Genomic DNA, 266,147 nt, shown 5'->3' on the forward strand with positions numbered 1-266,147 from the left:
GTTGAGGTTGATGAAGATGCCCCTGTAGTAAGAAGACGGAGGGTTGATGAACCTCAATTAGTTGCCTTGCAACCAGATGTAGAATTGCAAGAGAATGAACCTCAATTAGCTGCCTTAGGTGAGGTTATTGAAGTTTTTGATGAACCTCTAATGATGCCTGGTTTTAATGAGGTTGATGTATTTATAAGTCAAAAGCTTAAGGATAAGATTTGGAATTTTGAATATATTGATTTGTTCATTATGCATCGCAACAATTTCAACAGTCAAACAAAAGAAAACACCATTGGCATTAATGACGGTATACTGGTAATACAAAACAAAGTTAAGAATAACCATACTATTACTTCTGTTGAGAATTGGACTGATTGTTTTATTGCTTATGCCCTGGTCCTTATTGAAAGGCATCCTGGAAAAGCAAGTGAACTTTTCTCATATATGTCCATAATAAGGGGTGCAGCGACTGATCACCCTGTTGCAAAATGGTATTCTTATGACCAACAATTTCGTTTGAAAAATGGTCATCCATAGACGGTTTTTTGTGGTTGCGTATTTTAACTAACAATACTCAAAAACAACAGCAGGCTAATGTTGGTTATAAATGTTATGATTTAATTTTAAAGGGTTTTTGCAATAAACACAATTGCCAATACAGACATGCATGTCTCAAATGTGGTTTTAATCATCCTGCTTTACGATGTCGTCGCTTTATGGACAATGAAGGTAATACTGGTCCATCTGGGTTTAAGAGAAATAACATTACACCTTTGGTAAACAACTCTGATAATAGACAAAACCCAAAAGGTGGTTTTAACAAGAGATAATTTACAATTTTTCAGAACTACATTCAGACCAGTTTAATATTTGGGCCCTAGGAAAGTCTCCGGTTAATGTAAATGAACTATCTAAGCTTCTGGAACTATATCATGATAAGCAAAGCGCTGTTGAACTTTTGAATGGATTTAAATATGGTTTTAAAATTCATTACGAAGGTCCTAGACATTCATGTGAATATAGAAATTTGTTGTCTGTTTTGAAAAACCCTATTGAAGCTCAAAAGAAGTTGAATAATGAGATATCATTAGGTCGAATGGCAGGCCCATTCAAACATAAACCTATTTCAAATCTTCGGTGCTCTCCTATTGGTTTAGTTCCTAAGAAAACTGGTGGACTTAGATTGATAACTCATTTGTCTTACCCACCAAATGAAAGTATCAATGATTTTATTGATACTCAGTTTACCAAGGTCACGTATTCATCATTTGACAATGCAGTCAAAATTGTTAAACGAATGGGGAAATCGGCTTTAATGGCAAAAATGGATATTAAATCCGCATTTCCTTTACTTAAATGTTATCCTGGTGATTTCGATTTACTTAGCATCAAACTAAATGGTCTTTACTATATCCAAAAAACAATGCCCATGGGATGTTCTATTAGTTGTGCTACATTTGAAAAATTTTCAACCTTTTTACATTGGTCAGTTAAAAATAAAACGCATTCTGAAAATTTGGATCATTATCTTGATGATTTTATATTTGTTGGAGAAGCTCATAAAGATGACTGTCTTTTTCTTATGACTGCATTTTCAAATGTTTGTTCAAGCTTGGAAGTTCCTATAGCAAATGAAAAAACTGAAGGTCCTTGCACAAAACTAGAATATTTAGGTTTGTTAATTAATTCAGATGAGATGTTGGTTAGAATACCAGATGATAAAATTGAAAAACTTAAAAATCAGATAAATTGGGTATTGGAAAAAAGAAAAATTACTCTGAAAGAAATGCAGTCTTTAACAGGTTCGTTGGCTTTTTGTGCAAGGGCTCTTCCCTCTGGTAGAGCATTTTTGAGGCGTTTATATGGCTCTTTTAAAAATGTTAAAAAACCTCATCATTTTATAAGATCGACCAAAGGAATACGAGATGATTTGCAAATGTGGCAATATTTTCTTAAAGAATTTAATGGCTATACATATATCCAAGATTTAGACTGGGTTTCAAATGCTGATTTACATTTGTATACAGACAGTGCAGGTGGTCATTCACTGGGTTGTGCAGCTTAATTAAATGGGTCATGGGCAATTTTACAATGGCCATATAATTGGGGCAAAGTTTTATTAAGTGACATTACTTATTTGGAAATTATACCTATTGCTTTGGCCATCTATTTATGGAAAGAAAAGTTTACGAATAAGAAGATAATTTTTCATTGTGATAATATGGCTGTTGTTACAATTTTAAATTCAAAATCTTCAAAAAATGACAGGGTTATGTTTTTGTTGAGAAAAAAAGTTTTGTGGACATTATTATTCAATTTTTAATTTAAAGCGTTGCATATTTTTTCAAAAGACAATTTTATTGCTGATGCTTTATCTCGTGGACAGATGAAGAAGTTCAGAGAAGTAACGAGTAACGTCGACCTGACGCCACAGACTATTCCACAAGAATTCTTAGATCTTTTGATGTAGAAGCTTCAAAATTGTTGAATTATTCAATTTCTCAAAGTACCAGAAATGTTTATGAAAATGCATTGCATTCGTTCAATATGTTCAGGGTGGAATATTCTATTCCCCTTAGTTGGCCACCAAGTAACAGACAAATTATTCGTTATATTGGTTTTTTGTCACTAAATCATTATTCATCATCTACAATTAGATCATATATATCTTGAATAAGTTACAAATTAAAAATTCAAGGGAATGAAGATTTAACTAAATCTTTTATCATTCAGAAACTTTTGGGTGGTTGTGATAGACTTTACAAGTCTAAAGATCTTCGGGAACCTTTGACTATTGATATTTTGATTAGATTAAATGTTGCTTTGAGGCACGTGTGCTCTTCAATATATGAAACAATATTGTTTCAAACAGCATTTAACTTAGCTTTTGCTGCATTTTTACGTGTGAGTGAATTTGCTATTACAACGAATGTTATGCTAGAGCATGTTTCACATAGGCGGGATGTTTATATTGACCATGTAAAAAATCAGCTGTTTGTTACGATAAAATTTTCAAAAACTGATCAAAAAGGGAGATCCACTACTTTAGTTGTGGAAAAAAAATGAATCAAATGAGATTTGTCCTCTACAAAGTTTGAAAGCCTTTTTGCAAATTAGACCTGGAAATGATGGTCCTCTTTTTTTGCCATATAAATGGGAAATCATTGACAAGATTTCAGTTTCAGACTGTTTTAAACAAAGGACTCAAGTTTTTGAGTTTAAACACATCTAGATTTAATACGCATTCGTTTAGAATAGGAGCAGCGACGTCAGCCTTTATGTCTGGTAAAACTGAAAATCAGATTAAAACCATGGGTCGCTGGATGTCGTCATCATTTCAGCGCTACATTAGAATTCCTAATATTTAATTTTGCTTTCAGCAAAAAATGACATTTGGATCATTGGTTCATCTTTGGTAAAAAAGGCATCTGAACACACTCAAACTAGAGCAACTGGTATTGATCTGGGTCTGGAAAAACTTGGTTACAGTATTGTGTGGATAGGTCATTCAGGAATGTTATGGGACATGGTTCCTTCAATTATAACTGCATTGTTGAATTGGAGATCGCAACCTTCAATAATTCTTATTCATTGCGGTGGTAATGATTTATGTAACATTCAAAATGGTAAACTTATATACAATATTAAGGACACTTTACGTCAGTTAATGTCATCGTTACCAACACACAACTGTAATTTGGTCATACATTTTGCCAAGGCGAATTTGGAGGAATGCCATGAATAAAAAGGCAATAGAACGGTCTAGAGCCCGTGTAAATAGGGGTGTTAGATCTTACCTACACAAAGTTGGGGGCAAGGCTATTAAACATACTGATTTTGATGGTATCCATCCAACTCTTTTCGTTGATGATGGCGTACATCTGTCTTATATTGGCAATGACATATTTATTAATGCTATTCAGTCAGCATTAGAGTTGTTCATTAAGTATCCAAACAGATTTTTATATCCAGATGAACTTTAAACTGTTTTAAGTTGTAAGCCATCGTGCATGGACTCATGAAGTTGTATGTCAGTTGAATAATTTATTCAGTTGTTAAAAGCATGTATCAAGTTGAGAGCTCTGTTGAAGATACAACAGTTTTGTTGTTAGTTGTAAATACATAGTGAATAAATTTTTGTTGCTGTGCAAGTTGTTTATACTGTTGTACAGTAAAGTTGATTACTTCGTTGAACTGTTGTATAGTATAGTTGAATTACTTCGTTGAACTGTTGTTAGTATAGTTCACATACTTCGTTGAACTGTTGTATAGTATAGTTGATATACTTCGTTGAACTGTTGTATAGTATAGTTGATATACTTCATTGAACTGATGTTTAGTTTTTGAACTCTGTTTAACTTGATTAGAAATTTTTAATTGATGTTTATATTAATGTTTCATGTTCTGTCCGACTCGGCTTCTGTTAAAATCATTATTTATTTAGGTGGACGATACACATTCTATTACTAGATTTATGATGTCTGTGGTAGAGACGGCAATGTTTTCTTAACCGTCTCATGACTTGGTGCACGTGTTAATTTTTCAATCTTTGTCAGGTTTATTCAGTCAGTTGCATTGATAGTTAGTAGCAGTATAGAAGTGCAAAATTCAAATCATTGCATTGATAGTTAGTAGCAGTATAGAAGTGCAAAATTCAAATCAATATTATTTGGTTATTTCACAACTTTTCACAACTTCCTTAAAATGCCGTCAGTTCGTAAAAAGCGTGTTTCCAGTAAGAAAAGTAAGAAAAGTGACACACCAGTTGTACAGAATTCCAATACAGAATTGACATTTGACGAAGTTAAAGAAAAACTAAGGAAGCCAGGCATCAGGGCTCCATCAACTTTCACAAAAGAGCAGTTATTGGAACTATTAAATGAGAATTCAGGACAGGATAATACAGTTATGCCCGAAATTCCAGCATTAACTCAACTTACCACCAGTTTAAACAACATGGAGCAAACTGTTCAAAATCAAGGAACTTTAATTCAGTCGCTTTTAGTTCGAGAATCAAATATCATTAGTCAACCTGCAGTCGTTAGTGATATAAATAATGGAGTACATCATGATACTGGATCTTATCACACTACCAAGGTTTCCTCAGGCATGTTTCCGCATGTTCAAGCAGTGGCGCCGAACGTTCGGAAGCAGATTTTAGAAGGCAAGTACATTAATCTGGCTACCTTTCTTAACAATCAAGAAAACGTACAAGATTACAAAACCGTTGATGAATCTGACGGGTCCGTTCTGTTAATCAAACATCGCGATCCCCGCCCTTCAAAGAAACTTGTCTATACAAGAATTTCTAGAAGCTTTTAATATTTACAAAAATATTATCTGTGAAAAGCAAGACCGTCATTCAAGATGTCATTGATATCTCTGCAAGATATAAAGGTCCAGTTTTCTACGAGTATCACAAGGCTTTCGCAAATAAGGTAGCTGCTATCAAACTGACCCACGGTAAAGTTGTAGATTGGTCTATCAGAGACGAAAAACTCTATTCATCCATCACAAGTGGACAAATAATTAAGGAATGTGAAACATGCGGTAGTCTTGGGCATCTCACAGCTGTTTGTCAAACGTTACCAAGCTTTGGTCAATCGAATAATCGATCCAAACCAACTTATAATCAAACTCATTTTCAGAAATCACAAGTTGGGAGTAACGATCGTGTTGATTCCAATACAGATATACGAGGACGCCCTGTTCTTTTCTTTCGTGGTCGGGAAGTGTGTAACAATTTCTTGTAAAAAATGTTTCAAGGGGACAAAATGTTCATTCGCCCATGTCAATACTAGATCATCTACTGGTGCTACTACGAACAGTAGGCCGTCACAAGAACAAGCGCAGGCAAAAAATTGACTAGTGTCTACGCCTATTGATATCGATCAACTTGAATTTGAACTTACCCATTATCCAGATAAAAATTTTGTTTTTAGTTTAATTAATGGACTTCGATACGGTTTTGACACAGGCATAAACGTACTACCAAGTAAATCTTTGGAATGTAAGAATTTATTGTCTACCAAGAAATTTCCCGATGATGTTACGAAACTGGTAGATGACGAACTTCGTAAAGGATACCTTATTGGACCATTTACAAAACCTCCGTTTGATACTTATAGAATTAGTCCGATAGGTATTGTTGAAGGAAAATATTCAAAAAAGAAACGATTAATTCTAGACCTTTCGGCTCCTCACAACAATGATGAGCATCACAGCATCAATGATTTGATAAATAAGGAAGACTATTCATTAACCTATGTAAGAATTGACGACGCTATAAAAATAATTTAGTCATTAGGAATTAAAAGTCAATTATGTAAGTGTGACGTAACCGATGCATTCAAATTAATACCTGTACATAATTCTTTATGGCGATTTTATGGATTAAAGTGGAATGACATGTACGATTTTTATACTCGTTTAGCATTTGGTTGCCGTTCAAGTCCCAAGATATTCGATACATTATCAGTGGCAATATGTTGGATCTTACAAAATAATTACGGTTTGCGGCACGTGTTACATTTGTTAGACGATTTTCTCCTGATTAACAATCCTTACGTAGATGCTACAAGGAATATGAACACAATGTTATATGTATTTAATAGTTTAAAGATTCCTCTCAGCGCTCATAAAACAGTTGGTCCATCTACTTCATTAGAATATCTCGGCATCATTCTCGATTCAATGCATATGATTGCTAAATTACCTGATGAGAAGCTTGTTCGAATTAAGGATATTTTATACAGCTATCTTAATAGACGTTCATGTACTAAGCGTGAAATGTTAAGTTTATTGGGTCGTCTCAATTATGCATGTAAAGTAATTATACCAGGGAGATCGTTTGTGTCGTATTTATTGACATTAGCACACTCCGTTAGAGAACTTTATCATCACGTTACAATTACAAAGGGATGTAGAGATGACATGGCAATGTGGTTTAAATTCCTAAGTCAGTGGAATGGTATATCATTTTTTTTATCAGCGATAACGTTATTAATGCGTCCGATTTTCATTTATTTACGGATGCTTCGTCAACAATCGGATACGGAGGTTATTTTAGGAAAAGGTGGTTTCAAGGCATTTGGCCCGACGATTTTATTCGGCCCAATGAGGAGTCTTTCTCAATGGCTTACTTAGAATTGTATCCGATTGTTATATCTGCTATTTTATGGGGGCATGAATGGTCTACTAAACGCATTCTTTTTCATTGTGATAATATGTCTAGTGTGTACATTATTAATAAGGGTCGTTCAAAGTGTAACGTAATTATGAATCTTGTTCGCCGTTTAACTTGGTGTGCGGCTAAATTTAATTTTGTTGTACATGCTGTACATGTACCAGGAAAGAAAATAACATAACAGATGCTCTTTCTCGTTACCAGATGAAGCGGTTTCGACAATTGGCTCCGGACGCTTCGCCAAATCCATGCACCTGCCCTCTTTATTCCGAAATTCTGTGGAGTTAGATCAAGCAGTCGACAGCTTATGGAATAAAAGTATCAATGTGAATACCCGCAATGTTTATTCAACAGGATATAGATGTTTTATTCAATTTTGTGGCAATCATATCACTGGATTCAACTCAAGGAGTTTCAATATGTCTAAAGTTTCGGAAGATTTATTGATCTATTTCGTGGCCCATTGCCAATCAGTGTTAAAACTGAAATATTCAACAATTAAATTATATCTCGCTGGAGTTCGTTTTCATGGAGTTAATTTTGATAATGTGAACCCACTTTGTGATAAATTTGGTCATACATACCAACGCTTGCAAAATGTGTTAAATGGTGTTAACAAATCTGAGAGTAAGCCATTATGACAAAAGTTGCCAATAACGTTTAAAATTTTACAGGAAATAGTAACTTGTTTGCAATGTGGATTTTTCAATCATGATTATATGGATTTAACATTTCAAACAGCGTGTGTTCTGGCATTTTATGGTTTCCTGAGATGCAATGAGTTTACATGTAGAACTGTGTTTGATCCAGATTCAAATTTATGCGTTTCTGACATAAATTTCGTTTCAGAATCCGAAGTAACTGTTAATTTAAAAGCTACAAAGACAGATATATTCCGACAAGGTATTATAATTTCATTGTTCAAGATAGAGGGCGTCGTTTGTCCGTATAAATTGCTATCCCAGCTGATGAGTGTAAGATTAAACCTAAACGCAAAGCAGAATTATTCGTTTTTCGTTGAAGAAACCGGAAAACCACTTTCCCGGAACTATTTTATAAGCAAGCTGAAAACAATACTCATAGCATTTGGATATAGTGACAAGGATTATAGCGGACATTCTTTTCGATTAGGTGCGGCCACAAGTGCTAGTTCTCAAGGTATTGAGGACAGCATGATACAAACACTGGGACGTTGGAAATCAGATTGTTTTAAACGTTACATTAGAACTTCTAAATTGGATATTAAATCCGCGCTGGAAAAGATTAAATAACAAGATACATGCAGAAAACGTTTTTACAATCGGTTATAACTTTGTAACTTGTCCTCCATCCTAGCCTTGTGTCTTTTTTTCTCACGTTGATCTCAATATTGTGGTTAAGGAATTTTATATTGACATTAATTTTTCTCTAGATCAACTTTAATTTTAACAAGACACAAGGCTTCATCAGGCACAACATCTTCAATTTTTTTGGGGTTACTCAATATGCAACTTGGGCAGGCAACATAACGTTACATATTTCGTTTTGGGCTATGATATTTTATTTTGGCCAAATATAATATCGTTTCCCCAAAACATTTCTGAGTAGTTAGGGTGCCTACGTGCCTTAACGAGGAATAGTCTCATCTTGATTGCTCAACAGCTCTATTTCACGTCGGTCTATGCCCACAAAGATTTACTCTTATGCGGTACCACGTGGAAAATCAAGTAAGGCTATACCGCTCGGGAACGGCTTGCTAAAGTACTCTGAGACAAGTAGACTGGTAGTCGTACACACACGTGTATGCAAATACCCCTATGGTGACGCATTTCTGTCAAAGATATGTGGCTAGCTCAGGCACAGTATTTTAGCGGCAAATTATCCTTAATTATCTGAGAACACACTATCATTTTATGTACATACTGTGTGTTTTGTGTCAACTGCAGGTAGCATGTAATTTGTTTTGTTCTTGATTTACAATATGACAGAACTGAGTGAATTACATGATACTAGAGAAAAAATATCCTCAAGCATTCACACAGTGTGCCGCGCACACTGCTCGGATAGTTAAGTATAATGTTGGCGTCAGTTAGTTTACATTCATCGCTTTTATTCACTGACGCCAAGGAAGTTTTCTGTAACATAACGTGTTGCCCTTACGCCCAAATATTTGTATAATAAAAATAATTATTTTATTATGTTTTATATTTTTTCAGTACTCGAACAAATCAGACTGGGTATCTTGAAATAATTCCTGCTGGACGTTTACAGGCTTTATATCAACAATAACTACTTTCTTATAGACGGTCATTAAAGCTATCAATTATCTGCGGTCAAGGTTAATTTATATTTATTTGTACATCTCTAATCATTGTTCACGCCTGTAATTCTCTTATCAAAGGTCTATTAAGGTCAACGCATTGAGGTTTTATTAGTTAATTGGCTTTGGTCTGCTGTGTCGGTATTAACTTTGGATCATACGCTTGATGTGTATTTATTATGTTTGAAACATGTTGTATAAATATGTTTGTTCAAAACCTAGGTTTTTTCATTTGTTTTGTGTGTTAAAATTTTTTGTCATGGATTGATAAATTTTGTTGGCGATGCTTACACACAAGTTTGTTAGCATTTGGCTGAATTTATTACAGTTGGCGTCTGGTAGCCCAGTTGCCATTTGGAGAAAACATATGATGGTTGCCCTTCAATGTTTTAATCTTGGACATTAATGAGACATTGTCGATGAATGCAAATTCATAGGCCGGTTGATAAATAGTTGTACTGTCCTAATAAATCCATGACAAAAAATTGCCAAAAATTCAAACTTACTATTTGTTGTTTTTTATTATGATTATTATTTAGTTTGTCTTACAATGTATATTCATTTGTATAACGAAGGTAATCTGGAGTCATTGGAAATATTACGAGTGATTTCAATGGATTTGGGTTATCTTTTATCTGGTATACTGAATTCCTAAATCGATATCTATTGGTTTCTTTCGAATATTTAATAAGTATGATTTGCTTTCTTTTGAAGGCCGTATGGTGACCCTGAATGTATATTTTCACTTAGGAAAATTTTCTTGCTGGCAATCATGCAAATTCTTATTTTTTTCAATGACCCTTGATTTCGAAATGGTTTAAGATCGTCTTTATCTGAGGGCTTTGCCATCATTGGTTCAACTGCAAATATATCATGAAGCTTAATTATAAATTATAGATTGAAAAATTATCATCGTCAAACTTTTTACAATAGCTTATAACTGCTTTATTACATTCACTTTTTAACTATTTAAAAAAGAAATGCTTTACAAACGTACCATGAATGTCGGCAAATTATTTTTGAAATTAATAAGGAGATTTTCTTACCGTTACAATTACTAGAGGTAGTAAAGCCATGATAGCACCTGTATTCAATTTTCAATAAGTTCAATAACTACCCTTCAACGCCATTGTCAGTTGCCCTGCAAAAAGAAAGTGTTTTTGAAATATTTGTTCTTGCGTTTGTTTGACACAAACAATGTGACATAGAATGCTGTTACTTGGGCATTCAATACGTGTCCTCAGGCGTCAATGAGAGAGAACCCAAACAAAATTTGATACAAAATTAAATCTAAACAAGAATTTCAGTTTTGTGTTGCGGATTTGTATAGTTGCTATGTTTGGTTTTTTCCTTTATTTCTTATTTAAATCTAAATATTCTGTGTCTGGAAACTGGTCATGGTTTTGGTTTTGCAACGAGTCTTTAAAACAAATATGTAAGCATTGTAAATAATCAACTTTATATTCCTTACAAATCACATTACTGATTATAAGGTGTTTGATTGTCATTTTTTTAATTTTCTTTAGTTTCATCTTCTGACATCAGACTCGGACTTCTCTTGAACTGACTTTTAATTAGCGTATTATTATGCGTTTATTTTTCTAATTTGGCTAGAGGTATAAGGGGAGGGTTGAGATCTAATAAACATGTTTAGCCTCGTCGCTTTTTTGCGCCTGTCCCAAGTCAGGAGCCTCTGACCTTTGTAAGTCTTGTATTAGTTTTAACTTTAGTTTCTTGTGTATAATTTGGAGTTTAGTATGGCGTTCATTATCACTGAACTAGTAGATATATTTGTTTAGGGGCCAGCTGAAGGACACCTACGGGTGCGGGAATTTCTCGCTGCATTGAAGACCTATTGGTGACCTTCTGCTGTTGTCTGTTCTATGGTCGGTTTGTTTTCTCCATTTTCATTCAAAATTATAAACTTAACGCTATAACGTATCAATGCACCATGACTCAACGCAAGAACTCTTTATAATCGTAAGACTAACGCAACACAAAAGTTTAACATGTATGCCCAGTAAAATTACAAACATACCGAACAATAAGGTGTTTTATTTAAATTAAGGGCATACACATTTGACATTACAATAACATTATAATCAGAGATTGAAACAATACATGGGAACAATCAATCGGTTGAGGTATCAGATAACAATCAACAAAATACAGCATAGTCAAACATAAACCATTAAATGATTGAACACAAGTGCAAAGAAGGATAACTGTGGCATGTCTATGAACAAGTGCATTTGCTCTATATAACATTCGAATTAAAATTACCATTGTCATTTGCATGTGCATCTGTATTGTCTGACCCAAAGAACAAACTCAAATTTGTGTATTGCATGTGTGTGATTATGATTCTCACAAATTCAAGCCATGTCTAGTAAGCAAGATAACCAAGATACTGGCAAAATTACAAAATACATTTTAACACATGTTTAATACTGTTTACTTACCTCGTGGGCTAATTTGAAGGTGAAAAACAATATATGCATATCTAAACCTCCCATCATGATCATTAAATATCAACCTGAAGATAAATAAGACTATACAACTAATGTGTCCAGTGTTTAAAACATGGCATCAAAAAATGAACACATGTAAAAATCTGTTTTCTAAGAGTCTTAAATAAAAGATTTTTAAAATGACTTATTTAACAATCTAGTTATTACTGATTTATCAAATACTGTATACAAAATATAACACAGTATAGAATAAACCAGAAAGAGATAACCTTAATTATATTTTGTAAAACCTTTCGGATTTTTGGGTCCCCAATGCTCTTCAAATTTTGCATCATTTAGTCCTTTTTAATTATTTGATTAGTGCGTCTTTTTATACAATGCTCATCTGAAGTACAACCTATTACTCCCTCAGATTACTCCTGGTATCTATCACGACTTTATATACGCACATAGAAAAACTGACAAAATATGTCAGCGGCAAAATAAAATTACTTGACAACGCACACACAAATATTATGAATATGAACGAGTAAGTTACCTGAGAAACTGGCATACAATATCTACAGACGATAAATGCAAAAACTATTCTAAATATTTCGTTAGTCTGTGATGTTTATCAATAATTAACCTAAACGTTTTGTTAGTTTCTGTTTTCATACCATACCGTTTACTTCCGGGTGTACTCCGAAGGTCAAATTTAAAATTTAAAATCTTAAAATAGCACAGGTAAGTTCAATTAACTCTACTGTATAAAAATACGACAGTCGATAAAATTCCAACAATCTCTAGTAGTGTCACTGTCACAACTGTCCGTTGAATGGTTTTATCCTCAATTTTAATGGTTCACAGATCCATGCTATAGTCAAGTTAAACAAAGAATTTATGAACAGTGCTTGCACAATCAATATGTGCTCAGAATATACAGTTATCGTGGTCCGTGTATATTTGCGTTCATTCGTTTTTCGTTTTGAAATATCAAAAACAAAAAAACAAAACAAAAACAAAAAAAGATTTAGTGTAAGACTTTTAGTATATAAATATTAGGGACAACATGAAAAGATATATATGAAGGATAAGGCAAAACATTGTAGTCCACATAGTCAAGTATGGCAGGTTTTTTTAGGGTATGCATGGTTCGCTTCCTTGTTGAAGACCCGCAAGCTTCTTTCAAGATGAAGAACAGTAATAAAAGCCCTGTCCTTGATAAATTGATTTTTGTTTCTATGTATTGTGTGCGATTGTGTCCCATGCACATTTACTCCAGATCTCATTTTCTATTTAGGGCCGGAACACAGCTCAATGCAAGTTTAGCCCTTCAATGTTAAAGGTCATATGTAGTTTTTGTTAAGGTTTGATGCCGCAAGATTATGATATCGAGCCTTGATTTAACCAACATCAATTTTTTATTTGTATTTACAGCAATTATAGGCAGTTTTGTGTTCTATTATATACTGTGATAGTAAAATTTTCCATTTTTCTATGTACGGTAGCATCGTACCATCTCAAAACATTTTTCGAACAATATCTGGACAACGATGGGCATGAGAAATTTCCAAACCACACACAACCGTTCATCAGTCTGCGTAGATCTATTTTAAGTCATTTAAACATTCTACGCAGAAAATGAACATTTAAAACCAGTTGCGTAGCTAGATCATTTTTACGTGTACGCCCGAACCGCGGGTTCATGTCAAACAATTGTTGCTAGTGGGTTAGAGATAGGGAGCGAAGCCCCGGAAGCTACCGAGTTATCAAGAATGGATACCGTTCCTGTCATTAAAAACTCATCAGTAGCAACATACTTCCTTTAAAATCTAAATGATTTATTTGTTTTGTTTAATTATTCATTTATTTTAATTTGAAATATAATGGTCGTTTGATTCAGAGAAAATGTTAAAACCAGTAAATTTAAAATTTGTTTGAAATACGATGTGTGGTTAAAGCCTTCAACCAACAAAAACAGCCAAGTAGTCAGCCTTTTTTGTGCTGACATGAATTATCATTGATATGGTTATATATATTTATAAATTAACTGTTTACAAAATTTAGAATTTTTGAAATACTAAGGCTTTTCTACCTCAGGCATAGATTACTTTAGCTGGTTTAGGCCAAATTTTTTGGAATTTTGGACCTCAATGCTCTTCAACTTCGTACTTTATTTGGCCTTTTTTTTTTTGGATTCGAGCGTCACTGATGAGTCTTTTGAAGACGAAACACGCGTCTGGCGTATATACAAAATTTAGTACTTGTATCTATGATGAGTTTATTTATGTCGAAATTGTTGTAAATGAACATGAAAAGAATAATCTTCAGAGATGTTCCGGTGCAATATTAGATATCGTTAAGCTTATAAGGGTTCTGTGGAACCCTGGTTCTCGTCTAGGATTTCCCCCGCTAAAATTGAATCCATTTATCAGTACATGAAAGGATTTTCAAAAATCAAACGTTTTCTTTAGATATTTGTTCTTGATCTAGAATATTAGTTGCGACCCAAGTTTCATGACAATCTATGAAGGTTTATGCATTTATGATTTTAAAAAAGACATACAGCCTGTTACTATAAAACGGGAAACTCAATTCATGTATTTACATGTAACACTTGTGGCTTTTAGTATGTGAGAGAAACAATGAATAAATTTAATATTCGGCTTAATAACCATCGTTCATGGTACAAAACGAACAAAAGCTGTCCTCTCACAAGACATCTTTGCTCAAAGAAACATTCTTTTGAAATGAATTAAGAAATCCTGCATGGGTGCTTGAATTAATACTGATTTTTCCACGGGTTGACCTTTTATGCTAAATATTTTACCACAAGCGACAAAATTGGTTACATTCTTACGTCATCGTTCTATGACGTCAGGAAGCTTCTTTATAAACAAGTATATGACGAAGGAGAACGATCAGAACAGCCAAAACAATATATTTATATTTTAACACGGGTTTGTACTCAAAGCGTCTGAGGAACGTCATGTTAGAATTAAGAAATAATACATGGAAGCCATATATTTGTTTGCAATTTACACATTGCCTGGGCCGTGATATTCGAATTTTATCCTTAGCATTAGCGAGGGACAGAATTAACAAATGGCTTCAATGAACTTTTACGATTCTAATAGGACAAATACTGAAGCATGTGAAGCGAGGGTGGGAATGCCGTGTGTGTGGCTGTTCTTTTTCACTCCCTGTTAGATAAAACTCAAACATTTTAATAAATCTGTAGGTTGAATAGATTATTTCATGACTAATCGCTAGAAAAAATTTGTTTAATTCTTTTAATTCTGATTATATTTTATTGACATGTTTTTCTCGTAAGCTACCGTCACATCCAACATCCACAAGTTAACATTTCGTAACTAAGGATCCGCCATGTTGACTTGCTGAAATCAATAAATATGCAAATAATGCAATAGAAAAGAAAATAAAACATAACCTACCTCATAAATTCATTTTAATATGTTATGATATGAATTTCGATGGTTACCGTAACGGAAAACCTACAACTCTAGCGTTTTTATTTGTTTGACGTCATTTTTTTTAAGTTACTTAAATGCGCCATAAACATTAATAGACTTTCGTGGAATTTTATTTTATTTTTATTTTGTTGATTTCTCCAAGCTCTTGTGCAGTAATTCTTTTTGTTATGTATCCGAATAAGGATAAAAGTTCTTTTGTCTTGTTTTCATTGCAATTTTTTTAAACAATAAATTCGACAAAGCGTTTACAAATGTGTTTCAATACATGTGGATTTACGTGGGAGGTATATTGTAACATCTATTTTTATGTATATCTCTAAGTCTGCGCTAAGTATAGATATATCGATAGTTTTATCACGGTGTTGTTTACAAAGCGAAAGAAGCACGACATACACAGGCAAATTTCACTCACATCAATATCACGTGAATTTAAATTCATGTGAATCTCCCGTGAAATTCACATCAATTTCACCTCAAACGAACTTATACGTGAAACTCACGTGAAAACATTTTTTGTGAGTTTCACATGAAAATCACGTAAAATTTTTCATGTGAAATTCACATGAATTTTTAAAATAGATTAATTCAAATCACATCTAAATTTTCAAATTTAATTAAAATCATGAAAAATATCAAATTTTTTTGTTGAAATTTCACGTGAAATTCATGTGAAAAATTTCACATCAGAATCATGTGAATCTCAATTCACGTGAAATTCACATGAAAATTTTCGCGTGAGTTTCATGTATAAGCTCGATTGAGGTGAATCTCACGTGAAATTTTTCATGTGAAATTCATGTGAAATTCATGTGAGCAAATTTTGCCTGTGTATTAGAAAACATAATATGTCAGTCATTAATTAAGTTCATTTAGAATCGAAAATCATTTTTAATGTCTGTTGTAAACAAACTGGAAAGAGTTTTATCTGATTATTTGCCAGATGCAGTCTGTTTTTGTTATTTTTATTGACGTTTTCATAGTTTAAAATATTCATAGTCTTTGTGTTTTTTTCTTCTTTTTAAATCTTTATTTTTAACTACTGTCAATTCAGAAATCATTGCGTGTATCTAGTACTTAGTATTGCGATTTTGCCATTTTGGACTAAAAGAGATTTTAAGTTTACACAAAACCTTAATATCATGACTGTATCGAAAAGTTCCAATTTCATGTTGTGAACAAATGATTCAATTGTTCTACAGGATAATGTGTACTTCATAAAACACTTGACTTATATGAAGAAGAAAAAAACTTTTCCTCATTAACCCCTAATAATTCAATTGTTCAACAGGATAATGTGTATTTCCTAAAACACTTGCCTAATATGAAAAACATGTTTCCTGATTGACACCACACGAATCCTCAAATAATAAACTAATACACCTCCATAAAGTATGAAAATGATTATTTTCATTTATTTACTGTTTGTATTGATTACAGCGGAATCTTCTCTGAGAGGAAAATGTTTGAAGTTAGACAGGTAACCTATCATACACATTATAGCCTGAAATAGATCATTTATATTTTCTGTACTTATGGTTCTGATAAGTTCCAAAAGTTCTTTCACACAATTTTCAATAGTCTTGTATTGTGACTTATGGGAACAATTGATATATCCTGATTTGGTTTTAACTATTTTTAAGTAGGTACATTAATACAGTTATAATGTCGAAATGATGTACCTCACCTAGAAACCAATTATACAACAGGTCGTTATGTTTTGAAAAAGAGAATTTCTTCGTTACACAAATAAAACTTCTCTAGAGAATAAAACAAATGAAGTATTTGTACTCATTACACGAATTTTTTAATGAATAATTAATGTGTAGTTGTGTTTAAATATATAAACTAATTCAGTGCAAAATATAGGGTTCATTCTTAAAGGTATAACACTGATTTATCTGTTTCTTAACTAAAATTCAACTGCGAGTTCCTATTGGCGAAGTTTATTATTTCGATCTATGAGTTTGACTGTCCCTTTGGTATATTTCGTCCCTCATTTAATGTGCTCTAGTAAATTTTCGTAGTTTGTCTTTCGTTTTTGCAAATGTGATTTTGTCTTTATGCAATTTTGTTGTTCTTTGTTGACATATTTGTTTGTTTTCCTACTTGTTAAGAGTAAAACATACTGTTGACTACCTGTACCCTAAGTATTAACATTTATAACCACTATGTCTATTGTATTTGTCCCAAATATTTTTATGCAAATGTCACACAGATAAGAGGTTTAGGTAGGTAAAACAACCGGTTTAGTACACCATTTTCTTCATAGAAAAAAATGCCTGTACCAAGTCAGGAATATGACAGTTGTCGTCCATTCGTTTGATATGTTTGAGCTTTTTATTTCGCCATTTGATTAGGGAAATTTTGTTTTGAATTTTCTCCATAGTTTATTGTTATTCAATTTTTTTTCATCAGTTTTTTCTCGAGATTATACCAAAACGTTTTGATTAAGTTTTAAAGTTTACAAGGTGGACAATTACATCAATAATACCCAGCATTAAAAGAAGATTTATAGACTATTGAATTGAAAAAAAGGATAATGAATATACATTATTTAATCACAGCTGATATATTACCAAGATTACGACATTTAAGCTGTATAATAATCTAATCTAATGACTTGTAAGTACGAACAATTTTTTTTAGCGTTTGGGTGTATGAATATGTGTTCATTCAAATATCTGACAAAAGTCCCGAAAGAATGATAAATGTTTAGAAACTAGGGTTCTTATTCAACACTCACAATGAAAGACATATTCATTTGTTTCATACGTAGTGAGTATTGGCTATCGCCTGGCATCAATTTGAGCGATTGTATTTCAATGTAATAAACACGACCCTTTGGTGAGTTTGTTATATCACTGAAGTTGATTAACGAAAGTGTATATCAAGTGATATTCAATAGATGTATCTTCTGCATCTCGACAAGTTGATGTCAATAGTAAGCGTTGACGAACATTTACACTACACGTTTGCAAACTTTTTAGTACGCTTCAGAATAGAAACAAATTTGACCCCAAAAAATATGTTAAGATGAAATGTATGAGTGTTTTGTATATTTTTTAGTATACAAATCCAAAATGTGTATTATTACGTGTGAAAAGTAGCCTGTTGCGAACATTAACCTTACAAGAAGCAGTCAATAAAAATATTGCAATTTCATAGCAAATTGTAAGGAAGTTCAACAAAATGAATGCAATATTTCCTTCATTTATTCAGATCACATTCCTTTCAGTGTGATACCAGAACTATCTAGATCTCTTTATGTGGGAAATATAACATAAATATAACAGGCCAGAACCATCGAATAAAATAATTAGAATGCCCGTCGTAAAGTTATCAGATACCTAGACACGTAGATTAATAAGCATAATCATAATTTTAGATCAGGACGAGAAATATGGTTTTGCTGCAAAAATGAAGAAGAGGTTAATGGTACCTGTATAAGTAAGTTAAAAGTGTAATAACAAAAATACCGAGCTCCAAAACTTAAAACGGAAAGTACCAAATCAAATAACATAATTGAAAGCTCAAACACTTCAAACGAATGGATAACAACTGTCATACATGCCTTGTCCTATGTAAAAAAAAATATGGTGTTATAAACCTGGTGTTATAGCTAGCTAAACCTCTCATTTGTATGGCAGTTGCATAAAATTCGATTCATATATTCAGTAAAATAAAAACAGGCCAACAATGCCAATTTATATGCGGTTTCTATTTGTTTATAAATCATATCTATGTTTAAGAGTACAGTGCATTCCTCAATTAGAAGGAAATTGAAAGATAATTACCCAAACCAATTTTATATAGTCATATATTCTATGTGCATCTAAACTAGACATCACAACAATCTGAAATGCTAACCGGCTGTTTTTCAAGCCAAAGTATCAGTTTTGATTAAAACAATCCCCTTATATAACATCTGAATAATAATAATTTTTTCCACGAGGGCGCTGGATCGGTACAAGTAACGATACATGTACACAATAAATAAATTATATAAACGCATAAAAAGTGTACACAACACTACCAATATTATAAAAAAGAAACTATAAATGTAATTATCTATAAATATTTCTGATAACATATATCCTTCATTAGTATGATCGTTGTTAAAGGATTCACATGTCATTCTACTTAGATTAAAGTATAACAATCTTGAAAATTTATCCATAAAAAAGTCAAACCGAACATCAGTTAAGACGCTTGCACCATCTGAAAATTTGTTTTACATGACATAGGTTATAAGGTTAATTACATGAGATAGTTCAAAATATATGCTTTAAATAAAAACAATAATGTGCGATATAAACCACCACAATTCTAAAACTTTAACGGTGACGACAGTTATGATGTTACATAAAGGATTGCTTCAATAAAAAGTCCAAATAAACAGCACATCTTTTCATTCATCCCATTTGGTGTCAAAGTTGTTAATTTTCTTATCCAAAATCTTTCCCGAGTGAGTCTATCTTTCCTATGCGAAGCAGAGTTGTGTTCACCTGGCAACACTAAGGCAGATCTTTATCGACTGACCATTACAAACATTGACCACAACTCTGCTTGGTCAATCCATGGTGTTTCCTTTATTTTAAGGTTAAATTCAAATGCAGGTCGATCTGGTACGGGATTTCCGTTTCGCGGGAACATATGTATTCACTGAATTTCTAAGTATAGCTTTATTTACTAATAAGATAGACCCTAAATTCATCTCATCATTAGAAGATACATGCATTTGACATTGAAATCAAAAGTCAAGGCTATGTTGAGATTGTCATGGTATGCAATAATTGTTTAACATACCAACGTTCCAACCAAAAAAGTTTGATATGAAGAATCTTTGTTTTTTAGCATATGATGGTAGGCATTTAATCCTAGATATTTTGTTTCTCTGCATTTACTAACCGGATTTTTTCTAGATGTTTTTATCGGTTATAACGCAATGGTTTCACACAGTGCATCCTGTGTTTTTCATAAATTGTATATTCCGTTTTCATATTTACCAGTAGACAACTTTTGAGTTTGTGGCTTATCCGGCAAAAATATCTCATTTATTGAACATCATTAGTTCGTTTATCTGTTGTATCGAACGAATAATTTGAATTGAGGCAACAGTGCCATAAGGAATGTCACAACCCTGTATGTTTGCCTGCGGTACTCCAGTTGCATTTAGACTTCAGTGGCGACAAAAATTATACATTTAAGCTTAAAGTATACGGTAATCTAGTAATCTAGTTTGTGTGTCATTAACGTCGTCTGCAATAATTTCGGTAGCAGATCATCCTACGTCGATTTATTTTTATTAAATGTTACTGTAAGTTATAATTCATTGACAAAATATTGAACTGACGACGAAATAGTTGAATATGAGCTTACAAACATAGAAATTTATCAGGATTCATAGCTTTAACCAGTTGTCTGACGTAATCAAGGGTTGAATCAATTAGCTATCTAAACAATACATATGCAATCAATTGTATGTGTCCAATTATGTTACACTCTGATTAATTCAATTCTTTTATAAGAATTTGGTATTCATTTGATTACAGAAGTAAAAATACTTAATGTACAACGTTCCATACCGTTATGTTCCAATTTATATATGCTGACGGACATTCTGTATTAAATTAATCCTTTTGATTTTCAACAGAATGTTTGGACGGATTTGAATCGATAGATGGCACGCCATGCATAGCTTGTCTTACAGGATTTTTCGGGAAAGAATGCATAAACAGATGTGAATGTACCAAAACTGAGAAGTAAGTATAATTAATCCTAGATCTTTGTTTATTCACTAATCAGTTAGTTTACATTCATCACTCCGGTAGTCCGACAGATGTTAAAAACCTTATATTTAGAAAAAACGTCAGTCCACCATAGTATTAAACTAATTGCAATTATTAAACAGAATCAACGTGCAAAACAGCTCTGCAACTTTGTACTTGTTTGGCTTTATAACTGTTTTGATTTTAGCGTCACTGATGAGTCTTAGACGTGTAGACGAAACGCGTGTCTGACGTATTAAACTATAATCCTGGTACCTTCATTCTTGAATTAATATTTTCTACTATATTCCTGTGGTAGTAAAACACTTTAAACGATTTCGTCACACATATTCATTTGTACCTTTTTGTACCATTTTAAATTTTAATGTGTAAGACAACTACACCACCAAATAATGATTGCTGATAAATGAGTCGTTTTAATCTTGGAAAACACGTCTAAACATGACAAATGTAAAATGTAAATGTACAAAATTGAAAGAGCGCTCAATTTATTTGATTTTATAGTTGTGTTGTTCATTATAAAATTTTATTTCAATACATAAAATGGAAAATGGAAATGGGGAATGTATCAAAGAGACAACGATCCGACCAAAGAGCAGACAACAGCCGAAGGCCACCGATGGGTCTTCCATGCAGCGAGAACCTCCAGCAACCGGAGGCGAGCTTCAGCTTGCCCCGAAGGAAAAATGATATACAAGATAATAGACGTCTTACTGAACTCCAAAATATACACAAAAAACTAAAATTAAAAATCATACAAGACTAGCAAAGGCCCGAAGCTCGTGACTTGGGACAGGCGTAAAAATGCGGCGGGTTTAAACATATTCTTTGAGAGCTCAACCCTTCCCCTATACCACAAGCCAATGAAGAAAACAAACACACAACAATACGCACAATTAAAGTCAGTTCGAAAGAAGTCGGAGTTCGTTGTCAGAATAGGTAACAAAGGAAATTAAACAAAATGACAATAATACATTAAAGACTACTAGCAGCTACTGAAATGCAAGATCCAGACCTCAAATAAACAGATTGAAAGATTATGTCTTCACCATATGATAACCGAGTTCAACCCCCCCCCCCCCGCGTGAAGGATATGGTATTATACATATACCATCATAAATGATATGAGAAGAACATAACCCAACTCATGCCAACCGTTGGTTTTAAAATAAACGTGTTTATTTTCGATGAAAAGACCCTATAAGTTAATCAATATTAAATCCGAAATATGAAATCTTTAATGACCTGACAACAGTATCATAACTATATTTCTTCTTAATAAGTCTGTATAAAGGTTTTGCTAGCTTTGATTTGAATGCCGAAATGTTTGTGCTTTGTAAAGAATATTACCATAAAAAATTGGATGTGAATTACTTGAACGTATAAAATTGCTACTTTCTGATCTATCTCATGTGATATTTGCGTTTATAAGATATACAAAGAGAGAAAGGTGAAGGATTATTAAATAAACTAAATACATTGCATTCTACTTCTACCTTAGATGTATGAAAAAATTAAAACAAAATGTTTACTTAATTTGGTCAAGTACAGAATCATTAACATTATTTAACACAGTTTTATGTTGGTAGATGTAATCACGTAAGAGGATGTATCAACATTCAAGAAAATGTGACCGCAGATACTGCAGGTAATTTTGGAACAATGATTTAAGGTTGTGTTTAACATTTAAGGGGGCTCGCGGGTATAAATCAAATTTTTCTTATATTGGATTTCGTTATTTTTTTCTATAAATGAACCTAATCATATACTTTATAGAACTAGAGGCTCTAAAGAGCCTGTGTCGCTCACCTTGGTCTATGTGAATATTAAACAATGGACACAGATGGATTCATGACAAAATTGTGTTTTGGTGATGGTGATGTGTTTGTAGATCTTACTTTACTAAACATTCTTGCTGCTTACAATTATCTCTATCTATAACAGTACTTACTGTGGAAAATGTTATTGAAAATCTTCAAATTTTAAGAAAATTGTTAAAAATTGACTATGAAGGGCAATAACTCCTTAGGAGGTCAATTGACTATTTTGGTCATAGTGACTTATTTTTAGTTCTTACTTTGCTGTACATTATTGCTGTTAACAGTTTATATCTATCTATAATAATATTCAAGATAACAAAAAAACAGCAAAATTTCCTCAAAATTACCAATTCAGGGGCAGCAACCTAACAACCGATTATCCGATTCATCTGAAAATTCCAGGGCAGATAGATCGTGACCTGATCAACAATTTTACTTCCTGTCAGATTTGCTCTTAATGCTTTGGTTTTTCAGTTATAAGCCAAAAACTGCATTTTACTCCCATGTTCTATTTTTAGCCATGGCGGCCATCTTGGTTTGTTGGCCGAGTTACCGGACACATTTTTTTAACTAGATACCCCAATTATGGCTAAGTTTGGTTAAATTTGGCCCAGTAGTTTCAGAGGAGAAGATTTTTCTAAAAGATTACTAAGATTTACGAAAAATGGTTAAAAATTGACTATAAAGGGCAATAACTCCTAAAATGGTCAATTGACCATTTTGGTCATGTTGACTTATTTGTAGATCTTACTTTGCTGAACATTATTGCTGTTTACAGTTTATCTCTATCTATAATAATATTCAAGGTCACAACCAAAAACAGCAAAATTTCCTTAAAATTACCATTTCAGGGGCAGTAACCCAACAACGGAATGTCCGATTCATCTGAAAATTTCAGGGCAGATAGATTTTGATCTGATAAACAATTTTACACCTGTCAGATTTGCTCTAAATGCTTTGGTTTTTGAGTAATAAGCCAAAAACTGTATTTTACCACTATGTTCTAATTTTAGCCATTGCGGCCATCTTGGATGGTTGGCCAGGTCACCGGACACATTTTTCAAACTAAATACCCCAATGATGATTATGGCCAAGTTTGGTTAAATTTGGCCCAGTAGTTTCAGAGGAGAAGATTTTTCTAAAAGATTACTAAGATTTACGAAAACTGGTTAAAAATTGACTATAAAGGGCAATAACTCCTAAAGTGGTAAACTGACCATTTTGGTCATGTTGACTTATTTGTAGATCTGACTTTGCTGAACATTATTGTTGTTTACAGTTTATCTCTATCTATAATAATATTCAAGATAATAACCAAAAACAGCAAAATTTTCTTAAAATTATCAATTCAGGGGCAGCAACCTAACAACCAGTTGTTCGATTCATCTGAAAATTTCAGGGCAGATAGATCTTGACCTGATGAACAATTTTACACCTGTCAGATTTGCTCTTAATGCTTTGGTTTTTTGAGTTATAAGCCAAAAACTGCATTTTACCCCTATGTTCTATTTTAAGCCATGGCGGCCATCTTGGTTGGTTGGCTGGGTCACGCCACACATTTTTTAAACTATATACCCCAATAATAATTGTGGCCAAGTTTGGATTAATTTGTCCCAGTAGTTTCAGAGGAGAAGATTTTTGTAAAAGATAACTAATATTTACGAAAAATGGTTAAAAATGGACTAAAAAGGGCAATAACTCCTAAAGGGGTCAACTGCCCATTTCGGTCACATTGATTTATTTGTAAATCTTACTTTGCTGAACATTATTGCTGTTTACAGTTTATCTCTATCTATAATAATATTCAAGATAATAACCAAAAACAGCAAAATTTCCTTTAAATTATCAATTCAGGGGCATCAACCCAACCACGGGTTGTCCGATTCATCTGAGTTACAAGCCGAAAACTGCATTTTACCCCTATGTTCTATTTTTAGCCAAGGCGGCCATCTTGGTTGGTTGGCCGGGTCACGCCACACATTTTGTAAACTAGATACCCCAATGATGATTGTGGCCAAGTTTGGTTTAATTTGGCCAAGTAGTTTCAGAGGAGAAGATTTTTGTAAAAGTTAACGACGACGGACGACGACGGACGACAAACGACGGACGACGGACGCAAAGTGATGGGAAAAGCTCACTTGGCCCTTCGGGCCAGGTGAGCTAAAAATGAAATAAAAAAATGGGTAAAATCATCAGTATGTTTGCCTAGTTTACGACAGAAGCGTCATCAGTAATGACAAGACCATTGGGGCAATTTCTGAATAGAAAATATACAAAAGCAATCAGAAAGATTCTATTTTTAAAAAGAGAACGGGTTATTATACTACCTTCTTCTTGTTAAAAATTTAAATCCAATAAGTAGGTTGGAGGTATATGAAATGACAGATGTAGTTTTCTCTTTGTTTATAAATCGGATTTTTCATCAATCTTTTTCTACAAAACAAAATGACCGTACTAAGAAGTTAATATGACAGTTGATGTCCTTTACTGTGATTTGTTTGAGCCTTTAATTTTGGCATTTGATAATACCGCAGTCCCACTAGGCCACGATCGCACAACGATCTTTGAAAAAAATGCAAATTTGATGATCGAACTACGATCGTGTAGATCGCAGTAAGGTAGTATCACAGTCGTGGTGAGGTCTTCGAGATCCTGATGGGCGTGACCAACTTTGAACATGTTCAAAACAATCGTGGTGCAGTCGTGGCGAAACAGGTCGTAGTAGAAGCGTATTAAGAGTAAGATCATAGTAGGATCGAAAAGTTCGCTGTACAATCGTAGCGTGAGAGTAGCGAAAGCTTGATTCTATTACGACATTATTACGACCTCACTACAACCACACGTTCTCACTGCGACCCAACTACGCTTCCACTACGACTATACCACGCCGTTCACGACTATAGTACGATTCTAGCGAGCCTTTGCAGTCCTCATCATGCTCTGGTTACGACGACCGGTCTACGTTCATACTACAACCATCATTGTCATTGTCATTTTCATATTAAATATATAAAAATTCTCCAGGATTTGTTTATGTATAATTTTATGTAATTGGACATTTTGTTTTTGCCATTTGAATGGTTATTCACTAGTAATTTTTGGGGCCCTTTATAGCAAGCTGTTCGGTGTGAGCCAAGGCTATGTGTTGAAGGGCAAACTTGACCTATAATGGTGTGAGCCGTATGGACCAGTAACAGGTTGTAATTTAGGCTGGATTGGTCGGTCCGACAACTCTGCTTTATCAGAATTCGTTACTATCAAAGCCCCTCTGCCTCTACATCAACCACCACGCCCACTTGTACTAGTAGATTTTGGTGGCATGACTGTATTGTTTCCGAGAAATCTACGTATTAATCAGAAAAAGAAGGAATGGAACTGTACTGATATTGAACACGATGTTGACGTTATTGCTAAGAACGTAGTAAGATCGCAGTATGAACGTAGTAAAATCGTGGAAAGAACGTGATATAATCGCAGTAGAGGCAAGGGTTAGATCGTGGTGCATTCGGATAACTCGTGGTATGGTCGAACTGAGAACGTGATTAGCGTAGAAAGATCTTGAGAACCGTAGTGAGGTCGCAGAATAAGCGCGATGAGAACGTGGTATAATCTTAGCGAGATCGTTGTAGAAGCGTAGTTAGGGCGTAGTAGAGTCGTGAAAGCAACCAAAATTTACATTGTCATGACACTCGGACTTTGATTTCTTTTTTTTTTGGGGGGGGGGGGGTCCGTTTAAATCATTTTTTGCTTTTAAATTGATATTGCTAGCATCCAAACCCTCACAAGTGAATTATATTTGATATTTGATATAAGAATAAAATTGTTGATCGTTGGAGTAATTTTTTTTAATCTAATCTGTACTTTAAGTTTATGAACAAATTATAAGCCATCAATAGACCAAAACCATTTTCTTTGTAAGCAAAATGGCGTGATAAATATAGGGTCATTTGGTGCATACTCTATGACACTTACTTCAATTTGAAACAAATGAAATGAGGCAGTTGCAAGTGTTTATTAAGATATTCAAAGGTATTTAGATTTTTAAATTTGGGCCGGTGATTATGACTTCTTTTGTTAAGCATTTGCCGTGTTTCACTGACATAGACCAGTCCAAAATATAAGAGGCAATCCATTTTGTATCCTCATGACTACGTGCATTGCCACATCAGGGGGTCAAGTTACTTTGAAAACAGGTACACCACAAATTTACCATTGTATTTGTCTGATTATGATTTTAATCAGATACCACTTGACGAAAATGTTAACAACTGTAGAGCATCATACGGCTTTCAATGACCAAATGCACTTCTGGCGTATTAAAATTTTGAAATTGTTGCCTTTTGTTGGCTGTTGTTCGTGTGATTCTTTGTCAATTGTGTTCTCCAATTCATTTATATTGTAGTCCTGTGGTGTTGTGTTGTCATTGTCATGTTATATTTCACATGGCCATAAAAGTGCGAGGTTTGGCATGCCACAAAGCCAAGTCAGGAATATGGTCATTGTTATATTATAGTTCGTTTTTGTGTGTGTGTTATATTTCAACGTTGCGTCGTTTGTTTTCTCTTATTTTTTTAGAGTAAATTCACATTGCGATAAGACGTGTCACGGTACTTGTCTATTCCAAATTCATGTATTTGGTTTTGATGTTATATTTGTTAATCTCGTGGGATTTTGTCTGATGCTCGTTTCTGTGTGTGTTCCATTTTAGTGTTATGTCGTTGTTCTCCTCTTATATTTAATGCGTTTCCCTCGGTTTTAGTTTGTTACCCCGATTTTGTTTTTTGTCCACGGACTTATGAGTTTTGAACAGCGGTATACTACTGTTGCCTTTATTTCAATAATGTGCAAAATCTAAACAGCATAATAAGCTATAAAAGGACAAAATTATAAAATAACAAAACTATAAAACCAGTGTAGTATAATTGTATTCTTTAAAAGATATATTTGAGAAAAAAAAGGCAAGTGACAACTCGAAAAGTACAAAATTAATACATTTATAATAAACAATCAGGAAAACGAAAAGAAAATGTATAATGTATGTTTACATATTAGATATATTTTGATATTAATGATTTCATCAAAGTGAAAACTACATGTAAGTCAGAACCAGGTGTCATTAGAGACTAGACAAAATGACAAAAAAAATAATAAAAAGAAGAAAAAGAAGTTTCAATTCAGACGAATTATCTCGTGTCTTCAGTTTTATAAAATCATGTCTTTTGCGATCTTAAACACACATAGTATCTGAAAAACCAAGTTACCGAAGTTACCATAAGACCTGGTTAGACATTTTAAATTTCAGAGAAATATGTGATGTTGAAGTAAAAAAGGAGCCTCCATTATTGTTTTGTTTTTGTTTTTGTAAATATATCTGTTTCAACACTTCGTTTCGCACTGTGGTATTTTTTAAGTTGTTCCTCTCTGCATCTTTATTATTTTATGTATTTTGTAAGTCTTGATATTTGTCTTCTGCTAGTTATTCCAGTTAATGAAGCATGCCACTTTTTTATGTAACTATATGTTAGTGACATAACGAGACTCTTTTCATATAGTTCTTTAAGTTGCATTAGTGACGTCTTAGAAGTACAGATACCTCTAAGAACAGCCATACTGAAGAGATGTTATTGACTTATGATGAATCCTTGTTATTTTGCCCTGTAAACATGCTGTAAGAATGGACCATACAATGAATAGTTGCCTTGTATTAGCTTTATTTGTTTTAATTGAAACAACTGCATTGCACTTGTAAGAAATGACAATATTTTCTTCGATATTTGATTTTCTCACTTTCTTTATTTTTAGCTCACCTGGCTAACAGGGCCAAGTGAGCTTTTCTCATCACTTGGCGTCCGTCGTCCGTCGTCGTCGTCCGTCGTTAACTTTTACAAACATCGTCTTCTCTGAAACTACTGGGCCAAATTAAACCAAACTTGGCCACAATTATCATTGGGGTATCTAGTTTCAAAAATGTGTCCAGTGACCCAGCCAACCATCCAAGATGGCCGCCATGGCTAAAAATAGAAAATAGGGGTAAAATGCAGTTTTTGGTTTATAACTCAAACACCAAAGCATTTAGAGCAAATCTGACAGGGATAAAATTGTTCAACAGGTCAAGTTCTATCTGCCCTGAAATTTTCAGATAAATCAGATAACCCGTTGTTGGGTTGCTGCCCCGGAATTAGTAGTTTTAAGGAAATTTTGCTGATTTGGGTTATTATCTTGAATATTATTATAGATAGAGATGAACTGAAAACAGTAATAATGTTCAACAAAGTAAGATTTACAAATAAGTCAACATGACCGAAATGGTCAGTTGACCCCTTTAGGAGTTATTGCCCTTTATAGTCAATTTTTAACTATTTTTCGTTATTCTTAGCAATCTTTCACAAAAATCCTCTCCTCTGAAACTACTGGGCCAAATCGAACAAAACTTTACCTCAATCATCTTTGGGGTATTTAGTGTGACAAATGTGTCTGGTGACCCGGCCATCCAACCAAGATGGTCACCATGGCCAAAAATAGAACATAGGGGTAAAATGCAGTTTTTGGCTTATAACTCAAAAACCAAAGCATTTAGAGCAAATCTGACGATTAAAATTGTTTAACAGGTCAAGATCTACCTGCCCTGATATTTTCAGATGAATCAGACAACCTGTTGTTGGGTTGCTGCCACTGAATTAGTAATTTTAAGGAAATTTTGCTGTTTTTGGTTATTATCTTAAATAATATTATAGATAGAGATAAACAGTAAACAGCGATAATGTTCAGCAAAATTAGATTTACAAATAAGTCAACATGACCGAAATGATCAGTTGACCCCTTTAGGAGTTATTGCCCTTTATAGTCAATTTTTAACCATTTCTCGTAAATCTTAGTTATCTTTTACAAAAATCTTCTCCTCTGAAACTACTGGGCTAAATTGATCCAAACTTAGCCACAATCATGTTTTGGGTATGTAGTTTGAAAAATGAGTCCGGTGACCCGGCCAACCATCCAAGATGGCCGCCATGGCTAAAAATAGAACATAGGGGTAAAATGCAGTTTTTGGTTTATAACTTAAAACCCAAAGCATTTAGAGCAAATCTGACGGGGTTAAATTGTTCAACAGGTCAAGATCTATCTGCCCTGAAATTTTCAGATAAATCGGATAACCCGTTGTTGGGTTGCTGCCCCCGAATTAGTAATTTTAAGGAAATTTTGCTGTTTTTGGTTATTATCTTGAATATTATTATAGATAGAGAAAAACTGTAAACAGCAATAATGTTCAGCAAAGTAAGATTTACAAATAAGTCAACATGACTGAAATGGTCATTTGACCCCCTAAGGAGTTATTGTCCTTTATAGTCAATTTTTAACAATTTTCATAAAGTTTGTAAATTACTAACATTTTCCACTGAAACTACTGGGCCAAGTTAATTATAGATAGATATAATTTTGAGCAGTAAAGTAAGATGTACAAACACATCACCATCACCAAAACGAAATTTTGTCATGAACCCATCCTCTTCCTTTGTTTGATATTCACAAAGACCAAGGTGAGCGACACAGGCTCTTTAGAGCCTCTAGTTCATTGTCATCATGAATTGTTGTGGCATTGCATGTTTTCTTATACCATTACATACACATACATTAGAGTTTACGCCCCTGGTTACGGTGTTGCTTTAGTATAAAAATAAAATTGGACCCAGGCTTTGATCAAATGAACCCAAAAATATCTTCTGCTTCTTGAGCCTGAATGTACCTCTATGAAGAACGAGAGTTTTAAGAGTAATATTTATATAATCTTATTTTTATAATAAAGGTAGATAAAATTAAAGTCCTTTTAATATTTGGGTCTAAGCGTTTCTGACGGAGGTGTATCCAGAAATTCGCTTCGGACAAACGGTATTTTAAAGTGTTGCGTTCATTACAATCAACAGTCATATTTACACTGGTATCAAATTTAAGTCTGAAACAATCATCTGGATCTGAAATAGTTTTGACATATATATAATTGTATTTCTGCTTTATATATATTATTAACTGTCATTACAGAATCTACAACATCACCGCCAAACACATCAACTTTGGGAGATTACAATGGCAACTTGATAACATCACATGTGTTTTCTACCGTCAAATTGCATTCTTTAGGCACAAAAGACGCAACGATTATTACCAGTATACGCAGATTGACAAGTACAACTCCAAAGCATGAAGCGAACGATAAGGGTAAATTCAAAATGTAAAGTAGACGTGTTTATGTCAGTCTCTTAGAAATACAACCACTAATTCATACCCTGATTGCTTTCTATTTTAAATTCTGTAGTTTCATGCATTATTGGCTACTTTGTCTTTTATTATATAAAGTGGCAGTCATTTCATTACAATACTATACCTTATCTTGCTAAAGAATGCAACATACCTTTAATTGTATATTAAACAACATTTGAAGCTTAAGTACAAACGCAATAAGCTGATTTGAACAACAGGGCAAATTTACCTCCCGATTATAATTTCATATATTGATTTTTGATTATTTGAATTAACTGAGTTCAAAAAAAGTTTCTTACTTACAGTACCCAAATGTGTTGCTTATAAACAAAGTCATAGATATATGTAGGAACTATTTTGAATATGCACTACGTTATTGTGTGTACTTTTGGACCGGATCCGAATTTATTGGTTTTACATCATCAAAACTAATGTGACATAATCTGTTCTAAGATAGAAATATTAAATCCGTCAAGATCATTTTGGGGTTGAACTGATTTTAAGCGTTCATATTAACATCTGTCAAAATTGTTCAAGGTCAGAAATACTCAAATTTTTATCAAGCAGAACAGCTTCTGTCAGGAACTGATCTTTATATGCCAGGATATGGAACGCTGAAACTGTCTTTTTATGCCCATGTTCGTTATATGATGTGCATTTACCTTTATATTATGTGCACTGGTCATTACAGGATGTACAAACACCTTTATATGATGTGCAAATATCCTTTTATTGTGTACAAATATCATTATCTTATGCACAACCGTCCTAATATGATGTGCAAGCATCATGATATATATGTGCAAACATCATTATGTGATGTGCAAACATACTTATATGATGTTCAAACATACTTATATGATGTACAAATATACTTATATGATGTGCATATATACTTATATGATGTCCAAACATACTTATATGATGACGAAAATACTTATATGATGTGCAAATGTACTTATATGATGTACAAAGATCCCTATATGATGTACAAAGATCCTTGTATGATGTATAAATATACTTATATAAAGTGCAAATATCCTTATCGTTTGTGTCATTATAGTGTGTGCGTGTAATCTTATATAATATGGTGAACTTCATTAGATGATTTCGAAGCGTCATTATATGATGTGTGTTTATCGTCGCTATGGTTAAGGAAAATTAGTATTGTTATAATGAATAATACCTACGTCACAACTGATTATGATCTGCTTCTGCGGAATTGATATAAACCCGGCTCAAATTTGTAGGTATCGTTTGGAAATTGATTGAGGTGTAAACAGAGAAATACTTTAAAATCTTAGTATTTGGATCTAAGGTGAAAAAAGAACATCCGATGCATATATTGTTGAATAATTGTCTAAAATTTTGTTTAAATAGATGCGTCTACAATAATGAGCATACAGGGTTTTCAATAATGGACATACGGTTAAAGTTATCAAATTAAAAAAATAATTCTTGTATGCCATGCTTTTTGCTTATTTTAACATTGGTAGACTTATATTTGTCAATATCTTTATACATTTTGTACCTAGCATTAGCGCTTTTTTATAAGAAGTAAATATATAAATGTCCAGGAATTTTTGTAAATTTTGTCTTGCCGATCTTTTAAGCTGTGCAAGTTTCTCATTACATATAACTTTTCTTATAGTATATAGACACAAAAATTGACAAAAAATCGGACATTGATAGGGTAATGACTAATATAATGGACCGATCATTTGCAACCCCCATACAGAGCGGATAGGAAGATGTAAGGGAGCTTCACTTTTTTATTTTTTTATAGATTGGTGATATTCAATTCTTTTTAGATATAGATGTGCCGCCGTACAATGTTATGGCGATGTGTTTGTTGTCCGTATATTTTTCGTTACCTTAAAGGATAAGGGGCAGAAAAAAAAGAGACTAAACCAAGCAATATTTAAGATTCTTTAATATGCTAAATCTAAAAATATATTTAGATGTTGAATATTGGACAATATACTAGCAGTTAGTAAATGTCCAATTTCAATATTTCAAAATCTTAGTCCACATTCATCATGTACCACAAACCTATGATGTGTCAAATATTTATTAATATCAATATTCAGACAAGCTTTAATGGTGTAGTCTTTTCGCCCTCACTGTTCAGGGTTCGACCCTCATTGTGCACTCCCCCCACGGTAAAAATAATAGTTTTTACTCGAAAAGACGTCAATTGTTGCGCCTCGATCCGCTAGCCTCAACTGTTAAAACCTTAATCCTTATTTTCGAGATTTTTTTCTAGCAGAGTATGCTTCATCTGAAATGATTGAAGGTGTGAACAAATATCAATGAAATCATAAATATCCAAATTAAGATCACTTAACAACGACTTCCACACTTTAATCTCTAGATCCACTATTGGCGGTTTTTGTGGTGGGGGGGGGGGGGAGGACGACTTTGAAAAATATCAGAAATGACAATGTTTCCTCCCCATCTCCATCACCAGAGCCTAAATTGCACTATTGTTTTTAATCTATTGTAGTTTTCAAGATAAACACAAAACATCAAAAGCCACCACCGTAAACTTTGACTTGTGCAGAAAAATTTAAAACAGAACTCTCTCTATCTGTTAGAGACCACCATACCTCAGTTGCAGTGTTTTTATGTTCAATTAGACACCAATCTAAAAAAAAAAAAGTTAACCGAACCACATCATATACGATTGCAAGCACATAATATAATGACACAACCACATCATATAAATTTGTTGCATGTAGTATAAGGGAAAATGCACATCAAATAAGGATATGTAACTTGTAACTAGGCGTTAATGTCTTAAACATCCGTTCCAGTAAATACTTGGATCCAAGTTGTCCACAAATAATACGGCAAAACTATCTATATTATGCACAATGAACTAGAATATACACACTGGCTCTTTTCCGATATAAAGTAACAACGGACAATTATATTATATGTATTTACAAATATAATACAATAAAACAGCCTGTCCTTAAGATGTCACTAAAAGACAGTGTGTGCTGGTACAGCCTGTTCTCCGAATGGGACAGTCTGTCACTTCCATACAGTGCGGGATGGTTCAACTTATCCTAAAAGTGAGACAGTCTGAAACTACAAGACAGTGCGGGCTGGTACAGCCTGTCCTCCGAGTGGGACAGTATGTTACATCAATTTTATCAACGTGCACGTTCACTTTGTACCCAATACAAAGTGTCCCCTGATATTAAGGCTTTTCTAGCACTTAAAAGAGGGACGAAAGATACCAGAGGGACAGTCAAACTCATAAATCGAAAATAAACTGGCAACACCATGGCTAAAAATGAAAAGGACAAACAGACAAACAATAGTAAACATGACACAACAAAGAAAACTAAAAAATAAACAATACGAACCCCACCAAAAACTAGGGGTGATCTCAGGTGCTCCGGGATCTGGAAGGGTAAGCAGATCCTGCTCCACATGTGGCACCCGTCGTAATGTTTCTGAGATAACAAATCCGGTAAATAGTCTAATTAGATAGGTTAATATATCCGACGTACGCTCTGTTAAAGGATGACATCGACAGCCAACCGACAGCCTCGAATGCGGTTTTAAACTCTCTTTTATACCCGTGGTCGAATTCGTTATTTTCTGGATAGGGGTGTTCTCTAAATGTTCTCCATAAGGAACATAGGGAGCTCCCTTCGATCACCCCTATAATATTTGACCAGGTCAATAACGTTCTCGCCAAACGTCGAAATCTGTGTTACTCTTTCTCGATCGTACACCATGCATTTCTACACTAAATTTCTATTTAATTGTAACCTTAACGAACAATAAACATTACAGATATTTGCACATCATATAGGTAAATTTGCACACAATATGAGGATCTTTGCACATCATACCATACAAGTACATTTGCACTTCATATAAGGATCTTTGCACATCAAATACGTACATTTGCACATCATATAAGTTCCTTTGCACATCATATAAGTATATAATATAAAAAAGAAGATGTGGTATGATTGCCAATGAGACAAGTATCCACAAAAGACCAAAATGACACAGACATCAACAACTATAGGTCACCGTACGGCCTTCAACAATGAGCAAAGCCCATACCCCATAGTCAGCTATAAAAGGCCCCGATAAGACAATGTAAAACAATTCAAACGAGAAAACTAACGGCCTTATTTATGTAAAAAAAATGAACGAAAAACAAATATGTAACACATAAGCAATCGACAACCACTGAATTACAGGCTCCTGACTTGGGACAGGCACATACATAAATAATGTGGCGGGGTTAAACATGTTAGCGGGATCCCAACCCTCCCCCAAGCATATCATAGAAGTCTGTTTGCACAATTCATATAAGAATGTTTGCCCATCATATAACTTAAAAGTATAATTTAGTATATTGGTACATCATAGGTATGTAGGCACAACCAATTTTGGTCAAACTAAATTCTGTGGGAACCCTTAAGTGAAGGTAGGGGTAGTAAAGAATGTTAGTGTGTGTTTAAACTCTTAGAAGTTCGGGGAATTAAAACGGTTAAAATATGCCGCACAACCCTATATTTTCACATTTGAAAACAAAGTATTTTCAATTCTAAAATATAGTTTTTGTCAAAACTTCATAGTAAAAGTGATACGGAACAGTTTCACCGTAAACGGAATTTTTATGGGAAATTGCATAATAGATATTTACAGAAATGCAACCTTTCATTGAATAAAGAAATATTGATTTTAGTGGATAATTATTTTAACGATAATTCAGCTCGCACTAAAAAGTTTTTGCTAATTCCTCTTTGTGATTAATGATCGCAGTGATTTTCGAAAATGTCATTGTTAACATGAACCTATGAAATATGGTTTATAAAACTGGCTAGATTTGTTCACAAGAGAAAGCTTACAATAACATTGTCTATATAATTAAGTGTTTCCGAGGGCATTACTCTTTCAAATATATTTGATCGGCAGTAATTTTTACACTTATCCCAGACATTGCTGACATAAACGTATGAAAGATGTTTCATCAAAATGTGAAATTATATTTTTACATGAGAGCGGTAACAATGTATTTCTATTTTTTATTTATTATAGTCACAAGACACAAATAAAAAAAAGTGCACTTGGAAAAACCGGACAGACAAACGGACGTCCATTATTTCTATGTTTCCCGCCACGTGTCTCGTGTGGGCTCTAGTTGAATATTCATACCGGGCTTATTCATCACTCAACAAATACTCAAGCATTGATGGTTCGATTATATTTACATACACAAGTAAAGTCATTTGTAAGGAAAATAACTCGGAAAGAAATCAAAATTGCACAAATATTGGTTATTTCCATGGTTATGACTTGTACATAATGAAGTTAAGGTGATTCTGCAATCATCCTATTGTAGGGAAAATATTTAAAATCAATTCATGCATATGCACGTGTATTTTTCAATCGCAGTTTTAGTTCTACATGTATTTTCTTGGTAAATTATTATTATACTCAATGTTCGTACCCTCTTTGTGTCGTACCCACTCTTTGCGTGGAAGACCGGATTTCAAGACTTTGGAATAATTTAAACAACATATACTTAATGTCAATTTCTTGTATGTTGATAAAAGGTTTCCCGTAAACCGTTATTATTATTTTTTTTTTTTTTTTTTTTTTTTTTTTGTAATTATACATACTTTATTGAAAACTTTTACATTTGTTAGTTTGATACAGAAAGTACCGGTACCTTATCCCGGCCTCGTTAAACATAAGACTGTATATTTAGAAAAGGAGTAGGTCCGTTAAGGTCCGATTTTGGCCTCAAATTTCAGGTTCATCTAACGAAATATATTGGACACTTTTTAAACACTCGAGTGTCTATTTCAATTGATTAAATTAGTTTATGTGAAAGATTTTAAGTGGTTAAGTCATTAAAAACGCTCCAATTTAAGCTTAAATATGAAAAATCTATCAAATGTGCTAACAATCGTCACTTTTCAGATAGTTTTTGTCAAAAATGAAAGTGGCCGCATCTGTGTTCATCCTCAACCATTATATATGTTATGTATTATCATAAAATACAACTTACATTTCAATATTATGAATGAACACGAATGCGGCCACTTTCATTTAAGACGGAAACCGAAAATTTAACTAAAATGCTTAATTGTGAAGATTTCAGTAATTTAGCATGGCTTTATGATGTTGGTACCCGATATATGTGCATTCTATTGTCAAAAACAGCCCATATTTGTGAAGCAGAAGCATTCTACTTTCCAATAAGTAGCTAAAAAATTTCATTTTCACGATTTTGTAAAACTGCTATATTTTGGGGCCAAAAAGGGGTCTTACTGAACCTACTCCTTTGTTAGTAATTGTTAGTATTCAAAATTATAAAACATACAACAGTATATTATATAAAAAGATATATGTTGGTGTGAGAAGGCTAAAAACAAAATACACAATAACATTACATAGGGTAATGCTAAGTTGCTTAAGTGTAAATTATTCTAATAATGGAAGCGAGGGGTCCCAGTAGAGGTTGGCAATGTGAAGAGGCTTTGTTATAAAAAATATATTCTTTTCTAGTATTAGATTTTCTTTTAGATAATTTTTCAGCCCTGCAAAATTTACTTGATTTTCACACAGTTTTGTTCTATAGATAAAGAATTTTGATAAAAGTATTATTAAGTTTTTTATTTTATTATTTTCTGTTTTTCCTAAATTTCCGAATAAAATTATATCCATGTTAAATGGAATAATTATTTGTGTTTGGTTATAAATCCAGTCCATGAATCTTATCCACAGATCTGCTATTTTATGGCATGTCCAAAATATGTGTTCAATATCTTCAGTAACTTCATTGCGGAAAGTACATTTATCGCTTTGTTTTATTTTTATCTTAAATAAAAATGTATTTGTGCTTAATATTCTGTGTATTATTCTATATTGGAACCAGTGGAGTTTTGAGCTTTTTGTGGAGTAAAAAGACATATTATACACAGTTTTCCAATCAAAATATTTGTTGCGTGTTAAGGTAGATAGGGTGTCTTCCTCCATCTTGGATTTTGAAATACTAGAAAGCAAGGTCTAGATCTTTGATGAAATGTGCAAATTTTTATAGCAGTAGGTAATTCATGTGTAAAAATTTTCATTATAATATAAAAAATGCCATGTTTGATCATATTTATGATTGTATTTTACAAAAATAAGAATTCTTTTGTTTGATTCATTTTTTTCCAACTTTGTCAAATAAGGGGAGGCAACTCAAATGCAAGGGCAGATATTCCAGATAGTGTTACTTTTACAATAGAATGTGTTAGGAATTTACCCATTTTTACATGGAGCAAGAAAACGAGTCTGGTGACCCCATTTTTTCTTTTTCTTATCTGAAAGCATAATATTGAAGCTATCTTCTCATATTTTATCTCAAAATTCTATGGTGTGGTTTGCGTTTTATGGCGGAAAAATGGGTTTTCCATGCATAATCTATACAAAATCTTGACAATTTTGAACAACCTGTAGCGTGAAAATAAGTCCGGTGACCCATTCTTTTTATTAATGTTTTTAAACAAGCAGGATATGAACTACATTTTGGCAAATTATTTAAAGATTCTATGGATTATAATTTAGACACCCCATCTACCTTAAGGACCATTTTTCTTCACATCTAAGTTTAGTACTGCTTTTTTCAATTAAAACATTATACATATCTTTTGAGCCTTTTCTTGATACAAAAAATATTCTTATATTATTAAGCATAACTGGTCCTAGTGTTTTATAACAATTGTTTATGGATATATAGTTTTTTAAAGCCTTTTTATATGATTTTATTGATGAAATGACCCCATTATAAGTAAGAAAGTTTGACTTAATTTTATAAATGTTTTGGAATTGTTGAAAAGTCATTAGTTTTCCCTCATCGTTTAATAGATCATTTATCAAAAGGATCCCTTTATCTATCCAGTCTTTATAGAAAATGAATGTTGTTCCTATTTTTATGTTTTCATTATTCCAGAGCGAATCTGATAAAAACTCCTCTTCATTTTTTTGTATGAATTTATTTTGTAAATCTGTTTAAGCTTTAAAACTTCTTCCCAAAAAGGGTTTTTACATCTTTTTGTTGGGCCTAAATAAACTAGGTTTTCAATACTATTTTTTTCAGTACTTTCTAATAGCTTAATTAGTTTGGGGTTGTTTTTCAACAACCGTCTTATCCATGTTAGTTTCAATCCTTTTATATAATTGTCAATATTTATCATTTTCAGCCCTCCTAATTTGTGTTCAGAACATAATATTTCTCTTTTTATCTTGTCAGGTTTGTTTTCCCAAATAAATGAATAAATTTTGTCAGTTAGTTGTTTTAAAGTATTTTTGCATGGTGCTTGTAATGTTAAAATCAGATGGTTCAATTTTGAAATAATTAGTTTCTTAATGATAGTTATTTTTCCAACTGGTGTTAATGTTTGTTTAGACCAAATTTTATTATATTTTCAATTTCTTTAATTCTTGGACCATAATTCAACAATTTTTTGTCATGCAAATTAACAGAAAAGTTTATTCCTAGTAATGTAAACCTACTGGAACCCCATTCCAATCCCCATTTTACACACATGGTGTCTTGACTATATTTTGTTTTGCCTATCCACACCACCTTTGTTTTGTCCAAGATCATATGGAGACCAGACATTTCAGCATATTTTTGGAGTAAGCGAAGAGATGCATCTAGAGAATCAGGTGTACCGTCAAGTATTATTGATGTGTCATGTGCGTATTAGGAGATAAGATATTCTGTGTCATCAATTTTAATTCATTTAATTTCTTTGTTCTTTCTGATTAAAATTCCTACAATTTCAGCACATAAAAGAAAAATATAAGGTGATCAATGCTCCCCTTGTCTACAGCCTCTTTGAATCTGAAAGAAATCTGATAAAAAAACAGTTTAAGGTTACTGATGAGCTTATATTTGTGTAAAAGGTCTTTATCCAAAGTTTTATAGAGGGTCCAAAATTGAAAAAGTCTAATACTTCATTTATGAATTTCCTTATAATATTTTGGCCTCTTCTAATATCTTATCTTGTTTACAAATTGTCTCCCCTTTTCATTAACTAGTTCGGGGATGGTTTTATTTATAAAATGTTAAGTTTCCATATTAAAAAAGAAACTAGATGGCTTTTCCCCTTCTTCAATCCATATTGCATTTTTGACCTGATATAGTATCCCCTCATTTTTCTTTCCTTATTATTCTAAGATCAGATTTATGGTGTTCAATTTCATTTAATATTTCCTCTGTTAAGATGCTTTCCTCTAATTTCTGAATTTTTTCTGATAATATTTTTTCCTCTTTATCTCTTTTCTTCTTTTTATAAGATGCATAGGAAATAGTTTTTCCTCTGATTTCTGTAAGTAATATTTCTAAAAAAAGTTGGTCATTTATTGTAAAATCGATTTCTAAATCATTAATTTGTTCTAACGTTTCTCTATCATATACTAATGATCCATATTGGTCTTTCACTTAAAGTATAGTGTCTTTTATAGTTTTGGAGTATTCAATATCATGTAAAAGTGAGTTGTTAAAATTCCATAATCCTTTTCCAAGTATGAAATAATTCATTTTCAGATTTAATATTATTGGGGAGTGATCTGATCTATAGCTGTTGTGATTTTGTACATCAACAACATTTTGATTAAGGTCTTGTGATATTAAAAAGAAGTCTAATCTTGCTTGTTTTATGGGATTAGCTTTTCTCCACGTTAACTGTTTTAAATCAGGATTAATTTCCCTAAAGGGGTCTGTTAAATTATAAAGATCTTTTAAGTCTCCAGTTATAACAACTGATGGATTGTTTAAAGTTTCTATCATTCCACTCAGTTTTATATAAAAATCTGGTGTATCTTTGTTTGGACCATATAAGGTTATTAGGGTCATTCTCTTTCCTTCAATTTCCATATCAAATGAGAGAAATTTTATACTATTATTACTCATTTTCAAGTGATATTTCTATTTCAAAAAACAAAAATATGTATTTTTTAAGCGCATAAAAAAAACATTAAAAAAAACCATACAGCTGTGTACTTAAAATATGTGAAGTGAAAATATCTTTGAGATGTCTGATCTCACCTGCCATGTCTGAGAAGAATTCAAATTGTAACCAGAATACACCAACAATGCTGCATAATATAATAATTACATTAGATGTATGTTTCACTATAATATGTTATTCTGATTGGCTAACTGCACATCACATGTTATTCCTTAAGCAATTGCATTACTCAATAAAACTTTTCATTTATGATAACACGAGGTCCCACAATAAAGTGCACAAGTAAATTAAATAAAAAACTGATAAAATTCGTGTTTTCATGATCCTAGCTAAGAAATGTAATTATAAGTATTGAATGTTTCTTTTTGTAACTTCATAGGGTTGTAAAAGCGTTGACCGTGCGCACATTTTTAGAATGAAGCGCTTCCGTGCTTCATACAAAATGTACTTTGGTCAACGCTTTAACACCCCAATGAAGTTACAAAAAGAAGCATTCAATTCTTAATTATAAATTACTGTGCCAATGTAATGAAATAGAGAAACAAGACATACATTTTGTAAAATGTAAAAATAGAAAGAAGAAAGAAAAGAGTTCATATATAATAAAAAAAGAGACAAAGCAAGAAAATCAAATAGTTAAAAACAAATTATGTTGTTTCAAAAAGTAAATAGTAAACCGTTATTATGATACGGTAGTTTTAATTCTCCACAGCTACTTTTTGCATAGGTACTATTTCAGTACCAAACATGTGTAGTACTGGAAATCTAATTTAAATACAAATCAAGTACCGTAAAATAAGGTACCTAAATATTACAATAATTTTAAAGTGAAGAAAAAGTACTAAATATTAAACTTAAATTTGCAGTACTACTGATTTCAAGTACAGAAATAGTACCTATGCAAAAGCAACAGTGTAAAGTCTATCAAAATGCATATATTCAAGTATTGCAAAAAGATATTTGAACCATGTATGAGAGAAATGGCGCATATAATAATTCGGGAGTCTACTTCCTTTATTAGTCTAATATGTTGGTTTTTTTTTAATTTCAGTTCATTGGTATGTTTTGGAGTTAAGCGTGACGTCCAATATCGTAAAATTTTGGTTAAAGGATCAGCTGCAGCCTCCTTCCGGCTTTCTGCTCTTTGGTCGGGTGTTTGTTTCTTTGACACTTTCCCCAATTCCTTCTACATTTTATGAAATTACTAAGAATAATTTGAAAAATTCAAGACATTTGAATTTACTAAAAACACAATAAATTTCAAAAAGATAAAAATTAAGTAAAATGTTTAAGTACCTGTTAGTAAAACAGCTGTGCCTTTTTTTTATAAAGGTTCATTTAAATATCTGGATGTGATGCCTCTATGTCGACTTATTGTAATGGAAAGTTGATAATACCCATGTAAAAAACTTATATTATACAATTATAACTTGTCAGTATTTCCTTTTTAATTCACGATTAGGTCATGATCACAGGCTATGGTCTTAATACTCATATGGTCTAGATCATAGAATGTTTTGCTTTGAATGAGTTCAAATCTTTACAGTATTAGCATACATGATAAATTTATGTATTAAGGCCAGTAACTGTTTTTTTAATGACTATTTTCAGGTTTAAATAACAGAGAAATAATAATTTATTCAATCAGTGCCGGTTCATTTGCAATTTTAATACTTACGTGCAGTGTGTGCCAGCGCCGCTATAAACGAATTTACAGAAACTTTAAGAGGTATCAGACTGGCAATAGACAAAGGATCAATATAACACAGATTCTACAACAGGAAACTCCTCTTGAGGAAATTGATGGGATATATGAAGAGATAAATGAATCAAATATGATAGATAACATGGTCATGGTAAATCTTAAGGAAAACAATGTGTCAGTTAACGATTCTAATGGCAGTTATGTTCAGCCTGATAGCAACAACTATCTGACTCCGTATCAACCTGCTGATGAAGATGCAAATACTAATACTTCTAATGACAGTAACTCAGAATCATCAGCGTCAATTAATCCACCAATAAGTGACCACGAATCTACTTCATCAAAGTCAGATGTGATAGGGGAAAGATCTAGCTATCTTAATCCGTATCAACCAATTATTCATTCAGTAGATATTCATGAATATTCATCTACTCATAGAATTGATGATTCATCGGAATCAGATACACAGACGATGGGATCCGGTTATTTGAATCCATATCTACCAATTGTTCCCGACAATTATTTACATGAGTATAAATCTGTCCTCAAGTGTTCAGACGGATTAGATTCCACGATGTCAAATGCCTGTACCAACGACATGGGAGATGAGTTTCTTGCTCCTATTCAAGGTCTGAGATCGGAAACTGATACAGATGAGTACAAATCGATCAGTAACAGTAAAGAAACAGATACAGTTTCAAATTTTTTGGATACTTTAACTGATGATTCGGTTGAAAAGTTCCAATTTGAAAACGATGAGAGCTCGGATTATGTGCAGATGGAGTAATGTCCAAGTAACCATACAGATTCACGAATCAATTCAAAGCAAAAGTTAAAAAAAAGAAATGTGTAATCAAAAGGAGATCGTTGGAATTAGATAAAACGTTGATATTACAAAATCACATTTGTCCAAGTTTAAGCAACATTCAATCATCTTTAGTTAACTTATTATATTTTTTAGAAATAGGGCAGGCAGATGAATCACTTATCAGAACTGAATAAAGTTAGGAATATAACAGTTGTTTTTCACTCGTTTTGCATGTTTATAACCTTTGGTTTTGTCAGTATTTATGCATGTTATGGACGTCCCTTTTTGTAATTTATATTGTATTGTTTTGTATTTTCATTTATTAATTTTGAAGGAAGATAATTTATTGGCATAAGAAATCATTGTTAAACTTTCGACTCATGCATATGAATATCGTTTTGTATCTTTCATCTCTCTTGCAGTAGGTAGATTGAAATAATGTATAGATATGAAAAACAAAACATAGAGTATAATTTTTATTTTGTTTTGTATTTCATCTTTTCTTATATTTGATTTGTGGAATCTAGAAGTTACTTCTATGTCTATATTATCAAACATTATACCATTGTAAATTTATATACTGATATGAACAAGCAAAATCGTTTTACCGCCTTAACGGAGCTAAGTCGTGCAACACATGCATTTTCATAAATTGAGCAATTCTACATTTGTGCTGTAGTAAGTAATATAGCAAAATGAATCATGAGGATCAGTAGACTTTAATCAGTTTTTGAAATCTTTATTATAATACTTTTGTTAAAAGAGAATTTTTGAAACAATAACCTGCTTATTTACATTTGCTTTTCATTCATTTAATACAAATTTGAAAAAAAAAATGATCAAGATAAGAATATAACAACTATGTTTCTATAATACCATTTTAAAACGAACTTTACGTTTTAAATTTTTCCTGTAATTAGGTATTTTAGTTATTTTTGCCAGTCATTCATTTTCATTCGTTCAAACGAATGGATACTAAATTAAACTGTCTAGGATAACAACGTGTTTGTTTTAAACATCTTATATTTATAAAATAGTCTGATTATCGTAATTATATGTATAATCTTAAAGCCTAAACAAAGTTAAAATTTAGATCAGGTGTCATGGCATAAGATAAAACAGATAAACTCAGCTTGTAGAGTCATTCTTATAAGTAGACCGGCTGTGTTTTCACATGCACTGTTTTAACACGCACATAAATGTATAGAATATCCCTGTCTTTTCTTATTGTGATAGTTGGTAAATATTACTTTCTTATAATGGAAAGAAAGAAGGAACTCGTTTTGTTCGTTCTATTTTATGGAAATTTCTGCTAATCGGTATGCTAGAACGGATTTTAAACAGCAAAAACTTTTAAACAAACTGGAGACTGAAATGTCGGTTAAAACCTGATATTGGTTTTGGTTCTATTATTGGGAAATGAGCATAATCAAATTCCTTCAATGCAAATTGACTTCCAAAATATAAAAGGTACCAAGATAGATGCAAGAAGAAAGGGCTATTGCGAACTTTTCAAATGAACTCTTACAATTAACACCATGAGTGTTGAGAATAGACTTTACAAACATCGATTATTGTGTTGGGGTACATTCAATGTATAAATTAAGGTATTAGCCAAAGATCAAATTTGTATTTAAAATACGAGTATGGATGAGATATAAACAATACGGATCAAGACAACTACGTTAATAATTTAACTGCTGGAGAACGTTACGTACCCGAGGGTATCACCAGCCCAGTAGTCAACACTTCGGTGTTGACATAAGTATCAATAATGTGGTTATTTTTGTAAATTTTCTGTTTACAAAACGTTGAATTTTTCGAAAAACTAACTAAGGATTTTCTTATCCCAGACATAGATCACCTTAGTCGTATTTGGCACAACATTTTGGAATTTAGGATCCTCAAAAAAAGTTATGAAGCTATGTACTTGTTTGGCTATTTAATCTTTGTGATATAAGCGTCACTGGTGAGTCTTATGTAGACTGGCGAACTAAATTATAATCCTGGTACCATTGATAATTATATATACAACCAACAAACAGTTAAGTTGTTCAATGATAGGAGGACAAACTCACCCATTTAAGAATGGAACGCACCCATTTAAGAATGGAACTCACCCATTTAAGAATGCAACTCATTAATTTAAGAATGTTAGGGTAAATAAAAAAGATTGTCCTCTTAAAATATTCTTCTCTCGAATTGTGTGAAAGATAAAACAACTACAGGAACTTCTTATTTGCAGCTACACCACATAAGTTATAATAAACTTTTAAAATATGCAAACAATACCAAATTTATGATAGAAATGCATTTAGTCGACGAGATAACCACAGCAGCATGACTAAACATGCGAAAGACTACTAAACATGTCTTTTCCTTTTGTTATTTGAGGAACATATACGCGCATAAATCAAAAATAGACGTCGATAGCACGACAAAATTTATCAGATTAAACTCATATCAACTTAGGTAATAAAAACTTCGCCAAGGCATTGTTACCACGTACAATCTGTCATAGCTATCACGGATGCGGTGTCAAGCGGTGTCAAGCAACCCTTAAATATTCAAAAGCACATACATCCATCATACAAAGAGAAGCGCAACAATAAAAGTGTTTAACAATCTCACTACGTAATGCTTGTTGATAGTACATGAGCATGCAGGATGTTTCGGTTTGAGAATGTCAGCATAGTCTTTTGTCAGCATTGTATATCAGCCAGGCTCGTTTGTAACATTGTTTAACTGAATCTAATAAAAATGTTCAGGATATCATTTACTGGAGGATGTTTAACTATTGTAGTGAGTGGTGAATACTGTAGTCATTTCAAATCAGAATGTAAACATACAAGATGCCATCATTATGACATTCTACAATGCAATGACCACGCTAATGTTTGTCAGTGTTGGTTACCAGGGAAAAGTAAGTTGATGCATATACTATCCATTTCAAGTTTTCCTTACAAAGTAACATATGTATCATTATGAATTGAAATACACTTATTAGCTTGTGATTGTGACAGTCCGTTTTACGTATACAATTTGAGATCAAAGTATTAATATCATTAAATTTTCTGTGATAAATTCCGACTGATAATACATCTTAAGTATACCAAAAGAACACACCTTATTCACCATAAAGGAATGCATCTTGGTTATCCCAAAAGTGATGGCATACGATGGTTTATTGAATATATCTACAAAGTTAAGAAAGTTGACAATTTGAAGGTCGAAATTATCTCTTGTGTCGTGACGATTTGGTGTCAACCGAACCTCAAACCGTACATTTCTACATGAACACATCAATTTTAGAGGAAAACAAAGGAATAACAGAACCGCCGACCTCCTACTAAGCAAAAGTCAACATACAAAGAATTGGATTGTTTTTAATCCTTCAATATAATTGTTGTAAAAGACACACAAACCCATGCTAAAGTCAAAGTGTGTAGGCATTAATCGCCCTTTGCATTCCTCGTATGAACATGAACTGATGTATGTATACTCAATAAAATGGCCTCATACAATAACTGTGTATTGCTAAACAACGAAGGTAAGATCATACGATAACCAATTGAATTGTGTTAAATTGTACATTTTCTTGATATAAAACAAACCAAATCACAGCCTATTAATTATGACTAATCACTATATTATATTCTAGCATGCTACACCATGGAAGACGAAGAGTGCGCACACGCCTGCTATTTTCCCAAGACAGTGTATAGATGCGATTTCGGAACTTGTGCATGCTCACTGTCAAATGACCACATCTCTTCGTCAACTGACTTATTGGGTTAAAAATTAAAGAACCTATAAATCCTGTTTTCATTTAATTTCCAGTCGTTATACTATTACATAAAACAACTGTTGAATATTCCAACTCGTGAGGCAAATGGATGAATGCTAAACGATGTATAAGACAAATAGTGAACAAGAAGATGGTTTACGGTTCTAATGGTGAATCCAAACTTCAATATTTGTTTATAACATTAAATAAACTATCACATTTGGTAATCTATAATTAAGAGTAAACAACGGTTATGTGTTATATACGGCTGAACGACAATACAGTTGTCCATGTAAAAACTTAACTACAAAATAGATGCTTTCAGCTTCCTAATTGTGAACTTTCCATTTCTGTATAGCAAGATTCCAGCATCACCTTTTTACGTAGTCTATATTTCCAACTTGAAACGATATTCCCTTATCATGATTTCCTTGATAGAGGGTTTGCTGCTCACAATGAAGCTATTAAACAGGTTATAACTCTAGATTTTCTGACGTCAGATCATATTTACATAGTAATTTCCCAAACAATGGCCAATATTGCCTTGAAAAACTGACCGATACACTCAATGAACTACAATGCATTGTGGGCTACTACAAGTTTGCGACCACTTGAAAACATTTGGAATTAGTGGGAAAACTGTGAACAATATTGTATGGGATACTAAAAATAGAAATGTTTGTTCTGCGAATATGTTTATATATGTAAAATATATAACATAATCTTTGATTTGCTTGCTCAGATTAAAAAAAAATGTTTACGGGCTTCACTTTCTTTCTCGCCTTGTAAAAGTAGTTGAACAAGTTGTTTTTTATTGTTATGCATTGTATCTGTGCAATAATGTCACGGCGTAAAACAGTGACATTCCAGATGAAGTGACCACTGTCCAGTATAGAAAAAAAATAAGCTCTTTTAAACCTATATTATGTCATTCCAAAAACACTTATGCCTCCTAAAAAACACGAAAACTGGCACTGAAACACTTCTATCTGGACTGGATTGTAAACTTTTTATCAGAACCTGAACTAACAGTTAGAACATCATAATATTCAGTAATGTTAAACAATAAGAGTTTAAAAAGCGGGTACGGTAAAAAGCTTATATAGTATGAGTGTCAATGAGACAACTCTCCATCCAAGTCACAATTTATAAAAGTAATCAATTAAAAGTCTAGGTACGGTCTTAAACGCTGAGCCTAAGCTCACACTAAAAAGCGAACATATAACATAAATAACATACATTTTAGTTTGTATAATTTCACTGATCGTTAAAGTCAATCTGTTGCTATTTTTTCCCAAAATATACCTCAGAGGTATTTTTATCGTTAATTAAGTGCTATCCTATTGACTTATTTGCAAAAAAATTGTTTATATCCTCTGAAACATAGTGGGTGCCATATTACCTGTTGTAATGAGTGCCAAATGACACACATTTCCATGCAAGACAAAATCTAGTAAAGTAAGCAAGCATTGGCTCAATGCTGAAAGACAGCTATAAAGGGACAAACAATTATTTGTGTAAAACAATCCAAACAACAACAAAAAACAACGACCTAATTTTGTATATAAAAGGAGAAGAAATATATCCAATAAATAATAATATAGTTAATATAATAGGTTTAGATCCAACGCTGCAATTTTCACAAAAAATATAAAATTTCCGACCTTGTCGCACATAAACATGGATAACATCATTAAAGATTTTACAAAATGTATTAAAGTTGGCAAATGTCCGAGTCCGTTAAAAAACTTTGCAAAGACGAAAATAATATGAAACTACAGTTGCTTGCTTCACTTCCTTCAGAACAAAGGGGACTGTTTGAAAGTCCCAAATACTGAGATAAGGCAAAAGTCAACAATTTATGATTTTGTTAACACTGTCATGTATGTGAATGATATTTCATAATTGTAAACCAAATATACGGTTTTTTTTACGTACACAAAATTCGAGGATCCCATATGTGTTTCTGACTATCTATACGAAAGTTGCTGTCCGCATGAATATTAGCACCGGCTGTTATCAACGGCTAAGTTTACACTAGTAAGTTTGTCTTATGGGTAATTGTGTTTTTCACTGTTGTCTCGTTGCTGTCTGGTGGACGAATACATTTGTAACATATCAAAAATGACATTAGAATTGTTTTAGTTATTTCTCTTTGTATGAAGTTTTGTAACGTGTCAAATATTACATTAGAAATCTTTGAGTTGTCTATATTTGTATATAGTTCAACAATTGAAGTTTTGTAACATGTCAAATATTACATTAGACATCTTTGAGTTGTCTATCTTTGTATAGAGTTCAACAATTGAAGTGAAATTTGGAAATTAAATAAAATTGGCAAAAAAGAGAGAAAAGATAATTTTTATATGAGCATTTATATATTTCATCAAAACATATTTATGATTCAGTGTGATTATTTTGTCCACATATGATTTAAAGGTATTTAAAAATAAAAGTTTTTTGAAATACAAAAAGAACAAAACTATGTACATGTAAATAACATTCTATATTTTTATCTGAAGTTTTGCAAATGCAAATATTGTTTTGAAATTATGTATAATCATTTGAATTTAAAGTAAAGTTTCATTGAACTAATTGAAAGGCATTGTTGAGAAATATCTATACTATGAAAGATGTGTTCTACATTTTAAATATTAAAGGTTCTGATAAAGTCAATATTGTTCACAGGTAGATCTATGTGTTTTCCTACTAAATGAAGATATTATTGCAGTGAAAATTGTCTACAATTTCCTTATTTTGGGTATGTAGATTGAATTGTAATTATGTGCCCTTGATTGATATTATGATTTTGTTTAGTTAATTTTTGATACTTCTAATTGAAACATTATTGATTATTCATATGTATTACAAATGTTGTTTACTTTGAAGACTTTCTCTTGTGTTCATATTTTGATTTGAGAAATGTTAAGAATTGTAATATTCAGAAAGGGAGATAATCGTGTTCTTATAGCTTGTATATAGCTTTGTATAAATTAATGTTTCTAATGTATTTAATTGATATTTGAAAAATCAATCTTTATTTAAAGTTAAATTGAATTGAATTGATATTCTGCATTTCAATAGACTTATGTTTTGTATTTTCTCTATTTTTCAACAAATATTGAACCATTCAGCGTTGCCAATAATTAATGTTATTTTCGGTATATATATATATACATGTATAATGTGAATATATGAATACAGTTCAATAAATTCATGAACCTTACATTTGTGCTTTCGAAGGCCAGTTTTATCTTTTTGGGAGGAAACACATATCAGTGTCATCATCAAACATACTAATGGCTATATATCGGGTTATTCAAACGTCACTTGTTTCTTCGCATAGAAACTACTTCTCATTAATCTGAGCATTGGACGAATACTTTATATCACGAACTAGAAATGTGGATTCTTAAAATGAAAAACTAAGCGAAAATGGTAATCCCGAATTGCACGAAAAAATTTGTTCTATTTCAGTAAATAACACGTGCTCTTGGTTGATTGTAAACAAGTAGTAGTCCATCATGCATTGTTACTCATTTAGTGGATTGGTCAAAAACCCAGGTAAAAAAATGCGTCACATGTAAATAGGCAATTACATGTGCGAGGACATAAGTATGCTAATTTCTGCTTATTCATGCATTTCATATAAGTTAGGGTCCCCGACCTGTTAAACAAAGAGTTCTAAATGGTGAAGTTGAAATCATCTTTTCGAATATTTTACGGACGCCATCACGAGTTAGTTGACCGTTATGAAATATTCGTGTCAAAGAAGATAGCAAATATGTGCATACTATCGTAATGTCGTAACTATAATTTCTTTTCATTTTTCACGAATGTGACTTACCGAATTAGACTTATTACCGGGTTTTTACTAGTATGCGAAACACAACGGGTGCAACATGTGGAGCAGTGGTGGGGTTCTGTGGTTTGTCTATTTGTATGTTGTAAGCCATCGTGTTGTCAGTTTATATGAGTTTGAATATCCCCCTTTGTTTTGTACAATATCAGATATATATATGCAAGTTAATATAATCTAATCGTAACAAATTCATGGTCAGTTTGACTGTTTACAATATAGAAACACAGGTTTTAAAAAAAAACACGAATTTTGAACTATACAGACCCCTTAACAAGAATGTACGTTTTACACGAAAACTGCTAAAGCATTTGTATGAGGACGAACGAGTATAATAGACACTACATATTAAGGTTTACGGTCATCATCACGAATTATTATCCTGTTGTGTCTATTCTTTTAGCAACTCATTAGCTTAATTAGTTTAGTGCAAATTTCGTTTGTCATTATGGGTCCTCTCAATAATCCAGTTATGTAGTTTTAGAAAATGTTAGGAGTATGACAGTTGTTATGTATTCGTATGATATGTTTGAGCTTTTCATTTAGCGACCTGCTTAGGAACATTCCGTTTAGATTTAAACTTTTTTACTGATGTATTTATAAATGCTTCTGTACTTATACATCTTGTCATATTCCTGCGTGTTTTAAAATTACACAACTGGATTATTGACGAAAAGAGAACATATAATGATAAACGGAATTTGTACATAAATAATTTTTGCTAACTATACTATCATTAATTATAGGGAGAGTTGAACTTCAAGGTTTTAATTTGTTCACCAGACATATATCGGATTTCTAAAACATGAAACACTTGTCACATATCAGTACACGTTTTTATTTTTTAGTATCGATTGTGTATAACTGTTCCGTAAATAAATATATATCTGAGTGCTATATAATAGTATGAAGGACATGTGTATTGTTCAGGTTACTCGATATAATAAATAACTTTTATATGTATAAATCAGATACATCGTTTTGAATATTGAACTCGACATTCTTCATATTGACAAAATCATACAATAAAAATGACATCATGTTCCAACAGCTGTTAATATAATGATTTCAGGCACACATTCGGTTTACTGTGTATACTTTGTATAAGCATTGTGTAAGGTATGTCATATTTCTATCTATTGGTGTCGGTATATATATATAATATATATATATCTTTTCGGTAATAACATAGTGCCACAGGCACTTGTCTCAGAAAAAAATTGTTCCTATATACTTAATATAACACATTAAGGTATATAGGAAAAAAAATTTCTGAGACAAGTGCCTGTGCATAGTGCACCTGTTGGTTTGGTAAAGTTATTGCATTATGAAATTCCCACTCGAGTAATAAATACGTTTTCCTTACAGAAAGTTGTTTAAAACAAAAACGGAAAAATGAGATCACAAAACTAGAGGCTCTAAAGAGCCTGTGTCGCTCACCTTGGTCTATGTGCATATTAAACAAAGGACACAGATGGAAAATTGTGTTTTGGTGATGTTGATGTGTTTGTAGATCTTACTGTACTGAACATATTTGCTACTCACAATTTTCTCTATCTATGATAAACTTGGCTCTTTAGATACAGAAGGAAACATTTTGTAAAAATTTACAAAAATTTACCAAATTAATGAAAATTGTTAAAAATTTACTCTAAAGAGCAATAACTCTTGAAATAGTAAACTGACCATTTTGGTCATGTTGACTTATTTTTAGATCTTACTTTGCTGAAAATTATTGCTGTTTACAGTTTATCTCAATCTATAATAATATTCAAGATAATAACCAAAAAATGCAAAATTTCCTTAAAATGTCCAATTCAGGGGCAGCAACCCAACAAGCAGTTGTCTGATTCATCTGAAAATTTCAGGGGAGATAGATCTTGACCGTATACACAACTTTATACCATGTCAGATTTGCCCCTTAATGCTTTGGTTTCAGAGTTATAAGCCAAAATCTACATTTTACCCCTATGTTCTACTTTTAGCCATGGCGGCCATCTTGGTTGGTTGGCCGGGTCACTGAACACATTTTTTAAACTAGAAACCCCAATGATGATTGTGGACAAGTTTGGTTTAATTAGACCCAGTAGTTTCAGAGGAGAAGATTTTTGTAAAAGTTAACAGACGACGACGACGGACGCAAAATGATAAGAAAAGCTCACTTGGCCCTTCGGGCCAGGTGAGCTAAAAACAAACATAAATATTAAACATGTTAAATAGCACGATCCACATTCAAAACGAAAGGTGAACACCGTGCTGCTGGTAGATAGTAATTCCACTTCCCTAGTGACTCTTGTAATTCTCAAGGCAAAATCTTCGATTGTTGGTCGTATTTGGCTATGTTACAATTGTTTTTTTCTACAATATCATCACAATACGGTGTTGTCTCATCTTTATAAATGTTCAAGACATGGATTGGTAAAAATAATGTAGTGCATTAAACGTACAAGTGAGAGGTTTAGCGCTATAAAAAACCAGGTTCAATCCACCATTTTCTGTACCAATTCAGGAATACGACAGTTCTTGTCCATTCGTTATGTGTTTTGTCAATTGATTTTGCCATGTGATTAGGGACTTTCCGATTTGATTTTCCTTTTGAGTTCAGTATTTTTGTGATTTTACTTTTCAAATAAGTTAACATGGGAAACAGTTTAGATTGTTTTGAATTCAATAAGTCTACACATAGTAGTAGTAACATCTTTTTTATACGTATTTCAAATGTGCACATATTGTTTGGAAATACGATCAATCAAGAAATTTAAATGAATTCCATAAGTTTTTTGTCACAATATCGTGAAAAAATGCACCATTTTACTGAAAACAAGGAAACCTGCAGAGTTTATGCAGTTTTCCAACACAGTTTTCTAAAAGGAAACAACAAAATATTGTAGGAGATGTTTTATTACATATTCACACCAAAATGAAATGGTTGTTTTTCGTTTGTGCGCACATACATTGTACTTGTCCAATCAATTGTGTGCTTAAAATTTGATGAAATAAAGGTAAGCTGCGAAATTACATAATATATTTCATAATAGTATTTTTATGATACTTATTATTTTTTTGTAGAAGACAATCGAAATGAAAGACTGGAAAAGAGAAATTCTGGACGGTGTTGAAATGGTATCATTCACTGGCTGTGTCCCTGGAGTCATCTTTGTGTACGGAGAGAATTCACAAGCAATTCTTGCCAACAAGAAAGGACACGTTTTATGTGCGGCAGGTTTGTATTCTTTATTGTTATATTGCGCTGATTCTTCTACATGTTCTATATTGAATACAAATAAGTATATACATTTGTTTTTCTCTTGCTGGTTACGTTTCTATCGGTATTATACGAATTTAAATTTAAAAGGGTATTACAATTGTATTTTTGCTATGTTATTGCTAGAGGTATAGGGGGGGGGTGAGATCTCACAAACATGTTTAACCCCGCCGCATTTTTGCGCCTGTCCCAAGTCAGGAGCCTCTGGCCTTTGTTAGTCTTGTATTATTTTAATTTTAGTTAATTGTGTACAATTTGGAAATTAGTATGGCGTTCATTATCACTGAACTAGTATATATTTGTTAAAGGGCCAGTTGAAGGACGCCTCCGGGTGCGGGAATTTCTCGCTACATTGAAGACCTGTTGGTGACCTTCTGTTGTTGTTTTTTTCTATGGTCGGGTTGTTGTCTCTTTCCCCATTTCCATTCTCAATTTTATTGTTACATTTGATTAGATTCATTGTTATTTTGTGTTTGAACAACATACAGTCGATGTTTGTAACAAACTTTGAAACAGATATCGGAAAAATGTCGATGCTGACATAAGGATAGCAAAAGACAACACAAAATCATTACATCTACTAAAACCGAGGAGAAATATATTAATAGAAGCAACACTGATAATCTATAACATATGTTCCTACTTTCTGTCATAATCATTTATTTTTCTAAAAATACTGATAAAAACGACATCGATATTTTTGTTGATATTCAATTGTACTTTTATTTAAGTTTGATAAGAACATCAATACCTTCATATTTTATAGTGTATCTTTCTATGTCACATGTATGTTTTGATGTTTCACTAATGCGCCTGTCCTAAGTCAGAAACCTGATGTTCAGTGGTTGTCTTTGTTTGTGTGGTAATAAGTGTTTTGTTTTTAAATTAAATAGATTAGATCGTTGGTTTTCCTATTTGAATGGTTTTTGTAAATGCAAAAATTAACCTTTTACTTTTATCATATAATACTGTGTATTTTTTCAGCTGAATTTGGTAAAGGAAGAATAATTGTATTTTCGCACAATGTATTTGTAAACAGTTTTGGAAAGAATGATACGAAACGTAAAAATAAACGATTCAACTTAAATATAAGAAATTGGATAACAAAAAACACAGACAAGGGAAATGAGATACCTTGTTTTTCTGATTACTTTAATAACTTCGATGAGCTTCCTCCTGAATGTAGGATATTAACATGGAATGGACTTCCGGTTCGGACAGAAGATAACAGTTTATTGAAATTACTTGATTGGGTAGAGAGAGGAGGTGGGTTGATATGTGGAGTGTGTCCATGGGGATTTGCGGAGGTTTATAAAATAGACGTTGAAAATATACCACTTAACATCATCTTCAAGGCAATAGGTATCGCTTATGCTGGTAAATTAATGTACAAGAATGATAGCGATTTAGCGGAACTTTTAGTAAAAGACAATATGGCGGATTATGCAAAGCCCAGTGATCTAGTTTCAGCAATTAACAAGCACCCAGAAAAGATTAACAGATTAGGAGGATTAATACACAGTGTAGTACATTTACCGGAGGAACTATATATCAAACACAAATCACATGTTGTTGAAATGATTCAGAAATTATCACCAGATAACGACCATATACCAACACGAAGTAAACCTGTTGAGTCACATGGTGCCAAAAAAGCTGCGATGCTTATGTGCGATATTATGATCCGAGATGGCTTAGAAGGGAATGTAGTATTAGCAGAAGGAATTCATGAATTTCCCGGAACATTTGAGAATACACCGGAAGTTCAGTCTATCGAATTAGAATTTTCCTCACAGACACACAAATTTCATTCAACAGGATATTACCTTCCTGCTGGTACTTCCATGGGATTGTCATGGAGCAAGACCAAAAAACCATGGAATATTATAATTGGTCTGCATGGTGACGAGCTTTACAATACTGATTCTAAGCTAAGACGATGGCCTAAGATCAGAATAAAGAAAGAGCTTAAAACAAACGAATTCGGAAATTTTTCTTCAACAACACTAAACATTTGCAGCCCATTTGGAGGACTGATTTATTTACAGTCGCCTAAATGTACAAAGGATAAATTGCAGTTGAAACTACACAATGTCGTACCTGCTCCCATTTTTACTTACAAAACGGCAGATACATGGGAAACTGTAGAACGTTACAAGCCAGGATTATGGTGTGATATCATTGGTGACAAGATAGCCTTGACCTTACCATCCGCGTCAGTAAGACAGCTCTCAGATCCAACAATGACGATGAAAGTTTGGGATTCGGTAGTATCTGCCCACATTGACCTACTTGGGAAGGATCCATCCAATGGTAGAGGACAATGGGTGGTTACAGATGAACAGCCGTCCATTGGTTACATGCATTCTGGTTATCCAATCGTCACCCATCTGGATATGGCAGATCCTAATAAGGTTCGGTTTAACAATTGACCAAGAAAATATGAAGAAAAAAAAATTATAATCTTTCTTTTTAAGTTATATTGAAGAGTGCAACATGTGGATTTGTATCTGCTCACACGTCCGGCTACATGTAATCATTTTCAGGTTTGAAGGGGTTTGTATTGATCAGTTTTTATGTTTCTATGTTGTCCATGTTTTGGTTGGACACTAATGTTTGTCTGTTTGTCTGTTGATCCTTTCCGTTTGCACACATGACGTTTTTTAGGTATATTTTATCTCTTATAGTTGTATTTCCATACAAACCAAGCATCATAATTTCAAATTACATTCCTAACATATCTGAAAAAATGACGTTCATTATCACTGAACTAGTATACATGTTTGTTTAGGGGCTAGATGAAGGACGCCTCCGGTTACGGGAGTTTCTAGCTGCATTGAAGACCAATTGGTGGCCTTCAGCTGTTGTCTGCTCTATGATCGAGTTGTTGTCTCTTTTACACATTCCCATTTTCATTCTCAATTTCATTATCATTCTCATTAACGAAAATCCTGATTTGCAAATGGTATGACGATTTTGTGCCCTATGCCTCAACAGTCTTAGAATTTTATCAAATACCAATATGTTGACAGTGTAGGATTTATTCAAAGATAAAGTTTTATTATTACATGAACCATTTTACATTTGTTATAAGATCTACGAGGACTGCTTCCTATTGTCCAGAGACCACATTCTAAACGTAAACAACAGGAAAGGAAGTTGGGGAATGTTCCATGAACTGGGACATAATTTCCAGGATTCTATGTGGACCTGGGGTGGAACGAAGGAGGTGACTTGTAATATATTTACTTTGCATGCTATGGACGTAGTTTGCAATGTGAAACCATGGGATCATCTCTGGGTCAAAGAAAAGTTCGAAAATGCCAGCAACTATCTCCGGGTGAGATATATCATAAGTTATATCTATGAGTGTTTTTCTTAAATTTATACACAATCCTTCTTCTTGTTTCATCACTTTTTAATGCCAAGAAAAATAACCGGTGTTCAAAACGTGTTTTTTTTGTAACTTGAAATATACGGCTTCGTATACAATAGGTGTCAGACCACCAATTAACAAGAATGTGTCCAAAGTACACGGATGCCCCACTCGCACTATCATTTTCCATGTTCAATGGACCGTGAAATTGGATAAAAAATATAATTAGGCATTAAAATTAGAAAGTTAATATCATAGGGAACATTTGTACTACGTTTCAAATTGATTGGACTTCAACTTCATCAAAAACTACGTTGACCAAAAACTTTAACCTGAAACATGCACTTTCATTTTCTATGTTCAGTGGACCGTGAAATTGGGATCAAAAGTTTAATTTGGCTGTAAAATTAGAAAGATCATATCATAAGGAACATGTGTACTAAGTTTCAAGTTGATTGGACTTCAACTTCATCAAAAACTACCTTGACCGAAAACTTTAACCTGAAACATGCACTTTCATTTTCTATGTTCAGTGGACCGTGAAATTGGGGTCAAAAGTTTAATTTGGCTGTAAAATTAGAAAGATCATATCATAAGGAACATGTGTACTAAGTTTCAAGTTGATTGGACTTCAACTTCATCAAAAACTACCTTGACCAAAAACTTTAACCTGAAACATGCACTTTCATTTTCTATGTTCAGTGGACCGTGAAATTGGGGTCAAAAGTTTAATTTGGCTTTAAGATTAGAAAGATCATATCATAAGGAACATGTGTACTAAGTTTCAAGTTGATTGGACTTCAACTTCATCAAAAACTACCTTGACCAAAAACTACTTTCATTTTCTATGTTCAGTGGACCGTGAAATTGAGGTCAAAAGTTTAATTTGGCTTTAAAATTAGAAAGATCATATCATAAGGAACATGTGTACTAAGTTTCAAGTTGATTGGACTTCAAGTTCATCAAAAACTACCTTGACCAAAAACTTTAACCTGAAACATGCACTTTCATTTTCTATGTTCAGTGGACCGTGAAATTGGGGTCAAAAGTTTAATTTGGCTTTAAAATTAGAAAGATCATATCATAAGGAACATGTGTACTAAGTTTCAAGTTGATTGGACATCAACTTCATCAAAAACTACCTTGACCAAAAACTTTAACCTGAAGCGGGACAGACGAACGAACGGACGGACGGACGGACGAACAGACGAACGGACGAACGGTACAACAGACGAACGGACGAACGGACGCACAGACAAGAAAACATAATGCCCCTCTACTATCGTAGTAGGGGCATAAAAATCCCTATCTGTTCAACCAAATTTTGCAATTTTCACAGCTTTCTAAATATTTTACCTTAAGTTTAACTTCATAGAAACCAGGTATATCCTTAATTGTACATGTATCAGCTTTCTACATGCCAATTTTCAACATACCTTTAAAGCCTTCTAACAAAATAACTGACCATCAAACAGAGGTACTCCAAAAAAAAACTGGTTTTCTGGAAATCTAAAATTAGTATACTATGGAGCGCATTAATCTCAATTTTTAATGCAAACTCATAGACAAGTAAATTTTGGCTCAAAATGATCTAGATATATTTCTCTTTCACCAAAAGTTTCATTTCTGCAAATTTGTTGGTTAGTTTAAGTAAACAAGGACATCAAAAGCACTATTTTGTGTCAGAGTAGCGCTACTTTTACATACGTTCTAAATTGGAGGGAGTAATTGGTGTTCTGACACCTATACATACCCATGATACCAGCTGCTGATTAATTTATTGTATAAACAAAACTTGATTGATTTGTGTCTACTAACAAAACATCACACTTGAACTTTATGTCCCAATCATTACTAAATGTTGTTTAAATATGGCGGCGATGAGCAATATTATTCTGTCATAACTTATTACAATAAACTTATTCGAAAATCCTTAATTTCAAAGGTTTTATTTTTTATAGACATACACACACATTTGTTTACAGGAAGGGGCAAAGTATGACAAATGGTGCTCTAATGCTGGTATAGCGTTGTTAGTGTACGCACAGTTGGCGAGGGACTTTGGCTGGGGTACTTACAAATCTGTATTCAGGACTTATGATAAACTTCCAAAAGACAAACGACCATCAAACCAGCAGGAAAAAGAGAACATGTGGATACAGACGTTTTCCAATGTAGTCAAGAGGAATCTAAGCCTCGTTTTCGAATTTTGGGGATGGCCGATTCGGGGCTTGGACGATTTAAACAGGTTTCCTCCATATCTCCCTGATGACATGACAACACGTGAATTTGCAAAAGACAGAGCGACAACAATACTTAAAAAGTACGAAAATAATTATTCTGGTGCCTGTCCTACTCAGAAACCAGCACACACGGACAATGCTTATTGTCCCGGTAAAGGGGGTTCTAATAAGATTGATCAATGTGATGTAAAAGGTAACAGTGTGAAGGAGGGTGACAATGACAACAGTTCAAGTTCATGTTATATTTTATGAGTATTTAAAAAATAATAAGTAAATGTTGAAATAAAAGTGAAGTTCTACATAGTCACTTTTTATTCATCACTTCTCATGTTGCAAGTTTTGGCAACACTTGAAATAACACAAGATTCAATTTAATGTCTGGGTCGATACCTCTGTTGGTTGACATCAGCTCAGTGGTTAGTAAGTTGGTACTGACATGATTTGTAGCAAACCTTTCTAAAAGTGTATGTTTATAAAATTCAATGAAAAAAATGAAACTCAGATTTCAACTCCAGCCTGTAAAGTGGAATTTAGATGGATTTGTCTATGTCCAAATAATTTTAAAACAGCCTTATAATACCATTATTATCGTGAAAATCGTTTGGACTGGTGTTATGAAAATAATTGTGTGAAGTTCAAGATTACATATTTGTTACATAAGAGCGTCACTGTTTATGTTCCTGTGTGTCAACTATTATATTATGTTTTGTGTGTATCTCTGTGATGATATAAAAAAGAAGATGTGGTATGATTGCCAATGAGACAACTATCCACAAAAGACCAAAATGACAGACATTAACAACTATAGGTCACCGTACGGCCTTCAACAATGAGCAAAGCCCATACCGCATAGTCAGCTATAATAGGCCCCGATAAGACAATGTAAAACAATTCAAACGAGAAAACCAACGGCCTTATTTATGTTAAAAAAATGAACGAAAAACAAATATGTAACACATAAACAAACGACAACCACTGAATTATAGGCTCCTGACTTGGGACAGGCACATACATAAATAATGAGTATTCTTGCATGTGTTTGTGCTGTCAAGTAGTGTTGTCATTTTAGCGTAATATTTTTACATTGCCGTAAAAGTGGGAGGTTGGCTAGCCATAAAAACCGGCTCAGTCCACCATTTGTTTTCCTAAAATGTCCTGTACCAAGTCAGGAATATGGCAGTTGTTATCCAACAGTTCGTTTCTATGTATGCTGGCGCTTGCTTTTTGTTTTCCTCTTATATTTGGTGTGTTTCCCTGGGTTAAAGTTTGTTACCCGAATTTGCTTGCTCTTAATCAATTTATGACTTTTGAACACCGGTATACTACTGTTGCCTTTATTTTAGGCCCTTTTAAGTCATATACCTTTTTAACTGTTTTGTTTCTTATACATCCATGGCTTTGCAATATTTGACTTAAAGTTTCTTAATGATGGTAAACTCCAGAATTGCTTAAGAGGCATGACATTTAATCAAAGTGCTTTTAGGCATTGAACGGTAAAAATTGCTTCAATTTATCAGTGATAGGTAATTATTGCATTGGTTGTACATGTAGTTGATTTCACAGCAATTCTAGACAAAAACAGATAACAACAAATTTTCAAAGACGATCTTAACAATGACATCATTCGTCTTTTAGAAGTTATAAGATTCCTGCACTTGCAAAAGTTATGTAATTTTTTTGACAAGTGTAAAATCATTTTGTGCCTAGAATATCTGAGCATAAATTAAATCGATACATATTCCTTAAAATTTCCATGGATAGGATGTATAGAATGTTATTATTCTTGAACTATATTTTGTGTTTAAAAAAGGTGGTGATAAGCCTTGGAACATTTAGATATCAAGTCAGTCCCATAAGGTTTGGATTGCATTTCATTTTATTTACCTAAAAAGTGTTATTTCCATCTTTTATAGCACATTGTAAAGTGGTTTATACAATACATTTTGAACCAGAAATTATAACAAACAATTAAAAGAGTAAATTTAAAATCATTGAATGAGTTTTTTTTAATATAATTATGTATAAATGCTCTTCAACTTCGTACTTTATTTGGCATTTTTAACTTTTTATTTTATTCGAGCATCACCGATGAGTCTTTTGTAGACGAAACGCGCGTCTGGCGTATATACAAAATTTAGTCCTGGTATCTATGATGAATTTATTTAATCAATTTTGCGCCTGTCCCAAGTCAGGAGCCTTTAGCCTTTGTTAGTCTTTTTTTTTAGTTTCTTGTGTATAATTCAGAGTTTAGTATGACATCCATTATCACTGTTCTAGTATACATATTTTTTAAGTTGCCAGCTGAAGGACGCCTCTCGCTACATTGAAGACTCATTGGTGGCCTTCGGCTGTTGTCTACTTTATGGTCGGGTTGTTGTCGCTTTGACACATTCCCATTTCCATTCTCAATTTTTTCATACATTGGTGATGTTTTTATAAACCAAGTTTCAAGTTCAACTTGATAGCACAGTCATGTAATGACAATAAACACATTGAACTTGAAACCAAGATCAAATAAACCATCAACTTGGACAACTTGACCAATAAAGCTTAGATAAAAGCTGAAATGCAGACGGCAAAAAAAAAAAGGCAACCAACTCTCATAATTTCTGACATGTTACAGCATCATGACAGTTAAATAACATTTTATTTAAGTCTTAATAATTATTAAAGATTATCATCAATAATATGTATGCAATGTAATGTAATGAATGGACAACCAGGTGCTCGGCAGGGCGCAGCTTTATACAACCGCAGAGATCAAACCCTGAACAGTTTGGGCAAGTATGGACACAGCATTGAAACTTGATACCGCTCTAAATTTGGATTGCGATCAAATTATTGACACAATATGAGTTTCTGACACAAAACAAATGTCAAGATCACTAATCCATTATGCAATATTTTCAAAAATTTGGAATTTGAGAAATTTGGGGAAAAACATTTGAAAACTACTACCACCCCCCTTTTTTGGCAATAGGTCCAAAACCAGACATTTCTTTACACACAATTTACAAGTAGTGTAAGGGGGTTAAATCCGAACATACCCAACATTGTAAATTAACTGTTTTTGAATTACCTCCCCAAGTACACTGCTTTTAAATTGTCTTAATTGTCCATTGACCAGAAAAACCTAGTTTTTCCCCTTTTTTGCCCCTAATTCCAAATATTTTGAGCCATAAACCCCCAAAGTTTTTACTAACCATCCCTTTATGGTATGGAAACTTGTGGTATAATTTCAGAGAGATTCATACACTTAAACACAAGTTATTGTTCGAAAACTACAAAAATGCTCCCTTTTTGGCCCCTAATTCCTAAACTATTTGGACCATAACCCCCAAAATCAATCCCAACCTTTCTTTAGAGGTATTGAACCTTCTGGTAAAAAATTATAGAGATCCATTTACTTAATCTAAAGTTATTATCCAGAAAATCTATTTCTCCCCTTTTTTGTCCCTAATTCTAAAACATTTTGAGCCATAACAACCCAAAGTCATAACTAACCATCCTTTCATGGTATGGAAACTTGTTGTATAATTTCAGAGATTTATACACTTAAACACAAGTTATTGTTTGAAAACTACAAAAAATGCTTATTTTGGACCCCTTTTTTGGCCCCTAATTCCTAAATGATTGGGACCATAACCCCCAAAATCAATCCTAACCTTCCTATGGTGGTATTGAACCTCTGGTAAAAATTTATAGAGATCCATTTACTAAATCCTTAGTTATTGTCCGGAAACTAAATGTGTCTTCGGATGATGCAGACGACGCAGACAACGACATGATACCATTATACCATACAAAAAAAATGTTGTGGTTGTATAAAAACAATAAAAATAATTCATTATAAACTATTATATAAACAATCATGTAAAGATAAGGTGGAAGTACAATCCCATGTAGTACATGAGGTAAATGCTAAAAAACATAACTGGTGGAAGATTAATACATGTAAACAGTACCTGCATTAAATACTTGATATAGATCATTTTGAAAAATTAATACTTATATTAATTCTAAAAAATTATGAGATTATAAAAGTAAATGATCTAAAACAAATTCTGAAGATTTTCACCCCACTACATATTCATGAAATAATGGCAATGAAACAGGCAAAATGTAAAAATAACTGAATATTAAAGACTTGTTAAGTTTCAATGTTTTTTTATTCTTTATGCTAGGAAATGTCCAAACTAAGACCTTTTTATTAACATTAAAGTATTTTGAATTTTCCATGCCTTTTTCAATTAAATGCACAGTGAAATAAAGAGCAATTATTTGCTCATGCTGTGAAAGTTTTCAGTGTGATATTTGGTATGGAAAAATCCCCTGTTTCAAAAATATCATGAGGTGGCAGGGACTTTTTCTGGACGGTGGGATCGGGTGTTTTTAAGCTCAGGATTTTGGGATTGATCCTTTCAGGATCCAGGAATTCTTTTATCAAATTTCTGGATGTCGAGATTTAAATTTCTTTAAGTTCTGGACCTCAGAGGGATTTTGGGGATCAGGACCCCTCCGATTTCCCCCCTCCCTCTATCATTGTGCTTTTTTTCAGTCTTTTAAATGTGTTAAATGATATAAATGAACAAAATCATGTTTCATCTTAAAAAATTCACGTATAAAAGGTTAAAAATTTAACTTTTAAGTTTCAGTTAATTAGGATTTGCATTTCACAGGATAAAACTTCTAGAGAATTTAAACAGAGAAACCTGTTCACTTAACTAAATTGTATTCACGGATCAGTCTAAACCATCTACTTCTAAATAGTATTTAAACATGATAAAGCCTGAATCAAGATATTTCAAATGTAGGACAATATTAATATTTTCCAATATACATATTGTATATTAACCTTCAAGTAAAAAATACCTTAATTATGAATCTAACATTTGTCATGATGTATCATCTTTCGTTTTATTTATGGATTTAGTATGAAATATATCTACAGTAGTTTTATGACAAGGTCGTAGGTCAAGGTCAATTGATCCTATAGAGAATTTATTGTCTGAAGCTTTATATATATCTAATCCTCTTCCTATTTTTACAATCCATCCAGTGTTAAACCTAAAATAGAAAGGCTACATGTTAAACATATAAATCATTTTTGCTTAAATATGTTTTCTGTGATAATAATAAAGAGGTAAATGTTCATAAAATCATTGAGAATATCTTAGATGGATGAAAATTCAATTATGGATGAAATTTCACCAATCAAAATCCCACATGAAGGGAATTATTTAGACTGATATTTGGAAGCTCTGAAATAGAGGATAAACTTTGAGATATAGACTCCATATGCAGGTTTGTTACTGTGCATAAAACAGTGTTAATATTTACTACTATAAAGAGTCTAACATTGCAGTCATATAAAACCGCTTTATGGATTATGCAATTCAAATATGAGCACCCATCCAACTTGATAAAACTTTGTTCTTCCTTTTAAATTGAAAATTAAGTTAATTTATTTTTTAAATAGCATAAGCATTTGCTGAAAAGTAATTTTGCAGTCAATCATCCAAAAAGTGTAATCTCCCATTAGTCAATGTTAAGTGTCTCCAACTATCTGTACAAGTGATAAACACTCATTAGAATAATATTGCATTAAAACTGTAACAAGGAGGACAATTTAGGTTACAATAAAAGAGGGATTAAGCAGTTACAGTTGATTAATTTTAATGGAAAACAAGAATGGGCGAAACAGAAAATTAAAACTAAATTTTGACTTCTCATATGAATTAAACCGAAATTATTTTAAAGATGACAGGTCAATAGACAAAATTATTTGAGGATGATCATAGATAACCAGTGATAGCAGTATGCCTGTAAAAAACAGGTAATGAAGAACCCTTATTCGTCCATATGATGTGTATTCATCACTCAGTTTACTAGCTACCTAATCTCCCTGTCATGTAGAGAATCGTGAAAGGACCAGTTGAATTCTATTCCATGATTGTGTAAACTTTTCTTTAGTTGGTTCAGTTTCTGCTGTTGTTGCATTTGAGCATCAGGATACTAAAAAATATATTTTGTTATTTAGCCAGATGTAAAATGTGTATGTAAAATATCACATTTACTAATTCTTAACAAGGGTTCATTATTTTTTATGAAAAGAGAAAATGTTGGTACTCTTAAGTTCACTTTCTCCAATGGTTATTTTATAATATCTGCTGTATGTTTTATACAAAATATTCTCAGAAATGAGAGGTTTAGCTAGGTCTATAAAACCAGTTTTAATCCACCATTTTCTACATTCTAAAATCCCTTTACCAAGTCAGGAATATGACAGTTGTTATCCAATTGTTTGATGTGTTTGAGCTTTTGATTTTGCCATTTGATAAAGGACTTTCTGTTTTAAATTTTACTCAGAGATCAGTATTTTCGTTGTTTTATTTTCTTGTATGTCAAATATTTTACACTACCATCTTTTCACTAACAGACACTACATTAATTACTTCAATTTACTTTTATACGCTAAGTGAGGTTTGAGAAGGAAAATATTACTGTAAATTCAGAAATTATTACAATGTGTTTATTTTTGCGAAAAATGTAACAGGGTTCTCATACCAATAATTAAAACTTGTATTTTGAGACAAAAAATTACGAATCAAACAGGATTTTTCTGAAGATTGCAAAAAATAAAATCCCATTTTAGTCTTAAATGACGAAATCGCAATAATAAATGCACGAATTAATTTCTGAATTTACAGCATTTCATTTTGATTCTCATGTCCAGTAAGCTGTCAACATTATCATATGAAATCAAATACAAAGTGCCTCCATTTACTAACACAATCTTAAAGAATTTGAATATGATTTTATGTGTTCAAATTTCTTGTATAAACAGTAAAGTAAAAAGTAAATGTATTATGTACCAACCTCATCTCTGCCGGTCAGTAATCGTATCTCCTTTACTGGACACTGACTTTTTACAACAACTTCACAAAATCTCAGCAAATTACATATCTGAAGAAAAAAAACCATGTCATTGTCTTTATTGATAATGTAACTGTTGGCAATGAACTTATAAATTCATGTAATGTCTTGAAGATCCTGTGAGAATTAGATGTTCATGTTCATTGTACTAAGCCCAATCTGAAGGATAGTTTTAAACATCCTGAATGAAATATCTAAACAAAAACTGAATTTATTTTTGAAACATGGCTAGCCAATGTCTAGCGGCAAGTTTTACATATATATTCAAATGAAAGCACATTAACTTGATATGAGTATGAAAATATCATATGAGTAAGAAACCTGCTTTGTACAAGACCCACATAGTGACCAAGATTTTAAACATGCTTTTAATTTAGCTAATAAGTTGTTAATTTCTGTGTCTTTTGGTGATTTGTGAAGAGTTGTCTCTTGTCAATCATACCACATTTTCTTTTTTTAAGTTTCCAGGGTTAAACTGGTCAAACTACCATGACACACTATTTTTACTTGACCTTGTGAGACCGTCATGAGTAGTCAATGTCGTTAAACACCCCCTAGAGCTAGAAGTACTTTAAAATTACCAGTCTTTGCTCTTACTCTTAAACACCCCCTAGAGCTAGAAGTACTTTAAAATTACCAGTCTTTGCTCTTACTCTTAAACACCCCCTAGAGCTAGAAGTACTTTAAAATTACCAGTCTTTGCTCTTACTCTTAAACACCCCCTAGAGCTAGAAGTACTTTAAAATTACCAGTCTTTGCTCTTACTCTTAAACACCCCCTAGAGCTAGAAGTACTTTAAAATTACCAGTCTTTGCTCTTACTCTTAAACACCCCCTAGAGCTAGAAGTACTTTAAAATTACCAGTCTTTGCTCTTACTCTTAAACACCCCCTAGAGCTAGAAGTACTTTAAAATTACCAATCTTTGCTCTTACTCTTAAATGCTATTTGTCAAGCAGCAAGCAGAAAATTAAGTTTGAAGAACTCAACAAAAAAACTACTGCGAGACAACTTGAGAAGAATTAAAGTAAGACCTATAATATTTATAATCAATCTATAATCTTACTTTAATTTATTTAATTTAAAGGCCTTCTTTTACTTTAGGGGTTCCAACCCATAAAGGGATATACTAAACTATTCTTAACCCCAAACCTTACCCTAACCCATACATAAACCTAACACTAGCCCTAACCCTAAAACCTAAACCTAACCTAAAACATCCCCTAACTTAACCATAACCATGAATGAACATTAACTCTCAAGTATAGGGACCCTTAAAGTAAAAGAAGGCCATTTATATGGCACAGATTAAGAAACATTGAAAAATCTGTGATAGAAAATTGTCAGATTATGAAAGATTATAATACTAGTAACAAGGAGTTTGATATATACCCAACAACCTTTAACAATGAGTAAAACCCCTATCTGGTTTAATTACATTGACATTTATAACTTACTTGATGATGTGCTGTGATCTAAGGATCTTCTATTTCTATTAATAACTTACTTGATGATGTGCTGTGATCTAAGGATCTTCTATTTCTATTAATGACTTACTTGATGATATGCTGTGATCTAAGGATCTTCTATTTCTATTAATGACTTACTTGATGATGTGCTGTGATCTAAGGATCTACTATTTCTTTACTAACTTACTTGATGATGAAGTGCTCTGATGTAAGGATCTTCTATTTCTATTAATAACTTACTTGATGATGGTGTGCTGTGATGTAAGGATCTTCTATTTCTATTAACAACTTACTTGATGATAAAGTGCTCTGATGTAAGGATATTCTATTTCTATTAATAACTTACTTGATGATAAAGTGCTCTGATGTAAGGATATTCTATTTCTATTAATAACTTACTTGATGGTGTGCTCTGATGTAAGGATATTCTATTTCTATTAATAACTTACTTGATGGTGGTGTGCTCTGATGTAAGGATCTTCTATTTCTATTAATAACTTACTTGATGATGTGCTCTAATGTAGGGATCTTCTTTTTCTATTAATAACTTACTTGATGGTGTGCTCTGATGTTAGGATCTTTTATTTCTATTAATAACTTACTTGATGGTGTGCTGTGATGTAAGGATCTTCTATTTCTATTAATAACTTACTTGATGATAAAGTGCTCTGATGTAAGGATCCTCTTTTTCTTTTAATAACTTACTTGATGATGATGTGCTGTGATCTAAGGATCCTCTATTTCTATTAATAACTTACTTGATGATGTGCTCTAATGTAGGGATCTTCTATTTCTATTAATAACTTACTTGATGGTGTGCTCTAATGTAGGGATCTTCTATTTCTATTAATAACTTACTTGATGGTGTGCTCTAATGTAGGGATCTTCTATTTCTATTTCTGTCAAAAACTCTGTCATGAAACGTGAAAATAATTTCTCCATTCCAAACCCTGTAGCATTGTCATCTATCTGGATCTGTTCATGGGATCCTCCAGCTAGATAAAAATTGGAAAAATAATATTTATTAATACAGTATGGGTTTTGCTCATTGCTAAAAACCATTCCTTCATTTACAAATGAACAAGGAAAATGAGGTTAAAGTCAGATGAACCCTGACAGACAATGTCACATGTACAACACTAGATAGTAATTCCTACGTCTCACATTCATTTTTTAGCATATCAGCATATATAATAATCTTTTCAGCAAATCTAAATGAATATGTTTTTTTACATAGTACCATGAGTTCTGGCAAACATAAATGGCAAATCACAATCAAATGGCATATTGGTTGCATAATTAATTCCAGTATATAATTATAGATTTTATCAATTTTTACTTCAATTTACCATTTTTTGTTTCTATAACGAATGATTTGAGTTGCTCTGCCCTGTCCATATATTCTGATATTTTCTTCCTGTATCTTTCCTTCTTACTTTGGTCACTTGTAGCTGTAATATAATGCAAAGTCTGTATTAATTCTTATGTTTTAAACCTTCAGTCAATCTGTAAAACAACAAGCTTTATTTTCTGTTTAATCTCTCTAGATCCTAGTGCATAAGAAAGAAAGTCATAACAAACTGACAGAAATACAGAAACATATTTACTAGTGTAGAGCTTACCCATCTAAAATAAATGATTTAACCCTAGATATGTTTTTAGTGGAGTTCCAGATACTCAATCTTTTAGTTTTCTGTAGGTTAGTCATGATAACTTGTTTTAAAATAAAAGAAGTGTGAGTCCGAGTCAGATAGGAATGCCATCGTTCAAGCTTTGCAATTTTCCAAGTAATAAAGGGGTAAAACTCTAGAACAATAAATGACCCACTAGTGTTGATTCTTACCTTGTGTATAACTTTCATAAACTGTTTAAGAGAACAAATAACAATGAATAAAGTTAAGTGTGTTGAAACAAAAATGTGACAGCAAAAGGACAGTCAAGGATAAAACTTTACAGCCCCTTCACCAAGTCATTGTTAGTGCTATGGGCATACAATTCTAAATGTTTAAGGGATATCAATCTAGTTCCAAAATAATCTTAACTGTGCCAGTAAATGAAGCACATTTGTATTACTGCTGTTCGTCTGTGTAACAGTTATTCTATGAACTTTTCTCTTTTCAGTCCTTTATTATTTGACCTATGCCTGTTTTTCTTTCACTTAAATGTATTTTGTTTGCATGTTTTGTGTTATCTCCCTTGTTTCTTATCTATCTGGTGAAATGATTACTTTAAACACACAATGAAACCAACTGCCAGTTGCAGGCCTATTACCATATACATGACATATATATCCTATTAACATTTAGATCTACAGAGCTAATAAATGCCTTACTGAAAACCCACCTAATTAGAAACCCCATAGACCTTACATATGGCTGCTGTCTTCAGTACTATAACATCTGTTCTAATATCACATCTTCGTATATGTAACACTATACATATAATATATATCCTTAGCTAAATGACATCTAGCTGTGTCCATTTTTACACCTGAACACTATATATCCTTACCTTTTAACACCTGTAAGAGTAAATTAATGCCCTCTTGGTAGCACACTAGTGATTCGTCAAACCGTCGAACTGTATCCATTTCCACAGCTCTCTTTAGGACACTGATAGCTGAAGCTTCTACCCCTGTTACCACATCAGCCATTGGATATTTACTGTGACATCTTCATTTTAAATGATACTCAGGGTTGCTACATGTTTCTGAAAACTACCTAAAATGAGAAAACTAAAGAATAACTGAACATATACTTAACATGCTTAATACAATCATGATAATCATGATTATAGTGCTGATGAAATAATGAGATCTCCTGTATAAAATAATTGATTTAGCTGAAGTTATTAACATGTACAATGTACCTATAACATGTATAAACATTTCTTGAAATTCAAAAAGTTTGGAAAGATCTCCTTTGTTGTTATGCATTGACACTAGACAAAGCAAGTTTTCTATCGTATCTAATAAAGTGAAACAGATTTTATGTGAAAAATTAGACGTTATTGGGTTTAGATCTATATCTTGTTTTAAGTCCTATTTGACAAGCAGAAAACAGGTTGTGGGTATAAATAGGGTAACTTCTTTATATTACATGTGATGTCCCTTAAAGGGGCTTATTTGATCTACGATTGTTTAATATCCATGTCAATGTTGCTCCAACTAGCATGACTAGCAATGACTTGGATTGTTAAGTTTTGATATATATATGTATATGCAGATGATCAAGGTGATACAATGTACCTGTAATTTTATTTTCTCTGTCGCGATAGTCCGCGTCTTTAGATGGACTTTGCGGAAATCATCTTGTCGGGAGTGTATATATATCAGTCTTTGGTTTATCTCTCTGACTTTTATCCAGAAAATTGGAGTCATACCATCAGTATTTAACTGACAATAAGTTGTGCTATCATTTGGGAAAGACAGAGATTATAACTTAAAATTGGTCCTGGTCTAAAACTTTAGTCCCCAATTATATTTGGGAATTGTAATTGATACCCTTACGTGGGAAAAATTTTGTTGATTATATAGGGAACTACTTGAGCATGACTGGAGCCCCCAATCCCCTAAGATCAGTCAATGAGAATTAAAGTTATCTCATACATGTACCATTGCAAACTCATTCCACTGCTAACTCGTACCACGGTAAACTTGTACCATTGCAAACTCCTACCAACTTATTTCATGTATTTAAATGATTTCAAATGGTGTTTAACATGTTTAATGAAGAATTAATATTTAAATTTCACTCATACATGTCATCATGGTCATATAAATGGTAATAAGGATATATTCATATTTTATTTATAATGATTTGTGAAAACATTTTTATAAAACAGTTGTATTTTTGTCTGTTGTCAAGGTTTTCATTAAAATCTGGTATTAAATTTAAGAAATTATTTTCTTTATTAAAGTAAAAATTTAATGAAAACAAAATTGTATATTGTTTAAATATTGTTAAATTTTTGTATAAATTTCAAGAAATTCAACTTTTTTAAAAGATTTAAACAAAAATTTTTAAAACATTTGTAAACAGGCGTGTAGCAACATGTACGAAAAAACTCAGTTGCGTACACATGATCAACGTATTTTACTTTTTTATTTTATTTAAATGGGTGCCTCGTTCAATGTGTTCCTAAATTATAGATGTCGAGATTAAAAGTGCTTATTCTCGATGTTCAAAATAAATCGGCTTGTTCACCTTGCTTGGTAAAAATAATTTAAAAGACTCGTTTTGGAAGTTGATAAAAAGAACTGGGAAATAATTTGATTCTTTTCCTTGTAGTTTACAGGACTTCAGAAGTATTTATATATAGTTCAAGATTTCCAAACTATGATGTTATAAACAAAGATTTGTATCCAGGAATCTTTAATATACTTAACATATGTATGCATGTCTAGACAGCAACGAAAATTAGAACAATCTTTCAGTACCATGAGACAACAAGAGAAATACAATGAAAACCTTTTGTTTATCTGGGCTTGGTCTTGACATTCAGAACTAGCTTTGAGAATAAAAAGCTAAAAGAAAGCTTTAAAAGACTGCTTGTTCTCTTATAAAATAAAACATAGAGAAACGTGATTCAAACTATTTATTCATATATATTCTCAATAAAAAATTACCCTTTAACATGTTCATGATGTTTAAGGTGAACGGTTTTGGCTTAGAAATTTGGATTTTCTAATGTATAGTGGGTTGAGACTAATTAGGTAGCAATTAAAATAAATGGCGGCACTATAATATATATATATATATTGTTTTATTGCACCTAATATATAAATAAGCTCTACCCACTACACATTCATTCTCTAAAAAGAAAATCAACCATGGTTAATCCATGAGACAAGGCCTTTAAGGGAAAACTAAGCTGTAATAACAAGGCTTAGTTATTACAGGCATGTAACTTATTATATGAGAGTTAATGAGACACTTGGGAATTACTTGGAATCTTGCGCAGTGCCTCATTACAAGCTCTGTCCATCATTTCTGTCAACTATTTGAATGAATGCTTGTTGGTGAGAAACTCATTATTAAAAGGTACTTGATTCTGTAATAATGTATATGCTTCTCTTTTATTTTTATATATTTCTCTCATAATTATCCACTGTCACTCCTTTATTATATATGTGTTATTGTAAATGTCTTCAATTTGTTGCCATAACCATTTATTGTCAATGCCTTAGTGCTACATGTGCTAATAAAGTTATCTTATCTTATCTTATCTTTCTTACAATAAATTGAAATACATTGTGATATAATACATTGTTTGCTCTATGGTCGGGTGGTTGTCGCTTTGACATATTCACCATTTCCTTTCTCAATTTTATGATATAATACATGTATGTCTGAGAAAAGGCTTTAAAGAGATGTAGAAAAGCTGTAATAACACCCTTTAGTTATTGCAGTAATATATTTTCTGTCATAACATACATTTTAGGTGTACTATGAACTGTTATATCTTTGCAAAGTTTAGTATACATAAGTTATAATATCAATAGAACTTATGAAAAATTTAACAAAATAAAGATTGTTTATTGTCCCTGTGAAACATGTAACATACATGTACATATGTTATCTCAGGTTTTTTTATATTTTAGCCCACAATACAACATGTATGTTATTTTTCTCTAATAACTTATTTAAGTTAGACCATTTAGACCCTTGACTGATGATAAGAGACACATATTTTATATCTACATGTACATTGTGTGGAGGTGTTATTCATATTATATTAATTTAAGCTATTACAATAAGCTTTAATACTATTACAGTTCTTAACAACATTATAATAAAATTGAGAAAGGAAATTGGGAATGTCAAAGCGACAACAACCCGACCATAGAGTAGACAACAGCCGAAGGCCACCAATGGGTCTTCAAAGTAGCGAGAAACTCCAACACCCGTAGGCGCCCTTCAGCTGGCCCCTTAAAAAGTATGTATACTAGTAAGTACGTAAGTAAGTAAGTAATGACTTTATTTAAAGAGGGTGACTCAATTAGCTTTCCCTAATCTACCTTGAGGCCCTCACAAAGAACAAACAGTACAAATATTACAAAGCTAACAGTTTCTAACATATTATGTAAATGCACTATTCATACTATTACTAACTATAAACTGTCTGTAGAACAAGAGAAAAATAAATTCATATATATACATAACATACAAATCATTAGAATATTTGAGTAAGTTGTTATAAATCATTTATAGTCAAGAAATCAACACATTTTTGTTTAAAAGTGTCCAGGTTTTCACAACATTTTATTTCATTTGGTAGTTTATTCCAAAGTATAGATGAGCTATATGCAAAAGATTTCTTCATTGAATTTGTGTTCGGTCGTACAACAGCTAAATTATTATTTGCAGATGACCTTAGATTTCTACTATGTAGGTTAACAATTGGACAACAGAGTTCCTTTAAGTAATCAGGTGCTTTATCGTTTAAAATTCTATGAACAAGAATAAGTTTATGATATGAAATTCTAGATTTGAAATTCAACCACTTTAGCTCTTTAAATAAATTTATACTAGGTGTTAGTATTGGTGCATCAAGTATAATCCTTGCAGCTCTTTTCTGCATTTTAAGAATTTTTTTATATCCATCCTCATACGGCTCATAGCAATTTCCCCATATTGAGCAACAAAAATCAAATATGGGCAGAATATAAGCATTATAAAACAGCTTTCTACTACTTATATCCAAGAATTTCTTAATTCTAGATAGCAGTGCGATACGAGAACTTAAGTTTTTACATACATAGTCAATTTGAAATTTCCAGTCCAAATTTTTGTCAATATATACACCCAAGAGTTTCTGTATTCCAACGGGTGTGATTGGGCTATCTTGTATACATATATTCATATCATTTCCTAGCAAAGTCCGTTTCTTATTTGTTCCAATCAACATAGAAGTAGTTTTTAAGGGATTTATAACCATCCTATTGTTCAGACACCAATTATTTATGGTGTTGGCATCGTAATTTAGTTTCCTTTCTATCTCTTCCTTATTTGTTCCATATGTATGAAGTGTTGTATCATCAGCATACATATCAATGGCTGTATGAGTGGCTTCTAAAGTCATGTCATTTATGAATAAGACAAACAAAAGGGGACCTAGAATGAACCCTTGGGGAACCCCATATTTGATACATTTAGATTCTGAGGCTGTATTACCAGAGCACACTTTTTGTTTTCTATTAGACAGGTACGACTCAAACCATTTTATTGAATGATAAGAGACTTTGTATAAATGTAATTTATGGCAGAGAATGGCATGATTAACGAGATCAAATGCCTTTTTTAAATCTAGAAAGACTGTTCCTACAACTTTACCATTATCAATACATTTGAGCCAGGTGTCAATTAATTTGGTAAGCAGGTAAGGGCTGTCTAACATGAGTGGTTAGATCAAAATCCAGATTGTGCCTCATGTAATACTTTATATTTTGACAGATATAGATAAAAATGTTTGCGACATGTTTTTCAAATATTTTTGATAATGTAGGAAGTATTGATCATGTTGATATGGGTCTGTAGTTTTCTGGCATATGTTTATCACCATTTTTAAATATTGGAGTTACTTTAGCTAATTTAAGATTTTCTGGGAAAACACCCTCTAGTATATACTTACAAACCAAATTGATGTGATCTGCTCAAAAATATCATCTAGACTATATCTACTATTAAAGATTAAAAAATTTCTAAATCTAGACTGCAGAAAATTATTCTATAATGGTTATATCTTGCCACTAATTGATTATTGTTGTATAGCAGTCAGAGCTCAGACATAAATAAGTCTGAATCTGCTTTTGACTCATAGAGGTCTAAATTTGTAAGTTTTATGATTTGTCTCCCTTTAATGCAAGACAAAATACGACTTTAATAAGTCAAATATTGTAAAGCAAGAAATAATTGACCAGAATCAAAAAGTTGCAAGTATCTACTCTTACAAGTCGATAAGTTGTCAAAATTGGTTAACTTCAAGACCCATGCATATTTATAAAAAGGTCATGCATCTAAATCAAAAAATGACAACATTGAAAGACAATGCTTTGTCTTCTAAAGAAAAATATGAATGAGAGTATAAAAAATCGAAGATAATGTTAATTTACCTTACAATGCAACCACCTGGAACAACACTTAATGAGGTAAAACATCTGTGTTTAGTAAGGATGTTGAATTAGATAATCTAAATATAGATAGCTGAAGTCCTTGTGAACTCTCAGGCAGGTTTTTGCTGTCATAGGTGGTGTACTTTGGCCACCAAGTAAAATTAAGTTTTTTCATCAACATAAATAGACCTAAACAAGTCTGTCATTTTCTGACTTAGATAAGTCTAAAATTGAAAACACATTTTATTATAAATACATGTTTTGACTTCTTTAAGTCAAAAACAAAAATCGACTTGTTTATGTCTGAGCTCTGACTGTATAGTGTGGAGTAGTTGTAGCAGTGAGGGTTTAAAAAGGATATTAAAATTACAAAAGAGGGCTGCTAGATTAATACTAGAAACACACCCATTCGCTCCTTCTGCACCTTTATTCAAACACTTAAACTGGATGACAGTTGAACAGAGAATAAAATATCATAAGTTAGTGATGACATTTAAGTGCATTAAAAATGAGGCCCCATCATATCTTACTAACAAGTTTCGTTATGTTTCAGACAGAAATCCATACACTACAAACCATTAAAAGTCTGAAATGGCCTATATCTGTACTCGACTGTACTGATTTTTACTTGACCAGTCTGAATTCGTCTGAGATTTACTTGATAATACTCGACTGTAGTCTGAACCATACTAAACAGTCTGAATGTGTACTTGACCAGTACTTAACCGTTTTATACGAGCCTGAACTGTACTCGACCTAGTCTGAACTGTACTCGACCTAGTCTGAACCGTACTCGACCTAGTCTGAACCGTACTCGACCTAGTCTGAACCATACTCGACCAAGCCTTAACCAAACTAGACCTTTTCTTTGTATCTATTAACTGAATTTTATCAATTTAGGAATTTTTTTAATAAAAATGAAATTTGAACAACAACTTGAAATTAAAAATGTATTCAATACAGTTCTGAAATTAAAATTTCGCAATAATCAATCATAATATAACTTCAACTCAATATTAATCAACACTTACATAATGATATATATCAACTTTTAAAATATAAATAAAACAAGCTGATCAAATGATCTAAAAAAATGAATTGTGACTAATATTTTCAATATAATTCAAATTTTATGAATATTTCAGAAGTATTTTATGGTAACTGGACTATTTTCACCATTAACTTAAGCCTAGTATAGATTTTATGTTGTCAGTTGACTTTAGTTTATAATGCAGTGAATGTTTTTTTTTATTAAGATATATATAAAATAGTATATAAAACAACTTAATATTTTTTTAAAAAATGAGAGCTTAATTGTTTTGTTTTATTAAACCAAGAATTTAATATAATCATTATAATAGAATTTCCCTAGCAATCCTTGATAACCATTTTAAAAAAAGGAAATGTATTCCAAAGTAACAGTAAATTTTTTTTAAATTAATTTAAGTATTTCTTTGTCAAATTAACATGGCATACATAAAGCACTTTAATATGTTCTAATTAACTCAGTACATGTGTGTTTTACAGGTAAAAAGAAAGCCCTATTTTCTTAAATTCGTGTATTACTTATCTAGTACATACATGTATATTCGAAAGGCCTTGTTATTTAATTTAAAGAGGATGTTGCAATTTTGAATCAATGTTATTTAGAATTTAATACCTCTGACCAGGTGTGATCTTATTTATGAGTTTGCCCCAAGCAGAGGTTATACTTTATATTTCACCACTAATCAGAAAAATAATTTTATTTATTTATTTAATTTTATCCCTTTTTGATATAAGTTATATATGATATATTTTTTTTATCCTAAAATTATAATCAGAGATATATTTCTTTTATAAGGTTAAAATCTTTTATAAATTTTGTTGGCTGTTGTTATATATGTCAGTTAAAAAGAAATTTATTTAAACAGTTAAAAAATAGAGGGTTTTTGGTCTAGTATGGTTCAGACTGGTCAAGTATTGTTCAGACCTTTGGTTAAGTATGGTTTAGACTGGAAAAATAGGTCGAGTACATGTCAAGAATGGATTAAGACTGTTTCAGACTGGTCGAGTAATAGTTCAGACTATTTTCAACGGCAACGATAAGGGTCAAGTACGATTCAGTACAGTCAAGTATGGTTCAGACTGGGGTCGAGTAATGTCAAGTAAAAGTCAGACCAATTCAGACTGGTCGAGTAAAAATCAGTACAGTCGAGTACATATATAGGCCATTTCAGACTTAAACGGTTTGTAGTGATACCCCTTGAGAAATGCTGTTCAAGGAAACCTCATACTCCCTAAACCATAAACAGAATTGTTCAAAAAATCTTTTATGTATTCTGGACCATTCTTGTGGAATAATTTGCCAATACCGTTAAGAAATATTACAAATGTTAATTCTTTCAAATACAAAATAACAGATCATTTATTGAAATCAACCTAGCTGTATCAATAATATTAAAAACTGATCATGTCATCATGTTTATTTTTTTTTACATCACATTTTATCAAGTTGTACTAAACATTATTATCATACTTGACTTTTTATACTAATGTATGCAAAGTTTATGTTTGCATTTTGTTTGATTTCTCATGATGAGGGCCTCAGGGAAGATTAGTTATATAGCTAACTGTGTAACCCTCTTAAAATAAAGTATTGTTGTTGTTGTTGTTAGTTTATTAAATACATTATACTTGGGGCTAAAGCTTCCAATGACAGTATAATGAAAAACGGACCAACTTCATCAAGTCCAGTTGCTTTTGGTGTTTCTAGTTTAGAAAGTAATTTCTTAGTTTCGTCTAGTTTAATAAACGGAATCGTAAATCTAACACCACCGGGTATTTTATCTTGAACATAATCATTTAATTTATTTGCCTGATATTGCGTGTTATTTGTAACATATTTATCACCTATCGTTGTAAAGTGAGTGTTGAAATGATTTACTTTCATGACTTTATCTTGCACATTATCATTCTCTTTATTGTCAAAATTCATGGTAGATGGAATTTCATTTTGGGTTTTGGGTTTTAAATCTTTGAGTAAAGCCCAAATTTCTTTAGGTTTTTTGTTATTTTCTATTGCTTGCTTGAAAAAGGACTGTTTAGATTTTTCTATCAATTTAGGTCATTTGTTGCGCCAATAACGAAATTTTTCCCAATCCCTCTTGCTTTGATAATAGTTTCTTTTCTTTTGAGCGTCTTTTATCTTATCTGTAAGCCAATCTGGTTGGCGTATATGTTTAATTCTTTTTACTTTGACAGGAGCGTGCCTGTTAATAACTGACAGAAATAGTTTATACCACATGTCAGTGGCAGATTGAATATCACTTATTTGTTCAATTTGAGCAAAATTTGTCTTATTTAATTCCTCCAAAAACTTGTTTTCATAAAAGTTTTTGAAATATCGATACCTAATTTGTTTATGCTGTAAGCTTGGAACATCTTTTTGGTTTATTTTTCTCGTAATACATACTGGATAGTGATCACTAAGGGCTATTTTTGGGACATTTGTTTCAACTATATTTTCAGGGTGGTTAGTATAAACATGATCAATGATACAGTGATAATGAACGTCATACAATTATGTCTGCTTTAAATGAATGTTAGAATCATACATATCGCTTAATCCAGCTACACATACAGTACATGCAGTACTAATGTCTGTATCATTACTTTTCAAAATGAAACTAAACTTATCTTGTTCATGCAGACATATTATCAAGCGATGGTATCTATGATGAGTTTATTTAATGGCAGGAGTTTGCAGTAGTACAAGTTCTGAATGTTGCAACTTACAATGGTATGATTTTATGTTGGTCGATCCGAGTTGACTTTTAGCTATATACATGATATATATGTCATGCTAGTAGTATAAGTTGACGAAGTTTGTGTTTCCAATGTTACAAGCTAACTTGCTTCCTTCTGTGGGCCCCCTTTTATGAAAAGTTCTAGAATTAAGTTCCGGGTCAACCACTGAATGTTTCTATCCGCTCCTTTGTGTGTTTATCAATATGAATAAACCTATATTTTTAGCAGTCAAAGATCAATTGACATAGATTGTTACCTTTTATTTATTCATTGTATATTTCATGTGTTTTGACTATTCGAGACTAAAGAAACTTTATTCTATTTCAAACAATCTAGGATTTTCAAACCTAGCTGGGGGAAACTTTTTTAAACAATATCTACCAAGTATTAAACAACGAGTGATTGATCAGTGCACACAGGATCAATCATCAAAAATTCATGATTCATCAAAACTAAAATTTTACCAACAATTTCATAATCCAAATCAGCGTAGTCCTTATATTGATGTTCTAAGTAATAGATTAGAAAGGTCATCTCTGTGTAAAATAAGATTGAGTGCACACAATCTTGCTATTGAAAAAGGGCGATGTTTAGGTTTACCCACCGATGAACGAGTTTGTAATGTATAATGTAAATCAGGTGAGGTAGAAGATGAAAATCACTTTTTACTGAAATGTGAAATTTTTTCCAATTACAGAATTAAACTTTAGAAATATTATATTAAATATATACTTCCTACATGTTGTCATGGTTGTGGTGAAAATCAACTAAATGTTAAGGTTCATCATAACAAACGGACAAATATGGCTGTATTTACATGCCAAAAATTACTCAAGAGTACCATACCTGTCAACTGACCCGTATTCTGCGGGTGTGACCCGAGATTTTCACAATTCTGAGGGATCACCCGGAACACCCGCCGGGTCATTGAAATAACCCGGGAATTCCGAAAATGACCCGATTTCACCCGTATTTCTTAGCCTTGAGATTGATTTCATAAGTAATATTCTTTTGAAATACCGGCAAATTCGTAATTCTTCCATGAACAGGAAGTTCATCTAGCTATGTAAACTGTCAAATTAAGTGACCCATTAAGTGCATGGCTTCACTTGACAGCTTTGGTGTCAAACACACTGTTAATTAACACCAATTAACTTAGCTTTAGGTCGTAAATAAATTGCACCATAATTTTGGTTTACAAACTGAACTAGAGTTACTTCCCCTTATTTGTCACCATTCAAAATTATTCCTTATATTTACGTTTTATGGGGGAAAAAGATTAAATCATGAAAATATAAAATTCAAATACATATTGAAAAATAACTTTTCATTATTTTTATACCTTAATACAATTTTTTTTTTTAAAGTTGAAAATTATTTTTTACATTTATACTTCCTTTAACTGTATTACTATATTTTATCATACTCTAATTTCCTTGTTAATTGAAAAAATATTGTGGTGAAAGGCTACATAGTCAATAGTCTCAAACATTTAAGAATTACATTAAATTCTAGTGTTTAATGATTGCAGTATTTTTTCTCAAAAAGTAAAGCACATAAGACTGAGTTACACAAATTTATGAAAATCTTTAAAAGTGCAATGAAATAACATTTAATAAGATTTAAAATGACGTAACAAAGTGAACATGCATTGATGTTTTGGTATCTTTCATATACATTATAAGAAAATGTACCATAAATACTGAAATTCAGCTCGAAAAAGTTTGTACGCGTTATGACCTGAGATTTGATTCTTCAATGCAGGTCATGACCTGCATTTTCATCGTCACAGGTTGACAGGTATGGAGTACAGACTTACCTGTGGAGTTGAAAAAGTTTTAATGCCTGGCATCCACTAGATATAATAAAGTTAAATGCATTTTGTGTTTCAGAAAGATATAATCTCTTTTGGATTTTGATGGGCATTTTTTTTTCCTTCATGCAAAAGGTGTGAAAATTAACTAAGTTGTGGTACAACTATGAGATGCTCCCTCAGGTAAAAAAACCGGTTTGTATTGTTTTGAATGTCCTTAATTGACATGGACAACAGGTATCATCACAACTATAGGTGAGTTAAAGAGTTTATCTGAGTCAGTGAGTGGACAGTATCAAAGTAATTCAGGTGTTTGTTTATTTTTACACCTTCTGCAGAAAGGAAAAAAAATGCCCATCAAAAACCAAGAAAGATTTTATCTTTCTTAAACCCAAAATGCATATAACTTTTATATATCTAGTGGAAGCTAGGCATAAAAACTTTCCAAACAGCACAGGTAAGTCTGTACACAGAGTAGTTTTTGAGTTGAAAATACGGCCATATTTGTCCATTTGTTATGATGAACCTTAATAGTTGCATTAATAGTAATTTTTTAAAAGTCCTGAAAGTGACTAGTTCTTATATATATAAATGTTTGGTGTATAGAAACGAGATTTTAGCTAATTTAACAACTAGTATGCTGTATTCATTGTTGTAATGCACTGAAATATGGGCCTTTGTCAATTATCATGATTATTGTAATTGTGTTTGTGCCAATAAAATATTTGTATTTATAAAATATTTGTATTTGTACTATTATTTAGTCCAAATAATTATGACATCTTGGAAAGCTATTTTAAATGTTTGCTTTCCTGCCATTAGCTGCGGAACCATAGCTCTTATAGCTAGGTCCTTATGTTATTTTTTGACTATTTACAGATCTATGGTCTGCAAATAGTCAAAAAATAACATAAGGACCTAAGAGCTACGGTTCCGCAGCTATCCTGCCATGTAAGGCGTCAAAGAAAAACAATATAATATTAGCCTTTCAAGATGTCATAATTATTTGGACTAATAATATTAACTTTCTTTGTTGTTGTTTTCCTCAAGCGTTATGCTTGTGAGCTTGTGTAATTTTGAAAAGAAGTATATATTATATTGTGTGTATCTATTACCATATTCCTTTTTCATAAGATGTTATTAAGAAAACATGCATGTTTTACCTGAACTTATCTCAGTAGGCATATTTTTCCAGATTGATTCTAAAATTATAAAAAAATCTTTTAATCTGGTTACCGACTGAAAGATATTTTGTTTGCTCGACTCTCTACGTATTATCTATCTCAGGTAACAGTCTAAAAATCGATTTCCGGTCAAAGTCAAAATGTTGCCTCAAATTACGATGGATGACGTGCTAAAATCTGTTGGTTTTTGTGCAGTTTATGTCCTTTTGATGAGCCTTAGTTGTGTCCTGTGTGACAGTTTAGAGCTGGAAGAAAAAGAATCCATAGACAGATTCAAGTTAGAAGGAAAAATTGATCTGTTTTCAGCTGGCAAAAACAAAGATTGGGTTGTACATGCACGCGTGTTTGTTGATGGCGGGGACTACGTGGGATTATTAAAGTAATTAATGTTATTTCTCTAAAACAGGTGGTAACTGATGAAACCTTGATTGAAACAATATATTAAAAGTTTTTCCTGTTGTTTTGAAAAGAAAAGGGGAAGGTTCTGTTTTCTCATATATCTCTTATTGTTAATATGAGGCATTTATATACATTATATGTAATTAATAGACTGCAAAACAGACATTCGAAAGAACTCTTTTTTTCCAAAAACAATAGTAGAGTGGAACCATCTGGACGAAGAAACTGCATGTCAAAAGGCAGTTGAGGGTTTCACAGCTGCCTTCCAACGGTTGGACTAACCAACCCGCTCTCCTTCCAGTGCGCATACATCCGCGATCGGATCCTACACTGTGAAACATACAGATACAGAGGCAGGCATTACCTGTGATTGGGGACGAAGTCTGTATTAATTTTTTTTTTAATTCAAACATGTAGATACAAGTATGGAAATACCATAACGTTTCCGATATTGGTTCTGTGGTTAGGGATTTAGTTGTGACGTTATTTAAGTTATGACGTCATATTCAATGTAAACAAAGAAATGCTACGTTTTTTCATATCAAACATGTTGTCAAACAATTATTAAAAATGATTTGGTGAACTTTGCATTCCTTCCTAAATTCATGATATTTGTTGATATGTTGATAAATTATACATTTTATTCAAAGTCTCATGCAAACTAGACCGAAAAAGGAAGTAGATCTGAAAAAAAGTTAACAACTTGAGTTCATTAGTAGAATATATAAAATTTAAAAAACAGTAAAATTAAAGGACCTGAATTTCGATTAACATTATCTGGAAATTTCGGCTCTGTCAAATTTTACCGATTTTAAAATTTTATATTCACCGGAAGTGACATTTCTTTGGTAATTGTGGGAAAACATTTTGAGACAAAATAAATATTTGCCCACCTCAAATGGAATTGTAGCTTATTTTATATTTTCTTTTGGATATTTTTTGAAATTTTTTACATCAATAAGCACAAAAATTGTAGGGCTTTGTAACTACTGTACGTAAAAATTTCTACATTGTTCTAACTGGCAATGAAAATTTCATGTCAAAATTAGGTGTCAAAGTTCCCCCCAAAATTTGCTCTCAAACTCCAGACGTATAAAATGGCTTCAGCGTTATGACATCGTAGGAAGGTGTCCCAGAAAAAAAATTAAAATAGCCTTGCTAGAGCAGCTAGACATCACAATTATTTGGACTACAAATGTATGTCTGAGGATTTCGTGTAGAACGAGTGAAGAGTATGAAAAATAATATTATTAGATAATAATACCTAATAAACATCGCAAATTAAATGCACACTGATGGTAAATGAAACTGTCGAGTCCCTGTAAAAGAATAACATGATACAAATTAATACTATTATAAATCTTATAAAATGTAAATACAATTTGAAAAATTCAATTTTACTGAATTTGAAAAATACCCATATGAGATTTAAAAACAATCTTTTAGTAAAATGTGAAACAGAAACTGAAATTTAAGTTTCAAGTTTAAAGTAGAAAGAACATTCCATTTGGAAAGCACTGAAAGTAGAGATATCCTTTAAATCATGAACGGTTTACAACATGTACAACATGTACAATAGAAAAACTTGAAGTATTCGACATAAAAAAAATAAACTTTACGAATGAATGAAACGCGGCCAATTGATTTAAAAATACAATTTAAAACACTTACCTTGTATTAGACCTTTTTCCTGTTGAATTTGTTTGGATTTTTTTGGCCTCTGTGAATACAGGAATACAGTCATGACAGTTAAACTTTTATACCTTTTTTTTATTTCCAGTTCTTTTCTCTTACTACAAATTATTTAATAAGTGTTTAAAGACATGAAAGAGAGAACCCAATAAGTTTGTTACTCTTTTTTTGTGTTTTTGCACAAAATTATTTTTGATTTTTTGCACTCATAATTTGTTATATTTTATAAGTGTCTGTTTGTGATGCGCTGACATATAGTCAGGGTTCTCATTAAGGATTCATTTTTGTCCATGGTGACTTTTGGTGAGTCCCAACAGTAAGAAAATATAATTATATTTTATTGCAATATGATTTATCATTTTAAGGCTCCATATATATGACCTAAAAGAGTAATGAAATGACATTAAATTCAGATTTCTTTTATTCTAATGCTATTAAATGATATGTGTGTTCAGTTTATACAAAATATTTCAATTTTGATGCATCTTTGGACTCACCAGTTTTGAAAATGGTGAGTCAAGACAGATTTTCATGAGTCCTGGACTCATGGACTCGCCTTAATGAGAACCCTGATGGTCATCAAGGTGCTGATGGATCGTCTTACGATGTAGATGTAGAAATAATCTCTTGACCTTTCTCATGTTTCTTATTCAATGTCCTTCCTACATAATTTGCTCAATCCTATAATCTGTTCTTTTCTTAAATGTAATATATATTTGTTTTACAGAAGCGATGGATCTTTTGTTATAAGTGCATGAAGTGGTTTACCCTATCTATATATATATATTTGTTTTACAGAAGCGATGGATCTTTTGTTATAAGTGGTTTACCCTATCTATATATATATATTTGTTTTACAGAAGCGATGGATCTTTTGTTATAAGTGGTTTACCCTATCTATATATATATATTTGTTTTACAGAAGCGATGGATCTTTTGTTATAAGTGATTTACCCTATCTATATATATATATATATATTTGTTTTACAGAAGCGATGGATCTTTTGTTATAAGTGGTTTACCCTCAGGATCTTATGTGGTAGAAGTCTCTCATCCAGCATTTATATTTGATGCAGTCAGAGTAGATATAACATCGAAAGGCAAGATACGAGCAAGAAAAGTTAATTATTTACAGCCAAACCAAGTCAAATCACAGACATATCCATTGTTTATACAGGAAAGACAGACAACTAAATATTTCCAAGAAAGAGAACAATGGAAAGTAACAGACTTCTTATTTAATCCAATGGTAAGACTAAATGTTGTAGAAAGTAACAGACTTCTTATTTAATCCAATGGTAAGACTAAATGTTGTAGAAAGCAAAAAAAAACAAAAAACAAACTCAAAGGAAAATCCTAAACAAATTCCTTTATCACGATTATCAAATGGGAAAATTAAAGTGCAAACACTTAAAAAAAATTTATTCCTGACTTAGTGCAGGTATTTCCTGATGTAGATAATGGTGGATTAAACCTAGTTTAATAACTTACTTATTTAAGCATAACCTCTCACTTGTATGACAGTTGCATAATTTCCAATATATTGACAACAATTAAATGAGAGTCAACATCTTCCTAGGTTTATAGCTTTAATAATAAGGATGACTGATACAGTACCTGAAATGAATACACAGTATATTAGTAAATGATTAGTTATCTCCTCCCCCGGGGACAAGTTTTTTTTGTATATGAAAAAAAAAACTTAAACAATTACAGTCAAGTCTATTAGAAAATAGATCTTCAGGAATGTTCTGTTAAAGTCATCTGGAAGCGAACAAGATTAAACATGTGGTGTCCTTTCACAATTTTAAACGTATGGTGTCCTTTTACAATTTTAAACATATGGTGTCCTTTCACAATTTTTAATGTACATGTATGGTGTCCTTTCACAATTTTAAACGTATGGTGTCCTTTCACAATTTTAAATGTATGGTGTCCTTTCACAATTTTAAACTCAAAGTCTCTAGATTCACTTATCAATGTCTTTGCATATATATTTCATTAATCAGTTCCTGATTCATCAATGTTATGTTCTGTTGTGTTGCGGTGGCTCGGTCTTCGTGGTGTCAATAGTTCCTTTTCTCCAGCTTTATTATGTGGCTGAAGACGGGATAGAGCACGTGGTATTCTAGACGTTGAAGGTACATCTGGTTCAGGTATTGGTAGAATGACTGGTCCAAATCTATTTGTGAAGGCTGTTGAATTGTCTGAGTCTGCGTCGACTGTTTTTGAGTGGGGACTATAATTGGTGTCTCATTCAATGCAGCTGGTTGACTTAAGATTCTTGTTGGTGATAAAGACACTGGAATCTTGGGCACTTGTGGCTGTGTCGTCTTGGGTGTAGATGGAGAGCTCAAGATTACTTCTTGATGTTGAACTGCAGTATGTGCCATCAAAGTACCTTGTGTTTGGTTGGTTTGAAAAGGAGTGAACTTTCGAAGGTGTTGGCGGTTGCGGATAGTTACTCGGCCTGTGCCATCTACACGTATAACATACTGGTGGTATTGGCGTACTTCAACAACTGTTCCTGTACGTTCCCATCTCCTGGGATGGTTGCCTACGAAGTTTTGTATGTATACATGATCTCCAACCTGTAGTGTTGGCAGGTGATGAGTGTGTTCATTCCACCGTTCATGTTCCCTTTATTGACGTTTGGCAAGAGCCATCTCTCGATGAGACATTAACTCAGTCCATGTTTCATGTGGAGAATATCTACCCATCAGTATGGGAATGGCATCACGAATGGGTCGTCCAAACAGAATCAATGCTGGTGATGCTTTTGTCTCTGGGTCAATAGAATTTCTGTACATTAGTAAGGCTCTCTGGAATTTGTCAACATCCAGAGATCCAACTGCAGTAATGTTGTCCACCAGCATGCGTTTTACTGTTTTTAACGCTATCTCAGCCCTGCAGTTAGCGTGTGGGTTTGCAACTGATGAAAGTCTATGACGAACTCCCCAGGCCTTTAAAAACTCTTGAGTCTTCCCTGCTGACAGTACTTCTGCATCAAAAAGAATCCAATTCCGTCAACAGACCAGTCGGTAGCTAGGCATGTCATACGAGCAGGGTCAAAAAGACGAACACATTCCTTCATCTCATGAATAATGATCTCTTTTGACTTGTGAAATACTTCATCTAATTCATTTGTCCAGCAGAATGTGGTGGATGGTTTCAATAGAGCACGAAAAGGTTTCATTTGTCTTGCCATTGCAAATGCATATGCTCCTTGGTTTATTAGCCCAAACCAAGCTCTTGCACCAGTAATGTCAGTTGGTGTTGGGAAGTTGCTAATTGCATTTAGGAACTAAGTACTTGGTCGTATGTTTGTTGGGGTGATTGTAAGTCCTGCAAAATTGACAGTGTCTTGAGCAAATTGAAACTTCTTTGGGTTTAATGTAATGCCGTTACGAGCACACAGGTCGAGCCATTCACATGCCTGAAAAAATTCTGCTTCAATGGAGTTCGCCCACATACATGTGTCATCCACACATTTAACCTTGTCGTTGAAGTATGATATTATAGCATCAAATCGTTGATTGTAAGTGTCACCGCTGGCCATAAATCCCTGTGGAGCAACCTTGTACCTGTAGCGCCCCCATGGTGTGATGAATGTTGTGAAATGGCGATCTTCTTCACGAATAGGCACTGAGTGGTACCCATTCCAAGCGTCTGTCACTGTTTTTTCATACCTTGAGGGACGCGGTCAGCTAGATTAAAAGGACTTGGGACATGATGTGATTGCCGAACAGAATGTTGATTTTGTGGTTGTAGGTCTACTGTCCGCCTTGGAGTGCCATCAGCCTTGCTGGTTACAACCATTCTTGAGCACCAAGTTGTAGGTGTGTTTTGACTTACTCGTTCCAGTACACCAATGCGAACATCCCTCTCAAGATCAGCATAAACTTTATCCTGCCAATGGATAGGAACAAGTGCTGGTTTGTGGACGGCTACCGGTGTGGCATTAGGATCAACATGGAGTTGAAGAGGCTCACAATTCATAAGTGGTAGAGGTTGATGTTCACATACATTAAATGTTGTAGCACCATAGTAATCAAGAAGCCACTCTTTTAGTGACTCTACGTGTTCCTCTGTGGCCTTCAGACCGGATGGTAAAGATGTGGGAACAGGTGGTGGTGAAGGTCGACGTCTAGGACAAGAGCAGGTTACATCTTCAGAGTTGTCCATAGATGCATCAATGTTTGGGGATGTGACTGTTGATACATTAGGAAAGTTAGTGTGAATAATTCCCAGAGATATGAGTGCTTCTCTGCAAATGAAAGCTTTTTCCATGGTATCAGAGACATAACACAATAAACGTGTTGACATGGCACTGCTAGTAGTGTCTTTTGTTGCAACACTTACTGCGACTGCTCCAATTACACCGAGGTCTTCCTTTATAGCTCCATGCATCACAAGTTTTACTGGAAGGAGATCCTTTTCTGTTATTCCAAGACTGTTTGCAGATTGTAAAGGTATGATTGAACTCTGGCATCCTGTATCAGCCACCATGGATATAGTGATTGTCTTAAGCTGAGAGGTGTCTTGAATGGGATGTCCAAACGATGAATGGTCCTCAGGTAGGGGTGTCATGTTCACCAGGAGCATTGGATGTGGTTTTGAGGGTCTAGCCACCCAGTGTCCATCAAATATGTGATGTTCAAGACGTGATACTTGGTTTGTCTGTTCAGATGTAGTGCACAGCTGCTCATAGATATAACCAACTTGTTCTTGTTCTTGTTCTTGGTCTTTGGTTGATTTCCCTTGATTGGGCGGGTTCCTGTGGCCCTTACCTTGAGTGCAGATTCTAGAAGATGCATCACGGTGGCCCCATACGCCACAGGTAGTGCACTTGCTGCATGATTTGGTGTAATGACCTTTGATTGTACATTAAGAACATGTGAATGTCCAAGCTTCGCAGTATCTAGACCTGGCCTTGCGATCAATCCTCTGTCCATTAGCAGGACCACCACAAGCCCAACATTTGGCTCCAGCTACTTGTGGTCGCTTCTGAGTATTACATGTGGCACTCATAGCACTAGCTGAATCTCCTACTGCACTCCTTGTGACTTTACCCTGCTCTTTCTGAGCAATAAATGATACAGTCTCTTCTAATGTTCTATCTGTCTTGGAGTCACCTAGCAGGTCAGACATAATTTCTGGGTCTGCAATACCTTTTGTCTTTTATTATCTCATCACTATAGTCAAATATATGGTTGCAACCTAATTCTTTACACGTTGCTTTATACTGGCACAGTGATGCTTGGCCTCTGAGACTGGCCAAAAAAGTTCTGATATTTGAACCAGGTGATTGAGTCATCCTGTTCAATTTTATGCGTTGGACAAGTGTGCTTTCTTCTTTGACAGCCAGCCTTTTGATTGCCTTTAAAAGATCTGTCTCTAGCATACTAGCAACATCACTTTGAAGGTCACGCATAATATCTGTACGCAGATTAGTGTCACAGCAGTAGAAAAGGGCTGTAGGCAAGACATTGTCTGTGATCGCCATCCCTGTTTTATACATCTTCCACTGTCTGGTGAATGCAGACCATTGATCTGGATCACATCCTGTGGCTATAGAAGGTGGGTCTAATTTTAACTTGTGCGTTGACGGTTGAGCCAGAGGTGGGTGGACGGTTCTGTCATGAATCTGTAGAGCAGTGGTTAGAGCAGCAGCAAATGCTTCATCCAGGTCCTGAGATTTCCAATTACAGCCGTCTATAGGGCACTGTAGAACTGGCATTGTAAATTCACTGTGGTTAAGCTGTTAGTTGAGTATCAGTCATAAATGAGAGTCAACATCTTCCTAGGTTTATAGCTTTAATAATAAGGATGACTGATACAGTACCTGAAATGAATACACAGTATATAAGTAAATGATTAGTTAACAATGTTTGAACAAATCAAACAGACATAATACATTTTGTATGTAAAAATCCAAACATTGGGAGTACAGCTGTCTATCAGCAGTCAACATTATTGTACCCCATGCAACGAAGTTGCGGAGGGTATAATGTTTTTGACCTGTCCGTCAGTCGTAACGTCTGTCAGTCAGTCTGTCCGTCAGTCCTGTTTCTCATGTTTCTTGTCATCATGGTCATCGTAACTCCTCACAAATCACTCAACAAATTTCACGTAACCTTTTTAGATGAAAAGGACATATTATGTAGTTGTGCATATCGACAGGAAATTACGATTAATTTTTTTTTCTAGGAGTTACGCCCCTCTCAACTTATTTGCTTCATTGTACTTTGCAACAGTTTGTCATCACAACTCCTCTGAAACCACACAACAGAATTTCATGAAACCTTTTTAGATAATTAGGGCATACTATCTAGATGTGCATATTGACAGGAAGTTACGATTCAATTTTTTTTCTAGGAGTTACGCCCCTTTGAACTTATTTAATTTAATGTACTACTGCAACAGTTTGTCATCGCAACTCCTCTGAAACCACACAACAGAATTTCATGAAACCTTTTAAGATAATAAGGACATACTATGTAGATGTGCATATCGACAGGAAATTAAGCTCAATTTTTTTTCTAGGAGTTACAGTCTTTGAACTTATTTGCTTTAAAGTACAAATGTACTACTTCAACAGTTTGTCATCTCAAATCCTCTGAAACCACACAACAGAATTTCATGATATTTTGTAGATAATAAGGATATACTATATATATAGATGTAAATGCGCATATTGACAGGAAATTATTATTCAATATTTTTTTATACAATTTCTTTTCTTAAACTTATTTAATTTCTCCAATGACAATGTGGGGACGTGGGGTATATGAGTGTGCTCACTAAGGTTCTTTAATTTTATAATCTTGATAACTATAAAACAAACTAATATGTCAACAAAGAAACACCAAATGGCATACATGATGGTGGCATATAGACAAAGCAAATAAACAAAATCGAAAGACAAGAATACAAAAAATTACTATAGCACAATAATAGAATGTTGGTATCATGCCCCGCCAATAGAATATTACCAAAAATAGACTAAACTGTGAAGGAAAATAATTTACCAATACAAATCAAAGAACATTAACTCTAAAACACATAATTAGGATAATCTATACTACCTGACTACAAGACCATTGTGTAATATTTGTGAAGTTGATACGGAATATTTATCAACAAGGTATTGGAATCTTCTGAGGAACTTTTTTAGATAAAGGACGAGACGTTCTTTGACATACCCCTGGTTCCTAAACTTTTGTTCAGATGTTTTGTAAATGAGAGAGTATTAACCTTTTTAGGCATACTTCAGTGAATTGACTGAAAAATAGTTCACAAAATAAATAAATATTCAGTCATGCATCATTGATTATGGAAGATACAATCCTTTGTAAATAAAAAAAAAAAAATGGACATTGATCTATTAATGTCTGAATAACATTCCTAATCAGTTAATATGGAGAGAAGTTTTTTTTACCTTTGTACACAAAATAAGTATGAAATAATTATACATACATCAGAGAATATGGGAAGAAACAATTTTTACTGATTATGGTATAATTGTTTCTATTTTTAGGAACCTTTGTAAGTTTGAACTATTATTAGATTTGTTCTATTTTTAGGTATTAACAACAGTATTGCCTCTATAGTGCCTAACAAGAATTTGTGAGGGAATTTGATGTTTGCTATACCACTGTTTATTTCAACGCACTTTATGACATTACTTCTGTACTAATCGAAATGAAAGTTTTTGCAGTATTTTGAGAAATGATTTTACTTTGTAGTAACGTATTGTTTTGGAAACATTTTATGTTTTAAAAGGACAAATTTTCTGTATAAAGTCAATAATTGTGTGGACTTTTGAAGCCCAAACTTTGTATGGCCTTAAATATACATAAATGAAAGATCCAAAAACTGTACTAATACAGAACGACATGTTTATGAAATTTTAGCAAAACTTTTGGTTGACAAATTTTTATTAGTTATATTGCAAAAAATAAATTTTGAATATCTTACAATTTCTCCCTACCCAGTTTACCCCTATTACTTATTATAATGTGGACCGGTCATTGTTATTGAATATTACGCAATTTGATTGGATTAAGTTATTATTTGTTTACCTTCAAACTGTTCATGCTTTTCATACATGACTATTGATTAAAACAGAACGTGCATGAATGTGACGGTAACTAAAATGACCCTCAAACTGGACACTGGATGACTCCATGTTATGTTTTATCAATGAAAGTATAGGTATGAAAGGTAAGAATCGCCAATTCTCCTATTTTCACAAAATTTGCCAAATAGATTATTTTTTAATAGTCAATTGCGGAGAAAAACAGAAAAAGTTTGCAAATAAGACGTTTTATTCCAATCAACAAGTTATTTTTCGGAGAGATATTCCGAAATACACTTTACACACGGCTACGCCAGGTTAAATTATTATTTATCTTACAAAAAAACAACATTTTTCAGTCCTCATAGGAACATGCTAATTACAATTAATCCCAAACTAAGGAGGTCATTAAATAAAGTCAAAATATGTCCGATCTACCTATTTTTGGAGGAAAAAAGTCAATACGATCGTATTAAGGTCAATTTCGTCTAACTCACAAAATCTTGTTAGGCACTATAGTACTGATTATGGTATAATTGTTTCTATTTTTAGGTACCTTTGTAAGTTTGGACTATTATTAGATTTGTTCTATTTTTAGGTATTAACGATGGTATTACCTCTATTACTGATTATGGTATTACCCAAGTTAATGAATGCAGCAGATCCTGAGGCTCAACAGGTATGTTTAAAACGAAATACAAGGGATGAAGACAAATAAAAAGTGAAAAAATGAACAGATGATAATGCAAGATGTAAAATCCCTTATAAAATAGCAAAAACAAAAGTCAAATACACCAAACGAATAGAAAACTACTCATCTCCTGACTTGGTACAAGTATGTCTTGATGTAAAAAATGGTGGATTAAATCTTGTTTTATAGCTAGAACTGGTACGTAACCTTCGACGTAACGATAGTTTGTTTTATAAAAATTGATGCACATTCATTAATATTGGTCAATTTACAGTCTCAAAAAATATCCAATAATTAGACTGGTTAAGATGAGTAAGATATGAATCAATTTAGAAGAAATAAGCAATAAGCTTGCATCAGAACCAACATTTGAATATTGTTGATGATTATTGTTATATGTAATTTTAGGAAATGCAGAACCAGATGAAAGCATTAAATGATAAATCTAATTTACCTGACTTATCAGAAATGTTTGCCGGACTTTTTGGCGGAGGTTCAAAGAAACAAGCAAAGGCTAAGGCAGTAAAGAGGAGATAAGTCCTGTACCATGTGATCTTGACACAACTTTACAGAGGAATCCACATAAACACACTATGGACCTGTTAAACCGTCAGTCATTATCTTGCCACAACTGTGAGTGGCATTGACAATCTTTTAAAAGTTTTATCTGGACTGTTAATGGCAGTTATTCATGATCTGTTAACCTACGGGTCTGCTTTTTAAAAACAAAACGGTTAAGAACTGCAATTTTGTGTGTTGATTTACACAACACAGTTCTTAACAGCCCTCAGAATGATCACTGTATGTAAATCTTACTAACTAACAGTCATTGACAATCAAGGTTTAAGTTGTAAAAGACAGTCGCTATCATTCGTATGAACAGTCACACTTAGTCAGAAAATGACTGTACAACTAAAACTTTTAGTTATTGTTTGGTCCATAGTGAAAGTATTTGACATTCCTCAAGGTTCAGCAATGATAGTCATTTTTTAATTGTTTTAAATATTGCTCATGTAAATAAAGGTATAGTGTAAATATGATGTTTTAAATTCCCTCAGAATGGACTAAAGTAGATTATAATGTATTGACTGTATTTGTTTAAATACCTTGATAACTTTGTGCAAACAATTGGACAATGTAATTAATGTACTTTGAAGATTTTTTTATCATAATGATGTATATATCTACAATGATGTTTTTTTCCTGATTTATCTTCATTTTTTGTTGGACAATATGCATATATTACACATTTTCTTTCTTTTTACATAAAAATGTCTCAATTGTATGTACCTGGTACAAAAATAAAATTTTCAGTTCAAATAATGTAAAATAACAATGCTATGTTTTAATTTTTGTTTTGATAAACATGATAAATTTAATATATCAATGATTTCAAACACAAACAATTCCAAATTATTTGTTGTTGCTTGTAGACAATAGATTCGCTGTAAGCATGATTAGATTGTTTTTTGTAAAATTCAGGTGCATACATGTTGATAATACTTCATAGATCATGTAGATGTTAAATTGTCTATTTATGTTAATAAGGAAAAGTTCTTTTATGTCTTAAAAATGCATTTCATGGCGAGGTACAGAAAATATACTGAAACAGTAGACTATGAATATAGGTGAACTAGGGACAAGAGAACTCTTAATCTTAAATACTACAAACTTCCTCTGTACTATGGAAGATAATGATATAACTGGACTAGAAATACACACGACCTGTAATTAACTGCCTTTACAGCGCTTTCGCGCTTTGATTTGTAGATTTTGCCTGGTCTTGGCTGTTGTCTCTCTATTATATTTATAATTTATATACACCTGTTTTAAAACATTCAGTATGTGGGGAAAACAAATACAAAAATCTTTCTGTATGGCAAGCATATTTTTCAGGTAAACGGACAGAAAGTCACAGGACTGATAAAGTTTACAAATTTGATAGGACAAAAAGTCACAGGACAGAACATCCTTTCTCAATTGTACACATGATTTGTTGACAATTGTTTGAATATACTAGAAAAGTTGAAATATTTTTGTAAAAAATATTTAAAGCAAAATTTAATCATGAAAAAAATATATTTCTTGGCAGAATGAAGCCATTTTACTATCTAGTCACTTTTACATTTTGTTTTGATAACAATTAGTTGATCATTATTGATATTTTTGAATAAATTCTAATTACAAAGTTGATTCACATATATATAAATATAGTTCAAGGAAAACAAAATTTACTTATTGAAATAAGTGTTTTCATGGTCAAAGAAAAATAATCTCAAAATTGTTTTTGTTTGTAGCTTTTTGTCCTGCATTTTTTTTAATGTAAATCTGGTCTAAATTTTGAGTATTTAATGATTTTTATTAAAGATATTGTATTACAGAATACAGGTAAGTTGGCACAAAATGGAATTAGTTACCTAAATTTTGTCTCAGAATTTGGTTTAAAAATTCTATAATTCAACTTGAAAATATATAATTATAAAAATATATTTACTGAACCCAATTCATGACCATGTAAATGTGCTATTATAATAGGTAATAATCAGGATGTTAACACTGAAATGGTAATTATCAGGACTTCTTTTATATATACATGTTATATGTAATAAACAGAGATAAAGACACAACACTAACAGTTTATTGCCTTGAGGGTTGACTATTACAATGGCATTAGTATAAAAGAAGATTGTATAATGATGTTCACAAGTTTCAAATGTCCTATCAAATTGTGGATATATTAATAATTTAATTTAATTAAAAATTATGAAAAATATGAAACACCAGGATGTAATTTTATTTTAGTATTTTGAATATATATATTTATAAAAAATATAGGTTTTAAAAGTAGTATTATTTTGATATATCAACATGAAAATGGGTAAATACTTGTATAAAATAAAGAAAATGTGTAGTCTGGGGTAAACAAACTGCAAAGCATTATTTAAAACACAAGCTGAAAAAGTAAAAAGTATACTGGGTAACATTTAGAGATGTCAAATTAATCTCAAGGTTTAGTATACTACTGAATATTTATCAGGTTTCTCAAAATTTTAACGGCTTATTCAGTTTATTCATTCATGACACAAAACTCTTTCATATATCATGTATATATATGCACTTTACAAAAGAAAAGTCTATGGGGTATACGTAGCAACAGTGCATTTCATTTTTTTTTTTTTTTTTCATCTTTTAATCGAATCTTTGTTACAGTAATTTATTTACTATTAAAATGACCAAAAGAAATTACTAGTTGTGTTTTAAAGAGTAATAAATATGTCTGACTTTAAAAATTGATCAAAACAAGTATAGGAAGTACACCACTAATTAATGGCCCCATTGCTTTCTATGTTAAATTCCTCAATTTCGAGTGGTCACAGCTCTTTTATCTTAAGTTCAAATAAAGTGACAATCATTGCATGTCAAAGCAACACCTTCTGGTGTCCTGTACTGAAAAAATCAACATACCTTACATTGCATATAAGAAAGAACTGGTTCCCGGAACTTCGGATGTACCAAAACAGGTACTTCCGATCTGACAAAAAGGCAAAATGTACCCTCCTTTTTAAATTGCATGCCATTTTTTTATTATTCAAATTTATCAGTCAAAAATTGTTCTACAATGATCACCAGTCATGCAGCTTTCATTTGATACCAAAATTAATAAAATACTCTAAATATTTTGAAAGTTATGTCCATGCGTAGGAACTATTTTGTGTTAAATATGTACTACTTTCTGGTATGTGCTTTCTGGCCGGGCCCGAATTAGTGGTGTTACACCTATAGTGCTAAAGCCTCTATTAGACAGCAACCCTTCAATGAAGTATACACATAAGAAAACATTAAATGTAGAAAGAGAAAACATTTCTTTTTAGAAATAAACCTAAAAAAAAAGTTATATTCTTCTTCTCAAAAGGGACTTATAAATTAAATTGTATAAGTCATCAATTCATTTCTTTACATCATTGAACTTTGTTGTCAATCAAATTAGGATTGCCCTAGTTTTTCATGTATGTAGATACATACAAGTTAGTAAATACAATATTAGATGAGTTTCAGTACTTACTTCTTAATGTATATTATTCTTTTTGTAGATAAGATTTTACATTGGTTTGAGCATGATTTCCAGCCAGATTATGAAGCAGCACATATTATGCATATTTAGGAAATATATAGTGTCACTAAGATACTCTCATACAGTAACTCATTTGTACCTGTAGCTGTAAATTGTAAAACGGTGGATTCATTCATTACTTTGTGTTACTTATTGCGTTCGGAAATAACGTTGATAGGACTAACAGGTCTGCATTATGCCATGATGTTGATGGGATGTTCTGATTGGACAAAAAGGAAATTGTGATTGATTTTATAGCAAACTTACAATTCATAAGAAATACTACTTTTCTTGATGACAGTGCATACCTTTGATAATTATTCATTTGAAACAAGTTAATAACAATTTGGAATAAAGAGAATTCATAGTTTTATTGGAATATTGGTAGTGCATTATATCTTAATTCCATGATTATCTTGGATAGTTATTCTGATTCATTTAGAATAGAAAATTGGAATAATGGAAATTCATAGTTTCAGTGAATATCAATCATTGTCAATACTAATGTGCATCATCATGATCATATCTGAATTCACTTTGGATAATAATTCATTTAAAATAAGAATTTGAATATAATAAGAATGTATATGCTGGCATTGCTATTGTTGGCTACATGTACCACCAGGGAGTGTTAAACCTCCTTGACTTTCCATGAGGGTCTGTCACGGTCCGTCAGTATTGGTTAGCGTCATATGCATGATCATGGAAGTTTTTACCAACCTAGACAAGCTTTACATCCATGGCATGGTTGTTGGTTAGAGTCAAATGACAGCTTGCTCTACTTTTAATAGTCTGAATGTATCTACATGTATTTTGATAATCTTATAAATTACTGTTCATTCTGGAACTGGCATTTTATACTAGAAGTCGAAGATATTAAACAGTACATGTACTTCAAAGTATCATTTTATTGTCTACCCTTAAACGAAAGTCATGAAAGTTTTTTGTATGCAAGAAATAGGTATTATAATCTGGGCATGATGATGTATGCTATTTTTATACAGTTTACATTTTAAAAGCTAAAAAAGCTTGATGTTTCTTACATGTATCTTGTATTCAGATACTAGTAGCTAATACATGTATGTTATGATGTTTCAGTCTGTCATTATACATTGTTATATGTCCATTGCACCTGACCTCATGTTCATGGTTCAATGACAGCATGCAAAAAAAATGCTGTTATTTAATCATGCTTACAGGTTTAGATATATGTGATTTATTTCTGAGACAAGAACTTGCAGTAATCCGATGTTCAGTACTTTATTACTTTGATGATATTATATGGGTCCCAGCAAAGGAGAATGTTACTGTTCAAAATGGTAAAATTTCTAGTGAGTGTAGTGAGTCAAAAATTTGTGTAAAATTTCATAAAAATGTGCACCCAAATCAGTTCTGCTAGTATTACAAAAGTATAAAATAAATGGAGAAAAATACATTTTTTTATTAAGACAAATCAGAGAGAAAAAAACCGGTGTGTAGAAATACCGCAAAGGACTTCTTTGTGCACTATGAAGAAAGTTTTTGCACGAAAGACACTAAAACGATGTTTGAAGATCACAAAGAACATGGATATAAGAGGATATGGGTTAATACCTCATATCTATAAAGTTAGGTATCAATAGATAATATTGTAATTTTGAAGTTAAATGACGTTTTACTCAACGCGTGCCACTCCGCACGTGACCCGAATCATCATGTTCAATCAACCTATTCCAATAAACAATTGTCTTTCGATTGTTACTTATTGATTAATTAATGGTTGTTGTTGAATAACCCTAACGGTTTAGCGTGGTATAATTTCAAGTTTATATTAAAGAAAAATAAAAAAAAATGAATTTTGTGTTTACTTTGCCTTTGTTGTATTGTTTGTATGTTTAACCCTATATGTATTTAACCTGACAACATTTTAAAGATAAACATGTTTTGGTACTGCCTCTTATCAACAGAAATGAAACTTAGATCAGACTAAAACCTCATTAAAACTGAATATATTTGTTTTTGTAGAAAAGGAGTTAAGTATCCCATAAAACATAATATATCTTTATATAGAGACCTAGGCAGCAAAGATATTCAATAGAATCTTTTTGCATTTGCCTGTGTTCTATCCTTTTAAAAACCTTGCTGTGAGGTATGGTTCCTGACGTCAGAACAATGAATGAAGTATTGGCTAATGGACGTTAAGCAACGAAATATCAATCCTCACCTTTCCGTGAAGTGTTCACAATTATTTGTCTTTTTAAAATTAAAAGGATAAAAAATTCCCAAACTGAAAAGAATTGAAAATACGCTATTATCTTAGAAGTAAAAAATATAACAGACAGAATAAAAACGGCAGAAACAAACAAACGAAAAAAAAAACAAGAGAACAATTTGAAATACCATATACATGTAAATTAGTATACAAGCGGCTTATACACGGGTCAAGGTTGAGCGAACATGATTTTCTATCAATTACACTAGAGGTGACAATCAACTATTTGAGGCACATGTCGAGAAAACATTAGATGACTTAAATAACTTTCTAATTAAAAAAGATATAATTATAGAATTTAAAATTATGAATTTTTACAAAGTATAATTCTATATGCCATGTCCTTTGTGAAAGTTGTATCATTCATCAGGTCCTTAGTGCATATTTTTGTTCTTAGTGCACTAAGGAGGTCCTTTGCGGTATTTCTACGGACCTAAAAAAATGAAGTCCGTGTGATCAATGCGTCTAGCTCCCGTAATATTTAGATTTATTCAAAATTCATGTTCATGTTATTGAAATTCAAGTTACTCTTAAATATTATACCGCATGAACACTATACTGATGGGTTCGATGTCATAAAACCACAGTTCCGGTCCTGAACATGCATGTATAATTTGCCACTGGACAGTAAGCAACCAACAATTAATCACAATTCACAACTTATAGTATATATTGTTGTGATATATAAATTGTACGAATAGTGATACAATTTGCCAAATAAATAGAATACAAATACCAACCACTTCATATAACTGACACAATTTAAAGGCTCTCCTTTGCCATGCAGCCCTCAAATATTTAGCATTATCTTTTGGTATAGGGTTTAGAAATATTTAATGTTGTATAAAGATCTTTAAACTACACATACTAAGCTATAATATATTCAGAATCATTATGTTATTGAATATAAAACATACATAGTATATATATTGAAACTGACGGTCAAACATCAACAGCTTAAATACTAATAGTTTACGTATACACAAATTCATCAATTCTTTAACTTTTAGCCGTACGGTACCTTTGTATTGTATATTGTAAAATAGTCATTTATTTCTTGCGTTATGGATCATTGATTTTGTAACCTGTTGACCCGGTTGATTACTAGCACGTGCCATTGAACTCAAGCATTTTAACTAAAACGGAGGTTTTTTTAATTTACGCCATATATACTAGGGGCGGATCCAGATTAATTTTAGAGATGAATATATGCAAGTACTAGTGAGTTTTCTTTAGGGGACGGGAGCTCAGATCATCATTTCTATATTTCTATATATTTTACTTATTTTACCATTTATCTTTATACTGAATATTTGCCTGCCTTAAATGCATCAAATATTTGCCACTGGATGTTAAACAACGAAACAATCAATTAATATGTTCCTTATATTACATCAACTATCTATTATTTTCATCTTTATAAATGGTGACCTTTTCTTATCCTCATACATGTACATGGTAATTAAGAAAATACACAAATTTAAGAACTGTATGCTTCGGCTTTTAGAGAAATGTATAAGTCCGAGATTCTGCTCCAAAGTAGATCTTGTGAAAAAAATAGCATTTGATTGATGTCAAATAATTTTCCTGGACCGGAGGAAATAAGAGGGGAAGGAAATAGGTCATTCCGTTTAAAAAAAACAAATATTGTACATGTATGGTACTAAAAAAAATAGCCAGTTTAATTTGTTGCTGATTAAATTCACAAAAAGACGTTTTCGAAGAAACATAAGAAAAAAACATCCACAAATAATGTTTTTGTGAGTACTAAATTTTGGAATGGAGAGATATCCAAATACAGATGTAACTACCATTATCGATATTAAACATATATTTGTACCTATTCTTTAAAAACACAGATCAGAAGTTTCACCTGTTAATCGATTTTAATCTGTATTGTATTCTAAACCAATATAAATTCGTACTATTCAAACATCGCTTTTTTTAGGTTACGTTTAAGATTTTTCCGTTTCTAATTTTCAAATACGAAAAATATGTTTACAAAGGGTTCACAACATTTTAAGGTTAAATGTATGGCAAACATGTTTGTGTGTATATAATTAACATGCGTCCTTGCATTATTATTTATTCGAGAGATATAATACTTAAACTTCAAATAAATATATAATTAATCTACAATGCACTAATCAAGCTGAAGTGGCGTAACTCGTGGTATCATACCGGCATACTGAACTGATCTAAACATGGTCTGACAATTTTTAATGTAAATTTTGAAATTTGATCTGAATTGGTCTGACACGGTCTTAACGGGTGTAAACAGCTCGCTAGAAGATTCAGTCTTGACAATCTTGACATGCCTTAACGGACCGATTTACCTGATGAGACTATCGATTGGAACGGCGCCTGGACGGTCTTATAAATCTGAACGTTTTTATCTAGCAGTAAATCCAGTCAATTAAGATATGATCAGACCAAATTGACCGTTTCAGACTGAAATCGTGCTACTAGTGTATCTATGATGAGTTTGTTTGAAACCATAGCTCATGCGTATGCTGAAAGCTGCATGAACGCATACGATCAGAACATTTGTATCTTATGATTTTATTATTATACTACCATGATTCATTTCACCACGAACTCTTTGTCTACACGAATAGCAAGTAAAATCATGCGAGCATCTACTTTACCAGGCGTGCAAAATAATTCTTAAAACCTGAATACTCCTGCTGAGCTGATTTAGAGTCTTTGGAAGTATCCTTATCTAGAATATGACTTCCTCATGTATCATAGTAACTGTTGATATACCATGATGCTGAACAATCGATTCGACAAAAAATCTGATTAAGGCCTGATGGTTTTCACTGACTCAAAGAAACTTTTTCCAGTCAGGAATTTGACGACCTTCTATATATGGCATGACACACTTTTACAGACGCACAAGAACTTGATTCATCTAATAAAATAACTGCAGTTGTGTCTGCAACCAACAATCAATCAATGTAATCATCAGTACAAAGATGGTCTTGGTCTGAAGCATCATGCAATAAGCTAAAATCTTTCCGTGCTCCCATAGCCTCAATAACGATTTTGTGTGTGCTAGTTCTTCGCTTATTTATAAGCAATTCAGTAGAAGAACCCTGACATATAACACTTATCCCATTGTATTTCAGTCCTAATTCGTTTTGGGCTTGATGGGACTGTGAATGTGTGCCATATTCCGGGTCTGATACGTGAAAAAAAAAATATTTCAAATTACAAAACAACGCTCTTCAAACTAACTGGACCATTCCAATTATACAAATTAACCATACAACAAGCAAACAAGAGAAATGAAGTAAGTGACAATGGTCCTAGTTAATGACCTGATAGTGTAAGCAACAAAACGATTAACGGCACGAGAAAAGGCGTGTTTGAAAAAAAGACAGAATTATCACTAAATTTGTGTTTTAAATTGCTATTTTCTTCTCACCGATTAATACTACACCCAATGAATTTTCTTTCGTTCAAAATGTGGTAAATTTCAGCTTAAAAAATAGTCTTACTAAAACTTTAAAGTACCTATACTTAAGTTATATAAATCTTTTCGGCTTTCGTTGTATGATAAATTTAAATTTTAAGCTTAATGATAAGTATCGTTTGAAAAAATAACACAGAACGCAATAATTTTATTTTCGTATTGAAGATGGCCTGTATGATAAGGTATCTTTGGTACCCCAAGAACCCACAAAATTTTGAAAAACGTAACCACGGGAGCTTACGACGACATTCATGATTGGAAAATATAATGATTTTCCTATAGTTTGCATATAAATATAGCCGTGTGTTATCCGTTAACTTAAACTCATTAACTAGACTTCTGTTTCGATACTGGGCACCCTACTAGATGGTATAACATGTTTAAGCATGATAACGTCTGTAAAATTACCAAATAGACAGAACTGAACGATCTAAATATTTGAAATTGACAGAGTAAAGTAGCTACAACAGAGTCTGAATATTTAAACATCGCGAACAAACGGCCGTTAAAATGTAATAATAATTTTTGACTAAGTTTAACTAGAAGAAAGTGGCTTGGTACTTATACATCCCTCAAAAAATTAAGCAATTTAAATTGTTATCTTCAACAAATTTATTTAATAAATGAAAAAGGTTAGGAAAAAGAAACAGAGACTGTTATAATAAGTAATATAACCTGGATGTGAAGCACTACACGGAGTCGAACTACATCTTTTCATTTATCCCATTTGGTGCCAAAGTTATTAATTTTCTTATCCAAAATCTTTTCCGAGCGAATCTATCCTCCGTAGACCAAGCAGAGTTGTGGTCAATGATTTTAATGGTCAGTCGATTGAGATCTACCTTAGTGTGGCCAGGGGATCTCAAATGTCAACTGAGAGGGAGGTCTGGCTTACATTGGTAGTCGCTACGATGGCCGTTCATTCGTTTGTGAAACGGCTGTTCTGACTCGCCAACATACTGTTTACCACATTTACACTGTAAGAGATACACAAAATTTGAAGTCTTGCAATTAACATTGCAAAATATGGTGTATTCTGTGCCAGTGGAGTGACTGTTAAAAGTCTGGGTATCCAGTATTTGTTTGCAAGTCAGACATCATTTGTTTCCGCAACCCTTGTAATAGTCCATAGATGAAGAGCCTGCTTGAGAGGATAAATCAGCTCTAACGAGCAAGTTTTTAAGGCTTTTGGGCCTACGGTAAGTCAGTACAGGTGGCTTGTGTACATGTATCGTTACTCGTAACGATCCAGTGCCCTCGTGGGGAAAATCGTTGACTACTATTTAGACGTTTTATATATATATATATATATATATATATATATATATATATAACTCGTCTAAACATCAACCCAACAATGTTAGATCTGTAAATTTGCTTTCGCAAATTTTTTGTTCTTCCCTCGCCGGGATTCGAAACCATGCTACTGAGATATCGTGACACCAAATCGCCTGCACTGCAGCCATCCCGCTAGACCACAAGACCACCTGGGCTTCACAAAAAATAAAGCTTTCAGTGGCCGTGTGTTACCTTTCCTCGTCAGTTTTAATATAGCGGCGTACTACAGGACATGCTATATAAGGCATGGAGATGTTATTGTTACAGATCAGCTCAATTATATATATATATATATCTAAACATCAACCCAACAATGTTAGATCTGTAAATTTGCTTATATATATATATATATATATAAAATGACTGAATAAATAGTCAACGATCAATCTTACAGGGCGATGGATCATGTAATATGATTCTGTACACTACAAAATATAATATATAACAAGTCAAAAAGGGTACAACATTACCATTAAATAACTATAAAATGAACAAATATTAGATATTTCGGATATCCTTCTTCAATAATAGCACGATGTCAAATAAAATTGCAAATGCATGATATATATCTGATATAATTTAGCTGATCTGTAACCATAACATCTTCATGCCTTATATATCATGTACTGCAGTACGCCGCTAGATTAAAACTGACGTGGAAAGGTAACACACGGCCAGCGAAAGCTCTATTATAGTAGAGCCCAGGTGGTCGTGTGATCTAGCGGGACGGCTGCAGTGCAGGCGATTTGGTGTCACGATATCACAGTAGCATGGGTTCGAATCCCGGCGAGGGAAGAACCAAAAATTTGCGAAAGCAAATTTACAGATCTAACATTGTTGGGTTGATGTTTAGACGAGTTGTACATACATTATGTACACAACCATGGATCACCATCATTGATGGCGATCCGATGGATACATCTGTTGTAGAGTTGTCACTGACTCAGACGTACTTATAAATATAATTATTTTCTGTGACTGTATCTTACATAAATTTGTAGGATCCTTTACTATAGATACTGCAGTACGCCGCTAGATTAAAACTGACGAGGAAAGGTAACACACGGCCAGCGAAAGCTCTATTATAGTAGAGCCAAGGTGGTCGTGTGGACTAGCGAGACGAGATGAAATCGGATGTAGATGATAAGAAACTTTTGCAGCTCAACGTCTATGTTGCACTGAACTGCCTTTAAAATAAGAAAATTTTGCAGCTCAATGTCTATGAGCTCTTGCATTTAGCTGCTTTGAAAATAAGAAAATTTTGCAGCTCAATGTACATGTTGCACTTGGATTTAGCTACCTTAAAAATACATAATTGGTAGTTGAAGTTAGCAACGTCCACGAGTAAACTGCAAAAGTTTCTTATCATCTACACCCGATTTCACCTGGATAGATGCACGCTTGATAAAGCTAGTTGGTCTAGCGAAATATTGCGTTTATTTTGATCATTTTGTAAATATTTTAAACATTCTTATATTTACATACTAAATAGTGTGTTAAAATTACATTGTTAGGCAATCTATAATTTTATTTGTATAATTGAATTAATCTCTGTACTGATTAATCCACACTCCCATAGATTTGTATGTCATGTGCTGCTATTTATAGGCACTTATATATATATATATACAACTCGTCTAAACATCAACCCAACAATGTTAGGTCTGTTCTTCCCTCGCCGGGATTCGAAACCATGCTTCTGTGATATCGTGACACCAAATCGCCTGCACTGTAGCCGTCCCGCTAGACCACACGACCACCTATGCTCTACTAAAATAAAAATTTCAGTGACAGTGTGTTACCTTTCCTCGTCAGTTTTAATCTAGCGTCGTACTACAGTACATGATATATAAGGCATGGAGATGTTATTGTTACAGATCAGCTCAATGATCTATAGTACAGGATCCTACAAATTAATGTAAGGTACAGTCACAGAAAATAATTATATTTATAAGTATAATTATTTTCTGTGACTGTATCTTACATTAATTTGTAGGATCCTTTACTATAATTTGTTATTGTAAGTAACTGTTAGTTTGAGGTTCTTATAGTGATGTAAATTAACACAAGGACAATTTTTTGGTGTTTATACCCGAGGAAATATCAATACACAGATCTAAATGAAATATGCACGAAAATTCTTTCAACAACTGTTGACGAGTGATCTTGTTTTGCTTGTTTTGTGGGTAACTCTGATTTGATTACCGTTTATGTCAGTATCATATATTTTCCTGTCTGATGGAAAGTGATGTATGGAAGGTTATCAGAAATTATTTAGTTACATTAATAGCCTTCCTTAACAAATTCGGACAAAACAGCATCTGCATTTTTCAACCGAATCGATAATGATTTTCTAATAATTGATTTTGTATAATATTTACGTTGGTATTGTTTAAAATATGCAAAAAAGTAAAAAAGTATATTTAAACAAAACGCATTTGACTAACAGATCGAACAACTGATGTTCTTTAACCCTGCTGACCATATATATATATGCCATTTTGATAACAGTTGATTACAAGATTTTGAAAAAAAGAGGAGGCTTATGGAAAGACCATGTTTGGAGTTTTACTTTTAAATCGTCTTTAATAAAAAAAATCACCTACATGTATCATTGTCCTTGATCAACGTTATCACCTCTTTAAAAAAAAATCGAACAAATCGTCCCTAATCTGTTAATCACATTACAGTAAACAATCCGATTTCCGGTCACGTTATACAAATTTTTATGCACACTACACCTCAAGGTCGAATCCTTAAAATTTACAACCATGGACGATAAGGAACTTATGTCATTAGACGTTTAATGACCATAATGTGATCTAAAGAGTACGGATTTATCCATCGCACATCAATTTCAACTTATGAATTTGAATCAATCTGAGCTGATAATACATGTACCTGCATGGGCTAGCGGTCCTCCAGATAAGATATCACGCAAGTGCTATTAAATATATAATTACATCTTATATATTGCATTCCTCCGATGCTCGGATTTTGTTTTCATCCCAACAGCACAAACCAGAAAAATGTTAATACTGGATGATACATAGTTTGACACGTACAATATACGTTTACGATGAAAAATGACAAAACGATACACAAAGTAATAATTAAACCAAACTAACTGACCATACGATATTGGATTTGCTCACTGTTGAACACCGTACGGTGACCTATAGATGTTACTTTCTGTCTCATTTTAGTCTCTTGTGAAGATTGGTCTCATTGACAATCATACCACGTAAAGGTACTGATCGAATGCAGCTTCTGCGAAAGCTCAGACACATAAAACATGTCCAATGAATAAAAAATAACTGCGGTAATCGTCACTTGTTACATGCTATTTCTGATGACAATGGTGGATTAAACTTAGTTTTATGCCTAGTCAAACCTCTCTTGTATGACAGTCTCATAAAATTCTACATAATTGTGAACGAAACAAACATTGATAACTTAGGTCTTGGCATCTTCCAGTTTACTTTTAAAGAAGAAGAAGAACGAGACGTTTTTTTTACGTAACCGTAGTTCATCAACTTCTGCTCAGACACTGATGACGTTTTTTAAATCGGCTGTAAGTTTTGAATACCAAATGAGTTGGGAGATGTATATCTCTTGTGCAGGTAAAGTTTGGATATTGCAACTAAGGTGAGGGAAATTGATAATTTTGAAATGCAAATCGCCTTTTTTGTTATAGATTTTAATACTGAGATCACCGCTTATGTTAGTTCGAGGTATTAGTGTGAAAATGAGGCGGCCCAGTATATTTTTTCTTTAACTTTGTATTTCTGTTTGAAAATATTTATGAAACCAAAGCAAAACACTTTGGATTAATTTGAAAAACATCAATATTTCTGAATTTGAAATTATATGAGGAGGCTTTCTGAATCTTCACTCTTCTACAAGTATCTGAATGAACTTCGACTCGTTTGAATTTTTTGAAGATATTTCCATTACTCGATATTTTTGTTACACTTTCTGTATTGTTATGTGAAAATTTGTTATTATAAGTAACTGTTAGTTTGAGGTTCTTATAGTGATGTAAATTAACACAAGGACTATGTTTTGGTGTTTATACCCGAGGAAATATCAATACACAGATCTAAATGAAATATTCGGGAGTTTATGATTCCCCTTCGATGCACGAAAATACTTGCAACAACTGTTGACGAGTGATCTTGTTTTGCCTGTTTTGTGGGTAGCTCTGATTTTATTACCGTTTATGTCGGTATCATATATTTTCCTGTCTGATGGAAAGTGATGTATGGAAGGTTATCAGAAATTATTTAGTTACACTAATAGCCTTCCTTAACAAATTCAGACAAAACAGCATCTGCATTTTTCAACCGAATTGATAATGATCTTTTAATATTTGATTTTGTATAATATTTACGTTGGTATTGTTTAAAATATGCATTCTTTAAATCATTAAAAAATCAAACATAAACGGAAAGTAATGTATGTGTTTACTTGAATTGACAACAAATACGTACACAACAAAATCAAAAAGGTGCAAATCAAAGAAATAATGATAATACTATTTCAATTAAAAAGCAATAGCCAGTGACGTCATATCCTACTGACATGAGTGCGGTACATTATCATTTCTTTATCATATCTATACCATTAAACGAGAAGACATCATGTTGTGTGTTGCTACTCTTCCTTCCACAATAAATTAATCATTATGCCTCTGTGTCCTATATGTTCCATTCATAGTCGCATTTGTAATCCATTCTAATGATTATTCAGATTGAGTTATTTTGGGAGAAAAACGGATAAAGAGGTATCCGGATATTGTTTCCATCATCGGACGGAATTTTAAGTCAAACAGGACTTCAGGTTTGCGTTTTTCTGTATAACTTGAACATACATACACTGTGTATTTACTATCTGCTATCATTTTCAAGTTAACTATCCACGGAAGTAACAGAGTTGAAATAGAGAGGGTCTATATAATATATTAATGACCGCTGTCGACCGATTAGTAAACTGAGTATTGATAGTAAAAAGCAAAAAATACACTTTATTTATTGTAATGAATGTTCGTTAGATACAGATAAACGCCAATATTTAATTCATTGAAATTAAAAGAAAACAGAAAAATAGGAATTTAGAAAAACTAGAGGCTCTCAAGAGCCTGTGTCCCTGACCTTGGTCTATGTGCATATTAAACAATGGACACAGATAAATTCATGACAAAATTGTGTTTTGGTGATGGTGATGTGTTTTGAATTCTTACTTTACTGAATATTCCTGCTACTTACAATTTTCTCTATCTATAATGAACTTTGCCAATTAGTAACATAGGAAATTATTTTGTAAAAATTTACCAAACTTATGAAAATTGTTAAAAATTGACTATAAAAGGCAATAACTCATTAAGGGGTCAACTGACCATTTTGGTCATGTTGACTTATTTGTAGATCTTATTTGGCTGAACATTATTGCTGTTTATAGTTTATCTCTATATATAATAGTATTCAAGATAATAACCAAAAACGGCAAAACATCTTTAAAATTTACCAATTGGGGGGCAGCAACCCATCAACCAGTTGTCCAAATCGTCTATAAAATGTTCTATGGCGACCATCTTGGCTGGTTGGCCGGGTCCCGCCACACATTTTTTAAACTAGATACCCCAATGATGATTGTGGCAAGTTTATTTAAATTTGGCCCAGTAGTTACAGAGGACAAGATTTTTGTAAAAGATTCCATTTTTTTTTTAATTAATAACTTTTTAAGGGATCAACTGATCATTTTAGTCATATTAACTTATTTGTTTATAGTTTATCTCTATCTATAATAATATTCAAGCTAATAACCAAAAATCGGTATAATTTCCTTCAAATTACCAATTCAGGGGCAGCAACCAAATAACCAGTTGTCCTATTCGTCTGAAAATTTCAGGACTGATAGATCTTGACCTGATAAACAATTTTATCCATTTCAGATTTGCTCTATTAATGATTTGGTTTCAGAGTTATAAGCCAAAATCATATTTTATCCCTATGTTCTATTTTTAGCCATGGCGGTCATCTTGGTTGATTGGCCGGGTCACGCCACACATTTTTTAAACTAGATACCCCAATGATGATTGTGGCCAAGTTTGGTAAAATTTAGCCCAGTAGTTTCAGAGGAGAAGATTTTTGTAAAAGCTAACGACGGACGACGCCGACGGACGACGACGACGGACGACGAACGACGGACGACGGACGCAAAGTGATGAGAAAAGCTCACTTGACCCTTTGGGCCATGTGAGCTAAAAAGGAGGAGCGGGATTAGAAAAACAATTCTCCAGTCATAAAATCTTTTACAAAAATCCATCGGGGCAAATATATATTAAATAGAGAGGGCTATTTAAACCATTGTGGTGACGCCTATTCATTTACCGTGGATACTTTTTCTAGAATCAACGCTTCCTAAATCTGTCGCTGAAATAAACTCAACATTTATATTCTTTTGTTTCCTTTGTGTGCCTAATTACATTAAGTTTGAATTGACCAATTTACTGATTTCTGTTCACTTATGGAATCGTTTTAAAAACTTACCTTTCATTTTTGTAATTTCTATATACCTTCATTGGGAATCGAACCCGTCCATGAATTCTGTAACGTGTTACTGACATCAACATGTCGACGAAACCTCTGGGCTACCAATCGGTTACGAATTAAATGTCTATTTTATACATATAAATGAATATATGATATACATCAGTACAACAGACACAGAGGGCTTGTACCTTTATAAATACATAATAGGCAAACGTATAGGATGAATTGGTAGCCACGAGGTTTCATGGTTAAGATAAATGATTTAAGGTACGGACTGTTAAGGTTCGAATCCCTGAATTCTCTTTGCTGTTCCATTACTCTAGTTTTCCAGTTTTTGTTTTTGCTTTGTATGCTATTATGGATATTTTGTGTAATAAAAGAGAGTTTGGTCGTTTATTATCGAATTATTGTTGGCTATTCCAAATATTTGAAACAAAAATGACTACATTCTATTTGTCCATTTTTGTTTTATAAATTAATATAATATGATTTCTTTTGTTTTACTACATAATTTTATAACTGTTAATTCGCAAATTTCTATGCTAGAAAATCGTGATGTTCCTAGAATTAGGCTTTTGTTAGAAATTTTGGACAAATACTTATGATATGCACTATATCTATGTTCTTTGTCGGGTTGTTTTCCCCTTTGACACATTCCCCATTTCCATTTTCAATTTTGATAGAAATAAGTTCGAAATCAATTTACCTTTTTTTGTAAAAAAAGATAACATTCAGATGCCTTAAAGTATGAAGATCTTTAATGGTTGACGTGTTGTATTATAAATTAATATATTTGTATTTTTAAACCATTTCATTGTGATATTTATTTATTGTAATGGTTCGTTTGACACGGATTCATGGTTATTTAAACTCATTTACAATACCTACTAATTAAGAATAGGCGTTAATTTTTAAAAGACATTAACACAATAGTTTAAGTTATAGATACAATAGATAAGCGTTGATTCATGAAAAACAAACTCGCCTTCCGGGGTCATGGTTTCTTTTTCAAGAATCAACGCTTATCCGTTGTATCTAAATCACATAATATATCAATGACCGCCGTGGATTAATTAGTAAACTGTAAATTAATAGTTAAAAGCAAATACACTTTATTTAAAGGTCATTTTCATGGTTTACTAAATGTTCATATTGAAATTAATGGAAAACATAAAAATGGGAATTTTGGCAAAAAAGCAGAAGGGGTAGAAAGACTATTTTCCTGTCTCCAAGTACCTTTCCTGAAATTCTCCAGTCATTAAATATTTTACAAAAAAAGCACTACATACTTTCAACTACGCTCAAAACGCCCATGATTTCGTGGGTGTATTCTAGTACTGCTTTAATTCACAAATTATAAATCTATAGTCCTAATGAAATTTTAGGTTATACCAAATAGTATGTTTGATTGTAAATTTGATTTTTAAAACTGTATTTACCTTTATGAAGAGTAACCTAAAAGTACTTTGGCCTACATACATTGTTATATTTAAATATGTGTACGAGTTCAATTATATGACTAGAGACTTTTTAAAATACACCAATTTAACTTTACATTTATATTTGTGTACATTTACGGAATGCATAATTTAAATTGTCCGTAAAAATCCCCCGTATTAAAAAACACTAGAACACACCCGTGATATCGCGGGTCCGTGACTGAATTAAAGTATATAATAGTAACTATGCGCAAGCATAATTTTAGTATTAGTATTGTCATCTGATAAAGTCATGCCGATTATAAGATACACAGTTTTCTTTGCTTTCAAATCTTTCTGTTTGAACCCGTCGAACTGGAACTTATCAATTATTGGTAATATTAATTATTTGGAAAACAAAAGGTCCTGGAATGGAGTATTTTTTAATCAACAGCATTGTCCTATATTAGTTACAAATAAAGTTGAATTCTTTGATTCGCTGTTTTACGTCATGCCCGCTAACAAATTGAAAACTGTACCTATACGCCTTATTTTTAGCCCAGATTTTTAGTATTCGTATTGTTATCTTAGAAAGTCTTACTGATTAAAATACTACAATATGTAACAATTCGACAATTTAGTAGTGTCAACCCTGTGATTATGACCCGTGTATATAGCAAATAATCCTGAATACACCGTTTGTTGGTGTGCCTGTCAGATGCGGAACGTCCAGATAAGGTAATAGGTAACAGGTGAATATAATATTGGTATCGGTATCGGACTCGACCCGGAACTTCTTAATTATTGGCAATATTAATTACGTGGAAAACAAAAGGGCCTGGAGTGGTGTAATTTTCAATCTACACCTTAGTACTATATTAGTTATATATACAGTTGAATTCTTTGATTCGTCGTTTTTACGTGATGACGGCTGACAAATTGGACCTCGTAATTTTAGTATTATAGATTCTTATCCATCTATATGAATTAAAAATGTAAAGTAACAAGAAATCAACACATCCAACGATTGAAAAACAACTGTCAAATTCATGACTTGGTACCGGCATTATCCCGTGTGGAAAAAAATGGTAGAAGGAACCTGGTTGTAATTTTACCTGTAAAGCTAGCTAAATCTGTCACTTGTATGAAAGTCGTACACAATGTGTGAACAGACGTAATATATAAGAGGCAAATCAAAATTAGGATTGCTTTGCCAACAGTAACTTAATTGTTGTTGTTGTGAGAGGCCTCCTTCAATAAAAAAAAGCATACACATATCTTCCAAAAAACACGCATCTAGCTATTTCATACTAAATTAGTACTTTAAGAATAAGGATTAGATTAAAAATACTTTATTAATCCAATTATGGACCCTTGCGAGTTTTAAAATTCATACAATGATTACATTGATTTGTGTTATAACAATGAAATAATAAAATAAAATGCATCACAATAGAGGTTAAAAGGAAGTAAATAAAGATGACTGGCGCCACCTAGATTTTACATCCAAGATAATAGGTAGAAGTATATTCATTTTCTGCTGCCTTAGTAATTAGAAATTAAAATTGAAATAGTGAGAAATGGGTGTTGGCCATTGGTGTAGAAATAGCGAGAAATTTAGAGAAAACTCTCCAAGACAAGCAACAATTTCTGTGCCAAATTAAGCAAGGGGTGTTCTTCATTCATACTATTTCGAAAATTCCGGAACCGTTGAGCACCCTTAAAAAAATGACATTTTTATATAAAAAAAAAGCTGCGGCACCATAAGTGTTTGACCATTGCATTTACACCCAAAGGTGTTGATTTTTCAGAATTCGAAAAAATTTTCAATGGATCTTTGATAGTGAAAAGGCAGGACCAAATAAGGCTTGTCAATAATTACTTCCTTGTAACCTAGAACACTGAACAAGTAGTGTATGCACATGAAGAGACAGTAATATGGGAGACAATCAATTTCTGTAAGGATTATTCCAATTTAAACAGATATGGTGTTTTGAGCTGCATTATAATGAAATGCAGCCCCAACTGGTTAGATATAAGGGTAGTTTTCTCCCATGTTCACACAGCAACCAATTACTAGATATTTATGTGTATAATTATATGTTTTGTACAATTGCAAGAATAAGATAAGCACCTTAGAGATTTGACTACAGTTTATCAATACATATATAAGCATTTACATATTAATGAAATATGCATACACATAGATATAGTAATGTGTATTTAAATATAATTTTTTGAATTTAAAATATATATGGATACACTAAAAGAGGTTTAGCCATTTACAGAATTTGTTGATCTTAATTCAAAACTCTGGATAAGAAAAATACTTAACTTTTTAAGTATAATAATAATTATGTTTATCTTCAGTGGTCATTAACCATAATAATTTTGATATACCTGCTAAGTTATTAAAATGTTGACAGTGCTTATGAGCTTTTATTATACAATGGACAGTTTATTTTAAAATGAAACTCATCTTCTATATCATTATGAGATCAAAAATTAAAAGTCCTCTGTGATCTTTCCCTAGGTTTGTTCTTATGTCGCTCTTTTTCTACTCGTAATTGGTGGGAACCTATGCGAAATTTAAATAATATTTGTCTTGATTGAAAACTTTGAATATCAAGATATTTTTCCATTTAGAAATTACTTTTATGAGAAAAATATATATCTAGCTTCCCAGTAACATTATCTTTATTATTGTACCATGCTTTAAAAAAACAATGTCTTTAACTTTTTCATAATAAGTTGTTTTAATCTATTAATTGAATAATTAATACAATATGTTTCTTCCAATTCAAGCTTTTGTAAAATACATTTAACAGAGGAATACCATGACATAGTGTTATTTTCATTTTTTTTGTTGCATAAAAACGCTTCTTTCAATTAATTTGAGGTTCAATGATGTAATCTATGCAGATGGTTTTATCATAGATATAACAATATTAGAACAGATAAGTTCATTTTATCAGCATCATTATTCTGGTATATTTTTTCAAGTGCATAAGTAGCATCTTTTTTACAAGAAGCAGAGTCGGTTTTAAACATTCCCAATATCTCTGAGCCATACGAAATTATAGGTTAAATGGTATGGTCAAACCGATGTTAATTTGATTTAATACTAGCATCTGAACCAGACAAACATTTATTAAGTTTATATGAAGCTTTTACAGATTTATTAATAAGTCATTTTTTGCCTAATTAAATGGGGCACTTGACTGGAATATAACTCCAAAGTATTTATATTTAAAAACAGTTTTAATGAATTCTTTTTTAAAAATAGAATGGTTCTTTTATTTAAAAAATTTTAAAAGTTAAAATTAAGACACCAGGTATCAGGTATGATTCCAATGCCTTCAAGCGCCTTTGAAGTCCATCAGCAGAATCAGAAAATACAATAATATCATCTGCATACATAAGACAGTCAATGCGACTAGTGCTGAGTTTTACACTATCATGACAATTTAGTAAACAGTTAGGTAGATCATTTATGAATAGATTAAAGACGGTCGACCGGTGCCAAGTGATGAAAAAAAACTTTTCCTGTTGGGTCAAGTGAGCTAAAAACAATCAAGGATTCCAAACAAAATTACACCGTTCTTGAATTTTAAAAAAAAGGTGTAACAACTGAAAATTTAAATTTCATGAACCGGATCGGACATCGCAAACAACTTCACTGGCATTTTTTTTTCAATAAAAAAATAAGACATATTATTTATATTTCAGTTTACGCGCTGACATGTCACAAATGCTTAAATGGTCATATTTCAATTTATGGTGAAGGTCTGTGGCCGAAGGAAAAATAATATAGAAATGAGGTCAAGGGCAAGGGCAATGGACATATGGCAAATAGGGAAAAAATCGTTAGATCTGTGTTCCATACATGTATATGTTACATGGCGTTGTCAGTTTATTTTAGATTTATGAGTTTGACTGTCCCTTTGGTATCTGTCGTCCCTCTTTTACAGTCAAATATTCTTACTTTTAACATATGCAGCTTTATACAAATGCATGTAGTTCAAAACGCTAGCTATGAATTCGAATCACTTAGTGTCGCTTGTTTAAAAATATCAATGAGAATGTTTTTAATAAACATAATCAGCCTTACATAATCAGATGCATGGTAGTTGTAATCCTTTTCTTCCAATAAACATTCATTTTCCATGTCGATTATGCATGCATATATACATTTGTCTTATCATCAGTTTTATCCTTAAGAAGATTTACTTTAACGATCATAGAAAAGATTACATACATAGAATGATTAGATTACTTATAAAGGTGTCCATCCTATTGTACGAGAAAATCACATATCAATTGTATGTTTAGATTTTGTAAGACCGTAAAGTTTAAACATATTTTCCATAATTCATATTGAAAAACGCATATTTGAGAGCTTTAACCTCAATTTGCGTTATAACCTTCATTTAAATGTATTCTGCTGTTAAAAATTTTTGAATGTAAAGTAAAATTAAAATTATTTGTGTTCTATAAGAGTAGGAATTCTAGTGTTTGCTTATTATTTATTTGAATCTGAGTTTAATCATATAAATAATAAGCCGTTGTCCTGTGAAAAACTTGTTTTCCAACGACGTCGACCCGGTCACAAAACTCCTTTTTAACACTGAAGTTAAATTATCAATTATCATAATGCAATGCAATTAAGATTTTTTTTATTTGACCAAACCGGGTAATGCATTGTGAAATCTATGACCAAACCGGGTGGTAAACATTGACGAAACCGGCAAGTTCCATTTTGACATGACCCATTTCTTTCGTTCCATACTCAGAAATACAAGTATTGAGATGTTCATAAAAAAAAGTTTTGCAATCTCCGTGTCAGTATCTATCTTCTCGTACCTTTCTTTTCGTACAATGTGAACAATTTAACGAGAAATTAAACAATTTCGAGGCAAGGTTCACTCAATTCATCATTTTGACATGCATTTTTACTTATTTCTCCGTTAATAAAGAACGGTTGTTGAAAATATTGCATATCACAATAGAAAATAGTTGTATATGTATAAATATTCTTCGATATCATAAAAAAAATAAGAAAATAAGGAGAAACCTAGCTTTCTTCTGTCTATTAATGTTCCGTCATTGTGCCGGATGTTAGATACCATCGAGTCCGAACAAATTTTGCCGGTGTGGTTTAGGCACAGTGTTCCTGGTGTATCAGAGCTTTCATCTATTACCATACCTTCGTTATCACAACCTTTTGCAAGTGGTGATTTTTCAGCATTTTTAGGTTAATGTTCATTAGAAACTGTTTTTAACAGTAGGTTAACTATATCATTGAAACCACCTTTCGATGCCAATGTGAGTGATGTTTCTCCATTTTTGTCGGTAATATAATTGTCCGCAGATCCCTCGATAAGACGGGCTACTATTCGCAGATGTCCATGCAGAGAAGCTTTCATTATAGGTGTCATTCCATCATTGTTAGGTTTATTTATATCACATCCTAAGTTTAAGAGAATGTTTGCATGAAAAATGTTATCATATTCACAGCAAAATGATAATGGCGTGTTTCCATCATTGTCGGTAATGTCAATGTCAGCACCTTCTTTAATTAGACGATCTATAATCGGCAAACGTCGTAGACGACAAGCACTCATTAGAGGTGTTATTCCATCATTGTCAAATTTATGTATATCACAACCTTTATTTATCAGTAAGATACCTATATCAATGTATTCATATTTACAGGACAATAACAATGGCGTGTTTCCATCATTGTCAGTAATGTTAATGTCAGCACCTTCCTCAATGAGAAGGTTTGCTATTAGCATATCTTGGTCATGAAAAGCATTCATTAGAGGTGTCATTCCTTCATTGTTAGATTTATTTATATCACAACCTTTATCTATCAGTAATTTTACTATTTTAATATTACGGGACAATGCCAATGGTGTGTTTCCTTTGTTGTCGCTAGTGTTAATACCAGCACCTCTCTTAATAAGACGTTTAACTACTGACAGATATCCTTTACGACAAGCAAGCATTATAGGTGTCTTCCCATTTTTGTCGGGATTATGTAAATCACAACCTTTATCTATCAGTAGAACAGCAATTTCACTATAACCATATCCACAGGACAATGAAAACGGTGTTTCTCCGTCAATGTTTGTAATGTTGATGTCAGCACCTCTACCAATAAGAAGTTTTACTATTGACAAATTTCCTCTGCGACAAGCAAGCATTATAGGTGTCATACCGTTTTTGTCAAGTTTATGTATATCACAACCTTTATCTATCAATAGATTAGCAATTTTATTGAAATTATATTCACATGACAATACAAATGGCGTGTCTCCGTCATTGTCAGTAATGTTGATGTCAGCATCTCTATCAATAAGATGTTTTACTACTGACGTATGTCCGCTACGACAAGCAAGCATGAGAGGTGTCTTCCCATTTTTGTCAAGTTTATGAATATCACAACCTTTATCTATCAGTAGATCAGCAATTTCACTATAACCATATCCACAGGACAACGTAAATGGAGTGTCTCCGTCATTATCAGTTATGTTAATGGCAGCACCTCTCCGAATAAGACGTTTTACTACCGACAGATGTCCTCTCCGACAAGCAAGCATGAGAGGTGTCTTCCCATTTTTGTCAGGCTTAAGTATAATACAACCTTTATCTATTAGTAGATTAGCAATTTTTTTATCACCTTTACTGCAGGACAATGAAAATGGAGTGTCTCCGTCATTGTCTGTAATGATAGTTTCAGCTCCTCTCTGAATAAGACGTTTTACTGTAGATAAAGATCCACTTTGACAAGCAAACATTATAGGTGTCCTCCCATTTTTGTCAACTTTTTGTATATCACAACCATTATCTATCAGAAGATTAGCAATTTCATTGTAATTATATTTACAGGACAACAAAAAAGGCGTGTCTCCGTCATTGTCAGTAATGGTTATGTCAGCACCTCTATCAATAAGACGTTTTACTACTGACAAATATCCTCTGCGACAAGCAAGCATGAGAGGTGTCTTCCCATTTTTGTCAGGTTTGTGTATATCACAACCTTTATCTATCAGTAGGTTTGCAATATCAATGTTATCATATGCACAGGACAATGCAAATGGAGTGTTTCCATACGTATCGGTAATGTTAACGTCAGCACCTTTCCTTATAAAATGTTTTACTTTTGAGATATGTCCTTTTTCACAAGCATCAACCAGAGAAGATTCGTTTGAGTTATGTGCATGTATTCCTGCAGATATCAGATTCAGATTAAGATGCTATTAACAAATTGGTAGATATTTCAACTAAAGGCTCCAATGAGCCTGTGTTGCTCACCTGGTTTTTTTGTTTACAATTGATGCATGAAATAATGCAAGCACTTTAGATTTGCTTTTAATTCAGAGATTTAAGCCTAAAACAGCATTTAACCTCTATTTTCAATGTTTAGCCATGTTGGTCATGTTGGATGGAAGGCGAGGTCATCGGACATATTTTGTAAATAAGATGCCCTAATGATGATTGTGGTCAAGTTTGGTTAAATTTGTCTGAGTAGTTTTAAAGGAGAACAGTTAACACAAATTTAGGAAAAATTGTTTAAAATTGATTTAAAGGGCAATAACTCTGTCAGGTGTCAACTTACAATTTTGTTATATTTAACATTGCCATAAACGTTGGACGTTTGGCATGCCACAAAACCAGGTTCAACCCGATATGTTTTCCTTAAAATGTCCTGTACCAAGTCATAAAAATGGCCATTGTTATATTATAGTTCGTTTATGTGTGTGTTACTTTTTAATGTTGTGTTTCTGTTGTGTCTTTGTTCTCCTCTAATATTTGATGCATTTCCCTCAGTTTCAGTTTTTTTTCCAAATCGATTTACAGTTTCGAACAGCGGTATACCACTGTTGCCTTTATTGGTCATGGTGACTTATTTCAAAATCTTTCTTGCTGAACATTATGGTTGTTTATAGTTTATCTCTATCTATGAAAATCACTGCTAATGAATATAATATCACTGCTAATAAATATAATATTAAAGATAAATCTGACCGTGCAAGAGCTGTATAGCCAGTCAAGGTCGTTAAAAACTTCCATTTGTTTGTTAAAGATAAAAACCAAAAACTGGAAAATTTCCTTAAAATCAACTGAGGGGCAGCAACCCAACAACGGGTTGTCTGATTCGTCTAAAGTTTCAGGGCAGATTGCTCTAAACCTGATGCCGGATTTTTGCCCCCATGTCAGATTTGCTCTTAATGCTTTAGTTTCAGAGATATATGCCACAAATGGTATTTTACCCCTATGTTCTATTTTTAACTATGGTTGCCATGATGGTTGTCAGGCTGGATCTTCGGACACATTTTCAAACTAGATACTCAAATTACGGTTTAGGCCAAGTTTTGTAAAATTTGAGCCAGTATGTGCGGAGCTGAAAATGTTTGTGAAAGTTAACGGACGATGAACGACGGACGACGGAGGCAAAGTGATGAGAAAAGCTCACTTGGCCAAGATGAGTTTAAAAGTGATATCTAACCTACCAAATATATCATATATATCATATTAAGCTAGCTATTGTTATAGGTTTAAAACTTGACTACCTCTGATCGTTGGCATACTGAAGTTGGTTTGATACGTTAATTTACAACCGGTGATGCAGTTCTTTGCTGCATGTCATCGTTTAAGAGTTTTAGCTAGTAATTTAATTTTGTATCGTTTTAAGTAATACATTTTGATGGTAATTTTATGTAATTGAATCTTACTGTCACAAAAAATTAAGCAGTCAAAGTTAAATAATACCAATTTTTCTTGCATGTATAAGTATAAAAAGGCTGATTTTTTAAGATAATTATATTGTGTTTGGTTCGCCATTGATGAGAGTCAAGCGTTTCGGACGAAATAACACACAGAAGTGTTCTTCAATCTTACATCGAACTTGTATGTATTGGTTTTACTGCATACGAAGACAAACAATCGGTCTTTGAAATGTCATGACACTATTCGGTGTGTTTTAATACAGAAAAAACTTAAGATATGCATTATTAATAACAAAATGTCTAGACAATGTTACGTTTTATTGCATAGCAATATAATATTTCCCACAGAAAGTAACAAAGGGTTAGCGGGCAATAAATTCCAAAATTGCACTAGTGCAATAAATCTTCAAAATTCATGACGTCATCAACGACAAAATCTTAGTTTAACCAATTTTTACTTTCAAATATTATATTGCTATACAACAAAAGGGTTATTGCATGAATATTGGGGAATATTGTCCCTCGTAGAACATATATTACACTCGCAAGCTCGTGCAATATAAAATTCTACTCGGTACAATATTCCGCAATATTCATGCAGTAACCCTATAATATATGATATAGGAATAGCATATTTGCCTAGGCTATGTCATTCACATGCATGTAGAATATCAGAAGATTTAAAATATGAATACATATTATCATACTCACTTTGAAATAAAAGGTACATTACTACTAATGATCCTGAAATAAAATAAAAAAAAGATATTGCATCGATGCAAAATATAGTAAATGGATTTCGTAGTAGTAGCATAAAATGGCTGTCGTCATACTTGTTACATAAAAATGGAACATATGTATTGAAAAAGTCACTTTCGGAGTGTGTTTTCAAGTAAGAACCATATCCTGCAATTCTTAGTTGGTGTCTGAGCGAAACCAATGCAGGTATACAAAAAACTAACTTTTAATCGAAGACTACACATTTATATTAGATGTATGACCTTTATTTCGAATTGTCTCTTAAAAACTACATTTTTAAAGGAAATCAAGAAAAAATGATATAAGTAATACATTAAAATCATTGCCATTTTGAAAAGAATTATAGTTTAAAAACATCCACCTGGAAAGCATATAAAGAATTATGGAATGCAATAGAAACATGTCAAATTGACTTTAATCACAGTGTAACAACACATTGCATTACCATAATCATAACTATGTAGATACAGACCTTATCAAAATGTTCAGAATTAACATTTTGTAAAATTATGTAGTAAAACAGATGAAATCATACTATATTAATTTATAAAAGACAAATGGACAAATATAATGTTATCATTTTTGTTTCAAACATGTGGAATAGCCAACAATAATCCAATAATAAACGATCAAACTCGCTTTTATTTCACAAAATATCCACAATAACATACAAAACATGAAAAAATAAGGAAAACTTGAGAATAAGACAGCAAAGAAAAAACCGGGATTCGACCCTAAACCGACAAGTCCTTACCATTAACTCATTGATCTAAACCATAAAACCTCGCGTCAACCATCTCATACTATACACTTCACGATCATGTATATGTAAAAGTAAAAGCCCGTTGTACCGATTTATATCATATATTTATTTATATAGATATATATATATATATACAATGTAAAATAGACATTTAAATCGTAACCCATTGGTAGTCGAGAGGTTTCGTCGATATGTTCATGTCAGTAACATGTAACATAATTCATAGATGGTTTCGATTCTAAGTAAAGGCATATGGAAATTTTAAAAATTAAAGGTAGGTTTTTTAATTCATTCCATTAGTGAACAGAAATCAGTAATTTAGCTGGCTCAAACTTCATAAATTAGGTACATAAAGGAAACTATTGAATATAATTTGGTGAGTTGATTTCAGCGACGTATTTAGGAAGCGTTGTTTCTGTATTACTTATACAATAAGGACGCAGTGTCTCAGTGTAAGATCACCCCGATGGCCGGCGGCTAGAGGGTGATCTACATGTAACACTGACACACCAAGTCCGAATGGGATAATTATTTTACATCCCAGCTGTTTTAGATTAGACGAAAAACCATTTACAATTATTAAAATTAAGTTAAGAATGCCACACAACTATTATAACATACTTTATATATTACTATATAATGTATACCACTTATGACCCCCCAACACGATGACTGAATATGAAACAACTCGCCCTACTGGCCAATCGGCGCACACAAGATCGCCACTTAAAAAATCGCCTTACTCTTGTTTACCGACTCACCCCACTTTTGAAAAAGTCTAAGATCAAATTAAACAACCAGTCTGACAACTCACTTTTTTGCGAAAAAGGGTTTAAACCTCACTGAATAAAGGTCTGCCAATTTGCCCCACTTATAAAATATCTTTCCTCCTATAAGTATGTTAAATTACTGATGAGTGTTACCAGTCGTCCTGGTGTAGTGGTATGTGTCGTTGGTTGATATGCTTAAGGTCTTGAGTTTGAATCCCAGCATAGACACTGGATTAGTTCTACGTGAATTTTGATAGATAGTCTATTTCGTCTTATTTAAGTTCGGAAGTTTTACAGTGGATTTGAAATTCTCACCACCAGTGCCATCGACCCGATGAATGCAAATAAACTCATCATAAATACCTGGGTTAAAATTTAATATTTACGCGTTTCGTCTACAAAAGATTCATCAGTATCTTGAATAAAAAAATGTTTAAAAATATAGTTGTCCTGTTGGCACATCTCTTTTTTTGTATACAAACACATTTCAGAAAGATGTTGTTTTCATTATGAGATAATTACTGTAGAATACCATGTAATATATTCCTGGTCAGAATTTGTCAGGTACAGAACATGCATAAAAAATACATCATTAGTCATATTTCGCAAAACTGTACAAGACATTTTTCAATTCTAGAATCTGGTCTGACAATATCAACAAAATCTATAAATATTTATGACATTTTTCAGTATTTTTGACTTTTTCTATTTCAAACTGTTTCCTTTGTTCTAAAGATACAATGAAGCAAGCAGCTGTAATTTCATTTAGTTTTCATCTTTGAAGAATTCTTTTTATTTTCCAATGGAGATATTGGATATTTTTTTGTATATTTCTAACGGACTCGGACATTTGCCAACCTCAATAATGCATAGGTATATTTTGTGCTAAATATAATGACAGACGGACTTTATCGATTGAAAAAATTATACACAAATATATAGTTAAGCAATTTACTGTCTCCGCTATTATAACACTTTTCATACTAGAAAGTGGTAACTTTATTGGTAATTTCACTGTTTCGCACAGTGACATTAATGCAAAGGTACAGTGCATAACAATGAGAAAATCTAACTAATGCTACAAGGCGAAAAAGAAAGTCGAATCTTGCAGCCAGTAAACATTTTTTTTATATATCTAAGCATGCAAATTGTAAATTATACCTTACACATGTTCTCAGAACAATAACATTTATTTTGAGAGTAACCGACACTATCTTAGTTGACAGTTTGCCCACTAATTCCGTGTTTTCAAGTGGTATAAAACTCGTAGTAGTCCACACTACATTGTAATTCATTGGACCGATTGGTCACTTTTTTAAGGCCATGTTGGCTTTGTGTTTGGGAATTTGCTTTGCAAATATATTCTGACATCAGGAAATCTAGACTAATCGCAAAGTGTTTTTATTCGCCAAGCTAAACCAAACGTAAATAATTAAGTCAATATAACTCAACACATGTATACTATAGGCATAAGCTTTCCTTATGAGTTGCACACTTTCGAATATTACAAAGTAGATAAAAAAAAACAGGTATCTAATTACAAGCCAAGATTCTTTGAAACGAGTATTATTTCAGAATTGTTTCACGTACATATCCATCTTTTGCTGTATCTGATGAAGACCATCTACCGTGTTTCTTAAATATCATATATCTGGATCTTGCACACGTTAAAGGAGTATGACCCCTTACGATGTACGTATTAGTCGTTTTACGATATACTACTGATCTAAATAGGAATTATAAAAAAATATTTTTAATGTTCGCTTGGTTAAAGTTCAAATGTATGTCTCTAACATTTGACCTGGACATATTCTGGAGTAAGTTCTGGAAATACAAACAATATTTCCTTCTCTTTGTTGGTCCTGTTTTCCCCCAATGAATAAAGACATATAAAAAGAATAAAATGAAACATTTGACTTTTTAAAATTAACTAGTTCTGAAAATCGTTAAAAATCCGGCATAACAAACATGCTATTGTTCTATGATTTAAAGAACTATTTGCCATATTTCAAAACCAGCTGAGGAATAACATGAGGAGTTATTGTTTCATTCTTGTTTACAATGCCAAGACCGATTGAATTTTACGAACCTTCTTTTACAGAGTTACAAATAAAGAATCACAAGGATTTACATATCAGGCTAATTAGTGTGTCCATTTAATGGCATTATATGCTTCTTCTATCTCTATCAAAAGATAACAATGTTTACATAATAGTTATCAAAGGAACAAGGATTATCATTTAGTACGCCAGACGCGCCTTTCGTCTACGTAAGACTCGTCAGTGACGCTCATATCGAAATATGTATAAAGCCAAACAAGTATAAAGTTGCATAAATGGATCAAAGATGATAAACAGTTAGAGTAAAAAAAATTGCTTTTAAATAAAAAAAAATATACCATTTAAATGAAAAATTATACCATTTAGATAAAACATATTGCATCTAAATGTAAAAATATACCATTCAAATGAAAACATATTGCATTTAAATGAAGAAATATACCAATTAAATATAAAATATTGCATTTGAATGAAAAATATCGAATTTTTGCAACCAATACCATGCCGTAACCTTGTACATATTCTAAAGATATCATACGCTAAATGTTGTAATGTTTGTAATGTCTTTGTTGATTATATTTGCACAATTTGTTGTCTGTATGCAATAATTAATTGACATTTCTGATCATATTCAAACGAGTTCAAAGGTAACTGAATAGCCCTGAGTTCATGCCAGGTGGAACTATTTTTTTCTCATTTTCTTTCAACTTACAATGAAAAATCTGTTCATTCGTTTCAACAGTATACGCACCTTAATCTACATTAAAAGTATCTGTATATACAATAATTATAGGTAAAGAATCATTCAGTAAAAAGTAAAAACACAAACAAAAATACTGAACTCCGAGGAAAATTCAAGACGGAAATGTCAAAATCAAATGATTAAATACATCAAACGAATGGACAACACCTGTCTTATTCCTGACGTGTTACAGGCATTTTCAAATAGAGAAAATGGTGGATTGAACCTGGTTTAATAGCGCTGAACCTCTCACTTACATGACAGTAGCATCAATTTTCATTATATTGATAATGATGCGTGAACAAAATGTCACAAATAGGGGTACCAAAATAACACGGAGCCCACAAAAACAAGGAGTGATTACAGGTGGTCCGGAGGTGGAAGTAGAAACTGCTCCACATGTGTACTCGTCGTGTTGATCATGTTGTTTCAAAACTGGTAAATAGTCTAATTCGGTAGGTCACATTCGTGAAAAGGGAAGGGGATGTAGTAACGACACTAGGAATATCTCCGTTATCATCTGTATAACGAATATTCTATAATTAGTTACCTAAGGTACCAGGATTATAATTTAGTACGCCAGACGCGCGTTTCGTCTACATAAGACTCATCAGCGACGCTCATATCAAAATATTTATAAAGCCAAACATGTACAAAGTTGAAGAGCATTGAGGATCCTAAATCCCAAAAAGTTGTGCCAAATACGGCTAAGGTAATATATGTCTGGGATAAGAAGTACCTTAGTTTTTCGAAAAATTCAAAGTTTTGTTAACAGGAAATATATAAAAATTACCACATTATTGATATTCATGTCAACACCGAAGTGTTGGCTACTGGGCTGGTGATACCCTCGGGGACGAAACTTCCACCAGCAGTGGCATCGACCCAGTGGTGTAAATAGTTATCAAAGGTATAAGGATTATTTATGATTTAGTACGCCAGACGCGCGGTTTTCTACATAAGACTCATCAGTTACGCTCATATCGAAATATTTATAAAGCAAACAGTCAACCACTGGTGATGGCGTCCGTAATACTTATGATATCACCATTTGGATATATAGGTTTACAAATGTAAAGTTCACAATTGGGAATCTGAATTCATCTCTTTGTCGTAAAGTGTTGTCTTCAATCGACCCCTATAGTCATTATCTAGATATAAGCCCTAATCAAATGGCAAAATCAAAACCTCAAACACATCAATCGAATCGATAACAACTGCCATACTTTAAGAACTGTAATTTACGTTTTATCAAAACTTACATTGGATTAAACCTATAACACAGCTTTCAAGGATTTACGAAATATAGCCAATTGGATATGATGCCATTTTCAAATGATCGGTGGCCATCTTGAAAAAATGAAAATTTTTGATGGCCAGCACCTGATTTTTTTTAATTATCATTTAGTCAACCTTTATTCCAAATTTCATGCTTGTATCACGATTTGCACAATTATGTCCATAATATCTCCCACTATCATATTCCTAACTTGGTACATGCATTTCGTATGTAGAAAAAGGTGGATTAAACATGGTTCTATAGCGCTGAACCTCTTTTTTTTTATGACAGTCGCATCAAATATCGTTCTATTCACAACTATGTGTGAACAAAACAGACATTATCGATAAAATAGTTAAAATATGATAACAACAGTCATCAGTTTGTTACAACCTCAAAAGAAACAAACATTTACAAAACAGCACAAAAAACATCTATAAAATTAAAAAAACACATTCATTGTTTCGCGTGTTTGCCGTCAAAAAATGTAAAAGAGGGACGAAAGATACCAAAGGGACAGTCAAACTCATAAATCTAAAACAAACTGACAACGCCATGGCTAAAAATGAAAAAAAGACAAACAGAAAAACAATAATACACATGACACAACATAGAAAACTAAAGAATAAACAACACGAACCCCACCAAAAACTAGGGGTGATCTCAGGTGCTCCGGAAGGGTAAGCAGAGCCTGCTCCACATGTGGCACCCGTCGTGTTGCTTATGTGATTACAAATCCGGTAAATAGTCTAATTCGGTAGGTCACATTCATGAAAGGCAAGGGGATTGTAGTTACGACGTAAGGAACATATCCGATATCATTTGTGAAACGGTTATTCCATAACGGTCAACCAACTCGTGATGGCGTCCGTAAAATTTACGAAGGGATGATTTCAACTTCACCATTTGGAACTCTTGGTTTAATAGCTTCCTTGTGAGCAGTAACCCTCTATCAAGACAATCATGATAGGAAACGCAAGCACGGGAATATCGTATCAATTGGGAGATATATACTCCGTATGCAGGTGCTGCTGGAATGTTGCTACTTAGAAATGGAAAGTTCACAATTGGAAAGCTGAAATCATCGCTTTTGTCGTAAAGTTTTGTTTTCAACCGACCCTCATTGTCAATTTCTAGATGTAAGTTAAGATATGAAGCCGACTTAACTGTATCTGTAGTATCCTTTATCTCCACGTCACATATATGTAGGAAGACATTTTGATTTTTCAATGTATATTTAAAACAATTATAATTTCACATGGGGATGGTGTCGCATGTAGGGTTAAAAAATCAAAAGTTATGTTAGAATTAATTTCAGAAACAGAACGAGATCCAAAATTATCCAGAAGCGCTTCACAATTTTTAAGAATCCATATACCACTACGCAAGTAAAACAAAATTGTCGTTTGTCATTCAAAGTATTATCAAATTTATAATAGAACAATAACATTATGACAAATAATAGAAAAATAACATAACGAAGGGATCTTCAAAAGTACAGAGTCAGTAAACGCTGCTCACTAAGCGTCATCAAATTTGCATGTCAAAATTTCAATTCAGCTAGAAGTCATTGTTCATACACGATATATACATGTAATTTTGTTTTCCATGTTTTTCTGTTTTCTACCGCGAAATGTATATGTCGTGTCATTTAATTTGTGACAATACTAATAACAAGTGACATTGATAATTTCTTCCTTCAAATTGAGCCAGCATACGGGCGTTCAAAATTTAAAATAATTTTAGTATTATATCACGAGAATCTTTAGTGTCGTTTATTCTGCGCTCTGGCACCTTTAATATAAACTGTTTTGAATCTCAAATTACTCCTAACCATTCTAAACACTGAACTAGTTCTAAAATCAATTTTTCTTCATTGAAAACAAGTCATACCAATTAAAGAGATGACTTTAAAAATTCAGAAGTATCTTTATGATTTTTATAACTTTCGTATATGCCTAATCCATCGTCCAAATAAAGAACACGATTTTCTTTACCATTGGTTTATTCCAGGAAAAACCTTAATGTTTTTTTTAACAATTTTTTATTTCAATTATTGACCTCATTGTTACAATATCCGACTGGAGTCTTGTTATACCAGGACAATTTCAAATACGTTTGTTGTTCCTTACCAATGTATAAATGAAAATATCCTGATTTTAAATCAAATTGGTATTTAATCTTCATTTTGACAAGGTTCCAAATATTGGTTTGTTTGCAGTTGTTTTTTTTTGGCAGTTCCTCTTAAATTGGTCAGTGTGATACACTCGTAACATTGTTCGTATGAGATCGCCTCTATCAGTAGAGTTGACAGGTCTCAAAACGGTGGCTGACAATTTTGAGTATGGTTTTCCAATGGTTTTCTTTACGTGATTGTCTTGAGGGCCCTGCTTTCACCTTGGCGCCAACATTTTTTATCCTGAATTTGATTCCATGTCATCACTTTTTTTATTATCGAACTGTTATTGTGCACAATTTGGAAATTAGTATGGAGTTCATTATCACTGAACTAGTATATATTTGTTTAGGGGCCAGCTGAAGGACGCCTCCGGGTGCGGGAATTTCTCGCTACATTTAAGACCGATTGGTGACCTTCTACTGTTGTTTTTTCTATGGTCGGGTTGTTGTCTCTTTGCCACATTCCCCATTTCCATTTTCAATTCTATGTTGAACAGCCTGCTAGGGGAATTGTCTGCAATCCAGATCAATGTATTCCTCATGTTTATTTTACGAATATTGCCAGAAATCAAATTGGTGCTGACGAAATCTTAGGCGGATGTACGTCTCTGAAGATTCTGCAATTCAGAAACGATCTAAGAGTTGAAGGAATATTGAATCTGATTCCTCTTACATTTCAGCTAAACGGACACTTCCTTCTCGAGCTTTTTGCTAAATAGTCGTTCCCGGAGACTGACTCATTTTTCAGAGATGAAATCTTACTGTCGAAATTCGATGTTAAAAGTTCAGATGTATCATCACTCATCTGTGGTTGCTGAAAAGTATGCACATAGCTAGACTTCGCACCTGTAGCATGTACCGGTGGCTCGTGTAAAAACAAAGTATCCTAAATAAGAAACGACACGTATGGTACTCCAGTCAGGATTCTACGTCGTCAAAATGATCTCCACATTATGCCAGTCAAACTTTACAATCGTAAAAATGAAAGCCATTCTAGAGATGACACGCTGCCAATTCAGCTCTTTAAAAACCGATAAATTCATTAAAATAGCCCCATTTAGATCTTTATATGCCAGTTGAATTTTAAATGACATGCATGTCTACATTGTACTTGCTATTGAGCATCATTGCATGATCTTTTCTTCATTCAGTCATCTTTAAACTATTATCTGACCGGTTGTCCGATTGAAAATAAAAAAAAATAAAAACAAATTAAATATTTCGTGGAAGGGCAGACTTAATATAGCTGAAGACTGTAAAACCCCGAAAACACACAGAAACACATACGTATTTTGGAAGCTATGCATTTTTTAGATCCAGTTATCTGACGTATAACCGGTTAACCTATAAACTGTTGACAAGTCTTAAATAACCATACCTTCTCGTTTACTAAAAAACTAACAAATGCTTGTTGAGACATGCATATCAAATACTATATTATTTACTTTATCCTCTGCATATGTAACCATAAAATCGACACATCGTTTTACAAGCTTACCTGAAATAACACCGACACCAATTATCAAGCCTGCTAAACCAATAGTACCAAAACGTTTCTCAGATTTGTACGGCTCATTTTCTAAAATAATTTGAAATGGTGTTTGAAACCTTTAAACTTGAGATCATTTTGTAAAGAGTCATCACGTTTGTTTCTGAAAGTGTTGTTTGTTAGATTTAATCTAGTCTGTAGATAGTTAAGAAAAGTTTTTACTGTGTTATAGTCATTTCTGTAATCATGTTTTTCATATTAGCTTATGCACCTTGTCTATAGAATATCGTTATGCCATTTCGTGTCTTTGTTGAAATGGTTATTTGTTTTTATAGTGAGTCAGACTGCCCATTTTCATTCTCAATTTTATGTAGCACAATGTTGACTGCTGCACCCTAGTTTATGAGTTTTATTTACCTCATGTGTCTATTTGTTTCGCTCACACATTGTTTTCAAAGTATTTGAATTCCACATGACTGTCATTCAAGTAAGCGGTTTAGCTAACTATTAAACCAGGTTTAATCAACCATAGTATACATCAGTAAAATTATTCTATAAGACATGCCCTTTTCATGGAGTTGAACCTTTCAAAACAATATAATGTAGGAATAATACTCTATTTGAAGGATCCTTACCTTCGAATGAAACAGCCAAGTCAGTTGCATTTCCATGTATTTGCCTGAAATGAAGCAATATATAGTGATAGTGATGTGTAGTGTCAATGCATGCTGATGGTGAAGCGTTGTTTAGTTCCGACATTGTAGTTACATTATTGTTAGGAACATTTCTTGTTGTCGTTTTAAGCTAAGGTTCATTTATTAAGTATATAGCATATTTCCACTCAGAGATCTTCATTTCTTGTAAAAATAGTAAGGTTTCCTTTATAGATTACATGTGCTATAACAAATAAGGTATAAAAGAGACGATACCAGGGGTTGAAACTTTTCTCTGTGCTCGGAGCACTAAAATCATGCTCGAAACATGATATCCAGCTTTTGATTGGTTGATTCTGGAGCATGAGTACAAAAAAACCGACTCTTCTTCTTCCTTTATAGTACAGGCCTCCCAGGGGAGTATTATCGTATTGTTTTATGTACATGTTCACTGTGAGAACAACAAATGTGCGGTAAGTGCGGATTATCTACAGTGGAAACGGTGATTCTTTAAAATAACGATAACAACAAGGTTGTACATCTATCGAAGCTGGACCACTTGCACAACCCTTTTGAATTATTCAAGGGTTGTGCAGCTAACTATGTGTTGTGGTAGTCCATTCCAGATTCTGATGGTATCTGGGAAAAACGAGTGACGATATACTTGTGTCTTGGCATAAGGAACGAGGAAGCGTTCATTGTGTCCTCTTACTGTTGATATTACTGGCTGTAAATTTGTTGTTGGTACTGCGATCAGTTCATGTACTACTTTGTAGAACATGATGACCTTAAATTGAGCTCTTCCTTCCTGTAGTGTCTTCCAGTTTAGTGCCGTTAGCATTGATGTTACACTACTCGTTCTTCTGTAGTCATTCAGAACAAATCGTGCGCATCGGCGTTGTAAAGCTTCTAATTTGTTTATGTTGTCCTCAGTAGATGGATCCCAGAGGGTGCTAGAGTATTCCATGAGTGGTGTTACAAGCGTTTGATTGAATAATGCTTTTGATTTACTAGGACAACTTTTACTTTTGGTATTACTTTGCTTCATAAAAAAGAATGGCCAACGTAGATACAAGTATCTTGTCTTAGGGAGGGATAAATAATACTTTGTAAAGAATCACTCTGATTCAAACAAAAAATTCTCTGAAACCGATATTATCAAGATGCTTGATTTCTTGATTGACAACATATTTGTAACGTTCGGAGGACGTGTTTTTCAACAGACTGTCGGCATCCCAATGGGAACAAACTGTGCCCCTCTACTTGCCGACTTGTTTTTTTTATTATTATGAGGCTGACTTCATGCAGGAACTTCTGAGGAAGAAAGTTAAGAAGTTAGCAATATCCTTTAACTCTACTTTCTGCTATATAGATGACGTTCTTTCACTAAACAATTCAAAATTTGGTGACTATGTGGAACGCATCTATCCCATCGAATTGGAGATAAAGGATACTACAGTTACAGTTAAGTCGGCTTCATATCTTGACTTACATCTAGAAATTGACAATGAGGGTCGGTTGAAAACAAAACTTTACGACAAAAGAGATGATTTCAGCTTTCCAATTGTGAACTTTCCTTTTCTAAGTAGCAACATTCCAGCAGCACCTGCATACGGGGTATATATCTCCCAATTGATACGATATTCCCGTGCTTGCATTTGCTATCATGATTGTCTTGATAGAGGGTTACTGCTCACAAGGAAGCTATTAAACCAAGAGTTCCAAATGGTGAAGTTGAAATCATCCCTTCGTAAATTTTACGGACGCCATCACGAGTTGGTTGACCGTTATGGAATAACCGTTTCACAAATGATATCGGATATGTTCCTTACGTCGTAACTACAATCCCCTTCCCTTTCATGAATGTGACCTACCGAATTAGACTATTTACCGGATTTGTAATCAAATAAGCAACACGACGGGTGCCACATGTGGAGCAGGATCTGCTTACCCTTCCGGAGCATCTGAGATCACCCCTAGTTTTTGGTGGGGTTCGTGTTGTTTATTCTTTAGTTTTCTATGTTGTGTCGTGTGTGCTATTGTTTTTTCTGTTTGTCTTTTTTTCATTTTTAGCCATGGCCTTGTCAGTTTGTTTTAGATTTATGAGTTTGACTGTCCCTTTGGTATCTTTCGTCCCTCTTTTAATGTTCCTTTGAAGAAAAGCTCGGGTGGAGCTAGCTTTCTTTGCGATGTTGTCAATGTGTTTGTTCCAACTAAATGTTTTGTGTATAGAGACGCCAAGATATTTCGCAGCGTCCACTTCTTCTGGGATTTGGCCTTGGATGTTATAATTTGCCTTGCCTATTTTCCGCTTTGTTGTTACTCTTAGGAGTTGGCATTTTTGGGGTCGGAATTCCATCTGCCAGTCTGCCTCCCATTGTTGAAGTCCATCCAGGTCGTTTTGAAGGGTGTTCACATCCGTTACGCTTCTTATCTGTCGGTAGAGAACGCAGTCGTCTGCGAAAAGTCTAACATTTCAAAAAACTAGAAAGTTTTATGACTTCAATGCCTAGAAGGACGATACCGATAGGTACTCAAAAGAAAAACCGATTGATCGCATTATGGCAAAACTGCAAAACATTGGAAAGACAATTATCACTTACACATTACTATGAAAAAACTAAAGACTAAACAACCCTACCCCATCCCACCCCCCACCCCCCCCCCCCAAAAAAAATAAAACAATAACAAACAAAACAAGGATGTTATCTGATACATTCAAATCGTAATAATTTCTAAGTGATTAACGAAGTTTATAATCATCGCATCGACTAATATAAAAAGTTAATTACCTTTTAAGAACAGGTTCGCAATAGAACTTGTTATTTGCTAAACCAAGATACATGCATTCATAATCTGAAAATGAAATGGAAAATTTTTGAATTTACTAGTATTAAATCTTTCAATTTTGATAAGCTGCATATACTATGCGATAGTTAGATACATGTAAGTAAACCTGTGGTAATTGTATTTGGAGTAACGTCTGCTACTGACATGTATACACTATACAAAAAAGAATGTGTATTACAAAATTAGTTATATAATATTTTCTTTGTAAAATGAGCATTTTGACTAATTAGTAATGTGTCAACTTTTGCTACTTAATTCCTGATTACCATTAATAGGAAAATAATAATTAAATGAATCTATCTATTAAGGTAGCACAATACTTCCAATCTCTAATCTTTAAAATGCTGTTACTTTCTTAAGAATGCATATAAATTAATAAAAAAAGGTATATGTTGATCGATAAAAGATTAATCTTTTAAAGGAATTAAAGAATTCTTTTTAATAAATGTCCAGTACCAAGTCAGGAATATGGCCATTGTTATATTATAGTTCGTTTCTGTGTGTATTACATTTTTACGTTTTGTTTCTGTTGTGTCGTTTGTTTCCTCTTATATTTAAGTGTGCAATCACATCACCATAAGACGTGTTACGGTACTTTTCTATCCCAAATTCATATACCGGTATTTAGTATTTTGTTATTCTCATCGGATTTTGTCTAATGCTAAGTTCGTTTCTGTTTGTGATACATTTTAGTGTTGTGTCGTTGTTCTCCTCTTTTATTTAACACATGTTTAATGCGTTTCCCTCAGTTTGAGTTTGAAACCCGGATTTGGTTTTTCTATCGATTTGTGAGTTTCGGCAGCGGTATACTACTGTTGCCTTTATTTGTTATGTAATCATTATGCAATCAATTATTATGCAGTTAAGAGAAAAATCTTGGTCAGTTTACTCAAATGAATTTAGCTCTTTCATCTCATACAGGAAATTTTCACGAAATTTTAATCAACACAACAGGAGCTACAAAAGGGTGCCTCAAATTATTGCTATCATACTCCATTCTCTCATAAATCTGTAATTAGTGTAAACTGTGGCGTACTAAATAAGAATCCTGGTACCTTTGATAACTATTTACCCTAATGGGTCGATGCTACTGCTGGTGGCGGTTTCGTCCCCGAGGGTATAACCAGCCCAGTAGTCAGCATTTAGGTGTTGACGTGAATATCAATTATATGGTCATTTAATTAAAAATTTCCTGTTACAAAACTATTAATTTTTTTCGAAAAATAAAGGATTTTCTTATCCAAGGAAGAGATTACCTAGGCGTATTTGGCGCAACTTTTTTGAATTTTGGGTCTTCAATGCTCTTCAACTTTGTAGTTGTTTGGCTTTATAACTGTTTTGAACTGAGCGTCACTGATGAGTCTTATGTAGACGAAACGCGCGTCTAGCGTACTAAATTATAATCCCGGTACCTCTGATTACTATTTACACCACTGGGTCGATGCCACTGCTGGTGAACGTTTCGTCCCCGAGGGTATTACCAGCCCAGTAGTCAGCACTTAGGTGTAGACATGCATATCAATTAAAGTGTCATTTGTTTAAAAATTTCCTGTTACAAAACTATTAATGTTGTCGAAATATTTAGGATTTTCTCATCCTAGGAAAAGATTACCCTAACCGTATTTGGCACAATTTTTTGAAATTTTGGGTCCTCAATGCTCTTCAACTTTGTACTTGTTTGGATTTATAACTGTTTTGAACTGAGCGTCACTGATGAGTCTTATGTACACGAAACGTGGGTCTGGCGTACTAAATTATAATCCTTTTACCTTTGATAACTATTATTAATTTTTAAGTATTATAAAGAAAGTTACAGCATTTATATAAAATAGGTATACAATCTTTGCAGTGGGCTTCCTTAATTAAAACTTTATACTATAACCTTTGTGCCATTTATACTGAAATAAATCTTTTTAAAGTTGGAAAATAAAGTTCGAATATATAAAACCAGAGGGATAGTCAAACTTATTGAAAATAAACAGACAAATAACAGCACAGAAGACTCAACACAGAACACTAAAGATTAAGCAACACGAACCCTACCAAAAACTGGGGTTGATTGCAAGTGCTCTGTGAGGATAAGCTGATCCTGCTCCACATGTGGAACCCGTCGTGTTGCTTATGTTATAACAAATCCGGTAAATAGTCTAATTAGGTAGGTCACATTTGTAAAAAGAGAAGGGTATTATAGTTCCGACTTAAGGAACATATCCCATTTCATCTTTGAAACGGAATTCCATAAAGGTCAACCAACTTGTGATGGCATCTGTAAAATTAAGAAGGGTTGATTTCAACTTCACCATTTGGAACTCTTAGTTTAAAAGCTTCTTTGTGAGGAGCAATCCTCTATTAAGGAAATCATGATAGGAAATACAAGCCCGGGATTATCGTATCAATTGGGAAATATATACTCTGTATGCAGGCGCTGCTGGAATGATGCTACATAAAATTTGAAAGTTCACAATTGGGAAACTGAACTCATCTCTTTTATCGTAAAGTTTTGTTTTCAACCGACCCTCATTATCAATTTCTAGATGTCAGTCGATATGTGAGGCAGACCTAACTGTATCTGTAGTATCCTTTATATTTAAATCGATGGGATAGCTTTGTTCAACATTGTGACCAAATTTTGCATTATTTGGTGAAAGAACACCATCTATAAGCGTAACGTAAAGTTAAAGGATATGGCTAACTTCTATCATTTTTTTCCAAATGAAGTCAGCCTCATAATCATAAAGAAACAAGTCGGCAAGTAGAGGGACACAATTGGTTCCCATTGGAATTGTATTAATCAAGAAATCAAGCATCTTGATTATGTCAGTTTCAGAGAATTTTTTGTTTGAATCAGAGTATTTCTGTCAATGACAACCTTCTTATAACTACTTAGTTTATACAACGAACTGGACATCAGTTATGTGAGAAAATTAAATGTGATACATTTGTGAGATATGTCTTCGACATTAGTGATTAACCATGAATGTTAACATTTGATAACTTGCAATAAGTGTATGTTAAATGAAAAGGTAATCAAAATACTAACCAGAAGAAAGTGTAGTATTTGCTGGGCATTGCTTATTGTAGCAGGAACAATCTTCTTCGGACGGAACACATAAACACTTATTCCGTGGCTCAGAGACAAATGCATATCCTCTGGTGTAATCACATCTGCAAGTGGCATCATAAATTGATGATCGGTTGTTGTATACAGTTTCTCCAAAATTGTTACACTCTGACTTTAAATTCATGCAAACACTGCTTTGGTTTGACCAGAATCTGACAGGTTGGTATCGACCATCAGAACATCTAACATTTCTAAATGTCCCGGAGATAACATATTTAAGCCCTGCAACATAATAGTTAATAAACCATTGAAAATTAAGTGTATTAACATTATTGGAAAATCTTAATTACATCCGCATTCGACGTAGACTTTTTAAATGATGAGTCCATCCATCTACATGTATTTCGCCACTAGCTTTTTAATGTATGTATTTGTGCGTATGCGTTGAAACTTTATCCAGAACATTGCGTTAGATGTACAAAATAATTAACTATTCTTTTAATTTTGTAAGTGTTGCTGGTTCAATGAGATGATGAGGTATACATCAAAAACCACCAAATAGATACAATCAAAATCCATCTCCATTCAGCAGATATTGTCCAACGATACACATTGATCGTTCTTACTAAATGTTATAAAGACTAAAGTGTTTTACACATAACTGCTGCATGTACATATTACAGAATACAATAACAACAGTAAGCACTATCGTATCGTTAGCATCGTAATATTACAATTTAAACGATCTCACAAAAGCATTGAATATATAATTGTGAATAAACAAACAAATCTTTAAAAAAATATCAATTGTTCAGGAATCAACTCCGTAATCGTCAAGTTCGGTGTTTTATTTAAATCAAAACACAGTACAGCTGTACTATTCTCTTTTCGTCATAACTACATAAGGATAATAATTTTCGGTAAACATAACTATTGCAAAATACAACCAACACTATACATAAAAATAATAAAAAAAATTGAGAATGGAAAAAGGGAATGTGTCAAAGAGACAACAACCCGACCATAGAACAGAAAACAGCAGAAGATCACCAATAGGTCTTCAATGCAGCAAGACATTCCTTCACCCGGAGGCGTCCTTCAGCTGGTCCCGAAAAAAATATATACTAGTTCAGTGATAATTTTTAATTTAGAAATTGTAGATGAAAAGGATGTATGCTAAATTGTTACTCTACTTTAAATGATAATGATTTTCAACTTGAAAATAAAAGTTCAAAAACATTAGAAAAGGTATTTTGGAAGTTTGCGTCGCATACTTGTGTAAAAGAGGAACGAAAGACACCAAAGGGACAGTCAAACTCATAAATCTAAAACAAACTGACAACGCCATGGCTAAAAATGTAAAAGACAAAAAAAACAATAGTACACATAACACAACATAGAAAACTAAATAATAAACAACACGAACCCCACCAAAAATTGGGGGTGATCTCAGGAGCTCCGATAGATACATTCAAACCATAAAGTATTCATGTGGTAAATAATGTGTCAAGCTCAGAAAAAACAATAAATGCATCTACGATCAAACCTTTTTAAGAGAACACCTGTATTAAGCAAAAACCTGTGTTAAAAGACCATCAATTCTACAACCCTATAGTACATTTCATATAAATTGAACCTGTATTAAAACAAACACCTGTCTCAAAAGACCACGTTTTTGCTCTCCCTTATCTGGTCTCTTAAAAACAGGTTACACTGTATGTTTAAATTGATGGCGTTTTCATGGAATAACGTAAGAAAATAGTAAAATGATTTCTGAATCACGAGTATTTGATTGACCACTTTATTTGAAAATCCAGTACGAAAGAAAGATAAAACAAAAATCCATACCTGCTCTGACATAGTTGTCCTTTCTATTAGTACAAAATTCTATATAACCTTTCTTCCTCGTATCGTATAGGCAGGTATATGCACTAGAATTGCCATTACATACACTCCGAATACGGTAAGTCCTTTGTGATAGGTGTGGACATTGCAGATCAAACCCATTGATTGTAGATAGGAATCCAAAGAAAACAATCTGAAATATGTATTCGATAAACATTTTAAATAAATATGATAAAGTCATCATAGATACCAGGAATAAAACTATATACTGAAGATGCAGTTCAGACAAGACAACATTCGAATGAAAAAAGTATGCTAATAAAGATATGAAGCAATGCCTATAGGCCCCAATCATAAACTAGAATAAAGGGTATCATCATAAAGCGTATCTAATATTTGAAAGATGTACAGTTGGACTATCTTTAAGTAAAGAATTATTTCTTATACCCATAAGTATGCATATAATGCTTTTAAATAATGGCTATTAATTTTGACTGCACGTGCACGCTCGCAAAATTGTATGTATGTGGAGTCGAAATTTTCCTTTAAATGTGTCAATGGAAGATATTTTCATAGCATTTGAACTGATCAAGCTTACATTGTAGATTAACCGAAACTTATATTCACTAAATTGTATTTGTTTAAACGATATAAAAAAATAGTGCATCATTTATTTAAGCGCGTGATGGCTGTTGCCTGAATAAGATTTCCTTTAATATGTTTGTGTGAATGTAGTCATATAAAAGATGTCGGATATTCCGTCTGTATATGAGATGTAGCGTGTGCTGATCTCTTTGAGTGGTCTGGGTGTCAACATTTTATGTTAAACCCCACGAAAGATACAGCACGTATTGATGCATTCTAGAATTGTTTCCAATTTTAAAACTGATAAATTATTGCTGTTATAGGGAAAAGCTATTTATCAACAAACAAAAATTAAAAGAGCATATAACTCGGGGTAGAGGTATGGGGCCGGGTTCATAAAACATTAAAATTCATAGGCTTTGTATCCTTAATGAATTGATGTACATTTAAAACGTTATATTAATCTGGGTATTTTTCTAAAATCACTTAGATTCAATATTAATACTACCTGTATCATTATTCTAATTCATTCCTGCATTTATTTTATCTAAAATATAAATAAGTTTGAAATATTATACTCAAAAACGATAATCACGATGCAAAAATACCAAACATGAACAGTATGTTCAATGGAATACGCGATTGATGTCACATACTATACAGACATGCTAACACAAAACATAAAGAAACGATACACATTGGTTGCAAGCATCTTTACCTGTCTACTCCAGGAAACTTGTAAAATATGTTTTTGATTTCATGTGAAATTCCTGCTTATTGATAATTTCCACTGAGGTATTCAGTAATAAACTTTCTTGTTTTCTATGTATACATTAAACTTTCATCAACAAACTAGTACATTTTACTTTTGGGATCAGTGCATTTGAATAGGTGAAAATTGGGTAGACCGTAGTCAAGTCACACATGTTGTATAAATATTCTTTTAAATCAATTTAAGAAAAAGTAAAATCACAAAAATACTGAACTCCAAGTAAAATTCAAAACGGAAAGTCCCTTATAAAATGGCAAAATAAAATGATAAAACACGTCAAAACTTTCTAAGCGGTTAGCGTTTGTACCGTCCGACAAAACAACCAACAATGTGGTGGTGGTAACACAATATACCACTCCTTTAGCCCCCCCCCCCACAAAAAAAAAATTATCTTCAATTTTTGACCCCCCATTTTAAAGAAAAAAACCCCTTTTTACATCCAAAATAAAAATTTTACCAACATTTTTGTGTGATTTTTAACTTCAAAATTAAGAAGAAAAAAAACACACTTTGTATTTATACCCCCCATAAAAAAATAAAAAATTTTTTTTGTAAAGAGCACACCAAAACCTTAATCCTGGGTTTTTTTTATAAAACTCATTTTTTCCCCTAAGGGGAGTAGTATAGTACTTGAACGACTCCAGCGCCCCCCCCCTCCAAAAAAAAAATTTGACCCCCAAAAAATTACCCTCATTTCAAGTAAAAGAGCCCTAAATTTTCATAAAAAAAAAAGCAAAAAAACACCCAAAAAACACCAAATTTTCTTACTCCCAAAAAAAACCGGGAGAACTGACAGAGAAAGAATTCTGTGGGATTTAAGAGAAAAAAAAAAAAAATCAATTTTTACTTTTAAAAATGAAACAACCTACAGCTCCTGATTTATATCCAGAATTACCTATAGAAGATGGACAAAACTATAGATTACAAAAAATTTCAGAAATAGAAAATTCTTTAAAAAATGAAAGAGACAAAAGAAATTCTTTATATAAAAAATATAAAAGAGGAGTAAACTTTACAGATGGAATAGATACAACTTTAATTTCAGCATCAGTTATTTCTGCAGGTATAGGTGTTGCTATTCCTATTTTATTACCTTTACAAATAACAGCAGTCGCATGCGGAAGTATTGGTGGTGTAATAAAATTAATAAGAAGAAAGCTTACTTTAAAAGCTAAAAAACATTACGAAATAAAAACTTTAGCAGAATGTAAATTAAATAGTATTAAAGATTTAATTTCTAGGTCTTTAACTGACAACAAAATAAGTGAAGAAGAATTTAAACTTATTTTAGAAGAGCAAGAAAAATTTAATGAAATGAAAAAAAATTCCCAAAAAGGAAAAATGGAAAATTTCCTAAAAGGAAAAAGTTTAACTACTTTAGGAGAAGATGAAAGAAAAAAACTTATAGAAGAAACAGAAAATAGAGTAAGAAACGAAATAAAAAAAAAATGGAAAATCTATAATTTTTAGTTTAAAGATAAATAAAGTTATAATTTCTGATATTCCCCTTAGGGGAAATCCACCAAACTATGAATCTATTTTTAGGCACTAAAACCAAAAGGGTCATGACCCGTAGGGTTATTTTTTTATTAAATAAATGGAAACTGAAAAATCGAAATGCGCTAAAAAAACAATTCAATATATTTTAGAACAAGAAGATTCTTCAGATGAAGAAGAAGCAAAAATAAATGGACTTACAAAAAAACAAAAAGATAAAATTATAGAAAGTCTACAAATAATGGTTGATAATGAATTTAAATATATCAATATACTATTTTTTTTACAAAAATTAATATTAACAGGTAGTTTTTATTTTTCAATAACAGAAATATTTGGTTAATTAAAAATGGCATTTTTATTTTATTTAATTAAAAATGGCAGAAGGGGGTTATGAGTTTGATAATCCTGTTTTTGAAATAAATGATTATGATGATGATTATGATAATGAAGAAAAAACACCATTAATAGATAATGATGATGAAGAGTTTCAAAATTATATAAATAAAGAATTTGAAAATTCAAGAGCTTTATCAGAAAATGATGCTAAAATTCGTAAAAAAGAAACTATAAAAAAAATGATTAAACAATTTTATAAAAAAAAATGGTGAAACAACACGTAATGAAGTAGGTTTTTTTGTTAGGGAAGATCATAATGAAAGACAAATCTTATATGTAAAAGATGAAAAAGGTAATAATATTGCATTAACGTATTTTAAAAAAGGAGTATTAAAGTTTTATAAATTTAGTACTCTTCAAAAAGAATACGGTGTTAATTTTGTCAGAGATGTTTTAGGTGTAGATGATTATAAAATATCTGATTATTTAAAAGAAGGTAGATCAATGTTTCAAGATTTTCAAAGAACGATAAAAGCACCAATTCGTGAACTCGATAATATAGAAATTCCATTACAAGAAATATCTACACAAGAAGAAGGACAAGAATTATTAGAAACAGCAAGTAATGCAGAAACATATGTGAAAGAAATAGAAACTTCATTTATTGAACATGGAACATCTTTAGTAGATAATGAAACACAAACAAAAATTACAAAAAGAGAGATGGATGGTGTAATCAGTGCAATGACAACAGTAAAAGAAGAGCTTGAAAATAATTTAGCAAAACTGAATGAAACAAATAAAGACTTAGCAAAAGAAAATGCCAAATTAGAACAAGCTAAAGAAGACAATGATGAATTTCAAATAGATAGAATAAGTAGTCGAATAAGAAAGTTAGAATCTGAGAGAAGTACAAGAATAGAAACAATTAATATTAATAGAGAAAAACTACGTAGTCAATTAGTTAGATTTAAACAAACAATACATAAAATGTTAAACGAAGACAAAACATTAGGTGAAAGAATAAGAACATTATTCAGAGAACAAGGAATAACAATAGTTAGTGTTTTAACTGCTTTTGGAATGATTATTGGTGTTATTGTTGAAACATTTACTGGTGGAACTACTTCTCCTTCTCCTTCACCATCTAAAGGTGGTGTACAAGACTGGATAAAAAAACAATTAAAAAATCTTGGAAAACTATTATCTTTTCTTGCAGGAAAATTAGCAGCTGCATTACCAGGTATTATAGGTTCTATTTTATCTTGGTTATTAACTGCAACAAAAGACGTAGTAAATTGGTTTGCAAACAACTTATGGGCATTGCTTATTTTAGTTGTTAGTTTATTGTTTACTGCTGCTAGAGATTATTTGAAAAAATAAAGTGCTGTAAATCCTATTACAATACTTACAAAAATTATTGCTTGTTTATTATCTTCATGATCTTCATGTTCAATTTTTTTTATTGGATCTATTTTTGGTTCTTTAGGCTTTTCAGGTTTTATAGGTTCTTGTGGTTTTACAGGTTCTTTTGGTTTAAAATCAACATGATCAAAATTTTTATTATTTAAATCATCATTTAAACCGAGTGTTTGATTTTCTGTTGCAATTATAATTTTATTATTATAACCAACAATACTTCCAATTTGTAAAACCATATCACTGGGAGACATATATAAACCAAGTCCATAAGCATAATCAACTTTACTTCTTGCGTATTTTAAAACATTTTGATAATTTGATATCTGAGTGGGTAAATCAGTAGGACTATTAATAACATCTTGTACATTTGCTAAGAATTGTTTTTGTGCATCAAATCCTGTTCCTACTTTTAAAATTTCTGTTTTTGTTTGAGATTGTGCACCCAACAAAGCCCATACGTAAATTTTAATACTTTCATTAATACGTTCAATACCTGCTCGTGTAAAACCTTCTGATTTATCTAAAATAAATGTTGTCCAAGCCATACTTATATCTTTTTCATGATAAATTGTATCACGAATATTAAAGAATGGACCATCCTTTTTATGATTTTGTCTATATTTACCACTTGGTTTATAATATTGCTCAAAACTTCCTAATCCTTGACATGATGATTCTAGTTTTTGTCTCCAATCTGTATTTGGAGAAATATTAAATTCATCACATAATTTTTGATATGCAGCTTTGTCATATGGGTTTTTGTAATAACAGAAAGAAGAATCTGTTGGTAAAGGTGATTTAAGTTCTTTTAAAATTCTGGCAATGCAATAATATAAATGAAACATATAAAAAGACTTTGTAAGATTTGAAGTATTTTGTATATGGTCATTATAAGAAACACCACATCCTGTACTTGCACACCATACTGCAAAGTTTAATTGACATTGCCACCAATCAAATGAAGAATGAATCCATGTATTCCATGGTTCGTTAGTGTGTATTGATGGGTTTTGATAGTTTTGAAATAAATCAGGAAAAGATGTTTTAAAGTTCTCTTTTTGATTTACAAATATCGTTTGATTTACAAGATTTGTTTTTAATTGATGATTTTTTTCAGAATATTTAATACCTGGATTATATGAAACATTAGGATTATATTTAAATTCTTTTGTTATCATTTTTTTATATTAAAAATGTTTCATACTATTTCAAATATTGATAATACAATAAACTTAGAACAATACATAAATAACAGAAATGGAAATAAACGTATTGGTTTGAAATTTATAAGATACAGTATAGGTTGGTATAATGTTTATCATGGGTTTATAACAAAAACCGGAGAGGAACAGCAAAGGATTATGAATGGTTATTATAGTTTTCAACAAATAGTGGATGAATTTCAAAAAGAAAATATTGTATTATCCGTAAATGAAGCAAATGGTATCGCTTCATTAAACACTACTACTGAGTTAAAGATAAGTAAGGGTTTGGGAAATATGTTAGGGTTTAATAATAAACGTAAATTCGAACCTGATGAATTACATTATGGAAACAAATTTGTGGATTTTGCTATTTATAAATCATTATATATCCATTTGGAACAAGTTAGCACTTCTCATAATTATCTTGATGGTAAGCCAAGTACATTATTGGCTGTTATTTTAGTCGAGAATAAAGAGTTTGGTGAAGTTATAACAGCGAGATTTGAGCATCCGGAATATAAGAGTTTAGTAAATGATGTTATAACAGAATTGAAATTAGAAATAAGAGATGAAAATAATAACAAGATAATTAATCATTTACCAATTAATTGTGTTTTAGAAGTTATATAATTTATTTAATAAAATGAGCATACTTGGTGTTAAAAAAAAAAACGTAGAAAAAGAAATATTAAATATGAAGAGTGAGCTTCAAACAATGGATACTAAGGATAAAGATTTACATCGGAGTGTCGCTGCCCTAAGCATCAGAGTTTTAAATGTTGAAAATATAGTTGGTAATATTAAAAATAAACCAGACAGAAAAATAATAAGTATATATGCTGGAATTGATGGTCCAATACATGGAAATAAAAAGTTTAATTTTGGTGTTGGTGGTGGTTATTATGTAATGAACTTTCCAGGACAAATATTGGGTATTAGTTTAGTAAGTTTAAGAACAAACACAGATATTATAGCCATTAAGATGATTGTTAATGATAAGTCAACTAGTTACATAATGAGTTTGGATAATGGTGTCACACACGGTTTTAATAACTTTTATACACCTTTTGAAGTTAAGGCTGGAGATTTAATAAGTTTTATTAGTATGACTAATAATTATACATGTATCAATACTCTAGTATCAGTGGTAATTGAATTATTTTTATAACAAATTTAATCCTTAAAAATGTCGGCATACGGAAACAAATTAAATCCTTACAGAAAAATAAGAGAACCTCGTGGTGTGAAAGGTATTCGTCAAAGTGTATCAATAACAAATAATCCTTCAACTATTGATCAAAATCAACAGCTATTAGTGAGATTCCCCAATCTAAGCAATAATGATGTTATTGTTCCTGGAACAACCAGATTGGCATTTGAAATAGAACTCACATCTACAGACGACAATGCAACTATATATCAAAACATAGGAAGAGCAATAGTTAAAAAAACAACAATTCGTATAAGTGGAAATGAAATTATGTCAATTGATGATAGTGATATTTATCATTGTTATGTTGATTTATGGAAATCTACATCTGAACGTTTAAATATGGCATACCAAGGTATTGGTGAAACAAACATGTTAAAACACAGAGTTGGCGCGGATGATAAAGCATCAGACACAGGCGATGAAGCAATTGCAACTGCATATGGTGCAAGATTTTGTATCCCACTTGATTTTGAACTATTAGAAACTCATATGCCTTTTTATCAAGCAGGTCTTGGTGATAGACTTGAATATGAACTTACATTTAATAATTATAGCAATGTTATTAAATCAACAGATACATCTGCAAGTTATACAATCAAAAACATTTGTTTAGAATTTGATATGGTTACTGATACAGAATTAGCAAGACAGATAAGATAACAAGTTAATGGTAAGATGGTTATTTTGTACGATAGAATACTAAGACATAGAAAAATAACCAAAAACAAATCTGATACATTGTGGAATATAAATTTAAATGTTCCAGCTAGAAGTATGAAAGGAATTCTAATGTTGTTCGAAGATCCTGAAAGAACAAGTACCGAAACTTATTATAATCCTAACATAACAAAAGTAGAAATGACAATAGAAGGTGTTCCAAATCAACTATACAGTCAAGGAATGAAAGCATATCAACAATGGGATGAAATAAATAAATTCTTTGCTTTAAATTCAAAAAGAAATAAAACAACAGAAGAAGTTTTAAAGGATTTAAATTTATCCTATACAACATTAGAAAAATATCTTACAACTAATTATGCATTATGGTTAGATTTACGTTCAACAGATGACAATTCGTTACACGGTTCAGGTAGAAGAATTGAAAATGCTTCTGAAGGTATTACTATCCAAATAACTAAAACAGCAGGAGCAAATAAATTAATAAATGTTTATCTGTTTGTTATACAAGATGCACAAATTAATTTTGAAGATGGAAGATTTAAAGAAGTTAATTACTAGTAAGCGAACGGTTCCCCTTTAAAAATGGAAGAGATACACTCCGATTCCCTTTATGAATTACCAAAATATCCCCATTGTGCTATTATATGTGGACAAACAGGATGTGGAAAAACAGAGTTTGTTCTTGATTTATTAGAAAAAGAATATAGTAAAGTTTTCAAATATATAGTCATACTTTGTCCAACCATCCAATGGAACAAAGCATACAAAAATCGTGAATGGATTGGTGATGTTAGAAAACCAAAAACAAAAAATCTAATAATTGTTAATCCTATTGTTGAAGTGAGAGAAGCAAACGGTTCCCTTTATGAAGAAGAGAAGCTACAAGAACTACTAAGAGTGTTCTTTAAAAAATATGCTGGTCATCCAACATTATATATCATTGATGACTGCAGTGCAACAAAAGAACTAACAAAGAAAAAAGATATGCTGTCCGAGCTTGCATTTTCAGGAAGACATGCGGAACAATCAGTGTGGGTCATTTCACAGAGATACAACTCTGTTTTAAAAGATTTAAGAGAACAAACAAAATGGTTATGCATGTTCTACACAAAAGATAGAGATAGTTTTGATAATTGTCTAAGAGAAAATGATGTTATTCCTACTTTGGAAGAAAGACAAAGAATAAAGGAAGAACTTAAAAAAAAGAAACATCGTAAATTAATATTAAAGACTGATCAACCTACTGATTATTGGTTACTTTATTAATTTTTTTAGCAATTCTCAAGTAATGCTTAAGTAATGCTTAAGTAATGCTTAAGTAATTCTTAAGTAATTCTTAAGTAATGCTTAAGTAATTTAACCAAAATAAGTAATTCTTAAGTAATTTAACCAAAAATAAGCAATAAAAAAAGCAATGCTGTTGGAAATACTAACAATTGCAACAAACACTGCAGTCTTATCATTGGTTGGATATGTTGTATTTAATTTTTTTAAAGTTAAAAATAAATTATATCCGTTTTTTGAAACGTATAAAATGAATGCTGAAGAATTATTATGCGAGCAAATTGTGGAAAACATAAATATTGATGATGAAGCGAGCGAAGTGAACGGTTCCCTTCAAGAAAAAAAACGCGAAAGATTATCAGCTGTTGTTGCTGGTGGGAGTAGTAAACAATATCTGGGTAAAGAATTACAACTGTCAGATATTGATAAAATGACAACAGAACAAATAAACAAACTATACTGTAAATATGAAGCAAGATTGGGAGCTAGTATGACCAAGACATTAGGAAACTCTTTTATAAATTTATATGTCATGAGTGTATCAAAGTTTTTCAAAGTTGTTAATCCACCAATTTTGATACAAGACTTAGAGGAAGATCCTTTTATCAATAATGCTTTAACTAATACATGTTGTGAACTGTACTATAGATATGGAATGTATCTTGCTCCTTTTACTGCAATATTAACAACAGCAAGACATATCGAACCACTCGCTTCGCTCGATTTCCAAAAAAAAGATGAAAAAAATGACATAAAAAATGATGAATGAAAATCCTGAACAAATAGAAGTATTTAAAAAACCCAAACCAAAAGACCCAAAAAGAGTAGCTGCTGGTAAGAAAGGTGCAGAAGTAAGAATAAGAAATGCAGAATTGAGAAAAAAAGAAGTGGAAAAATTAAAAAAAGAAAATTCAAAAATCAAACAAATAACAAAAGATTCTGATACAGAAACAGATTATGAATCAAACGAACATATTCCTTCGGTTGAGAAACACTCCAGTTCCCTAGTTGATTATAAATTTGTACTTTTTTCTATAAGTATTGTTGGATTGGGATTGTTTTTTTACAACCAAAGTAAGAAACCAGAAATAATGATTAAAGAAATAACAAAACCAGAAAAACAAAAGAAAGAAATTGATCCTTTTGAATTTAATTAAATTTAGTACATTAAAATGACAACTCAAAAAGACGGAAAACAAATAGCAAATATGTTATATCATGCTGGAGTGGAAACATTGTTAACAGTTGGATATGCAGAAATAGGTAAAAAGGTATTAAGGAGGCCAGCACCAAAAGTGGATTTTAATATGAATGATGTTGTAATGTTATCCATTGATATATTGCTTGCAATGGCAACAAAAGATATGTTGATTAAGCAAGGTATTATACCTGCTGATATTATGAAGTAATTTTTGTTTTTATAAAATGGCAAGTGCTTTAACAATGATGCTTGGTGGGGCAATAACAAATGCTTTTGCATTTTCAGGGAGTAATTATTTATTTTCACATATGGGTAGTAATGCAAATGAAGAGAAAATAAGACATGATAAAGCTATAGAAAATTAGAAAAAGCACAAGCAGAATGGAATAAAAAAAGAATACAAAAATTAGATTTTATAAATGAACAATTACAAAAGGAACATCATGCGGTTCAGACTTTTGATGATGTTGACCAGGCAATGAAACTATACTATCGTGTCACGAATAAAAAATTAACTTCATTATCACCTAAACCTACATTAAGTGATTTTTATACTCCATCAGAAGACCAGAAAAATAGAGAGATTGCATTTGTTGTTGGTGGTATGACATTAACTGGTTTTATTGTTTGGGTAATAAAATAAAAAATAAATACAATTTACGTTTGTATGAAAAATTGGAAAAATAAGAAAAAATTGATAAAAAATAGAGTCCCTAATTTCTGTACTTTTTCTGTTTTTAGGGGTATAGAGAAATAATAAAATAAAATAAAAAATTCTTAAAAAGAAATTTCAGGACATGGTTTTTCAAAAACATATTCATAAACTTTATCTGGTCTAATAAAAGCATCCCAACCAGGAGGAAACTTAGATAACTTTTTACCATCAAACTTTTCCATTACTTCCATTTGTTTTGGAGTCAAAGGACATTCTCCATCATCTCTTAAACAACATATCTGATAATCTGATAACATTATTCTTCCTAATATAACTTTAGCGTCAGGATCATCTTTTTCAGTATAAGCTTCAATCATTTTTTAGTCTTTTATTTTAAAAAATAAAAATTTAAATTATATATTTTTTAATATCCATAAGGAAAACTTCTAATTAAATTTTCATTTTCACAATATACCATTCTTTTATCAAACATATAATCATAAGCTTTAACTTGTTTAACTGTTTTAAGTTGATGATCTTTTCCTATTTTTATATTATTATATTTAACAGTTTCATATTTTTCATTTTCATCAGTAACTATTTTTATTTTTTTATCTAATGTAATCTTTTTTTCTACTTCAGCATTTAATCTAAAACCTTTACAACAGCTAACTAGTTTTTCTGTATCTAGTTTCATAGAATAATCTTTTGGACCAGCAGATATAAATTGTTTTATATGATTAGCGTTATGTTTTGAAACAATTTCATCTGTTAAATCTCCTAATTTATTTCCCATCATACTTTCTATCTTTTTACAAGCTTCAGAACCATCATCATTATAAATACAAGAATCTGTATCCATGTATAAAACTCTTTCTTGTAAAATATCCAATAGTTCGTATAATTTTAATCTAGCATGTGCTGTTGTAAACAAAGCTATATAAACATTTACACTTGGATTAGGTTTAGAGTATTCTTCTTTATTTTTATATTCTGTTAAAACAATATCTTCATCTAATATCATAGTACTTATATCTTTATATTTTTTATTAAATACTATTTTAGTTATATGTTCTAAAGTAAAACAATATTCTTTTTGTGTAAAATTATCTCTCATACCAAAATGTCCCCATAAATTATTTAAACATATTTTAGCTATAAATCTTAATCCTGAATTGTACTTAACTTTGTCAATATCTAAATCATAAGCAGTATTATCTATAATGTATTGTATTTTTGTTTTACATTCTTTATCGTTTTTACAATCATTTTTACAATATTTAGGATCACATTTACATCCTGAAGCTTCTTGTTTATATTTCATAAACGTATCTACATAAAGTTTAAATATATCTGTAGATGTTTTTTCAAAATGTTCTAGTTCATATATTTTTTGTAATTTATAACCTTTTTCTATTGCTTTATCTATTTCTATTGTAGACCATGTACCTACTATAACTCTTTCCTCATCAGAATGTATACATTTTTCATTTTTAATATTTTTACATTCTTTACATCTTTTTATTTCATGTATTTTATCATGTTTATTTAAAGTAGGATCGCTTGACGCATCTATGTGTTTACATTTAAAAGATATTTTATTCATACATGTTCTACATAATCCAAAAAGTAATTTATGTGTATTATCACTAGTTAATTGTTTATAAGGTAAAACAGGGTGATACAATCCTTTAGGTGGTAATATTTTACATTTCATTATTCCGAAATAATTCCTATGGGGATTTTTTATATAATCATCTACAGAAATATCTGTATATGTAATAGGATGTCCTATAGGATATTTACAATATTTATTTACTGATGGATACAGAGAACAAAAATCTACATATCTACCTTTTAAATCAGAAAGATTATTGTATAATTGAATAGTTTCTGTTCTTCCTCCATAAAATGCATCTCTTTTATCAATAGGTTTTAAATGTGGATCAACTTCAGGATATTTTTGTTGATCAAACTCACATTCCCATATTGTATGAATTTTTACATTTGGTTTTAGATAATCTTCAATAGTTTTAAGTCTTTCTTTAGTTTCATTATATAACTCTTTCATAGTTTTTTTATTTCTATCTTTTTTACATATTTCTTCAGGACTATAACATTTTGGACATCCATGCCAATAACATCCAAAAAATTCATAAACATTACGCATTTTATTTTCTCTATCATAATAATAACCATCGACTTTATAACATTTATTATTAATGAATAATTTCTTTTCACCTCCTCTTTTAGCATGTTGAATCATTATATTATATTCTAAAGAAATATACTCTAACCATTGTATTGATTTTTGTGAATGTACTTCTTTAATTGTCATCTTTTTGTGAATTCCAATTGTTTCATTTGTCAACATTAATGTTTTAAATATTTTTGTACAACATTGAGCAATTGTAATATATTGAAATGGATCGATACAATTATTGGTTATATTTAAAAATAATTTTTTATATAAGGTACAACCTTTGGCAAGAATTAAAACATCCAATAGACAATAATAAAATATTTCTTTATAGAATTTAAATTCTTTTTCTTTAACTTTATTATACCATTCATCAAATAATTCTTTATTTTTAATTGTCATAGTATTATAACCAAAATATTCTTTATCAGGATAAATTCCCTCATATTTTTGATTCTCTGTTGTATTAAAATAATGTGGAAAATAACCTTTGTTACCCACAAATCCAAATGTTTTTGGGAAAGCAGCTAATCCACATAATGTAAAATTTATAGAATCTATGAATCTTAAATTTATTCCTTTAATAAACATAGCTGTTAATTTTAGTCCAGAAGAAATTATGTTATGTTCAATTTTATTTTTTACAATGTATCCTAAAATCGGTTGCATATCATAACCTTTTCCATAATGTGAAATAAAAGTGTAGTCTTTAAATTTGTCTCTTATGAAATATTTACAAAAGTTGTCTATTACAGAATTTCCTATAGGGGTTTCATATTCCCTAAAGGGAATTTTTTCTACATCACTAAAACAATCATCTATGTCTAATTCTAACAAGTTTAAATCATCAATATTGAAATCACATTTAAATACTTTTACATAGTTATTTTTAAAACAATAAATATTTTCTAAATCGTAAGCTATACAAAAATTCATTATATGTATTCCTGTTTCTTGATTTGCTTCAAAATCAAAATATATATATTTATTATTTTTTACTTGTTTTGGTACTGATGGTTTCATATAACATAAGTGTTCTTCATTACTTTCCGTGTATTTTTCATAACATATTAAACATATTTTTTCACCACATTTGTGATTTTTACCTGTATATGTTTTGTTACATTTATCACAAATATGTTGTTTTCTGATAGTTGTTACTGTGTTATCTTTGCATGTATGTTGTTCAGTATAACCAATTAAACATACTTTACAAAACCTACGTTTAGCTAAAAATCCTGTTATATTTGTTATAGTGTCAAAGTGTTCATCATGATAATATAAATATATTTGTTCATTATATTCTTCATTACCATTATATAAAATATATTCTGTACTATTTGATGTAAAAACAATTATCCTAATATTAAGATAATTTTCAAAAGCTTTTAAATCTTCCAAATCATTTCCTTCTTTTTTTATTTCTACTCCTGATTGTTCATGCAAATCTTCAGCTAATCTTTTTTGTAATGGTCTACCCTCTTTAATGTGTTTTAATTGTGAGTTTGTAAAATTTTCTAACAACTTGTTTGAAGCTAAAGAAGTTACAATTGCCCTTGATAAACATATTGTATCATCATTTTTTATTTTGATAATACTTCTTTTATTTATGACATCTAATATTTTTAAAGCTTTACCTTTTCCTCTTTTATTGGGTATAATAGTAACTTCAAAAATAACTTCTTCTAAATTTAATTCTTCAGCACTATTTAATAATCTTTCCATTTGATCCATGAATAACTTTTTAACTGTATTATATGTTCTTATAGGCCAGCTTTTATGTTTAGTAATTATGATTTCATGAATAGGTACTATTTTAATTCTTCCATTAGGGTAATCTTTTATGGAATAGTCTACCATGTGATCAAAAGCATTTGTAAATGTTTCTTGTTTTTCATCCTTTAGACTAATTTTATAATTAAATACATAAATACTTGCTTTATGTTTATATTCTTTTGTCAAAACAAGTTTATATGAATCTCCTCGCTTGGATAAAATTTTATCCTTTTTTGCCTCCATTTTTAAAGAAAACATTTTAGTTACTTCAAAATGTCTAAAACAAATCTAACAAATAAATTAGCAGATGAATTACATCATAGAGTTATAAAATCTTTTCCTAAAAGACGTGTTTATATTAATTCAATAGATCAAACATGGGCAGTTGATTTAATAGATATACAACAATATTCAAAACAAAATAAACACTATAAATATTTATTAGCAGTTATTGATATTTTTAGTAAATATGGTTGGTTGATTCCATTGAAAAATAAAACAGGAGTAGCAGTAAGTGAAGCATTTAAAACATTATTTAAAGAAAGAAAACCAATATATATTTGGTCAGATAAAGGATCTGAATTTTATAATCGACAAGTAAAAGAATTGTTAAAAGATAATAACATAAAGTTATATTCAACTGAGAATGAAGAAAAATCCAGTGTAGTGGAACGCTGGATAGGAACAATGAAACAACATATGTATAAATACTTTACTGCTAATGAAACTTTTAAATATTATGATATACTAGATAAATTAGTTAAAAATTATAATAATACAGTACATTCTTCAATTAAAATGACACCTGTTCAAGCAAGTAAATTAAAAAATGAATTAACAGTGTATAAAAATTTATATCCAGAAAAGGAAGAGAAAATTAAAAAACCTAAATTCGAAGTAGGTACTAGAGTAAGAATAACAAAAAAGAAGGGTAAATTTGAAAAGGGTTATACTACTCGTTGGACTAAAGAAATATTTGTAATTGAAAAAGTTTTAAATACAATTCCTTTTACTTATAAAATAATTGATTTAAAAGGCGAAGAAATAACAGGTTCTTTCTATGAACAAGAATTACAGATGACTAAGTTTTAAATCTTTATTTACTTACGGTTAATTTATTACCAAAACATTATACAGTTTCAAAATTTTAATTTGAAAACAAAAGTGCAATGAATACATACAAATCAAACACTATAAACATAATATCACTGTTCAAAGTTAGAACTGTCACATCCACTAAAAGTTACCCGGTTATGAATAACCGTTACAATGTCCCACCTACTGATCATGTATGATCACTCCTTATATGGAATAAGAAAATCAATAGTAAAGAGTTGTCCCACCTACTGATCATGTATGATCACTCCTTATATGGAATACAATATCACATACATATCAAACTTCTTGTGACGGAGTAAGTCCATCATCCCATGGAATAAAGTCTCCCTTTCTCCAAAAGGTGGCAAACTGATCAATTTCTAACATTTGTTTAATAAGTTCTTGTTTTGAAAGAATATCATTGATTGAAACATTAATGTTCAGAAAACCTTTAAATCCTTTAAGTAGATTAGAAAGTTGTCTTAATTTCCGAGCATGAGGTATAGATATATCTATCTGAGTTGATAACCATGTGTCCCACGTTGTATTGACCTTTGCCAAAATAAACCAGTCTCTCAAAGCATTAAGGAAATCACCGAAAAGAATGTTAAACAGCATACCTTGGGCGTTATGTCTTCCCAAGTGTTTGTATGCTTCTTGTAACTGTTTAACAGGGTCGCCTTCTATATTAAAACAAAACTTCTGCCTCGAAATTGTCTTTGTTAAATCCGCCTTTCTGCTTATTAGAAAGGTGTGAAGTTCTTCAGGGGTCGTGATAGTTTGTTTTTTTTTCTTTCCCAGTTTTTCTTTAAATAAGTCCTGCACCTTTCTTTTCGGAGCTTTTGGAAGTTTAACCGGTCCCAAACTCTTAGCTCTTTCGATTGTCTCAATCATTTTCTGATAGTAACTGATATTTTCTATCAAAATGTTACTTTCTTCTAAACTCCATGACCAGTTCTGTGGTTGAGGCTGCACCTGACACTCTTGAATTTCCATTTGTATTTCTTTTGTAGAATTACTTTCTTAAAACATTAATTCACGTCTTCTCACCACTGTTAATTTGAAACGAAAGACCGCACCAGTCTTCTATATGTTTACATGTGATGACAACATTGCCTAGGTAACATGTAAACATACTCTTGACAACCATGTAAATATTTCCAATGATCGATTTTGTCTATAGCACTTCACAAATGTAAAAAGCAATTTAAGTTGTAGTAGTATTGATCCGTTTTATTACTAGACTATATTGATAAAATTAATTAAAAATCAAGGTTGGGGCGCACTGGGGAAATTATTTTTCTCTTAAATCCCACAGAATTCTTTCTCTGTCAGTTCTCCCGGTTTTTTTTGGGAGTAAGAAAATTTGGTGTTTTTTGGGTGTTTTTTTGCTTTTTTTTTTTATGAAAATTTAGGGCTCTTTTACTTGAAATGAGGGTAATTTTTTGGGGGTCAAATTTTTTTTTTGGAGGGGGGGGCGCTGGAGTCGTTCAAGTACTATACTACTCCCCTTAGGGGAAAAAATGAGTTTTATAAAAAACCCCAGGATTAAGGTTTTGGTGTGCTCTTTACAAAAAATTTTTTTTATTTTTTTATGGGGGGTATAAATACAAAGTGTGTTTTTTTTCTTCTTAATTTTGAAGTTAAAAATCACACAAAAATGTTGGTAAAATTTTTATTTTGGATGTAAAAAGGGTTTTTTTTCTTTAAAATGGGGGGTCAAAAATTGAAGATAATTTTTTTTTTGTGGGGGGGGGGGGGGCTAAAGGAGTGGTATATTGTGTGTGGTATTCCGCAAACACTACACGGATGTTCTTCAGAATGAAATATCAAATTCAACTACACTCAAGTCCATCCGCTCAACAGAGTCATATAGTAAACAAACATATCACAACCACAGTAAAACTTAAGGCTTCTTCTGAACATTCGAAGGTCCCTTCTATGTATTGGCTACAAAATCTACAAAAATAACAACATTTAGATATCGTTTCAATTCGGCCTCCAGTAAGTGATCTACTAATCTGTCAGTGCTTTTAACAAGTTCATTAACTACTATTAAAGAGATTCTCATAAACGATTGTAATAAAATATATAAACAAAGCATAAACTATTTTGGGAGTGTAAATAAACAGCTGCGCCATGAGCCCATGATACGCCCGACGTCTTGTGTGGAAGTTTTATGCAATAACACTAGTAACCCGAATTTAACTTGATCGGACAAAAACGTGTTAACGCTATTTAAATGAGATTGATCGTTATTTGATAAAGATTGACAAAAATTAAAAATTATATTTAATTCATTTCAATTCATATCAATTCATTTTAACGCCAGTCAAATAGATTTCTCTGCAGTCGATCAATTGAAATCAAGTTAGTGGTCAGTTGGGTCAAACTAATAGGCCACGCCCCTGTTAAGCTATTTCAAACATGCATTAATTCGTTTTAAACATGGATGAGACCCGCGGACTTTTTACAGGTAAATCACTCAAGCAAAACGACCTCGATGTATATATCGTAAGTAACGTGTGGTCCTTTGCAACTATTTACGAAACTTTATGTATTCCTGTATATTTACCGTTTCTCTTTTTACTGTTTTACTATATTGAAAACTACATAATTTGTGTACATAATTTAAATCGATGTGTCTTGAAGCAACATATATTCATTCTCTTGCTGTATATTGATATTTGGAAAAGCTTGTAATGAAAAACAAGATATTGTTGAATAATAAAATCGACGAAGATAATGTTGACGTTGAATATGATAAACAGAAAGGCATGCTCAAAATTCTAAATGAAACAGCAGCCCACTGAACTTCTAAAACTGTGTTAAATTATAATACCGGTCATTGGCCAAATCGGGCGTTAATTGTGGAAGAGAAACAAATATCAAACAAAAATATTGTTCTTACGACTCTGTAAAAAGATTATTGTGCTGTCATGCACCCTGACGTACTTGTAATAAATTAACATAAATTCTGTATATATGAGATAAATTTTAGTCTGCGATAAAGATGGGTAAGTTGATTTAAGTTTAACGACCTTGACAGGCTATTTGTCGGCATACTCTTACGTTTTTTAATGTTTTAAAAGAAAACATACATTTACGTTTTGGGCATTTAATATAAGTCTACTTTCCAAATTGAAATGAACATAAACATTGTTAAAAAAACAGAAAATGGAAAAGAAACATTCTGCATTGTTGCTTTCATATAATTTTATTTCCTATATATTTGAGCGGAAATTTCTAAGTTAAAACTGATTGTAGTATAGATAAAATATTTCATCTAGGTGCTCTCGTTACATATTAAAATGAATTTCATTGGTCGGAACGTTTGCAAACTTTCAATCCAGGTGTTCTCATCGAGGTCATCGTTCATGTTTCAAATCAATACACAATATGAAGTCCAGTTCGGCAAAAAGAAATCAAATTAAAACTCTACGATGTCCGATTAAACAAACAGAATTCAGAAAAATAACACTTTTACGATTCTTCCAATCACGACAAAAATATCTATCTTTTTCTCCGATGAAAATCATTACTATTTATATCAGAACAAATCAAAAGTTGCCGGAGCTTGATTTATGATGCATACGAAACTTTAATAAATAATAATCCGGTTTGTATTTTTCAAAATAACTTTTATATCCGATAAAAATCGAAAAATAAATTAACGATTTTTCTATGAGACAAAAATTATCCTTATTGGAGTCAAATTTGTAATAAAGGACAAACCATATCCTCATGTTTTTTTATGCAGCACTAGTAAGCATAGTTCGTCTATTATCGCTTCAAACCAAGCCATCATAAATACACCAGAGATTACTAAAAAGTTTTTCAGAATTACGAAAAATATGTTATAATCCTTGACCTTCCCGAATCAGTCGATTGTATGAAAGTTTTTTTTTAAAGAAACAGGTCTTTTACTGCAAAAAAAAAAAAGAAGATAAAAGCGATTTTTGTTTGAAGTAACGAATGTCATTCTTGAAAAAAAGAAAGTTTTCGTGTTTTAGGTCGTCCTGATGCAAACGTAAAAGTTGAAATAAAAATTACACTCCGAGATTACACTAAAGACATTTCGCTAGCACACACGGGACTAGATTTATTAATCGTTCATTTGCAAGTCAAAAATAATAATTATGCAAAACAAATGATAAAACTTCCCAATTTAAAATTGAGAAAAATCCGACAGGAAACCAAAGTACAAAGGTACGGCATTTATCTAGAAACAATCTCCATCCAACTTCAAAATGTGAGGTAAATCGATTAGCTTACGCTAGCCAAGCAACCAACAGACAAAATAAATCTTGCCTCCCCGATGAAGACTATCTATAGACACGGAATAAAAACTAAGAAATTATAATAGCATGTTAGATTGGTTACAAACACATTTATGCAAACATGAAACAGCTGTTTCTTTACTGAACTGGTCAGTGGTAATACAAAACCAGGGTTTCAAAAAGATGAAGAAAAAGAAAAAGACATTTAAACATGTTAAAATTTATTTAAAAGCAAATCATAAATAGTGTTTAACTGAAATTGAAAAAAAAAGAATCAAAATAGTCTATAATATGTATAAATTTATATCAAAAAGCTAACAGCAAAATGAAAGGAAAATATGTGTTGCTTAAGAACATTGACCTGGGCCGTAACAGCCTCATGTTTGAAATTTTAAAACAAAGTTGAAACAAAGGCTTGTCTTCATATCAAATTGTTTTCACGGCGAATGTCTTGCAAGAAGCAAACTCCCATTACTCCGGTGTCGCCCCTGCATAATTTTGCGTGACCCATGCATGTTTCTGAATTACTTGTCTTTTGTGCATTTACTTTCCTACTAAATGGCTATAGTACAAGTATTAATTTTCATTTGTAAATGTCTGGTTTCGCAATGATGCATGTCCACCAATATCCAGACATTGTGCGAAAAAATATAGTTTAGAAGATATGATTCTATGCTGAATACAGAAAACATATACTAGTAGTCGTTTCTTCATGAAGAATTGAACTCTAACATTACAGAATACCAAACTGGCTCTCCTTTTTGAGTACTTCCATCTGGTGTCTTACATTTAAGGGTTTAACTTGTATTAAGTCGTGTCAACTTACTGTCAAGACAGACGCCTTTATAGAAAATAAAGGAATATGGAGTAAAGGTACACGGGACCTTATCGAACACAAATTTAGAGCTAAACAAAAATACAAATTATCAATGGTCAGCGTTTTATTCCTGTTCATCTTTATAGTCGCTAGAGAGTCTTCAACAATGAAAGAATCACTTGTTTACCAGAAGAACAAAACGACAATAGCAAGAAAAGATCTGAGAGTACTTAAGTTTCTGACAGCTAGTTCAAACTGTTACGTTTGAAGTCTTCCTGTCCGTCATCTCGCAATCGTTATTTTTGAAGACCTTAAGTGAATGAATAATTTGATTTTCTGTCTCAGGACCTGCGCATATATAAAATACTTGCCACTGAACATTGAACCAAGTAAAATCAATACACATCGTTTCATATATAAAAATCAATCTACAGATGATAAAGCATTTCTTTGTTGGTTAGACTCCCTTTTTGGGAGTTGAACACTGTGCGGGACAAATTTCTTCTCATGGGTAGATATATTTTTCCCATGGGAAAATTAGTTTTTTCTTTTATTTGTTTCAGAATTTGTAAAAGTGCTATGAAATATCGAAATGGACTGACAATCACTAGTAACCAATGACTGGAACAATTTAACAGGCATTATAATAAATTAAAAGTATTTCTATCATACTTTTACACTCAATAGTCTTCTTTTTCTTTTTTTTTTTTATCGTTGAATGATTGATAGAAATTCTACCGTCCAGCGGCTGATTTTACAATTTGAATCTTTCACCTTTGTTTTCGGTCAATATCATCGTGCATTTCATGTAATAGTGTTCGCTGGACTGTCAAGTATCAGAAACATGTCTTTTGAATTTCAGAATTTAATTTAAGAATTAGAAAATTATAATTCTGTTTTAATCTATATACATGGGGAATGACGAATCGTGTTTTAAATTGTTTTCTAATTATAACCTTATAATTTCGTGAATTTACATCATAATCATTATGAACTTATTCTTTTTCGTCTACGTAGCTCGATATACGTGTTTTTCGCCACTAGAAAGATGTGCACTTACATTTTTTGTTCAAATTTCCTAATCATGCTTATGCAATGTTGTAACTCGTCTACACAAAAATCTTTTATTTCAATTCGTTTTTGGCAAACACCTTTGGAAGTCTTTTCTAGATCTTTTATAACCTCTCGGGTAATTATCAAAGAAAATCCAGAGTTTTGCATTTACAAGGACGCGTACGGATGATCTTTGTGATATATTCACTTGTACTTTACCCGTAGGCGGTCTTCGTGTACTGTAATTTATGGTTTAAAGGAATACGAATACTTTATTTCTCATAAAACTTCAATTGCTAGTTATCAAGAACATACATAAACATAACTATAAGGTAAAATTATCACATGCATGTGTAAACGATTCAATTAAATAAACTTGGAGGACTGACTTTCACATTTATAACTCTTACATAGTTTTTCTAATATTACAATATTTGATGAGTTTAACTGTTGAACAGCTTTAAAGATATAAGAGTTTGACTAACAGTAGTTCCTTAAACATTTCCTTCTTTTTCTATATTTTAAATGTTTTACAATTCATTATGTAATGGTACTCGTCATCAATGTTGTTTGTGTCACAGAGACGGCATATTCTGTCTTCTCTGTGTAAATCCTGACACCTTCTAGACTCAATCGGCAACTACCACATCTATATCTGCGTAATGTATTATTTTAGAAAGGTAAAAAGGAAAAGTAGTTTTCAAATTGATAATTCTTTTTGAAAATACGACAACATTATGTTTTATGCGATTCTGCAATAAAAGCAAAGCATTCTTCTTGAAACTGGTCTTTGGGTTTTTGTTTAAGACATTTTGACACCCATTTATCACAAACTGTGCACAAGGACGGATAACTAATATACGTCCTTGCTGTGCATTATAATTCAAAATAGTTGTAATTTGCAATTGTTTTAAATTTGTATTTTTTCCTCACTAGATAGGTGAAAGTATGTATAAAATTTAATGTTAATTGCGAAAATGCATTACGAGCATTAATCTATACTTTTAAGTTAGAATGTAGAGTCTCAACTTTTTTCAAAATCTTTGTTATATTACCCATGTATTATTTAAGTTTATGTCAAAGGCGTTTGATTGGATAATAGTTAAAGGTAGGCGTGGTTTTTTGGTAACTTTCCTCCAATCAACTGGCCTATTCGACAAACCTGTGTGCGCTGATGCGTGTAAACTGGGTATTGTAACGGTACGTGTCTTACATCGGAATCTATCGTGCGTGACCAATGTTTATTGTATAATTTCTTGTCATGTGGTTAAATTATCTGAAAAAGTTCCAAAGGTTACAACTTTTTGAAAGATTTCGGCAGAAACCAACAGCAATATTTGACGAAGACGAAGACGAAATAAAGGATTAAATTTTAACGTCCAGTGACATATATTACAATGATGTCGAAACAGAACTTGAAATTGACAATAGGTTTTCATAGAACCGCCGCTTTTCCAAATAATTCACGCTTAGTTGCTATTTCACAACTTCGGGTTCGCATTATAGTTATACATGTACAAATAACTAACAATAAACAAATTCTGATGATTTCTGCAACTGTTCTAGGACCTTTTAGTTGTAATATAAATCTGTGATTTTTCTATATTCGTACTTTCGACGAAGCAAAGCAAGTTCGATCTAGAACTGGACATTTATGCATTAAACATTTACAATATTCAATAGTTGTACAAATTTTTTGTAGTACATGTAGAAAATCCGTCTTTTCGGATAAAATCTTAATTTACGTACCATTGTAAAATTGAGAATGGAAATGGGGAATGTGTCAAAGAGACAACAACCCGACCAAAGAAAAAAAACAACACTGAGCAGAAGGTCACCAACAGGTCTTCAATGTAGCGAGAAATTCCCGCACCCGGAGGCGTCCTTCAGCTGGCCCCTTAACAAATATATACTATATATATATATATATATAAGTACGTCTGAGTCAGTTATGAATATAATTATTTTCTGTGACTGTATCTTGATTACATTAATTTGTAGGATCCTTTACTATAGATAATTTAGCTGATCTGTAAACAATAACATCTTCATGCCTTATATATCATATACTGTAGTACGCCGCTAGATTAAAACTGACGTGGAAAGGTAACACATGCCCACCGAAAGCTTTTTTTTTTGCGTCTAGCGGGACGACTGCAGTGCAGGCGATTTGGTGTCACGATATCACAGTAGCATGGGTTCGAATCCCGGCGAGGGAAGAACCAAAAATTTGCGAAAGCAAATTTACAGATCTAACATTCTTGGGTTGATGTTTAGACGAGTTGTATATACATTATGTACACAGCCATGTATCACCATCATTGATGGCGATCCGATGGATACATCTGTTGTAGGGTTGTCACTGACTCAGACGTACTTATGAATATAATTATTTTCTGTGACTGTATCTTACATTAATTTGTAGGATCCTTTACTATAGATAATTTAGCTGATCTGTAACAATAACATCTTCATGCCTTATATATCATGTACTGTAGTACGCCACTAGATTAAAACTGACGTGGAAAGGTAACACATGCCCACCGAAAGCTCTTTATGTTGAGAGCCCAGGTGGTCGTGTGGTCTAGCGGGACGGCTGCAGTGCAGGCGATTTGGTGTCACGATATCACAGTAGCATGGGTTCGAATCCCGGCGAGGGAAGAACCAAAAATTTGCGAAAGCAAATTTACAGATCTGACATTGTTGGGTTGATGTTTAGACGAGTTGTATATATATATATATATATATAGTCCAGTGACAATAAACGCCATACTAATTTCCAAATTGTACACAAGAAACCAAAATTCAAATAATACAAGACTAACAAAGGCCAGAGGCTCCTGACTTGTGACTTGCGCAAAAATGCGGCGGGGTTAAACAGGCTCCTGACTTGTGACTTGCGCAAAAATGCGGCGGGGTTAAACATGTTTATGAGATCTCAACCCCCCCCCCCCACCCCTATACCTCTAGCCAATGTAGAAAAGTAAATGCATAACAATACGCACATTAATATTCAGTTCAAGAGAAGTCTGAGTCTGATGTCAGAAGATGCATATACGGACCCTGGATTTAAATCAGATATGATCTGGCGGTTTTTCAAAATACATATTTTTAATTGTGACCATCTTTAGTTCCGAATCTTTCTGTCATTCTATATAATTAATTTAGTTTAAATGAAAATAAGGAACTTGGAATTAAAACACTGTTGAAGAGAAACTACATATTCGGGTTAAATTCACCTCAGTTTGTTAATTCAAGTTTGACATCTAACATCTTAATCCGTAATCCACATTTACCTGACGACCTTAAATTGTTTATTGTTTTTTATCAATCGAATATCCTCACACAGGAGACTGAGACAAATATGTTATTTGTAATGGTATTTATCAAAACTAAAATGATGGAAAATATCTTTGTAGAAAATGAATTTGCCTAATAAGCGAATAATTATAATACATAGATTTCAACATCTTCAATAGAGAGATTACTGATAAGATGTCCAAAATATCATGTACATGTATATTGCGATTAGTGCTATATAGTATGTCAATGACATTGAATGCCGCTGAGTGTAAAATATTTGTCAGCTTAAAAAAATATTTTTGACACTGCTGGTTTTAATTTTCTGACTCAAGTATAAATTGATGGACAAAAACATGGAGGGTAGAGTGTAATATTTGTAACTGGTCGTTAAGCAACCATGAATCATTTAATCTATTCTTTATATTTTCATCTCTTTATTCTGTAATTTAAAGTGCTTATCCCATTATCATCTTTATTTCTGTAAACTCTATTTATTTACTTTCATAGCCTCATATATGTACATGTACATGGTATTTGTTACAGGAACAATTTTGACATAAAAAAAATTACAACAAAGTTAGTGTCCATATTTTCAGGACACGATAAATGACTTGAATTTAGCTAGAAGGTTTTTTTTCTAAGAAAATCCAGTTTTTAACACACTTATGCTTAATACTCACACTATCAGCCCACTTGTGCACTTTTGCACTTAACCGATTTGAGCTCATGTTATTTAATCTACACCACAAACGAATAATACTTTTCCACTGTTTATCAAAATTAGGTGGTATTCCTAAGTCTCTAGTAACTGTAGCATTTGGTGCATATTTTTGTACTCCGAGAAAAAAATCTACAAGCCCTATTATGTATAGAGTTAATACAGGAATATGTTTTTTGACCCCATATACCTGCTCCATATTCTATTATAGGACAAACCAATCTTTCATACAATTTTACAAATACAACGAAACAAACACCACCTAAAACAATCGTTTTACAAAAATCATCAACTTCGAATTACAATGAAGTTTGACTAAAAACCAAAAAAAGTATCATAAAGTCAAAATAATTAACCTATAAAAAAATACACTAAAAAAAGAAAGAAATACAAAGTTTTGTTTTAAATCCTACAAAAACAAACAATTATATAACACGGCAAACAAAAAGGTGGAAGCCGTGTAATTGTTATGTTTCTTTATTTCTGCATGGGTCAGTGATTTTATTACCTTGTTAATTACTGGCACGTGTCGTCGGACAAAACCTTTAATGACAGAAAAAATCAAACTACGACTTAACTACAATTTCTAATGACTAAAAAAATCAGATACATTATCTTAAAAAAAAACAGCGTCCGATGGTATCTTTTTTACATTCATAGCACCATCCCATCATGGGCTTAGTGCAGCTTCTTGAGCTTAGTGCACTAAGGCGGCCTAGGTGGTGTTTAGACGCTCCCTAATATACCGTCGTATTTTACAAAAAATGAGAATGGAAATGGGGAATGTGTAAAAGAGACAAAAACCTGACTATAGAGCAGACAAAAGAGGAAGGCCTATATTACGGGTCTTCAATGTAGCGAGAAACTCATGCGTATACATGTACATACATGCATTATTGTATGCACATGCTTGGACTTATAGATGCATATATATACTTGTACAAGTCCAAGATTGTGTTATAAAGTATTTCTTATAAAAATACAGGAACATTTTAATGCTAATCCAAACGCACAGGTGTCAATATCTGCAAATCTTCCGGTTGATACAAGTTGTCATTTAAAAAAAGTGAAATTATAGTGTATTTTATGGATGAATAGATAAATTTATTTTAAAGAATTACAATCCCTTAAAAACGAGGCACCATCATATATACTTATAAAACAGCTCAAATTCAAATCACTGAAGAGACATGTATTTTCGAAATGCGCATCTGGTGCAAGAAAATTGGTACCGTTAATTTTATTCTATATTAACCAGTGACCCGTGTACTAATTTTTAGGAAAAGGGATAGAAAAAGTATGAAACAAAAATAACCGGAAACTATATTTTCAAAATGCACTGCATAATTTAAACCGCTTTAAGGTGTTTCATTTTATTTTATGTTTGTGCGTATACGAAAAAATGATAGCAAGTTAAACTTCAATGTTCATGACTTACAAGTATTATATTTCTTGTAAAATTGATAGATGAGCGTTTTTCACAAATACCGAACATAAGAATATAGCGTAAACGTCAATAAATGGACAAGCAACCCAACGAGAAAAATATAATTTCAGAGGCATCTACATGTACATGTATAACTAGTTTTGAGTTAGAGACATCATTCAACATTTTCAATGCCATGCATACGATTTATTTCAGATTTGTGCGTTTTTTCGATTTACGAATAAGTCAATAAGATACAAAAAAGTAATTGAAGCAAAAAAAAGATACATGAAATAACGAATTAACAAAAGTTTACAAATACATACCTAGGTGCTTGTAATAAAACAACATTTATTTTTTATATTATTATAATTTTATGTTTATGTACCCGATATGGAGTTCTTCTGAAATTAAAAATCACTTGAATGGGTATTTCTGGTGTATATACATGTATAACACGTGATACCTACATGTACAATATATGGAAATGACACGGCTGGGTATTGTAAAGGTACTGAAGGTAGATTACTGGCAGGTGTATATCCCCGGGCGAAAAAATTACTGATTTGTGAAAATGGTTAGGTGTAATTTGTCATATTGTAAACGTTTGAATAGCGCTCATCTCTTCTGTTTTATAATATTTATTGCGCCAATAAATGGAACTTGACACATTCCCCATTTCCATTCTCAATTTTATTAATTGTGTCATATTTACCTCGAAACTATTGCCCAAACTATTAACATATTTACACGTACATGTAACATTAGAATACTTACTTCAACTGTTAAATAACTTTATAATTACTAAAATTCGAAATTATATACTTCTCCTTCCGTATGCCATGTTTTTGTGTCAATTCTATCTTTCCATCAGGTCCATTGTGCACTTTTTTGTCAGTCTAAGGAGGCCCTTTCAGTTTGCGAATTCTGAACCTACATGTAAATACCAAAAAGGACCTCCTCAGTGCTCTAAGAAGAAACATTGAAAACAAGTGTATAATATTTCAGTGTATGTAAAGTGCGGATCCTAAAATATCATTTTTACTGTATATGCCATAAATGTCTAATGTAGAATGATAAATAAACAGACGAACTTTTTTTAATTTTTGAAGAAAATGAGGAAAATTGGTTAAAATGTATATGTTCAGAAATACATAATACTAATTAAACAAAGTAAGAGATGCGAGCGGAGTTTTATCGCGCCTAAAGCCATCCAGCTGTGAAATATATACCAAAATAGGTGAATATTTAGGACATTTCAGGAACAGATCGTGCAGGTGCTTTATAACTAACAGGTAAGATGTTGTTGCAGTAAAAAATATTCATTTTAATACAATTATTAAAGTTGTATAACGTAGAATATGCTTTGTCATTCAGTTTCTTCATATTTAACTAAATTCCACCATGATGATTTCGTAATGCTAGTCATGTTTACTGTCGAATAATGATACTATTCTTTCATTTTCACTGTGGAGCGAATCATTAGTATTGTATATGCGGTGCATTTTCACTGTATAATTTTTTTTTTTATCTATTACAGCTCATTTCTTTAAGCATGTAGAGCAAGACTTTAGTTGATTTGCTTGCTTTTTTTATTGGATAATCATTATGATAACACCCAATTTAATTCAAATATTAAAAATACAGGTTAAACTATGCCTTTTCATATTGTTTAAAAATGTCAATCTTATTTACAAAGTTTGTATAAACAATTATACAAACAAAGCAAGCAAGCCAACCAAAGTTTTGCTTTACATGCATTAGGAAATAAGCTGTAAAGCCTTAATTTAGCCGACTTGCTCAAACAATAGATAAAGTAAGAGAAAGATTTGATAAAATTTAACTTACGGAGGAAAGTTTGGTTTTAAAACACTCTAATAAATTCAATAGAAATAACATTTATTTCAAATGTATTCCATTTAGTTTCTTATAAAGCGTATAGGGATCTTTATCCTTATTTTTTTATCCATTTCCATGACACTTCACCACTAATTACGTACATCTTGATATAGATTGCACCTTTGTTTTCCCGTTTAAAAGGTTTTACACTGGAGCCCTTTATAACTTGCTATTCGGTGTGAGCCAAGACTCCATGTTGAAGACAGTATTTTGACGTATAATGGTCTACTTTTATAAATTGTGAATCGGATGGAGAGTTGTTTCATTGTCACATACGACATCTATATATGGCTCAAAAACGAAACGAGACGGGATAAAAAGGGACACAAAAATCCACGCTACTTTTTTACTATATTTATAATGGGCTTAATATGAGTCAAAATAGAGCAAAAAACTAAAATAGTGGGTCGCATTTGGGTATAAGCGTCACGCCGGATTGCCGATTTTTTGCAAGCGTGACAGGTGAAAGTCAAATGATTGTGAAGTGAAAAACGGGAAATGAAGTCTAGCGGGACACGGATAATCACAAAAAAATAGAACTGCATAGTATAAGCGGGATACGGGAATCTGACAAAACAATAAGCGGAATACGGGAATCTGCCAAAACAGTAAGCGGGATCCGGGATCAGAACCCCCCAATGAGACCCCAGAATAAGATATTTTTGTATATTCATCCTATTGTTACAGTCATGCCTTCAATAACAAATGTATTCGATGCATGCATTTTTTTATATTTTTGATCCCTTTTTCAATTTTGTGGGGTCCAAATTTATAGACAAATGTCCTTTAATATAGATATTTGGAATTCGTTGACATGCTGAATCTAACCGTGTATCTAGTTTGGGGATTGTTTGCCTAGTTGCTGAAATAGCCCACATAGAGTTCCAAAGGGTCTATAATCAACAAAAATGAATTGAAGCATGCATTTCATGTACAATAACCCATATGTGTATGGTTTTACCTCTGCGGTAGTATCCATTCGCGGATCTAGAATTTTTCATTAGTAGGGGCCCACTGACTGCCTAAGAGGGCCCGCTGCTGTCACGCTCCAGTGATTCCCTATATAAGTTAAAATCAAGGAGAAACGTAATCTGAAGAATACAATATGACATTTTGAGAATCGCTTTTGTTACAAGTTTGAAAAGCTATATATTTGATGAAGAATGAATGAGGAGTTTGTATTTCAATTTGAAAATACATGTATCATAAATCCTAAAGTCATCAACTAAGTTTTTTTTCATTTGTTGCAAGTGCATTTATCACATAATTCTACAATAAAAATTCCTCGCATCTTTGAAAATTCTACATTAATAATGACTGCACTAACAGTGATAATTCACCGCATCTATAGTTAAAATATGGATCGCTTTCAATAATCGATATGCTATATTATGATGCTTTTATAACACTTTTTTGAATTTTAATGCTATGTTTGTATATTATAAAGACATATCACAATGAAAATATGTTAAAACGTAACTTAAAATCCTTTAACTTGATATTTTCAAAACGTAAACAAATACAGTTTTCCCATGATCCTTTATTCTACAATAGACATACCCGCATATAACAGTAAAAATGAACTAGCTGGATTCGCACTTTATATACACTGATATTTGCACAATTAAATGATTGTTTTATTGGCGCAAATGAATGTTGCAGTTTTTATGATTAAGTGATACAAAAAAAAAAAAAAAAAGAATTCGCGTAATTAACTTGTGGCGCAAATTAATTCTTTTTTAGCCAAACTGGATATCGGCCTTCAAAACATTGTGTATACACAAACAAAGCAATATTTATCTTTTACGCAGTCTAGCCGGAGAATAAAAGTTTTTGCAATTTGTGTAGGATTTTAATTTTAGAATGCAACGAACAAGTAAGAAGATCGTTATGCACGATGAAAGGGAAAAATTTGGTGCGTCGATAAAAATTTCATGGATGCACTTGATAATTGTAAAATTTCAAGTCTTTAAATAACATCCATTTGTAGAACTGATTATTTCGATCCTTCAAATATATGTAGAATAATAATAAAGAAATATATTATTAAGTCTCTTTCATATAAATACTGTAGATTTGTATTTGATCATCGATTGCAAACATAATGTTCAGTGAGAAATATTTCATGTATTCGTACAGAGAACAAATCAACTTCTTTCAGAATACAATTGATTGGTTATTGAAGTAAATGATTTGCGACAGAATAAGTGAAACTTGGCCAGCAGCTTACCTCTAAAATAAAGAAATATAAAAAAAAATAGAGTTAATTCTGTATTTTACTCATACTGCACTTAAGCACTTTTTACAGTCAATACCGAAAATATGAAATACATCGATTTAAATTATGTACACAATGAATAATTTCTGTGTAGTTTTCCGTGTCTACATTTACATACGAGTACAATATAGTAAACTGTATAATTTGTGTATGTATTTGATCCTATGAGCTGTATATTAATTTTCTTACGGAATAAAGAATTATTATAGTTAAAAAGAAAAAAGAGAAACGGTAAATATACAGGAATACATAAAGTTTTGTAAATAGTTGCAAAGGACCACACGTAACTTACATGCCACGAGTTTTCATAGAACTTGGCAATTTTTGAAACGCATGTTTATATGCGATAAAGATCTAGTGCATTTGAGCAAATTAAAATCATGTTATATAATTATCTATCTATTTTATTTTCAACAAATTCACAAGTTTTGCATTTTTAAACCGCGTGTGCATATATATTTTAATGTTTTTATTTTAATTCCTTATATATGAACATGTCACGTGTATTATTCGGGCGCCCTATTATTCATTCGCTTGTTTAAAATGTGAAACATGTGACTTTACTAAGACTGTACGCATTTAAAGTTTGAAACAAAAAACTGCAATTGGCGCAAATTGATTCTGCCCAAACGATAGATACATCGAGGTCGTTTCGCTTAAGTGATTTACCTGTAAAAAGTCCGGGTCTCATCCATGTTTAAAACGAATTAATGCATGTTTGAAATAGCTTAACAGGGGCGTGGCCTATTAGTTTGACGCAACTAACCACTAACTTGATTTCAATTGATCGACTGCAGAGAAATCTATTTGACTGGCGTTAAAATGAATTGATATGAATTGAAATGAATTAAATATAATTTTTAATTTTTGTCAATCTTTATCAAATAATGATCAATCTCATTTAAATAGCGTTAACACGTTTTTGTCCGATCAAGTTAAATTCGGGTTACTAGTGTAATCATAAATAGTTTCTGAGGAAGTTTTAAGCAATAACCGTTTATTGTTTTTGAGACACGGCGGGACATGTGAACCCCCCCCCCCCCCCCACCCTGTTTTTTTTACAAATATCACTAAAATAAAATTTTGAATCAAACCAAAAAAGTATACAGATCTTTAAATTAGTATAACAAAGAAGAGTGTACAGTTTCAAGCAATAATAATAAATCGTTTTTGAGATACGGCACGACATGTAAAAAAACCCTCCCCTTTTTTTACAAAATACTCAATAACTCAAAAATGAAATTTTGAATCATCACCAAAAAGTATACAGATCTTTAGATTAATATAACAAAGAAGTGTGTAAAGTTTTAAGCAATAATCATAAATCGTTTTTGAGATACGGCGCGACATGTAAAAAAACCCTCCCCCTTTTTTACAAAATACTCAAAAACTCAAAAATGAAATTTTGAATCATCACCAAAAAGTATACAGATATTAAGATTAATATAACTAAAAAGTGTGTAAAGTTTTAAGCAATAATCAAGAAACGTTTTTGAGATACGGTGCGACATGTGAAAAAAAACCACACCCCTGTTTTAGTTACAAAGTGCCGTAACTCAAAAAGTTTAAATCTTATTTTCACCAAAAAGTATACAGATCATTTGACCATCATAAGAAACATCTATATTAAGTTTCATGAAATTTGGATAAGTCGTTCTCAAGTTACGGTGCGACATGTTTACGCCGGACAGACGGACGGACACCGGACATTTGTATACCATAATACGTCCCGTCAAAATTTTGACGGGCGTATAAAAACACACCCCTGTTTTAGTTATAAAGTGCCGTAACTCAAAAAGTTTAAATCTTATTTTCACCAAAAAGTATACAGATCATTTGACCATCATAAGAAACAACTATATTAAGTTTCATGAAATTTGGATAAGTCGTTCTCAAGTTACGGTGCGACATGTTTACGCCGGACAGACGGACAGACGGACGGACGGACAGACAGACAGACGGACGGACGGACACCGGACATTTGTATACCATAAAACGTCCCGTCAAAATTTTGACGGGCGTATAAAAACTATTTGGATTTTTGAGATAGATAACGTACTTTTGATGGTCCTTTTGATTCTGTTTTGATTTTTCTACTCCTTACACTACACTTCCCCACAATCTTATCAATAAAAGGTTTCCTATTTAATAAAATGATCGTTCGGTAAAGCTGAATGCAAATATATTTGCTTCAACTTATTTCAAGTCTTCTTCGCTAAAGAGAAAGGTAAATATGCTAGATTTACTTACTAGAGGTGTGATGAGATGATTGAAGCTAATAATTTTCTCCTTGATAATATATATATTTATGTACGTTTCGGCAACAATGTTTATCGACAGGTTGTAGGTATCCCTATGGGCACTAATTGTGCCCCTTTAATAGCAGATTTGTATGTGTACTGTTACGAATCACAGTTTATGACTAAACCCTGTAAAGAACCGCCAAAATTGCATTTAATTGATAAATTTAATAACACTCACTGTTATCTTGATGATTTTGTTTTATTAACTAATCAGGAATTTTCTCAATATACTGCCGATATTTACCCCAAGGAACTTACTTTAAATAAATCATATTTAAACGGTAATAACTGTTCTTTCCTAGATTTATATATTTCGGTTTTAAACATGACCACACTAAAATTTACGACAAAAGGGACGATTTTTTCGTTCCCTATTGTAAATTTTCCATTTTTAGATGGTGATGTTCCTTTGCCACCAACTTACGGTGTTTATATTTCACAGCTCGTTCGCTATGCCCGTGTCTATTGTAACGATTTTGATTTTAACGAACGTAATATATATATATATATATTACTGGTAAATTATTAAACCAGGAATTTTGTTATCATAGAGTTCTTAAAACCTTTACTAATTGTTTCCATAGATATAAAGATTTGGTTTTGAAGTTTGGCTGTAACTTGTTTCAAACGGCACGTCCTCATTTTTACGGAAATGTTGTTAACCCTGCCCGAAAATTTAGAAATGATCGTTGTAATCTTATTGTTCCTTTAAATAAATTTAATCTAAAAGGTTACCAATTCGACACTGTAATAAGATCATTGGATATTGTTTTTATTGGTATACATATTGATTTTGTTATTAGTAAATTAAAAGCAAACTAAATATAACTAGTATGTTGAAGACTCAAAGGCGGCTTTCGGCTGTTGTCTGCTCTATAGTCGGGTTGTTGTCGCTTTGACACATTCCCCATTTCCTTTCTCAATTGTATTGATTTCCCTATTTTAAAAATATTACAACATTCGGAACAAGTTAAAACCTTTTCAAATTTATGAAAAGGAAATGAACCACATAATAATATATACACATGGAAAAAAGTATTGCAACACCTTGATTTTTTAAAACTTCAAAAAATCAGTCTCTTATTTTGGATGGAATATGATAAAATATTTGTTAAAAAATATTGAAACGTAGTTAAAAACATTGGCTTTAAAACGAACAAAAAATGTATGAACAAAAAAAGTTTTATCTAACAAAAGCATTTATAACAGAATGAAGTGTTTTTTTGTACAAAAAAATGCATTTTACAACTTTTACTGTATTCGAACTTTACAATGTCAGACATTTCAAAATTAATCTTTAGATGATTGTTCACATCATGTTTGATCGTTATACGTCAAAGAATTAGTACTTTGTGCGCAGCCTCCATTCAAATGGAAAACCGCATCTTAACGTCTTCTGATTCCTGCCGTAAGTAGACTAATTTGTTTCTAAGCTAGCAGCAACAATTCTCAACGAAGGTATTGTTTATTTCATGAACTGTTTGAAATTTTGCCTTTCGTGCACTTTACGCCCAATAGTGTCCAATATATGTTCGATATTGTTAAGATTCGGGCTATGATTGGGCCAAGGAAGATAAACCGAATTCAATCTGTGTGTCTGTTCGTAGGCAAAGGTCCCCGAAATGGTATTATCGCACGATAACCAGTAGCGATGAGCCGATCTCGAACAGTTCTTGTTTAAAGGCTCCTGTATGGTCATCATTCTCATTTTAGGATTGTATTGTTTGCAATGGGTTTCCTTTGACCAATCTTCATTATGCTTTATTTTCCCTAACAGATGTTATATGGGGTCTTTTTGACCTCGGAAGGTCTTTAACATCGTTTCTTGCCTGATTTTTTTTTCTGAAAACGACCTATAGTGGAATGGTGATGACCAACAATACGTGCAATTATCACAGCGACATACCTGCTTCCCTCACGTTGGATATCTGCCACCTTGCTGCAGTTATGAGTTATGGATGACCAATTACAAGGTGTCAATAACATACATTCATAAATTTGGTTATTTTAAGTGTTGAAAACAATGAGGATAAAAACATCTGTTTTAGTGTTTACGAGTACAGTAGCTGCATGTGCAGATAAGAACTGATAGAGTCGACATTTATTGATTAAACTCAGGTGATATTTGAATAATGTTTAACTAGTTCTATTTCAACAAATTATTTAACCAAAAAATAAAAAGTGTTTTTTTAATTTGAATTTCAATTTGGTGTTGCAATACTTTTTTCCATGTGTATAGTATACTGCTCATAAATTATCCGCTGCGTCTGTAAGTCAACGACAATAGATGACACAAATCGATTTTACATTTAGATTATTTAACCTTCTCCACGGTTGCAACAATCACTTCATATTGTGTCTGGGACTATAACAAATTAATTATTTAACAAAAGTGATGTATCACGATCATTAACCAAATATTAAAGCTGTAGCTCAAAAACTAATTAAGAAGATAGCCGGACATGTATCTTTAACTGGACGAACGGACGAATAGACGAACGGACGGCCGAATTGACGGATGAACGAATGGAAAACTGGACAGGAGTGAAATTTGCAGGTCCCTCGACAGGTTGTCGATGGGGTATAATTCATAAACAGAAGATGATAACTTGGTATATATGATAACGTTCTGTTTAAACTAGAGCAGTATGGTCTTATCATGGTTTCCTTAATAAAGGGTTGCTGTTCAGAAGGAAGTTATTTAACCAATTGTTCCATACGAGATGTTGAAGTCATATCTTCGTAAATTTTGGGTACGCCATCTCGAATTGGATGACACTTTTGGAATGAATATCTGTTTTTACAGATGATATCGGATACGTTTCTTATGTCGTAACTACAAACCCGATACCTTTTCACGATTGTGATATAAAAAAAATCCCCACATAACCGAACATTCAGGAGTATTAATGGATATATAGACACAAAAATTATAATGTTTAACAATGTGTAATTGTGATACACTATTATTAAATAACTACCATTTATTGTACAAGATTCAATGTGCTTATTGATACGTGCAGTTTTTTAACAACTAATCAGAACAAATGATGATCATTTTGAATAAGTTCATACGTTTTAAATGCATTTTGTGAAATATGCTTATATATGTCAGCCGACAATTTTGAAAATATTTCAGAGATACAACTGTATTTTAATAATCAATGAAAAAGTTGTTCTAGGTAGAACATTATAGAAGGAATTGAAAAGAAATAGAAAACAAATAAGAGTATACACATTCTGAAAACAAATTCAAATCGTACTTAAAATAATAACTGTCGTCAAAACTGAGCTAAAAATATGTTACACAAACGATCTATCTATAATACTAAAATTACGAGGACCAATTTGTCAGCCGTCATCACGTAAAAACGACGAATCAAAGAATTCAGCTTTATATATAACTAATATAGTACAAAGGTGTAGATTAAAAATTACACCACTCCAGGCCCTTTTGTTTTCCACGTAATTAATATTGCCAATAATTAAGAAGTTCCGGGTCGAGTCTGATACCGATACCAATAGTATATTCACCTGTTACCTATTATAGTCCGGCCGATTGGTGCAGATATAGAGCAGAATTGTTCACTTGATGAGGAAAGCATGAAACTTTGCATAGTAGTTCTTGGTTATATACCCTTTGATTTCAGCTATGGACCCACTCTGAAAAATCCAATATGGCTGCCATTTTCAAGATGGCGGAAAAACGGTATAAAAATCAAGATTGTCCTAAAGGTATTCTATATAATTTCGGAAATTAAAGTTATGATTCTTCAAAAATGGACTTCATGTTCTTAAATTTGTTATCAATTAATTTTAAAATATAAAAAAAATAATTTGCTTATTTCTATTACACATACATTTGCAAATATGGCTGCACATACAAAAATAAATAGTGAAATTCAAAATGTTAATCAATATGTTACATGTTATTCTTTAAACGCTTTCAGTTTTAATGGTTGGAATGAAATAGGTTGAAACGAGTCGATTAAACGTTAATATAGGTCGGTTAAATGTGGTGGAATAGTAGATAACTCATCTGAACTTTGAGGCAGTGCCGAGGGCACCCTGTCTCGTGTCTCTTCAATGTAACGTCTTACGTCACTTATCGCGTTTTCATCTGCCGTACGCACTACATCGTCAAATTGTTCTATGTAATCAATAGGTGTACCTTTCTTCAGGCGGAATAGGCGATTCCCTTCATTTAAAATGGTTAAGGGGCTACTATTTCCTTTTCCAACGACGTGCGAAACCAATTCGCAACTATTCAGCGAGCATGGTCCTAAAATGCACTCCTGATCAGCACTTTTATTAGTTTTACCAGTCATTTCTGAGTTTGGCGGAACTGTGATGGTTCGTTTTATGCAAACTTGCTGAGTTGAAATCTCGTTTCCACCGTAAAAAATGCCGCATTTATCACTTTATTGTTGATGGTAATTGTGGGAGTACTCAGGTTTATCACTGCGCTCAGTATGTCCAAAATATCTAGCCTAAGTATAACATCGTCTGTTTACTCTATTAATGTCGAGAGTCGTTCTTTTTGTCTTCCCAATAACAAGCTGTTAACACAAACCACGTAGCGTTACGTTCTCAAAATCTCCATTTTCTGCCGGAATTAATTTCTCATTTACTAATGTTATCATTGCAGCAGTGTCCACAATCATGCTCACATTCTGGTCATGTATAGTACCTCGTTCTGCCGTGGGCCTCTGTTCGATTTTGTGATGAGGTAATGTTTCATGGCCAATGAACTTTGGAATCGTGCGTTGGCCTACTGGCCCGACCCTTTGCTGTTTAAAGACTCCATTGTTGGAGTAGCACTTTGATTTTCTCCGTATCCTTGTGAAGGTGATTTTTGTCTGAAATAACCGGGATTTCTGGAGTTTGCCCGTGGAGATGCTAATCGTTGTCTTTAGGGACTATATGCTCTCTACCTTAGTGGTGGTGTTGCTGATCGATAGGCATTAAGCTTGGGTGTAATCTATCATGCGATCGACCGCGAATGTATTGCTCAGGAGATCCTCCATGTGTATATTGATCGGGTGATCTTCCATTGAACTGGTGATCTTCCATGATTATTTGATCAGAAGATCCGAGGTTATACTGATCGGCCAATCCACGGCTATGCTGATTAGTTGAAAGCATAATATCAGCTAGTTGTGTGACAATTTGTGCGAGGTTATGCCCCTCATTATCCAAAGGTCTGCTCATATTTCCTTTATCGGTCGGTGATACTGCGCCATCAGCAAAGTAGACTTGTCGATGGTTATAATTGGCACTTTTTTTTTCATATATCGCCATCTGGTTTGCTATTGAGGTTTTTAGTTGATTCAACGCCTTGTTGAAATTTTCTGGGTTCCTCTTGAAGAATCTTTGTCTTTACATTCTCGACGGAATGCTGCGGTTCCAATCTGGTTTGATCGTCTTTCTTGCTGAAGCGCTGCTCCAAATGAATGCTTTTTTAAGGCCTTCAAATCATCATCTGTGCGAGCGTACTCAAAGCCAACATCGGCCTGCAATATGGGGCCTACACACATTTTTCTGTTTTCCCATAGTCATCTACCGGCAAATCGTTCAAATTGTTAAATGAACGCCTCCCAAGCCATGGATCCTCTCCAATTGAGTTCTTTTAATTTTTGGGAGCTGTGGGCTTCGTCTCCGGTCCCTTGCACCAAGATTTTCTTGCCATCGGGTATATTCTCTCTCCAATGAGGAGTCTGAAGAAGAGGTGTTGCCATACTCTTTTGGTTTCCTCTGCCCTTTCCTGGACCGGCCAGTGGAGTCAGCTTGCTGTTATGGGAAGCCTGTTAGAGTTCCAGGAGCTGACGAGGTTGTCATAATTGGAGTGATAAATGTGGGATTTGCCATTGACTCGACGGGGATGATACCGTAAGTAGGAACTGCATTCAGCATTGGAGAAACTTGATAGAATCCTCTTGCATTCAATTGTTTCTGTAATGGTGTGCTGCTCTGAACCAAATATTATTGACTCATAGTAGATGGTAAGTGTGCGTAAGACGACACATAAGCCTGTTGCTGGTATCCTTGATAAGTACTAGAGGGTTTTAGTATGTTCGTAATTGGAGATTGTTGTTGAATAATTTGAACTGTTTCATGCAGGGCCAAAAACCCTGACATAGGACTTTTGACTTAAGGTGAAGACACCTTCAACAGAGTTGGCGCGGTTGCTGGTTCATGCGAACTATAATTGGGGAAAGACCCAAGGCATGGATTTTGTTGTGTACTTTTGGTAAACTTGCGTTGTACTGGCTAAGGTCAACTTTTGGCTTATATGATGTGTCCATTGCAGGAATTTTAACTTCTTTATTTCGATTGTCCACTAATTCATTTACAACAGATGCCAGTTGTTGGAAGGTACCCTGCTGTTCAAATGCACTTTTAAATTGAACTGTGTCTACTTCCTCGGGTGTTGTCAGCTTGTCCATTCGTCTCACAACAGCATTGAATATTTTATTGGTCTGATCATCAATTCCGCCAAGCAATTATTGTGGTCTATCCTGTCTTCAGACTGCTGAAGTTGCTGAGATATTGCTCTCATCTGTTCGTTATTAATATGCATTGCGCTCTGTTTTATATTGCGGTAATCTCAGCTGTTCTTTGGGCATTAAATTTACTACCTGCTAAAAATTCTTGGTACAATTGTTTAATAGTCATTTCTGAGCTGTCCTCTATTAAAACGTCCGAGTTCAGCTGGGGGTTTCTCCATATCCCCAAGTGATTAATTTTCTGCCATTTCAATGTTCTTGTCCTTGTTGTCCCCAATTCCTGCCATTTCACTGATATGTGTTTAAATGATTCTCAATTCACAGTTTGATATCTCAAATCACAGCTTTTATGTGTGACCCAAGACAACACATAGTGCAGCTTTTAATGAAAGCTACTACTGCAGCTTTTTATGAAGGCTACTACTTTATGTATGAAATAACAAGCAAGGCAAAATCATAAAGAACAGATACTAAATGACACTATATATCAATAAAATGCTTATATTCAGGTCAATTCTCAAAAATGAATATTTGCTCCTTTTTAAGGCGGCCATTTTGAAAATAGCCGCCATTTTGTATTTCAAAGATAGATCAAAACAAAATCTTGCTAAGTTCACCAAGTCATTCAAATATGTTGATTTTTGTGCTTCCAGCATCAAATCCACTGTGGTTTGTGTATTACTGGAAAATATTTTAGAACGTACGGCAGCCATCTTGAAATAAGCCGCCATATTGAATTTTGAGGGTGGGTCCATAGCTAATATTGCTCAGAATACAAAAATGTACCATCATGCAAAAACTGGTGCTTTCCTCATTATTTGAGCAATTTTTTCACCGATCGGCCGGACTATTACCTTATCTGTACGTTATGCATATAACAGGTGCACCACCAAACGGTGTATTTAGGATTATGCTATATACATGGATCATAATCACAGGGTTGACACTACTAAATTCAATCATTGTCAAATTGTTACCTATTGTAGTATTTTAATCAGTAAGATTTGTCCGATACCGATACCAATAGTATATGTCCGATACCGATACCAATAGTATATTCACCTGTTACCTATTACCTTATCTGTACGTTCCGCATCTAACAGGTGCACCACCAAACGGTGTATTTAGGATTATGCTATATACACGGATCATAATCACAGGGTTGACACTACTGAATTCAATCATTGTCAAATTGTTACCTATTGCAGTATTTTAATCAGTAAGACTTTCTAAGATAACAATACGAATACTAAAAATCTGGACTAAAAATAAGGTGTATGTAGGAACCGTTTTCAATTTGTTAGCGGGCATGACATAAAACAGTGAATCAAAGAATTCAACTTTATTTATAACTAACATAGGACAATGCTGTTGATTAAAAAATACTCCATTCCAGGACCTTTTGTTACCAAATAATTAATATTACCAATAATTGATAAGTTCCAGTTCGACGGGTTCAAACAGAAAGATTTAAAAGCAGAGAAAACTGTGTATCTTATAATCGGCATGACTTTATCAGATAAAAAATAATACTAAAATAAGGCTTGCGCATAGTTATATACTTTAATTCAGTCACGGACCCGCGATGTCACGGGTGTGTTCTAGTATATTTTAAAAAGAAAATTACTTTATAAGTATCAGTAATACCATAATTATGGCACCCTTAACGGACTATTTTGTCCAGCTTATATCTTGGAACTGCATGAACCAATTGTCATGAAACTATACCATAATGTTACCAAGCATATGCAGATTTGAAAACAGGGTATAGCACATCCAAGATGGCGGCCGTTGTCATGGAAACTGACAAAATGTGAAAAAAATCTATATTCTAAATCTTTAATTATTAGACTCAAGGGGATGAAACTTTATAGAGATTTTACCTGATATGACCAGATGTGCATGCAATATTAAGAAGTTCCCAAATGGCTGCCATTGTCATGGTAACAGGGCAAAAGTTTAACATTGACCCTATGGGAAAATACATTGCAGCTGCATTTTTTCAAAGAATAAGCATCAATCCCAATGGAACTTTAAAGATATATATGTAACGTGGCATGTACAAATGTGCCATATGTTTTTGGAATTTTGGAAATGGTCACCGTAACCATGGAAACATACAAAAATTCAAAAACTTCAAAATGCTCCAAACTTCATGAAATTTTACAACAATGTTGATTGGCATGAATCAATACGCTCTTTGACTTTAGAAATTTAAAAATGGCTGTCGTTACCCTGGCAATAGTGGAAGGGTGCCAGCCGTTATTGCTAGCAATTACAAATCTAGTTGTATCTATTATCATATTAAAGACATGTAATTTCAATCAAAATAAAACGTGATGTCGTGCGAACTTATCGATTTTCTTCACGAAAGCTCAAACATTAAAATATAAACTCAAAAGTCAGTAGTAAAAGCGATGGTTCATGAAAGACACCTAAAATAGATACGATAAATTATACAGAGGAAAAAGACATAACAGGAGTATTCAATGCTCAGTAATATGTTGTTTGGTTCTGACATGAATTTTAGTAAACCTTTCTTAAATTGTCTTTTTATGCTTCATGAAGTTGTCATGAAATGAAGGTGCTAACTTATAAGTCAATGTTGACCTAAAGAAATTGTGTTACTATATCTTCGGTCGGTCCCCTTGTGTAAAACAGTTTCTTACATAATTTGAGAGTTATAGATAATAAATAAAATTCTTTATTTAGCAAAGGTAACACATTTAACAATGAAATGTAAACTTTCCATGAGGCCTTCAAAAACTGTTAATACAAATAGAAAAGGGGAACAAAATACTAACAAAATAAAATACATAATACAGTTCTATATAGCAGCTTACATATTGAATAAGAAGATATGAATTCAATAGAAGAAGAAAAATACATAAGATTCGTGCATCTTTATTCTGTTCAGTTAGAAAATAGTTTGAACATTTGGTCTTAAATGTATCTATTTCTTTATACAACTCTGCATTCTGAAAATTTGCGTTTGATCTTTTCGGTTAATGTCAATCAAGAAAATCACATTCAGACAAAAAAAAATCATATTTCTTTTAACAAATCGTTTGATAATGTTCGATTGGTCAATTGTGAATATCAAATCTCAATTCGATGGTCAAAAAGAGATTGCTCTTTTATCTACATAAGCATGATAAGTAAAATGCATCTACCAAGTCATTATATGACCATTGGTATCCATTCGTTTGATGTGATAAAGCTTTGATTTGCCACCTAATTAGGAAATTTCCCTTTTGAATTTTCTGAGGAATTTTTGTTCTTTTACTTTCAGTAATTAACACAAAATTGAAAAAAAAGAAAAAAATAGTAAACTGCAGTTTGTATTTCACCAGTAATATTAGAATAAAATGGAATATTGATTGATTTGTATACCACCAGTAATATAAGAATAAAAAGGGATACTATTTAATTTTATGAACTGTCAAAAATGTTCTGTTCATAGATATTCGACTATCACAATGCACATGATGAGCATAGCTAGTCAAAAAGTAAATAGGAATAATAATAAACTGTATGTATTTCCCTTTGCCATTATTTATGTCACAATTTTTTTTTTGAAAATCTTTCGCCGCATTTTTACATGCCAACATGCCAACATATGTTTGAGAAATGTGAGGTTAACACAAAGAAGACAGCCGTCTGCAGGCACACAACTAACAAAAACCTCTGTAAACGTGAATAAGTACGCATAAACTAGTATGTTCAAAACAGATACCGTTCAAATTATAATTTGCCGCACATAAAATCGAGAATTAATTGATCTTATCATTTGTCAGTTTATTGTTAATATTCTGTCGTTAATGAATATTGTATTCAAACTAACAGATGTACATGTAAGTTAGGTGATTTATTGACGAATATTCAACATAGCATTTTAGTTATCAAAATTAGAATACAAATAAAAATGTGTCTTACCACTATTTAACAGTACACCGTCACGATAAACAGTTATTGTAAACACTTTACCTGTGATTACTGAAACGTGCAGTAATGGGTATTAACTATCAATCCCCCAAAAAGTAATTAGTGAATATAAAGTGCAAATACAGTTTGTTCATTTTCACTGTTATATGCGAGTATGTGTATTGTAGAATAAAGGATGACGGGGAAAACTGCGTTTGTTTACTTTTTGAAAGGACGAAATAATTGATTTAAATGCATGTTTGAACACAATTTAGTAAGAATCTCGGGGGGGGGGGGGGGGCACTTCAAACTTTTTTTGGTAGGGGTGAGCAGCTGAGACATCAAGTACCCCACCCTTTTCATATATTTTGTTTATCAAAAATATATACCTTGTCATATATTAATGAACAAAAAACAGACCTATAGATATATTTTGATATTTTTCATCTTCTTGGACATTAGTATATGCATACATTTTGAGGTCCCGCTCATTTCACGTTCTTGTTCGAGGCAACGCAGTCGCAATAATCGCACCTTGCTTTTCCATCCTCTATTTGCCCCTTTTATATCTTTAATTATGAAGAAATTTCAATCTCAAAAGACAATAAAATATGTTTTGTCAGATAAATGTAGTAACACTTCAGATAGTATCACTTTTACTGAGTTTAACATTAATTATAAACTGATAAAAAGTTAGATTTGCCGTTCCCTCTTGAAGGACGCTGACACTATGCTATGGAATTTCTTTAAATGCTTCATGTATTGTATACAAACCTTTCAATGTTAATTAGGTGGAAATATCAAAATGATTGGATTTATTGCATCTATAACTAACCTTAGTGGAAATACCACATTGAATATATAGTTTAATTGGTTTGACAAATAGCTGATGCATTTACGACTGTGGTTTAACCGCATCAAAAATAAATACAAACATTTGATTAGTTTCAGATACTTATGATATAATTCAGCAAGTGATAATATCAACCTATTGATATATTTAATCTAAATTTCTCACCCTTTTCATATATCATGAAGCATGAAATAGTGACCTATTCCAGCGGCTCATCCCTACCAGTCATTACATAGGAAGTATATACCTCAGTAATGAATCGCTCTACAGTGAAAATGAAAGTCTGGTATCATTATTCACAGTAAACATGAATTGCATCACAAAAACAACATAGTGGAATTTGATTCGATATCAACAAGCTGAACAACAAACCCTGTTTTAAGTTATACTACATTATTAATCATGTTTAAAGGTACATTTTTCTAAAAATGAAACTTGACTGCTACTTTTAGAACTCGTGCACGCTCTGTTCGTGAACTATTCTTAATATTTATCTATCTGTGTATTTTACACCTGGATGGCTGTAGGTGCGCTTAAACCCTTCTGCACCAAATACATTTATCATAAATCTATAAAAACAGTACATATTGTATATTATTTCTATATTATTCAAAAATCGTGAATTTGTCGTTTGTTTATTTATCGTTCCACATAAAAAATTCATCACGAATACTCGGGGGGGGGGGGGGGCACTTGCTATATAATTAGTGGTAAGGATGAGCCGCTGGAATATGTCACTTTTTCATGCTCTATGATATATGAAAAGGGTGAGAAATTCAGATGAAATATTTCAATAGGTTGAAATTATCACTTGCTTGATTATATCATCAGTATCTGAAACTTATCAGATGTCCGTATTTATTCTTGATGCGGTTTAACCACAGTCGTAAATGCATCAGTTATTTGTCAAACCAATTAAACTCTATTTATTCTGATGTGGTATTTCCACTGATGCCAGTGATAGATGCAATAAATCCAACTATTTTGACATTTGCACCTAATTATCATTCAAGGGTTTGTATACATAAAACATGATAACAATTATTTAAAGAAATTCCATTGTGACAGCGTCCTTTACGAGGGAACGGCAATGAAACTTTTTATCAGTTTCTAATTAATATTTAAACATGTTAAAATCAGTGAAGGTGTTACACTCTGGGGTGATATTACATTTATCTGACCATAGATGTAATACCATCTATGATCTGACCAAACGTCTTTTATATACATGTATTGTATTTTGGAATTGAAATATCTTCATACTGAAAGATGTAAAATGGGCAATAAGAAAAAAGATATGACGAATTTATTGGAAAAGAAGGTGATTTTATTGCGACTATTTTGCTTCTTTAATAACAAGAACGTAATGATGAGCGGTGAAAATATTGAAATATATCTATAGGTCTGTTTTTTGTTAAGGCGAAGTGTGCGTAATTGCACGCCTCTAGCTGAATACGGGATTAAAAACGTTCGTCGTTAGTTACGCAAGTTATCTCCCTTACTCCAAGAAAGGACACACAAAAGAGAAACTACTTTCTGCGGTCTATAATGAATCTAACAAGCACTCATATGCTGTTTTAAACCTCATAGAAATTATCTAAATAAATCCAATTACAAATCATTCTGTACGTTGTTATGTGTGCAGCTTGACTTATTTAAAAACCCTGTTTTTTTGTTTTTTTTTTAGACGCGTAGGAGAAGGCATTTCGTGTTTATGATATCAACAGAAAGAAAAAAACGCCTCACAACAAAATTATAAACAAATAAACAAATAAACATGTAACAATTGATATCAAATTAATTATAATGAACCTGAATTGACCCAACCATTTCGTTTTAAAAAGCCGTAGTCTTGAACGGAAAACACATTGGGCTACTCAACGTAAAGTTTTATAATAAGTTACAAATAATTAATGAAAGACGTGTGAATTTAATTGTTTAATTTAAAAGACGTTGAAATGTTCGTATTTTGTGCAATTGAAAATTTAAGGACATGGTTTATATTCATATAAGAAATCAGCTAGACGATCGATACCAAGAGAATAGTTTGACTACTAGTGCAACACTTACAGGTCGGAAGAACAAATACGGAAAACAAACAAAAAATAACCAAATTATGCCCCCAAAATTATTCAGTAACTTAAAAGTTGTCTCACTCTTATCATTATCTTAAAAGTAAGTAAAAATTATGTCATTCAACTCCCAGTTTTTAACTTTTTCTACATGTGCAGAAAGTAAACAGGTATCTTCTATTCCGTCCGCAATTTATGGGAAAACTAAATCTAAATTAAGAACCATATTGAAATTGAAAGTACACATGTAAGATAAAATATAACATGTCATTTCTTCTTTCACAAATTCCAATTTCGAAGAGATATATAGCGAAATCTGTTTTCTTTTATTGTGTCTAGCTGTGTGCATCATTCAAAATTAGAGAATGTAATTTTGAAGTATCAAGTCTCAATTCAAGATTATGAATGAATAGAATATAGAATTACGGGGGGAAAGGGGGGTAGGACCTTTATCGGAACTCCGGGATCGGGTGTTTTTAAGCTGTGGACTTCGGGATTGACCCTTTCGGGATCCGGGAATTCTATTTCCGAAATTCGGGTAGTCGGGATTTAATTTTTTTTAAATTCAGAACCTCGGGATGTCGTGTTTTTAAGCCCGGTATTTCGGGATCTGGATCCCTCCGCCCCCTTTCCCTCTATTATGGTTAAAGAAAAGAGGTCAGGGAAGTTTTGTAATACTTGTAACTGCAATTTAATATTTAGTGGAATGAGAGGTGAAATGTGTTCAGACTATATAGCTATTACATTTCAATTTTTTTTTTAAATTTAACCCAAGTTTACGGCAAGGTGTGTTTAACGACCTCGATGATTATCCATGAGGATCTCTCACTCGGTCAGCTATAGGTTTTCACCTAGTTCATGATCATACAAGAATTGAGAAGCCTGTGGTTTACTAGTCTTATAATATGAGACTTTGGAGTTCAGATAATTTACATTCAACGTTTTTTATTGAATATTTCAAGGCTTTTTGACTATCAATGTTGAACCCCCCCCCCCCCACCCAAAAAAATTGATTGAATAAAATGAATTGATTACCGCCCCTATTTCAAACTAAAATCCTATAAACTGACTAGTATTCGAATTTGTTAAAAGAAAAAATTGGTATCTCTCATATTGATTCAATATCGTAATGCCGAAAAACAATCATTTGTTTCCGCGAATTCCGAACAGCTAGAAATATATTCCCGAGTTTCAATTTGAGTAGCTCGAATAATTCAAGCCCTTTCCATGTCCGATTTTCTCCCACACGAGAAATGGAGTATTCGTACATTAGCTGAATAATACGACTGAATTATTCGGGTTACAATTTGTGTAAATCCCGAATGCACATAAAAGTAAAGGTCCAGCCCTACTTTCGGGAAAGAACTGTTGTAGATTTCAGATTGATTTCCAGAAATAAAAATCATACAAAAATGTTTCACGCAAATATTCGTCTTCAGACGTGTAAAGTTATACAACGGTTACTAGCCGGTCTGGATTGGGATAAAAAGAAGCACATGCAATGCATAAAATATATAATGTCGTGGCTCAGCGATGTGTTGAATTATAGAGATGCTTATGCGGCACAAAGATAAGATTAATTTACCCAAATGTACTAAGAATTACCACACAACTTAAATTTGCTTAAATATTGATTTTTTATCCTGTGCCAGACAGATGGTTGATATTCTGAGAAGAGACCTTGATGAAATGAAGTTTCATGGGAACAAAGATTTTGAAAACACGTCGCAGTGTTTAGATTTTAACAAAAATAAGGCACCAAGGTCGAAAATAGTTCTAGTTCATAATGAAGAAAATGTCAACCGTTTTCTAGCTTGGCGATCTCCGCACGCACCCGAATATAAAAGACAAATACAATACAATAGTACACAAGACGTAACATAAAGAACTAAAGACCGAGCAACACAAACTCCAACAAAACGGTATATATTTCATACAAGTATAGAACTATATGAAGCGTCGTAACTGTTGCGGCGACGTCAATAACGTTGTCGTTGTTTTTTGTTTTTTTACACTCAAGATTCAACTTAAACAGGGTATAGCTTGAAAAGTAGCACGGTTGCTAAGGACTTTCTTTGCACCAATCGATTCCTCAGACATTTAAGAATCGTCTCATAATTTTAAAAAAAAATCGATTGTCTAATATAATAGAACATCTTGGAAATGTAACAATTCCTGCCGAATTTCACGATTTTCCCTATATATCCTTTGTAATTTTGGTGTATGATGCTGTTAACTTCAACAGCTCGTATCTCAAAAACGAAAACGGTTACCCCCTTTTTTTATTTTATTTTCCGATTGATCTTTACAAGCAGAATCTACATGTAAAATTTAAAAAAAAATCCATTGTGTAGTTTAATTACGTACACTTCGCCTTAAAATGACACGTGTAAAATTATTCAAAAGGGAAAACCAACGGTCTTACTATATAAAAACGAGATACGAGAAACACTTATGAACCACATTTACAAAACGACAATTACTGAACATAAGATTCCTTAATAAGTACAAGTGCAAACAAATGCAGCGGTTTTTAACGTTTTGATAGGTATCAACCTTCTTTGTTGTAAGGTAAAGAGAATAAATGGAGAACGGAAATAATTTTTACAAAGTACCATTTTTTGTAGTTAATAAGACAAAGAAGTCATGGTATGATTGCCAATGAGACAACTCTCCACAAGAGACCATATGACACAGAAATAACCAACGATAGGTCAACAATGAGCAAAGTACATACCACATAGTAAGGATTAGGGTTAGGGTTAAGCTATAAAAGGCCCCGAAATTAAAAAGGAAAAACAATTTAAACGAAAAAATACCGTCCCTATTCATGTTAAGAAAATGAACGAAAAAATCAAATATTGAATACATCAACAAACGACAACCACTGAATTGCAGGCTTCTGATTTTTGGGCAAATGGCAAAAGGTTCATAGTTCACGGAACAGATTGAACGTTTGTAGAAGTTTATATAAAGCACACACAGGCAATGACATCATATTATATATAATACATACAAAGCTAATGTAACGTTTACAGGAAATCGTTCTTTTAAATTACAAATTTAAAAAAATATTCCCTATATAACCGGGAGTTTTTCGTGTTATAGAAATTAAAGACGGAATACTATCGAACGCCACAGCTGTCTTATGTGGAACTCTGATATTACTTTATGTTGTTTTATTATTACTTTATTATATTTTGTCTTTACTTAATATGGTTTTGACATAACGTAATGATGTTTTAATATAACTCAATATGGAATAGTCATTACTTAATGATATTTCGATATTACACGATATGGTTTCGTATTGACTTGATATAGTTTTGTCATTACTCAATATGGTTTTGTCATTACTCGATGTGGTTTCAATATTATTTTATATGGTTGTGTCATTAGTCAATGTGGTTTTAACATTACTTGATGTGTATGTGACTTAACGTAATGTAGTTGTTTCTTTACATGATGTGGTTTTGTGGTTTCGTTATAATGATTTGTCTATTCTTTATATAGTTTTAACATTTCGTAATGATGTTTCAAAGTTTGACGATTTTATACTACTTGATGTGTTTGTTTCATTATTTGATGTGGTCTTGTCATTCTTTGATGTGGTCCTGTCATTCTTTGATGTAGTCATACCATTACTTGATGAGGTAAAACCACTTGACCGATTCGGAAAAATCTGTTCTATTTTTAGATAGATTTCCATGTTGTATGTGCCATGAATGCATGTGGCAATCCATTTAGTTAGTGTTCAACTTAAAGTTCGGGTTACTATTTGATTTAAACTTTGAGTTAGTTTTCGAATTCAAGTCATACTTAGAATTAAAGTTCTAGTTAGCATTGAGGTTTGAGTTGGACTTTGAGTTTGAGTCACATTTAAAGGCAGAGTTCTAGTTACAACTTTAAATTTGAGTCACTTCTTAAGATAAAGTTTGAGTAAGATTCGAATTTAAGTCTCATTTAGATTAATTAAGATTTCGAGTTGAAATTCTTCAGTCTTTTTGAGTTTGTAATTACATTATCTATCGCGGAACAAGGGCTTTTGACTTAAATTCGAATCTTACACAAACCTTACCTCAAGAAGTGACTTAGTCAAATTCAGAGTTGTAACTAGAACTCTGCCTTTAAATGTGACCCAAACTCGAAGTCCAACTCGAAACTCAATGCTCACTAGAACTTTAATTCTAAGTATGACTTGAATTCGAAAACTAACTCAAAGTTTAAATCAAACAGTAACCCGAACTTTAAGTTGAACACTAATTAAATAGATGGCCACATGCATTCATGGCACATACAACATGGAAATCTATCTAAAAATAGAACAGGTTTATCCGAATTTGTCACATAGTTTTAACTCATCAAGTAATGGGATGACCACAGCAAAGAATGACAGGACCACATCAAAGAATATGACAAGACCACATCAAATAATGAAACAAACACATCAAGTAGTGTAAAATCGTCAAACTTTGAAACATCATTACGAAATGTTAAAACCATATAAAGAATAGACAAATCATCATTACGAAATAACAAAACCACATCATGTAATGAAACAACTACATTACGTTAAGTCACATACACATCAAGTAATGTTAATACCACATTGACTAATGACACAACCATATTAAATAATGGTGAAACCACATCGAGTAATGACAAAACTATATCAAGTCGAAACGAAACCATTTCGTGTAATATCGAAATATCATTAAGTAATGACTATTCCATATTGAGTTATATTAAAACATCATTACGTAATGTCAAAACCATATTGAGTAAAGACAAAACAACATAAAGTAATATCAGAGTTCCACATAATACAGCTGTGGCGTTCCATAGAATACCAATACTTTTAAAACTTTATAAGCAAGGTCCGGACAGTACAAGGCCTAAAACCTAAACTGAATACAAGATAACATACACAAACATATATAACAGTAACTATATAAAAGGATTAGTGTCCAAAGGATTTACTTGTCATGGTCAGAGTGATTTCCATCACGAAAAACATATATTTAACAATAGAATTAATTAAACAAAAAGAAATATAAAAGGTTTGATAAAAGGAATAATAAATTGTCACTAGAACACTTAAAACATACTGTCTGAATTTGATTTATTTCTAAGTCCCAATTGTCCAAATTTTCCTGGTTATACATATACTAATTTTCCGTTTGTTTTTAATGGAAAATGGGTTGATAAAGTCTCAAATTATACATATTTAGGTTTATTATTAACCGAACATTTGAGTTATGAGGATATGGCTAAAGCAGTTGCCAAATCTGCCAGTAGGGCATTATGGTTACTATAGCAAAATGTAAAGCTCATGGTGGTTTTCAATAAGATGTACTTACAATATTGTTCAATTCAATTGTATGGTCAGTTAATGACTATGATGCCTCTATGTGGGGTACTAAAGAATTTCATGTATAAACACTCTTAAACATAAGGCTATGAGATTTGTTATGGGAGTGGGTAGATATACCCCTAACTTAGCACTTTATGGATATATGGGATGAAAACCATGTATTGTTAAACAATGGTCTTCCATATTTAGGACATGGTCACGATTTAATAAGATGTCTAATTGTAGACTTATTGATACTAAACCCCTAACGGGAAGGATTGTGCCTGATGTTCATATGATGAAATCATAATCTTTCAGTCAGTTTAGTTGAAGTCTGGAGCTGGCATGTCAGTTAACTGCTAGTAGTCTGTTGTTATTTATGTATTATTGTCATTTTGTTTATTTTCTTTGGTTACATCTTCTGACATCAGACTCGGATTTCTCTTGAACTGAATTTTAATGTGCGTATTGTTATGCGTTTACTTTACTACATTGGTTAGAGGTATAGGGGGAGGGTTGAGATCTCACAAACATGTTTAACCCCGCCGCATTTTTGCGCCTGTCCCAAGTCAGGAGCCTCTGGCCTTTGTTAGTCTTGTATTATTTTAATTTTAGTTTCTTGTGTACAATTTGGAAATTAGTATGGCGTTCATTATCACTGGACTAGTATATATTTGTTTAGGGGCCAGCTGAAGGACGCCTCCGGGTTCGGGAATTTCTCGCTACATTGAAGACCTGTTGGTGACCCTCTGCTGTTGTTTTTTATTTGGTCGGGTTGTTGTCTCTTTGACACATTCCCCATTTCCATTCTCAATTTTATTATTATTAAGAATTTTTTTCTTTGGAGTAATAATATCAGTTTTAAATAAAAACCAATTGTTCAAAGAACAATTGAAGGTCTTTCCACAATTAAAGATCTATTTTATTATCAAAATATTAAAAATCAATCAAAAATGTCAGTTCATATGGCCTTATGATATATAGATATGAATTTAAAGCAAATGTTAAAATCTAGAACGTCAAATTAACCTATGACCTTAACCTCAATTTCAAGGTCACAAACTGAGGATCTCAAGTCAAAAGACCCTAGGTCTCTAATATGTATGGTTAGTAAGTTATATCACTTTACACATAATTTTAGATATGATAGGGGCGAAAACTCACATTCATTGTCTACGCACCCTTTCAACTAAAATTATTAAATTACGACATGTCGCAAGTAACAATTTAGTCAAAATGATTTGTTGATATCTTATAAGGTTAATAAAAATGAGTGAAAATTAGCCAAATTCAAAAATTAGAATATAACCTTGACCTTTGACCTTGACCTAATTTTCCTTTTTTTGGACCAAGGACCTCAAATCAAAAGATCCTAGGCCTCTATCACTTATGGTTTACAAGATAGAAATGCATATCACTTATATCAAATGCATAAGGGGAAATAACTCTCATATGGAGCATTCATATCGCTTCGGTCAAAATAGGACAAATCATGAGAAGGATATAACGAGCAATTTTGTAAAATAAATTTGTCGTAATCTTTTACAGTTGCGAAGGAGTCGTGGACACAAGGAAAACAGTCTTTGGGGAGATAACTCCTACAAAGAAAAGTATTTGGTTACGCAGGGTAAATTTCAAAAGCGCATAAACTGTTTGATATCATATACCAAATATCTAAGCGAAATATTGAGAAACAAATGTTTATCGCAAGAACAAAATTTGGCGGAAGAAAAAAAATAATCAGAAGAAAAACAATAGGTCTTTCCACAGAAAAGTGGAAAGACCTAATAATCAGAACAAATTCAATAGGTCTTTCCACGGAAAGGTGGAAAGACCTAATAAAGTAAAAATTGGAACTGTAGAGTGAATACAAAGTTTTAAGAATTTGATCTTAATCAGAATGTACTTTTGAATGTATTTTGAGCAAGTCTGTTATTAAAGATATTGAAAACAAACTATTTATTATGTACCAAAATAAATGGCACTCAAATTTACTAGCTAATGAAAGCAGTAAATTGCGTGCTTACAGGTTATTTAAATCAAATTATTGTACAGAAAAAGTATTACTATGCCCGGTAAATATAGAAGTGTATGTGCTAAATTTAGAGCAGGTATTGCTCCGATTTAAATTGAAACTGGCAGATATAAAAGTATAGATGTAAATGAAAGGTTTTGTTTTAATTGTAGAAAAAGTTATTTTAATATAATTGAAGATGAAAAACATGTTTTATTAGAATGCCCAGAATATGCAGATTTGCGAACAATATTTTTAAACAGTGTAAGTAATATAGAAAGTAGTTTTAGTAGTTTAAGTAATGAAGAAAAGTTTTTATTTATGTTTCATGATGATAGGGTTTGTTATTTTACATCCAAAATCTGCCACGAAGTACATTTTAAGAGAAAGTGTATTTTATACTCGTAATAAGTGCATGTATACAATGTTGTTTGTTTTCTTTTTGTATAATTGTTTTTAATAGTATGGTGTTTTATGCTAATATATATTGATATATGTTATAGATGTAAAAGAGGGACGAAAGATACCAAAGGGACAGTCAAACTCATATAAATGTACTTTAATCTGTGTTTTTACATTCATAACTCTTTTTAAAGTGGCTCTTTTATAAATTGATCTGTTAATATTATATTGTGTGTTATGTCGAGTGTTTTAAAGAAGTGAGACTCTAATAAATTATTTGTTGTTGTTGTTGTTGTTAGTGTTGTTGTTGTTGTTGTATACAATATCAATAAATACAATTAAGTACGCACATTCTAGAATTGAAAATCGAGACGATATTTGTCTTATATCGTGTATCATTATTCATTTGATTTTCAGATTATGAAATTCTATTGTAAAGGAAAATAATATTCAAATAAAAAAAAAAATTGGGTCTTTCATTGACATATATCCAACATTGCGTTTTAGTTATGAACATTATAATACATATTAAGTTTATCCTACCAGTGTTTAACAGTACGCCATCATGATAACACATTATTGTCGATAGTTTACCTGTTATTACTAAAACGTGCAGTTATCACGGGTGTCATTCGGTTTATCGAGAGAAATGATCGTGAAAGAATATCTAACGGCGGTCAAGTATTGAGAGACGATCGTGAAAGTTCTGGTAACGGATCGTGAAAGACATTTAATTGAGAAGACATATGAAAGGTCAGTAAATATTCTAATTTAATTAATTACACAGACACATTTACGACAAAATATAACTGTCTGTCAAAATGGTTCAATATTATGATCAGTATGTCAGAATATCCAGTTTCAAAAGTACATAGTTATTACAAAACGACAAAAGGTAGATTGCTTCTCGACATTTCAATGACATAAAAAATGTAAACAAACACGATTTTTTCACAAATTCGACTAGATAAACTACTTTTATCAGAATAAGGGCATTGTATTTGAATTAATTAAACGGTTCTCATAGTTATTTTGTATAAATATAATCTGAAACTTGGTAAATAAAGAACTATTTATACAAACTTGATTTTTTGGATCGTGAAAGATCACGTACCGCATTTTTGAAGATCGTGAAAAGGATCGTGAAAGATCTGATGCTACGAAGACGTTCAAATTATTCTTCAATTATATGACCATTGATATTTGATATTGGTATTGTGAAAGGCTAGATAGGTCAACATCCTCAATAGGTTTAAGCATTTCAAAGTATTAATATTTTCAGAAAATGAAAAGAAAAAGAAATAACAACTACGGCAATAAGAAAAGACAATGGGTGACAAAACGTCGAAAAAAACAATCCAGTGAAGTTGAGCCAATGGAAGAGGTTGAAGATGCAGATAATGTTACAAAAGCAACACACGAATATTGTGAAGATGAAGTGGAAATTAATGAGATAGTTAATTTATTACCAATTGTTATCAAAGAAATAGCAAGGTTTGGATTCCTACAGTATCTTTTAATGTTGTTCAAACTTATAGCAAATAAGAAATTCGACTTTTCAAATATTTGCTTTTTATTGTTTTGTGACATTTTAAGGTTTTGGAGTACATCCACAATAATATTAATGCGGTATCCGTTTAAAGAAACCAAGCAGTTCTGGTTCATTGGTAAAATTCTATTTCATGGACGTTTTCAAAGGTTTATGACTGGATATAAAAACAATGATTTATGATTACTAGTATTAAATCTGGTCACGCATTTTCTTTCACGATCGAAATAAAGCAAGTTCAACAAATATACTATCATAAGTAAAGCAAACAAGACATTACAGCATTTGCGCTTTGGTATTCTATAGTATGTACTATATAGTTAAATCAATCCTTATCTGCGTTGTTTATAAAGAACTTAAAATTTAAAGTTCTGTTGCACAAAATGTTGGTTATCGTTCAATCCCAAATTACATGAAATGTGCTGTTTTTGCTATGAATTTTTGTTTGATGGATAACATTTTGGTTTAAACGTTGCATATCCATATGATTGGCTAACTAGAGTCGGCTTGCCTGAAGTGCACTAGACCGATTCACAGAGCTGAATCTTTCTCACTTATTAAGACACGTTATTAGTTGTTGTTTTTTTAACTTTCGAGGTAAAGTGTTTAATAGAAAAAAAGATAATAGCTTCAATGTTCATCCTTATCAAAATAGTTACAGGCTTCAACCACTTGCAGATTTATCAAATGGTAAAAGAAATGCTGATTTCTGATTACTATATTAAATCTGGTCACGCATTTTCTTTCACGATCGAAATAATACGTTGCCTGATCTTTCACGATCAAGTTTGATGGAAATTCAACAAATTCAAGGTTTTCATAAACAAATTAACGCTTTTAATGGAAGAATATACTTTAATTTTACTGTACTATCAGATACACCAAAGATTAAATTTCAAATATATCATGATATTCTGAAATATGACCATTATAGGTACAAAAAGTGTGTTATTTGTAATTAATTTCATAGACACGCATTGCGCCTTTTGTGTTATTTCAAAAAGTACTTCATATTTTCTTTATCTTCTTTCACAGTTATGTTGAGGAAGTTAAACCATTTTGACAGACATATTTTTTTGTTCGGATTTGTAACGCGTTTTGAAAATTAAGCGATTTTTTCAAAGATTCTGAACTAGAATGTACATTAAATGTCTTTCACGATCCGTTACCAGAACTTTCACGATCGTCTCTCAATACTTGACCGCCGTTAGATATTCTTTCACGATCATTTCTCTCGATAAACCGAATGACACCCGTGGTTATGGGTATTAATTTACCTAAAGTGTTAATGTTGATCATTTTTAATAAATCCACAATTAAAAACAGCATGCTAACAAAAGACTTTCTGATATTAGGGACGACATCAAAAGATCAATTCAGGATAAAAGAAAAAACTTAATTCAAAAAGTTTGGGGATGGGGGTAAAAATTGCTGCAGGATTTGTTTATTTGACATTGAGTTTACATATGTTTCACAAATTAAATTAAAAGGAGGGGGAAAGGGGGAAGGGGGCAGTGAAAAAACTATGCTAATTAAGTTGTTTATTCATCATTGAACTTTTGATGTCGTCCCTTACTGAGATACCAAGCATTTTATCGGAAAATGGGTCGAATTTAAGACAAAAGACGAACAAAAAGGTATATAATAAAAGGACAGTTTAGAAGAGTATAAGGTTTTGATGTTAATTGGGTTGATATTGGCAATATAGCTGTATATAAAATACACAGGGAAAAAAGTATTGCAACACCAAATTGAAATTCAAATTAAAAAAACACTCTTTATTTTTTTGTGATAAAATTTGTTGAAATAGAACTAGTTAAACATTATTTAAATATCACCCGCGTTTGATAATAAATAACAACTCGATAAGTTCTTATCTGCACATGCAGCTTCTGTACTCGTAAACAATTAAACAGATGTTTTTATCCTCATTGTTTTCAACACTTTAAATAACCAAGTTTATAAAGTTATGTGATTGACACCTTGTAATTGGTCATCCACAACTCATAACTGCAGCAAGATGGCAGATTATCAGCAAGAGAGAAGCAGGTATGTCGCTGTGACAATTGCACGTACATTCCACTATAACTCGTTTTGAGAATAAAAATCAGGCAACAAACGATGGTAAAGACCTTCCGAGATCAAGAAGACCCCCTATAACATCTGTTAGGGAAAACAAGCATAATGAAGGTTGGTCAGAAGGAAACCCATTGCAAACAATACAAGCATACAAAGAGAGTGACGACCATACAGGATCCTTTAGACAAGAACTGTTCGAGATCGGCTCATCGCTAGTAGTTATTATGCGATAAGACCATCTCGGGGACCTTTGCCTACGAACAGACACACAGTTTCCCGTATTCAATATAGTGCCGAGCTCGCCAAAGTTCAAAATTACCATCGTGAAGGGAGATCCATTGTTTCATAGAAATTCGGTTTATCTTCCTTTGCCCGATCGTAGCTCGAATTTTAACCATTTCGAGCATATATGGGACACTTTTGGGCGTAAAGTGCACGAAAGGACACCCCAGTTCAAACACGTCATGAAATAAACAATACCCTTCGTCAGGAATGGTTGCTGCTACCTTAGCAACAAATTAATCGACTTATGATAGAAATCCGAAAACGTTAAGATGCGGTTATCCGTTTGAATGGAGGCTTCTCACAAAGTAATAATTCTTTGGCGTATAACGATCAACCATGATGTGAACAATCATCTCATGAAATAATTTTGAATTGACTGACATCGTCAAGTTCGAACAAAAAGCTATAAAGGGCCCCAATATTACTAGTTCAAAACCATTCAATTGGAAAAACCAACGGTCTAATCTATATAAAAAAAACGAGAAACATGATGGTTGCCATGACATAAGGATGACAAAATCATGCGTTTATCAGACGGCTTTTTATTATGTCATTACATTATATCCGTTGGATGTGTATTTGTTGATGTTATAATCTTCGAAAACAATATTTACCTATTAGTGGTTATTTCATTTTATTAAGCTTTCAATAACTGCTTTTTCATTCAATTTCATCGATAATTCGTCTAATAATCTTAATATTATCTGACGTTGTGCCTCTTATCGATTTTTTAAATTGATCCAATTGCAACTGATGTTTAAAGTTTATTGTTATGTTGTTGCATCACTGTACTATGCAAAGAGAAGACTGAGTCATTAACCAGAGGTTTAGTATACTATCTTTTTATTAGAAACTCCGTTTCTCACCTATTCTTACAAAGTTAGTCTTTAATGAACCCGACGTTTTGTTTCAATGTCCCTGTTGGTCATATGCCTTCCACCTGCTTCATTCGCATGAATTCCTTGATTGTACACGTTTCAGATTGAACGTTCTACATAAGTTTTTAAAAGAAATGCACCAAGGGCACATACTTATCAAAATGTTATTTTCATTTCCTAGTACTGGTTCGATATTCTGTTTGTCCCGAAGGGTAAATTTAGTAGTCAGTAATAAAGCACTGATAATTCATATCAAACTTTCGAAAAAAATTCTCCATTGATATGTTCAAGATTAATGTTACATCTCCCTCAGCCAATATTTACCTGCGATGAATGTTGGCTTTTATCATAAAGCTTCTGAAATGGCTTCCTAATCTTATAAATTTCGAAATTATTTAGAGACTAAGGTTTCAACTCCCTCAGGCAATATTAACCTGCGATAAATGTTAGCTATCGTAAGATCTGTTTTTATCATAAAGCTTTTCAAATGGTTTCTTAATCTTATACATTTCGAAATTATTTAGAAACTAAGGTTTCAACTCCCTCAGGCAATGTGGCTTTAGATAAATTTGGCTATTTATTTTAGGTATTTTTGACATATAGCTCTTCAACGGTTTTGGTACTTATACATCTTTGGATTTCAAATGTCTGGCTTAGAGCGTTTATGATGAAGATAAATCCAGAAAAGCGCTTCGGACGCAAACATTATTAGACGTGTAACTGTTGTTTTCAATTTTTTAATCCTTATTTTATGTTTATGTGCAACGACGTCAACGAAAGTAGCTCGATTGGTATTTCTATTAAAAATGCAAGTACAAAACCTTTAGAAATACTTAATAAGGAATAGTCCAATAACATTAACGATTTTGATTTGGTGACATGTTTACGAATAAAGTAAAGGATGAATTCATATTAAAAGATATAACTATCAATAAACCGGGATGTCGGGTAAATGTCAATGCGACTGCTGCATGCAGTTATCATGATAATTATCCGTATATTAGTTTGCATTAGTGTTATTAATCAAGATCATCATTAAATGACTGTTAATTAATTAGTAAAGCAGGAAAATATTACACGTTCGATTATTTTAACTTCCTATATCACTTCAGTACTATGAAACTGTTTCCTCATTAAGCCAATAAATATTTTTGTTCTTTACATAATTAGTATATACTAAAATCTGATACTATGATTACATGTTTGCATTTGTTATTATTAATAATAGGAGTGGAATCCTCGCAGACGGGAAATTGTTCAGACGTCAGCAGGTAAACTTGAATACTTTTTACAATTTATTGGAGAAGTTTCAAGGAACATTCTGAACATCTGTTGATATATTATTGCATGGTATATTTTAAATAATTGGCTTTTTGTTTTTGATACTGACTTTATAAGCAAGAATACCAAGCGTTATTTTGATATTTGACATGATTAAGTCAGCATTCAAACTAAACGATAGGGACGTAGTTGTAATCATTTCATGTGCATTTTTTTCCTTCTGTGTTATTAATTTCGTTATTCTTTGTCAATTATACAATAACTACGTATGTCTATAGAACAGACAAAGGGAACACAATTGTATCGAAGCGTTAAGTCAGAAACAACTTATATAATTGGATAATTATCAACTATTCAATAAGAGATAGATCGAAAAACTATTCTAAAATTTTCACTTGAAGAATATTTGATCTAAATAAATTAACAAACAAGTTTTAAATGTTTGTCATTGCTATTTGTTAGCAAAAAAGCACAGATCAAGAACGAGATAGTTAAAAACAGTCTACCTTTGTACACCGAAAAACAATATATATTTTGAATTTTCGTTTAGAACATGTCTACGAATTTTTACCCAAAGATAGTTTTATGTATAGCTGTATTGAACCGAGCATTAAATGGATATTTAAATTCAATCAAAGTTAATATATGTTGTTTTAGTTCTGGAACAGAGAGATGGTTTTGTTGTGATAATCATGAAGAGGTCAATAATACCTGCATTGGTAAGTCAAACAAAGCAGTATGAAAATGAAGGCTTAAACTACAGAACTGACAAAAAAGAGATGTGCAATGATTGTTAAAAATTCAACGAAGATGACACCAAATATAGGTCACAATTTAATTCAAAAGAAAATCTACACATCTGATACCCCCAAAATGATAGATGTTATATTGGTTATTTGATTTCACCCACAATATGAACTGTTAGTTTGAATTGACGTAACATTATTTGTTTTACGAAAAGTCCCTATTCGTCTGCTTTATATAAGGTGAATTTCTTGGATTGGAAAATTTGATATTGTTGCCTATTTGACAAAGATATCATGTACTTTCGATGAAATGTCGCGTTTGGCATAAACCACATTACATCTAGATTAAAACAAAAGGGATTTGTCTATATACAGTGGGTAAGCTTATAATAACAAACTGCATTGATGGGTTACAATTTCAAGAAATGGAACAAAACTGTATACAATCAGCGGTATTCAATTGTGTTTTAGTTAGATTTTCGTGAAAGTTATATGATCTTTAGGACCAACAGCAGATTAAGGATTGTATAAGTAAATATCCCTTTCCGTGTTGTTTATTTCATCTGAAACCTTTGAATAAATATTCTAAAGTACAAAAATTATGTGCATATAACAACAGGGAAAACTATGGAATACAATTGACGGTAAAACATTTCCGGCATCATTTGCACATTTCCATTATAATTTACTCAATGACTTGAGGCCAATAAAGGCAACAGTAGTATACCGCTGTTCAAAACTCATGAATCCATGGACAAAAAACAAAATAGGGGTAACAAACTAAAACTGAGGGAAACGCATTAAATATAAGAGGAGAACAACGACACAACATTAAAATGTAACACACACAGAAACGGACTAAGCATTAGACAAAATCCTATGAGAATAACAAATATAACATCAAAACCAAATACATGAGTTTGAGATAGATAAGTACCATGATACGTCTTATAGTAATGTGAATTCACACTCAAAAATAAGAAAAAACAAACGACACAACGGAAACACAACGTTAAAATGTAACACACACAGAAACGAACTATAATATAACAATGGCCATATTCCTGACTTGGTACAGGACATTTTTAAAGGAAAAAATGGTTGGTTGAACCTGGTTTTGTGGCATGCCAAACCTCCCTCTTTTATGGCCATGTGAAATATAACATTAAAATGACAACACAACATTACAGGACTACAATATAAATAAATAGGAGAACATAATTGACAAAGAAACACACGAATAATAGCTAACATAAGGCAACAAATTTAAAATTTTAATACGCCAGAAGTGCATTTTGTCCACACAATACTCACTGTTGACGCCCAGATACAAAAGTTTGAAAGCCGAAACAAGTAAAAACTTGAACAGCAAAATATATTAAAATTCAAAACCGTATACCTAGGTTAAATAGGTTGTAACATCTAACAATGCCAAAAGTAATGAAAAACTCAGACAAGGAAGACCAAGGCACGTGATTGTTACATTCATTTATTAATGCCAGTAAATATATATATTGACAACTCACGTTTGCTATTTTGTCGCAGTGTCAGTCAGATCTTTAAATATCAGAGAAGTCATCAAATTTACAAATTACCGATTTGATGGCAAATGTAATTGTAACTTATTGAATGGATATAAGTGCCAATACGACAACTCTTCATTGAAGTCACATTTGTAAAAGTAAACCATTATAGGTACATTTTGTAAAATAAAAAACGAACGGTCTATATAAGAAAGAAGATGTTCTATGAATGCCAATAAGTCAACTCTCCACAAGAGACCAAATTTACACAGAAATTAAAAACTATCGGTCACCGTACGGCCTTCAACAAATAGCGGAGCTATACAAGACCACGAACTGATAATGTAAAACGATTCGAACGAGAAAACTAACGGCCTTAAGTATGTACAAAAAATGAACGAAAAACATATATGTAACACATACATGCAAACAAACGACAATCACTGAATTACAGGCTCCTGACTTGGGACAGACACACACATACATAATGTGGCGGGGTTAAGCAAGTTAGTCTAATCTATCAAAAAACGATAAAAGAGAAGCACTTATGAACAACATCAACAAACAACAACTACTGATTATCAGATTCCTGACTTTGGACAGATGCAAACACATGCAGGGGGTTTAAATGTTTTAATGTATGCCAACGTTCACTTCTACCTGATACAATAGTGAACATAACAATCTGGAAAGACACACTATAAAAGATCAACTGAAATGGCTGAACTCAATAACAAGACATATTTACACAAGACAACATGCACTGAACGAATAAATTTGATATGTGACACATTGCAAAAATAAAATCATTGAAATTAGGGGAAAGATATTTAACACGTTTAGTAAAACAACCATAACTTAGATCAAAATGCCGCCAATTAAAATAATGAAAAAGGTAAATGTAAATAATATAGTTGAAAGGTATATAATATAAATCGAGAGAGGTACTGATTTCATGGATAGTGATGCATGGTTTGCAAAACAATCATCTAGTATCCGCTTTCTTTACTTCATAATAATCCATCAGGTAACCATTTCACTCATTTCAAAACGGGTTTATAGAAGGAGGATGCAAGAATGATCTGGTTGTTGACGGTTGCGTATATTTTCCATTCCCCCAACCAATTATTAATAAGGTGCGGGATTTTTGCGCTGTCTTGAAGTCCTAGTGGTGGACTTCGGCTGTTATCTTCTCTTTGGTCGGGTTATTATCACTTTAACACATTCCCATTTTCCATTCTCAATTTTACACATACAGTGGGAATGAGTGTAAAGACGGCTCAAACACTTGACCTTGTGCAATAGCAATAGAGGATATCTGATCAAACTCAAATCATTACAACCTCACAAGAAAATGTAATGGTATTTTCTTCAAAACGAATTCTTTTTGATTCATCAGTAGCAATATAACAGTAATATATCCATAAAGAAACTGCGATGTTACATTTTGTATCAACGTGACCTATTTGTTTCAACAGAATGTTTGAATGGCTTTGAATCGTTAGATGGCAGCCCTTGCAGTCCTTGTCCAGATGGATTCCATGGAAAGGACTGTGCCTTCAAATGCAATTGCAACGATAGCCAACTGTACGTATACTTTAATATTTGTCGTGTCAGTCAGATTTTGGTGTCACAAACCTCCTTAGCAACTTAATCATGTTGACAAAAATAGTTGGCAGTTACCAAGGAAACATTCAGAACACATCTTCACCCAGAGTAAGAATATCCTAACAACAATAATACTATAAAAGACGAAAACGTTTCAAACATTACATAAAAAAACAAGGATTGACATAACGAACCTCATCTAATTCGGACATGAAATACATGGTTTGAATGAGAAAGAAGCTCCTGCTTCACATATGGCATCTATGGGATTTGCTGTGAAAGTTCAAATTGGCGATTAGTTTCGTTTATTTCTTTGTCACAATCATAACATATAGAACTGGACTTGTATTCCGACGTAAACAATTACAACATATCGATGGTCATCTGTTCCAGATATTCTATAACGGTACATCAACTTCTATTTTATAACTGCAACATTATGGACTGAGAGTTGCAAATGACCACAGATATGTTTCAATTATCACATACATTGCTGCCATATTGATTGTATTTTCTTTCAAAAAGCATTGATATATAATTTGAATACTAAAATATAGGGTATGTTGCTATTCGAAATGACTGAACAAATGTAGATTATTTTGATATTATTTCTCTCGGTTGTTTTAGATGTGATCACATACTGGGATGTACCATGAAACAACAGAATACGACAGAAGACGATGCAGGTATAACTAAAGTGAACATATTTCCTCTTAAGTTTCTTGTCATATTTACAAGCTAGAGACACAGTACATATGTTCGAATATAATCAAAATTATCAAATGTGTAATACAAGACCTGAAAAAAATGAATGAACTCGAATTGAGCAAAAGCGCCATCATATTTCACCCTCAATAGAAGAATGACACAATTGCAAACTGGGCATATCAGACTACTTATATGGTGCCTAAAGATGGCTCTCGTGAGTAAGCAGTAACACATATTTAATCGATAACCCCTTTCTTGATAATGACCGTAAAATTCGTGTAAAGCATATTTCAGTCGTTCTTTTCAATAAACCTTCTTCAACAGATTTTTACCACTCGTTTATGTTTCGGTTTTAAGAGAAAACAAAATAAATATCATGATTATGTGATAATGTTTAAGATATTATTTTTTACACTATTCTAATTTGTCAACATCTTCATGTATAGTATCATCTTCTGAGATGCTTGAGGCAAAAGTACATGTATTCACTGTTTTACAACCTAATTAAAACGTATAAGGTCTGATAGATATGAAATATGCAAAAGAAGTATAGTCAATGTCGGACAATAAATCCTTTAAAACCAGGTTTAATTTACCAATAACCTGTTTTGTCACTTTTTAAGGTGTTGTTAACTGTTATCTGAGATAGATTAAAGCTGTATACTGTTATCAGCATTATTGCATTTTTGTTAACTGTTTTTGCCAAAATCGAGGTGTTGGTAACATTTATGCCTATACCAAGTCACGAATATGATAGCTGTGTCCAGTCTTTTGATTTTGTTGAACTTTTTATCCTGCCATTTGATAAAGGATTCATTTTTAAAAAAATCTTTGAGGTAAATATTTGTGTTATTTAATTTTTTATCTTTAATAAGATTATATCCTGAATGTTATAACAACAAATTTTGATCCTTACTTTTGGTGTTTACTTTTCTTCGTAATTTAATCATTAAATTGAGACACGAGATGTTTTCATTATAAAAAAAAAATGTTTTGCGTTGATTTCAGATAAATGTTTATATTTTAATTAAAAACTTACATTGTTAACATTTATTTTTGCACATCGTTAAACCAATGTTGTCTTTACATATAAAGCGTGTTTTTTTGTTGTAAATTGTTTATGAAAATTATTATTTCAGAATCTATAGTAACAGTGCAATATACCACAGCTATGACAGAGATAGACATCGACATTACTTCGCTCACTACAGTTGTACCGTCTACATACAAAACCTCCATGATGACATTTACAGAAAAATGCACGACAGTTGGGATCACTACAAGAAGAATAATAACCACAACTTCAAAGCCTACAGAAATCAACTTAGGTAAAAACAAGATGCATATACTCAATTATGTGTGCTTGATAGTCAGTTGTACCTCATGAACCGTATATTGTAAACGCAATAAACTACACTTCAACTTGCATCAGCCTTTCTATTTCCGACGAATGCATCCATAGATAGCGAACACAATGTTTGTAACGATTTCCGAGAAAAACACAATTAACATATATGTATTAAAATTTAATGTCATAGATATCTAAAGTAGGATTCGAATCGAATCTGCAAAAAACTATAATCACGTCCAAAAATACTCAAGTCTGATTAAAATTCAAAACGCGTGTTTCATCTACATATATTAGGTTACCGTAGAATTGGAAACATTGCCCAAATACTTGCTACTCTATTTATGTATGCGGAGAAAAAGCTTATGCAAGTTCAAATAATTTTAAAATTTTATAAATAAAATATAACCTATATCATGTTAGTACCAGATAGTGCGCACTGGTAGTAAAATATTTTAAGTTTATCATTTACATGATTAAACACGCAGAGGAATGTTTATTTTCATTTTATGACCCGTTATAGTTTTCCCAATAGATTTTAGAAGGGCCTTCCTTATGTTTTGCATAAAAATTGTAGTTACATCTGCGTTGGTATTCTGGTTCTCGAGTCCAACAAAAGTCCCGCTCTGCAACTTGAATTGAGATATTGTTTCATGTACGTATATCACACGTGTCATTATGTGAATAAATAGGCATATGGTAGCGAAATATCATAATTAATAAGCACATACAATGAAACATCATCTTAGTATCTAAATGGATGTTAAAATACAACACGATAATGTTTAAACCATCTAGGCCTATAACAACAAAACAATTAATTCATAAAGAATCAGAAAAATACCAAACTCCGTAAAGGAAAAAAGACACTTTTAAAATATCTGTTTTGTATGTCAACTATTGTTTGGTTTTTATTCACAAAATTATTTGAAAAATCAACCGAAATCAATTGATTAACCAAATTTAATGAATGCCTATTATTTATTTTGAATTTATTGAACCATAAAACTAATTTTTGACTCTACACATTGATTAATCCGCGAAGCGATATAAATTAAAATCGTCTCTTTGACCAAAGTTTCTGGTAATGCCATGAACGCTGTATTTAAATTCGAGGTATATATATAAACAATTGAGCCAGAAGATGCCCTGTTTATGGTTTCGTCAGTCTTTTGCTCAGAATGATAAATTAATGGGATCCAAAAGTTTGAAGCATTTTTTACTCAATACTCTCCAACTTAGTACTTTTTTTGGCCTTTTTGCATTTTCCATTCGAGCGTCACTTATGGGTTTATTATAAACAAAACGCGGGGATGGTGTACATATTATAATCCTGGTATATATGATGATTTAAATTTGTAAAAGGACAGAAAATACAAAATATTTCTGTATTTGAAATTAAATGTTTTTTTGTGGATTTTATCTTTAATTGGTACTTTTTCTGACTGAACCATATTCATATATTTCGCTAATCATAAGGTCGGCACCAGTTATACTCGAGACAAAGAATTAAGAAATCAAAGACTTATGACACAGTTGCTTGACCTGTTATAGCAAAAAAGACCAAGGGTATAGCCAACAATAGTTGGGGTGGGGAATCAGAGCTTTCGGAGGGGGTAATAAGTTTCTCTTTTCGAACTATCTCATGAATTTTATAACCTTTAGTTTCAGTAAAACAATAGATGATTTTTATGGCTTTACCAAAGAGAACAAGTGGGCTAATCTTAAACTGAAACCAACATTTTGACCATCATTTTGATCCTAACATCATTTATAAGACTTAAAAAATAAATTATTATTTCATGTTCTTCTTTCAATCATTTTTCAAACGTACGCACTGCGATAAATCCGGTACTGTTCAGACATTTTGTTTGTATTCAATTAAAATATATTTACCGGTCCAAACCAACAAAAACAACTAAACTGCTTAAAAATATATTCAACTGCATTGATTGAAAAGAAATGTATAACAAGTACTGGCTTCGGCGCCATATAGTTTTCTGTTTTATTCGCTTTGCTCAGCCTGAGAATGTTCTCAATTTCTTATTCTCTGCAAACACAACGTCATAAACTTAAAATCTCAGACAATTAAATAAAACACATGGAAAATTTAGGTTCAATGTTTGCAAATGATATCATTAGATATCAGAAGATGTGGTATGAATGCCCATGAGTCAACTTTCCATCCAAGTCACAATTTGTAAAGGTAAACCGTTATAGATATTGAGCCCATAATGGAAACATAGGACTTATTTTTTTATATTTTACTCAGCTGCATGATAACATCATTTACAAAATGTACATGTAACTACTGTTTCCTTTAGTTCTTGTGATGAAAAAATCGTTATTGTTTTTGTTAAAATTTACAATATACACATATACCTTTATTTGTTTTAATTGTTAATTGATAACTCATTATGGACACAATTTCTTCTGATGCATGTATCCAAAATATTGACAAATAATGCATTTAACTTTTTATGGTCATTGCAGGTTTTCACTTAGGATTCAGCAATAGAGAAATAATTGTTTATTCAATTTGTTTCAGGATTCAGCAATAGAGAAATAATTGTGTATTCAATTTGTGCCGGTGGGTTTGTCTGTGTCATACTACTTTGCACTGTGTGTCAGCGCCGGTATAAACAGATGTACGGTAACTTTAGACGATATAAGACTGGGAAGAAAAGACGTAGAAATATACCAGAGGTTTCATTACCGGAAATTCCTCTAGAAACAAGTGATGGGATATATGAAATTATAGATGAATCAAATATGATAGATAACTTTGAAATGATAAGACAAAGAAGAAGCTTAGTTTCCAACACAGATGAAAGTTATTGTGAGCCTAATAGTAACGGTTATCTTACTCCTTATCAACCTGGTGATGACGAATTGAATACAAACGACAATAAATCAGTATCTTCTGAGTTATTAGGTGCAAATGATCAAGTCACAGGTGATGGCGGATCAACTTCGTCAAGCTCGGAGGTACAAGGAACAAGATCTAGCTATCTAAATCCATATCAACCAATCGTTCATTCAGCAGATATTCATGAATATTCATCTACTCTTAACATGAATGAATCTGGTTCATCGGGTTCTGAAACAATAACGCGGAAATCAGATTATTTGAATCCATATCAACCAATCGTTAATTCAGCAGATATTCATGAATATTCATCTACTCATAACATTAATGAATCTGGTTCATCGGGTTCAGAATCAATAACGCGGGAATCTGGTTATATGAATCCTTATCAACCAATGGTTCCGGACTTGGATTTACATGATTATAAATCTGTCCTCAAGTTTTCAGACGGATCAGGTTCCGTAGTTCTAGACGAGTGTACCAAAGAAATAGTTGCACATTCTTATCAAGATCTTAAATCAGAAATTAATACACACGAGTATAAATCGGTCAACAGTATGTCAACTGATACAGATGATACGAACTTAGATATGACTAAAGACGATTATAGTACAAATGTCCAAATTAAAACAAGAAACGAATATTTGCACATGGAATAAGTACTTAGTAATAAGAACAATTGACCTAATTATTTTTGCACGGACAGGGTACGTTCAATAAAAAAAAAATCATGAAATAAAAAATGTACAATGAATCATGATTTCGCTTTCAGAAAAGTTCAGCTTAAATAAAAAGCATCGATTAAAAGACACAAAAATCTCATCAACGCTAACGAAAATGTTCTAATTGTCTTAGAATGTGATGTTTTTATAGATCTTCGACGAAAGGGGCAGATACAGAAGACAGTTAAATAATAAGAAATTATTGTAATAGTTACTTTTTAACATGATTATATGGGGGATCCCCCTTTAAGACTTCAAATTATTAGTAGAAAAAAAAGTAAAACAACAAAAATAACGAAATGCGAAGAAAGTCCACAATCTAGTCCTTTTTCTACAAAAGTTCATCGAAAGGTACCAAGATAAATATTCCGAATCAACGTCACAAATAATACATTATGGTCTTGATGTATAGATGTGTTACAGTAAATAGATGAAATTATGAATTACATGTAATTACTAAACAATTCAGTAAATACCTGTAATTACTAGTTAATTTAGTAATAACAGGTATTAACTGATTGGTTCAGTGATTTTTTTTTTTGTCATTTTTACAGCTATTAACTAACTTGACAATTGCTTGATCTTTTTGTTTTGATAGTTTTGACAAAATTTAAGAACCCTTATAAAAACTTGAAAACACTTTATAGATTTCAGGCGTTTGAGACGCTTTTCTGAATTAAAATTCATTAGGAATTCTTGATCACTTCAAATATTTCTTCAAAATGAAAAATAAGATCATCATTTGTGTTTCTTAGAGAAGTTCACTTGTACAATTTGGGTCTGTGTAACACTAATCAATTCAAAATCTTTTTTTTTTAATTTCAGATTTTTGGAATTTTGATCCGAGGTTTTAAATATTTCATTTTTTAAAAAGTTTTGATATTTAAACATTTTAACCAAATAATTAATATTTTATTACAGTCCTGATTATCATTTTTAAATTTGATAGTTTAGATATTTTATCAAACTTTACAAGTTCTAAACGTGCAGTTTTGATTATTTCGCTTTTTGAAAGTTTGATTTTAAAAATTTTTTAAATAAGGTAACAAAAATAGAAAGGGGCACAAAGAGGAACAGATAAAGTGTGAAATGGAATGAAAGCAGAACAAAACAAAATAAAATGAACAGTTAATGCCTTACCAAGTCAGGAATATGACAGTTGTTATCTATTCGTTAGATGCGTTTGGGCTTATGATTTTGACATTTGATTGGGGACTTACCTTTTTGAATGTTTCTCGTAATTTGGTATTTTTGTGATTTTACTTTTTACTGTTACTTAAATTAAATGTTAATGTATAACATAAAACTGGAGACAGCGGAGAACTCACAAAAAACATGAATCTAATTATGATCAATCATTAGTAAGGAATTAAAAGCACGAAATAAATCAAATCAATTTCAATTTCAAAATAAATAATCTAAGGAAGCTTTTTAAAAAAACGAATTGGACTTCAAATGAGATAACAGTGTACGGTTTTACATCTTTTGAAATTGGGAGGTTGTTGTAATGTATTTTACACTGCTACCCGCTACACACGCTGAATTAAAGAGTGAAATCAAATATCAGAAGCTTGGACCAAGGATGATGTTTAAATGTGTCTAATGTTAACATTTAACCATTTGCAATTCTTTTTCGGTATGACAAAGGTCTCCTCTTGGGTAGCTCAGATCCCTTAATAGATTCTGGCATATTTTAGGTTATTCTTGTTTTTGTTTTTAGATAAATCATCGTTTGTGTAAAATAGTGAGTTTTATAATACAATTTGCTTACTAAAGATCGCTTTGATCAAGTTCAGTTTATTAATAGTTATCAAAGGTATCAGGATTATAATTTAGTATGCCAGACGCGCGTTTCGTCTACATAAGACTTATTAGTGACGCTCATATCAAAATATTTATAAACATTTATATGTAATTCGTAATTTCATCTATTTACTGTTACATATAGATTCTATGTACTGACGTTGTTTACAACCTTAACAACGTGTTATATTGTTCTTTTATTTGCCGTTGTTCAATTATTAATATTACTTTTACTGTTTGGTCTGTGTTGTGTGATATTCATTTGCAGTGGCTCGGTACTTATGCATCCCGTCAATATGTTTGTATTATCTTTCATTTTTGTTGGTGTGTTTTGTATATGCGACTTTTTATGTGTTTCTTTGGTTCTTATAACGTGACTCTTTATTTTTAAAGATCCCGTCGTTATGTTATTGTTCTATTTATAACATTTTGTTATTGTTTTATCATAAATTTAAAAATGCTTTGAACGACAAACGACAAAATTATTTTACTCGAGTAGTGGTATCAACTATATGTGAATTCTGAAAATTCTAAAGAACTTCTAGACAAATTTAAATCTCGGTCTGTTTCTGAAATTAATTGTAACATGATAACTTTTGATTTTTTAACCCTGTTTACCACCATTCTCTATATATATATTTTTAATATACATTGAACGACAAAATTTCTTTCTATGAAACGTTTACATTTTCTGACGTCAAACACACGGAGCAATGAATGTGTTTTCTAATTTGAAAGATGCTTTTTTGTGTTTCGTTTGTAAATATTTGTTTGTTTTGAGGTTTTAATACAGTGATGACTGATGCATCCGTATTCTGACTATATTACCTATTATGTCTGTTTTATTCACGCATCGTTGTATATATAACGGAATTTGATGCGACAGTCAGACTGTCATACAAGTGAGATATTAGTGCTACAAAACGAGGTTCAATCCACCATATCTGCATTCGTACCAAGTAAGGAATATGACAGTTGTTGTCCAGTCGTTTGATGTGTTTTATCATTTGATTTTGCCATTTGATAAGATACTTTCCAATTTGGATTTTCATCGGAGTTCAGTATTTTTGTGATTTTACGTTTTATCCAATGACATGATCAAAAGAGTGAAACGCATCGAACGTATAGATAACAACTAACAACTGTCATAGACGTGACTAAGAAAAGGCTTGAGAAATTATTGATAAAGCATTGTTTATAGCTAGTCGTGGAAATCATGCCCTTTTTAAGTAATCATGTATGGCGTTGTAAACAATTTGAAGGTTCATTTGTTACTTTTTAATATTTTATGATATGTAATTGTCAACAGCTTTGTTGCTTGGTTGTATTCATATTTTCAAATTGCAATGAAATAATCACATTTGAAAAACTCCAATAATTGAGATTTTTCAATATTGCCGGCTTTTTCCATAGAACCTATTTACAATTGTCAAAGGCTAATCACATCACACAAAATATTTTGTAAATTCATATTTAAAACCATTGAATTTCAAACTGTTTATTAACGATATTTTTTTGTTTTTATTGTGAAATTTTTAAATTATAAATCAAATCAATTTGGTGTTTCTAATTGTACTTTAAACAGAAATCCAAATGAATTCCGACATTTTGTTATGCATTGTATAGTTTATATTTCTTGAATATAACAATTCTTAATAAAATCCATATTATCTCATGGTAAGTAATGTGTTTAATGGAGTTAAGTTTACTTAATCTTTATCTAAGAGGATAAAAGGAGATTTTCAAAGACACACAAAACTCATGGAATTAATGTGTTTAACAAATGTTTAATGGAGGTCAGTTTACTTAATCTTAATATAAGAGGATACAGGGAGATTTTTAATGACACACAAAACTCATGTAAGTAATCACTGTACAAAAATATATATGTGTACCTATCACGACATTGGCATAGATGCTTAAGGTGTTGTCTATTGTATGAATCCTTACATGTGTATTAGATTTGACCAGTGTTTGTCTTTGGTCCTACATTTTGGTTGGTTTCTGCTTATTTATATTATGTAAAGTACACACAACTTTTTCATATTTGTATTTTTTGCAGTTTTTGGTACTCTTATTATTTCAACATTACTGTAACAGATTGACGTAACTGTTGAGTTTATGTAAAAGGCAACGGAGCACAATCGTATTAACATGATTTATGCAGGGCTCAAATTCATTTAAAGCGACCAATAAAATGAAACGCATAAGAACAGTGTTTTTTCGTTTTATGTTGAAACGGGGCAGCCTGAAACTCATAGCATGAATGAGCAAATGTATATAGAAATACTTTCATTGAAATCCAAAGCGTCACACCAAATACTGGCATAGCGAACAAGTTGTGATATTTAACCCTTTTTTGGCGCCGTTCCTAAGTGAGGAACCTGACTTTCATTGGTTATTGGTTGTTGATGTTGTTCATAATCAATAATTTCTCGTTTTTTATATAGATTAGACATTTAGATTTCATATTTGAATGTGTAACACTATATATATAATATTTGTAGGATCCTTTACTATAGATAATTTAGCTGATCTGTAACAATAACATCTTCATGCCTTATATATCATGTACTGTAGTACGCCGCTAGATTGAAACTGACGTGGAAAGGTAACACATGCCCACCGTAAGCTCTTTTTTTGAGAGCCCAGGTGGTCGTGTGGTCTAGCGGGACGGCTGCAGTGCAGGCGATTTGGTGTCACGATATCACAGTAGCATGGGTTCGAATCCCGGCGAGGGAAGAACCAAAAATTTGCGAAAGCAAATTTACAGACCTAACATTGTTGGGTTGATGTTTAGACGAGTTGTATATACACTATATATATATATATATATATAAATAAATGGTGATTTTCAACGGCACATAGAACTCATGGATAAGAAAGCTCAGGACAGTTTCCACAGAGGGCATTAATGAAAAAACATAGAAGAGTCACTCATCTTAACTACATCACTAATTTCCTGCCATCACTTGTGTCCAGTAACTCCGGCTTCCGTACTGGACTCTTACACTTTTCAGGAATTTTTTAATTATACTAGTTTTAATTACAGTTGGCAGGGATGTGTAAATATGCAGCCACGTTCTATAACTTAACCTTAGTAAACATTTATTACTCATTTTTCTTTTCATCAAATTACTATATATTTGGGATGTTTAAATACGCAGTCTCTGTTGCAATTCCTCTACCGTTGTCATATTTTAAATATTATACCAGCTTAGATCGGTCAGGACTGGTTATTGGGACTTTATTTCCACGCATTTGCTTAACATCGCAACTGTCACCACCTTTGGGAATTTAGAGTTGTGCCAGTTCACATCGTAAATAACTATTTTTATTTTGGCATATCTTTGTAGTCTTTGTGCCGTGTTTGGAAATTTTAAAATTGTACCAGCGTTCGCTTAAATTGTATAAATTTCAATATTTTGATAGAGTCTTAATTTGAATTGACATGATTCATTTGACATCTTGCTATTACCGAGGAAGGCTATCTCTTATCTGAAATATCTAACATATTGTTCGTTTTATTGTGTTTTTTTGGTGATGTTGTACCCTTTTAGACTTGTTATATATATATATATATATATATATATATATATATATATTATTTTCGGCCCTATATAGTTTAATGTTCGTTGTGAGCCATTGCTCCGTCTTGAAGGCTGTACTTAGACTATGACCTATAATGGAATTACTTTTTTAAATTGTAATTTCTCTTTGGCACCCATATTATGTTTCCTTATATCTATACGATATTTTCAATGGAAAATCACCGACCAATAAAAGCATTGTAAGCCATGTAGGCAGTTTACCAAAAAACCAAGGCAAACGTTATTATGAAAACTGTGGTAGTGTTCCTTCGATTTCTTTTTATGATTCGAAAGAACAAACATAAACATTTGTTTATTGTGCATTTATGTTTATTTAATGAATTGATTATTACGGCAAATTTATTGATATTTTATATAGGTTTTCAAAAGCAACGAATCTATCAATGTGTATTTTTAATATTTTTAATATTGAGTATGTAGTGTTACAAATTCGCAATGATTGCAGTTGTTCTAATTGGTAGTTAACGTTGGTACCCGTTGACTTTTAGTGGTACTAGTTGACGTAGGACGAGTTTGTAATAGTATGAATGGACTTGATTCCCTGGAAGGAACACTGAGTTTGGATTCTACAGTACAAAAGTTATAAGATACTAATCAAACAAATGTTTACTACAACAGGGATCAAAGATGAGGTTTGACTTACCTGTCCATAGTAAATGTAAATGACCCCCACATTCACCCTAAGCCCATGATATCCCTCCATACCAATTTTAGAATAAAATGACAGGTGATTTTAAACAGGTGGTCAAAGGTTCTCGGGCTTTACACTGATTGGAAGATTTATATATATATTTTTTTAAATGAGCCATCAATGAAAATTTGTATAGGCCCAGAAATAATTAAAACAAAAGTGCACACGCTGAAATGTCTCGCCTTCTTTACTAATTATTGATATTATGTTGATAGTCCTAAATATAAAGCTTTATTACAACTGTAACATAAACCTAACATTAATCAAGAAAACTAAACATTGACCAATGAACAATGAAAATGAGTCAACGTCAGATTAACCATGTCAGGCAGGCATGTTCAGCTAATAATACTTCCATACAACAAATATTATTGACCTCTTACTTATAGTTTAAGACAAACAGACCAAAACACAAAAACTTAACACTGAGCAATGAACCATGAATATGAGGTCCAGGTCAAACAAAACCTGCGTGACTGACATAGAGATCATAGAATATTTCCATACACCAAATACAGTTGACATATTGCATATAGTATATGACAAAAAGACCAAAACACAAAAACGTAACTATAACCACTGAACCATGAAAATGAGGTCAAGGTCAGACGACACCTGCCAGTTGGGCAACTTACAGTCCTTCTATACTCCCAATATACTAGACATATTGCTTATAGTATCTGAGATATGGACTTGACCACCAGACCTTAACCTTGTTCACTGATCCATGAAATGAAGTCGAGGTCAAGTAATACTCTTTGACGGGCATGAGAACCTTGCAAGGTACGCACATACCAAATATAGTTATCCTGTTACTTATAATAAGAGAGAATTAAACATAACAAAAAATCTTAACTTTTTATTCAAGTAGTCACTGAACCATGAAAATGAGATCAAGGACATTGGACATGTGACTGACGAAAACTTCGTAACATGAGGCATCAATTCACAAAGTATGAAGCATCCAGGTCTTCCACCTTCTAAAATATAAAGCTTTTAATAAGTAAGCTAACGCCGCCGGAGCACTATCCCTATGTCGAGCTTTCTGCAACAAAAGTCGCAGGCTCGACAAAAATAACTAAAGTAAATTCAAGAAACCGAGTTAAGCCAGACTAATGTTTTGCATCAATAAAATTTTATAATAGACAAGAAATAATTGTAACAGGATGCTGTTACGAAGTCTCCCGAACAAAGCTTCCATAATTCCCTTCCCATTCCCATGGTTGCCTGGAATTGGGCAAAGTCTAGTACACATTGGTTTATTCTAGTATAGAGATATGCATATGTGACGCCTAATAGATTATCCTTCAATTCTTTTTGAAATGACTATCTGGAATAAATATGGTTAAGGAGTGGGTATCTCGACCGTATTCCAGAATAAAAAGTAAGAAAAATAAGTAACTAACATATTAGCCTGTTAGATTATAACAATGACACTTTTGTTAGCATTCGTTGGGAAGACCATAAATTTAGGGTGCTAGCATAAGGTAGCCTATGTGTTCAATCATATTGTAGAAACAAACAGACCTTCACTGACAGAATGAGTATTTGAGAGTATTTTATGTTTCATCATAGAGAAGTCAACTTATTCATTTTACGCTTACATCGTCAAAATATAATGTTTTAATCACCTTCATGATATAAAGTTTTTAATGCCTTATACTCGTTTGACGGCTCTCTAGTTCTCAGACAAAATATTACAAGTGGTAATCATACAAAAGCCTTTTGTTTTATTTGCTCATCTGCATAACAAAGTTAGTCCAATTCTTTCTTATTAATCTCAGAGGCGGATTCAGGGGGCGGGGGGGGGGGCAAGGGTCCCGCTCCCCTTTTTGGAAAAAAATTGGTTGCTTATATAGGAAATCACTGAAGCGTGACTGGAGTGGACCCTCTCTTATGCAGTCAGTGGGCCTGGATCTGTGAAATATTGAAATAAGATTTAAACAATCTGTTCTTTAAATTTTGCAAGGTTTATAGATTCAACAGAATGTTATGATTTTCAATATTAGCAGAGTTTTATATCTTTAAAATACTTATTAAATATAGATTAATGATTATTGTTGCTGAAAACAGACAAAAACAAACGCATAAATATAAACGGATCCGGAGTTGATTGTTTATCAACGTTTTTCTACCTCATGCTGTCGTTAATTTTATGTCAAGTTCAAAGTTAAACTTTGATTTACAAGAAACATATCGAATTTCAAAAAAATAACACATTTATCACAGATCAGTACACGTTTTATTTTTATTAAGCGATTGTGTATTATTCCGAAAAGGAACGATATGTCAGAGTACAATATACTATTTAGTGTGAAGGACATGTGTATAGTTCAGTTATTCGATATTATAGATAACTTTGTCAGATGAATCGTTTTGAATATTGAACTCGACGTTCTTGATATTGACAAAATCACACAATAAAAATGACATTATAATCCAACAGCTGTTAATATAATAATTTCATGAAAACATTCAGTTTACTGTGTATTATCTGTATAGGACTTGTATAAGGTATGTTATATATATATCTACTGGTGTCGTTTTACAGTCAGTGTATACTTAAATTAAGAACATTTATCAGGTATGTTATATATCTATCAGTTGGTGTCGGTGTTTTTATATCTTTTCGTTAGTTAAAACTGTGCACCTGTTGGTTTGGTAACGTTATTGTATAATAATAATGATTTTGTTTGGGTAGCCCACACACTTGTTCAATCTATTATGTGCTTAAAATTTGATGTGAAAAGGGGAAGTAGGGAAATTGTATAGAATAAACACGTTCTGTCATGGTTTGATGCGATGCCAATGTAACTCATTTAATGTAAAAAAAAATATTTTCTAAACCACATGTACATACGTTTTATAAGGAAAGGTTTAAGAGTATGTACTGAAAGTTTTGAATTTGCACTAGTATGTATGCCAAATAGGGTGTAAATGCCCCTTTTCCTTTCCTCTCCTAAAATGATTCGTCCATGTTATTTATATATGCATGAATTCAAAAATGACTAGAGACTAAATTCTTAGAAAACTGTTTGACTAGTGTTTACATTTAATCAAGATTTATACATTAATTCGGCGCTCTCAGTTTTCAACCGTATTATATCTTATAAAAACAAAAGTTTATACATTTGGTCTTCTGGCATTTTCACATTCATGATTTATTTATGTTGATCACCAAAACAGTAGAATCACATATGTATAAATACATTTGTATCAATTGAAACGTCATTTGTGTGTCAAAGACTTGGGAATAATCTCAGGAATAATGATTATTATGAATACTAGTAGTTGTATACCTAATAGAATGTTTAAAAGTAAAACATGTTAGCCAATAAACTCTCGATTATGAATATCCTAATTTCTTAGTATTTTTATAATATTTATTATTATTTGTAAAAGACAATCGAAATGAAAGACTGGAAAAGAGAAATTCTGGACGGTGTTGACATGGTATCATTTCCAGGCTGTGTCCCGGGAGTAATTTTTGTGTACGGAGAGACTTCACAAGCAATTCTTGCAAACAAGAAAGGACACGTGTTATGTGCGGCAGGTTTGACTTCTTTATTGTTATATTGCGCTTATTCTTCTACTTGTCCTATATTAAATACAAATAAGTATATACATGTGTTTTTCACTTGTTGGTTACGTTTCTATTGATATTATTCGAATTTTAATTCAAAAGGGTTTAACAGTTGTATTTGTTCATGTAGTTGTCACATTTGTTTCGATTGTTTTGGGTGTTTTTTTGGTTTTTTGTTTGTTTTTGTGTTTGAACAACGTAAAGATGATGCTTGTAACAAACTTTAAAACAGATATCGGCAAAATACTTTCAATGTCGACCCTGGTATAGAGATAGCAAAAGATAACAAAAAACCTACTAAAGGCGGGGAGGAATATAATCTATAAAATATGTTACTATTTTCTGTCAACATCAATTATTTCTTTAAAATATTGATAAAAATGACATCGCTATTTTTGTTGATATTCAATAGTACTTTTATTTGAGTTTGATAAGAACAATAATACATTCATATTTTATAGTGTATCTGTCTGTGGCACATGTATGTTGTGATGTTTCACTAATGCACCTGTCCTAATTCAGGGACCTGATGTTCAGTGGTTGTCGTTTTTGTGTGGTTTATAAGTGTTTCTTTTTTATTATATATATATGACAGTTGGTTTTCCTATTTGAAGGGTTTTTATAAATGTAAAAATTAACCATTTATCATTTAATACTGTGTATTTTTTCAGCTGAATATGGTAAAGGAAGAATAATTGTATTTTCGCACAATGTATTTGTTAACAGTTTTGGAAACAAAAATACGAAACGCAAAAATAAACGATTCAACGAAAATATCAGAAATTGGATAACGAAAAACACAGACAAGGGAAATGAGATACCTTGTTTTTCTGATTACTTTAATAACTTCTATGAGCTTCCTCCTGAATGTAGGATATTAACATGGAATGGACTTCCGGTTCGGACAGAAGATAACAGTGTATTGAAATTACTTGATTGGATAGAGAGAGGAGGTGGGTTGATATGTGGAGTGTGCCCGTGGGGATTTGCAGAGGTTTATAAAATAGACGTTGAAAATATACCACTTAACATCATCTTCAAGGCAATCGGTATCGCTTATGCTGGTAAATTAATGTACAAGAATGATAGCGATTTAGCGGAACTCTTAGTAAAAGACAATATGGCGGATTATGCAAAGCCCAGTGATCTAGTTTCAGCAATTAACAATCACCCAGAAAAGATTAACAGATTAGGAGGATTAATACACAGTATAGTGCACTTACCAGAGGAACTTTATATCAAACACAAACCACATGTTGTGGAAATGATTCAGAAATTATCACCAGATAACAACCATATACCAACACGGAGTAAACCCGTTGAGTCACATGGCGCCAAAAAAGCTGCGATGCTTATGTGCGATATCATGATCCGAGATGGCTTAGAAGGGAATGTAGTATTAGCAGAAGGAATTCATGAATTTCCTGGAAGATTTGAGAATACACCGGAAATTCAGTCTATCGAATTAGAATTTTCCTCACAGACACACAAATTTCATTCAACGGGATGTTACCTTCCTGCTGGTACTGTCATGGAATTGTCGTGGAGCAAGACGAAAAAACCATGGAATATTATAATTGGTCTGCATGGTGACGAGCTTTACAATACTGATTCTAAGCTAAGACGATGGCCTAAGATCAGAATAAAGAAAGAGCTTAAAACAAACGAATTGGGAAATTTTTCTTCAACACCACTAAACATTTGCAGTCCATTTGGAGGACTGATTTATTTACAGTCGCCTAAAAGTACAAAGGATAAATTGCAGTTGAAACTACACAATGTCGTACCTGCTCCCATATTTACTTACAAAACGGCGGATACATGGGAAACTGTGGAACGTTACAAGCCAGGGTTATGGTGTGATATCATTGGTGACAAGATAGCCTTGACCTTACCATCCGCATCAGTAAGACAGCTCTCAGATCCAACAATGACGATGGAAATTTGGGATTCTGTAGTATCTGCCCACATTGACCTACTTGGGAAGGATCCATCCAATGGTAGAGGACAATGGGTGGTTACAGATGAACAGCCGTCCATTGGTTACATGCATTCTGGTTATCCAATCGTCACCCATCTGGACATGGCAGATCCTAATAAGGTTCGTTTTAAAAATTGACAAGGAAAATATGTTAGAACCTTTTTTTTATACACTGTACTTTTTTTTAACTTTTTGATCTATGTTAGTGTGATTCATGTTTGTTATAACAAAAAATAGGAAGTAATATTGAAGAGTGTCACATGTGGATTTTTATCTGCTCACACGTCTGGCTACATGTAATCATTCTCAGGTTTAAAGGGGTTTTTGTTGATCAGTTTTTATGTTTCTATGTTGTCCATGTTTTGGGTGGGCACTAATGTTTGTCTGTTGATCCTTTCCTTTTGCACACATGACATTTTAGGTATATTTTATCTCTTATAGTTGTATTTCCATACAAAACAAGCATCATCATTTCAAATTACATTCCTAACATATCTGACAAAATGTTGTCTCTTTGACACATTTCCCATTTTTATTCTCAATCTTATTATCATTCTCATTAACGAAAATCCTAATTTGCAAATCGTATGAAGATTGTTTGCCCTATGCCTCAAATGTTTTAGAAGTTTATCAAATACCGATATGTTTTACAGGGTAGGATTTATTCAAAGAAAAAGTTTTATTATTACATGAACCATTTTACATTTGTAATTAGATCTACGAGGACTGCTTCCTATTGTCCAGAGACCACATTCTAAACGTAAACAACAGGAAAGGAAGTTGGGGAATGTTCCATGAACTGGGACATAATTTCCAGGATTCTATGTGGACATGGGGTGGAACGAAGGAGGTGACTTGTAATATATTTACTTTGCATGCTATGGACGTAGTTTGCAATGTGAAACCATGGGAGCATCTCTGGGTCAGAGAAAAGTTCGAAAATGCCAGCAACTATCTCCGAGTAAGATATATCATAATTTATATCTATTGGTGTTGTTCTCAAATTCATACACAATCCTTCTTCTTGTTTCATCACTTTTAAATGCAAAACAGATAACCGGTGTTCAAAACGTGTTTTTGTAACTTGAAGTATACCGCTTTGTATACATACCAGCTGTCGATTAATTTAATGTATAAACAAAAGTTTGATTGATTTGTGTCAACCAACAAAACATTCCACTTGAACTTTATGTCACAATCATTACTAGAAGAGGGACGAAAGATACCAAAGGGACAGTCAAACTCATAAATCCAAAACAAACTGACATCGCCATGGCTAAAAATGAAAAAGACAAACAGAAAAACAATAGTACACACGACACAACATAGAAAACTAAAGAATAAACAACACGAATAGATGTTGTTTAAATATGGCGGCGATGAGCAATATTATTCTATCATAATTTATTACAATAAACTTATTCGAAAATCCATAATTTCAAAGGTTTTAATTTGTATAGACATACACACACTTTTGTTTACAGGAAGGGGCAAAGTATGACAACTGGTGTTCCAATGCTGGTATAGCGTTGTTAGTGTACGCACAGTTGGCAAGGGACTTTGGCTGGGGTACTTACAAATCTGTATTCAGGACTTATGATAAACTTCCAAAAGACAAACGACCATCAAACCAGCAGGAAAAAGAGAACATGTGGATACAGACGTTTTCCAATGTAGTCAAGAGGAATCTAAGCCTCGTTTTCGAATTTTGGGGATGGCCAATTCGAGGCTTGGAGGATTTGAAAAGGTTTCCTCCATATCTCCCTGATGACGTGACAACACGGGAATTTGCAAAAGACAGAGCGACAACAATTCTTAAAAAGTACGAAAATAATTCTTCTGGTGCCTGTCCTACTCAGAAACCAGCACACACGGACAATGATTATTGTCCAAGTAAAGGGGGTTCTAATAAGATTGATCAATGTGATGTAAAAGGTAACAGTATAAAGGAGGATGACATTGACAACAGTTCAAGTTCATGTTCTGTTTTATGAGTATTTTAAACACACGGACTTATGTATTTAGTATTTAAAACGCAAGTAAATGTTGAAATAAAAGAGAAGTTCTACATAGGCACTTTTTATTCATCACTTCTCATATAACATAAGATTCAATTTAATGTCTGGAATAACTTTTATTTTAAGCAATGTGGAACAGAGTGCTTTGATGCCCTTTTTCTTGATAGCACTGGGTCGATACCTCTGTTGATTGACTATGAGTACCGAGAGAGTGTCATCTGCTCAGTGGTAAGTAATTAGGTACTGACATGATTTGTATCAAACCTTTCTAATAGTGTGTTTATAAATTTCAATCAAAATTAGGACTTTAAGAGCCTGTGTCGCTCACCTTGGTCTATGTGCATATTAAACAAAGGACACAGATGGATTCATGACAAAAATGTGTTTTGGTGATGGTGATGTGTTTGTAGATCTTACTTTATTGAACATTCTTGCTTCTTACAATTATCTCATTATCTCAATTTATAATGAACTTGGCCCATTAGTTACAGAGGAAAATATTTTGTTAAAATTTACAAAAATTTACAAAATTTACAAAATTCATGTTGACTTATTTGTGGATTTTACTTTGCTGAACATAATTGCTGTTTACAGTTTATCTCTATCTATAATAATATTCAAGATAATAACCAAATAATCGTATATTAAGATAATATCAAGATAATGACTTGCAAAACAATTTAACCCCCATGTCTGAATTGCTCTTAATGTTTTGGTTTCAGAGTTATAAGCCAAAATCTACATTTTACCCCTACGTTCTATTTTTAGCCATTGCGGCCATCTTGGTTGGTTGGCAGGGTCACCGCACACATTTTTTAAACTAGATACCTCAATGATGATTATGACCAAGTTGGGTTTCATTTGGCCCAGTAGATTCAGAGGAGAAGATTTTTGTAAAAGCTAACGACGGACGATTTGTCTATTTTGTAGTCCAAATAATTTTAAAATAGCCTTTTAATACCATTATTATCGTGAAAATCGTTTGGACTGGTGTTATGAAAATAATTGTGTTAAGTTCCAGATTACATATTTGTTACATAAGAGCGTCACTGTTTATGTTCCTGTGGCGTCTGTTGTTGATGTAGGTGTTCCTTGTTGTTCTGCGGTTTGCATGCTGTGTCGACTTTTATATTATGTGTTTGTGCGTTCTCTGGGATGAGTGTTCTTGCCTGCGTTTGGGTGTTTCTCTGTGATTAGTGTTCTTGCATTTATTTGAGCTGTCAAATATTGTTGTCATTTAGCGTAATATTTTAACATTGCCGTAAAAGCGGGAGGTTGGCTAGCCATAAAAACAGGTTCAATCCACCATTTTTTTCTTTAAATATTCTGTACCAAGTCAGGAATATGGCAGTTGTTATCAAACAGTTCGTTTCTATGTATGTTGGCGCTTACTTTTGTTTTAGTTTTCTTCTTATATTTGGTGTTTCCCTTTTGAAGTTTGTTACCCGAATTTGCTTGCTCTTAATCAATTTATGACTTTTGAACACCGGTATACTACTGTTGCCTTTATTTTAGGCCCTTTTTAGTCATATACCTTTTTATCTGTTTTGTTTCTTATTCGTACATGTCTTTGCAATATTTGACTTGAAGTTTCTTAATGATGGAAATCTCCAGAAAATTGCTCAAGAGTCATGAAATTTAATCAAAGTGCTTTTAAGCACTGAACGGTCAAAATTTTCTTCAATTTTTCAGTGATAGGTAATTATTGCATTGGTTGTACATGTAGTTGATTTCACAACAATTCTGGACAAAGGAAGATAACACCAAATTTTTAAAGAAGATTTTAACAATGACATCATTCTTCTTTTAGAACAGTTATTAGATTCATGCAATTTCAAAAGTTATGTAATTTTTTTGACAAGTGTAACATCATTTTGTGCCTTGAATATCGAGCATACATTAAATCGATATGTTTCCTGAAATGTTCATGGATAGAATGTATAGAATGTTATGATCCTTGAACTATATTTTGTGTACAAAAAGGTAGTGATAAGCCTTGGAATATTTAGATATCAAGTCAGTCCCATAAGGTTTGGATTGCATTTCATGCAATCTTTACCTAACAAGTGTTATTTCCATCATTTATAGCACATTGTCGAGTGGTTTATACAAGAAATTTTGAACCAGAACTTATAACAAACAATTAAAAGAGTAAGGTTAAAATCATTGAATGAGTTGTTTTTTAATATAATTATGTATAAATTTAATCAAATTTGCGTCTGTCCCAAGTCAGGAGCCTCTGGCCTTTGCTAGTCTTGTATGATTTTTTATTTTAGTTATTCTTGTGTATAATTCGGAGTTAAGTATGACGTCCATTATCACTGTACTCGTATACATATTTTTTTAAGGGGCCAGCTGAATGATGCCTCCAAGTGCGTGAGTTTCTCGCTACATTGAAGACTCATTGGTGGCCTTCGGCTGTTGTCTACTTTATGGTCGGTTTGTTGTCGCTTTGACACATTCCCCATTTCCATTCTCAATTTTTTCATACATTGGTGATGTTTTTATAAACCAAGTTTCAAGTTCAACTTGATAGCACAGTCATGTATTGACAATAAACACATTGAACTCGAAACCAAGATCGCAACTGCACAGACATATTAATACATTTTTTTCTTTTAAATTGAAGTAAAAATTACAAACACACTCACATACACATTCAACTCAAAATATTTTCAAAACATATAAAATATTGTAATAAATGAAAGGAAATTAAGATGGAAGATTGATTATTTGATTGTTTGTTTTTAAAGCCAGTTTCAGCGCCATTGGCTATATGGAGCCTGGGGAATGGTTTGTGAAAATCTGGCAACCCCAGTTAACAAAGATTGGAGTCAACCTCATAGCCCTCAGTTTTCACGGGTTAATTATCAAATAAACCATCAACTTGGACCACTTGACCAATAAAGCTTAGATAAAAGCTGAAATGCAGACGGCAAAATAAAAAGCAACCCACTCTCATAATTTCTGACATGTTACAGCATCATGACTTATTAATTATTAAAGATTTTTATTAATAATAAGTATGCAATGTAATGTAATGAATGGACAACCAGGTGCTCCGAAGGGCGCAGCTTTATACAACCCTGAACAGTTGGGGCAAGTATGGACACAGCATTGAAACTTGATACAGTTCTAAATTTGGATTGTGATCAAATTATTGACACAATATGAGTTTCTGACACAAAACAAATGTCAAGATCACTAATCTATTATGCAATATTTTCAAAAATTTGGAATTTGAGAAATTTGGGGGGGAAAAAATGAAAACTACTACCACCCCCCTTTTTTTGGCAATTAGTCCAAAACCAGACATTTCTTAACACATAATTTACAAGTAGTGTAAGGGAGGTAAATCCAAACATACCCAACATTGTATATTAACTGTTTTTGAATTACCTCCCCCAGTACACTGCTTTTAAATTGTCTTAATTGTCCATTGACCAGAAAAACCTAGTTTTTCCCCTTTTTTTGCTTCTAATTCCAAACATTTTGAGTCATAAACCCCCAAATTCATTACTAACCATTCCTTTATGGTATGAAAACTTGTTGTATAATTTCAGAGATTCATACACTTAAACACAAGTTATTGTTTGCAAACTACAAAAATGCCTAATTTGTGCTCCCTTTTTGGCCCCTAATTCCTAAACTATTGGGACCATAACCCCCAAAATCAATCCCAATCTTTCTTTAGAGGTATTGAACCTTTTGGTACAAAATTATAAAGATCCATTCACTAAATCTAAAGTTATTGTCCAGAAAATCTACTCCCCCTTTTTTTGCCCCTTATTCCCCTTTTTTAGTCCCTAATTCCAAACATTTTGAGCCATAACAACCCAAAGTCATAACTAACCGTCCCTTCATGGTATGGAAACTTGTTGTATAATTTCAGAGATTTATACACTTAAACACAAGTTATTGTTTGAAAACTACAAAAAATGCTTATTTTGGACCCCTTTTTGGCCCCTAATTCCTAAATTATTGGGACCATAACCCTCAAAATCCTAACCTTCCTTCGATGGTATTGGTAAAAATTTATAGAGATCCATTTACTAAATCCTTAGTTATTGTCCGGAAACTAAATGTGTCTTCAGAAGATGTAGACATCGACATGATACCATTATACGACGCAAAAAAATGTTTGTGGTCATATAAAAACAATATAAATAATTCATCATAAACTATTATATAAACAATCTTGTAAAGATAAGGTGGAAGTACAATCCCATGTAGTACATGAGGTAAATGCTAAAAAACATAACTGGTGGAAGATTAATACATGTAAACAGTACCTGCATTAAATACTTGATATAGATCATTTTGAAAAATTAATACTTATATTAATTCTAAAAAAATTATGAGATTATAAAAGTAAATGATCTAAAACAAATTCTGAAGATTTTAACCCCACTACATCTTCATGAAATAATGGCAATGAAACAGGCAAAATGTAAAAATAACTGAATATTAAAGTCTTGTTAAGTTTCAATGTTTTTTTTAATTCTTTATGCTAGGAAATGTCCAAACTAAGACCTTTTAATTAACATTAAAGTATTTTGAATTTTCCATGCCTTTTTCAATTAAATGCCCAGTGAAATAAAGAGCAATTATTTGCTCATGCTGTGAAAGTTTTCAGTGTGATATTTGGTATGGAAAAATTCCCTGTTTCAAAATATCATGAGGTGGCAGGGACTTTTTCTGGATGGTGGGATCGGGTGTTTTTAAGCTCAGGATTTTGGGACTGATCCTTTCGGGATCCGGGAATTCGTTTATCAAATTTCTGGATGTCGAGATTTAAATTTCTTTAAGTTCTGGACCTCGGAGGAATTTTGGGGATCAGGACCCCTCCGAGTTCCCCCTCTCCCTCTATCATTGTGCTTTTTTCAGTCTTTTTAATGTGTTAAATGATTTAAATGAATAAAATCATATTTCATCTTAAAAAATTCACGTATAAAAGGTTAAAAATTTAACTTTTAAGTTTCAGTTAATTAGGATTTGCATTTCACAGGATAAAACTTCTAGAAAATTTAAACAGAGAAACATGTTCACAGATCAGTCTAAACCATCTACTTCTAAATAGTATTTAAACATAAAAAAAGCCTGAATCAAGATATTTCAAATGTAGGACGATATTAATATTACCAATATACATATTATATATTAACCTTTAAGTAAGAAATATCTTAATTATGAATCTAACATTTGTCATGATGTATAAGAAAAATCTTAATTATGAATCTAACATTTGTCATGACGTATAAGAAATACCTTAATTATGAATCTAACATTTGTCATGACGTATAAGAAATACCTTAATTATGAATCTAACATTTGTCATGATGTATAAGAAATACCTTAATTATGAATCTAACGTTTGTCATGATGTATAAGAAATACCTTAATTAGTAATCTAACATTTGTCATGATGTATAAGAAATACCTTAATTATGAATCTAACGTTTGTTATGATGTATAAGAAATACCTAAATTATGAATCTAACATTTGTCATGATGTACAGGAAATACCTTAATTATGAATCTTACATTTGTCATGATGTATAAGACATACCTAAATTATGAATCTAACGTGTGTTTGTCATGATGTATAAGAAATACCTTAATTATGAATCTAACATTTGTCATGATGTATAAGACATACCTTAATTATGAATCTAACGTGTGTGTGTCATGATGTATAAGAAATACCTTAGTTATGAATCTAACATTTGTCATGATGTATAAGAAATACCTTAATTATGAATCTAACATTTGTCATGATGTATAAGAAATACCTTAACTATGAATCTAACATTTGTCATGATGTATAAGAAATACCTTAATTATGAATCTAACGTTTGTCATGATGTATAAGAAATACCTTAATTATGAATCTAACATTTGTCATGATGTTCAAGAAATACCTTAATTATGAATCTAACATTTGTCATTTTGTCATGATGTATAAGAAATACCTTAATTATGAATCTAACGTTTGTCATGATGTATAAAAAATACCTTAATTAGTAATCTTACGTTTGTCATGATGTATAAGAAATACCTTAAATATGAATCTAACGTTTGTCATTATGTATAAGAAATACCTTAATTATGAATCTAACATTTGTCATGATGTATAAGAAATACCTTAATTAGTAATCTTACGTTTGTCATGATGTATAAGAAATACCTTATTATGAATCTAACGTTTGTCATGATGTATAAGAAATACCTTAATTATGAATCTTACATTTGTCATGATGTATAAGAAATACCTTAAATATGAATCTAACATTTGTCATGATGTCTGAGAAATACCTTAATTAGTAATCTAACATTTGTCATGATGTACAAGAAATACCTTTAATATGAATCTAACATGTGTCATGATGTACAAGAAATACCTTAATTATGAATATAACATTTGTCATGACGTATAAGAAATACCTTAATTATGAATCTAACATTTGTCATGATGTATAAGAAATACCTTAATTATGAATCTAACATTTGTCATGATGTATAAGAAATACCTTAATTAGTAATCTAACGTTTGTCATGATGTAAAAGAAATACCTTAATTAGTAATCTAACATTTTTCATGATGTATAAGAAATATCTTAATTATGAATCTAACATTTGTCATGATGTATAAGAAATACCTTAATTATGAATCTAACATTTGTCATGATGCATAAGAAATACCTTAATTATGAATCTAATATTTATAATGATGTATAAGAAATACCTTTTGAAAATCTATACCCGCAATCCTTATTCAAAGGTATACGATCATGATAATCCTCATCATTGGCGGGTTAGGGTCAAGAACATCCCATGCACTGCTGAGGATGATCAGATTATGAGGGCAGTAGAAAATCTAGGAGGGACAGTTCACACATTAGACAGAGAGCGACTCAGAGTTGACGGTTTACTCACCAATTGCCAAACAGGAAACATGATATGATACTGTGAACCCATGGAAAAGGTCTTACCTAGAACCCTTAGAATTGGTAAATATATGGCCGTTTTGTTACACAAAGAGCAGAAAACTGATTCATCTCAGCTCACATGTAACAAATGTCTGCAAACTGAGCATGTGCTCAGAGAATGCCCAAATGAATGGGTATGTACAACATGCAACAACCCAGGACATAAGAAAGCTGAATGTCCAAATTTCGAGACCGTTATTGCCCACGCACAAGAACATCCAGTCAACGTCAATAACGATAGCATGCATGAATCTGAAGATTCGACAAGTGAAAATGAAAATACATCTGAACATAAACAAACAAATACTGAAAAGATGGGAAGCTATAATGCTTCAAATAAAAAGGATGCAGCTCTTAATATAAACGAGCCTGAACACCAAAGCAATATAGCAGTTAAACATAACAATGAAATTAAAAAGGCAAAAGCTAAAGCTAAAAAAAAGTCTGGCAAAAAAACCGGTCCACAACAACTTAATAAAGACAACGAGGAGAATCCTAATCAATCAACATTGTTCTTTCATTTCCAAGGAAACAACAATGTTGGAACGCCTGATGGACGCAAAGACAAACGCCCAGCAACAACACCAACTGACCAAATTCACGAACGAACATCAAATATTCAAAAACCTAACTATCATCCAGTTCAACTAAATGTATATAAATTTTATAAGCATTAAATAGTAAAATTATCTACCTATTTCCATGAACATTTGTATATATTTACTTTTTTTCTGTGTTTTTATTTATAGTGTAAAAAACAAACAAAAAAAAAGAGCTCTTTGCAATAAAAGATTGTATGTGTCCAACTGATGTTATGGTAAACATAAACAATGTTCTCATTTCATGTTTTTTCATGACTTTTATTTATTATGTTAAAAAAAAAAAAAGAATATGATATAATATTAGATTATATGTGTTTGAATAATGATATCGAAAATGAAAACTACTTGTCCTCTATACATATTGTATATTGTTTTTGTATATTGTTTTTTGTGTTGATAAGAGTAGTACATGTATATTAACCAATCAAAAAGAGAAATATGACACAATACTAGATCATATGTTCTCAATTGACAATGTAGAAAAAGAAAATAGTGTAATGTGTAATTTATTTAATGTATGTATGTTTATTCACAAAATACCAACGAAAACATATGTCTGAAAGAAACAGATAATTTTTAAACGATCATTAGTTCTACTATTCACGTCATTAGGCTGCGTTAGTTTAATTCAGCTCATCAACAAAATGCTTTTAGTACATGTATGCACTGATGGTACAAACAAATCTTCTATTTTCTGCAATTCAATCAAGGATACTTGGAAAATATATCAACCACTTAATATTCCTACGAAATTGCAAATATGGTACGCAACTATATGTAGTATATCGCCATATACCGCATGACACACAGGGAGTACGAAACTAATTACTGTTACATTCATATATTTTTGCACCATACTATCCAGACACACATATTCCACAACCAGCTATGCTAATCCTTTTGACGCAGTTTATTCACTTGAAGTACAGATCCATATTTTATTAAAACACACGATATACACATGTACAGCAGCTTTAAGTGAACATTTAAAAATCTCCAAAGAATTCTACACAAACAGATATCATTTCCAGGTTCAAATGTATGGAAAATTTAAGACGTCATCAGTAACTGTTGAGCATATGTTTCATTTGATCACAGTTATGTTGTTGAGCGCTCGAACAATCCTTATTGAACAATCCAAATATCTGAAAATAGAAAAAGTAATTTCTGAAAATCAAGCTCCTATACACATACATGTACATGTACATTTTACACCTTTAAAAAAAAGAAAAAGCATATTTAAATCTATTCATTTTTCAGTACAAAGTAAAGTTAATAAGAAGACTGCAAAACTGTATTATTGTAAAAAACACATATTATAATGATACATATATATTATATATACTCATGTACTACTACTATTAAACGTTTAGTCATAGTTGTATTGTATACAACAACTTAAAACAGTTTGTTATGATGTATCTCTCTGTAGTAATCTTTGCTAATACAGGTATAGTTCATTATTTAGATAAGTAATAATTTAAATATTTGCTCCGTGAACTGCTAAGGGCTAGGAAAAAAAGAAAAACGAGATAGACTATATATTTGGTGTGAAAATCAAAAATGTGACATCTTGTTTATTCAAGAGTCCGATTTCACTGATAAAAACATAAATATAATAAATAGTGAAACTAAATGTAAGATATACCATAGCTTTGGTAATTCCCTATCTAGAGGTGTTTCAATTTTAATTAAAGATAACATAAATCACAAAATAATAAATGAAATTAAAGATGAGGAGGGTAGGTTTATTCTTATTAATGTAGAACTTGATAACAACATCTTCACTTTAGTTAATGTATATGCACCGAATATACAAAGAAATAGAAATTCTTTCTTCAAAAAAATAAACAACTTAATTGAAAGTAATAGATTAGGCATTCGAATACTTGGAGGGGATATAAATGAAAGTCTGACTGAAAACGACAGAAAAGGTACAAGTATACACAAATTTAATAAACCTGTAAATAATTTGAAACAATTAATAAAAAAACACAAGTTAGTTGATATATGGAGAGAAATTTACCCAAACAAAAGACAGTTTACCTGGAGAAGGAAAAATAACTTTAACATAGCAAGCAGAATAGATTATTTTCTTATCAGCTCTGATATAAGACCACATATTACAGCAGCAGATATAAGACCCGCTGCTATTTCTTACACTGATCATCAGGCAATTTCGATAAAGCTAAGACACAAAGCACGCAGCAGAGGCCGAGGTTTCTTTAAAATTAATAACTGTATATTGAATGACACACAATATCAAAATCTCAATTCAAACTTACAAACAAAAAGTACTTACTACGGCTGTAGATCCTCGAGTTAAGTGGGATGTTTTTAAAGCTGAAGTAAGAGACATAACCATTAAATACTGTAGGCAAAAACAAGCTGAAATTAAAAATGAAATAATTAAATTAGAACTGTACTTAAAAAAATTGAATGAAAATGTAGAAAACTTACAGGATAATAATGTTCAATATAGAATAAACAATGCTGAGAAAAAACTAGAGAACCTTTACATAAATGAAGCAAAGGGAGTTCAGGTTAGATCGCGTGTAAAATGGACAGAAGAAGGAGAAAAAAAACACAAATTTTTCAAATAGGCCTTGAAAAATCCAGACAAACTCATAAAAATATTTCTGCACTTACGAATGAAAAGGGAGAAATTATAACAGATTCATCTGAAATTTTAAAGTCAGAAAAAAACTATTATGAAAATTTATATAAAAGTCCAAATCCTAATGAAACTGAAATAAAAAAATATATAACAGAAACAAAAGTAGATAAAACTCTTTCTCATGAGGAAACTCAAAATCTAGAAGGGGAGCTTACCATAAAAGAATGTACAGAAGCTATTAAATCTATGAAACTAAATAAATCACCTGGCATCGACGGGATCAGTGTAGAATTTTATCGAATCTTCTGGACAAATTTAAAAGAAATTGTTGTTAAAGTTTTTAACACATGCTATCAAAAGGAAGAAATGAGCACACTACAAAAAATAGGAGTAGTCTCTTTATTATATAAAAAAGGACACCCACTTCCTTTATACTATAGACCAATTACTTTACTCAATGTTGATACAAAGCTTATGGATATTCTTTAGCACAACGTCTTAAACCAATACTAACTAAAATCATCAATAGTGACCAAAATGGTTACATGAAAAATAGGTATATAGGTTTCAACATTCGTCAAATTCAAGACAAATAGACCATGCAGAATACTTTAATATTGAAGGAGCATTGCTCTTCATAGAGTTTTCCAAGGCATTTGACTCATTGGAATGGCCATTTATGTATGAAGCACTCAAAAAATTCGGCATTCCAAATCCTTTTATCAAATAGGTTAAAACTCTGAACAAAGACATAACCGGTTGTATATTAAACAATGGGTGGGTCTCATCACCATATAACATTAAACGCGGTATTAGACAAGGCTGCCCGGTAAGTTCCCTGATTTTTGTTATTGCTGTAGAAATTTTGTCCTGCAGAATAAGACAAGACAACAACATAAGGTTTTCAAATTAAGCTAAATACTAAAACACACAGATTAAAGATTTCTCAATTAGCTGACGACACAACACTTTTTCTAAAATCAAAAGATGAAGTACGTCACACTCTTAATATTATTGAAATCTTTGGAACGCTATCAGGTTTAAAATTAAGTAGATCAAAAACTGAGGGCATTTGGTTAAGAAAATTAAAACATTGTAAGGATAAGTTTAAAAATATAACATGGAATAAAGGACCAATTAAAAGTCTAGAAGTTTATTTTGGAACAGATCGAGCTGAATGTGATATGCTGAATACTGAAAAAATAATACAGAAATGTGACAAAATAATAAGTAATTGAAAAAAAAAGAAATCTTACAATGATAACAGTTGTAAAATCTCTTCTTATACCAAACCTTACATATTTAGCTTCAGTCACAAACCTACCACATGAATTTATTCAACAGTTTAAAACTCTTATCTACAATTTTATATGGGATGGTAAACGAGAAAAGGTCAAATGAACAACACTTAGCAAAAATCGGCGTTTTGCATTTGCGCCGATCTGCATTTCATTTGCGCCGATTTTTTCTTTCATTTGCGCCGATTTTATTTTCATTTGCGCCGATTTTTTTACAGGTTAATTACAGGTAAACAGATATAAGAGGATATGGTATTAGTGCCAATGAGATAACTTTTCATCCCAGTCTTTGAAGATACATCTCCAGACTTTTCCTTTACCGTACTCGTAGATCTTCAGCCTCGGTCTTTTGGTCAACTGCCACAATCCGTTGAGACTCTGGCTTTACACGATTTAATGGTACATCGGCAAGATATGTTATTTTTCTGGACACTGACCCTCCGATATGTATGGCTGTCGAAGATTACAAAATTGACTCATCAGGTCGTTACAATATGTCCATCGTGTTACAACGAATTTCCAGAACAATTAGAATCAAAATAAACTTACAAATGGTTTACTTTCATTAATAGTCTTCCAATCAGCTTGGATGGAGAATTGTCTCATTGGTATTCATACCACATCTTCCTATATGTATTAAACATAAGTGAACAACGTTGATAATCAGATATACCAATAAACCATCAAGTTCGCAAATGTCATACGCCCGCAAAAATACTACTGCGGGAGGGCTTAAGATGATAGATATAGGCAATTATATAACTGCACTACAAATAGCATGGATAAAAAGATTTACTGCAGATGATTTTGCTAACCGGAAAGTAATTCCGACATTTTACCTTTATAAATTTGGTGCTAATTTCATGCTACTTTACATGAATCTAGACAACATTTACTCAATACAAAACCTACATAAAACTTTACCAAAATTCTACTTAGAAATTGTAAAGTCTTGGTTCAAAGTACAAAATTTAAATAATACCGAACTCAATATGAATTTTAAAAACATTAGACAACAAATCTTATGGGGAAACAAACTGATAAAATTTCAAGGAAAGTGTTTAGTTTTTATAAATTGGATAAAAGAAGGTATTATATACATGATATATGTTAATGATATAATTGACCAAAATGGTAATATCTCTCAAGAAATAATATCTAATAAAATATCCTCAAAATCCAATTTAATGTTTGAAATTTCAAAACTTAAATATGCTATACCAAATGAATGGCTCAAGGTACTTAAATCAGATAAATCAATCAAATCAAAAGTAAAAAATAAACTTAACCTTTGCATTGATACAAAAGACAAAATTAAGATAAATATAAATCAATTGCTTTAAAAAAGCAATTGTAGGGGGTCTTTCCCCCTGTAAAATTAATTGAATTGGGGGGTGTTTGTTTGTTAGTTTGTTTGTTTGTTTCTGTATGGGGTCTATATTATTGTTACCGGAGAAGTTTCATGTTTAGTTTGGAAAGTTTTTCTTTTATTTTAGGTACAGCGCGCGCGCCACATCACGTGACACGGGTTTATAATAACGAAAAGATAGTCTTTTTATTTCGTTTTAGGTGGGGACGTTAAACAGACAACATCTATAGAGATGGAATGTACACAATGTAATTTCTTTTGTCATTGTAGGAAATTGACATTTTGATGACAGTTCACAAGTAGTGCATGTTTTGGATTTAATTGATCCGGTGTAACTTTAAAACACATTTATTGATTATTTTCTGATAATGTACATTTTTCAGCACCTGTTTGTAACACAGATTAGTATTTCAAACTCGGAGCGGACATTTTATTGTAGGTTTTTACTGAGATTTACGGACCTAGCAAGCTATTTTTACGGCATTGCCATTTCTTTTCTCTAGGAAAAGCTTTGAGAGATATCTGCACCAAGTTTTTTTATAAACGTTTAGTACATGTATGCCCTGCTGACTGCAAATTTTTGAGGTCGATTGTACTTGTAGTTTCAGAGAACATGTGGATTTTTTTTTCAGAAGTGACGTAAGAACAATATTAAATTTCAATTTTTCTTGAATAATTGAGAGTTTGTTCCTTCAATAAACTGTCATGATTAAACAGTCATACAGATTGATTGATTGATTGATTGATTGATTGATTGATTGATAAGTTGGTTAGTTGGTTGGTTGGTTGGTTGATTGGTTGGTTGGTTAAACACGGTGGATAGGGTCAATTGAAACACGGAAAAAGAAACAAAGAAGATCTTGGACCCTATATTAAACACATGAGACGGAAACATGATTGATTGATCATGATCATGATTGATTGATTAGTTGATTGATTGATTAATTGATTAGTTGGTTGGTTGGTTGGTTGGTTAAACACGTTGGATAGGGTCAATTGAAACACGGAAAAAGAAACAAAGAAGATCTTGGACCCTATATTAAACACATGAGACGGAAACATGATTGATTGATCATGATCATGATTGATTGATTGGTTGATTGGTTGATTGATTAATTGATTAGTTGGTTGGTTGGTTGGTTGGTTGGTTGGTTAAACACGTTGGATAGGGTCAATTGAAACACGGAAAAAGAAACAAAGAAGATCTTGGACCCTATATTAAACACATGAGACGGAAACATGATTGATTGATCATGATCATGATTGATTGATTGGTTGATTGATTGATTGATTAATTGATTAGTTGGTTGGTTGGTTGGTTGGTTGGTTGGTTGGTTGGTTGGTTAAACACGTTGGATATGGTCAATTGAAACACGGAAAAAGAAACAAAGAAGGTCTTGGACCCTATATTAAACACATGAGACGGAAACATGATTGATTGATCATTATCATGATTGATTGATTGATTGATTGATTAGTTGGTTGGTTGGTTGGTTGGTTGGTTGGTTGGTTAAACACATTGGATAGGGTCAATTGAAACACGGAAAAAGACACAAAGAAGATCTTGGACCCTATATTAAACACATGAGACGGAAACATGATTGGTTGATCATGATCATGATTGATTGATTGATTGATTGGTTGGTTGGTTGGTTGGTTGGTTGGTTGGTTGAACCCTATAAGAAACACATGAGACGGAAACATGATTGATTGATTGATCATGATCATTATTGGTTGATTGATCATGATCATGATTGATTGATTGATTGATTGATTGATTGATTGATTGATTGGTTGGTTGGTTGGTTGGTATGTTGGTTGGTTGGTTGAAATTCAAACACACATAAAACTGTTTAAATAGTGCCAAAACCACATAATTTGATGACCTTGACCTTTGACCTTGTAACCTTCGTCAAGGTCATTGCTCCACAAGGTCATTGCAAAAGACCCTATGGGTCAAGGACCTTTTGTTTAAGAGTTTTGCCTAAAAACGGCCTTTTAAAAACCATCGATGGGAGTTATGTCCCTTACATGATGGTAAAATCAATATAGTCATAATGTAAAAAAAGTTGCCCCTTGAAGTACCAAGCATTTTTCACTGCTTAATTTTTTTGTATCTATAACCGTTTAAGAGTTATAGGGAAATCAAAGACATATGAAAATCTAAAATATGACCTTGACCTTTGACCTTGACCTAATTTTCTAAGTTAGGAATCAGGGTACTCAAATAAAAACATTCCAGGGTTATACGGTTAACGGTTTATGAGTTAAAAAAACATACCGACAAATTTATTCCGAAAAGATAGATAACTCCTATAAAATTTCTTCGAATCGCTTCGATCCAAATACGCCAAAAATTACTGAGGATGTAACGAACAATTTTGTAAAATAAATTTGTCATAATCTTTAACGGTTGCGAAGGAGATGCCATAACAAGGAAAACAGTGTTTGGGGAGATAACTCCTACAAAGAAAAGTATTCGTTTACGCAGGGTAAATTTCAAAAGCGCATAAACTGTTCGATATCATATACAAAATATCTAAGCGACATATTGCGAAACAAATGTTTATCGCAAGAACAAAATTAGGCGGAAGAAAAAAAAAAATAATCAGAAGAAAAACAATAGGTCTTTCCACAGAAAAGTGGAAAGACCTAATAATTTTACAAGTAATGGGAACAAAACAGATATACACACACATTAATAGTGGAAATGAAGACACGCCTTCAGGTTTCTTTAAATGGAAACGTGTCCTAAATTTAGATTCGTTAATCCCAATTAAATCAATGCTAAACTTTGTATTTACTTATTTAAAAGATAACAGATTAAAAATATTTAAATGGAAATTGCTGCATCATATCCTTCCTTGTAAACAACTGCTTTTTCAATGGAAGATAAAAGAAGACAGTAAATGCGACTTATGTAATGTAACAGAAGATTATAAACATTTTTTTCTAGAATGTCGTTACTTTAAAACTTTTTGGGAAAAGATCAAAATACTATTAAATAAAGTTAAAATAGGTCATCATATCCTAAACTACAGAAATCTTATTAAAGGATATAAAATCTGTGATATCAGTTATTATCATTACATTTTCTATCCACAAGTGCACCCACAATTCAAATTATAAAACTACAAATTTTGATGTGTATGCCCTGTTCAAAAAAGATTTTTTGAACTACTTAAATATTTCGACACTTTCAAGTGGTACACATGGTAAAATTTTGAAAGAAATAAGCTTGTACATATAATTATTATTCTTGCATATATGCTATATGCTATATTTATTCAGCAATACATGTGTCTCAATATTATTTAATCTTAAAACCACGTGTTGTGGACTTCGTCATGATCATGATCAGTGATAAAGATTAAACCCCTAGTATCCTTGACGCATCCTTCATTTAATATATCACATATTCATCAATAAATAAACTTATATAATGTACTTCTATTCGCAACCAAGTATGTACACATACATAATTAATATATAACAAACTGCTTCGACTGTTAATTTGCCTCCATCCTGTGATCCTTGATCAATAGGTTATGACCAGGTCAACTAGCATATACACAGAGTCAAAGCGGTTCACGAATGTAATTTTTTTCCGGAAATTAATTTCTGTAGTAATCGATACACACAATATTGTTACATGTAAATCTAACAATTTATTATTATTATTATTAATTTACTGAACAATCTCCCTGTTTATTCAGTAAAACTAACACTACAGGGGTGCCCTGTCCAATGCTGTAGACATGGAATTAATTATAACAGCAATAGTGCAATAAATCAGATTTTAAATTAAAAAAAAAGAAAAAAAAGAAATACCTTAATTATGAATCTAACATTTGTCATGATGTATAACAAATACCTTAATTATGAATCTAACATTTGTCATGATGCATAAGAAATACCTTAATTATGAATCTAACATTTGTCATGATATATAAGAAATACCTTAATTATGAATCTAACATATGTCATGATGTACAAGAAATAACTTAATTATGAATCTAAGGTTTGTCATGATGTATAAGAAATACCTTAATTATGAATCTAACATTTGTCATGATGTAATGAAATACCTTAATTATGAATCTAACATTTGTCATGATGTATCAGAAATACCTGAATTATGAATCCAACGTTTGTCATGATGTCTAAGAAATACCTTAATAGTGAATCTAACATTTGTCATGCTGTATAAGAAATACCTAAATTATGAATCTAACATTTGTCATGATGTACAAGAAATACCTTAATTATGAATCTAACGTTTGTCATGGTGTATAAACAATACCTTAATTATGAATCTAACATTTGTCATGATGTATAAGAAATACCTTTATTATGAATCTAACATTTGTCATGATGTATAAGAAATACCTTAATTATGAATCTAACATTTGTCATGATGTATCATCTTGAGTTTTATTTATAAATTTAATATGAAATATATCTACAGTAGTTTTATGACAAGGTCTTACGTCAAGGTCAATGGATCCTATAGAGAATTTATTGTCTGAAGCTTTATATATATATAACCCTCTTCCTATCTTTACGATCCAGCCAGTGTTAAACCTAAAATAGAAGACTACATGTAAAACATATAAATACATTTTTAGCTGAAATATTTTTTTCTTTGATTATAATAAAAAGACAAGCATTAGCTTTTCAAAAAGGGCTAATCGACTCTTAGCTGATGAAAATGGAAAGTGCTCTCGCTTTGTAGATAAATTCAATTACTAGAATAGCCACGTGCATCAATCAACAAATTTTACCACACACGTGAGGTCACACGTTATGAAGTAGTATAAATCGTTTAACGTTGGTGTTTACTCCAGATGTTCGACTATTTATAAATAAAAGTTACCTGTGTAAAATATTATTGCTTAAATAGAGAGGACAAATCCGATACTTTACGGGATTGAAGGACATTTACTAGGTTTTGATTGTCCTTACCAATCAATAAACTTTGATTATTCATGTCTCGTAAGATCTTCCAATCAGGTAGCAAGAAAAATTCACGCACTAACTGTCCATCGTTCAATTCTTATATCGACTCCTAGGAGTCGATAATAAAAGTTCATAAAATCACTGAGAATAACTGAGAAGGATGAAAATTCAATTATGGATGAACTTTCACCAGAACTAAACCAAACATGATGAAAATTATTTCATTTCCTCATTTTGTTGTAAGAAATAGTGGACAGAGTCAGAATGATAATTTGAAGCTCTGGAATATAGCATAAATTCTAAGCTATATACTCCATATGCAGGATGTTACTTTGCATAAAATAGTGTTAAGTTTTACTACTTATAGTCTAGCATTGCAATCATATAAAACTGCTTTACGGATTAATCAAGTCAAATATATATAAATCTTAAACATGTTAAAAGCATAAGCATTTACTGAAAAGCAATTTTGCTGTCATTCATGCAATAACTATCTGTACAAGTGATAAACACTCATTTGAATGATATATAAAACTGTAACAAGGAGGACAATTTAGTTTACAATAAAAGAGGGAATAAGCAGTTACCGCTGATTAATTTTAACGGAAAACAAGAAAGGGCGAAACAGCAAATCAAAACAGAATTTTAAAACAGAATGATGGCGGTATGCCTTTATACAACAAGTAAAAGAGATCCCTAATTCATCCAGATGAATTGTTTCCCTCACTCAGTTTACTACCTACCTAATCTCCCTGTCATGTAGAAAATCGTGAAAGGACCAGTTGAATTAAATTCCATGATCGTGTGAACTTTTCGTTAGATGGTTCAGTTTCTGCTGTTGTTGATAGGGAGTATTTTTTTAAAGAAGATATCTTTCCTAATCTTATATATCTTTCAAATGAGACACAATTTGTTTGGTTATTTACTGATGAAAATTTGTCTATGATTTGAAAAATATTTAGGAAGCTGTATTATAAAATGTCTAGATGTTAGACGAAATGTAAATTAGTATATGTAATAACAATGATAATTGTAATGATTTTATGGTTCTGATCCTGCCTGGAATTAAATGTATGTGATTTTTATAGAATGAAGATAATAACATCTGTCTGAACTTTTTAATGTTTCATTTTAGTATATAAAAAAATTACTGTTGCAAATCATGATGTAATGTTTTACTAAGGATTTTCTTATCCAAGGCATAGATTAACTTAGCTGTATTTGGCACAACTTTTTGGAATTTTGGATCCTTAATGCTCTTCAACTTTGAACTTGTTTGGCTTTATAAATATTTTGATATGAGCGTCACTGATGAGTCTTATGTAGACGAAACGCGCGTCTGGCGTACTTAATTATAATCCTGGTACCTTTGATAACTATTTACACCACTGGGTCGATGCCACTGCTGGTAGACGTTTCGTCCCCGAGGGTATCACCAGCCCAGTAGTCAACATTTCGGTGTTGACATGAATATCAATAATGTGGTCATTTTTATAAATTTCCTGTTTACAAAACTTTACATTTATTGAAAAACTAAGGATTTTCTTATCCTAGGCATAGATTACCTTAGCTCTATTTGGCATAACTTTTTGGAATTTTGGATCCTCAATGCTCTTCAACTTTGTACTTGTTTGGCTTTATAAATATTTTGATATGAGCGTCACTGATTAGTCTTATGTAGACGAAACGCGCGTCTGGCGTACTGAATTATAATCCTGGTTCCTTTGAAAACTATTATGTGTACATGTTATGCTGCCCATCAAGGGCCCTTGATTTGAATAATAAATATTCTTATTCTTATTCTTATTCTGTTGCCTTTGATTAGGATACAAAAAAATATCTTTTGTTATTTGGCAAGATGTAAATCGATACACACAAATCTTCCTAAACTATCAAATCTGCGAGTTTTTATTGTATAGTTTAAGTTTATTCCTAAAACCTTTGTGGATAAAATGGTTTAACAGAAAACAATAACAACAAAGTAACCCTCACAGCGATTAGGGTTCATTATCTCTTATGAAAAGAGAAACGTTAAAACTCTTAAGTTCTCGTTTATATTATCTGCCATTTGTTTTATATAAATGATTCTCTGCTGTGAGTAGTCCGAAGTTTAGCTTCCTATAAAACATGGTTTAATCCACCATTTGCTACATCCGAAAAAGCCTTTACCAAGTCAGGAATATAACAGTTGTTATCCATTTGTTTGATGTATTTGAGCTTTTGGTTTTGCCGTTTGATAAGGGATTTTCTGTTTTGAATTTTCCCTGAGATCTGTATTTTTGTTGTTTTATTTACTTGTTAGTCAAATATTTTAATATATATAATGACGGATAGTTTGAATGAAAAGTTCACAATCAATTCAAGAGAATTCGTTGGACTTGACAAAAATTCTAATTAGCAGGATGATCTACTACACTATTTTTGCATCTACAATTTTCGGTCATTCAACCCAAAAAGAAGAGTGCAATATCTGAACAATTTAGAACACACAAATATTGTTTAAATAAGAAAGAACAGGTTAAGAAACATGACCAGCTTGTCAAAGTTTAGACAATATCTAATGATTTTAAATCTGATGTTTTGATTTTTGTTCTATAAATGGGGCAGAATGATGACAAAAATGAAATCATATGCAACAATAATCATTGTATAACATGTTAAAGAAATTAGTGTAAAACAATTTTTTTGTCACATGACGGGTCCATTAAAAAGTCATACAATTATTCAGGATTTTTTTTAATTCATTTTATTACATTCATGCCAATACAATGTTATCAAGTTTTAAAAATATAACTTAATACTGAGATTTGTCATGCCATATGCACTGGGCATGGTTCTGTATAAAATATGATCTCGAAAATTTACAGTTTAAACATTTTGATCTGAACTGCGTTTACCCATGAGAAAAACGTTTAGGCTTTTTTCGACGTTCATACGCTGTTTCGATCAAGTTCCGTAAAATTGAAATGATTAGTAAAATTTTACACTCATGGCAGATTTATGCCAGACGCATGTTTTGTCTACAAAATACTAATCAGTGACGCTCTATTAAAAAAAAAGGCAAAATAAATTACAAAGTTGAAGAGCACTGAGAGTTGCCAAATAGATAAGGTTATCTATTCCTGAAGTAGTTTTGTTAACACTGAATTTATTATAATGAAGACAAACAACAATAACAATCAAAACCAAGGAGTAAACAAAGACTCACAAAACCAAAGGACATTTACACCAACAGTTATGAATTATGATTAAGAAACAACATGAACTCCACTAAAAACCATGAGTCAAATCAGGTGCTCCGGAAGGGTAAGCATTTCCTGCACCGTATACGGCACCCGTCTTGTTATTTCTTTGTTCAGTTCGTTAATGATGGAAGGTTATTATGACTGAGGAAGAATATCAGATATGATTTTTTGACACGCTTTTGTTATAATGGCCAATCAGCTCATGGTGGCGACCAAACAATTTCTTGATTAATGACTTCCATATGATTGATTCATAGCCTCGTCTTAGCAACTTTTGAGAAAGCAGTATTTCTCGTTAAACAAAATCAGCGTACTTAGAACTAGCCCTAGAGTAACGTACCAATTGAGACACATATACTCCATATGTTGGTGCGGCTGGGATGTTGCTACACATAAATGGAAAGTTGACTATAGGAAAAGTAAATCATCGCGTTTGTAATAAACTTTGGTATTCAACCTTCCATCAGTAGTCATTTTGAGAAAAAGGTCTAAATATGCAGCAGATTTAGCTGTGTCGGTAGTATCTTTAATTTTAAGTTCACTGGGAGATATTAAATGTAAGTGATCACTGAATCTATTATTCTTAAGTGACAGTACATCATCAATATACCGAAAGGTAGAATTAAAAGACTTGGCTAATTTCTTTTCTCCTTGCTGTACAAGCCCTTGGATGAATTCTGCTTCATAGGAATATAAAAACAAATCTGCAAGTAGAGGAGGTTTTATGTTAGTACAAAGTTTATCATGGGAGCAGTGGAAACCCGATCTTCGCTCCCGGGATAGACGGCATAGTAAAGGAAGATAGAGGCATACACTGCCGGTCCGGTGCCGAAGGTGTACTTAATGTTGGATTATTTGTATGGTGATAATTTAAATGCTTTAATGGAATTACCAGAATGGTCAATTTGGTTGAAATGTTGGTAAACGATTTGTTATTATGATTATCGTTCACACTTGACCAATGTCCATTTATTCCGGTGTTTAATCTGCTCTTTGTTTCGCCTACATATATCAAACCACAAAAAGTACACTCAATTCCATAAACAAGATTAGAGGACACATTATCACAACGTGTATTATAAATTTTGTTAGTTAAACTACTGGTTGTGATCCGAGGATATACTTAATATTATAAGAACAATATATATGAAACTCACCATGGTTTATTCAGGTGATACAGCAATTATACAGTAATAATAGAAATAATCAATGCAATCAATAATGTCAATACATGTGGTTAAAGGTGAAGAGCTCGGAATCATGTGTTTTGTGTACTACGTCACGGATACGTGATAAGGCACATATAAAACATGGACTGGTTCAGTAGTGTATATTGGTGTTCAGCACCACAATCGCCCAATCTCAGTAGAACCAAACCAGGGGTAAATAAAACGACTAGAAATAACGCACTGTCTGTGAAAGTTATCTGTATAGTAATTTTATAATTAACGTAGTATCATTTTACACATACAGTTGCAAAAAAGTTCATGAATAAATCCACATCATAAAAGTTCTATATTCCTTTAAACATGTTAGATACCAGTTATTTATTTCATAGTTCATAGTTCATAAAATACACAAAATTAAACGGATTTAAGACGATAGGATATATAGTTGAAATACGCAAAGTTAAACGGTCCTCGGAACAAAATATGCATCTTTCTTTTCGGAAACATAACCAAGGCGCTAAAACAGATAGCTACTGTTCGACACTATTGTCTTTGATTATGCGATTGGAAGAATTTCAAACATTTTCATGTACAGTCCACATAGAATAAAATTCATATTTTCCGTCCCACAAAGAGGACCAACACCTTATGAAGAACAGCACAACATATCACCATCTTTCCAGAGGACCTCGTCCTCGCATACATCAGAAGATTAATATTTAAACAAAGTCCCCTTTCCAGTGTAACCCTGCGATACATTTTTATGTATTTCATGAGTTGAAGTATTCGAAGTGGAGGCCAAAGTCCCCTGTCCATCATTAGACTGACTGTCAAATTGTCCATGCTGGATAAAACTTGGTTCGGAATTCACTTCCATGGTTGACTGAACGGGCACCATGTTGGAAGTTACAAAAGGGGGAGCCGAGGCACCCTGTTCAACATGGATTTCAGTGTTGGGTTTTACATGGTTTTGGCAAGCCGCTTCAGTTGCAGTACTTACTTTCAGAGTGGACGCTGCAGATACATACATATCGTCATGTAGACTTGTGTTGGTAGTGTATGACTCACTCAAACTAGAAAGTCCAGTTGGTTTACTAATTGGTGACACCTTGGAAAAGTATGGATATGTTGATGAACTAGCTGGGGTACTAAATGTTTTGGGTTTTTCCTCAGCCTGATGGTTTTTCTGGGCTATCAAAGTAACAATTGTCGCGCCAAAGGTTCCACATTTCTTCTCTGGTTGATCAGCCTGTTTATGATGATCATCCTGCAATAAGATCATCCTGCAATAATGGCAGTGGGTTTTTAAACTGAATGGTTTACCCCATTAATTGAGTTTGCTCCATTTTAGTCATGCGATCACATAAATCATCAAACTTCTCCGTCATATTGTCAATTTGGGAGACTTTCTTGTCTACCTCATGGAGTCCTGATATGACATTTGAAATATCCTGGTTGAGTTCCTGTCTACTTTCTGCTATCTCATTGTGCAGTTTCTGGTATAAGAATAGCATGCCAGGTTCAATGAAATATTTCTCAAAAGTTGATTTCGGCACTCCAGTAATGCCGTACACTAAAGTGCATTAAAGTCTATGAAATATGAGGCATCTGTAACCTCAATTATCTGTATGGCCATTACATTGTCTATACCCTCAAGTGATTGAAGCTGATCCAAGGTGGCATCCATAAGTATAATAGATTTTGACATTCTAAACATTTGGTTATATTGTATGGTGTATTATTGTTGTTATTTCAAACTATTAGTAAACTGTTTCGTGAGTATGTTGTCTATGCCTGTACTGTATTTATGCACGAAACGGTGTTTTTCATCAACCAGGATGCCTGTACTGTAGTTGTGCGCGAAACGGTGTTTGTAGTAAACCACGATGCCTGTACTGTAGTTTTGTAAGAGCATGCGCAGAAGTCCAACTTCCGTCCTGCTCAATTTGGACAAGATACAGCTGATGGCTATTCAAAATGGCGACTCACGAAAACGAGAAACTAGACCAGCATCAAATTTCAAACAGTGAATATGATGTGTAATACTGCCTGAAAAAGTACTAAAACTTTCCAAAATTGATGAAAGTTTTAATTTAAAATATAGCCTTTGCTGTATTATCAAACTACTATCTATAAATAATGTAAAATATAAATTTTATTGGTAAAACATATCTGGTAAATAGTATGAATCATTTAAAACAATATACAAACTTCGTAATTTTCTATATCTCTAAAAGTACATTAGTATTGAGATCTGGGGTTGAAGTCATAAAAATTTTGCTCAAAACACAAAATCCAGTATTTTGATTGGTTGATTCTTGAGTCTGAATACAAAAATCGTGCTCAAAAATTTTATGACCGCAAGGCCTAATATAAAGATAGACACTGTATTGAGAAAAAAGTAAAATAACAAAAATACTGAACTCCGAGGAAAAATTGAAAATGTAAAGTACCTATAGAACATTGTGTTTTACTAACACATGTTTATATTCTAATATGTGTGTTATTGATTTGTATTGCTTATTCTGCATTCTCTCATTCAACTTATTAAGTTATCTTTTTATGCGAGACCGCCTACTGATTTTATGTCAACACCAAAAGCAAGGAAGGGGGGAAAAAGAATATATTATGAGTAAATAATGATTTGTATTGCGAGTCAATAACTGGATTGGAGAGACAGTCAGGATAGACTATATTGTCAGTGAGCACTAAGCATTGATATGATTTATAGTTTTTTGTGATATATTTTTTCTTTTTTACATAAACTTAATGTTTATACTTCAGTTTATTTCAGAGATTTTATTTTTACTCTTTTGCAATGATAGGTATGTCCTTTTAAACTGATGGGGAGTTTGTGCCAGAGTCCTATTGTCTGTTTATGTGGTTCTTTAGTGTTTTTCGTTTTTTGATTTTATATAGATAAGACCGTTTGTTTTCCCGCTTAAATGGTTTAACACTAGTCAATTAGGGGCACTTTATAGCTTGCTGTTAGGTGTGAGCCAAAGCTCCGTGTTGAATGCAGTACCTTGACTTATAATGGTTTATTTTTATAAATTGTGACGTGGATGGAGAGTTGTCTCGTTGGCATTCATACTTTGGCTTCCATTAATTATTTCAATTGTAAAAGGACAAATATTGCCATAAAAAGCGACTGAAAGTTATGGTGCCGTGTTTGTTTTATTTTACCCACTGTTCGACAAATGTAAATAAAAAAGTACTACATCGGTAGATTATAAATCATTTCAAAAATAACGGCCATAAATAAATGTGATTGATTCTTCTGACTCTCAAACCAAACAAATGCCATTTCTAATTGGCATTTTTTTTCTCGTACACTACCGTCACATTTACTGTTGACATTTTGTAACCAAGGAGCCGCAAAATTGACTTACTGAAATCAGTAAATGTTTACATTCGAATAACATCGTGTTTAGAAAATAACAGAAAATAAATGCATTTTTTTCTGTTTCTTTCCACTTTTAAAAGGTGAGGACTTTTAGGTAATAAAAAAATATTTTCCACCGTACTATATTGAATAAAGGTGAACCGATAAAAATAATTTGATTCATTGCGTTTACTGTTTCTGTCATCTCTTACAGCACAGTGACAATTCAAAAGATAAGGACAATCAGTCCCGAATGTATCATCAGCACAATAGTCAGTTTTTTTTTATATTGACATGATTTTAAGGAAAAGCGTTCTTAAATAACGAAATCATGCATCGAAGAATAAATTTTCTGTTCGGTTTTACAAATTGTTAGTTTTCAAATTTGACGTAACAAGTGTTTCGGATGAAGGTAAAATCATCAACTCCGTAGTCAGAACTCTGGTACTGATTGATTTATAACAAAACTGTTTGGGAATATCCGTTTATTATGGTAAAACAAGGTTTGAACTACCAGCATGAGGTGAAGTTGATCTAAGAAAGATCCATAATATTTAAATAACGAGGTCCAATTCGTCAGCCGTCATGGGTTAAAAACGACAAATCAAAGAATTCAACTTTATATAAAGCTTATATAGGACAATGGTGTTGATTAAAAGTAAAACCACTCCAGACCCTTTTGTTTTCCCAATAACTAATCAGTTCCAGAGTCCGATACCGATACCAATAGTATAGTCACATGTTACCTATAACTTATCTGTACGTTCCGCATCTGACAGGCGCACCACCAAACTATGTATTTAGGATTTGCTATATACACGGGTCATAATCACAGGGATGACATTACTAAATTCTATCATTGTCACATTGTTTCCTATTGTAGTATTTTTATCAGTATAACTTTTAAAACTTATTACATTAACTGCTTGATAAACGAATTAGGTATTGATAAACGAATTAGGTATTGATAATTCATTTTGAAACTCAACATATACCCTCACGACACTTACAAAAAAAAGGAAATCCTGGATAATCGTAGGTCTGTTGTATGTTCCCTTGGAATTTCAACAAAAGATGAAGAACTGGATCTTCCATCACTTAATTGTATACCTTAATTACACAAGTGTCCTTACAAACAACAGTATATTGCTGGGTCTTCCAAGTGCTCCATGAAACCTCTTTCTAAATTATTAACATCTATTTTATCAGCAATCAAAGACGGGCTTCAAAGTTATTGTGAAACTGTCGTTTCTAGAGATGGCGTGAATCAGATGTGGATACTTAAAAATTCCAACTCTCTTTCATCTTGTAACAGTAATAAAACATTTGACTTTTCTACTCTTTACACAAGTATTCCACATTCCAAACTAAAAGACAAATTGAAAGAGTTGGTATTGCTTTGCTTCATTAAAAATAATGGCTAACGTAAATACAAGTATCTTGTCTGAGGGAGGGGTAAATCCTATTTTGTATAGGATCACTCTGATTCAAACAAAAAATTCTCTGAAACTGATATTATCAAGATGCTTGATTTCTGGATTGACAACATATTTGTTACGTTCGGAGGACGTGTTTTTAACAGACTGTCGGCATTCCAATGGGAACAAATTGTGACCCTCTACTTGCCTACTTGTTTCTTTATTATTATGAGGCTGACTTCATGCAGGAACTTCTTAAAAAGAAAGATGAGAAGTTAGCGATAGCATTTAACTCTACTTTCCGCTATATAGATGATGTTCTTTCTTTCACTAAATATTTCAAAATTTGGCGACTATGTTGAACGCGTCTATCCAATCGAACTAGAGATAAAGGATACTACAGATATAGTTAGGTCGGCATCATATCTTGACTTACATCTAGAAATTGACAACGAGGGTCGGTTGAAAACAAAACTTTACGACAAAAGAGATGATTTCACCTTTCCAATTGTGAACTTTACGTTTCTAAGTAGCAACATTCCAGCAGCACGATATTCCCGTGCTTGCATTTCCTATCATGATTTTCTTGAAAGAGGGTTGTTGCTCACAAGGATGCTATTAAACCAAGATCTAGAGTTCCAAATGGTGAAGTTGAAATCATCCCTTAGTAAATTTTACGGACGCCATCACGAGTTGGTTGACCGTTATGAAATAACCGTTTCACCAATGATATCCGATATGTTCCTTACGTCGTAATTACAATCCCCTTCCCTTTCATGAATGTGACCTATTGAATTAGACTAGTTACCGGATTTGTTATCACATAAGCAACACGGGTGCCACATGTTGAGCAGGATCTGCCTACCCTTCTGGAGCACCTGAGATCTTCCCTAGATTTTGGTGGGGTTCGTGTTGTTTATACTTTAGTTGTTTTTGTTGTGTCATGTGTCATGTGTACTGTTGTTTGTCTGTTTGTCTGTTTTCATTTTGAGCCATGGCGTTGTCAGTTTATTTTCGATTTATGAGTTTGACTGTCGCTTTGGTATCTTTCTTCCCTCTGTTGTAGACATGATAGATGAAAATACGAATACTAAATATCTAGGCTTAAAATAAGGCTGATATGTACAACTTCCAATTTGACAGCCGGCATGACGCAACACAGAGACACACAGAATTCAACTTTATGTATAACTAATATTGGACAATGCTGCTGATAACAAATAACTCCATATTGATTTTAAAATATTTAATATTACCAATAATTGATAAGTTCAAGGTGGACGGTTTGAAACAAAAAATTTGAAAGTACAGTAGAGAAAACTGCATCTTACAGCTCTTGTATGGTGTAAACTTTCCACGAAAACGTGTATGGTGTAATGGTGTATGGCATATGTTGCAATGATGTAAGGTGTATGGTTCTATGGTGTATGGTGTAATGAAAATGGTGTAATGGTGTATGAGTAATCGTGTGATTGTGTATCGAAAATGGTGTGAATGATGGTGTATGACATTTCATTGGTTGCGAACGAAGTTTTTTTTTCTTTTTTTCGGATTGTAAACATAAAAATAATAATAATATTAATATTTGAAATTTAATTGCATTATGGGTAATTTCGGATCGTGTAAGTTGAATGGGGAATGGTGTATTGTGTTAAGTGTATGGTGTATTGTGCAAAGGTGTAATGTGTATGGTGTAATGGTACAAGGTGTATGGTGTAATGGTACAAGGTGTATGGTGTAATGGTGTAATGGTGTATGTTGTTAGTGGGAAGTTTTCACCATATAAGGACTGTATCAGCATGACTTTATTAGATGACAATATCAATACTAAATATCCAGCCAAAAATAAGGCTTTCACATAGTTACAATGTATATACTTTAATGCAGTCACGGACCAGCGATTTCAAGGATGTCTTCTAGTTTATATAATAATTGTAAAGTATGGTGATATAGAGATTGCAATGTTCGGTTCTTATAAATCCTTTGCTTCAAATATTCCGTGTTGAGAGTTATTGGACAAGACAAGACAAGACAAGACAAGACAATTTATTACAACTTAGGCACACGTATGGTGCTACAAGAGGATAACAATTATACATTAAAAATTACATACATACTTATACATTTATAAGAAAGTCACACAATAGATTAATAATTGATATCATACAATAAAACTGAAATATATTTGGTTGATTTGTTTGCAAAATTCTTAATTGCAACGTGGTTAGAAATTATTGTAACATGCTATGAATTATGAAAATATTTTTTCGATATGTCGACACTTTTGTTAGCACTGGCACGTTACAGTGTGATAATAGACCAATTACTTTCAATTGGGAAGGATTTTTTATGTAATATGTAGGTATATACCTTTCTCTTAAAGACATAATTTGATTATTGGAACATACAAAAAAATAATGATATTCGTCACCAATGGTATTTGAATCGCAATGACAGCATATACGATTTTCTCTTGGTGTATTTTTCCATCGACCAACTTCTATAGGGATTTTGATGTTTGAACATCTAAATTTACTGTAGATGTATCGATCTGCCACTTTAAGATTGAGTAAATATGGCTCTAAACAAAACATTGTTTTGTATGAAGCATAAAACACACCTCTAGATGAGTTTGTCATATCAGCAGATAGGCTCTGTCCGAATTGGTCAACCAATCTCTGTTTTATTTCTTTTTTAATATCCGAACTTTTGATATCACCCTGTGCATTCCAGACAAAAGAAAGTCCTGTATCATCTAAAATTTGTTTCAAGGAAGATAACCATTTAAATGAGTATTGACCTGAGTTATGTAAGTTATACATTAACTGATACAAGATCCCAGATAATTTGTTACTACTGCTTTGCACTAGCCTTGACCAAAAGCATAGTAATTTAGTTTTGATATTAATTTTTAATGGAAACCAGTTTCCCCATAGACCATATAGTTTGGTGTTGTTGATCTAACATTCAGGACTCTTTTTAGGAAACTCAAGTGCACCTTTTCAATCATGTCAACATTTTCATGACCCCAGATTTCCGACCCATAAAGCAAAATTGGAGCGACCATACAATCAAATAGTCGAAACTGCAGATCTGAAGGGATGTTTACATTTCTTAACTTATAGTATAATGCATACAGTGCTTTTTGTGATTGTTCAACAAGTTTTTTCTTTGATAAATTAAAATTACAATTGTATCTTATTAATAATCCCAGGTAATTATAACTGTCGGTGAGCTGTAACTCCTCGCCCCTTAGCATGAATCTCATATTTCTTTTACGCTTCGCCTTCTCAAACACCATTACTTTTGTCTTATCAATGTTAACATTTAGTTTCCAGTCAGTACAGTATTCATCAAACTTGTTTAACATTATTTGTAAATCGTTAGCTGATTCTGCCAATAATATTGTATCATCAGCATATAATAACAAGAAAATTCGAATATAAATGCCTAGTTCATTTAGACAGTATTCATTTACCTTTTCTAAACCTGTTATATCATGCTGAATAAAATAGCTTTCAAGATCATTAAGGAAAAGAGAAAAAAGAAAGGGTGATAAGTTTTCACCTTGCCTAACTCCAACTTCGCACGGAAAGAAATTTGAACAACTCGAGTTATGTCTTACACATGATTTGACATTAGAATAGAGGTTATAAACAGACTTAAATATTTTGCCGGTTATGTTACTAGAAATAAGCTTTTGCCACAGTCCTACCCTCCATACAGTATCAAAGGCTTTCTTGAAATCTACAAATGTACAGAATAAACGTTTTCCAGAGAGTAAATAAAGTTGAATCAAACAGTATAAACTAAATATATTATCAAGTGTGGAGTACCCTTTCCTAAAGAAGATCAATCCAGAATAGGGCTCCAAATATTGTTTGGTAAACGTTGTTTTTTATTTACATACTGGCCCATATTGCTGGTGGTGGACTTTAAGACCTAGGCCGCGTTAACTCAGTCGTAATTACATTAATATAGAAAAAGAAAGGCTCAAGATACGAAAGATATTTGCAAACTGACAAACTAATTGCAAAAAAATGAAATACAATTAAAAGGAAAACAAACGTTTACAAATATGACATAGAAAACTAAAGACTGACCAACATAAACACAAGTCCCAACTTGTACCGATTGTTTAAGCTGATCCTGCTCCATATGTGGCAAACGTTGTTTTGGTCGTGTATATAAATACCCAGTGTAAAGTCCGTCCATAGTAAAGTTACAGTTTATTTTCAAAATAAAAGGTTATCAGTAAATTAAAGGGAAATTCTAATATGACGTGCTTTTTTCGCTTTGTAAACAACACCGTGATAAAATTCTCGATATATCTATACTTAGCGCAGACTCCAAGATGTACACAAATGGCTGTTTAAATATGCCTCCCACGTAAATCCACATGTATCGTAACCTATGTGTAAACGGTTGTGGATTTCGCTGTGTTAACAATTACAATTGAATAAAACCCTACAGAACATTTATTCTGATTCTGATGCATAACAAAAAGAATTTACACATTAGAGAACGGAAAAATGGACAAAAACAAAACAAATTAAAATTCCGCGAAATTCCAGTAATGATTTTTGCGCATGAACGTCATCTCAAAACATGACGTCATACGAATGAAAACGTCAAAGCTGAAGGTTTTTCTATTGCGTTTACCTTCTAAACTCGGATACAATTGCATTAAAATAAAGTATTGAGGTAGGTGTTGTTAGTTTTCTGTTCTATTGCAATATTCGCACATTTACTGATTTCAGCAAGTCAACATGGCGGCTAACGCTCAGGATAAAATTCGAATATCACGGCCCAGGCCATGTGTAAATTTCCAACAAATCTATGGCTTCCATGAATTATTTCTTAAATAAATATTTTTTGTTATATACATATCCAAATCCATGGATCAAAAATCGGTTAATACCTGTATATTGGCATTACACAATGTCGCGTTTTTCTTTGACTGTAACCAAGTATTAGTCGCGTGTTAATGTGTTTCATATTTGTTTTTCGTTCATTGTTTTGTACATAATTTAGGCCGTTAGTTTACTCGTTTTAATTGTTTGACCTTTGTGATTTCGGGGCAATTTATAACTGACTGTGGTATAGGCTTTGATCATTGTTGAAGGTCATAAAATGACCTATAGTTGTTGATGTCTGTGCCTTTTCATTTGGTCTCTTGTGTAGAGTTGTCACATTTGCAATAATACGATATCTTTTTTTTATATTAAGTTCTCTGTTTGACGAAGTATATTTTTTAAATTGTTCTATTTACAGCATGGTTGTACTACAAATGTTGATATGAGTATGATGAGAGGATTTATGATATATTTCTGTCTGTACTTCTGTCGACCTTATAAATAGAGAAAAAACTGCATTGATTTTTTATAAATTTATATAAACTACTTGAATGCAAGGAAAAGAACTTTTATTTACATGAGGCCAAAACTCAATGAATGGTTAAATTCATTACTATAATATTTACACTGTTGTTAGAAATAGTTCAAGTAAGTGTACTATTTAAATGCAAATAATCGTTAGATGTGAAGCAAGTTTTGACCTGTCGTTTATGTAAGGACGCAATATATGCTTGAATCAATTTAACTCTAACACCTCCCTTCAATTTTGATATTCTTTTTGTAATTATCCGTTTTTTTTAAAGCATAATGTATTCTCGTGCAAGCTTTTATCCAGAGTTATTATACTACTTTGTTATTTGATAGTTCCGTCAATATTTCAGTTATACTTTCAACAATTAAGTGTGTATATTTTTATAAAGAGCTTATTATTAATGCACTTCTTGCCTGGTTATTGAAATAAAATTAAACGATTCTAAAGAACTTTATGTGTTATTTGGAATTATTCATTGTTCCAACATTACCAGTAATGAGTATGTGACATGTGTAATGGACATAAACAATCAATTCCATGTATTTGAATATTAATTTGTCAGTAAAAAACTAAATATATATAGATATATATATAGGACGGAAATAAGAAACGGTATAAATAGCAATGATTCACAATCACATTTAGTTAATATATAAATTTAGGAAATGTTGTAATCAAGTAAAGCTAAATTTATTTCAACAGTAACGCCAGAATTCACTTTCTATTCCAATGCATATAATAAATTGAATTGTTGATATTCAATCAAAAACATAACTTTTGTTTCTTCTGCCCCCAGTTAAACTTTTGTAACAATTGTCTTTCATAAGCTGACTACAGAGATAGGTCATTAGTGAACGTGCAAGGGGCACAGCTCACGTAGATCCATAGGGTTATATGACTGTTTGATGTAAAACTTGTTTTACATTTTTGGTTAATTTTTAAATTTGACATCTATCAAATATTGTTCAAATTTGAAAAAAAGATTACTGGGCATGAGTTGTAAATATATTTTAGCTTTTGCATTAGGTTATTACATGTCTGAGCGTCACTGGTGAGTCATATATAATTGAAACGCGCGTCTGGCGTATTAAATTATAATCCTGGTACCTGTGATAACTATTAACACCACTGGGTCGATGCCACTGCTGGTGAATGTTTCGTCCCCGAGGGTGTCACCAGCCCAGTAATGAGTACTTCGGTGTTGACATGAATATCAATTATTTGGTAATTTTCATAAACTTCCTGTTTACAAACATTTGAATATTTGGAAAAACTAAGGATTTTCTTATCTCAGGGGTAAATTACCTTAGTCGTATTTGGTACAACGTTTACGAAATCTTTGGTCCTCAATGCTCTGAAACTTTGAACTTGTTTGTTTTTTAACTGTTTTGATCTGAACGTCACTGATGAGTTTGATGTAGAAGAAACGCGCGTCTGGCGTATTAAGCTATATTTTTTTTTTATAATTTTTTTTTCTTCATGAATTTACAAGTATCAATATATATTTATCTTGTGGCACAACAAGCAAGCAAGTTAAATAAATAGCATAATAAGCATTCCATGAACTAACACTTAGAAATCTATGGATTAAGTATAGCAATAACATTTTCATTAATATAGTAATAGTAGTGCAAGAAATATATGAGCATACATATGGAACGGGGACCCAGTTATTTGCCCCATTGAAACGCATTGAAATTCATAGTAAATAAATGGGGTGCTGTTCGTTAAATAATTTTGATAGCCACCTTGGGACTTCTGTTTCATGTTTGGCATTAGGTTCCAAGTTTCTGGGTGCAATCTTAGTGCCTCATGACCGGCATTCCGTTGCAAAATTTTGTTTTGATTGACAACAGGGTCACTCAGTCTACTTCCGGTGAAGAATAAAGGCTAGAATTTAGACAATTTACTCCATGCACTGACGCCAGATTTTATTTAAATCAATCAATTTTTTTACAGAAATTCAAACTAGAAAGCCTACCCTTTCAAATAAATCTACATTCAGTTACAGAACTTGTGTAATAATAACACTACACCATTTTAGAGAAAAGTTATAGTTTTTTTTAAGAACTACATTCGTGGGTACCGGACTGGTTACCGTAACTGGGATCCTATTCCATATGGTATGGTATATCAGTATACAAATAATTTCAAACGCTCATATACATGCATGTTTATATTTAATTTATGACCTTAGCCCAGGGGTTCCAGTACAAGTTGTGTTCTTCCACACTTAAGTATTTTTAAGAAATATGTTTCTCTAAAATCAAGTTTTCTTTTATGTAATTTTGAAGAACTTTTATATTAGGTTTTATATCTTGCATCTTACATCTGTAAATAAAGTAAGATACCTTTATTTTTAATAAAATTCAGTTTATGATTTTCATAAAGGCCAAAAATAACAATTTTCAAATTAAGTGGAATTTCGATAAGAACCTTATTGAAAATCCATGAATTTAGATTGTGCCAAATGTCGGCTACAATATGACAACCCCAACGTAAATGTTCTATAGTTTCAGGCTCTTCTTTGCAAAAAGTACACAAATTACAATTTACAAGTGTAACGTTTTTCGTTTATTACATGCATCACTGGGTTTTATGATCATGATAGGATTAGATTAATTACTTAGCCGCATTAACTGTTATAAAGTAATTCCTTACAATCTATGTTTATCGCCTTCAATCAGATTATACTTGTTAAATGTCAAATCAATCATGTTAATCAGCTGCTGCCCCTGTGCTAAGTTTATACATGTGTCTCGATTGACCTTAGCTTCGGTTGACCTTAGCTCCGGGCTCCGGGCTCCGGGCTCCTGTATTTTAGCTCCTGTAGAATATTTCTTTGTTCAGAGTCATTTAACCATATTTTAATCAGGTATTAGAGTAGTATAAAAGAGAGAAATAGTTGTAGATACGAGAAACGATATACGAGAAACGATTTTGTGTACGAGAGGTGCGTACGTATGAGATTTAAGATTATGCCACCGTATTGTTGAGCCTGCAGTTTAGATGTTGTAAACTTGTATTACTGTAACATGTACTTTGGATTTTGAATAATACAGTATTGAACTTTTAATCAACTTTGTGTTTATGTTAACTAGCAAAACTTCGTTCAGACTACACTAGGATCCATTTATTTATTTATGTGACCAGGATTCCCTTAATCACGCTACCAGAGATTTTTAGGGTAACCCTGTTAAAGAGTATACTTGACATTTGTCGTCCGTGGACGTGTGAAACGTAGACACCAAACAACAAAGCACAAACACAAGAATACACACTTGAGTTAAAAAAAAAGAGGGACGAAAGATACCAAAGGGACAGTCAAACTCATAAATCTAAAACAAACTGACAACTCCATGGCTAAAAATGAAAAAGACAAACAGAAAAACAATAGTACACACGACACAACATAGAAAACTAAAGAATAAACAACACGAACCCCACCAAAAACTAGGGGTGATCTCAGGTGCTGCGGAAGGGTAAGCAGATCCTGCTCCATATGTGGCACCTGTCGTGTTGCTTATGTGATTACAAATCCGGTAAATAGAAACACTTTTTCGTCACACAAGCTTCATTTTAAAAGTAAAGCATTTGTCCCTAAAATATTACGAATAATTCTATATTGAAACCAACATAACCTAGTGTTTTTTGAAACCTTGGTAACAAACAAGTGTAGTTTTTCCAATTTTCTACAACTTTGTTAAGAATACCTTCCCATTTTTTTCTGTAAAATTCCTTGATTTTAAATAGTATACATGTCCTTTGAGCCTTTTTCGGACTTGAATTGAATATTAATGTTAAAAGGTATAATAACCTGATGTTTTTTTTTTCTCTTTCCGTGTTGATTCCAATGACTTGTAGTTACTATTTTAGTGCTAATATAAGTCCATAAAACTGTAGAAACATGGGTTTGAAGTTATACATAATTTAAAAATTTTCATGCGTTTAATATATATCCATGTTCATCTAACAGGTCATTTACAGTCCATACCCCATGATGTCCCCAGTTTTTATAGTAAACACTGGCATTATCAATTTTGATATGTTCGTTATGCTATATAGATGTAGAAAAATGACTTCCTCAAAATAAAATGGATGTATGAGTTTTGACATAGTTTTCCAGGCATGAAAAACTTCATCCCAAAATTTTTTTTTTTGATTTTTTGATAATTCGAAAATTAGCCAACTCTGTAAAATTTATATTTTGGGTGGAGGTAAATAATTGAATCCTTTTAGATTTTGACCTAAATAATCTTCTAACCCAAGTAAGTTTTAACCCTTGTATAAAATTTCTCAAATTAATAATTTTTAGGTCCCCTCGGAAGTATTCCTGACATAGACGATCCTGTTTTATCTTGTCAGGCTTATCATCCCAAATGAATGGATAAATTTTACTATTAAGTTGACCTATCATATTATCATCTGGACCTGGGATGGACAGGAACATGTAATTAAATTTTGATATAATTAATGATTTTATAATTAATATTTTACCAAACGGGGTAAGTGACTGTTTTGGCCATTTTTGTAATATTTTTTTTCTATTTCTTGTATTCGAAGAGCATACTTTAGATTTAACATTCTATCTAAATCAACACAGAAAGTTATACCCAATAATTTGAAGGTACTGAAACCCCATTTCAGTCCCCACTTTACACATATTTTGTCTTTTTTATGTTTTTACTACCTATCCATATAACGTTTGTTTTGTCTAAGTTAATTTTTAGGGTCCTGATATCTCAGCATAGAATTGTAATATACGGAGAGATGCATCCAGCGAGGAAGGCGAACCATCTAAAATAAGTGATGTGTCGTCTGCATATTGAGACAAGATATAGACTGAATCGTCTATCGTAATACCCATATCTCATCACTACTTTTTACTAAATGCTTAATATTTCAGCACATAACAAGAAAAGGTAAGGAGATAAAGGATCACCCTGCCTACAGCCTCATTCCACACGGAAAATGTCTGACAGACAGCAGTTCTGGTTGACAGTAGATGTAATATCATTATATTTTTTTTTATCCAGTTCATAATAGAGTCTCAAAAATTAAAATACTTCAGTGCTTCAAAAAGAAAGGCCCATGTCAAAGGCCTTCTCAAAATCAATGAGTAGTAATATACCAGGAATATTATTTTCTTCTGTAAATTGTAAAATATCATACATGACTCATACATGTATATAAGTCTACAGTTCTCCCCAATAAATCTACCCGGGATAAAGCCTGCTTGAACAGAATCAATAATTCTGTTTAGAACTGACCTTATCCTCTCAGCGATACAACTAGAAGCTAGTTTGTATGTTGAATTCAAAAGTGTAATTGGGAATACATGTGATAACTCGCTGCCTCTGTGTGACAGACCTTTCCCTTATCTGATAAGAATAATTTATTGCCCACAAAACAAACTTTCCAATGTCTATCCAAAATACTTTTGACAAATTCTGCAGTAAAACCATCTGACCCAGGACTTTTATTATTTTAAAGCTTGTGTTAATTCAGCAAAAGAAATGTTACCTTCTAATGATTCTTTTTCGATATCATTTAATTTAGATGTCAAAGATGGTAATTCTTTTGATAGGTTTACTTTTTTAAGGATGTACTTAGGTGAGGTTAGGTGAAAATTAATAAATCAAGAATTTAAAATTGATACTATAAGCTGGTAGAGCATTCGTTAAGGATAAAAATAAGCAAACAATATTGATAGGTCTTATATGATAAAATAAATGGGTGTTATGGGGCAAAATATTTTACCTTGTATTGTATGGAAAAACACCAAGGAGTCCGAACATTTGACACGAATTCCAAAACCTCACCTAAGTACATCCTTAAGGCATCCTTGTCTTTTGTAAAGTTTCTCATAAAATATTTTTGATTGTTTTAAGATTTCTTTTTGATTTTCTACTTCAGTATTTTCATCAGTTACTAGTTTTTTAATAGTTTTATTGACAAAGTTTTGTGTTTCTAAATTACAAAAGAAAGTTGTTGGCCTCTCTCCTTCTTCAATCTATTGGGTTCTTGATCTAACATATTGACCTTTAACCTTGTTCTGTCTCAAAATTCTAAGTTGACATTTTTTGGCTTCTATTTCATCAGGATTGTCCTCTGTACTTACTTACGTAAGTTATAATCCTGGTACGTTTGATAACTATTAAATACAAACAGGTAAATAAATCAGAATTATAACAAAAAATAATAAACAGATAAAATCGGAACGAAAATACGTACATGATGATTTGAAAAAATAAAGCATGTAGAAATAGTGTCATTGTCTAAGTGAAATTTGGACTAAAATACAATGCAATACTTATTAATCCTGCAAATCTTTTAACTGTAAATATGTAAATGAAATATGAGTATGAAAGAACTTGTAATAATTTTCTCTAAAAATATAAAATGATGTTTAACAATTTCTCTATCTTTTAAAACCAAGAGAACACTTTTAAAAGGAGACGAATAAGTGAAAAATAAGTATGCCAATGAATGCAATACAACAAAACATGGCTTCTTCACAAGAGATATAGACTATTGGGGTAATACCTGATTCTACCTTAGATAAACATGATATTTCCATATGTATTTATAGAATAAATTATCACATCAATATCATATGTTTAGTTTATGTATTTTTTTGAGACTGGAACGTGAATATCACAACTATGTTCGTTAATGTGCGACAAAGGCCACTTGGTGTATAAATACATGAACATCACATGGTTCTTATGTTGAAATTATGATAAAGAAATATTGCTTTATAAAGAATTTATTGATTTGCCTATACACATCAGTTGCACACATTTTATACATTATATTCTAATTCGTATTACTAACATGATTTGGAAAACGCCTGATTTATAATTAACTGTAACATTCTTATATGTTAGGTCAAGTATGTTATCTGATTGTATCAGGTTTACATACATCTGTATTTTCACACTAGCCATTTAATACAGTTAGAGATCATCAGAGATTATATTAATTAAGAGTTATATTAAGATTTCTTTGTTTGACTAGTGTGCCCTAATGATTTGCATATGGTGCCCTAGTAAATTTATGTAAGGAGCACGGAGCATAAGATGTCTGCAGTTTGGTCGTACATCTTTCGGTAATCTGGCTTTGTCTGCTCTATGTAATGCCTAGTTCTACACCTAACCGTAAAGCACACTTGCTAAGTTTTTTGGGCAGGTTATTCAGAAAATCATCATTTAGAACTTCCTCTGGTCCGACATTTGGAAATTCTTTAATAGAATATAATAAAAAAAAAATGTGTTTGAAACTGAAATACACAGATTTTGACCACTGCAGTATCTAATTAGATTTTTTTTACATAATGCTCTATACTGAACAGTGGAAGTTCATAGTAAAGAGAGGGCTGCGTAACATTTGACATCATCAGAGATTATATTAATTAAGAGTTATATTAAGATTTCTTTGTTTGACTAGTGTGCCCTAATGATTTGCATATGGTGCCCTAGTAAATTTATGTAAGGAGCACGGAGCATAAGGAGCCCAGATCACCGGAGCAGCCGGACGTCCGGAGCACGGACTACACGGAGCCCGGTTGCCCTAGTAGTCTATATTTGTATACGGGCTTGTAGGGGTCATATTAAAGAGAGAAAGAGCGTGAGATAAGGGGGAGAAAGAATCTATAGTGAGGAGAGGACAGTTGCGTTTCTTTAGTTGCTTATGTGATAACAAATCCGGTAACTAGTCTAATTCAGTAGGTCACATTCATGAAAGGGAAGGGGGATTGTAGTTACGACGTAAGGAACATATCCGAAGTAGGAAACCAGGTTGAAATAGAACAAAAAAATCGAAGCTCTTTGTTAGAGAAGGCGATACATGTTTACTGTATTGTTTACTATAGTGACAAAGTTTTAAAAAGTTAATAGAAACAAACAAAACTGCAATTTTCTTCTCAATAACGAGGTGTTTTATTTTCAATTTTTTTAGTACATAATTAAGCAGAACAATTAGATATCAAGTCGACGACATGGATATCTTTCAAGTTGGATGACGAAAATGCATAATCTCCGATTTTTTTTGAAAAAATTACCACGGACGGAAAACATATCAATCTATTAGTTCAGTAATTTTCGTGTCTGCCCTTCCATTATGTGACTGAAGAAAAAAATCCAAAAAATAGGTAACAATTGTATCGAAAAGAGAAAACCGAGTGCACCTTTTTATGTTAGGGCGTGTTTGAGTTGAGTATTGTGTCTTGGAATCGTACAAAGTAAGAATATTTCATACATCGTCTCGCTTCAGTTTCTATCATTTTTATATATTAAAGCTACAGGTTGACTTTATAACACAAAAAAATAACAGTACTAAAAGATGAAATATATGGGTCAAGTGAAATACCTATCTAATGAGTCACAAAAACAGAGAAGGTGTGTTCGAATAGCTATTTTTTACTGAAAGTACTTGACGACAGTCTTACAAGTTGGATGATGA

At 32.2% G+C, this 266,147-nt stretch overlaps 3 protein-coding genes, 6 long non-coding RNA genes and 1 pseudogene across 9 annotated transcripts; 5 read left to right on the top strand and 5 right to left on the bottom strand.

Annotated features, from left to right (window-relative positions):
* Positions 1 to 2,377: 2,377 nt before the first annotated feature.
* Positions 2,378 to 3,376, top strand: LOC143084800 (uncharacterized; annotated as a pseudogene).
* Positions 3,377 to 44,908: 41,532 nt separating this feature from the next.
* LOC143084844 (uncharacterized) lies at positions 44,909 to 47,625 on the top strand. Its single transcript, XR_012981183.1, has 3 exons — positions 44,909 to 45,044; positions 46,609 to 46,728; positions 47,467 to 47,625. It is a non-coding gene; the product is annotated as an uncharacterized LOC143084844 (long non-coding RNA).
* Positions 47,626 to 54,537: 6,912 nt separating this feature from the next.
* Positions 54,538 to 60,634, top strand: LOC143084845 (uncharacterized). Its single transcript, XR_012981184.1, has 4 exons — positions 54,538 to 54,674; positions 55,701 to 57,130; positions 57,811 to 58,056; positions 60,078 to 60,634. It is a non-coding gene; the product is annotated as an uncharacterized LOC143084845 (long non-coding RNA).
* A 2,301-nt stretch (positions 60,635 to 62,935) lies between these two features.
* Positions 62,936 to 83,748, bottom strand: LOC143084841 (MIT domain-containing protein 1-like). The gene is made up of 7 exons (XM_076260899.1): positions 83,617 to 83,748; positions 71,250 to 71,458; positions 70,088 to 70,189; positions 69,597 to 69,733; positions 67,215 to 67,301; positions 66,232 to 66,350; positions 62,936 to 65,402 (listed from the first exon to the last, which is right to left on the bottom strand). The coding sequence occupies exons 2-7, from the start codon at positions 71,389 to 71,391 to the stop codon at positions 65,231 to 65,233; spliced, it is 759 nt and encodes a 252-aa protein (XP_076117014.1). The 5' UTR covers positions 71,392 to 71,458; positions 83,617 to 83,748; the 3' UTR covers positions 62,936 to 65,230.
* LOC143084847 (uncharacterized) lies at positions 62,936 to 230,455 on the bottom strand. The gene is made up of 2 exons (XR_012981186.1): positions 229,255 to 230,455; positions 62,936 to 64,000 (listed from the first exon to the last, which is right to left on the bottom strand). It is a non-coding gene; the product is annotated as an uncharacterized LOC143084847 (long non-coding RNA).
* Positions 83,747 to 95,187, top strand: LOC143084842 (endoplasmic reticulum membrane protein complex subunit 7-like). The gene is made up of 4 exons (XM_076260900.1): positions 83,747 to 84,016; positions 86,719 to 86,977; positions 94,407 to 94,487; positions 94,908 to 95,187. The coding sequence occupies exons 1-4, from the start codon at positions 83,778 to 83,780 to the stop codon at positions 95,034 to 95,036; spliced, it is 708 nt and encodes a 235-aa protein (XP_076117015.1). The 5' UTR covers positions 83,747 to 83,777; the 3' UTR covers positions 95,037 to 95,187.
* Positions 118,234 to 132,688, bottom strand: LOC143084840 (uncharacterized). The gene is made up of 3 exons (XM_076260898.1): positions 132,434 to 132,688; positions 123,096 to 123,128; positions 118,234 to 120,883 (listed from the first exon to the last, which is right to left on the bottom strand). Exons 2-3 carry the CDS (start codon positions 123,112 to 123,114, stop codon positions 118,905 to 118,907), a joined length of 1,998 nt encoding a protein of 665 aa, XP_076117013.1. The 5' UTR covers positions 123,115 to 123,128; positions 132,434 to 132,688; the 3' UTR covers positions 118,234 to 118,904.
* On the bottom strand, positions 133,023 to 141,967 carry LOC143084846 (uncharacterized). Its single transcript, XR_012981185.1, has 5 exons — positions 141,927 to 141,967; positions 140,837 to 141,026; positions 138,968 to 139,270; positions 135,870 to 135,933; positions 133,023 to 133,103 (listed from the first exon to the last, which is right to left on the bottom strand). It is a non-coding gene; the product is annotated as an uncharacterized LOC143084846 (long non-coding RNA).
* On the top strand, positions 220,092 to 224,080 carry LOC143084828 (uncharacterized). Its single transcript, XR_012981178.1, has 4 exons — positions 220,092 to 220,177; positions 221,066 to 221,216; positions 221,918 to 223,347; positions 223,943 to 224,080. It is a non-coding gene; the product is annotated as an uncharacterized LOC143084828 (long non-coding RNA).
* Positions 230,456 to 233,910: 3,455 nt separating the features above from the next.
* On the bottom strand, positions 233,911 to 241,667 carry LOC143043059 (uncharacterized). Its single transcript, XR_012968165.1, has 3 exons — positions 241,599 to 241,667; positions 235,139 to 235,224; positions 233,911 to 233,981 (listed from the first exon to the last, which is right to left on the bottom strand). It is a non-coding gene; the product is annotated as an uncharacterized LOC143043059 (long non-coding RNA).
* Positions 241,668 to 266,147: the final 24,480 nt, after the last annotated feature.

Source organism: Mytilus galloprovincialis, chromosome 8, assembly GCF_965363235.1.
Source record: "Mytilus galloprovincialis chromosome 8, xbMytGall1.hap1.1, whole genome shotgun sequence".
NCBI classification, from domain to species: Eukaryota; Metazoa; Mollusca; class Bivalvia; order Mytilida; family Mytilidae; genus Mytilus; species Mytilus galloprovincialis.

What these genes read in the sequence shown, in the direction of transcription:
- LOC143084841 (XM_076260899.1), bottom strand. Translation starts at nt 71,391, where the DNA reads ATGGCTGATGTGGTAACAGGGGTAGAAGCTTCAGCTATCAGTGTCCTA. An exon ending in CGTTATAGAAACAAAAAATG is followed by an intron (nt 69,734 to 70,087) that starts GTAAATTGAAGT and finishes ATTTTTATCTAG; the next exon opens with CTGGAGGATCCCATGAACAG. An exon ending in TACTGACCGGCAGAGATGAG is followed by an intron (nt 66,351 to 67,214) that starts GTTGGTACATAA and finishes TATATTTTTTAG; the next exon opens with TATCCTGATGCTCAAATGCA.
- LOC143084842 (XM_076260900.1), top strand. Translation starts at nt 83,778, where the DNA reads ATGTTGCCTCAAATTACGATGGATGACGTGCTAAAATCTGTTGGTTTT. An exon ending in GACTACGTGGGATTATTAAA is followed by an intron (nt 84,017 to 86,718) that starts GTAATTAATGTT and finishes TTTGTTTTACAG; the next exon opens with AAGCGATGGATCTTTTGTTA. An exon ending in ACTTCTTATTTAATCCAATG is followed by an intron (nt 86,978 to 94,406) that starts GTAAGACTAAAT and finishes TTCTATTTTTAG; the next exon opens with GTATTAACGATGGTATTACC.